Source organism: Zootermopsis nevadensis, unplaced genomic scaffold (assembly GCF_977971745.1).
Source record: "Zootermopsis nevadensis isolate Lab colony 2312 unplaced genomic scaffold, Znev_1.0 Znev_ptg000010l, whole genome shotgun sequence".
Taxonomy (NCBI): domain Eukaryota; kingdom Metazoa; phylum Arthropoda; class Insecta; order Blattodea; family Termopsidae; genus Zootermopsis; species Zootermopsis nevadensis.
In genome coordinates, this window is record NW_028259142.1 from 16,720,798 (window position 1) to 17,009,155 (window position 288,358).

The 288,358-nt window shown below is 36.5% G+C and overlaps 11 protein-coding genes, 3 long non-coding RNA genes and 1 other non-coding gene across 54 annotated transcripts in view; 7 read left to right on the forward strand and 8 right to left on the reverse strand.

The window, feature by feature from the left end:
• Nucleotides 1-6,176: 6,176 nt before the first annotated feature.
• On the forward strand, nt 6,177-31,164 carry LOC110835818 (peptidoglycan-recognition protein LC). Of its 4 annotated transcripts, XR_002545029.1 has the most exons (4): nt 6,177-6,951; nt 22,387-22,611; nt 29,339-30,327; nt 31,058-31,164. XR_002545029.1 is itself a non-coding variant. In XM_022076426.1 (3 exons), the coding sequence occupies exons 1-3, from the start codon at nt 6,192-6,194 to the stop codon at nt 29,866-29,868; spliced, it is 1,515 nt and encodes a 504-aa protein (XP_021932118.1). In that variant the 5' UTR covers nt 6,177-6,191; the 3' UTR covers nt 29,869-30,399. The 4 variants fall into 4 exon arrangements, 3 of the variants coding, with proteins under 3 accessions (XP_021932118.1, XP_021932119.1, XP_021932121.1); XM_022076426.1 differs by lacking the exon at nt 31,058-31,164 and having other exon boundaries at nt 29,339-30,399; XM_022076427.1 differs by lacking the exon at nt 31,058-31,164 and having other exon boundaries at nt 22,387-22,554; nt 29,339-30,399.
• Nucleotides 31,165-34,978: 3,814 nt separating this feature from the next.
• TRNAV-UAC (transfer RNA valine (anticodon UAC)) lies at nt 34,979-35,051 on the reverse strand. The gene has a single exon. It is a non-coding gene; the product is annotated as a tRNA-Val (tRNA).
• Nucleotides 35,052-39,070: 4,019 nt separating this feature from the next.
• On the forward strand, nt 39,071-39,951 carry LOC110835821 (SOSS complex subunit B homolog). The gene has a single exon (XM_022076436.2). It carries the CDS (start codon nt 39,071-39,073, stop codon nt 39,713-39,715), a length of 645 nt encoding a protein of 214 aa, XP_021932128.1. The 3' UTR covers nt 39,716-39,951.
• Nucleotides 39,952-46,294: 6,343 nt separating this feature from the next.
• LOC110835819 (solute carrier family 35 member H1) lies at nt 46,295-56,424 on the forward strand. Its single transcript, XM_022076432.2, has 7 exons — nt 46,295-46,462; nt 46,967-47,181; nt 49,645-49,717; nt 51,588-51,706; nt 52,663-52,796; nt 53,967-54,142; nt 54,911-56,424. The coding sequence occupies exons 1-7, from the start codon at nt 46,295-46,297 to the stop codon at nt 55,247-55,249; spliced, it is 1,224 nt and encodes a 407-aa protein (XP_021932124.1). The 3' UTR covers nt 55,250-56,424.
• A 1,633-nt stretch (nt 56,425-58,057) lies between these two features.
• Jarid2 (Jumonji, AT rich interactive domain 2) lies at nt 58,058-102,310 on the reverse strand. Of its 7 annotated transcripts, XM_087346625.1 has the most exons (23): nt 101,506-102,310; nt 100,977-101,122; nt 98,549-98,727; nt 97,035-97,228; nt 96,301-96,448; nt 94,360-94,528; nt 93,641-93,837; nt 93,040-93,271; nt 92,018-92,169; nt 83,877-88,770; nt 82,175-82,735; nt 81,032-81,242; nt 80,617-80,769; nt 80,202-80,400; nt 79,263-79,414; nt 77,033-77,318; nt 74,120-74,234; nt 73,177-73,468; nt 71,959-72,057; nt 70,650-70,844; nt 69,236-69,346; nt 68,514-68,637; nt 58,058-67,627 (listed from the first exon to the last, which is right to left on the reverse strand). In XM_087346625.1, the coding sequence occupies exons 2-22, from the start codon at nt 101,099-101,101 to the stop codon at nt 68,536-68,538; spliced, it is 8,766 nt and encodes a 2,921-aa protein (XP_087202751.1). In that variant the 5' UTR covers nt 101,102-101,122; nt 101,506-102,310; the 3' UTR covers nt 58,058-67,627; nt 68,514-68,535. The 7 variants fall into 7 exon arrangements, with proteins under 7 accessions (XP_087202751.1, XP_021932104.1, XP_021932108.1 ...); XM_022076412.2 differs by having other exon boundaries at nt 58,058-68,637; nt 101,931-102,310; XM_022076416.2 differs by having other exon boundaries at nt 58,058-68,637; nt 101,855-102,310.
• Nucleotides 102,311-102,314: 4 nt separating this feature from the next.
• Nucleotides 102,315-103,397, forward strand: LOC110835816 (uncharacterized). The gene is made up of 2 exons (XR_015534579.1): nt 102,315-102,638; nt 102,839-103,397. It is a non-coding gene; the product is annotated as an uncharacterized LOC110835816 (long non-coding RNA).
• Nucleotides 103,183-115,374, reverse strand: Nulp1 (Nuclear localized protein 1). Of its 2 annotated transcripts, XM_022076418.2 has the most exons (11): nt 115,050-115,374; nt 114,602-114,734; nt 113,635-113,820; nt 113,003-113,187; nt 111,800-111,885; nt 110,580-110,713; nt 108,975-109,168; nt 106,717-107,145; nt 105,572-105,821; nt 105,172-105,356; nt 103,183-104,782 (listed from the first exon to the last, which is right to left on the reverse strand). In XM_022076418.2, exons 1-11 carry the CDS (start codon nt 115,082-115,084, stop codon nt 104,614-104,616), a joined length of 1,986 nt encoding a protein of 661 aa, XP_021932110.2. In that variant the 5' UTR covers nt 115,085-115,374; the 3' UTR covers nt 103,183-104,613. The 2 variants fall into 2 exon arrangements, with proteins under 2 accessions (XP_021932110.2, XP_087202752.1); XM_087346626.1 differs by having other exon boundaries at nt 114,602-115,105.
• Nucleotides 115,375-117,329: 1,955 nt separating this feature from the next.
• Nucleotides 117,330-139,586, reverse strand: Syx7 (syntaxin 7). 7 transcript variants are annotated; one of them, XM_022076423.2, is made up of 10 exons: nt 137,081-137,232; nt 136,546-136,695; nt 134,531-134,600; nt 132,960-133,059; nt 130,914-130,955; nt 127,032-127,182; nt 126,160-126,284; nt 124,881-125,036; nt 122,927-123,028; nt 117,330-120,619 (listed from the first exon to the last, which is right to left on the reverse strand). In XM_022076423.2, the coding sequence occupies exons 2-9, from the start codon at nt 136,658-136,660 to the stop codon at nt 122,933-122,935; spliced, it is 855 nt and encodes a 284-aa protein (XP_021932115.1). In that variant the 5' UTR covers nt 136,661-136,695; nt 137,081-137,232; the 3' UTR covers nt 117,330-120,619; nt 122,927-122,932. The 7 variants fall into 7 exon arrangements, with proteins under 7 accessions (XP_021932115.1, XP_021932114.1, XP_087202754.1 ...); XM_022076422.2 differs by lacking the exons at nt 122,927-123,028; nt 137,081-137,232 and adding an exon at nt 139,473-139,586; XM_087346628.1 differs by lacking the exons at nt 122,927-123,028; nt 137,081-137,232 and adding an exon at nt 139,345-139,449.
• Nucleotides 139,587-140,628: 1,042 nt separating this feature from the next.
• On the forward strand, nt 140,629-144,009 carry LOC110835826 (hemolymph lipopolysaccharide-binding protein). Of its 2 annotated transcripts, none has more exons than XM_022076446.2 (4): nt 140,629-140,802; nt 141,715-141,832; nt 142,210-142,488; nt 143,687-144,009. In XM_022076446.2, the coding sequence occupies exons 1-4, from the start codon at nt 140,644-140,646 to the stop codon at nt 143,836-143,838; spliced, it is 708 nt and encodes a 235-aa protein (XP_021932138.1). In that variant the 5' UTR covers nt 140,629-140,643; the 3' UTR covers nt 143,839-144,009. The 2 variants fall into 2 exon arrangements, with proteins under 2 accessions (XP_021932138.1, XP_021932140.1); XM_022076448.2 differs by having other exon boundaries at nt 141,721-141,832.
• A 501-nt stretch (nt 144,010-144,510) lies between these two features.
• LOC110835827 (transient receptor potential cation channel subfamily A member 1) lies at nt 144,511-161,162 on the reverse strand. Its single transcript, XM_022076449.2, has 3 exons — nt 161,027-161,162; nt 157,024-159,085; nt 144,511-146,226 (listed from the first exon to the last, which is right to left on the reverse strand). The coding sequence occupies exons 2-3, from the start codon at nt 159,034-159,036 to the stop codon at nt 145,522-145,524; spliced, it is 2,718 nt and encodes a 905-aa protein (XP_021932141.2). The 5' UTR covers nt 159,037-159,085; nt 161,027-161,162; the 3' UTR covers nt 144,511-145,521.
• Nucleotides 146,535-149,673, reverse strand: LOC110835834 (uncharacterized). The gene is made up of 3 exons (XR_002545031.2): nt 149,549-149,673; nt 146,728-146,819; nt 146,535-146,636 (listed from the first exon to the last, which is right to left on the reverse strand). It is a non-coding gene; the product is annotated as an uncharacterized LOC110835834 (long non-coding RNA).
• On the forward strand, nt 147,896-153,221 carry LOC110835832 (uncharacterized). The gene is made up of 3 exons (XM_022076453.1): nt 147,896-147,914; nt 148,614-148,689; nt 150,347-153,221. Exon 3 carries the CDS (start codon nt 150,403-150,405, stop codon nt 152,449-152,451), a length of 2,049 nt encoding a protein of 682 aa, XP_021932145.1. The 5' UTR covers nt 147,896-147,914; nt 148,614-148,689; nt 150,347-150,402; the 3' UTR covers nt 152,452-153,221.
• Nucleotides 161,163-173,937: 12,775 nt separating the features above from the next.
• On the forward strand, nt 173,938-252,376 carry LOC110835822 (otoferlin). 5 transcript variants are annotated; one of them, XR_015534581.1, is made up of 37 exons: nt 173,938-174,084; nt 182,373-182,431; nt 201,999-202,187; nt 212,705-212,985; nt 213,334-213,567; nt 214,417-214,606; nt 215,013-215,075; nt 218,639-218,723; nt 222,599-222,755; nt 223,594-223,780; nt 224,912-225,098; nt 226,075-226,289; nt 227,332-227,518; nt 228,162-228,352; nt 228,895-229,092; nt 230,048-230,164; nt 230,795-230,947; nt 231,911-232,111; nt 232,492-232,743; nt 234,034-234,195; nt 234,351-234,487; nt 236,004-236,172; nt 236,843-237,029; nt 237,904-238,019; nt 239,112-239,258; nt 239,368-239,634; nt 240,330-240,464; nt 241,124-241,395; nt 242,243-242,413; nt 243,249-243,418; nt 243,594-243,724; nt 244,625-244,812; nt 245,857-246,095; nt 246,465-246,643; nt 247,459-247,559; nt 247,908-248,219; nt 252,219-252,376. XR_015534581.1 is itself a non-coding variant. In XM_087346634.1 (36 exons), exons 1-36 carry the CDS (start codon nt 174,003-174,005, stop codon nt 248,086-248,088), a joined length of 6,180 nt encoding a protein of 2,059 aa, XP_087202760.1. In that variant the 5' UTR covers nt 173,938-174,002; the 3' UTR covers nt 248,089-251,936. The 5 variants fall into 5 exon arrangements, 4 of the variants coding, with proteins under 4 accessions (XP_087202760.1, XP_087202759.1, XP_087202761.1 ...); XM_087346634.1 differs by lacking the exons at nt 218,639-218,723; nt 252,219-252,376 and adding an exon at nt 216,327-216,411 and having other exon boundaries at nt 247,908-251,936; XM_087346633.1 differs by lacking the exon at nt 252,219-252,376 and having other exon boundaries at nt 247,908-251,936.
• Nucleotides 212,360-214,528, reverse strand: LOC147874270 (uncharacterized). Its single transcript, XR_015534588.1, has 2 exons — nt 214,396-214,528; nt 212,360-212,972 (listed from the first exon to the last, which is right to left on the reverse strand). It is a non-coding gene; the product is annotated as an uncharacterized LOC147874270 (long non-coding RNA).
• The window catches only part of LOC110835836 (uncharacterized), a 68,998-nt gene continuing 17,670 nt past the window's right edge, over nt 237,031-288,358 (reverse strand). For 2 of the 19 annotated variants that reach the window (XM_022076456.2, XM_022076463.2), the window contains one exon: nt 281,495-283,681. In XM_022076456.2, the coding sequence (XP_021932148.1) occupies nt 283,383-283,681 (299 nt within the window). In that variant the 3' untranslated portion in view covers nt 281,495-283,382. Of the gene's footprint in view, nt 238,295-247,441; nt 247,556-247,904; nt 252,923-252,953; nt 256,461-257,843; nt 258,677-260,001; nt 262,063-263,312; nt 264,881-265,886; nt 266,657-267,529; nt 270,018-272,013; nt 274,178-275,481; nt 278,243-280,288; nt 280,735-281,494; nt 283,682-284,574; nt 284,873-288,358 lie in introns of those variants that run through there. The other 17 variants (XR_015534585.1, XR_015534584.1, XR_015534583.1 and 14 more) reach the window with 17 other exon arrangements.

Here is a 288,358-nt window from a genome sequence, read left to right on the forward strand (position 1 = left end):
AAGACTTGGGACAAGTGACTTCTCAAGACTTCGGACACGCACTTCTCTAGACTTTGGACAAGTGACTTTTCAAGACCTGGGACAAGTGATTTCTCAAGACTTGGGACACGCACTTCTCAAGACTTGGGACAAGTGACTTCTCAAGACTTGGGACACGCATTTCTCAAGACTTGGGACACGCACTTCTCAAGACTTGGGACAAGTGCCTTCTCAAGTCTTTGGACACGCACTTCTCAAGACTTGGGACAAGTGACTTTCTAAGACTTGTGACAAGTAACTTCTCAAGGCTTGGGACACGCACTTCTCAAGACTTGGGGCAAGTGACTTCTCAGGACTTGGGACAAGTAACTTCTCAAGATTTGGGACAAGTGACTTCTCAAGACTTGGGAAAATGACTTCTCAAAACTTGGGACAAGTGACTTCTCAAGACATGGGACAAGTGACTTCTCAAGACTTGGTACAAGTGACTTCTCAAGACTTGGGACACGCACTTCTCAAGACTTGGGACAAGTGATTTCTCAAGACTTGGTACAAGTGACGTCTCAAGACTTGGGACAAGTGACTTCTCAAGACTTGGGACAAGTGACTTCTCAAGACTTGGGTGACGCACTTCTCAAGACTTGGGAGAAGTGACTTCTCAAGACTTGGGACAAGTGACTTTTCAAGACTTGGGACACGCACTTCTCAAGACTTGGGACAAGTGACTTCTCAAGACTTGGGACAAGTGACTTCTCAAGACCTGTGACACTCACTTCTCAAGACTTGGGACACGCACTTCTCAAGACTTGGGACAAGTGACTTCTCAAGACTTGGGACAAGTGACTTCTCAAGACTTCGGACACACACTTCTCAAGACTTGGGACAAGTGACTTCTCAAGACTTGGGCCAAGTGACTTCTCATGACTTGGGACAAGTGACTTCTCAAGACTTGGGACAAGTGACTTCTCAAGACTTAGGACAAGTGACTTCACAAGACTTGGGACAAGTTAATTCTCAAGACTTAGGACAAGTGACTTCTCAAGACTTGTTCCAAGTGACTTCTCGAGACTTGGAACAAGTGACTTCTCAAGACTTGGAACATGTGACTTCTCAAGACTTGGGTCAATTGACTTCTCAAGACTTGGGGCAAGAAGTCGCATGTGCTACGTCCTGAGACGTCGTATGTCCCAAGTCGCGAGAAGTCGGAAGTCCCACGTCGTGAGAAGTCGTGTGTACCAAGTCGTGAGAAGTCGCATGTCCTAAGTCGTTAGAAGTCGGATGTCCCGATTCGCGAAAAGTCGCATGTCCCAAGTCGTGAGAAGACGCATGTTCCAAGTCGTGAAAAGTCGCATGTCCCAATTCTTTAGAATTTCTTATGTCCCAATTCCCAAATCAAAAAATGCTAGAAATTGTCCAAAAAGCTCACACAATCAAGACAATTTGAAAAATTCCACCTTCAAAATACATTTTTTTGTTCTGTATTCAGACAATTTAGAGAAGTTTTTGATTTTTCGACAATATTGAAAATGTTCAAATTTTTTCAAATCTCTCCCCAAGAAATGCATGCCAGCCTCGGTGAATGCCTCACCCTTTCTCTGCCGAACTCGTCCTCTATCTCTCCCGATTGCTGGGTGCCTCGGTGTCTGCATCAACCGGCCTCTGCAGGACTCGGTGTATGACCGATAGTGTCTCTGCCCGTCTCGGTCTCTGCCTTACGTGTTGTCTGCAGTAACTGGGCTTTTCAGAGACGGCACGTGAGAGATCGTGTGAGGCACAGACCGCGCTCTTCAGAGACACAGTACATCAGAGAGAGTCCGACAGCGACCGATTCTGCAAGGCATCAGATGGGGAGAATTTTGAAAAGTTTGAAATTTTTCGAAAAATCAAAAAATTCTGGAAATTGTCCAAAATGCCCACAAAATATAAAAAATTGAAATATTTTGAATTCTAAAAACGTCGAACAATTTAAAAAAATTGTTTTTTGCGCTTTTTAGGCAATTTCCAACCCTTTTTGAATTTTCGAAGATTTTAAGAATTTTCAAAACTTTTCGAAATTTTCCCCACCCTATACCCACCTGAAATGTTCAGTGACACACCCGGTCTCTGCCAGATTCGTCTATGCCGGAATCTGTCTGTGCAACACCCAGTCTCTACTAGTCTTTATCTCTGCTTCACATGGTCTATGCGGGACTCGGTCCCTGCGTCACGAGGTCTGTGGAGGATCACGTACTTGCAGGGACGCGCCGTCAAAGGCTGGGTCATACAGAGCTCTGATAGGTCAGAGACCGAGTCCGGCGGAGACTGGGTCTGTCAGAGACGGTACGGCAGAAAACAAGAATGGCAGAGACCTTGTCGTTCAGAGAGCGGGTGTTACAGTGACGTTTCTGGTAGGGATAGGGTTTCCGCCAGACTCGGTCTCTGTCGGACAGTCTGAGCAACACCCAGTCTCTGGTAGTCTTGATCTCTGTTTCACACGGTCTATGCTGGACTCGTTCTCTGCCTCTCGCGTTCTGCAAAGGACCAGGTACTTGGAGGGACGCGCCGTCAGAGGCGGGTCATACAGAGTTCGCAGACCTGGTGATCCAGAGTCTGAGTCCTGCAGAGACGTGTGAGGCTCAGACCGAGTCAGGCGGAGACCGAGTCTCGCAGAGACCGAATATGGTAGTTTCAGGTAGGGAGTGTTTTGAAAAATATTCAAATTTTTCAAAATTTTCGAAAAATAACAAATGCTGGAAATTGCGCAAAAAGCGCACAAAACTAAAAAAATCGAAGAATTTCAACTCCAAAGAATGTGGACTTATAAGAGGCACCTTGATAGCCACTATAACAGACTAGTATGGTGGACCCATATTAGCCTTAACAGTAATCTGGTTTTGAGGCCCTATGTGTCATTTAAGATAGGGTATTGGAGAGGCCGATGGATAGGTTTGATAATAGGCAACAACATAGGATGGAGACCTCTATAATGCGTATGTAGAAATTTAGGTAATAAGATTCTCATTATAACAGGCTGGTATAAATGCCATCATTTATCCTTTACAATAGGCTGGAATAGAGATCCTAGATAGCTAATATAATAGGCTAGTATGGAGGAAAATTTTGTAACCTTTATAATAAGATGAAAAAGAGGGCCACTGAGTTCCCTTTATAACACACAAGAATGAAGTACAGTAGATGGCCATATTAATACACTGGTACGGAGGGTACTATGTAGCCTTTCTATTAAGTAGGTATGGTGGTGCTTTTGTATGTCGACTTTGATAGGCTGTTATAGATGACAGTATGTAGCTTTGTAACAACCACGGATGGAGGCTCCAAGATTTCCACTCTAACAGGCTAATATGGAGGCACTGGTCTTGCCATTACAACAGCGTACCATGAAGGCCAAAATGAGCCTCTAAAATAAGCAGGGGTGGAGGCCCATAGATAACCATTGTAACAGATACCTTCAGAAACAGACTGGAAGAAAGGCAGTAGTGAATAGTTGATGACTTCATGGTATTCTAAGAAATGAGAAAATGATGTCATGTATTTTTTTATAAAACATGACATTAGCTGTAGCAAATAAATTACTCAAATGTCAGCATAAAGGAGCATATGTTTAAATGATAACGCCGTTGATAAGGCAACTTCAAATGCCGTCATAACATGGTAAACCAAACGTACCGCAGTTGATAATAGACTTGGTGTACAGAAACATCTCAGAGGAGATTAGTGATGGATGTAAAGTATGTAGACATAAATGGTAAGTTAGCAAGCATATTTAAATATTGGGCTATGATTGAAGACTACAAAATGAAGCTTATCGTAACGCAATTTAAAGGAATATCATAACATTAAATTACAGTGCACTGCATACGATGTTCCATGTCATTTTACGAGGCTGCCATACTCGGTATGTCTATACGATATTAAAATAACTGCAATCAGGAATTCTCCAAAAGCACGATTTTATACCGAGTTACGAGAAAACTGGCTATTTCTTTCAAAACGGGCTGTAATTTTATCCGGACCTATGTTCATATTAATATTTTTATTGTTTTGGTGTATAGCACTTCATAATTCAATAGTATACCAAGCCCCAAATTTGTGTAAAATACGCTTTTTGTGTTGCTCATTCTCCACCTCGAACGTAAAAAATTATGGTGCCTACAGAATGACAGCCATAAGAAAACACAGCGTCCTTTCTGTACTTCATGCTGTCAAATATTTAAATAACAGAAATACAATCAAATAACAAAGGAAGCCACCTCACAAACGCGATGAGTGTAGACTCGCAGGTAGATACCAAATTTTCGGGGGGAAAAATACTGTTTCCATGTCCAGGGCTGAATGAGCAAGTTTTTAATTCGGTACAGCAGACGGTAGTGGAGCAACAAGGACTTGTTATTAATTCACTTCTGGCGTAGATTCCTACCGAATGTCTATAGATCAAGCCAACGAAAAGTTGGGACCCGCAGTGCTCAGGCACTTGAAGAACGGGTCGTTCCCAGTATCCCAGGTACAACATAGACAACCTTCGATGATGATTAGAATACATTCTTAACGGACATTTTTGGTTTCACTTTATTTTCTACGGTGTAGTATCCCGGAGGATTAAAAACTATTAAAATTCATATTGGTATCTCCGTGTTTACAGAATTATTGTTATTATCAACTACCTTTTCTGATTACATATGTATCATTGCCTCTTTTGCTAACTAGGCACCACGCCAGACTTGTGCGTATAGGGAAGTGAAAGGAGATTTTCAGTAAGAATTGCTGTTTCTAACCAGAAATCCGGAAAACTGCAAACCACGCAAAAATGAAATGTATGTTGTCATAATAGCAGAAACAGAACACACATGCACACTCTCATATACCGAACCTAAGGCCGGGCGCAAACGGAGCCACAAGTGGCAGCCACTTGTGGCTGCCACTTGTGGCTAAACCCGACCACTAGTCGCCGCCACCGGTGGCCGCCACTTGTGGCTAAACACGACCACTAGTGGTCGCCACTTTATGCAGACATTTTCCCCAGCCGCGCGTCAGTAGCACAATGGACTCCGATATGGGAGCATTGGTCGCAATACTAATAATACGACAACGCCGACGTAAACGACGACAAAGACAGCGCCGTTTTTGGATACATCCAAAAGTGCAGCGAATACGGCCATTTTGCTACGCTTTTTGAGGAGCTAACGAGGCACGAAGATAATTTTTTTAAGTATTTTCGAATGAGTTTGACAACATTCAATGAATGATTGTCCTTGTTACAAGATCGTTTAAAACGCCAAGATACCATCATGAGAGAAAGCATACCTCCTGCAGAAAGACTTACAGAACAGCAACTGACCTGACTGCCCTGCCAGCTGTGTTGAGGGTACTGGGTGGGGAGCTAGGGTTTTTATGGCGTACGCTAGTGGCTACGTTTGCGCGGGATAAACAGTGGTCGGAGGCAGCCACAAGTAGCGAGACACGGCCACTACCGCAGCGAGTGGCCCGGTCGGGCCACTATGAACGCCGTGTCTGCGCTGTCTATTAAAACTCCATACAAAATACAGTCCGCAGCTTGTGGCGGCCACAAGTGGCTCCGTTTGCGCCCGGCCTAATTCTACGAATGAATATCTAAGGCCGGGCGCAAACGGAGCCACTAGCCACAGCCACTTGTGGCCGCCACAAGCTGCGGTCTGTATTTTGTATGGTTTTAATAGACAGCGCAGACACGGCGTTCGTAGTGGCCCGACCGGGCCACTCGGTGCGGTAGTGGCCATGTCTCGCTACTTGTGGTTGCCTCCGACCACTGTTTATCCCGCTAGTGGTCGTGTTTAGCCACAAGTGGCGGCCACCGGTGGCGACCACTAATGGTCGTGTTTAGCCATTAGTGGCAGCCACAAGCGGCAGCCACTAGCTCCGTTTGCGCCCGGCCTTAAAAACCGAAGATTTATAAAAAAAATGTGGGATGAATTCTGTATTTTGACTCAGTTCTCCATCAACCGGCGGTCACTGGCTGTCTTGTTGCATGTCGCCTGATAGAGCATAAGGTTATAATTTTTTAACCTTGGATAGTATTGCCACAGGAGGCATCAACTCTGAAAGAATTGAGATTGGAAATTCTGTAACACATCATATTTCATTCAGATACCGCTAACGTGTTCCCGAAATGAGAACAAAAGGTGTACGTCCTCTATGGGGAAAACCTACTACAAGATGACAGATACTACGACCTTCAGATGTCTCTTTCAAAGAAACATGTTTTGTTGCCGTTACGTCATCGCGCAAGTCCTTGTGGGCCGGTTCAGCGTGTCGGCAGCGCCGCGCCGTCAGTTGGCTATGTGCGGAGATCGGGGATGGTGGAGAGTCGGCGCGATGTTGAGCGGGCGGCGGACAGCGATTCTGTCCCTGGACCCAAAGAAGACGATGACAGCGAGGGTGACCTCCATCATCTCGAAAGAGAAGGAAGACAGGGTGTCGACCAGTGGAGTGATCAGGTGGTACTCGACGACAGCGAAGAAGAGGAAGACGCCGAATCTACCTCTGACATCTACCGTGACGACGGCGATGATGATGATAGTGACTTGAAAATAGATTCTGCCTGTTCTAGTAACGCATTGGCATTAGAAGCAAAAAAAATAAGCGAATCTCGACCAAGCTTTGGTAATATAGTGGTAAGCAGTTCATCGGACGTTCATTTTGGCAATAAAACGTTTTACAACGGTCCAGTGACAATTAAACAATTTGTGTGCACGACAAAAAACGGAACTATTGATGCACATCACAGTGAAAATGGTTATAGGAATTGCGATGATTCGAAAGTGGATGTGGATGAAGTGTTGGATCCCATGTCTAGTGGGTTGCCTAATGGCAAGGTGCAGTGTCCTACACCTTCAAGTCCCAATGTTATTATAAGTGTCCCATCCGCATTAGCAGTAACAAGTGAACCTTCCCCAGGAGTGAACGGCAGTTTGCTTCAGATATGGCAGCCTTCTGGAAGTGAGTACCCTATCAGTACGACACAAAATGATCCAACCGGATACAGCGAAAAGAGTGAAACGGTGAAATTTCGTTCCAATATGCGTACCGCATTCCTTGCCATTCAGTCGTTGCAGTTGTAGGCCTACTGCAAAGCTAGTCGCGCTACGAGAAGTAATAATAAATGATTTAATATTAACCACATCGGAAAAAGTTTCAAATAGAATTTATACATCTTACGGATAAAATTAAATCTCGCCTACTCCTTTCAGTACAGACTCTGGGCAACAAATTTATTGGCAGTCAGTCGAATAATTTCCGACATAAGAGATACGGAATACGAACCAACATGTTTTAATCTTTGTTCAGTTCATGGAAGCCACCCAAAGAACACATGAAAACAAATTTTTTCAAGGATAATCCCTCACTCTCTTCCTGTTACTGTATAGTATTTAGAACTATGGCCTATAGCAGCCAATCATTCCAACTCCCCTACCCTTTTAGCCAAATTGCGAAATATTTCCAGTAAAATACCTGATTTTGATAGTGTCTTATAATTTTCCACCAGTTTGTTATTCTTCTTCTAGAGTTTAACGTTGTATAGACTCGCATCTACCTATAAGTATACGTGGTGCTAAAACCCAGAACATCGTCCCTCCGCCATGAAAACTTCAAATCTCACACAGAATATTCGCCGTTATTCATTAAGTGTCCGGCCACAAACCAACGTTTGTACTAAAACGCTGGTGTGCATTTGTTTCAGCACACCCGCGTTACGAAGACTAGATTTGTGGAGGAGTGAATTTATAATGATCTTTTTTCTTAGTCTCTATGGTCAGCTTTGACCGTCGTGACCCCATCGGGGTTTTCTTGCGAAAGTACCACTGTGGTTTCGCCTTGCCTTCCATGACCAGTCTTTATCCATCAGACTGGAAGAGGAAGGACGAGGACAAACATCCTTGCCTTGAGTGGGACTCGAACCCACGGTCCCAGCGGCCAGGCGCACGAGGTCCGTGCCTCCGACCGCGTGGCCACTGCGGCCGGCGGCTATAATGATCTGGATTTGCTTAAATAATTCAGGCAGACTAGTGAGTGACCTGCTCCGCATATTTGGACCCAAAGAAGAAACAGGAGGTTGGTAAATATTGCGTGGATTTTAAAACCCGCACTCATCACTTGTTACAAGCATTATTACATCAAACATGAGATAAACCGGTCGTGCAGCACACTTCCGGTATGAAAACAGTAGCGTGTGCATCGTAGCTGGAACAGCAGGACGGAAGAGACCACTTTGGAGATGTAGTCGTAGATGAAATAATATTAAATTGATCTCTGAGATACAGGACACGTGAGGATTGTCAACACGATAATGAACTTTCTGATTCCATGAAAGGTCAACTGAGTAACTATAAACATTTGAAACATGATCCTGTACTATGGAGGTATTTGGTTAGGTATTAGTCCTTTCGATATTAGTTGTGTCGACAACGTTCATCAAAAGAAAACGTAAGAGAAATGAGAAACTGTCACGCAATGATTAGCCTATTGAAGTATTGTAGCAAAATTTCAAACTTACCGTCCAAACGAGTACTGGTACTCTGTGAAATGTTTGACCACTGCCTTATAGAATAGATGTACCCACATACGTACAACCGAGGGTGAGACAACAGAAATGGAAATTCTGATTTCATACGAGTAGCGCCATGGACTTTGAATAAGTTTGCTTTTCTAAGATTCCGGTAAGCCGACTTAATCAGGTTTCAGCAGAATCATTTCCAGTACCTTCTGAAATTTATTTACGCACATCTTCAGTTTTTATATAGTTTTCAGGGCTGTAACGCGGAGGAAGAAGTTTCCATCGCCAGTGTGTATAACCAAACCTACATTCGGCCTAGATTTTATGTGAACGTTCCGACTGTCTTCAGCGACGGATCTGTTCAGTAGTTTCTCATAACGTGTTCATTTAATTCGTTTTTTTTTAAAAAAGAAGCAGAATAAATAAGACCAGTATTTTCAAAAGAACATAACATGGCACGATCATATTAACAATCCGCAGAAGTGAAGTGATCTTGTAACCAGATGGTCCTTTTACCAAGTTTGCTGGCCTCACGTAGAGGCTGTTATCTTAACGTCTGCTTGTTCAACATATTCACAGTTATCAGCCAGACCCGGAAGACGTCTGCCCTATCTGCAGCTCAACATGCAATGTTGTGCAGGCAGACAAGGCATCCAGAGAAAAGTTTAGTGAGACGACCAGGAGTTCTATCCCTGTCCTCCTCCTCTGTCAGAAGGCCCGTAAATTATCAAATTAAATACGTCAAACAGAAAATACAAAGCTATAATCTTACTGGTGAAACACTGGCACCGTGAGATCGTCATTTGCAACGCACAGCCTCAGCTGAAGTCGTTGACACTGTTACAGACAAAAGAACAAAACATTAACTAAATATGTCGTCACAATTGTATGAGGCTTATGTGTCTACGGTTGAACAAATGTTGGAATAATTGACTTTTTCAATAAAACTACAGCTCGGCGACTGAAAAAGATGTAATTAATACAGCTATTAAAACAGTATCGCGCTTATTTATCAGTATCGAATTCACTGTACGAGACTGAAACTTGCTAAATTGAGGAAAACGATAAAAACAGACTCCAAGCCAGTGAAATGTAAATTATAATAAGTGTGGCTTGTTATGTGAGGATCTTTTCTACTAAGAAACAACAATCTTAGAGTCAATAAAAATGTGAATTCAGGGTGAAGATGGCAACTGCAGTGTTTGCCTAAACGTAAGATTACTTTTCAACATTCGACGCAGCTAATTCCCGAAATCCGAAGTTTTACACCCAACTCCAGCCGCGAAAACTGAAGGGCAATATTATAAACTTTAATTTTTCAAACGTATCGATGGTCGCTGCACGCTGACGACAGCTTTCTAAACTTGCTACAGTGGCAGTGCGTGGCCTTCGTTGTTCAAGACGATTCTCGGTACTGCGCTTTCAACGAAGCGAATACGAAAGTCAGTCCACTTGCCCAATGAACATAAGGTTTTCTGCGAACAATAAATTACAATTATAACTAAACTATGTGATGACGTCAAATGTGAGGGGAAATATACATTTGCGCATTTGAACGTATAAATACTGGCAGTGCAACAAGCGATAAACTACTTCATCCGTCTACTCAAACGTACAGTCGTGTTCAACATGCAGAACATCCAATATGTTGCTAAAAAAAATCTGAAAGTCAGCTCCACGCTGCAGCTGAAGACGACGACTGGAAATCATGGATCGACCTTCCTAAGTCCGAAGCTACCTTTTTTTTTTTTGCTGATCGTATTTCTATCTTTTCTCTCTCTCTCTCTCTCTCTCTCTCTTCCTTTGATCTTCGTGATCTTTTTACTCTATTTTCTTAGTTTGTTTTTTTAATTTCTCCACACCTCTGCATTTTTCGCTTTTGTTCTCTGCTCTGTTTCTCGCCCCGGCCTTGCTCTCTCCCCGTCATTTCCTTTCTCACATTGCTCTGTCACTGAACTATTCTACACTAACGTTTCTCACATGCGTCGATAATCACTTTGTCGTCATCCTTATTTCTCTGAAGGCCAAACTGTTTGATCAGTTATCTCAACTTTTCATCCTGGACCTGGCAGCGTGCAGGGAAAGTGGAACAAAAAACGTTTGTTTTCATTTGATATTACGCCAAACAACACGCCATGCACATACTTACATGACCTTACGCCCTTTGTCATGCATGAAACAAACTTTCTTGTTTTAACAGGACGTATATAGCGAAATGTCAAGGACAGGATCCTTAACAACAAAGATACCGAGTGGAGAAGCGTGTCTTCCTACCTTCAACTCCTTGTCAACTACTGCAGTGGTTCCCAAAATCTCTTACTTGAGACTCCTTTCTTGTGATTTAAGACAGCCCAACGTGTAAAAATGATTGAAAATTTAATTTATCAATTCCAAAAAATAATCAGGCCTACTTATGGGCTTTTATTACATATTTGAAATTCTATTAAATTGTGTTTAATTTAATATGGCTTCTCCATAGTAATTTATGTACATTATAATTAGACCAATGGTCCCCAGGAGGAGTCTGCTTCCGCTCTGGGAAACACTGATAAGAGTATGGCGGTAGATATGTGAACAGGTTGTGACAACATTAGTGGCATTTAGTGTAATTTCTTGTAACCCAATCTAGTAATTTTATATCAGATAATTCTCTCTGAATTTAGTATAAATTTCTCACTCCAGTGTTCTACTTGTTGCAGGAAATAATGCCCACAAAATAAGAGGTAAATATAATTATTACTGCTGGTTTCTTATGCATTCTGCTGTATCAGTGCTCGTCACTCTGGCATGGCGTGTCCTCAGGTTGGGTTTGCAAGAGACGGCCTCCAAATTCGGAGGGTACTTGGGAAAATAGGTTGAATAAGCTGTAGCGAGAACTCGACAAGGGATTCTCATTCAGATGAGAGACTGGGCGCGGGCTAACAGCTCGCCGTAAACAGATTAGCAGGTTATGACATTTATGAAGCACATATAAAAATTGTCTTCTGATGTGTTCGTCTCTCCGCCTGAAGAACACAATTAAGTGTAGAGAATATCTGAACCTAAGAGAAAGTAATTGACAGCAAGCTGTAGAAAACTCCAGTAATTAGTAGTTTAAAAATTAATACTTTTCTCCAGATATTGTTACGGTAATCAAATTAAAGAGGATTGGGAATTCATACATTTTGGGAGAAAGACTACTTGAGAGACCAAGATGAAAATGGAGGAGTATTAAGATGGACCTTGAAGAATTAGAATGAGTGGGCTAGATTGAACTGTATGAGGCTTGGGTTCTGCGACGGGCTCTTGTGAAAGCAGTAATGAATCTGGGCGGTCCATAATGAAAGTTGTGGCGATCAGTTTCTCAGGAAGCACGCTGCTCCGTGAAGTACGCCGTCTATAAATTATGTTCACGCTGCGTGAATAATTAACATCTGTTTAACAATTTGTTAACTATATAATTTATCACTGGAGACCGTTCGGCCCAGGTCACTTTGAAATAGCCCCGTGCGGTCTTGGAGTAAAAATAATTTCGTACAGACCTATCCGATCTATTCTGAACTCTGGATGCGTTATACCAGGTGGTCTGAACTCACGGCTAGCCAGTGTTTTTTGTGCGGATTGTGTTTATTATTTTATTAGACCTATTGTATCAATCTGTGCGATATATCTTCACGGCGTCAGTATTGTCATTGTAGAAATTTAATCTCATCGTAGTGAAGAACGCCAATCAATAAGTAGGAAGCGTCGTACTGATGAGTGCTTAGAGGGATGCATGCGAATTTGCAAGCAAAATCAGAGTCAGAGTTGTGAACTTCTTTACAACAGTAGGACTATTTTATAATCATTAATAAATTGCAGTGGGTTTCCAATAAATTATCATCATTTATAACCCTGCAGCCAGAGAGTCGACAAGAAAAGGTAAATGTGGGTCCAGATCTGGAGAACGTATATGGTACGTGCGGTGATACTGTAATGCATACACTGCAAGGAAACGCGCAACTTTTATGAAGGACTCAAGAAGAGAATAACAGGAACGTGAAAACAACCAAACAGATCGATAAATCGACGTCGTCGACACTACAGACTAAGCGCTCTTTCCACATGAGTATTACTCTAAGCAGCGTCTTTGAGGCCGTGGTTAGCATTATTTATGACATAGAAGCACTTTTGAAATTATACAGCCTATCGTTTAACCCAGTGATAAGATGCGGGTATGAGATCTAGTCACGCGATGACACAGGCCAGTGAATGACAAAAGAAGAATAGAAGCTCTATAAATGAAAACTGTCATCCCTAAGTAGGATTTCAGGTTTTCACGGCCTCAGTAAGGACCTCTAAAAAGTTGGTGAGCGTCTACCAGACTACAGGCGCTGCAGTCCAGAAGACAGCCATCTTTGTATAACCCCTGTATGGATACATATGACGAGATTGTGTCACAAGTATTACCATCTGCTTCAAGAATCCTTTAACATGCACAGAACAAAGAATTGTGTAAGACGACCTTAAGCGATATTATCTAGGTTTCTAATGAACTATCTGACATGACGTCAATCCAACGAAATCACAAGCTAGCCAGCCAACTTTCGCCTACTTCTAAAAACATTCGTAACAAATATTCCTGTGATCTTCTTGCCCGTGTGGGATTTGTGGAGGACAAAGTGACACTGGGACAACGTTTTTCTCCGAGTCCTTCGGTTTTTCGTGTCAATAACATTCCACCACTGCTCCGTATTGACTCATGTATGACATGCAGATGGGCAGCAGAGACATTGTCTCGTGCCGTCGCAAGCAACGAATGGCATCCCACTTCTAGCGGCACATTTTTAAAATAGCTCTGAACTGTGAAGGCGCATAATACATGCACAGTCTACACTAAAAGTTACACGTAAGTTTGGTTCTGAATTGGTCAGACAGACATGTGGCTTCTAATTTACATGAAATTCACGTAACAGTTGCATAATTCTCGTCAAATTTGGTTTATATTTTAAAACACTGGTACAATAAAAGTTTAGTGGCAAAACGTCTGCGAGGTCCAGAGGTGGGAAGATAATGTTGGAACTGGTTTAAATAAGAGGAACGGTGTTTTGGGTGTGGACTAGATTATAACTTCTTCAGGGTCGAAGCTGGAGGAAGTGTGTTCCTCTGAAACGTTGGTATCAGTACACAAGGCTCTACAACCCACAAGAACAACATGGACAGCTTTATAGCCACGAGAACACCAAACCTCGTCCTAATTATACTTATTAGATTAAAAGAATGCAAATTATGACCTTTCTCGTTCCGCAGTGTTCTACAGCCCATTGAACTTCACTTTACTTCACCTCGCCCTCCTCAGTTTTAAATACAGGTGTCAGAGAAACAGCGCACACATTTTAAACATTTTACTGAGAAAATAAACAGAGCTAGGTGAGTACAGTTTTCACCACATGAAACAGAAACTCAGAAAGTTTTCTCCTCACCTTTCTCCATTTCACTGGACTTCGACCTGAGCTCCCTTTGTGGTTCGCACAAAGTCCATCCGGTATTCAAATCCCCGGAAAGCGTTGCCATAAATTTGAGGCGTGATTCCTTCCACAGAATGGACGATGCGGTTTTTCAGATTTTGCAAACAAGTGACTCGTGTGCGGTGCACCTGGTCTTTTGTGTATCCTCAAAAGAAAGATATCCATGGTCATTAAATCCGGCGATCTTGCAGGCCATGCAACGGGCCCATTTCTTCCAATCCATCTTGCAGGAAACGTTGTGTGGGGAAAACATTTTGTGAGTTGCTGTTTCTTGTGGTGAAAACTATAATCTTTTAGCACTGCTTATATTCTCAAGAAAAATGTTTAAAATTTGTGCACTCTTTCTCGGACACCTGTATTCTCCTTAGCAGTTCGTTCTCAAAGTTCCTTGTTGTACAAGTTCAAGTCACGCGGAAGTGACGCTTCGGTACTTCCGGCTTGTTCGTGCCGCCCCGCTACGTAAACGTAAAACGGGCTCTTACTGAATACACTGCCGCTTTGCTCTTTGAGCGTCGCTTACTGTGGATCCCTGGATCGGCTCTCCTCGATTTCTTATTTCTCGAAGCAGGAATTAAATTTTGTACCGGCGATCGTATTATAAAACAGCTTTTGAGTGTATGGACTGAATTGGCACAGGACTGGATTTTAAAGGCGATCCTGTACTACGGAGAGAGCCACTTGGTTTTTGGTTAAAGCAACAAGAAAATGAAATTTATTTTTGTTTGAAGATGACTGACTTGTGAGATGTTTCGGCGTGTAGTCTGAAACGTCGGTGAAATTCTACGAGACTACACGGCGCAACATCCCGCAAGACAGTCATCATCATACTCGCTGCCTTGAGAACCTAAAATCTCACTGTTTCTTTTTGTTTCTTACATGATTAAGTCCAATAGACTTAGTGTTTTTACCCGCTTTCAAATTTTAAGTATTATTTATGCAAGATATAATTCAATAAATCTTGAACTGGTGCAGTGTCAAATACTGACAGAACTGATCAGGAAGCGATTTCCGAATGGAAGGTGAAAGGGCACTGGACAATAAGTAATCTTGAATTATACGCCACATTATTACAGGGACAGGGCGGTTGTCACGTGATCATAAAGGCGTATCAGATCTGAATGGTAAATAAGACAAAAAGGCCAAGGTCTGTGACAACTTCAGTGTGCCAGAATACCGCTGTTGCTGCGTTTACAGCAATGGAAACTTTGTAGATGGTGGTGATGAAATATTGATTCAGGACAGTATATAAAATCAAATGCCGCGATCTGCGTTCTTCCTTCGTATTCAGAGACCTCGGTTTCGATTCTTGGTACGGAGACCGACAATCCTGAATTCTTTAATAGTTCCATTGAGTTTATTATCGGCGAACATCCTTCACTTTCAGGAAACATTATCTACTAAGACCAAGACTTTAGGATACATAAATAACAAACCTCGTGACTTCAGAAGTATCGTTGAATGCGTAGTTAGACGGACGTACTGAGTATTTCGCAGACTTGTGCTAATGCTGATAATATTCTATAGCCTACTTCATTGTAGCTTATAGTTTGCTTTCTTTAGTGTAATTTATTTAATCCTACATTTATTGATGTTCATGTGTTCTTTGTAATGACTTTTGGACGAACTGGCGTTTATTCACGAAGTTTGGTATGAAATCATGCCACCAGTGAAAAACAACATGGCAATCATGCGAACTCCTGATGTTCGAGTGACAGTAATGTAATTTTATGTAAGGTCTAGAAATTCAGAGAATCGATAAATTCTCAGAAAACATGTTACTCTTTTTGCTAACCTAAGGCTTCTTTGTAATGTAAAACAACATGGCGGCCGCTTTAAACTTTCAGTTTGATTGTGATAACTGTGACGCAATGATTTATGCGTGCGAAATGTTGTTTGGAGATATAACATAGCCATAGATTTTGCGTAGAAGCTCTATCTTACAGACATGTCACAAACTACAAACATGGCATTGGTAAGAAATGTTGAAGTTAGGCCTATATCTGATAAATTTATCATAGTTTCTGTTTGTACTGATGTAAATGATTCACACAGATGAACAACAACTTTGTATAATTATTAATCAATAGTTTCTGTTAGCCTCGCCACGAAAAGTGAAAAGTCATAAGAAAATTATATGTCTTAAGGTCTTCCTAGAGCTTATTGTTATGTATAGTAGATTCCGGTTAATTGGACCATCGGTTAATCGGGGCAAATCTTAAGAACAAACCTTTTTAACTCTTTACGTGGAACTTCGCATAATTTGGCTAAGGTGTTCTGGTCCCGGTGTGTCCCAAGTAACCGGAATCCACTACATTTACATAGATGCTTAGTGATGTCACATTTTTATGATGTGCTAATATTCGTTTGAATTTCGTCCAAAATAAATGTCATACTGAGCAAATTCGTGCCAAAATTAATATGGTCCTACAATTTTTGGTGTTGACCGGAACTAAATGTTGCCTAAATTCGTTCGGTTCTTTTCGGGGACAAATATGCAGACGGGCGGGCGGCAGGAGCTGTTAGTTTTGAATACAATTTGTCATATTCGTACAGAAGTACGCATGAAAGCGCTTAATATAAATACATTTATTTGTGGTTTATTTTAACGACGCGATAATAGCTCAAACTTTCTAGTATCGAATGATTAGCTAACAGGAGTGCTAACTACTCCGCGTCAAGTATTCTTCCTGACCAGATGCGGTACTTTCAAAGAAACTCGGCCTCGTGTTATATTGTGGCTAACCTTCCATGATCTCACTGCATGGAAATAACCAAAACAATTTCCGAAGATACGAGACGGAAAGCAGATCGCTGTTTGCAGAACTTGACATTAACATTCTAAAGGTGTTCGCGCTACGTCACGTAGGTCGTCGTTGCGTCTTAGGCAATTCTTGCATTAAGGCGATCAGATCAAGGCTGGTGAAAATGGTAGGACATATAGCATGTATGGGAGAGATAAGAAATGCACCAACTTTTTGAAGCGGAAGACATGAAGGATGAAGACCACATCCGAGACCTTGGCACACATTAGAGGATAATATTAAATTGGGTGTGAAGGAAACAAAGTACGATGATGGGGATTGGATTATCCCGCCTCAGAATTGGGGGAACAGTGACGGGCTCTTGTGAACATGGAAAAGAATATGAAAATTTAATGAGAAATGTGATCAGGTTACGAAATGAAGCGATTTAATTCTAGCGTTCGTATCGAATGTGACGGAATGGACAATGATGAGAAGTCCTCGATTCTGAAGTAATATTTGCTTTCAACCGGTATCATAATTCACCTTGCGTCTGGGCCTCATATCTAACACATTTACTATTAAACCCTAAGAAAACTTCAACTGGCCACAAAGATAAGGACGTTCGTACTATCACATGCTACCGCTGTATGTAAACACACAATTATGTTGTGACGGGCGACACGGACACACGGCAAAACGGAATACACGGCGCATATAACTAAAGGAACAAACAGGACAGATTTGAAAGTAAATGAGAGAAACAAAGCAAGAAGGAAGGGGATAAATACAGAGAATAAACGGAACAAGCAAACAAAAACACAAATTGAGAGACAAATAAAAGGAAAAAGAGATGAGCCAATTAGTAGACCAGGAGTAAATATAGAGGATAATATTAAAACGGAACTTGCAGATTTATTTTATAGTTTGGACCACCGAGAAAGACTTATACGGAAAGTGTTTCACTTTCGAATATAACACAACACATTTAGTTGTGCAGATAAAAACACAGCCAATAATACTCTTCCGTGGCACAGTAGCACTGCAGTGAGGAAGTAATACAAGAGAGCAGAAAACAAAGAAGTAAGATGTTAGTTTTTTTTTTACAACTGGCTCTTAAAAGTGTTATTTCAATGGCAGAAAAACAGAGACTTGACTCAGTACACTACACACTCTTTATCTTTCCGTTTCCCACTTCAAGCACGAAGTCTAACAGTGCATAAAGCAAGTTATCACTTTTGTTTTACGTGGGCGTAAAACTCCTCCCATCCTGTGTAAGACTTGAGGTTCTCACAGCGGTGAGTATGAAGATTTCCGTCTTCTGGGTTGTTGCGCTGTGTAGTCTGGTCGATGTTAACCAACGTTTCAGAGGCAGTATGACCTCTGAAACGTTGGTAAACATCGACCAGACTACACAGCGCAACAACCCAGAAGACGGAAATCTTCATCCTCCCATCCTAATTGCAGAGAAGAACACGGATTAACGGTCTCTGAGAACCAAAGCTCCGGAGAATATGTGGACCTCAGAGAAGTAACAGAATCATCCAGCACAAATGAGGGTCAGTTATAAATGCATGTGAAATTTTGGCCAGGAAACCTCAGGGGAAGCGTAAGCCTAGAGAGAAGGAGTCTACAAAGACGCCGCTCTTGTCACTTTATCCCAAATGGCAAGAGTCGAAGTTGTTTTTCTGGGTTGCGACGTCTTATGATCGGCTCATCTCGACCATGGTCATGACCATGACGTGCTAGGCGAAAAGTAGAGCCCCTTACAAACTTTCATTCTCATCCCACTCAGCTGATACACCTACTTCATTGGCTCCATATTGTCCCTTAAGATCTTTGTACACAGTTAATAAAATAAACATAATGGAAAGACAGTGTCCGTCCCTGCCTATCTCTCAATAAATAATCATCAAATTAATAAATATGAATGAAATTTTGTATTCAGTAATCGACAATAAAAGTTAACGCACGAATTTTGTTTTTATTCACATCGATCGTGTAGGACGATAACCTCAATATGAAGATAAAATAAAATGTTGTACGTTTTCTGAGAAACGGTGCTATATATTTATCGAAAAATAAAACTACTTGATATTTCTTTCCAACTATACAAAGCGGAAGCATGGCATTTATACCAATAAGGCTAATTAAATATTGTTGTGGAAGCTGGCGAAGATACTGACTTTACGTAAAATCATGAAGTAAACAAAAGGAAAGCTGTCCCACTATACGCCATATATGCGCTTAGGGGGGGGGGGGGAGGAGGAGGTAAAAGATTTTATATATATTTCTAGAAAAAGAAATGTCAGAAAGAAAACAGCTATACATATATCAGATTTCATGATTGTTTGGTTTGTAGTTGATTAGAAACGTGCAAAATTGACGACGGGGAGATGGCGGTGACAGCGCTTACCACGTCCCCTTAATTTCGCTCGCTTCACGGTTGCGCTGTCTAGAAAACTCGCCACAATACAATAAATTCACCACACAAAATTCCCTGACAGAGCAGAGAGAGAGAGAGAGAGACAAAATTACTTGAGTTGCAAGACGTCGCGACAGCCTTAGCTAATAAAACATCAGCATTGTAACAGTGACCTTCATTTTAAATTCCCACAGTACGCTGCAGTGCGCATGTTTCTAACTTAAAAGTTTTTATACATCAGGTCCTGCATAGCATCACACAGTAAATTCATCTAATTGCACAACAAAGTCTGAGTTACTGCTACCACTTACTTTGTCATCACATCTAGTTTCCACAAGACTCTGTCATGAAAAATAATAATTTTTCAAGATAATTTGTATGGGTGTTAAGCGTGTTCCCTTTCTGCCAGGAAGACTGTACAATATCTGGACTAAGGGATGGATTAAGTGAGTAATCTGGGATAATTAACTTACATAAATCAGTTGAGCAGAGTCCTTGAAAAGCTAATAGTAGGTTACGCTCAGTTAGTCAAGGAATTCACCGCCTTTTATGAAACCAATGTTCATTGGCCCTTATTCCGATCCATATAAATCCGGTTTACACACCCAAACTCTTCTGCGCCTAGTGTTCCGAGTGGTCTGTTTCCTTCACGATTTTCCAACCAAAATTTTGTACGAGTTTCTCATCTTCCCATGTGCTACATGCCTGCCCAACCCACTTTATCCTTGACTTCATCATCCTAAGAATATTTGGTGAAGACTGCAAACAGTGGAGCTCCTCATTATGCAATTTTCTCCACATGCAATGAACTTACATAACGATAAACTTCCTGACGTACGAATCACGTATTATTGTTTAGGCTCACAAAGAGCCTACGATGGAGTGGGATTGGATGTGACGGCAATAGAATGCTTACAGAATTTTGTAGAAAATTATGTTAAAAGATTACTTGTAAGACATAGAGGGGGATAGGGGGATAATATAAGGTTGTACGAATCGGAAGTGGATGGAACAGGATCGTATCCATTTGCGAGGTTTGGTATTATCAGTATTGAAGCTTTGGGTTCTGCTGCCAGACAGTTAATTTACACAACAAAATGCACTCCATAGGCTGGTGTATGTTAAATCAAACAGAACGAATGAGGACAGCCGTATTATCTATTAGGTGTTTTACAGCTTTTACAAACTGTGAAGATGAAGTACTCGTTGGGCTTAAGCACCACGGAGTGGAAACGGAATGCAGCCAACGCTCCAGACGTTATGCACTAGATGGACGTGGATGATGGATCTGACGTTGCTGGGAAATTGTCCCCGAAATCGGCTGTAGGCCCATACAGAACTATGTAGACCCTAGTCTATACAGACGCGGCACAGATGTCAGATCTGAGGCAGTGAGTAAGACGATGGCTGTGATCTGGGTTTTTGCGCCGTGCAATCTGGTAGAAGTTTGTCAGGATGACAGGAGAGGAAGCACCTCTGAAACATAGGCAACTGCTACCAGACTGAACACCAAAAAAAAAAAAAACTCAGAGGACAGCCATGTTTGTGAAAGAGATGAGTTCTGCCTGTGCCAGGAATCGAATCGCGGTCTTCCAGCCAGTACCATGTCACGTTATCGACTCTGCTTTTCTGTGAAGGCGTATGTGGGGAGTTAAAGGAAAACTCTAAATGTTAATAACTAGCTGGAGGTGAATGGTTAGCTTCACACTCCGAGTGGTTCAACCTTGATATCTGGATGGGTGACTAATTTTGCCCAACGACGGGTTTGAACGCGATGACAAAGACAAAATTCCATCGGTCGTCCTTCAGTCACTTTACTGACCCACCTGTCAGGTTCATATTCTTCCCTGCGCTTAACTAACACGATGTTAAAATGTGTAGGTAAAGACCTACTCATCCTAGATGGAGAAACAGCGTTCGGTAACCGTCGGGTAGAAAGCTGTACGAACCACACAACTGGTCTGGGCACAGTGGTGACGAAGATAAAAATCCCTTCCCATGCCGAGAATCGAATCCAGGTCGTTTAACCTACACCCATTCGCTTTTCTGATTGAACTAACCTGACCAATACGTAACAGAATGCTGGATTAAAAACGACAGTAAGACGTTATTGCAAGTTTTAGATTTAATTTTTAGTTAAGCGTGTATGTTTGGTGCGGTATATGTCCATGGATAATTCAAATTCGACTCCCCATCGCGCTGACACAATTCTCTACCGTCAAACGATGTCGAATAAAGTCGCGTGTGGCCTACATTTGCCTGACTGCAACTCGTACAATCAATACCACCGCGCTGGACTTGTATAACACGAATTGCATGTATAATGCCACCATATTGACTCGTGACTGACTGTAAGTGAGCACTACCCTGCTCCCTGTCGCTACGAAATAATTCTTGTTCTAAATGCCAGTCGCGGTAAATTTCAAACTGTGGTGGACATTGATTGATTCACTGAAACAATGAACAGCTAAATTTCACTGTCTCTTATGAGATCAGCTACTTCTAGCAGAACTCCTACTGTTGGAGTGCTTCGTTATGTTTATATTGACAATATATGTTAATTTGTTCATTACCGTGTTTACAAGAGCCCGTCCAGACTATACGGCGCAACAACCCAGAAGACCAGCCATCTTCATTATATCATTTCATATATTCTCTAGTCTGAAACTCTGTACAACATCCTTTATGTCCCCAAGCCCATTGCTACTTCTAAATAATAATGATCATAATGAGATAATGTTGGTACTATTCTTATTTCGGTTTATACGTCAAGACGCCTTAACAAACTTACGACGTGCTAATCAGACTTGTGAAGTATTTCGTCATTTAAATCACGTTCTGTTTTACACGTTGGCAAGAAAATGTCGCCATTTTCCATAAAGAGTATTTGCGTCACCGTCTTCTGAGATAACCAACAAGTATTTGATAGAGTTAAATTCTTGTTAGTATAATCCACCAGTCCATTCGTATGCGTCAGTCATTTGCGAAGTGTCAAAGAGAGCATCATGACAGAAGGCCTTGCTGCCTCCACTATCAGGGCGCTGATACTATTGTTTAGCAGGATTTAGGGTCTTGTGGGTTGTAGCGCTCCAAAGCAGAAAACAGCGACATTCATATTATTGTTTATTTACTTTAACGCACAGCTTCCGAGACACATGTCCCCCACGTTGGCGAAGGTTTACTGTACTTGCAAAAATTCATCACGGATTATTCATCATTCTCTTGCAGACCAAGAGGTGGAGCCAATGGTGGGGTGGAAGAACAGAATGTTGCAGTGGGGGCGCAAAATGAAGTGTACAAGGACTCGTCTGACAATGCTAGCAATTATCTGCGTATGTGTAATGGTGGTGTTGGTGGCGGTACTCTTCTCACTGCCACGTCTTGAAGAGGAAACAGGTACGTCGGTTCGTCTCCCCGAGGACGGCATCATATCCGCAACGTTCAGTTATCGGGGTAACTATTGTATAATTATGAACATTACCCAAAATTTTCACAAACTTTCTCATATCTGCACATAGTTACTGGTATCTTGTAAACTCACAACCACGAAAGATCTTCGTGTTAATAAAAAGCGAAAAACGGTTATACGAGGTGCGATCGGAAAGTTTCTAGACTGCGCCTATAAAAACCCGTACACTTATCTCAGGTATTAAATTCATCCATCACCCTTGAAGTAGTTCCCCTGGGAGTGAACACAACGATCCCAGCGCCGCTGCCAAGCCTGGAAGCATCCCTGGAAATCTTTCTTTGTCAGCCTGTCAAGCACCATCTGCGATTCTGCCTGAATCTCTTCTATCGTCTCAAATCTCCTTCCCTTTAGCTGAATTTTCATCTTTGGGAAGAGGAAGAAGTCACACGGTGAATAAGGAGGGTGCGGGATGACGGCCATGGTGTTTGAGGCCAAAAACTGCCGAACTTTGAGGGCGGTGTGCGCAGGCGCGTTGTCATGATGCGTCGCATGTGGAGTTCTTCCTTTAGAATCAGCTGACAGGTCCCATAGCTTATCCCAACAATGTCGCACAAGTCGTTGATGGTACGACGTCGATCTTCGTGAATGGCCTGCCGAATCTTCGTAACATTTTTGGGCGTTGTGCTCGAAGATGGTCGTCCAGAACGCTCATCATCATCGACAGAGGTTCGGCCATTTTTAAAACGTGAATGCCACACAAAGGTTTGTGCACGACCCATTGCGGACTCCCCAAATTCTTGCTTTAGCATTTCATAGGTTTCCGTAGCCGTTTTGGCGAGTCTTTGGCAAAATTTGATGCACACGTCATTCCGAAATCGCAGGAGGGTCGGTGTAATGCACTACCAAAACGCCCGTAACTGAGAAACAAATGCTAATTCGATGATGCCGGCTGGCACACTGATTCACTATGAATGTAGGCCGCACCCCCTAAAGGCAGAAGCTCGTACTACATCCGGTTCGCCCGCTATTGACACAGTCTTGAAACTTTCCGATCGCACCTCGTAGAATGAGAATGTCAATGAAATAATTAAATACGAACCTAAGTCCCTAGTGGGAGAACTCAAAACGTCGACATGGCTGACACCGAAGCCTGACATCGACAATTTTTTTTTCCAGTGCCGATGATATTAAGTTACAATGTGAATAACACTGATACAGGTTTTGGAGTGAATTTAAAGCTGTAGTCATAAATTAAAAACAGGAACGTACTGAATAAAAACTTGAATGAACAAAAAATTGGAAGGAAACTAAAGTGATGGTGAAAAACAGAAGATTAAGAAATAATTACTAAAGGGACAAATACCCAAATGAAATGTGAAACAATTATATGCAGCTAACCGAAGTAAACTATCTCCCTGGTAGCAGAACCCGCATGTCCAACACTGACAACAACAAAGTCCGCATTATATGTAGCTACCGGTATTTATTTGTAATACAAAATAAAATCGGAAGAAAACAATAGAAATTAAGAAAAAAGACAAAGAAAGTATCAAAAAAAGAGAGGTGCCGATTGGAAACACAAATTAGAAAGTACAGAAAGAATAAAACAAATAAGCTAACGACCATTCGTAATGTCGAAGACAATTGAGTAATAGCGCACGACAGGGACACATTTTTAGACGAGTCATCGTAAACAGACAAGAGTGCGCACGAGGCCGGTTGCGGTTTCACGATTCAACATCGTGGAAAACCCAGGGAGTACACTTACAAAGTCGCCTAAAAATAGCATTTTGAATCCAAAGCAGCAAACAGGCAACTCAGCTTCTTGTTACAGTTAATTAGCTTCACTGTTCTCGTGGCATCAGACCGGCGACAATTCGTCTTAGAATAACAGAACGTACTTCTTGCTCGTACTCGCAGTCGAGGTAAATGTTTCGGTAGAAGACAATCGAGGATGTTACATTAGCTTTCTATTTCTTGAGATTAGTTTCCAGGTCTTATTACGCACACCAGAGATGTCAAGCCTGTGACACGTATGTCACTTGAGGGCCCTTACAATGACACGGATGAAATTCGTGGATTGCGTTTCAAATGACTGTTGATTACTTCGTCGACACACGGACATATTCTCATTCGTTACTGGCACACAGCCACAACAAGGTTCGCCATAACTGACGTATATCCTCAGCAACGACTTTAACAGTTGATACCACGAACGCGTGAGCCATACGAGGAGCGTCAGTACCTCTCTGCGACCGAGGTAGCAGCTTCCGGGCATTGCAAGTTAAGGTCTCTTATGGTGTGTCACTTAGAAAATCCGAAGGGCACGTTTCCTATACACGCGGCGATTCGCTGGAACGTGTAAAGTGAATCACCTGCATTCACAATCTACCACGTACATTTTCAGTTCTCAGTAACATTTTATGGCGACTTTGAACGTAGAAGTTCAACGAGGTTTCTAGGTTCGTAGTGGATATAGGCCAAAATCAACTAACTAAAATAGTGACAGAAAGCCGTATCGAGTACTTTTGTGTGGTAAAAATTTTAGAATTTTATTCTGGTTATACCCGGTTTGAATCTCAGCCGAGTTGCCATCTACCTTGTCTGAGAAGGTTGGTAATATTCCAGTTCGCCGTTTCATGCCATCTGATTCAAGAGGCTGCTAAATAACTCATGCAATTGATTCAGTGTGGTTAAGTGTTTTACCATCCAAATAGAATTTTCGTTAGACGTGAGATGCTAATGAAAACAGTGGCACGGAAACTAGTTTTATCTCTGAAGCATAAATGCCATGCCCTCTACCGATACCTGGTCTTTGAAACTTTATGCTGATGACGTCAATCTGGAAACTGGTGTCTGTCGCGGCCGGATCCAGTACGTGACGTCAGATCAGGAAAGTTGTTCGAGAAATGTATAATCATCCAATGTCCGACCAATAAACATTAATATGGGTCCACATTTACACTCGCTCTTGTGCGTTAGTTGAGGGATTGAAACAAATCTGCCCTTCTCTCTTGATTAATGGGCTTAGAACCCGAAAAATAAAATCATTTCACAATGTATTCAGTGGATTTAGACTAATTATTGTACTGAATTCCACTAAAAAATAACTGGATTTACTTTTATACTTATCGGTTTAGTAAAATCCCTAGTTTAAGTGACGGAGTTTTTTTTAATAAGTCTTAGACTGAAATATAGTTAATTGCACAGCAACTAAATATCATTACATTCAGCAGCTCTTATTTTAAAATTCTTTGATATACTTTTTCACAAACAGGAAATATAGGTCCAATTTCTGGTTCTATTTAATTTGAGTATATGATGTGAAGCTTTCACGGCAGCTTTCATTAATGAAGTCTTCTCGGGCTATCAGCCGTGTTATTTGGTGATCAATCGCCGACGTTTCGAGGACAGAAATAGTCCTCGAAACGTCGGCGATTGATCACCAGCTAACACGTCTGATAGCCCGAGAAGACTTTATTAATTTGAGTAGTTGAGAAACAACAGATTTGTGTCTGCAAGAAATGATGTATGTGTGTTGCAGAATTCTCCAGAGGAATGTGTCCCTTTATGGGATACTTTTGTTGTCTGATATAATAGTATCGACTCTTATTTTAGTGCCATATTTTTTATAAACACAAGAAATAATTTGATTATTTTTTATAAAATTATGATGGTTGCATCAATACGGCTTTTTGTATCATGTGAACGTTTCCTGGAATTTTAATATGTGATACAAGACCTCACCGCCTCCCTCTAAGTCACGCATTTTAACGCCAATCAAATACAACGATCCGGGATGTTTTCCAGTCTCCGTGGGCCCATCGTAAGCAACGGCGCCATCTTGTGGAAACAGATACAGCTCCCACTGTCAGAGCCCAGGGAACTCAAGGGCAGCAATGGGACCTCGGACTAGAAGATAGCAGAACCTATCTGATGTCATTGATGGAAGACACTGTTGCACAACATTGATTTATTCTCAGATTAATGCAAGAATGGCCTATCACGTGCCACTGGCATAAATGACTTGGGACGCAACCTACGGGATGTTACTCACTGATGATGGAAGCAGCAAGCACATCTTGAACGTCTGTAAACTTCTACCAGAGTACAACGTAACTTCCCAGAAGACAGTCATCTTCGAGTGCATAAGAGTTTACACTGTGCTAATATTCATTGACCTTCAAGAAAGAGCGAGTGGTTTTTTTACCAGCGGCCGCTAATACGCCCACTGCTGTTATATAAAACAGAAGATAAGTCTTACTAATTTTTACCGACTTACAAAAATGCCTATACGCATGCACTCACGTCACAGAAGTTTCGCAGTTCTCAGAAACAATTCCTTTGGTTATGGAGATGAGACCGACTGATGGATTTGGAAGGATGTGGAAGAATGAATCTTGGTTTGTTTTCAGTTACTGTCAGAATTTTCTTGGAGGCGCTGCTGGGGAAACTACGAAAAATTTCAGTCAAGATAGTCGGTCTCCGAGTGAGATTCAAACCCGGAACCTCTAGAATACGAAGCAGAGATGCTAACCACTCGACTGAGCTGTTCAACTTTAATAAAGCATTGGATCTGTTTCGATCGTAATTTTAGAGCGTTAAACCACTCATGTTTATCACTCATAAAAACAAAAGTCATTTGGTATAATATCTCAATGCATTAATCGGTATGTCGCGACGCAAGAATTATGAAATAAATCTAAACGTCAGTCACCGCATAAAAACGAGCTGTTGTGATTCGCAGTCAGAAAGTTCTCGGAATCCATATTCCCGAAGTCGAGTAAGCTGATCCCATTCTCCCAGTGAAACTTCCGTTATCTTTTCGTATACACGCCTATAAAAGTAGAATCCGAACTTTATTAAAATTAGACCAACGTTTGCTGTAAACTCCCTATGCTAAATCTCGTCGACACAATTCTAATACGCATTTTTAGAGACAAAAGCTACTGGACTCAATCTGATGTCCAAATCCCCCCACCATTACGAGAATATTAATCATTATCAATATTCAACATTCTTGCAGTAATATAACGAGGCATCGAAACTGGCTCCTTTAAGCTGCTTCCAACGGTGAGATGACGATCAGTGAATTGTTATGGAGGTCGTCGTCGCCTGCTTAAAGATTTATTTTATTTATTTGTAGTGTTCTGTCTGACGACAGGTCCATATGAACAGGATCCTTCTATCCTTTTCTCGGACTGGGACCTGTTCATATACGTTCTTGGCAGATGATCCAGAAGTGGTTTGCCATTGCCTTCTTCTGTGTGTGAATGGAGTAATTGTTGGGATGCCACGGAGAAACCGGGGAAGCCCCCGGAGGAAAACTCCGTGTTGCCTAGACCACGGCCTTGCCCAACACAAGTTATAAATTCGGGCACCGCCGGGAATCGAACCCGAGACCCCAGGATTACAAGGCCAGCGTTCTAACCGCTAGACCACCGTGGCTGGTTAAAGATATCATCCCAGAATAAGGTTGGATAAATGACGTAAAACCACTTCCAGGCCGAGATTCAAACACCGGATCCTCCAAAATGGGACAAAAGTACAGCGTCTTCGATTTCTCTTGTAAGACAGACACCCGATAACCACAATTCTGAGGAGAAGTAAAACTGCAACGCAGACCGTCGTGGGATATAAATATTTATGCAAACAAGTGGTACACACCAGATGCAAACGTCAGGGGGGGTAGGGACGGGTCCATGTACCCAGAGACCACAGGAATGTGAGACTTTTTCCTAGTTCAAGGCAAGAAAGAGCGCTAAAGCGAATCACAAACATCTTAGGCATTATGACGTCAAATGAGAGAACAGGCTGACGCAGTTGCGACTGCCACAAGTTTTCTCACGCCGAGGGTCACGTCTTCATCTTTTAAAATAAAATGTTGATTATGCCTCCTGCAGCAGGGTTTCTACGCCAGGAAAGTAAAGAGCACAGTTTGCTTCATCTTTCACTGTTTGGTGCTTCGGTTATTTCAACTGCAGAGTTTGAAATTGGGTGTTTATAAAGGGACGACCATGTATTCGCCTGGAGAAACAGAGTGACAAAAAGCGACCCGACCGAAATTCGAACAGCGTACCTCCACAATGCAATAGTGCACTGTCGCCACACAAACGTGTTTGGTCACATAAAAGTAGCTGGGAAAAAAAATCGTCCTGAAGACATGCGCAGTAGACCCTCCTGTTTCTAGTGATGCGTAATAACATAATTACCACTGCAATTATCATATCCGACATTTTGTCGTCTTTGTTCGTCTGTAACTTTGACAGGCGATGAGTACTAGTTATCTAGATGACAATGTATTGTGTACACACACTCTTCTGGGAGCTGCAATGGCTCAGTTGATGAAGTAACTACCCACGTGAGGTTTCAGGTTCTCACGGCGGCGAATATGAAGGTAACTGCCATCTGGGATGGTGAACGTTTACCGACGTTTCAGAGGTTATTGATGCCTCTATCACAAGAGCGATGAGTAAGCTACTAGGAATCAAGTACCTCTGAAACGTCAATGAACTTCTACTAGACTACATGCATGATTATTTTCATTCAGAGAAACCGTCTTTATATATCTGTGGTCCCAATTCATGCTGCTGAAAAGTCACAGCACGTACCTTTCACTGGTTTCGTTCGTTTCGTTCAAGTATCATTTGAAACACCGAATAAATTCAGACGAAAGTATCAGTACTTTCATAAGAAATATCTCGTGCGTAGCATGGAAATGGTTTATAAATCCCTACCCTTTTCATTTTTGTTTTTATTCTCTTGTTCCAGCGACAAACAATGCTGTAAGTGGGACGCTGAGAATTATCAATCGACGGACGTGGTTGGCCCAACCAGCTGTCAGGCCTAGCAACCCACTTCAGCATCCGGTGCCATACGTGGTGATACTGCACACAGCCACTGACAACTGTTCGACGCAAGCAGAATGCGTGTTCATTGTGCGTCATATTCAGACATTCCACATCGAAAGCAACGGGTGGAACGACATCGGGTACAGCTTCCTGGTGGGTGGCGACGGGAACGTGTATGAGGGCCGCGGTTGGGACACAGAAGGTGCTTTCGCCTACGGTTACAACAGTCGAGCTATCGGCATTGCGTTCATCGGAACGTTCACAGTGGATGTGCCTGAACCGAAGCAGATCTTAGCTGGGAAACAGCTGATGGAATTGGGGGTGACAATGGGAAAGATTTCACCCCATTATAAACTTTTGGCACATCGACAGGTGTCACCCACAGAGAGCCCCGGTCTAGCATTTTATGAATTTCTAAAAACTTGGCCACATTGGGCCGAACATCCATAAGTCAACTCTACGTATCGTGTCATATAACGTCACTTTATATGTGAAACTTTGTAGCTGATATTTTTAGTCGTTTGATTCAGAAAAATCAGAGGTTATTCTCAGAAGATACGCGGTTGTGGTTATGAAGATATTGACAGTCGGTCATGTTAACATTCGGGGCTTGATAAATATGGTTGGCTGTACCACGCTAAGCACACATATGTGTTACCATATATTGAATTGGTTATGTACACCGTTTCCACATAATTCGCTGTTACTGGGGAAAGAATGAGGATGCAGGATTTGATGTTCTCACGACATCATTGCCTTCTGGGCTGTACGACCGTGTAATCTGGTAGACGTTTACCAACGTTTCAGAGGCATTTGCTGAATCCATCATCAGGGTGATGACCGTAGGGTGCTACAACACAGAAGACAGCCATGTTCGAGAATGAGGATGTTTAGAAAATTTATTGTGAAGTATGTACATGAATTATGTTTTGTAAAAGTAATTTTGTTGCAATAAACCCTCTTGATTTTGGTCTGCTGTTAGGGTGGGCCTTTTTTATGCTTCATTTTTATGTAAGTTTCAAATATGTATAAATACGAAGACTGACATGTCTACAGAAACGAAAGGAGGTGTCATATACATTCATGCCTCTGTCTATTTTTTTAGTCGTAGCTGTTGGTTTGCGAATGAGAGGAAATCGGGTGTGTTATGTGTGCTTGAACAAAGTGCTGATAACTAGATGGTGACACACTAAAACTAAGAAACAGACTCGCTCACATGTCTTCATTGAGCCGGGATAGCTCAGTCAGTATAGTGACTAGCTACGGGCTGGACGGCCGGGGTTCGATCCCCGACGGGGGCAGAGGATTTTTCCTCTAGCCTCTGCGTCCAGACCGGCTCTGGGGCCCACCCAGCCTCCTCTACAATGGGTACCGGGGTCCTTTCCCGGGGGTAAAGCCGGCCGGGGCGTGATGCTGACCACTCACCCCCATCTAGTGCCGAGGTCAAGGAAGAGAGGAGCTATACCTCCACTCACCCCAAACGCCTACATGGCGTATAGTGGGACAAACTTTACTTTTTTTCACATGTCTTCATTAGTGAACCCACACACTTAATCTTGTGCCCATTGCGCATTTAATTGGCAATCGCCACGTCTGAAACCTGGGACTGTAATAACAAGATTTTGCCTTTCTCTTGCAGGACTGAACAATGGAGTGTCGCCAACTGTCCGCATCTTGCAGTATGTTGTTTATTGGTAGGCGTGTATGTTACATCGAAAAAATACATATTACAGCTGAATCTGGAAACATTTTTGTTGAGTTTATTATTATTTAAGAATTTGACTGTAAGGCCCACTGTAGTGTACCAAATCGGTTACATCAGTGTTAATGCAGTAATTCCACGCCAGTTTGGGGGTGACTGATTCTGCATATTTATTCGTTTTTCCCTGAAATCTCCAAAATGTTGCCACTACCACATCCCCCCTATATATTTCAATGTTTTGTAACAAATTCCCTGGTAGAGAGTCAACTGCACAGTTAACACTTTCCGTACTGTGAACTAGATACATCGTTCTAAAACCGGTCTTGTATCCTGCATTTCTTACGCTTAGCATAATCATTGAGAATAATAACCCTGTCCTGTTATATATTGATACAATGAAAATGTTGCTACTAGTTTTAAAAAATGCCAGGAGGGGTTCCTTAATCCTTGGGTTAACGGAAAAAGTATTCTTGGCCCGAGGGAAAGAAAAAGTTGGACCACCCTGGACAAAACCATGAAGCTAGAGCAACCGCCCTTCCGCACACGACTCGGGATCAAACCCAGTAGCGTGCCCGGCTTGCGTGCGGTTACAGCTTGAGATATAAATTTGGGTATGCGGAAGGATATGAAAGGATATTTGGTGCAGGTTTTTTCGGAGAGCAAGGGTCTCCGAATCTCAGGGAATATATAGGGACTGTGATGGTTAGAGCGGCATTTGCGCGAAGGAAGTGAAATCTCTGGGGTTGAGCAACTGAAGACTACACCAAAGTTCTCTTGGACCTGTCCGAAAATTCTACCAAAAAAGTTGTAATGACAGATAAACGTCGTTGTAACAGCAGATAATTTTTATTGTTAAAATTTTCATGATCAACGCTGTCACGCATTCTACGAGTCTGAATCCTGCATTTTATAAATTTACAGACATCGGCACAGAATTGACTTCAAGCGCTGTGATTAGAATTTCTGTTTCCCAATCGAGAGCTGCCCGTTTGTTTCCTCGCTCGGTAAAGTTTTGTAGTTCCCCCATCCTGTCCATGTAAATTACAAGGATAGTAGAATTAGCCCACATATCACGACCACTTTCTACTACAGACATGCCAATTAACCACATTCTCTCAGTCTACGATGTATAAGCAATGAAACAGAAAACATTTTGAATAAACTTGAGATACATAGCACAATCCAAATTTTAACGTCTTTGGGCAAGAGTTCGCACACTGCTTAATTATACAGCCTGGTGAGATGAGAAAGGGTAAGTTTATTTGTAATTATAAAGTATGAATCCCTCCAGGGTTTGGGTGTGGTACTGAAAACCACGCCCTGCAGTACACTTCTCTTCAATTAGATTACGCAGGATACACTATATAGAACAACTACACCTACGTACACGCACGCACACACAGAGGACGAGCGATGATTCCATATTCATAAAATGGAAATCACTGTATAGACAATGGAAGCACTTATCTATTAGCTAACTCTATAAATTCTGCATAATTCTTCAGGAAGAGACTGACTACAAGAGCTATTTGCACGAAGCACACATAATGGGAAGTTCGCGCACATGTCTCCGTTCGCATGTTTCAAGTCCGAAACTTGGGGACGAATTTCGACGATATCTGATATTTACCTAAGTAAAATAGGTCCATTTCTAAAGAGTAGTTCATCATTAGATATAATTAAGAAAAACAACATTAATTTTAAATACTTTTGGGTGTATCGTATATTAAAAAATATAAGGATAAGACTGCTAGGACGTCCATATTGTACCACCAAATAAATACATATATAGAAGGAAGACTACAAGTTCAAAATATAGCGGATGCCATACATGATTATCAAGAAATGTATAAAGAATGCAGATAAATTACAAAGGTTATCACTGTACCATAAACTGTTTTTGCAAAAGAAATAGTGTTCGTCCCACAGATGGGAAGATCTATTGTGTCAACATTTCTTGTCTCCTCCTCAACGTAACGTCCGAGATTTCTCACGACTGTATCAATACTGTGTTTTGTATACGCGTGAACTTCCTCGTTATACATGTAATATCCTAAATCATTCACTGCACCCTCCTCACGTTTAAATACTTCCCTGAACACAGGGCAAGGATTTTCTTGGCTAAGTTATTGATTAGGCGTATTAGCTGCCTAAGAACGACTCTGCTCCATGGAGTTTGTTAATACTCCTAAATTAAGATCAAGAAATCAGTTATCACTTGCATAGGTGAGAATTTAGGTTTCCACAGTAGCGAGAATGAAGATGACACTCTTCTGAAGTATTTCTATCATCATCAGAGTGATGATGGAGGCAGATGGAACATCTCTGAAACTCTGGAAAACTTCTAGCTGACTACACGGAGCAACATCCCAGACAACGGTCATCTTTAGCCGTAAAGGATTCTAAATATGATGAATTACAATGCAGTATAACCGGATTTCTGGGCCTCATCCATGCCCACAAAGGAACACAACGTTTCGGAAAGTGTATTTTTCCCGTCTTCAGGATGGAATATGTGTTCATTAGGAAGAGTTGAACACATTGCAGAGAGTGAGCTCAATCAGTTGAACGAGAAGAGTTCTATTCTGAATTTTGTTAGTCTTTTCCTGATTTTATAGTGTAACTGCCTAAAAAGGCTCTTGACAGTGCATACGAACGGTGTAATGTCGGCATTATACATACGTATTTGCATCACTGTTTGGCTTCGTTATGCATGGAGATGCGTGCTATTCAAGGAGCTTCTCTTTAAGGGACCCGGAGGCTAGCTGCATTATCCACAAACGCCCGCCATTTTAACCTATCCAGGACTACTCCTACCTTCACACTCTATTTACCCAAGATCCGTTTTCATGTTTGGCCAATTTTATTCCATCTACGTGCAGGTCTCCTAATTTATTTCTTCCCTTGAGGCTTTATGACAAAAGTTTTATATTTGTTATTCCTCATACTAGTGCTATGTATGCCACATATCTCATTCTGTTTGATTTAATGGTCCGAACAACATTAGGTAAACATCACAAAAATTATTTGAAAGTCTATGTGCAGTCCTCGCTAGCAGAAATTCCAAAAAAATATGTAATTTAGTTCCCAATATGCAACAGCTATGAGTCCTACCTTAAAGCCGCCGAAACACGTCACCGACGAACAGACGGAGGGCAGATTTTCTCATAAAATATACTACACTAATACAGATCTGAGTACAGTACGAAGCATAAATACAACAATGCCAGTACCACACCCACGCCTGATTTGACACTTGCTCCTATTGGCTCGGGGCAGACTACTACATTCACGGTCCGGCTCCTATAAACCTAGCCCCACCCACCCAATTGGCATATTCATCACCCTGATGACGGAGGCAGTATGACCTCAGAAACGTTGGTAAACATCGACCAGACTACACAGCGCAACAACCCAGAAGACAGAAATCTTCATACTCATCGCCCTGATGATGGAGGTAGTATGACCTCTGAACCGTTGGTAAACATCGACCAGACTACACAGCGCAACAACCCAGAAGACAGAAATCTTCATACTCTGATGACGGAGGCAGTATGACCTCTGAAACGTTGGTTAACAGCGACCAGACTACACAGCGCAACAACCCAGAAAACAGAAATCTTCATCGCCCTGAAGATGAAGGCAGTATGACCTCTGAAACGTTGGTAAACATCGACCTGAATACACAGCGCAACAACCCAGAAGACATATTCACTGCTGTGGAAACCTCAAATCTTACAAGTAAAAATCATCCATTTCAGTCCAAATAGCGTCGTCTGGAACATTTGCGTTCACGTTATATGCTATTACAGCCACCACTCTGTAAGTGATGTAAAATATAAAATTATAAAAAGTACATGGTTCTGCCCGGGATCGAACCGGGGACCTTCTGCGTGTAAAGCAGACGTGATAACCACTACACTACGGAACCTTGACGAAAGTGTTTCCGTGCCGGGCTTCATTACCGCACGTGAAGACTAGTCTGGCATGCGAGTGATTTCATGATCGTTGTTTTAAAAATGTCGGAACACACAAAGAAAATACTGGATTGCTTAGTCCCATTTCTAACATATGTTTCCTTTTCTTTGTAACATCCTCGAACAAGCAGACTGGGTAGACAGGACTGTGGTTCGATTCGAGGCTAGGATAGAAATAATTTCACCCTGCTTTCTATAAATAAATAATAAAACATTGATAAGGCCAGTCAGAGCGCGAAGCTACATACTCACCTCCAGCTACTGTGCAGAGATTTTACTTCTAAGTCCCTCAAACGCACTCATAAGGCGATGCTTACGGACCGGTACAAATGCTGGCCTACTTTATTGTGCCCACGGACTATTACCTCTAGCAAGAGAAGAAAGAAGTACATATATTTTCCAAATGCATTCTGTGCAATTTCACATTGGCCTTGATGTGCATGTATTGTAGTGAAACAATAAAGAATTTACTTCTGCATATCAAAACGTGTAATCTCACTGACATAAATTCCAGTCTCTACGAAAGAGTTTGAACTATTTTACTTCAATCTTCATCGTTTGGTCGCCATATCCTATAAACATTCATGGGCGCCCCGGGTTAGAATGCCGGGACGGCAGAGATATCTGTCTTTGACATCGCGTCTCGTCAGGCTCTGGGGCCCGCTCAGCCTCCTTCCTGTTCAGCAAGAATCGGAAGTAAAACCGCCGAAGCTGATCACTCACCTCCATCTAATGCCAAGATTAAGAACGCGTGGGTATATAACTCCATTCCCCCCTACGTCTTCTGGCGTGGTACTTATCTTCGCTTGACCAACCCCCCCCCCCCCCCCCCCCCGAGGCGCTCAGAAAGGAGCGCTCTGCTCCAGTATAATAAAATGTACAACTTGAATATGATTTAAAGTCCTTTGAAGAAGCTTCATAGTAATGTACATGGGAACAACTGCAACAGATTAAAATGAAAAGCTCGCGTAAGATTAATTTGTGTGGCCATACTCCTGTTATCTTGAGTCACTTATAGTTTACATTCTTGCCTAAGTCAGGGCAATAACATTCCAAAAGATGGGGCTATTTCGGTTAGGTTTATTTAGGTTTTGTTGCGTTACGATAGGTTGGGTTAGATTAGGATAGGTTAGGTTGGGTTAGGTTAGGTTCGGTTACGTTGGGTTAAGTTAGGTTAGGTTACGTTAGATTGAGTTAGGTTAGGTTGGGTTAGCTTTGGTTAGGTTACGATAGTTTAGTTTGGGTTAAGTTAGGTTAGTTTAGGGCAGGTCAGATCAGTATGTGTTGAATTAGGTTAGGTTACGTGATACCCGTGCCGCTGATATTTCAAAATTATACTTTGTACAATATTTGTTGTCCTCACACTTCATAACTGTAGTTATCAGAGTGATTATTCTCACGTAACGTTGAGGTCACTGTTAGTCTAAGGTCATGGAAAAGTCAGGACAAAATCGCCCCAATAGTTTGCCAGATACAGGTCATTATAATTCTCAAGGTCATATCTTTCCACGCCTTTATCTGACAAACCGTAAATACCTGGTTGACCATACTCATGTCAAAATAAGGTAACGTATAAGTCAAGATCATACAGAAGTCACGTCAAAATCGGCCCACTAGTTTCCCAGATAGGGGTCTTTCAAATTCTCAAGGTCAAATAATTTCATTCTTATAACTGCCAAACCGTAAATACCTGGTTGACAATACTCATGTCAAAATGTGGTCACGTATAGGTCAATGTCATATGGAAGTCTCGACTAAATCGGCCCACTAGTTTCCTAGGTACGGGTGTTTAAAATTCTCAAGGTCATATATTTTAACGCTTATTTCTGCCAAACCGTAAATACCTGGTTGACCATACTCATGTCAACATGAGGTCACGTATTGGTCAAGGTCATACCGAAGTCACGTCAATGTCGGCCCAATAGTTTCCCAGATACAGGTCTTTAAATTTCTCAATGTCATATTTTCACGCTTATTTCTGCCAAACCGTAAATACCTGATTGATAATACTCATGTCAATATGAGGTCACGTATAGGTTAACGTCATAAGGAAGACACGACAAAATCGGCACAGTAGTTTCCCAGATAGGGTCTTTAAAATTCTGAAGGTCATATATTTTCACGCTTATATCTGCCAAACCGTAAATACCTGGTTGACCATACTCTTGCTAACATGAGGTCACGTATAGTTCAAGGCTAAATATAAGTCACGATAAGATCGGCCCAATAGTTTGCCAGATACAGGTCTTTAAAATTCTCAAGGTCATATCTTCTCACGCTTATTTCCGCTAAATCTTAAATACCTGGTTGACCATACTCATGTTAAAATGAGGTCACGGATAGGTGAAGGTCATGTCAAGACCACAAGATCACGCAAACTATTTGAGAATTAGAAGCCTCAAACTTTGCAAGGTCATTCGAAGTACTATTTCTCACGCATATACATAAAGAACTGTAGGAATGTGACATTGCACACATCATTTAGAGGTCACAGATATATTAATGTCATGTGAAGTTCACAGTATACTCAGTGCCTAATTTGTGTTGTGTTAGATTACGTTAGGTTGGGTTAGGTTAGGTTGGGTTAGGTTGGGTTAGCTTCGGTTAGGTTAGGTTGGGTTAAGTTAGATTAGGTTAGGTCACATTAGGTTGGGTTAGGTTGGTTTAGGTTAGATTGGGTTAGGTTTGCTTAGGTTAGGTTAGTTCAGCGAGGAGGAACATTCAGCAAGTATCAAGTAGGGAAAGACAATGCATACGTCAATGGCCTTGACGTTTGTTTGTTGTAAATATGTCATTAATGGACGTTACAGTACTTTATGTTAATTGTGATTAATTCATTCTCAAATTAACTTGTTATTAAAAAGAACAGTTCGCAAATAAATTAAAAATGTCATCATCCAAAGGCATTTTACTCACGAATAGCAGATTTAGAAGGATGTTATTTTCGTAGACATGAAAATTAAAGAACATCTCTCAAACCACATCGGTTTCTCTTCCTCTACGCGTCGGATGTTGATTTTTCCCTCACAATAGACTGCATTCATAGGAAAGCATTTGGAGTATTTTCGTTTATGAAACCCCGACATAAATACACAACTTATGGAACAATTATGTGAAGCGGGTGGTCTTGGTCAAGTAACTGTAGGCATTTATCTCTGACGTCACAATCGTGACGAGAACCGAACTTCAACGTAGCTTAACGAAGTTGAGGGTAGAGGCGTGGATCGCGTCCAATCACGATTCAGTACGTCGTTGTCCGCCGAAGAGAAAGGATTCGTTAACGGTTGTAGTCTGCGCAACCAGAAGCATCTTATATTCATGATTACAATAGACATTTCAAGGCTTATCGGTATGAATACAGGTGGTTCTTGCTTCAAAGTATATTTTATATTACTGTTGGAATATAACGTCATAATTTATTTCTGAATGTGGTTATATAAATTCGTTGAAGTTTGGGAATGTACGTAGTGCCAGTATCTGCGGTTAAAAAAATTGCACGTGGTCTTGAAAGTTACAACGTACAGTCGCTTTACCAAATTCGAGAAAGTTCAGAATTTATCTAATGTAGCGTGTGTTGTTTTTATTTGAATGGATATTACAAATGATTGAATCATTGTTTCATTACACGCTAAATAATTTGCACGTGTGAGAAGAATTGGAATTTTTGAACAGGTTTAGGGCACAGCAAAATATTAGGTTAGGCTGCGACCGTTAGAGCTTATACTTATTTTGTGTGTTTATTTTTCTTGGCTTGCAGCAGATTGCCCCAAGAGGAGCACACGGAATTTTGATTAGATCTCGACAATTGGAAGAATACCGTGCATGAAAATTCTAACCATGAACGAGAAGCTTTGACTGGACCCACGATTCCCTTCAGTGGTAATTTTTCAAGTGTATGGAAGGAGTTGAAAGTATATTTTACGTACTTTGGAAAGGTATAAATATATTATAAATCTGAAACATAATTATATTTATGCGGTACTGTGAACAGAAGATGGATTACGTGATGATAAAAGACATCAGACCTGGTTTGAAAAATATCAACGTGGTGTTCATTGTACTGGAGGTTGGCCATCCGACAGTGACTAAGGAAAACCGTGAGGTACGGACTTGCAAGGTTGCCGATTCAACTGCATGTATTAATGTTTCTATTTGGGATGAACCAGGACAGCTTTTGGTTCCAGGTGATATAGTCCGCCTAACAAAAGGTTATGCGTCGATTTGGCGCAACTGCCTTACCTTATATTCTGGCAAAACTGGTGATATACAAAAAATTGGTGAATTCTGCATGGTGTTTAATGAGCAATTAAATATGAGTGAACCAAATCCTGCTTTAGCTGTACAGATTAATCAAACATCAGGAACTCCCAACAATAACTGTGTTATTGGCAATAACAATGGTAATAACAACAATGGCGGTCAGGTCGGCCGCCATTCTGCTGTACAAAGTTCTCAAACTACACCTACAGTTCAACAGAATTCTGTGAGTACAGCGAAGGGGAATGGAAGTGGTACCCGTTTCAGTGGGGAACAGGTGGGAGGGGGGAAACCTCAGGGCAAAGGAAGCCAAAGAGGAAAGGGTGGTCATAGGAATGGTACACGTGGAGAGAGACGATAATGGATATTTTCTGAAATGACCCGGAAGTACGCTAGTAGGTGGTTTAATTTTATGGTAAACAATGTGATGTAAGTTGGTACATTAACTTCTCAATAGATTTGTTTTTACAAAAATGGATTTATTTGCATGCACTGGAGGTACTTATTGTATTTGCCATCAATTTACGGAAGGAGATTTATGTGTTAAAGTAAAATTTCCCGTGTATCTTACACATCAAATTAAAATGTTTAATGTTCTGCCTCCGTTGTTATTATCTCTTAGCAGTGGGCAGTTTTCAGATCACGTTTTCCTGTTCCTTGTCCTTGACAAATACTGAATTATATAGTTATTGATTAGTGAAATATTTTTCATTACCCAAATTAAAATTCTATTTGAGAATAAAAACGCCATTATGTGATTCTGCGCAGATGGTAAAAACAAGGCGAACTGTACACAAAGAAAAAATAAAAACACTTTCTAAAGAATTTTGTTCAAACTTAAACATACATCTGTTCTGTAATAATATACCTAACCAATGCCATCGGAAGCATGTACACCATTCCATATGCTTAAGTTCGAGATAAACATGGCCAGCATTGCTTATAATTCAAAGGAAATGGATTTTTTATTTCACTGCTTTTAGTTAGAAAGTAGAGCACAATGCATTTTTGAAAATACATGCAGTTTATATGTTTGGTTGTATTCTACAATATCGTGGGCTAGTAAATTAACGACGTAGTAAGGTCACAAATATGGCGTGTAGACAAGAGTTGACGTAGATTATGTCCCCGGTCTATTTGTGGTGGCTGGTATCATATTAAGCGAAATTGACATATTTTTACTTTGAGTAATATATATAATTACGTGTATAAATAACCGACAAGTGAAGTGCAACTGAAGAATTCTACTTCTACAGTCGAGATGGTGAGATGACGGAGAGGTTAGGGGAAGAATATGACGTGATGTCAAAAATAACGGATTCTTTCATCAATAATGAAATTACATGCAATAAAACTTTTTCGATGAATTACGGCACATTGTGTATCGCCTTGATATGTTTTTTGCTGTTTCGTACATTCCAAGATTTTTAAAATAAAAATAGTGTGAATGCAGGCAAATTCAACACATATCATAATGGCATTTTAACTTCGGCATAGAATGGTAAGTTCACCGACAGCCACAATTCACCACCATATATTTTTGTATTTGCACATTCTACCTTGTTACCAGCTACGAAAACAAAAATAAACAATTACTTATATAAAATGCATTGAAAAGAACCTTGTTTCTGTACAATATAGAAAAACTTTACACAACTGAAAACATGTAAACTGTATGGGCATTCATGCATTCTTTGCAAATAGAATCTGCATTCACATACTGCCTGCTATTGTTTAGTTCTTAATTTTCTCTGAAAGTCCGGATTTAATATTCTGTAATATTATAAGATATAAACCTGTTTGTGGCATTTGTTTTCCTTTTGTAGCCAAATGAAATGTTTTGTTCTTGTACTGAAAATTAGATAATTTAGCAGGTGACATCTGCATTATAACACTCATTCTTATGCAATAAGAGCTAAACCAGTGTTACTCTGGCTTTGCTATCAGTACAGTTCCCCTTCTCTCACACTGTTTAGGTATGTGGTGTTTGAATTACAATTAAATTTACTGTTAGTAGGATGTAATTATAATAAATACACAGTCACAGTGTACTAACATTAATAAACAAGCATTTTGCCTAATTGATAATGCATCAAATTATGCAAAATGAAATGTGCTGAGAAGAGTAGGAAGTGTCTTCAAAACAACCAATAATATTTTCTTGCACAAAAAACAACCAAAAACGTTTATTAAACTATCAGATTTTTAAAAATTAAAACATACTGGACAAACATGAATGCAACTGATGCCTGAAAAATCTTTGGCTGTTACTCAAGGGAGGAATATATATTGAAATTGTTTGAAAACAATGTGTTGAGTAGAATATTTTGACCACAGAAAGAGAAAGTAGTAGGAGTATGTAAAAATTAACATAATTAGGAGCTTTATAATATGCAAATATTTTAAGTCATTAAATCGAGGATGAGATGAGCAGAACACTCAGCATGCATGGCAGAAATGAGAAGTGTGTACATAATTTTAGTTGTATAACCTCAAGAGAAGAGATAACTTGGGAGACCTAAGCATACAAAGGAGGGTAACATTAACATCAACCAAAGTGTACAAGAGGAGCTGAAGTATATTGTCTGACAATGGACCAGACAACTGGGGTTTCATCCCCAACGGGAAAAGTACTTTTCTTCTAGCCTCTGCTTCCGGATTGGCTCTGGGACCTACCCATCCCCCCTATGCAGTAGGTACTGGGTGGTCCTTTCCCGAGGGGGAAAACACAACCAGGACATGATGCTGACCACTCACCCCCATCCAGTGCCAGAATGAGTAGGTGCTGCACTTCCTGTACCCCCAAGCACGTCCATGGCAAATAGCAATACAACTTTTCAAAGTATGAGAATGAACTGGATTAAACTGGCTTGAATTAGGGCCCAACAATGGGCTTTCATGAACACTAATAACCCTCAGGATCGATTACAGTTGGGAATTCTTGACAAACTGAGCAACTATCAACTTTTCAAGAAGGACCTTACATCATTACATTCATTTTGTAGACAACAGACACTCAGAATGTGAAATGCTAGTTGTCTCTAATTGTTTATGTTATGCTGAAACAAAAGGATGTCTATGTGCTGTCCCGTGTACAGGTAGAGGCCTTGTGACGGGCCGATCCCTCGTCCAAGGAGTCCTACCAAATGTCTATAGATCAAAGCCAACGAAAAAGTTGAGACCCGCAGTGCTGAGGCACTTGAAGAATGGGTTGTCAAAGTAAGTAAGTATGTGCCTAAAAACCATGCCCTGAAGGCATATAGATATGCGGATAAAAGACAAAGATTGATGTATTGTAGACAATAGCACTATAAAAAATAGATGCAGGTGACTGGTCAGATTTGATGTTCTGGTTGTTCAACACCAGGGAAGAAGTCCCAAAACACACTGAATGGCAAGTCAGGTGGACTCCAGACCTGGTCTGGACATAGGTGGCAATGAGAAAACCTCTGCCTCTATTGTAATTCAACCCCATTTTTCCAACCCATAACTAGTCACTTCACTGTTAATACAGGACAGTGAAGTGAGAAAAACACTGAAAGAGAATTAATTACTCTTATGGCATCTGCATTGATTACCCGTTTATTTAAAAATAGAAAATGTGTACAAAATCAAAGTTTTTTTTTTGTGAAGTATTAACTATGATAATTATGTGATAGTTTCTGTTTCATCTTCCATGTCTTGTGATAGTTTCCTGACCAATATGTCTATCATAAAGATTACATGGAGAGAGAATTGTAAAATTATACTGAGAGTACCTGAAGAATGTGGATAATTTTGTATATCTGAGCAGTGTAATAAATGAATTGGAAAAATTCAAAATAAAATTGGTAAGACATTTCTGACAGAAAATTTAACAAATTATATGAAAATGTTTCAGAATTTAAGTATCTTCATCAGTAACCAGTTTCAGGAACCCTTACCTTGAGATTACTAAAAGTCTTTTTGCAGAAATAGTATTGGCAATGTTGTGTTGACTTGTAAGGTACCTGTGAGTGTACACCTTGTCATAACCCAGAACATCATCTTCACAGCCACGAGAACCTCAGATTTCACAGAAAGAGTATTAACTATGTTCTATAAATATTATTTACAACACAAAATTTTTACGGTACAAGAATTAATAGCATCATGGAAAGCACCTCAATGGAGTGAAAAGGCTAGAATCTTTCATGAGCCATAGTGCAGGTACAATAATGTTTATCATCACCTCAAGTAATATATTTTTAGTTTGTATAATGCTTTTTTTTTAGGGGGAGAAAGATGATTTTATTTTTCTGTTTAAATATAAAGTGGTTGTGTGCCATACTATTGCAGTCTACCAGAAATAGGCCTCTTGCCTCACAATCTTGCTACTTCGCTTAGGGACTTATGAAGTTGACAGATGAGTGATAATGTTTACAGATAAGGCTGCATAGCAGATCAGCCTGTTTAAGCAGTCCCAAACATGCTACATGTAAGATTTGAGGTTTACACCACGGTGAGTATGAAGATTCATGTCTTCTGGGTTGTTGCGCTGTGTAGTCTGGTAGATGTTTACCAACGTTTCAGAGGTCATACTGCCTCTATCATCAGGGCGATGACAGAGGCTCTATGACCTCTGAAACGTTGATTAACATCGACCAGACTACACAGTGCAACAACCCAGAAGACAGAAATCTTCATGCTACATGTGTGATTAGTTGATAATATTAAAATGGGCATTGTGGATGTAGGTTGTAATAAGGCAGATAGAATTTTGCTAGGTTTAGGGGCATATATCTGTGCAGCGGATGATGTTCAGCTGGTGTAATGTAAGAGATTAAAATTACCCTAAAATTTTACCAGGGAAACTGCAGAAAACAACATAGGTCTCTTACAGACTGATTCCTGAAACTTTCAAAGACAAAACAGTAGTAGTAAGCAATAAATATGTCATAATGTTCAGGATGATGAAAGTGGTACAGTTGGTATGCATGAAAGTTGGAAATTTTTATCTTTGTAAAGGTAACAGAAAGTGCTCTTATTTTTATAAAATAAAAAACGTAAAATGTATTATCTAGACCGGAAGTGGTAAGATAAATATGCAGCAGGAAACAGGCTCTGCTAAGAACAAGATGTGAAAGAAATTGCTCTATTATCAAATACCAAACAGCATTGAGGAGTGAATATAGTGTATGTGCATACAGGTAACATTGTAAGGCTTGTGATACATTTAAAGTATAACAGATTTTCATAAATAACAAAGATGTATATTGAGGTTTATGTGGTAGTTGTGCACATAGAAAAAAACACTTAACAAAAAAACTCATAAATCAAATATCTTTTAAAATTTAATTATAGCCACCAAACAATTTTATTTTATCTATTTATTTTGTTTATCTATACCTGACATATTATGTTTCAGTCTATTTTAGACCATCCATGGGGGGGTCACACACTTAGTAACAGACTAATATGTATGGATATATAAGTAAAAGACACGGAATTTATTGGCTAGCTAAGCTATTATCAGCTAATCAGGAAGGAATCTGCTGTGTGAAGTTGGTGGATGAAGTAAAAGTCTTTAGACTTATGGATAGGGCCCATAAGAGTTCTGTGTGTGTAACATATTCTGGTGTCAGCTTTTTGTTTAACCTCATGGTCTACACAGAAGACACTGGACTAGAATAACAACCTCATTGGGTTTGAGACTGGTCAAATCCAATGTAGATTTATTTTGCATGCCTCTATCTTTCCTAATGTCTGACAAAGGTTAAACTTTACTGTTCAGATATCTTCAGCATTTCTTTTTCACTGTCAAAGTAAAAGACCATGTTTCACACCTATGTAGAAATACTATCATTATGGTATTTTTGTTTTGTTTTCCTAGAAAGAAAAGTACTGCTGTTTGTGTCCAATAATAAACTAATATACTGAAGTAAAATATATTTTTCAGTTATTCCCTCATTATTGACAGTACTGTTCATTCTTCTTTTTACACATATCTTATATAGAAAATGAGATACTGTGAGAGACAACATCGAAGACCTAGACATACAGGGTTAGAAAATATTAAAATGGATCTAAGAATTGGATGTATGGATATGGACTGAATTCAACTCAATGGGATGACTTGTGAACATGGTTTATAAAAGACGAGGAACTTCATGAAAACCTCAACAACTATCAGCTTATCAAGGGCATTCCCCATGGAGTTATGCAGTTTGTTATAGTTAGTAACTTACAGAAAATATGATGCTATATGGTACTGTGTACCACAAGGGAAAAGTAGGTTACACATAATATAAAATTTGAACATTTATTTATGTTTTCATGGAATGTCCCAGTCCCAACTGGTATATAACACCCAAATACAAATAGTGGTATGTTTAAGCAAGGGTTTCCCTTGCCTACTAAAATTTTGCAAGCATAATTCCACCATTTATCCTACACCTCACTCCTATCTTACGCTGAATTAATATGGTGAAGAGTACAATTGCATAAGCTACTTCATATGTAATTTTCTTTATCCTCCTGTTATTTACTCTTTCTTACATCAAAACACCCCTCTCAGCACTTTGTTCTAAAAAATACTCATCTGATGTGAAATTTGAGGTTCTCACATTGGTGGCCATGATAATGATGGTCTTCTAAGTTGTAACTCCATATGGACTTGTAGGCAGATACCAACCTTTTGGAGAAACACTGTCTATCTAATAGTCCACACAGTGTTACAACCCAGAAGACCAACATCCTAAATCTAATGGTCTTTCTTCCCTTATGGTAAAATATAACTCAGGCAGACAACATGGTTCAGTCTACATTAGACTATGATAACCTTAGTATCGATATGTAGCGTGGTCCAAGCTAGATGAGGAAATCCTGATTGCAGTTATCAATAGGTTAAAGATTTCCCATTATGAAACAAGTAACAAGTGCCATTTCTTTTGCCAGATGAGAGAACCTGGATAACCCATTAATGATGGCAGGAGTATTGTTAAAGCATGAGCAGGGGACACATTTGGCCAAGAAGAAGTTGAGCTGCACTGGTCCATGTGTCCAACTTTCAATTAAGACTAGTTCACTGATTTTAGTGTATTATGTATTGTCTATTGGACTTACCTTCTATCAACGCAGATTTCTTCAGGTAAGTGTGCTTTGGAGTGAAACATTTCCATATTAACATTCTTGTTTCTGTACTGCAGAAGATACTTGAACAACTCTTGCACCAGATGGATGATTGATGTATTTTACTATTTTTCTTTATCACATCTTAAATTCAAACTGACCATCAAGAAGTTCCAGCACCTGTTAAGTGTAAAATGTATAATATCATTTGACTGTATGTCTTGCTAGAGATAGAAATTTGTAACACCTAGAGGGATGAACTCCATAATATATCACAAATATTATATCCATTTCATTAAAATGTATCCTTATGAGATGAACTATATAGTAACTTTGCTGCATCAATATAATGATGGCATTTTAATAAATATTGCATGATGGAACACCATGGTGCACAGAATAAAAACAGTGTTTTGAAGTTCAAAGATCAAGTTATATCAATACCTCTTAATAACTTAAACCAGTGATACCAGGCAAATTTCTGCACTTATTATGCTACTGCTATATGTATCTTATATTTCAGGAATTCCACTTTCCCCTGTCTGTAGTGGTGTGTCACTTAGTACTAAAGTTTGTTTTTGCATCCCTCTGTCGTACGATTTGGGAATGCTGCAGATCAAAGCAAAGAGTTGTCTTGAATTGGGGAAACTATGTGAAAAAAGTGGCACCTACAGGAATTTCAAGCGGACTTGATGTTGGATTGTCCAACTGGGGACTAGAACTAATACCCGTGTCTTTGTGAGTGTATCTGGTTTTCTGCATGATTCAGGAATTGCATATATTAGTCATATTGAGAGGAAATATGGTAGTAATACTGTTCAGTATTTCAATTTATGATGTAATTAGTGAAAATAAATATAACACCTAATGATGTAAGTCCATGTGCTTCAGTATACACATGCTTACAAACTGAACTAATATTTGGGTTGTTGGTCAAATCCCACTGAGAAAATCATGTTTAAATGACTTCTCATTCTGATGATGTGTTGGAAGAATTGCTAAATATGAATATAGATGACTGTGTCACATAAATGTTCAAAATATTTTTTTCTCATTGCTGTGTACACCCATTTTTAGGAGTTTTGCTGTACCCCTCCTCCAATCACACCTATGCCCATATAATGTGAATCCTTCAAGAAAAATATCTTCCCATGAAGAAAAATATAACTCTGGTATACCCATTAAATGCATTTATTTTGAAAATAGGAAGATGACAGTGTACTGGAAACAGTTTGATTTTAGGTTCCAGTATCCAGACTGAGATTATTAAAGTTTTTCTCTAGGCAAATGCCAGGGTTCACATCAAGCACAAATGGTCCATCCTCAGATCTGATTTATGCTACATAACCTTTGCATTTGAAAAGCAGTGACCACACACAAACAGGGAAATTAGGTTTAACATCCTCCATTATTACTAAATCTGAAATGTGACTTAGACATTCTGAAGGAATATATACAGCATAAAACTGTACCTTTATCAAGCTCTAATTAAGGTTAAAGACTTCATCAGTGAAAATTCAATTCATTTGACAACACATGAAGTTCACTTACAGAATTAAAGTTAGGTAGAAATTTTAAATACATTTACCAATATCAGTTATTTACATACAGTTGGGCATATCATGTACCTATACCTCAGAAATAGGTCTTAATAGCATACATCCACATTCGTATCCCGTCCAGGCACACCGTAAACTCAACCACATAACATATAAATGTGAATTATTTGGGTACGTTTATATAGCTCTGAGCTATGTATGCCTATTTTGATCGCACGATTTTGTGATGTACACAAACACAGACTTCTATGATAAAACATTTCTTGGCGGTTAAATATAAATCTATATTTTCATACAAATTTGGATGGTGACAGGTAGTTACTTGTATTTACTTTCTAGTAATAAACAAAATACCAATCATCTGATAAATATTATTGTAGATTACGTACTACGAGTGCGTGCTAAAGAGGCTCACGTAAGACATGGTTACCGCATTCGTCTCATAAATTCCTAATTTTCATCACTCCAAATAAATACGATTTTAACAAGCTTTTAAGCTTACATTTCGTTCTTTAAAAACGGCGTATGAAATTATACTACTGTCTGTATGTTCCCATTTCAACTTTCGAACCACTTGACCGTTATTCATAAAATTTGTAATACCAATATCGCAAAGTTTTATTTCTTACAACCAATAATAATCATAGATTAATACGAACTGATAACAATAATAATGAACGTACCAACACTAGCGTCTCGTAATGTACAGTTCTGAAAGTGCACTTTCAGATCTTGTTCAGATAATCTTTTAGTAAGTAAAAAACATTATGCTCCTGCAAATTTAAAATCATTTAACTTCCAGTCCGAGAGCAATAACTAATTAAATACTGGAATATGACCAATTTCCATGAATCACAGTCGTTGATATGCTGAAGTACGCTCAGCTAAGAAAAAGGAACCTGAATTTTACGAAGGTCAATTATGATGTTCACAACAGCCAGATTAATCCAGTCATCACACGAAATCATATTTCATTACATTTTAATATTATCCTCCCACCTATGACTAGGTCTTCTAAGTGGGCTTCTCCCTTCAGGATTTCCAACTAAAATTTTGTTTTCATCTCCCTGCTATATGCCTTGACCACCTCATCCTAAGATTTTGTAACATGCTGACTTTTTATGGTGGGGATCTGTTAACCAATGCCAAGATCCAAATTGGATGGGCACTTTGGGTCAGTTGTTAACCATCAGGAGAGTGGGTGTACCTCTAGACCTGGTCTAAACATGGTGTAAAGAGAAGACTTTTGTCCTTCCTTTCCCTACTAGGAAATTAACCCTGGACATCCATCCTGCAGCCAGTCATTTTATGGACTGAACTCTCTTGGTTCATAGCTGTAATCAGTATCTATTTTTCATTATTTTAAATATGTACTTTTGTAGATTACTTTACCAAATTATCTGTAGATTACTGCACTATGGACATTTGTTATTTATTATAATTCTATTACACAATCACTTTCACACAACAGGATGTTGAAATACAAATTTTGACATTTATTTTCAAAATGTGTGCCATCATTTGAATTTATTTTCATGAGTACTTTAAGCCAAGTATTGTTGTCTTCAGCTACCAACTGACATGTGTACAACATATTTGTAACCCCCCTTGTAACTTTCCAATAACAGTCTCCATTTTACAGGTATACAATGACAAAATCTACAGCCATTATATTTATACTTGGATTTGCACTTCTCTTCAGACTGGAAGAAAAGGTGATTATTTTAATTCTTCAAATAATACAGTTGTTAAAACGGTAAGCATAGTAGTAAATAGGTGTGGGTTATCCTTCTCCCATTGGATTCCTCGCTCTCACCCAATCTTCACACTCTTTCCCACTGGTCTGACCAAGGGTCTACCTTATCCGAGAGGTTCCCATATCTTATACCAGTTCCTCATGCTTGCTCATCATCCTGATGGTGGAGGTAGTGAATGCCTCTGAAATGTCAGTAAGCTTCTACCAGATAACATGGCACATCCCAGAAGGCAGTTATCTTCAAGTAAGAATTCTTATTTGATCACAATGATAATCTGTAAAAAGTTGTCACTAAGCCTAAACACAATGGCAGTACCATAATTTAGGAATATTGAATTTAACCAACAAGTTATACTAGATAAGGGAAAGCAGACTTTTGTACCACATCTGTGTGTGTTACCCATGTGCCATGAAGGCATACGGAGGAAGTGGACGTGAAACTACACATATGCATAACCCGTGCACTAGGTAGAGGTGAGTGGTTATTTTCCTACTGTAGCTACCTTGACCACTCACTGGACAGGGGACTGTAGTCAAAATGTCAGTCTGGACATGGTGGTAAGGAGAAAATGTTTTGCCCATGCAAGATACACAGCCCTAGTTATCCTGCAAGCAGGCATGTGACTTTACTAGTGTAGCTATTCTGGCATTTCAGTCAGTGAAATGTTCTTGGGTTATAAGGAGTAGGATGCATCTCCTCTACTTCACTGCCCTAACATCTCTCTGGTGACCACTTCATGATGGTATCAATGTTATGAATGAATTGCATTACCATAACTTAGGCAAACTTACCTATTTTTTATTCTAAATTTAAACCTGAAAAGGAAAGGAAGGCTTTCTATATCATGTCTTTGTGTGTGTTTGTTCATATATACATGCACTTCTGTCTATTCATCTTAACAGCCTCTGAAAAAATGGGTAATTTGCATTAAATATCGTGAAAAGTCTTGCCACTTCCAACACATTTTAATTCTCTTCCATCAATATTACCAGTATGATGGCTGTGTGATCTGAGATGATAGAAACACCAGCACCAATAAATCTTGAAGGAATATTTGACTTTTGTTGAGTTCATTTTTTGTAAAATGTAAATTAACAATATTATCGCAGCATTAAATATCTATTTATAAGTCTGTTTTAAGCAGTGATCAGTGAATCATTGCAGCTAGTCATGTGAAATTTGGTACAGATGTAGATCATAAACAACACCTACAAACTGTCTGTGCAGTTTCTTGTTGATGTTTTGTTGTGCGTATACAGAAAATTAGGCACCTTCTTCCCAGAATTTAAGTTTTGACTTGATTTTTTGACAGTCACAATAACCACAGATTCACGTAGAATAGAAGAGAATAGTTACTTGTATCTGTTTTTCATGTATTATCACATGTTTGTTGTGCAGAGACAGACAGTCCCATAAGATTATGATGGTGTTAGACTACATCCGCACAAACTTGTTATAAATTGTAATGCAGCTGACAGTATTATTCATTATCAGTAGACACTTTCATTCCCATATTATATATTTATTGCAATTAGATTTTGCCTTCTGTCACTGTGTTTCTCTGTCATAAGTCCTATACATTATGTGCTTCAACATTTGGACTTGGCAATGTAGTACACTTGGAAGAAGCCTACATTACTGATAACAAAACCTAATTGACATTGATTGATTTAGTTCTAATCATTTAACAATCTGAGATATAGGTGATCTGCTAATGTGTCTGAATTTTAGCATAATGTGAAGTGATTATTGGGCTCATAATACACTAAACTGAGTGGGAATGCATACAGTTTCACTGTGCTAACATGTTGCTATTCACTTGTTTCAGTCATGGACCCTGTGTATCATTGTAGTCATGATTTCTGGTGGTTTATTTCTCTTCACATATAAAGCAACAGAGTTCAACTTCCTTGGATTCATACTTGTATTAACAGCATCTTTCACAAGGTTAGTCTATAATTCCATTAATTCAAGTGGAAAGAAAAGAAAAAGTGACTTACATATTATGGAAACCCTCTGAAGTGCAGTGGAGGCAGTCCTTTTATATAATTACCTCTTCTGAGGTCAAGTATGTGATAAATGTTTCAGTTTGTTCTATCCTCCAGTAGTTTCAAGTCTGTCCTTCCAATGACTGTCCTCACTTGTTCATCATACTTTTCCTTCCAGTTTCAATTCTATTGCCATTTTGCCGTTTATGTCTTCTTAAATCCTCTTGCAATTTGTAAATGTTTATTCTCCTCTCTTATTCATTTGTAAATCTCTTGTTTCTGCTTTTCTCAATAATTTTTAAAAACTTGATTCTGATTGCTAGTTTCTTATTTCCTTCCTGTGACTCCTCTTGATGAATTTTGCTATATAGATAGCAGAAGTTACTTATTTTATCTTATAGACTTCACAGTATATATGTATATTCAACCATTTTTCTCCATATTCATTTTTTTTTCAGTTTCTTCCCTTCCTCACATATTTTGTCTTGTCTAACATCCATTTGGCCCCTTTCCTAAAATGTTTGGGCTCATCAGTAAAATCTTTGTTTGACACAACAGATCACAGTTTCACTACATAATCCCATTGTAGGTCCATCAGGTGATAGAATGGCAAATTACAGTGACTAAAGTTAAAATGTAGTACAGTATATTTGTATCTGCCATTCAGTTCACCTAATGTTAGGGTGTTATGAATCCATGCATGATCTCAAGCATTTCAAGTTGAAGGTATGTATGAATCCTTTGAGGTTCTCATGTCTTCTTGTGAGCTGAATCTTAGAAATTTATCTTTGCCTATCCTCCCACATGATTCACCTCTGTCCATTACCATTAGACATTTCTTTGTACAGCACATTATAATTGTTTTTGTTTTTTCCTTCTGTTAATGCACAGTACAATATTCTCTGTTATATATAGTGGACTTCGATGGACCCTAGCACAGCTTGTGATGCAAAAATCAAAGCTGGGTTTGGAAAATCCAGTAGATATGGTGTATCATGTGCAGACATGGATGATTGTGGCCATCCTCCCCCTTGCAATTGGATTTGAAGGTTGGTATTAGACAGTTTTTCTGCCCTTCTTCTCCTGAATAATCTTGTTGCACATACACAATGGATCTCACATATTCCACTAATATACTTATTTTTATGCATTCTTTGCAAAAATATATAACATGGATACATAGGCGATGCCTGTTTCTATGTTTCATCTCCGAAACAACTTAATGGATGAAGATGACTGTCTACCGATATGTTGCACCATGTAATCTGATAGTAGTTTTATGATGTTTCAGAGGTGTTTGCTGCCTCCATCATCAGGACACCCGTATGATGGAGGCAGCAAGTACACACAAATATACATATAGATGAGTAGATGTTTAATATTAGTATATTACATTCACACTTACTGCTTCAACAGAGGTTTCAAACACAATAATTTTTAATAGATAAAACCCTGAATTTCCCCACATAATCATCAGAGCAACTGAGATATTTATCCTACCAATATACCACTTGTTTGATTCATGCAAGGAAGAAACTGAGGCTGTGTTTGTACCCACTAGCACAATTTAGTTTTTACCTCATCATCACATCATATGTGTTGCCTCTTGAACTGCTTTTCCAGTTGTCCGAAGAGGTGGAAATTGCTAGGTGCAAGGTCTGTTGTATAGTGGCTCAGGAAGACATTTCTGATGAAACTGCTGCAGGAGTTGCATTGTGGCATTCACCATATGGAGATGAGCACTGTTGTAAAGGATGTTTACTTTAAACAAGCCAAGTTGTGTCATCTATATGTCATCCTTGAGGTGATGCAGTGCGGTACAGTAGGTTTTAGCATGTAGGGTTCATTTGGACAAAGGAATGAGACTTCCTGTATGTCTTACAGGATCTACATGTACCAGATTCAAACTTGAGCGTGTGTGGGTTTTGGATAAAAATCAGTGCTTGGTCATCAGGAAGGAATGACCAGTGACATCACAGGCTGGTTTTCAATAGATGTTAATTATCTACAAGAGGTTAATTTAATAATGGATGATGCAAGCTACCATTCAGTTATTGCAAAGTGCCAAGGTATACCAAAGAATTTAACATTACCTCTTCCTCTTCTTCTCCAAGTTCATTCTTAGTTCAGGAAAGTGATTACTGATTTAGTGGTAAATGTCAGGTAATATGTCATCACTGTATTCATCATTCATATGTATATAAATGATTTTTTTGTAGGCATGGCACTGGCTAGCAACTGTAAATTCTTCCGTTACCAAGATGTGGCTGTTGTTATCATCACACTGTTGAAGATTCTAATGGGTGCTGTGTTGGCATTCTGCATGGAAGTTGCAGAGTTTATGGTTGTCACACACACTTCCAGCCTGACCCTGTCTGTGGCAGGCATTTTCAAGGTACGAGAAATAATGTCATGAGTATTTAATAACCCTTTCATGGTCAGGTCAGAATTAATGCTATATATTAAAAGAAATCAATGTCATACATTTTTTGCATTTATGTCACTACTATGTGGGTGTCAGCATTGTTTTTTAGTTAAAATGTATGTAGCTGGAACATCATTAGTTTATAAATAGGATTTGAGGTTTCATGGCAGTGAGTCTGAAGATGGCTCTATTCTGTGTTGGAAACGACTACCAGCCTACACAGTCCTACAACCGAGAAGACAGACATCATCATTACTTTAACTGCCACCCCAACATGAAATATTTACTGAAGCATATAAATACAAGCTTAATACAGTGACCACAAATTGACATAAGGGAGTGAAAACATTGTAATTAAATGTAGTCTCAAGACTTTTACTTACATGCATCAGGTTCCATAAAAGCAGATAATTTCTTCACCAGCTGGGTAACCATAAACTGTTCAAGGGAGGTCCTGCAGTCAGTGGATTTTATAATCAACTGAAGACATTTCAGCCAGGGTGGGCATCTTGTGACTGCATTCTCCATCCCTCTATACTCTTGCATTCCTATTCATTTTACCTATTTCATTTCCTTCCTAGATACTTGTGTTATCTCCCCAGGTGTTGACATCTTCATTTGCTCCTACTATTGCCTATACATAATACATGTCCATACCATAGTATCCTTAATTTCACCAACTTTTCTTGTAATGTTGTAATGTGTTCGAATCTTTATGTGACAATTTTTTCTTGGCAGGAGGTGTGTACACTGGTACTGGCTGTTGAAACAGGTGATCAGATGAATTTAATCAATGTTGTGGGCTTATTTTTCTGTTTGGGAGGAATTATATTCCATGTTTTGCACAAAGCAACTATTGCCAGCAGAAGAAGTAACATGGATGAATTGGACGAAGACTCATTCAACAGCGAGGGAGATCCGAAACAATTGGATAACAGCTCAGATTTACGAGTGCCTCTACTTGCAGAGTCATCTGTCATATTTAGGCCAGGAAACATTAACAGCACAGATGAGAGTGATGAAGACTCATCAAATGTTCTGTTTAACATTTTACAAAGAAGGGACAATCCACGGTAGCATACTCTTGTTGCCTTCTTTTGTTTTTGTTCACAATTTGGCATTTGTATTCCCAGTTGGTGGAATGCAAATCAGGGAAACATTTTTAATTAATGGTTGCTATAAACACAATCTAAAATTATTTTTATAGTTAGTGCTAGAAATGTATATAAACAGTTGCAAAGCAAAGGCATCTTTTAATAACGTAAAACTGGAAATCATAGAAATAATATTGCTTTTCAATACATTCCCACATGTATGTGATGTAATGTAATGTAGCATTAGTGTCTCTTATCCTCTTTTAGTTATTAATAAAATGTACCTTATTTTAAAATACGCAAGTTCAAAAAGATGTCAGGCTGATTTTCCTAAAATACTGTAACACAGATTATGGTAGTTTTGATACTGCAGCTCTGTGCAGAAGTTGTCGGGTGAAAAGTGCTTTAGTCAGTATTATGTACTTAAGTTAATCTGACCAAACAAAGAGGTGGCATCGCAACTCGAAGAATGACATACAGCATTCACATTAGATGTTTTTTTCATGCAAACATATTCACCAGTATCCTAATTCATGATGCCTCTTTGCTTGGTGGTATTTAGACTGATCCAACACAAAGTTTTGAATAATTATTTGGCAATGCTTTTTGCATGTTAGCAAAATAAAGTAACAGTGAAAAGTAAGACAAATATAAAATTAACCAAAATTGCCTGAAAACTGCACAATATATTTTAAATAGACACTGTTTAAATACTAGCTGACTTTTAACATGGGAAGTGTTTATCCTTATCCTAGTTTATTTTGACACATATTTAAAGAATATCACATTAAATAAAATGTGAAGTACAGATTCCAATACAACGGTTGCATTTTTCATAACAAAGCATGTTTGTTCCTCAGAATATTGAACATGTGTTCAGTAACTGTGATTATTAATGGTAAATGGATGATTTATGTCAGTATTGTTGTTATTACTTTTATGTTTGTTTTTGTTAATATGTAGGTTTGACAATATTTATAAAACTCAGTATGTGTTACCTATAATATGCTTGTCAAATTGAAGTGTGATCTGAAGTTAATTTTAAGCATGTATAATTCTGGTTTTAATTTTTTGGGGCAAGTACAGTATGTCTTTTCTGAAAAATGTTAAGTGTAGCTAAATATATGAAAATTTTGGTAATAAACCGCTAGCACACTACATCATTTTGCTTAACTTCAACAAACAACTTTTTTACAGTGTATGTATTGTAAGAGAACATTTTGTTCTGAAAACAAAACATTTCACAACTTTCAATAAATCTACCATCAATGTCAGAATAACAAGGATACTGTCAAATAGTAAGATGATCAGTGAAGAATGGATAAGAAAGGATTTAGAAGCAAGTGGTCATTGCATATCTAAAGGTACCATCCCAGTACAGGTAGCCCTCGATTTACGCTGGGGATGCGTTCCTGGACGAACCTGCGTAAATTGAAACTCTTTTATAATGTAAATCAATGGGAAGTCAATGACATGCGTTCCCAGCACCCAAACAGTGACGAGTAATATAATGGCATTACATTTAAAGCTCTGAAATAATGTAAATAAAATAAAGGGAATTTAAAAATGTATTTTATACACTTAAATCGGCAATTCGTTGGTGCCCGCGAATGACTGATTTTTTCATGTGATTGATGTGTACAGTCATCTCTGTTGTTATGCGATAGTTGCATTCATGTAAGACGCCGGCCTATAGAAAATTGCATAGTAAAAATAACCCCGGTACCTCTGCAGAGATTAAATTAATCCTTTGAAAGTTTAAGGCGCCAGGAATGAAATTGCATAAGAGCAAACTCGCATATGCAAAAGTTTGCATTTCACAAACAGCTTTTTACCGATTCATCGAGCTCATTGGAGCAAATTCGCGTTAACGAAATATACCTGCTACATGTATTTGACAAAAGGTAACAATATTGCAATACACTTTGCATGGCTTGCCTCATGCAGGTATTGTATTTTCTTTCAATTAGGGAAGATACCATTGATATTAGATTAAAATAAGTAATTTCATACACATCGAGGTCATTATATCAATTTTATGGATAACAAATTAATGTGAGAAAAATTGGTTCTTTTCAGCAGTCACTGTTTTCGACAACTTACTTTCTTTTGAACTTCAATTTTTTTTTTCAACAGTAACGTTTAGAATAAGAGCTAAATAAATTACTTCATTAAGTGTTTTCATTTTCTATACTTAACAGGATTTATCACTTCACATACACAAAATGAACTGAACTGCACAAACAAATCTGCATCAAAACCTGGGTAGTGTATAGGCACCAAATTAGTTATGATCAGAGTACTAACATTTATTAATGTTATCAGATATATCTAAATAAAAATACGAGCATGTATGGCCCTCTTTAATCATTACTGCAACATAAGCTATTCTGTAAAATGATCATGAATAGTGAGCAGGTAAGGATTTGGAAAGAGATGATTGTGGTATTTTTGAGGGTACTATTCCAGTATTCACCTGAAAAAGTGATAAAAACCATGGAAAACTTCTGAGGATAGGCAGTAACTGAGCTCATAATTGAACTGGTACCCCATGGGTATAAATTTAGGGCATTATCTCTACACATGCTTGCTTCGTTAGATCATGGAGTGGTGATATGGAAGGAGGCAGTGATGACCCATCTTAAGATACTATCCCAGCATAGACTTAGGGAAACCATAAAAATTCCTGTCAGTACAGTAGTGCAATTAAACTAAACTGCTCAAAGCATCTGATGTCATCCTGTACCAGAGTTTCTGTGGGCCCCAACTCCATGTGCCAATAAATGCTCAGTCCAGCTTTATCAGTTTTATTAATTTTACGTTGCCAATTCAGATCAAGCTGCCATCATCAAAGAAACAAACACCTGGTAGTTACAAGTCCCTTGTAAAATCCGGTCTGTAAAGTAGTAAGATGGGTCTAACTTCTTCATCCTGAAACATTTGAAACTTACACGGTTTGCAGCATATAGCCAGCCTAGACCAAGAATGAACTACATTACATCCTGAAAATGACATAGGTACTTAAGCATTCAGCCACTATGTTCAGTAGAATGCAGATCAATACTGGCTCAGAAGAGTTATATCTCACTAACAGAAACATCAAATGTCAAAATGACATAGGTGCATAATTCTAGTAGCACTTTAACTGTAACTGAAGAATAACTCCATTCACTGCACCCTGGATCTTTCAATTGTCAATTTACTAATCCTCATTATTTTGTTTCCAAACATGTTAATCTTTTAATTGTTTTATAATACTGGTATTTGCTGCAAATTACTTCCCTTTGCATTTCTCCAATTACACTTGCACCTTCATTCTGTATATTTTAAAAATACTTTTTTCAACTTTTAAATTATTTTTTAATACAATATTTGTTGCATAAAAGTCTTCTTACAAATGAAATGAGTGTCATTTGTATCACTCCCAAAACAACCATATACAAACCAAAAACTGAAGAACTGTCTAAAAGTGGAAAGTGGAGAACAACAGATTTCTCATTAAGTACACTAAAATGGTACTGGAGCAAGCAGGGGTGATTGGCACCATGTATTAACTGGTAAGTTTGGAATTAGGCAGTATAAATGTTTGTAACTGGTGTCCTGATAATTACAGCAATGATTAAATGACAATACAAAATCTTTTGTGTGAGAGCTACATGGGGATGGAAGGCAACTGTTGCCAGCATATACATAAGCTATCTGCACTCACGTTCTTCTTGCCAGGTGACAGACCAACTGTGGGATTATGAAGCATATTACAAAAGAACTATATCAATACACACTGACAAAATTCTAGCACATAATTTTTGTAAATATTTAGTCTTAAAATGATTATATATTCATATAAAAATGGTTCTTTATGCATAGATAACCTTGTAATTTTATAGCATGTAAATCTGCACTCTTGAACACAGGTGAACACTAATAGCTTTCTTTAAGCCAGAAAGAGTTTAACTTTTTTAAATTCTAAACGGCAGCCACATGCACCATAACATAAAGTAGACATGTTACTTGAAGGATGCAAAGTCTAACTACTGTCACATCCTTTTTCTCTAGCATCATAAACCATTTTTAGAAACTCATTCTGTCATTTCCTTCCAGTATCTATACATCATGACCAGTTGTTTGATACTCAAGTCATGCATCATACAGTCTAGTACTATTTACATCTGAACAGTTTGGACTCTATTTTGGCACAAAAGGATTTCCCAACAAATGGTTTTGAAATTATCACAATTTAAGAGAGACTTTTTGTTTTCTGGTCCAAGCATGAACTTGAATTTCAAGCCAATCATTTCTCCTACACTGTACAAAATATCAAATAAAACAGGTTTCTAAAGTTGATTTAAACCCACTTTAAAAAGACAGCATGTAAGATATGTACAGCACATGAACAATTAGTACCTTTACTAATATGATCACTAATTTAATTTCTGAATTAATATGACAACTTCTTGAAAATGACAACATTTCAACTGTGGCAATACAAATGCTTTGGTGACCTTAGAAACTACAAATACACATACAAGTTTCAAACCTGAGTACAATTTTTTTATTCTACACAACTGACTGAATATGTTGTTAATAATATGTCTCCTAAAGACAAAGGATATTCACACCTATTGTCAATACGCCATGGTCTTAGAATGTACATTATTGTTACCCAACTACTTCTTTTATACAATAATTTATGGCAACATTATCTTAAAAGTTGTGGACCAACAACAGCCTGTGGGGGTCATTCAGAGATGGATTTTATGATGCTCTTCCACACACAATATAAATTACCACACCACAAATTATTTGAGGTGGTTGTAAAGATAAGGCAGGGACAGACAAAAAGATTCACAAATATTAAGAAAATGCTGAAACTGTTTTAGTGCAGCAGGAGTCCTTCCATAGTTTCTCAACCAATGATTCATGGATCACTGAGAGTGTTTAATTTATCACACTTCAAAAAATTTAGTTTGCATTATATGTAATTTACAGCTTATTTTACAACTAGAAATATATGTATTTTTGTATCAAAATAGTTTATAATGAATATGACTTCTTTTTTACTCCCTCTTTTGCTGATATTAATGGTGTGACTAGGCGAGTAGTGAAGAAGTGAACACAGTTTAAGGATTGGTCACTGCATCCCTCAAAATGGCATGGCAGAGTTGTAACAAATCCCAGATTCTAGGAAGATAGATATGTTTGACAAATTATTTTATATGCCCTTGTGAGTACATTTTAATTGTGAAATATTTAATGTGGATGATGCCTCTATGTTTTTAATATCCCAAAAATGTTATTTATGTTTAAATAAATATGTTAGATGTGACAGTAAAAACTTGGTTTGTTAGCTATTATTTGTAATCTACAATGTGAATCAGGGAGCATACCAGTCCTTGGGAAATGCATTCCTGTTTCATTGGTATGTAAAGTAATGAAATGTAACGTAATGTTATCTTCAATGTCATCCATCTTGTTAAGAAAGCGGATTGTTGATGGCAGTAATATAACACAACAATGCCGAGTAAACAGATGACATTTCCTAGGTAACATAACAATGCACACAAGCTAACCATTGTTGTCGATTTTTTGATATGGATCTTACACATTTTTGTTACACGTTTTCCTTTCCCTTTTTTGGCCGAATGACCCTTCCGTATAGACGTATTTACATCAAAAAATCTACTTCATGAAACAGTGTGCTCTGTTACAACATAAAAAAAAACAGGTTTTGTAACTTCTGGGCTCAAACTCAAACAATGTTTAAGGAAATGTAAAAAGAAGTGTCTAATCTATGTAGGAGCAGTTCAAGAAATGTTTTTTTATCATCAATTCTTTTAATTTTCTCACTGCATAAAGATCGAGATGGCACACATACAAGGCCACTGCTATTCATAACATAAATACAGGGAGTTTGTTTAACGAGAAAAAGTAAACACACTCTGCCACTGTGAACTAAACCTGGAAAGAAGGTTTACACAAGCACACTTGACGCACCTACTTCACTGAACTATCTCCACATAACAAATCTCTGTTACTCTTTTTTAACTAAATCACACACAAATTTCTGCCCTATCTGTGAAGTTAGAAGTGTCACCACTCTTCACAATATCCTTATTTATGAACTGTCTGTCCCTTCTTTACCATAACAACCTTATCAACTGTATGTAATGTATAACTTCAGCTTTCAGGGATGAGCTGCATCAAATGTTACAACATTCAATGTGGCTCATTCCTGAAAGCCAAAGCTACATTCTGAACTGGAGTCACAGAACCTAAGGACAAGAACCTTATCATCTCTTCTGTTCTCTTGTATATTAAATAGATATTTATAAGATTTTCCTATAATTAGATCATAACAATGTAAATCTCACACTGCCACTAATTAAAATATTATATATTATACTCTGAATTTATTAATTACAACACTTTCAAGGGAAGAATGCTCTGGTTTTCTCTACTCTAACACACAACCGAGTCTAATCTGATGAAGGTGAATGTAAACAAACATATAATACAAATACATAAGAAATATGTAAGAGAAAATAGAAAGCAGACTAGAAGCAGCAGAGACGTATTTTCCGAGAGTAATGGCTGAATACAGATTGCCTGATTATAAACCCAGAAAAGGACTAAAAACAGTCTATATTAATACAGGAATATTATAATATCAAACAAAATGCTTGCAACACTTAGGAAGGACAGAGAATTATGTATTTCAAGAATATTTTGCATAAATTCCAAATATATACTCCTGGCAGGTGTGCTCGCTGCTCTGTGACTGACAGTTACTTAGGCTACTCCCCCTTTTATAGGAATCAGGCTACACTGTTGAGGTTGGGAGAGCACCCCTTGAAATAGGGTGAATCAAATTTTCTTGCAAGGGTACCCAACAGAGTATCAGAACATGTGCTCACGTAAGGAAGGAGAGACCTATGATGTACACAGATGTGCTGGAGAGACCAATTTTAGAATTGTGAGACTTGAGGTTCTCATACCAATGAAGATGTCATTGTTGTTCTTCTGGTTTATAATGCCATGTGGATTAGTAGGTAGATACTAAAGTTCTCCGTATGATTTCACAATCCAGAAGAACACAGACAACTATAAATTTTAGGTTTTAGCACTTTTTATTACACCATTCTGAACAGTCTTAGAACAAAACTTTAGAATTTGGAAGTAGAAGAAGCTAATAAATGTTAATAAAAAATTTAAAAATTATGTAATAATTTATAGTAATAAAGAAGACACCACAACAATCCACATCGCTGGATGATAATAAAATGCACTGGAAGTAAACTGTTTCAGAATAACAAATGGATAAAGCTAACTGCTGCAGATTTGAAATTAATAACAGTAATAATAATAAAGTCTGTATTCATTTATTATGTTAAGGTCCTGCCCATGTAACTGATGATAGCATTTTCAATTGAAAACCCTAAAGAAAAGAAGTAGGCTTACAGTATGCTACTGGGATATGTATTATAGAATTAATCTACCCTACAAAATATGAATAGATGTTAGCTACAATATTCATTATAATTATTATAAAAGACATACTCATTATTACTTCTCATTTAAAGCTTAATTACATTCAATTTATTTTGCCAACAAACCTAAGTATATAAATATTATCTTCACTGGGTTTTTAAGTAGGTAATTGAAACTGATGTATTCTTATCCTGTGTATTAGAACAAGTTCTCACAATATCAATTACAATACCTCACTGTATGATACAGTATTACACACAAAAACCAGTTAACCCTTCTACCCTACTTCCTTCTCAATTGTTTAAAATCTACAAGAAGTTTTTCTTACATGAACAAATTTTTCAATCTTATTAATGCTTTACTTTTAAAAGACATGTTTAAAGATTCATAGTTCTGACACTCTTGCTTGCATGTACTTACTCTTATAATCTCCAAATAAGAGTATAAAGGAATTTGGAAAGTACATATATTCTCACAGAAAATCTTGAAGAAGGTATAACTAAATGTCTATCATGCTCCCAGAATTAAACAAAAAGCAGTGAAGGAGAAGAGAAACACATACAAAATTTTGACCAGAAAACCTAAAGGGAAGAAGCCACTTGGTGGACATAAATAAATGAGAGGATAATACTATAATGTGTTACAATGGATCTTAAGACCAAGAGATTTGAAGATGCTGATTAACCTCTGGGTTCCATAAAAGATGGATAATTTCTTGACAAGTCAAGTGACTTTTGGCATCTCAAAAAGGACTCTCTGGTCCTTGTAATTAGTTAATTTTGGAATCAGAAAATACTCCAAGTAGGGTACAAGGGTTAAAGAAACTGGTGCATATTAATAACTTCTGGAGTTGCTAAACATAGTTAATACTTGAACATAATGTAGTTACACCCTCGATTAGCTGCACAAGGAATATGTAATCCGTGAAATACTTGGAGTTAGTTTTTAGTATTCTTATATTTAAATGGCACTAAAAATATTAAACATTTATAAACTTAACTTTCATGCTCTTATAATATATTTATGAAAATCAGAGTTTTGCTTTTTTGTCTTACTGACCTTAGGCACATTTATTTACTTAACATTTTCTTAGATTTGTAATAAAGTTTTGCTTTATCCAAAGTGTCCATTTCTGTCATTCATGTATGTAATCAAGAGTTGCATCTTGTACGCACAATAAACATTATAGAATCAATATCACACAAGAATATATATGGTAAATTGCCATGGACAATGAATAGTGGTCATTTATCTTACCAAATTCCAATTTTAATTCATATTTCTGTTCAGGGCTCAACAAATCCTGGGAACCAGGCAGCCATGTTGCCAATTCATTTCACCTAGTATTTTCTGGAATCACTGAATTTTTTCTATATTAATGTATGCAAGTTCAAAACTTAGTTCAATGGTGGGATCTTAAGGACACAGTAATAAACCTTGTGGTTTCATGAAATATGGTGAATTTTATCTCCTGAGTGACTGTCAGCTTCTCAAGGAAGAGTTAATTTATGTATGTAAAACTGGTAGTTTATAGATGCAAATCTGACATGCAGATCACAGCTTCAGATGATAACAAAACAAGACTCTCTGTTCATACTATGTCATCAGAAGGCAGGAAAGCACAGACCACAGTGATTTGAAATTAAACACAGCCTATCTGCTTGTGCATCACAAAGAATGCCTTTATGATGAATAATTGTAAACACACTGCTCCAAAAACATGCTGATTAATGGTTTATAAATGCAGAGTGTAACCTTGACATAACAAAAATTTATAAAATTAGGAAAATCCTTATTAAAATTTCTAACAGGTATTTGTAATACCCAAAAATAGTTGAAATACATAATCTCCAATGAATGCAGGTATGTTGACATTGTTTGCACAAATTAACACATATACTGGAGTACAAAATGACTTGGCACATAAGATGACCCTGAATTTTCAATTAAAAATTTAAGCCTTAGGCTATATTTGCCAGATAAAACAACTATAAAATATATTGTTTGTTTTTAACTAACATTCATTAAAATCCTGCAAAATCCTCATCAAAATTCTGGTAGTTGTCTGGATTTATGTTTGGCTTTTACATTTGGCTCTGGTGTTTTGTTCATCCTGACAACTTTGTAATTACAGTAATTGTGGTCATGCTATCCCACTACATATTATTTTATTAACATCTCTATGTTAACTGATGCAAATCACTTAATTCCCATTATAATTATTTCTAACTGAACCTCATGTTTGATATACATAAATAACATAACAGTATTTAAGAATTTAAGGTTCATATTTGATGCTTTATGTATAAGACGACCCCTAGTTTTGGGGGACTTATGTTAAACGTAGGTTTTGAAGATTTCTGTCTTCTGGGTTGTTGCGCCGTGTAGTCTGGTCGATGCTAACCAACGTTTCAGACGTCATACTGCCTCCGCCATCAGAGCGGGCAAGAGTGCACCACCAGAACCAATCAGACCACTAACATGGCCCTTTTCAGGGCCAGGATCCATCCAACCGAACTCACCCTTTCTCTCCCTCTCCCACACTCGCCCACACGCTCCCATTGGTCCACTCCCACGCCTGCTCCCATTGGCTCGGGGCAGGCTACACCTTTCACATTCCGGCCCTATAAACCTAGCCCCACACACCCTATTGGCATATTCATCGCCCTGATGACAGAGGCAGTATGACCTCTGAAACGTTGGTTAGCATCGACCAGACTACACGGCGCAACAACCCAGAAGACAGAAATCCTCATACTCACCGCTGTGAAAACCTCAAATCTTACGTAATAGGTTTTGTCTTTTATGATGGAATATACAGTATAATGAAGATATTAAAATGATAATTTAATTCTTGATGTTTTTACCATTACCATAATCAAATACTAAATATTTTTCCCACTTACATAACCTCTTGTACTCACAAATTAGAGATTATTAGACACCATCCTTTACAAGCAAGTTTTCCCATTATTTGCAGCATACTGCAAGTCCCCCATACATTCCACCCATAATCTTGTGTGTGTATATGTGCATGAGAATAAACATATCACCTTGAATCAAACCTGCTTGACAGATATAATGCATAAAAAGTTTAAAAAGTCAAAGCAATTTTTATGTATCTGTAGTAGTGTTATGGGCTGGTTCTAAACCCCAAGACTGGAATACAAGCAGCATTTTGATGTTACGCATACCAGGGATCCAGAGATGGCATGATTCAGCTATTATGTTAAACTGTAAAATGTGCCACAAAATAGTTCTTGTATTGATGGCTGGTCTCTCGAAAGGTATGCCAGTCAGTCTTTTCTGGCAAAAACACTCAAAGAGCATTAATTCAAAATCTTCATTCTCTGTTACATATTTATTTCTGTATCACTGGTCTTCAAGCTCACAGAACAGTTGATCATATTTCATAGGTATTCTTTTAAATGATGAACAATGTAGAAGAATTTTAAGGATTGCATCTTGGTACATGGCTACATTAGTGAAAAGGCAAGAAATAGCCATGTACACTGAATTTAAGAAATCCTTTCAGTGCAAATATCTGCCATAACTTATTCTGTTAACCATATAAAAAGCCTTTATATAATCTATAAAGGCAATATATGTGGGAAGATTAAATTATTTTTTCTATTAGTTGGGTTACTGAATAAACACTATGTTTGCAATAGCAGCATTTCCTGAAGCCATTTCATTCCTCTCTTAAAATGCTTTCTGCTATTTTATTTACTCACTCTAATAATACTTTTGCATACTCCAGTTAAAAAAGAGTTCAACAGATCTATGCCTCTATAAATATGTTGCCTTTCTTAAATATTGCCAACATCAATTTTTTTCCCAATCATCAGGAATCGAACCAGTTTTCCAACATGAATTCAAAAATTCTTAAAATTTCACAAGATAAGGTAACAATGCCTTTTTTTGTTAATTCTATATTTGTATTGTCTGGTCCTGGTGCTTCTGTTACTTCTGAATGTTAATAACAATTTATCCAGAGTAATGGGACCTAATAAACTTCATTTTCTGCCATCATAACTGTTACTTATTTTTTGCTTATCCATAATTCTTGAAAACATTGTTCCCATTGATGCAGAGGGTATAGGGTTCAAAGCATATTGCAGCATTTTTCTCTGCTTTATTTGACTCTTTAATTATTTTATAAGCTTTATTTTGATGTCTGTGCACATCATATTCTAGTTCCACTATTCAGTTATGTCTGTTGCAGAGCTGCTTTATGTAAACACCCAGTATGCTTGTTTCTTATCTTTTATTTTCTGTGCTGCATTTGTATTCCTCTGGTAGCTAACCTTTTTTCTTCAAATGCTTCTGTTGCTGTTCTGTGTACTATGGATTTGAAAATTTCCCAAACTTGATTAATACTGTTATTATTCAAGTTAACCTCCTGCATATGTTTATTCATTCTATTCTGATATGAGTCTGACACTTCCTTCCATTTCTTAATAAGTGTACTTTATAAATTTATTTTGTGGGTAGTATTTGTTTTGATTTTATTTTCAAACACCTTTTAAACATTATCAAAAATGAAATCAGTAAACAATCTGATCCTGCCTCACTTCCTCTACATACTCTTGTATTAAAGAAAAGAGTTTCTTGTTGGTAATTACATAGTCTATTATTTTTGTGTAGCTCTCTTAGAGAAGAGATTAAAGAAAGTGTTTAAAATTCTCATGTCAATGAAGGAAGCAAAATCTGTTAATAGCTTGCAATTCTGAATTGTTCTTTATAAAATTCTTCTGTGTTCTCTTTCCTCCTCCCTTCAGGAACTAAAATCTGCAAGGGATAAGCTACTCACAGTTATAATCTGGAATGTGGACTTCATCTCCTAGATTAGCAGGTAGGTAATCTGTGTAGACTATGAAGAGGCAAAGAGGGTGGATTAATAGTACCTTTAAAACCCACAATAGCTTCAGAAGTAAAACTGCAAGTATATGATGCAAACAGATGAAAGTTATGAACTGCTAAGTGCAATGAAAATGATAAAAAACAATTACTTTTTATGTGGCATTTTCCACATATTCAACGTGAAGAAATTGATGGGGCCGATTAATGTGCTTGCTGTAATGCAGTTCTCATTATAGGCCATATTCGTTCTATCACAGTTATACTGTACTTTGAGTCTTTATCATTAAGACAAAGCCCACTGAATATTATAATGTGTTAGAGTCTTACAATATTGCTACATTCACACAAAGAACTATTAATCTACATTTGTTCACTGTATAAAATTTCTGTGAAAACAAATGTGTATTTCATAACCACTGACTTAAAAATAATATCTTTCCAATTTATCTTTTTGGTTTCTGTCCCCAAATTTCTGAAGGTGGCACCTATAATGACAAAATTTGTTGAGACCTGCTTCAGTATGTTTTAAATAGGTCTCTGAATATATTCTCTGAAACTCTTAATTTACATATTACAGGTATAAAGTAAAGTGTTTATATTTCTAAAACAGTTGTTTTACAAACAGAAGCATCAAATGAAAAGCCTGTATAAAATAAACATTCCTATCTACAACATCTGGCAGCATTTATTACACTATATTTCAAATCATTTCACTCTAGCATTGTTTCTGCTGTATGTGCATTTCTTAAAATAAACCCTAGGTCAAAATAAGGTACAAAAGCATCACATATTTAATTCTTGCTTTCAATATGTTTAAAAATTATTTTTTTTGTCATTATTACCTCTAGTGGCAGTGATAGTAGCTACAGCTTCAGGCTCTTCCAATCACTACTCACCTTAACAAATATATGTTTGCAGTCATGGCTTATGTGAAGAGGTGCTGTGCTTCCCTTGCGATTTTCTCTGACTCTTCGCTTCAATTCTTTCTTGTAGCTTCTGAATTAGTTCATTCAGTTCAGCCTGTAAAGAGCAATGGAAACAAATCATAAGTATCTAGTTAGTAATAGTTTAACACTGTTAATACCAAAGCCTACCATTTGACACACTCATGAGCCAGTTCCATCCACCTCCCACCCTCACAACCTGTCTCTTGAAAATGCACCTCCTCAGTCTTCACTAAAGTTCTGCATATTCTGAACTGAGAAACACATCCAGCCCAATGTTACCTCCTTTACATCAAAATCCTAATGACATTAAGTTTTCTCATAAAAGACAGAGTTTATTATGTAATATCCTAAATTACCCATGTTCTTCATCCCTGTAAAGACCAAATACTTTCCAGAGCAATCTGTTCTTCCCTCAAAGGGCTATTTTACTTTCTGTACTCTTTTATTCGTCCAACAGAAATGATATCTCCTTTCACAAATTTTACATGAAATTGCACATTTTTTAATATCATCATATTAAATTTAAAGACCAAACACTACATGGCACTAGAGCTGTTCCCACCTCACAAATTTGCACAACCAATATGCTGATATGCTTAATGACAGATGAGAGGTCTGTAATGGTATTGTGTTCTATAAAGAACTACTCATGCTCCATTTCAGATTGTTACCTGATCATATGTGTACAAGAGTTTGCAGTATTTGAGATCATGCCTCTTCTTTGTCAGAAGTTCTACTGCATGAGGAAGACAGTAAACTGCTTCTTCATGTGCGTTAGTTACCTGTGAACATAGAGTAAACACAGTAAAATCTACTCATAACAGAATCATTTAAGTGCATCATCTTTCCATTTCAGACAAATAGACAAATATCTATTTAACAAAATAATCACATCTGGATAAAAAATATTACATATTATTTCTGTTATTTTATGAATGCTACTGAGTTCTGCCATGCTGGAAACACAGCTGAATCAGCTCTTTCAAGGGGTGTGTGGATCATTTTGTTAATAGCTGTGTATGAAAGAGACCAAGTGAAGACAGTTTAGTATGGTGATTAATTAATGGTTATGTTTTCAAACACATCAGGAAATCTATTTATTACAGTGCTGTTCACATTTATATTTTGGTGGGAGTGGAGAAAATTTTAATAAAGACAGCTTTCCATTTAAAACAGCTTTTCTTTTACATAAGTTCTCTAATTCTTACTCTATGCAAAATTAAGCTTTTTGAGTTTGAACCAATAATTAGACAAGTTCTACTGTATTTACTTAATCCTTGCATACTGTATTCTGAAACTAAACTTCTTTAATTTGAACATAACCAGACTACTTTTACCGTTTTCAATCCTGCTTATTACACACAAAAACTAAACTTTTATTATGAGGTCAGATGAAAAGACCTAATTGAGGATCACAAAATTATAATTTATATATTGCTAGTTACATTTGTAATACAATCCGGGGGCAGTGACAGATAAGTATGACATATGAATAGCAGGGAAATTTCAAATACTCGAAGAAAATTCTACCCTAGTGCCACTCTGTCCACCAAATGACATGCACTGATACCATCAGGCAATTTACAGATTGATCCAGTGATCCAACACAGCCTTCACATGGGGCAATATATTAGTGACATTGACAATTCCTTGTGTGATCTCCCATGCATGCTGTCTGCTATACTGACAAGATTCCCAGGATGGAGAATGTAATTAAATAAATAATAAACTCATTGAGAAGCTAACAGTTATTCAGCTGGTCAAGAAATTTCCTTTCATGAACTACAAATGCCTATCATCATCGTCACAAAATCCCACCAATGAACTCTAACCTGAGCCAATTTAATTCACTCAACATTTCAACATCTGTTACGCCATGGATTTATTTATTTATATTCCTAAGATCCATTTTAACATTATCTTTCCAGCAATAGTTCCTCCCTTGAGATTCATGACAAAAATTTTACATTCTTTTCTTGTCTCCCAATGTGTTACATGTCATATCTGTCTCAACACCTTTGAACTGATAACCCAAACAACACATGGGCAGTGCATCATGGCATGTAGGTTTACAAACCATCTTACCAATGACACAAAGAGGTTAGCTCGACACATCTCACACTCATAATCTGCCTCCTCTTCGCGAGCTTGGCGAGCTTTACGACGTTTAATGTTCACTTCAGGCAATGGCAAACGTTCCGATGTTTTAAGTCCCAATGCATACAGTTGCTTACGATAGTCCAGTTCCTGCTGTCTGATCTGTACAATCATTGGTAGAACCTATAAAATAAAATAGTAAAATCCCATTACTCTGACAATAAGGACAAGAAAATGAGATTTTGGTAACAGGTTCTGTGTCAATGAGGTTAAATATTCAGATCACGATTAAGCTCATAATGTACACTACATAACATCTCAAAATATTATTTACATGCCTCAATAAATGAAAAGCATAAAGGAATCCATATCAAATAACATGATGCCTACAATACAAATTAATTTATTTATCTTGCACAATCTTCTAACCCTCATTTTTGAAGACAAAATGTCAGTAAGAGAAATTTCTTTTTCTGATCACATTGCTTTTTATTATTACTATATTCAAAGATGCAAAAACTGAGCCCTTGTTTACATATATTTAAGAACAAAAACAAAATTGAAGTATGCATATGAACAGATTTAGAATTCATTTGTAAACATATAATTATTTTTAGGCTACATTAGCAAGTTACAGTCCATACACGTTCTTTACACATGGCAAATATGGGTCAGATTGTGTCTCTGCGTCTATCTGAAATTTCCACATCTGAAACTACTCTACGAACTTCCATGAAATCTGATATTGTTGGGCGAATTTAGTATTCAACTGAACTGGGTCTAGCTTAAATGAGTCTCAAAAGAAACACCCTCAAAAAATTAGTACACAAATATTGACACATTTTCTGAGATGGAGAATAATGAACAAAATAGAAGAACAGTGTGGTATCTTTTATTTAGTTAGGTTCATGTGTTTGATCTGTTATGTTTTTTTCTGAACTGTATTTAACATTACAAAAGTATAAATGAAGACCATAATGTATCATATGGAATAGTATGAACAAGATCATACATACATTCATATAAACAATGAAATCTGTATTTAAGGTTTCTCTGGATATGTAAGGATTTAAATACCAGTGTGAGGAAAACCTGAAACTGGGGAAATTTACTACTGAGAATGATTTCAGATCACTAAAATTTAATTTCAGATAATAGACAACCTTAAAGGGGTTTCACTGTGCATAATACAAGACACTTTAAATGAACACATGATTTGTAGTGCCATGAAATGACAAATTATATTTCAGTGTGCTGCCGCATGGAAAAGATGGACAAACATTCAATCACTACATACCTGTTTCAAAACTTCAACATTTGTTCTACCATCTGTTGAAATACTGAACAGTAGTCTCTCCAAAGAGAACATGGAAGGTTCACAACTGTTCTGAATATCCTGAAATAAGAAATACAGTGAACAGAATGTAGAAAGTAAAAAGACAACACATATATAGGAGTTTTTACTACTTCATATCGAGTTTAAAAAAAATTATTTAAATTGTTTAAAAATGATAACATTTTCACAGTCACATTACAAAAGTTTGGGTTCATATATTGCTAGTATGGTGACAATGGGTGGTGATCAGGATTAAAAAATGTTCCATGCTTCTACATACTGGAGAAATTATTACAGCACTAAATTCACATATCTTCTTAACATCTTAAATACTAATTCAAAATGTTCATCAACGGATGAATAAAAAATCAACTATGCCTGTAACTATGAAATTGAGCTGAATGCTATACCTTGTTTCTAGCGATTTTTCAACAGCACATAGATTACATAGAGCTAAATGGTGGGATGACTAACCTCAGCCAGGATAGCTTCTCTCGAGGCTGAGAATCAATCTCAATATTTCCCAAACACAAGAAGAAGTGTCAATCATTGACATTTATTATAGGCATATGGCATGTTAAAAAAATATAACAGTGTAACATATAAGGTATTCTTATAGGAATTTGAAATTAATTTAGACTAAATACATATAAAATTTATGATAAATTTTTACGTGCATTTCGATGATATTATTTTTTGCAATATGATGCAGAAAGCCATGTCAAAGTACCAGTTGTGTAAGAAAACATACATTCATCTTCCCAACTGTAGTAGCTATGTGCCCAGCCTATTGCTATCTTAATTTCACTATTCTAACAACACTATGTAATGTGCATAAGACATTAAGTTCCTTGTTATGTAATATCCTAAACTTTCCACATATATTTACTTTTGAATTACTTAACAAAACTGTCAGTAGCTCAACTACATAGCACTGAAATTTTCCAATCACTTCATCTACCTAGGTTCAAATATTTTCTTAAGAAATTTGTTTTCAAATGCTTTCTTAAATCAAAGTAACAGACCATGTTATGGGCACAAAACTTCCCACAACTGTAAAATGACTTTTCTATCTTGCTCTGAAATATCTTGGAAAGGAGATGGGTTGAACTCAATAAGAACTTGCACTTCCAATATAAAATATAGAAAGCATGCAAAGACTCCTAGCTAAAAACGTACCCTGAATACTTGTTCTGCTGTGTTGAGCCAGTTAGGCTGTGCAAAGTAGACACTCTCGGATACCAGGTAACCTGTGCAAATACTGGATGTAAAAGCACGTGGAAACACCAAAATAAACTGGCCGGGCTCCTGTACTGTGTGGCACAATGAAACACCATGTTTCACCAACATTGGTGGAGGAACCATTGCGGTGTCTGAAGGAAGCCATATTGTCTTATTCTTGCAATACCTGGGCACTAGTTTTGTTAAAGCTGATCTGAACACTGAACTATACTCATCAGGAATACCATACCTGCAATATATGGAAAGAAAATGGTTTCATAAGTAACAGATAATACTGGAATATACAAAAACATTTGTATGAATGCGAACTCATTTAGCACTAAGAGAACCACTGCAGCATGTACTAATGTAGCAGTGAAAAGATTAGGGTTAAGTTGCAAGAGATTATAATAATATGCACTGGATGGGTGTGGCTTCTGTTGTCACTCTAATGAAACTTCCAGCTCCACATTATAACAAAATCAGTTAGTTAAACCACCTATTGCATAACAAAATTGGAGTCAATCACAGAAGAATATGTCATACTGACATATTCTACTCGGTGTTATTGTCTACTTAACACATTTGCAACTGCATAGGTTATATTGTGTCAAAATATACAGTGAAAGTGAATGATGAATTAGAAAGGCTATACAAGGAAGTGATTGTGATGAATTTTAAGGTATTATCTCAGAATTTTTTTGAGCAACTGACACAAACCATAAAAAACTTGTCAGGATATATGATGTCTGAATCAAGATTTAAACATGGGACTCCCAAAAACAAAACAAGAGTGGTGATCACTCAACTGCGGCATTCAAAACACTTTACTTATTCAGTTCTTATGGAGTATAGTTGAGGACACGTGCTGATATATAATAAATACCAGTAGAATTATTACCAAATTTTATTGGCTCCAGTATGAAGGTATTCAACCCATGGTAGACCATGTGGATCTCTATACCAACAGCATGCAGTAAACAGCATTCCAACATGGAGGGTGGGAACAGTAACACCTGCAACTCACACATAAACACTTCTGATCACTATGTACAATGTTAAGGGATAGTACAGAACACAACTGAAGGACAGATTTCTCTCTTCTATCATGAAGTAATGAACAGCTTCATTATGCAAACACACTGGTCAGTACATGCACCCAAATTTTCAGCCTATTCAGGGAATATATGAGGGGTAGGATGAAAGTAAGTTTACAAGGCATATTTTCTGAAGCAATTCACCGAATAGTATGTTTTGAATGATCAGGACTCGACAAACTCACTCTTACTTAATAATAAGAGAAAAATTAAGGCTGGTGAGTGAGAAAATCTCAAATTTGTCATTAATATTCTTCTTTCGGGGATATAATAATATTTCAAATAATAAGGACAATAATGCTATCAATAAAATAAATAAGTTTAACAATAAAAAGATGTCTCAAAACAACAAGTAAAGAAACATGCCTAAAATTTTACAAGATAATGGCAGTTCCCAAGGAGCCAGGATAGCTCAGTCAGTATAGTGACTAGCTACGGGCTGGACGGCCGGGGTTCGATCCCCGATGGGGGCAGAGGATTATTCCTCTAGCCTCTATGTCCAGACCGGCTCTGGGGCCCACACAGCCTCCTCTCCAATGGGTACCGGGGTCCTTTCCCGGGAGTAAAGCCGGCCAGGGCGTGACGCTGACCACTCACCCCCATCTAGTGCCGAGGTCAAGAATGAGTAGGAGCTATACCTCCACTCCCCCAAGCGCCTACATGGAGTATAGTGGGACAGCTTTACTTTTTAATGGCAGTTCCCGAGCTACTTTATGAATCAGAGAAATGGACATGAACAAAGAGACAAATGAAACAAATTGAAGCAGTGGAAATAAAATGTATAAGGTAGGTAGCAGGCTATACACTTCTGGGCTGGAAGCAAAGTGAGGAGATACAACAAGAATTGAAGATCTTTAAATTAACTGACATAATAATCCAATACAGAAATGACTGGTTGGAACATTTGTGTAGACTGGACTGTTGTATTCCTAAACATCTACTACATTACTGACCGACCAAAAGGAGGAATGTAGGATGCCCATGGAAATGTTTTAAGGACCAATTCTAGTTGTGTATATGATTATGAGATCAGAAAAAAACCACTTGGTTTAAACCTTGTTGCTACTGCTGCTGATGATGTTTGCACTTTCTGTTTCTCCAAAGATGAAGAGCAAATTTATAACTGGCATGGGTATGAAAGACTTTGTCAATATGACAATGACATGTTTGAACTTTGCGAAGTAGAAAAAAGATTAGAATAAGATACAATTCACTAGTTGTTTTATACACTACTTTATATACATTCTGTAGCTTTTTTTTATTTCAACTTCTGTTATCTCCTGTGAATAATACAACTTCAATGTATGGCTTATGAACTACGAGGGTGTTTCAAAAAGTAACAGCAAATTAAATATTTTGAGAAATATAATTCAATTAGAGATACAAATGATGTCATTTTTCTACATAATCACCCTCCTTTTCAATACACTTCTCACACCGTTGCACCAACTTCTTTATTCCATCAGAAAAAAATGTTTTTGGTTGTGCCTTTAGCCAGGAATGCACCGCTTCTTTGACCTCGTCATCATTCCCAAATCAACGCGTCCTTCAGGGATCCAAACACATGATAATCAGAGGGAGCAATGTCAGGGCTGTAAGATCTGAAATCTCAATCTCCGAATGGTGTGAGGGCGTGCGTTATCATGGACGACCGGAGCGTTGGTCATCACAGATTGATGTACACCCATTTTTAAACGCATCTACCCACTCATACACTCTTCTCTCGCAAATGCAGCATTCTTCTATGAATTTCACGAGGTTTCACACCCTCTGACCACAAAAATCTGATGATTGCTCGCTGCTCCTCTACGGTGCAAACAGCTAAGGGCGCCGCCATTTCGTATATGCATCCCTTCAAATTAAGTACGCCACGCCATTTACTGGGCAGTGTCAAAACCTTCTCTAAGAATGTATCTTCCCTGTGCGGGAGTTTGAAATGCCTGGGGTATTCGTTTCGTGAAATATTGTCAATTTGCTGTTACTTTTTGAAACGCCCTTGTATTTTATTTTACATGGTCCCCATGAAGAATGAGACATATATTGAAGTATGATTTTTAGGTCGTCTGTCCACAAAGTCTGAAGTAATGTCTGGGAGGCTGAGAAAACACACCACTTTCTATGGACAGGGGATATAAAAATGCATCTCATAACATTAAGTGTATTAGTACTCATTTGGACTATGCAGAAAAAATAGTTTATGAGTCTTTAATGATACAGTATTATCCATGTCAAATATTCCATGTATAACTTAAAGAAACATGCCTTTTAAGCATACTTTCTGCCTACCTACTGTGCACATATAACTATCCAATATGAAGATTTGATAACAAAAACAACCCCTCCCCCCTCACAGTTCTTCCTCACATCTTCTCTCCCCTGTCTTTCTACTCTTTTACCATTTCCTTCCAGCTTTCCTTCCTGGCTGACAAAGCTGAAGAGATACAGCTGTGAGGCACCTAAAATTCCACCGCAGTTATTTAATTCCAACTTGGTATTAGATAATAAAAATATTTTCATGGGATAATTTTCTTCAAAAACTACCTAAAGTCTGGATGAATAAAAAGTGTGATGTATCAGTGGCTGACATTTTCTCCACCTTAAAGTACAATAGAGTACCTGCATTGTGGGGGCTCACTAAATTCTGTATATTCTTCCATTATCTGAAAACTTACAATAAGCTTGAAACATTTAGAACTATAATATTACTGTGAACTCACCCATTATAGGTCCAATGGATCGCAGGATTGAACCACTATTGTTGGTGAGCACCTTAAGATTCCATGGATGACGTGCAAATGGGCTGTTTTTAGAACATGGGAAACCATATCCCCAGCCACTAGAGTCAATGGAACCAGAGTGAACGCAAACATGACTCTGTCGTAGAGTTACGTGGCGCCAAAATTCCTGCTCCACTTCAGATGCTGGTGGTTCAGCCTGACGGAACCACATGCTCATTGTGTTCCGTGCAATGCGGTAGAATGCATTCAAGGGCATGTTGCGTCCCTGAGTAGTAAAACATGAAGTTGGTTGCTTCAAAATCAAGTATCATTAATAAGCACAATAAACAAAGCTTATCAAAGAAATAGGCTAAATTGTCATAAGTTAGGAGAACAACACAAATGGTACTAATAACAGCCCATACAAAATTTAGAGAAATTTGGATGAACTAAGAGAGATATTAAGCAAATTCCAGGCACTACAGATGAAGTTCCTATGAAGTATTAAAGAACAAACAAGAATCAAAAGTAGAAATACTACAATAAAAGTTAGTAAAATTAGCAATACAGTGATGTGGAGGTGTGCAATGTATGAATGACAATAAAATACCTTTGATAGTATCAAAGATGAAGAAGGTGAATAAGCAAACACAAGCCTAGCAGAAGATATCAAGGGAAGACCAAAGTAAAGAGTAGTGAAGGAGTGGACAGAGACAGTGAGAGGAATGAGAAGAATGTAAATGGCTTTGTCATCAAGATGACCCTTTCTGGTAGATGTGTCAATGGAGGACAATGATAAACTTACAGAAGTGTAGTCCCTGCTTTTTATAACTTAAACCAAACAGCTACTGTAACAATTTTACTTTGTAACACTTGTTCCTGGCAAATACATCCAACAATGTCCTCATCAGCCATCCTGACTATTGCTCACCAGACAAGGTGGATCCACATTTTACCCTCTTATTTCATGATACTATATCAACTACCAACATGTTACTATATACTTTCCAGCCACAACTGTTATTAATACAAAACATTAACTTTACATATTAGATCTTAGGTTTTCATGGCCATGTAATCTTTATCCTTTGTACACCACAGAGTTTCATAACAAACATTTATTAAATTAGTCTACAACTATTATATCTGTGTTGTATTGTGTACTATGCATTTCAGTTAAGTTTAACCACCATCAGGTGTACTGTATGTCACTTAAAGTTAAATATCACAGTTGTTTTTAGACGATTAATAAAAGAACCTGTCTGTAACTTATTACTACTTCCTTGTTATATGTTCAACTCATGGGCACACATTAGTTGTGTATTATTTTTTAACTTATGTCAGATTGATAAAATCATTAATGTTGCTGTTCACTACATAAATTCATGCTGTAAGAACACCATCCATAAATACTGTCCTGTTTAAAATTCACACTGTTGCTTAGGTATGAAATACCATATTCTTATCACACAGATGCATGTTCTATAAAGGCACCTTGAGATATTATTAAAATATTATCTTATATACACACTCTATAAAACTATTAATATTCTTCAGTTCACATATTTTATATGCTACATGTATCTCTATGGTGGTACAGATGACAAGCCAAGGTACACAGACATATTATGTTTCAATTCAGTTTATTGTTCCTGACAACACTACAGTTAGCAACACAAAGACAAGAATTTCTGTATGCACATACTTGTATATATTGCTACTGAAACAGGTATTCATATATACTCTAAACAGTATTTATTCAGACAGATAATTTTACAAAACACAGCACACTCAGCAGTCCATGCAAAGTTTACTTCGCCTCTGAAGGAAGTTATGCTACAGATTTCTATCACCCTTCAAAAACTGATGACCTCGGCCGGGTTTGAACCCATGAACCTTGGGTCCAGCGGTGAGCAGGCTAACCACTAATCCACTGAGGGCAACACTTTCATTTCATTATATACATAGTACTCTGCTGGAATGTATATACAACACTGACCATATATACATAAATCATACTTAATTAGATATAAGAAAGATTTCAGATGAACTTATAGTCATACTACATGTTGATCAAAATACAGATCACATAGGAACATAAGTCTGTCTAAAAGTTTAACAGATTAAACATCTATCCCGCTGATTCATATACTACATATCAAGGCAACTTTGAATAACATGACAGTTAACATGCCTGCAAACCAAAGGTGCAGTCAAAATAAATCTGTACCTTCACAATGCATTCTTCACTTTCATCTGATGTGTCACCTTCACACTCTTCCTCAGGCACATCACTGCCACTTGGACTGGCCGATAAAGTTGCTTGTTTCTCTCGCTCAGTCCATTCTTTATCCACTTCATCAAACAGTTTCTGTCTTTCAGCTAAATAAAACAAGCATTGTAATGCATACATCCAAGAACAAAAATATTTAATAAAATTCTCAACATGTGACAAAAGATATAAAGCAAGTAAAAGAACCCAAAACTTCAACACTATTACAACTGGAATCCATCATCACTGGTAATGACGCACAGTCCTTCCATACACCTCCTATCCTGATAACCAATTTCCCAAAGTTCTCCTCATTAACCTTCCAAGTTGCCACTTTATAAGAAGTTTCCCTCATTAGAACTATATCTACTTCTTGTCTCCCCCATATTAGCCACATGGCCAACCCATCACAAACTCTTTCACTTCACTACTGTGACAATACAAGGTGGAGAGTATAAATCACAAAAGTGTTTCTTGTATCAAATCCTACAAAAACTACTTTTCAGAACCAGCTAAAACAACTGGTAAAATGATTTTTAATCTCTCAAGAGATGAAATATACTTATATGGGAAGAAACCACTTTAAATAATAATAAGAAGCATTTTGTGACTTCATTCTTCTCTTGATTTCATTATGAACATTGTTTTTGTACGTTACTGATGTTCCAGCATATTTCAGATTATTCATTACCTATTATGACTTCATTGCAGATTTTGGTTCCATGACATATTCACATGTACAGTTTATAAGAGAAGCAGTACTTAACAATATTTATTCTGAAACATGACACAAAGGATTGAACAGAATATAAAATGGATGGCACATACCATGTACAAAACATAAAACCAAATTTGTTATTTCTTACATTCTCCTTCCTTTGTTTAACATGTTCTTACCTGGTGAAAGTGTGTCATAAGGCAATAAATACTTGCAGTATATGTCATCTAACTTTGTGACTCTATCTTGTGCAGATTTTGGAATCTTCATTCCATCTGCAATTCGATGCCACTTCTTCTTCTCAATTACTTCTTTCAAACCACCAAAACTTTGAACTATTTTGTACAATCGTGGTAAGTCAACCTCCATGCCTCCAATCTACATAAAAGATATAGAAAACACATAATTGGTACAAAATGGAAAACAGAAGTTCACAGAACTATTGTATGGCAGGGAGAGAAGGAAAAACTATGCATGGAAATTATGATTAAGAACTCTTCTCTGAAGCAGCAGATAAGCATCCTTATTTTAATACAAACATTTGTGCAGTTTATTTTATGCCGTACATATGAGTCATTACTGTGCATGTCTTACCCAAGGAGGATGGTTGAAAGATATACTCTGCGTAGCTAAATACTTCTTAATAGCCATCATTTCCTTAACATTTGGTCCCCAACGGTGTAGCATCTTATGGACATACTGGTTGTATGCCAGAAAGCGCATGTCATCGCTGACTTTACATTCTGGCTGAGATCATAAACAAAAAATATATTAAATTTAACAAGCAAATGTAATATTCCAAACTAGATATGAACATTAAATCACTGGGCAAAAGTCTGATGCATGGTTCTGGTTGATCTGATAAAGAAATAACCTGCAACCACATTCATAAATATCTTACCAAAATTATAGCACAGCTATAAAGCAGCACAGATTAGTAATTCTAAGAATATTTATATTGTTTAAAACTGAAGTAACCAGGCAAAACCAGGCACTGCTTCATGCTTACCTTAAAATTAGGTGGTGGCACAACACGACACAACCCAAACTTTTCAGCCACAGGGCGGATTCTGTCAATATACTCTAGTGGGTCTTGAAATTCCTTTTCTGTTGGATGAAAGACAGGTGCTTCGACCATCTGAGCTGGACTTTCCAGATTGGGAAAGTTTGTAGTGTTGCTTGGTTTACATGCATAGCTTGATTTTGCTTTCTGAGAACTTCTGCAAAAAGTATGATTTATTATGCACTATGTTGTGTTGAGGCATATGCCTCCGGACATGACTTATGGCCATCATGACTAGAATGAATTCATATTTTTAGATGAAAGCACTCCATGTTGCCCCAAGGACAAAATGACAATGATGATAAAGACTTACTCAATTCACTGACAAATTTCAATTAGGCCCATGATAATCTCATTTGCATTAAGAACATCAATGAAAGCACTCCATGGAATCAGTACTGTCAGTTAATCTGTTTTGGTTAAATCAAATTAGGGGAAACTGAAGAGACTGAATAAGATACCTAGATTTTTCCTACTCCAGGATGGAATAAATATTGCATGTAAGAAACTCAGATTTGGCCCATGGTAGTATTCATATATAAATAACAGATCTCTTTATAACATTTACTTCTTTTAAAAATATAAATTAAAAAGACAGACCATGACAGAAATGCATATTTTCATGTCCCTAGTGCTGTATTTGTTTTATTAATTTCCTTAATCTACAACTGGGTATGAGAAAATTGAGTACATCCCAGTCCAGATTTTTAAACTACTGACTGCTCACACTGAACAGAAATATATTCAAGTCCTTTTCCATTTCTTAATGTCAATCAAATATCATTCTAAAAAAAAGTTAACATATTGTTTTCACATACCTCAGATTAAATTAAATGTTGCCACTTAACTACCTTACACTTAAGAATTAAATTCTTATTGTTAATAATGCCATAACTTTTTGATGTATCTATAAAATATGTTTAGACACTACAACAAATAATTGACACCTACATAACAATTTTTAAGTACAGAATTTCTGTCATGAGGTTCTCGGGCCCACAGTCTATTAAAAATAGCCCTATCCTATGTTGAAGTATTCTAAAAATACTAAACATATTAGGCATGAACAAACAACCCTGAAGAACTCACCGCTTACTACTTCCTGATTTGGATGTATATGAAGTGCTTGGGGAGTACACCTCTGTTGAACATCTTCGCTCCTTTCCTACATTTCCTTGACCTTTGTTTGTAGCCAATTTAGGTGCCACCACATCACCAAGTGAGGAAAAGGAAAAAATATTTGGGTCCAAAGAACTCTTCTGTTCTTTTATGGAAGCTACTATATTCTGCTGTGCCTTATCAACAGGCTTTGCAGGAACTATGGCCAGAGGTTTATTCACTGCACTGTCTATTTCAGATTCTGTACATAAACCTGAAGAAATATCAACAATTTTTCCAGCAGTTTCAGGCATCTTCAGAGTATTCAAGTCTGTATTATTTGGCACTTTATCTGTTATAGCATTATTATTTGTTTGGTTGTTTGGAGGAATAACAAGTCTACGACCACGAGCGGTTGGTTGAACAGTACCAACTGGTGGATATGTTCCAGTAGTGACAGTTGAAGTTGCTCCAGATACAGAACCATACATATTCTTCTGCTCCATCATCAACATTCCAGCAGGTCTTTGACGCTGTGTAGTGACCACAGGCCTGTAAGAAAATGAATGTACATTACAAAATAACAAAAAATACAGATAAGACAAACAAAATTAAAACTATAAATTCAACTTAACACAGTAATCAACAAATTATTACAATTAGATATAAAGCTAGCATCTACCTCCCTGGAAGCAGTTAAAAAATAAATAGATGGTATTATTACCAACTTAATAAAGATATTGGTCTTGTAAATAAAAACTAAGGATATGCCAATATGCAGTTTTCTTTAGATGTGTAAACATTTTATCAGATGATAATAAAGGTCATTACAGCGTATCACACTATAATTAGCATTATGTTTCTTAAGCCTGGTATATAACGTATGGTAGCAAATAATAATTTTCTGGGCATTGGCAATGGATTTTCTGAGATGACATGCTAAACCTATCAAGAAAAGATAACATAAAAGAGAAAATATGTAACTATATGAAGCTGGAGCATAACAAATTAAGGTGTCTACTACACAGATGAACTAAATGATTCCGGTTATTTAACAGTAGTCTTTCAATTGGAGATTTTTACATAGTGCCATATAAGACAAGAAGATGATCATGAATGGTAAGCAAAAATTTGGAAGCAAGCAGTTACATGTGGAAGGCGCTGTTTGGCATTCACCTGGAAAATCTTTAGTCAGGACAGCTGGCAATAGTTAGAGATCCAAAATTGGTTCCTTCTGAATACAGGAGAGACCATGTGATGGAATTTACACACAACAGAGTAGGAAAAGCATACACCATTTTATATGATATGGACATGTGTTACACAGAATGATTACCCCAAAAATATAATATTCGTAGACATAAAAAGCAAATGAGGCCACAGACCAGGTGGTAAAATACATAAAAGAAATAAAAGAACAAAGTATCTACTGGATGGCCCGGGGAGCAGAGAGGTGGAGACTTAGACTGTAAGACGATGACAATGATTATAAACTTAAAAAATACAACAGGAACTGAATGTTCTTATAGCTCAGATAATTCCTTATTTTCTACCTGAAATGACAGGAAAATCTAGGGAGGAACAAGCTTCTAAAATTCTGAAGTTTATTTAAGATGTAGGTGGGGGAATATGAAGAGGAGTTAGTGAAAATATTTTACTTCTAAGAATGAACAAATTTAATCCATGATGGTACCTTCCAATACCAATCGTGTTTCCATCTTGAATTCCTACTCTAGTGCGATTGAAGGTAGGTGGTTTAGTGACTAGTTTGGCTCGCATGATGACACGCTGATTTGGTCCTGTTGGGCCTTCTGTGCCAAGTTTGACTGCAACACCTTGTATCAACTGCTGTGTTGGAGCAGCCAATGACACTCCTGTACCAGGACGCTGCAGTGGGATATAAAACAAATGTCCCTCACTGTCATCTTCTTCCTCTTCAGCTACATCTGTCTGTGTGGAGCATTCCATGCTTCGAAGAAGCAGAGGTTCTGGAATGGCTGAATCTGATGTTAATGTGTTTTGAGATGATGTATCAAAGCTGGGTTCATTATCTAAGTTTACTTGAACAGCAATGGATGTGCTACTAGTACATCCAGTTTTCAATGTTGTCATCACAGCATCATTCTGTAACAACAGTAATTGCTGTTGTTGTTGTTTTTGCTGAGATGGTACAAAATTTTCAACCTGTATAGGTCTCATGGTTACTGGAAGTGTTGGTATGATTTGTACTATGGCTGTTGATAAAGGCAAAGTCTGTATAGGTTGCTCGACAACTGGCAAAGTAAGCTGCTGAGATTGGACTGTCTGCATTGCTGATGACGATACTGTTGGTACTGTTGGTGACTGTACAGTCTGTACTGTCATTTGAACTGCTGATGGAGGTGGTGTTATTTCATCATCCAATCGTGCCAAGTCTTCCTCAGATTTTGATGTTGTTGTACTAGATGTTCGACTATCTCTTGCCCTACGTCTGAATGGTGTGCTAATTGGTGGCAGGTCAGGTTCAGATTCAAATGCGTAAACACTGCTTTCATTTTCTGGAGAGAAAGCATTTGCACTTGGAGTCATATCTTTGCGTTCCTTTGCTTTGTGTAGGAATGAACGGCGTTGCTGGAATATGGACTTTTTTTCCCCTCCACGATCCTGCAGAGGCTGTGACTTGATGCTATGATGAGTAGTATTTCCTTCCTGCTTCTTTGTCTCTGGGTTTAATTTATTAACCTTTTCTTCAATATGTGTGTCTCCTTGTAACTGAATATTATGTGTCAACTTCTCCTGATTACTCCACTGGTTTCTGTCTGTTCTACTGCACGAAGGCCCCAACAGAACAGATTCATTTTCAATATGCTGAAATGCTGAACCTGAACTTATGTCCCTTTGGAATTTTCTAACAGTAGTTTCTTCTTTGCTAATATCACCTTCATTTTCTTCCTGATTTCTTGTACTCATTTTACTTCTTTGATGACTATTAGGAATTACACCCACATCAATGGACCCTAGTTCTTTGACTAGTGAACCAGCTCTATTTGAGTAGGATCTCAAATCTCTTCCTTCATCCAACATCAACAAACTCTTTACAGAAGACTTTGCATTACTAGGAGCAACATCACGTGTCATCTTTTTGAAACTGACATTAAAATGAGGAGTTACTTCTTGCAATTCAACAATTTTCTGCTGAAATTCATCCCTTAAGAATGAAGAATTTTTATCAGACTTGTACAACTGTTCACCAACAATCTCTTTCAAGTATGAGGCACCTTTCCCTGATTTCACCACTTCTCCCAAGAGGTTAGCCCTGTAATCACATTCCTTGCTTTCTGTACTATGCATAAAATCAACGGTGTTTAAAATTTCCTGATCTTCCATGATTGGCTCTATGCACTTATCAAACATTGAATTTTTAGAATCTGCTTCTTCTATGTAACTTTCATTCAGCCATTTCTCAATCTGTTCATTTGACATATTCATTTTTGCTTTTACTTTGTCTCTGAATGTAGGTTCCTGTATGTTTGATTTGGCAAGGAATCCCAGTGTTTGACTTGAAGAGACATTTTCAACTCTTCTGAGATCCACAATTCTCAAATGTGTAAATTTGTCTCTGTTTTCATTATCACCTTTTGTTGTGGCTGCCTTTTTCACTGATGTCAATCCCAATCTGTTTACAATTGGCAGATGACTGATCATGGGTGCTTCAGTTTCAACTGGTTTAGGAAGGGCATGCTCAGATCGCATTTTTATCTTACTGCCTTGCTTCAAAACAACACCACTGACAGGCAAAACTAAGTTAGGATATTTTGATAAAGGTTCTTCTATCTTTCTTGACACCTTTTCCCTGGAAAGATTCTTCAATACTATATCATCTTCAGAATCACTGCTGTCATCCAGAGCATGTTTTGGGGAAGTTAAAATTCCAGTGTGCAACATTGCATGACTGTCAACATTAGTTTCAGTCAATGTGAGAATACTTGCACTGACTGGCATTTGCACATTAGGCAATTTCTTTTCAATGTTAAGAACAGTTACTTTGTTAGAAACATGCACAATTTTACTACTGCTAGTCTGCTTTTCAGTTTGTACCATTTCTAATTCAGTTTTCACAGTTTGTGGTTCAGTTTTTGATTCCAATATATTTCTTTTCAGGACATGTGAAGACTGTGCAATGTCTACTTTATTATTACCCATGATTTCATTTACAAGTCTACTGTTCAAAATTTTCACATTATTTGACATGTTCATCTCGTTATGTGGTTCTAGTTTCTCATCTTTGCTACTACCTACCTCACCAGTTAATTCTTCTGTCGTTATGATTATTTTACCCTTCATTAATGGTTCTACTCGACCAAATAAAATGGAATATTTTGTTGCCTGACCTTCTAGGAGCTCATCTTTAGCTGTGACACATTCTGACTTTGGTTGTGTGTTATATGTTAAATACCTGTCATCCCTCAAACATTTTGAAAGTTCACTTGCAGTACAACAAACTTTGCTCTTTCCTGATGGTATTTCTGTTATCTTGGTGTTAACATTTTCATCCTTCCTCTGCAGTTTTTCCACATTCTTAGGACAAATCTCACCATTACCAGGTGCTATTTCTTCATTTGTAGTACTAAGAGCTTTCCTCTGCTTAGACAGTATTTCTTTGTTTTTTGTCAGAATATCATCTTCAAACTGTTTATTCTTGCTAGTCCCATGTTCATTCTTCCTTTGTGAAGCTTCTTTATTCTCAGAAATATTTCCTTCACTCTTTCTGCTTGATATTTCTTCAGTATTGGCATTAACATAAATGTTACTTTTTACAGATAAGATAATCTCTTCACACTTCTTTGATGGTATACCTACACTTTTGGTAATAAGGTCCTCTTCACAGTTCCTATTTGCTACTTCATTACTCATAATACTAGAATTTTCACTCTTCCTCCGTGCTACAATTTTCTTCACCTTATTCAGATCATCTTCTGTTGTCTGCTGTAATATCTTTATTCTCTTAATATCAACTTCTTCCACTTTCTTCAGTAATGTTTCATTTGTTTTGGTTATAAAGTGATCTTCCTCACAGCTTGTTAGTATCATTTCTTTCTTCTTAATATGAAGCTCATCTTCAGCCTTTTTGAATGACACTTCTTCTGCCACAGCACCAACTTCATCACTCCCTTTTAGAGGTGCTTCTTTAGACCTAGCATTACCACATTCTCTGGTCTTTCTGTATATTTCTTCATTCTCGGTATCCTCTTCACCCTTTCTGTTAGAAATGCCTTGATTTCTTTCAATAAAATCACTCTTTTTTGAAGGCAATTCTTTACATTTATTAAAAGTGCCTACTTCATTCTTCCCCTGTAATATCTCTTTTTTCTTATTATTATCAACTTCATTCTTTTTGAGCAGCTTTTCTTTGGATTTAGAATTTACAACTTCACTTCTATGTGGTAGTTCTCTATCTTTAGTAGCAAGATTCTCTTCACTCTTTCTATGAGATGTTCCTATATCCTGTGAGATATTACCATCCTTTTTTCTTTGTGATAATTCCTTATTCTTAGTTCCAACAACTTTTGAAAACTCTATGACCTTGACCTTAGAGACATCATCATTTGGTTGGTGCAGAATCTTTTCATTTCCTTTGTGTGCAGTAGTCACAAGTACTTTCAAAACTTGTTCAGCGTTTTTCTCATTCAGGGCGTTATTCCTCTCTGTATCATCTGAACCCAAAACTGATGCCATACCTTCATTCATGCTAACTTTTTTGTTAATAACTTGAGCCCTTTCTTCTCTTGCCTCACTTTTCTCTTCTACTGAAGTGTCTTTATTAACAACCATTTCCTTGTTTAATTTCTTAATAGCTGAATGTTTCAAAGCCAGTTTCCCAAGTGGCTCTTCATCAGAATCACTGAATGTCTCTTCTGAATGACACGAGTTATCATCTTGAGATTTGGGAAAATTTCTTAAAATTCTTGGGAGAGGAGATGTAGAGAGTAAAGATGGTACTGGCTTGCTCCTCTTAGTCAGGACCTTAGACAATACAGAGTCTGCAGGTGTAATTTCAGAACTTGAAACTTGCTCAATTATGTCACAAGTGCTTTGCTCAGTTGTACCAGAGGAGCTTTGCTGAGGTACTTCTTGAGAAGTTTCTCGAGAACCTCTCCGCAGACTGCGGCGGGGAGCAGACTGAGGCTTCATCTTATCACAATTTGAGTCTACATCAGTTTCCCCTTCCTCATGGGAATGATTATCAACACCTTGCAATCTGGCAGACATTTTCCTTGGCCTCATTTGCAGCCCCAGTCTTGTTCCATCCTGTTTTTTACTCACCAAATTTTCTTTTACAGTAACAGATTCCTTCTTATGCAGAATATCTGGCACTGGTAACTTAACTTTATCAATATTCTTCAAATATTCTGGCTTTTGTACAGGTAGTCTTCTGTTTCTCATGGACAATTTTTTAACATTTATAACTTCTATTTGCTTCTGTTTACCAGCTGCACCATCAGTTGATTTAGATTTCTGTGGTAATGTTGTCTTTGGATTCTCTTTTAACTGCTGAGCTTCTTTCCTTTCTTTGTATGCTCGTGCCTTAATTTCACTTTCTCGTCGCTCTGCAACAAAAACACACATTTCAGAACATAATCTCAAGTTAATAAATTCAGAACATGTCAAAAGTAATACTAGTATATGTCACAATTGAGTAACTGGCAGACACTCTTGCTATGTAATAGAGGCCAAATGTTCAAATATAGAACAAGATACCAACTATCCTGTCTAGAATTTTTGTAGTTTTCTTCAGTCTGTCAAGCAAAAGCTGGATACAGTTCAAAATAGTCCAGGACTGCTTCCTTCTACATCCTTTACAATTCATCATTTGCAGTCATCCTTTCATCCAATGCTATGTAACCTATTTTGTTGGAAAAGTATCGTTAAACAAACCCAAGGAATAAATAAAACAATTTAAAGAACTGCTGCCCATTACTTTTCAAATTCTTTGATGATCTGACATTTTGTACAAATCATGTCAAACTCTTTTCTTTCCTACATAATACTGTTCTTCTGAAAGAAATTTCTGTTAACAATTAATCACAAAAACATTCCTTTATAGCTTTATCATCTTAAAAGTTTTCAACAAAATATTACTTAAAGGATGACAAAGACAAAATAATCTTCTCAAGACAGCGTTGTTCCATATTAGAGAAGTACGTTTAGGCAGGAAATTGAAATGTATGAAATTATAATTTTACCTCTTATTTTATGCGAATGTAAAACTTTCCTGAAGATTTCTGTCTTCTGGGTTATTGCGCTGTGTAGTCTGGTCGATGTTAACCAACGTTTCAGAGGTCATACTGCCTCCGTCATCAGGGCGATAACGCAATAACCCAGAAGACAGAAATCTTCATACTCACCGCTGTGAGAACCTCAAGTCTTAAAACTTTCCTCTCACCCTAATGGAAGAATCTAGATTGGCAGTGTCTGAGAACTACAGAGGGGAATTTAAGTAACAAATGAAAATTACATGATGAGGGGCATCATAATATGTAACCAAGGGAAATGGGATGGTCAAGAGATGAAGCACATATGGAAGAAAGAAGAAATGTGTATATAGTTTTAGTTAGAAATCCTGAAGGGAAGAAACCACTTGGAAAACCTAGGTCTAGATGGAAAGGTAATGTTAAAATAGATCTGTGATTATTTAAAAACTTCCTTACAAGACCAGGGAGTTGTGGAGAAGGAATTTTTGCATCCACAGCAGACCAAAAATATATTCTGTGCAGCTCCTAGGACTATGCAAGGAGGAACATGTAAACAGGGACAGGGACAAAGATAGGTTTTTGCAAACATGTTAATGAACTTCCAGATTCCATAAAAACAAGGGAATTATTCAACTGAGCAACTAGCAACTTAAAATAAAAAAACTTGTACCATTATGGAATTTGTTGTTTACTGGCTCAATGCCTAACACTGGAGCAGGGATAAAGGAATCAAGAGATCAACACTGTATAACTTGAATGTGTTGAAATCATTTTAAAGTTATCCCAAAGCACATGCCCCAAGTGTTCTGCAAAAGACATGTCTCCTGCATGATGCTAAGCAGATACAGTGAAACCTCTATCTATCGGTCCCGGAACTATCGTTTTCCCGGATGCATCGTCCGTTTTGTTCGGTCCCGAATACATCCCATATAAAATAATGTTACATTTTCCCGCTTCTATCGTTCTTCGAACTATCGTTTTATCGCATCGATCGTTCAAAAATCTCAGTCCCGGCCCACAATTTTCCCGCAATGATCGTTTCTGAGAATTTAAAATGCTGGGTTTTGAGATAAATTAATACCGAAAGACGCACAATGTTTTTGGAATACACAGTAGTGGTAACCTGTTATGTCGCCCAACCAGCACAGAGGTGCAGAGGTGATAGTTGGAGCAAATGGCGGTGCTCATTGTCAGAAATTTTACGAGTTTAATTAGGGTGCACTCATATTTCGTTCCAGCGATGCCAGATGGCATGTGCAGTGTGAATTTCTTCACAAATGCTTTTATTACAAGTACAAAGGAAAGGCTGGCGACACTTTTCATTCTTCTGGTTCATCTCGTTTCCAGTGGTTCAGGGTCTTCTACAGCTACGTTTCGTTGAGTTCGGCAGTAATAGTATTTCCATTCTTCCTGTTATGGTCCGCGAAGGGGGGCGGGAGTGGTGAGGAAGACGGCGAATGCGAGCCCGAAGCTGTGCCGAGTTTTGCCGAAGCATTGGCAAACGTGAAGTCGTTCTTTTATGCGCGTAATATTAGTGAACGTGACGAGGAAAACATTCTGAACGTGGAAAGGGCTCTGTTTGGCCCAAAACGTAAAGTTTCGACAAACCAGTTGTACATTAAAGACTTTTTTGGTAAAAAGAAGTAACTTTGAAAGAGAAACATTGTTTTTTTTAAAAAAAATTAATGCTCTCCCGCATCTATCGTTTTCCCGTATCCATCGTTTTATTTTCCCACCCCCGCCGAAAACGATGCATCGAGGTTTCACTGTATATCTGATGTTCTCCATAACAAATAACTTACAAAACAGGAATAAGATAAACTTCCTATTAGAATTAAGTCTATATCATATTAAGCATCCAAAGAATAAAATACAAAGTTTGTAATGAAATACAAGGTTTTGGATTTTGTCTCCTCCTTCATATTATAACCATATAATTAGCAAAAGAATGTGTTTACAAAATTATATTTTGTATGATATAAAAACAAAATTATTAATATAGTATAGACACATTCAAAAAATGGCAGATAAAAAATGGCCCACCAAGTGTTGGAGTGGATGCCACCAGGAAAGAGTAAGACTAAAAGTTAGATGGCTGAAAAGGAATCTATGATGCAATGGCAGGAAGAGGAATAGAAGAACAGTGGACTGATAGAGAAGAATGATGACTGCAAAACTTAGGAAGTTAGTGACATCAAGAACCACACATACATGTAAGGAAATAGTTGCAGGCCTTAAAAACTTTAAAGCCCCAACAAAAAAACTGTAACCTGCAAGAGGGAAATGAGAATTGGATAAAAAGTTCTTGCCAGAGAACAGACTAATGGGAAATACTGGTTGTAAGTGAGAAGATAAAATTAAAATGTACTAAGAAATAAGTTATGAAAAGATTTTATTGGCTCAGTATAGGATCAGCATGTCCAATAAATATGGTGACGAACCTTTGGGTTCCATAAAGGCTGGGAATTTCTTGACCAGCTGAATAACTACAAATTGTTCAAGAGCCTGTACCATATTCTTCATAAGTTAATACACTTATATGTACAACATAAAGCTCTATTTTTAAACAGCTATAATAGAAATCAAAACATTAAAACCTTACCAATTCGTCTGGCATTGGGAAGCTCTGGAAAACTGTCAATGGAGAGTGAATCTTCATCTGCTTCTGCTTCTGGAGTGATCAGCTTCCTGCCCAGCAATTCCATATAAATAGCTGCAGCTTCCTTTGTTTTGCGAGGAGGTCTTGTGTAAAGCCTGTAAAGTTAAATGTAAACCAGTTCAGATGAGTAAAATGTAATGTTATCTACCAGAACATTACTATAGTAAAACTTAGGCAATACAATTTTAATGGAAACAGGAACAAAGGATCAAAGAGAGGCACACTTTGGGATGGCATTACAGATATGTATTACACATATGTAAGAAATCTATCTGCTGTCTTGGTACATGTAACATGTTATAAATTGTGCAAAAATCCACTAGATGGCTAGGCAATTGCAGAAGCTTGCATAACACTTTCGATGATGTATACTTAAAAGGTATTCTTTTGTTGCTGATTTTCTCAAAATGAACAATCTTTTTCAAGTATGTTGTAAGGTATTACACAGATTATGGATATTTACAACTACAATTCAACACATTTTTCATTCATTTGGATATTTAGTGAGATATGCTCAGAAGTATATTTAGATCCCTAAATAAAGCGCGCTTTAAAACTAATTAAATGGAACAAAATTTAAAATAAATATCTGTGTAATACAAATTCCACGTACCAAGTTTTATCAAAGTAAGACAAAGGTCTCAACATATATACGTTAAAATTAATTTAAGAACATAATCAAAGAGATTTTAAAATTACACACACTAAACCAAAGTTAAAAGAGCTCAATAAAATATAATGTACGTCTACCACACAGAGTTTCGTAATTCCCACAGTTTGAGTGATCTGATCTGTGGACATGCTAAAACCAAAAAGTAATATATTAAACCTTTTTTAAACATATCTGAAAAAAGGTGTTATTAGTAAAACTTTCTCCTAAAAGTGCATGTAATATCATATGAGAATAATTCCAGACTTCCAACAAGTTAGTTTAGTTGGTGGTAGTTCTGTCATATGCAACTCACCTTACTTCCGTTTGCTCCTTCTCTGTGGCCTGCTGCTGTTGCTGCTGTGACCTAGTTATCATTCTTGGTTTCATTCTTTTCGATACAATCCGCCTGATGACTTTCCTTGCAAGATGTCGACTAGAAGAAGCATGTTCAATAGGTTTCACTTTTATTTTCTTTGCTAATGGCTGGTCATCATCAGATGAAAAGTCTGATAATGAACTTGCAAAAGTTTTGCTCGTATTTTTTTCTGAAACATTACAAAAAAATTGTGTGAAGTACTATCAGGATCTTTAGCTCTTATTCATTAACCAACAAACATCATAAAATAAACAACTATTTTTACACAAGCATAAGAAATTGCTTTAAATAACATAAACATTGAACTCTGAATTGTAATCAACTTCAGAAATTAAATTTTTATTTAAATATAAAAGTAAAGGACAATCATTTTTCATTTTTCATGGACACACAAAAGCGACCAATACACTACACCAGTAAAATGACTTTTATCTGTCTGAGCTAATATAATGAAGGAACTTTAACTGAATGCAGCAATACACTAAGAGAAATACAAACCATTACAACAGGGAAAGTGTTATGAACAGAGATGACATACCTATTTTCTTTTTCACACCTGGCTTTAAACGAGTTTGTTGCGGTTGTTCTGGTTGCTTCAGAACTCTTTCACTCTTGAGGCCAGCTTCACTACCAGGTGGTAACTGGCCACCACTACGGAGGCCATCTCTCCTGATAGAATTTACAGATGTCCTATTTGTCCTAGTCTTCATTATTGTCTTTTCTCGTGTGTGCATCCTGCAAAGAAACATGGTACGAAATACACTATCACATCACTTTCAACAGCCAGACTTGGTTTCTTAATACAGTACTGAAATGTTCATTTAATATTTTCTTGGGAAACAATAGATTTAAAATTCTAAACTGAAGAAATTCTTAAATACAGGAAACTTAACAATAAGACAAGTAAAATGGGAGTACACATATTTTCCAAATGAGTTTGTTATAATTTATACATGTCACTGGCTGTAACAGTGACCAAAATGTATCCATTACTGTAAAACTGTTTGTAAAAAGGTTGAAATTATATTTTGTAAACTATTAAATAGCATCTATATAAAAAATTCCAAATAAAAGTTCTAGATATTAAATATGCATTTTATGTCCTGTACAAAACAGTGTGATCAGCTGACTTTGAGAAACTAATAAAGTTTGATTTGAACCTCACAGAAAGTATGGATTTCTCTTTACAGCATGTACTCCTTACAGGAAACTCTTACTGTACCAAGTCTGTCTTCTGTAAGATTCCTTAAATCTTACCTTGTCAAAAGGCTAGGTTTTGTTGCACACTTGATTTTCCTCTCCACCATGTTCACTCCTCTTACAGCTTTCTTATCTATGTTACCTCTTGATGGTTTAGTATTCATACTTGGTGGCACTTCCTCATTATGTGCAGAAGAACGTGTTCGAACCATATTCTTTCCTTTAACTAAAATGAGAATTTTGGAACAAATCACAATATCATTTACTCTAAACTACATATTAATTTGTGAAACACATATTTCACAACAAACTACAGAAAATTGTATACTTAAGGTAATTATGCAGAAGCACAAACTTATTCAGAACCCTGATGATGGGGATGGAGATGGTTCCCAAAACTTTGGTCGCATCATGTAACCAACTGATGCGGCTGATTGCCCAAAAAGATTTTACTGAACTTATTCTTATTTTAATTAACAACAATGTTTCTTAACTGCAGACTACACATTGTTGTAAGAGCTGGTAAAATAGTCATGACTGATGGGCAGAAAGGGATCTGGGAAGAGTTGATGTGGGATATTTTGAGGTATATCCTAGCATTTACCAGGAGAAGCTGTGGAAAACCATAAAAACCTTTGATCAGAAAAGTCAGTACCCTGGCCAAAATTTCAATTAGATACCTACAAATACAAGTGTAGAGGATTGCCAACACACAAATTGGCTCAGCAGACAGCACAGAAACTGAATATTAAATAAACCAAAATGCTGAGTTTAAATAGAGATTATAATATAATAACACATGTGACATTTCATAGTTCTGACAACAGAGGTCTCAGAATAATAGCCATCAAAATGGAGCAGAGTAAGGAGACAATATCAGTGCAAAAGGTTTCTGTAAAACTGGATCTGTCTTCCCAGTAGTCAGTCGTAAACAGACACACATATTAAAACAGCAAATAACAGTTACATTTCCAGCAACTCTACTTCTTTCAAATGAGCATGGCCTTATTTTGTTTTGAAAGTGCCTTCCCACTGCTTCTTATTGATCTGTTGTTTTACATATACATTAATTTAATTCAGAATAACTATGGGAATCTCAATGTTGAAAGACAGGTGGAAGAAGCCTAAACAAGAACACTTTTCAGTAGCTGCTGTGTTTATATGTAATCCTTCGATGCCTGAAAATGCAGGTATGTTTACAGAACAAGTGCTTTGTTTTCATTCCAATTCCAAACCCGATACTCCCTATGCTGTTCTGTAGTTTTTCCCCCTCAGGCTCTGAGTGAAGAGGAGAAATTTCCTTATCTTCATCATTGCCGCTGCTGGGAGACAAGTACATGGGCTCTTCATTATATTGGTCTTCACTAATTTAAAATTCATCAGAATCTGAATTGATCATAATTTCCATGATAACAGTATATTGTTAATGTCAGGGTATGAGCTAATATGTTCTGAAATTTATGTCTCACAATGGAATTCACTACTGACCAGAGATAAAACACAACTATAGACTAAACAAAAATGTAGTCAACCAAACACATTAGTCTACAGAACTACAATCTTGGTTGGTCTTAAACTTAAGTTATTACAAGTTGAATGAAAGCAAGAGTGAAATGAATGATGGTGTAACTGCAGAACTGTAGTGACTGGCTTTAGATGCCACTACACTATAATGACAAAAAATGCAGTCTTTACTACTGAAGAAGAAAACTACAAACTTGGAGTTGTCAAATGGTAAAATGTCATGATTACATTGTCACTAGCCTGTTATTGCAGATTTTAAAAGTCTGTATTGTCAAAATTATTTCCATGTTTCATTAAAAAGATAGTGTGCACAGGTACTGACAGTAGTATTGCCAATATTGGATTTAAAGTGTTAACCAATAATCACAAATGGTAAATACATATCACTTCTGAAAATCACTTATAAAAATTAGAATCAAAAGGGCCAAAATTATGAAGATCATGATTAAAATATACAAAATAAAGGGGCTATACCTTTCTGGGCCAACTTATTGAGTGTACTAGCTCTCTGCTTAGCCAGCCTTTGTTCTTGGTACTTTCTTCTCAGTGCTTGCACAGCTGTTGGTGGCTTGCGCCTTCCATCACTTTCTGATCTGTCAAATTTCTTGATAACACCAGAGCACTAGAATCATATAACAAAATGATTCATCTTCTTAACGCATGTTACCTAAGCTTCACAAGCTCACACTGTTATAAATTTAGCACAGTAAAATTCCCATTTCATGTTTCTGGAAAACTCATTCAAACCCTAAGGAAAATCTTAATCTTGGGATAGCAAAAATTCAAAACTACATGAGGATAAATCTTCAACAGAAGGACGTAAAATGGGGGATCCCATAGTACATAAACATTTTTAAATTGAAATATGAACGTGTGCTGATCAATGTGTGCCACAGAAAATTAGTGGCATAACTGATGAAAATATTTTTTACTGAAATGTTGAAAATGTTAAATTTGTAATACATATGTCTGGAATTTATTAAATATGCATTTAATCTCTCCTAAACCACAGACACTTTGTGAGCCATCCTTATTATTGTAGAACCTATTTTCTGTCATCAAAGTGGAATCTTATGGCAAATATTTCATATAAAATATGTTTTATCATAATTAGAACTTATATGTAACACCAAATTACACCATGTTCATACTGATCATGATCTTAAAACTGATCAAATGTCTGTGTTCAAAAACATCAAAGAACTCACTGCTGATGTATCAGTGATATTTCTATCAGTAGATCGCTGCAGCTTGCTGCTTCCCACAGATGCTGAAGCAATTCTGCTATTACGGGTGCTCTCTCTGCTGCACTCGCCCAATGATGAACCTTGTTCCTCATCAAGGGTCTCTTGCACTGTGGCAATGTTGAAGAAATCCAAGTACGGTGGCAGGACTGGAGTTCCTATTCAGAGTATCTTTACACATTAAAAATGTAAGGAAATAAAATATGGTCTACATTGTCTCAAACTGATAAATTGATCAGATCCAATCATAGTACCCCTCTGAAAAATCTCCAATACTCTGGCAGCAGAACCCAAAGCTTTTCATACAGCTAATACTATTACCTGCTATTCTACAAGATTCTGAGACAGTCCTATCAACTTCAAAACTTATTACTGAGGTCCATCTTCATGTTATCCTCATATCACCTTCTCAGTTTACCAAACAGTTGTTTTTCAAGAGACATTTTTTCCCACCGAAATTCTGCAAGGAATCCTTGTTTCTTCCCAATGCTGAGTCACCATTGTTTACTAGATATCATAATTTTACAAATTTCACAAAATTTAGATGCCAATTTGGTACCATTTATGGGAAGACTGTATCTATTAATCTGCAAATTTATCTCTGAAACTTATCAGCACGTTTCAATGACATTTGGTACTGAATGGTCTATGCTAAAAGTTGAAAGGGTAATTAAATTTTAGTCCATACTGGTCCAGTATAATTTATAATTTTGCACAAAGCTCACATATGAATTTATTAATAAAACAAATTTATCTATAATAGAAAAAATTGTGCATAACATCAAACACAGATCTCTGCAACAAAGGACTCCAGAAACACCTTAAATTTACAACATTTTATAGGAGACAAAGCTACAGCCAAACAATTTAAATAAACTAGCCAGTTTAAAAAAATCCATCTGTCCATAACCTCATTCAATCCCATAACTATACAAATATTTGTAGGACGAAGTATTTAAAAAAAGCTAAATGTTAAGACCTGGAAACAAAAATAATATATGCTTTACTTTGCTACCTGCACCTTACACATTATAATAAGTCATTTACTTATTAAATCACAGACCAAAGCTACAAATGTATCCCTAATGATCTCCATTAATTCATCCATGGCAAGTGGAAAAGCCTATTTCTGAAGCCTTGTCTGTAACTCAGTTTGTTGAAGGAAAAATATTTGTTGTCTGCAAGCAGTGTGTTATTGAGTCATTTAATAATTTGATACTAAATAGGCCTAGTGATCTATTTATAGAATGGGCATAAAAGATAATGATAATAATACCAACTTCAGTAATATTTGGGAGTACTTTTATCACCAAGAACTTTCAACTTGGGAAAATAAAAGGCTAGATATCAATAGTTTAATTTTCAAATACACTGAAAAGGTTATTTTTTAACTTTCACCAGGTCATAATATATCATATATATGCTGAACTACTCATGATAAGAAACTACAAACGTAATATGTGCCTGCCATTCCTTACCTCGAAAACAGAGAAATGTAAGAAAATCTTCTGTCTTTGGCCTCTTAGCTGGTATAAGCTCTGGTGATAACACTACACCATTGGTTTTCACTTTATCCTTATCTTTAACCGGAGTCAGTGCAGGACTGCTCATGTTGGAAGAGCCTTGTGCAAACTTCCGTTGCGCATGGACCTTTGTTCTGAAAAAAATAAAATTACTTCTTTATTTCTGTGCTCTGATAGTGAAATGACTTTGAGTTTTGTCTCTGGACTACAATCAGACTTTGTAAAAATTACAGGATCTTCAGATTTTAATGTCTCTTAGATTTCATTAGAGTGACAGGGCTATTAACAGGGCAGTGTCACCTGAGGGGACACCTCTTCAAGCTGGGGAAAATAAATAACACCACTTGTAGAAGGTGTTGCCATGAAACAAAAACAGCATCACATAACCTCTGTGATTGTAAGGCCTTAGCTGAATTACAATTTTGCCATATGGGTAGATATTTCCTTAAAACAGGCAACTATCATGAGATTCTGCTAAGTAGGATACTGTTTCTGTTTTAACATTGTTACTTACCTCTCAAAAAAACAAACAATTATTTCACAATAAGTTGCTTTAACCATATACTTATAATACACATAAACATACACAAAGATACTGAGTAGTACAATTTGTTTCTTCTCTACTTTTTCAAATACTTGATTAGAATATTCTAGCAATATAAGACCACAGGCTTTTGAACATAGGTATGAAACTACATTATTTATATATATAAATAAAATATATACAAAAATATTTTATAGAGATCAGAAATAAGTGATACATAAAACTGCAAGATTGGTATACCATTTTACAAATTATTACAATTAACTGTGCCATTGTTCATGTACAATTAAATTGTTTCATGAGTGTCTATTATGCCTGAAAGTTCAGTTGTTTTTGCTAAACTAACAACTGAATTACAATCTGTGGGATACCAGGATTAAGACCTAATTCTTACATCTCTTCCTTTCCATTCCATAAAAATAACCCTTAATAATGCCATCCTTAACACTATCCTTCTTCCTTGTGTAGTACTGAACACAAAACACAGGTAATGTGCATAAAAAGCCAACAATAAAAGAATACTATGGTAACAAAAGGGCTTAAACACACTGGAGAGAATAATGTACATTGTGCCTGCAATTTACCTGCTGATATGATCACAAAAACATTTTTAAGGAAATAAACAAAAAAATAAACTGGTTCCTTGCAAAGATTTTCTACTAAAATAACAACAGAGATAAGTATTAACATTGTCAATACTGCTGAATCTATATAAGTTAAATGATAAACATAACTAAAGCATGAAACATGTTTCATACTTAGGACTTCTGAGTTCTCGTGGCAGTGAGCATGAAGATGGCTCTCCTCTGGATTGTCCATGTAGTATGGCAGAAATTTACTGTAGTTTCAAAGGTTTTTGCTGTCTCAATGATCAGGGCAATGAGTCATCACCCTGATGATAAAGGCAACAAGTACTTCTAAAACTTTGGTAAACTGCTACCAGACTACTTGGTGCTGCAACACACAAGACCCAGTATCTTCCAACAATACATGACACAGTCCACTATATAAAAATCTTCCTACTATTACAAAACACAAAGGATCACCATTACCACAAACATCCAGCCATGTGACCCAATACAGAGCCAGGTAAAACCCAGTTAACTACCTCTTCCCCTCAGATACATTTTAATATTCCTGTCTTAAACTAAATCTCCAGTATAGTTATAAGGATACTTGGCCAGTCAACATTTTGAGGCACAGATTGGAATAAACTGGATCAGGATAGGGTCCAATGATAGGCTTTAGAGAACATGATAATGAAACTTTAAGTCATAAAAACAGCAAACAATTTGTTGAACAGCAAAGTAACTATAAGCTTTCAAAAAAGAACCTGTACCATAGAGTATGTTAATGAGTAACAGTGTCTGGTTACACTGATGGAATCATGGAATCATATAATTATTTCAGTTATTGTTATTAATGTACGAATAAATCCAGTTGTCAGTGTACCATATAAATATACTTTTTCGGCTCTGTAATGTGATATTAAAAAATAACACGTACAAATATTTGGTTTGTCAAACTTTGTATGTTATTATATTTATTATACTAACTAGAGTATGCAGCCTTTTTCACCTGTCTTTTATGTAATTATACTGACATAATGAGTTTGCTGATTTAGGATAACAATCTTATGTATTCCCACCGACCATAAATAATGATATGGAATGTGTAAAGGCATGTAACACTACATGCTTGCTATTATTTACAGTCATAGTGCTACATAGTTGTTGCTTTATGCACACACAGAAAATATGTTCAAAGTCATCAACTTATTAAGGACTATGCTTCACAGTGTTAGTTATGCTCAAAGGTATATAAACTAGTATTTTATACCTCTTAGGGCTTCCTTGTATGGATTCCTGCAGGATATTCCCCTCCTTACGCCTTCTTTTAACATCACTTCGGCTCACCACCATCTCTCCAGGTTGAGGTCTCAAGTCAAATGCAGAAGCATACATTCACCAAAGTCCACAGTGAATCTAGGGTAATAAATAACCTTCTTTCTTCAATAAATAAACATTATTATATATTCAAATTTCAAGCAAGATACAGGTAAACAGAACCAATATAAAAACAGTGTTCTTATCCTGTATATTATTAAACACTATACACCTACAAATCAACAAAATCTGAATAAAAATATCCAAGTATGTCCCTTCTAAACAAAATGCAGTGATCATTAAACAGTTTCGACTCATGTGCTCCCACAAAACATTTACAAACATGTGTTCAAACAATAGCAATATGAATTCCAACTTGTCCTTTATAAATTTACGAATGCACTTCTATACAATGTTCATCATTAGGAAAAAAACCCAGGTTAATAAATAAGAACATTCGAGGTAAGATATATAATGATTACAATTAACAGGTGAAGAGGGAATATGTTTGCGTTTCAGTTCACTTCATGTGCTCCCCATTCTTTGTTCAGCTCACTATACACAGAGCGTATTCGCTACATATAAAAGTTATCGTAAGTTTCGAACTGTTCTAATTTTTGTTTTGCAATCTGTAACATGCTTCCCTATAATACAAATAACTTTAATATTAAATCGTCACCATCGGAGTTGTTCTTTAGCACAACCATCATGGTTTTTCACGAAATAATGTCCTTACTGAAATAATGCGACGATAATGCATTTTGTCTTCCAGATACTGAAAACAAAGTTTGTGCTTCAAATAAAATAACTTTCATAGACAGCATAAATTACATTTGTTTTACTTCATTATGACACTTCGGTAAAACCTTGGTCGTATAATGACCCGGGCCTACAAGAGTTCAATCACCTGGACCTTGGTTGCGAAACTAAACCATTTCATTCCATTGTTGTGCTTTATCGGTACAGCTATTTGTTCTTGCTAAATATATTTATATTACATCACTTAAAGTTCTTTAAGGTGTTCAAGAGACACAAATATATCTCCGAATTATATCCCCAGACATCACATGGATGATATCCATTTTTGTTATTATTTTGTAGACGAGTTCCGAATAATGACTATAGATTGCGTTGAAACCTCCTTTGACTGTAAATGGTGATCCATGACCTACTCCATTTCAAAATGGGTCAGAATACCTACTCGATTTCCGTGTGTACATTAGAACAGACGGATAAGACGTTCTGTGATTGTCACTTGAAAAGCCCCCCCAAGAAGGGTACATAAGTAACAATTTGGCAGTGAAATTAACAAAATTTAACATTTAAATAATAGGGACCAGAGGGCTTTCCTCAGAAATAACATAAGCTGTATTCTTACGGCTAGTACATTATTATTTTATTTAATCACAACGTGACGCTCCAGTAGTTAATTTCCACGGAAAGTTCATGTTTCATTTGCACTCTTTCCGACCATATGTTAGAAGAAAGTAAATACACTTTCCTTTTTCCTAGTTATAGGCCAGGTTTAATCATTGAGTATCCACTCACCTGTTAAAACAAAATCACTAAACTGGGAAAGAGCTTCTTTTTTGTAGGCCTAATACAGTTCCTTATAGTAGGTATAAGAGTGATATTTCTCAATAATTACATGCAACAAACATTAAAAAAGGGTCTTTTAAGCATTTACCCTTCCCATGATACCAATAATCCCTCCTAGAAGATATTGGATGCTTCATTTCAAACACAAGACAGTATAAAATCAACAAAACCACTCCAGAAATCCATTAATATTAATTAAAAAATAATTTTTTGCAGGTTGGCTCTTTCTGTCTTCAGGCAGCAGGGAAATGTTCCAACTCGACAGTGTCCATTTGATAAAGCTACTCATCACTAGGCACTGAAGCAGATCAAAAATGACTGCAGACCTATGTGGGAAATAACAGGAGGCTATATGAAGATTGAGAAAGAGACAGCCTCCAAAATGCATATTTATTTTTAACCAGACACTGGAGAACATCCAAAGACATTCTCACCAACTATAAGACATCTTTCAAATCATACTGCATGATCCAGTAAAAGTGCAAGGAGTATAGGTCAGAATGCAAGGGTTTCATTCTTCCAGAAATTTCTTTGAAACAGGAAATTACATCAAAAATATGTAAGATAAAGAACTCTCTATTGTGTAGTTACATATTTTTACCTACAGAACAACAATTAATTTACATCCTTAAAGTAAGAAGTCTAATATTACTTGCCTGATAACTATAAATATAAACCTCTCATACAAAATTTCATACAAAGCTGTAATACAATTTGAGAGGCAAAACACACATATGTACATTTTTCTGCAATACATGTTCACTTTGTACCATGACTGCAAACAATACATAAATATTGAGTCACAGTCAAATTCCTTCACAAACATACAACCAATGAATCAAAACAAATATTCCAGTAGACAGTTTCAAAATATTACAAGGAACATACAAGAAATTCCATAACTTGTCTTTGTTCTGTACCTTGTAAATATGCTGTATGAAAGCCTCTATTTTACTTTATAAATACCTTCCAATTCCATATATTTTTCTGTTGTATGAATTTAATAAACCTAGCTGCATACAAGATTTCCAAAGCAACTTCAAGAAATGTTAAACATGCTGCAAAACCTGTTCATCATTTTAAACTTCTGGCCTCCCACTGACTTCCTTAATGGCATGTAAATCTTGCTTATAAAAAACAGAGCAGTGAAATACTTTTCAGCACATTTCCTCAAGAATTACAATGATTACAGTGTAGAGATATGAACACAGCTTGAACCAGTGTCAGGTGTAATCAGTGGATAAATTCTTATTTAATTATAAACATAATTCTGACTTCTCCAAAAATTTGCATTCCAAGTACAACAAAAAGTTTCAGTCCTGAAATTTATTGTATGTTCCTCATACTGAACATTGGAGAGCACTGCAAAATACCAATATACTAATGCGTATGACGGTCGGAGGGGGAGGGGATATTTTGCATGGTCACACTAATATTTCAGTCTTCACTTAAAGTCTAAGACCAGTAACAATTTATCAAATCACTCCCTAAATATCAACTGAAACTCTGGTATATGAAACATAATGAAATTTATAGTCCATGTTCCTAATGTACAAAAAGTTTTCACCTTGTCATTTTTAGAATAAACCTACATTATTATTATTATTATTATATTTTTTATGTGGTCCTGCCAAAGAATTTATCTAAAATCCTTTAATTCAAAGGACTGTTAACACTACTCATATATTACTGAGCATCAAAACATTCATCATTACTCATATCAGTATACCCCAGACTGTGACAAAACAATGAACACAGAACCACATGGTTTTAGTGTACTTGATTTACACTCTGCCATAGAATAGCAGGGAAAGAAGGGGGAGAGAAAAAGAAAAAAAGAGAGATAAAAGAAAAGAGGAGCTCACATGGTAAATATCAACTGTGGTTTCCATATTGAGTTTGTAATTACTTAGAAATCATGCATACAATAACCAAGCATAAATATTATTCATATATCAACTATGATAAATGTGACTTCATTTATTTCTCTCCTAATCATCTGAATCTTCATCAATGTCAGCATCATTAGGAACATCAGGCTGTAAGTGAATATTAGAAAGAAGATCCCTCATTGCATCCAGCAAAGAGGTCACACTTCGAGTCAAGTCAACTCGGGCAGCCACTGCACCTTCCGCTTCCCCCCCTCCACCAGCATCATTCCTGTAACATCAATGTTTCTTCCTTTCATCTCTTTCTAGTACAGTGACAATCCAGAGATTGAAGATGGCTGTCTTCTGAGTTGTTGTCATGTAGTCTGTTATCACCCTGATGATGGAGGTAGCAAGTACCTCTGAAACTTCAAAAAACTTCTACCAAGCTACACTGCACAACCACCCCCTAGACAGCCATCAGCAGACTCAGTGACATAAGAACCTCAAATTCTACTTAATCTAGAAATTATGTACCATTAAATAAAAAACAATGGCATACAGGAGGATGGAAAAAATCACCAGCCAGGATAGCTAAGTTACAAAAGTGACTGGATATGGAGCAGACAATTAAAAATGTTAAGGTCCTGTCATGGAGTTCAGAGCAAACTGTAAGCTTACATTAACTGAAGGCCATCCACAGCAGGCACTGGTTCATTGATGTTAAAGTTTGGAAGCAATGACCTGAAGAACATGGTGAAAGCACTGGAATGTTCATACATTTTTGGCCGTTGTGGACGTACATACAAGTTGACAGAGTCTGGAGGTGGAAGTGGATCATAACTTAGAATAGGTCCTGCAGAATCCTGAAATACATGATATGTTACCACATAATGAATATGACATATAGTTCTATTATATACATCAATTTACATCACACAATGGATGTCTAACACACTTATGATGTAGTGAATCGATTACTGTTACAAACCTTCAGGTAAAAAATCACCTTACTTAAAGCTGGTCATAAAGATAATATAATCAATGTTTCTATGAAACTTGCAAAAAATATAAAGCTTACATCAGTTACTGTGGCTGTCACTTCTTTGATGTCAGAGAGAATGATATGTCTCAGGACATTCAGTGGAGTCTTCTGGTACAATCTCTTCCTCTTCTCCTCACACTCAGCAACAAACAGATCACCCTCATCAACACGATCCAACACCACATGGACATTCCTTTCAAGCCAATCCAACATGCCAGATTCCTTCCACAGATAGTAGTTACGACACACGTACAACTGTATCAGCTGGCTCAATCCTGGACTCTGACTGCAAGAGCACAAAGGCACAAGTACAGGACATAAACATAAGGGAATCCTTCTGCAAATCAGTAGTTCTCGGAAGAACTGAACCCTACTTATTTTACAGTGTTATATTCTGTATGGTGAATGTAGCAGCAACTAAAAATTAATAATCCTATTGTTTAATAATCACCCTCTTTTCATGATGTCCACTACTACAGAATGTGCTAAATGTGCCACACAAAAACTAAAAATCAGGATGATGAGTTCACTCATCGTTGGTAAACTTCTACCAGACTACACAGCACTACAACCCAGAATACAGCCATCTTCTAACCAACCAATCAACCAGCTCCATGAAGATGATTCATTCTTGAGAAGCTAACATGAGGTCAGCTAGACAAGAAATTCCATCTTTCATGATTCAAAGGTTCATTACCTGTTCCTATCATGAGCCAGATAAACACAATCCATGTCCTGCAATGTATTTAACTAAAACCATCTTAATATTATCCTTCCATCTGTGCCTAGCTTCCCAAGTGGTCCCTTCCCTTCTGTCTTTTTTTAAGGTTGTTCCAGAGAAACCCTGTGTTACATTTTGTAACATGCTGGCTTATTACAGCAGGAAGTTAGCCCCTACTCAACACCCAAGCTTATTCAATTATGTATCTGCAGCTACCTGGCATATCTAGAAGCTCTTTCCTCCATCCACAACATGAGGATATTCCATGTTGTGGCAAGATGGAACAAACTTAACAAGGTTGTTTTCCTCACAAAATACCAAAGTCGGATAAAATATACAAAAGTTGACAATAAATACGAGACAACCTTACCTGTTTTACAATTATATTTCAAGCATGCAATGTCTTCAGTATTATTTTAATTGAAGACAATACAAGATATCATGCAGCTTTATGCCATACCTCATTATTGCTTTTGTGGTGAAAAAGGGATGGGTAGATACCCTGGAATCTGGCTGAACAGAACACTTCTCCAACAGAGGCAAGATCACCCCAGGGAACATAATTAGGGCCTTTTGTAAAAGATCATTAGCTGTAAGCTTCTTCTCAGAATCAGGATCCTCATCCAAATGGAAATATGCCATTGCCACGGAAAATGCAAAGTTTGGCAGCTGTGACACATTTCGTATTGGCTCCCATTCTTCATAAGCACAAATCAACCATTCGTATTTCATTGATCGAAGTGCATAAAAGTCCACACATAAGATCACACCAAGAGGATCTTCATCAGGATCCAGCGAAAGAAGCACCCTACAGAGCTCCAGGGCTGTCCGGTAACATGCACGCTGGCCCACAAATGTAAGATGCTTGAATAACGTTATGAAGAGGGCCCTGTAACAAGCAACATGCTCATCAATTATTTTAACTAGCAAATTTTTAGGACAATGTATCTAGTAAAATAAATTAACAGTGCAAAATGCAGCAATACCTGCTTATAACGGAATCCCTGGTTATTTCTCTGTATCAGACAGCTTTCTGTTTAAGACTTTGAAACACAAAGTTCATCTAAATAGTATTTACAAATTGTTCCTAGCTAAAAAACCCACAATTTGTCCATTATAAAGATCAACTTTTTAATCCTTTGTAGCCGAAGTTTATCTAAATAATATTTGGAAATTCAGTCCATACTAGAAGAAGAAAAGATACAAAATAATACCACTTCTTCACTGCAAAGACCAGCTTGTTAATGCTGTTTGAGAAAATAATTTTCATTTACTTTGGGAATCATATAAAAAAAATCTGAGCTAAATGCAGAGTTAATGACAGTTCAATCTTCTGGTCCAAACAGTTACTACTGGGACTAATGCTCTTTAGGGAAATAACTGGTTTATTCTGGAATAAAAAAATGACAAAAGGACTCTGTGGACAAAATACAGATACAGACGAGACAGTAAGGCACACAGACAGTCTTTCCTTATAGATAAGTAGAAATGAAGTAGACTAAGAATGAGAACTGATCAGGTTCTACAGACACACAAACACATGGTGTTCCAAAAGAAATGTTTCTGGACTTACAGATACCTAAAAGTAAGTTATATTTACCTCTTAAGCCTCAAAACATTTTCTCATACATACAATACCTGAAATGACTGAGGAAGTTATTACTGGCACTTTCACTGATTGTGAATAAAAAATTTGACAGATATACCTATGCAGCTTACTTCAGGCCTACCAATATACAGTGAAACCTCGATGCATCGTTTTCGGCGGGGGTGGGAAATAAAAACGATGAATGCGGGAAAACGATAGATGCGGGAAAGCATTAAAAATTTAAAAAAAACAATGTTTCTCTTTCAAAGTTACTTCTTTTTACCAAAAAAGTCTTTAATGGACAACTGGTTTGTCGAAACTTTACGTTTTAGACCAAACAGAGCACCTTCCACGTTCAAAATGTTTTCCTCGTCACGTTCACTAATATTAAGCGCATAAAAGAATGACTTCACTTTCGCCAATGCAGCGTGTGCTTCGGCAAAACTCGGCAAAGCTTCGGGCTCGCATTCGTCGTCTCCCTCTTCCTCACCACTCCAACCCCCTTTGCGGACAATAACAGGAAGAATGGAAATACTATTACTGCCGAACTCAACGAAACGTAGCTGTAGAAGACCCTGAACCGCTAAAAACGAGATGAACCAGAAGAATGAAAAGTGCCGCCAGCCTTTCCTTTGTACTTGTAATAAAAGCATTTGTGAAGAAATTCACACTGCACATGCCATCTGGCATCGCTGGAACGAAATATGAGTGCACCCTAATTAAAATCGTAAAATTTCTGACAATGAGCACCGCCATTCACTCCAATATCACCCCTGCACCGCTGACCCTCATTCCAAAAGAATGTACTGGTTGGGCGACATAACAGGTTACCGCTACTGCGTATTCCAAAAACATTGTGCGTCTTTCGGTATTAATTTATCTCAAAACCCAGCATTTTAATTTCTCAGAAACGATCATTGCGGGAAAATTGTGGGCCGGGACTAAGATTTTTGAACGATCGATGCGATAAAACGATAGTTCGAGGAACGATAGAAGCGGGAAAATGTAACATTATTTTATATGGGATGTATTCGGGACCGAACAAAACGGACGATGCATCCGGGAAAACGATAGTTCCGGGAACGATGGATAGAGGTTTCACTGTAGTTTATTTACAACACCAGACTTGCCTGTTCTCTTGTCTGCGGTAATCAAGCCTACAGTTTCCTGTGGCTATATTAAAGAGAGTGTGAAAGGCACATTCCAAACAATAGAGTGCTCTTTCAATGAGTTGTGCTGCCATCTGAAGATCCTCACTCATTTTGCATAGATCAGACAACTGAATTAGTGCATCTACATGGTAAGGGTGCTCATTGAATATTGCCTGAAAAAATACATTAATAATCAACTTTAATAATCAACATTAATCAGAAAATGGCAGCTTAATTTACCATTCACATAAAAATTTCACTTTGTCAGTGCCTGGACATTTAATTAGCCAACTCGTAGTACGAGCATTCTTGAAAAGCTGACAGTCAATCCATTAAATTCCTCACTATTAACTAACTAGATGGCTTACCGAACCCGAAGGTTCATCACCGAATTAACCAAAGATCTCCACCAGACCCTGTCCTGGGCCAAAATCCAGTTTCCTTCAACTACTATCTCCCATTGATCCCAGCTGAGATTATCCTCCCATCTACATCTAGGTCTCCCCAGCGGTCTCTTCCCTTCAGGTTTCCCAACCAGTACCCGGTGCACACCTCTTGTCCCATCCATGCGTGCTACATGCCCAGCCCATCCCATTCTTCTCGACTTAATCACCCTGACAAGGAGGAATACAGATTTTTAAGCTCATCATTATGCAGTTTTCTCCACGCCCCATCGTCTTCCCTCTTAGGCCCAAATATCCTCCTCAACACCTGCAATCTGTGTTCCTCCCTCTGAGTGAGAGACCATGTTTCGCACCCATACAAAACAACAGGTAAGATTATTGTTTTGTACACTTTAGTTTTCAGGTTCTTAGAAATCAGACGAGAAGACAAAATATTTTGAACTGAGAAGTAGCATGCATTTCCAGAATTTAATCTCCTCCTAACTTCCTCATGAGTGTCATTTTGATTTGTTATTGTTGTTCCCAGATATTTGAACTTTGTAACCTTTCAAAGGACTTATTAGCTACCCTAAGATAAATTTGCCCGCCTGTCTTCTGATGACGAGATACTAACATGTACTTAGGTTTTTCTAAATTTACTTCTAGCCCCAAATTCCTCACTATTATGAAACCAAAAGTTCATTACCATGTTCATAACAGCCTGCCAACAGACACACACTATTCTAAGCCAGCTTAATCCAGTTTATACTCTCAAGGGCCAAGGAAGATGAGAAACAAGAACAAAATGTCACTGCTATGCAAAGTGCAAGTATACTATTGTTTGTTTCATAAATACTCATTATATGATACAATTAAGGGCAGCTTGAGGATTAACTTGCACAGTTCTCTTAAAACTTTTAAATCATGGGCAATCAGATGAAAACAGAAGTCCTCACCAATGCAAATTTCTAAAGTAGTACATTGCAGTTATGTCTCAAATTTTAAATTGGTAGCTATAAATTTAGCCAAAAACAGCAATAACTTAATAGCATGTATTTGATATAAGGGAAAAGATATGACTAAGAATTATATGTTTATATCATTTTGAGCATTCAGATTACTTTACATACCACAACAAATATTATCACTGGACTGGAAACCAAAATCCTGGACATTAAAAATATCCTGAGTGACTACTTACTACAATAATGTCAGGATTGAGACTTTCAACTGCCTCTAGGAACATCTTCTGGATTTGCTGGTAGTTGGTATTGTGTTCATATTTAAAGGACATTATAACACCATGCATTTCTGCAGCTATCCTCATTGATAATCCTATTACAATGAAAAGAAGAAACAATTATTCATTATTACACAGTTATATCAATGGTAACAGCCCTAAAAATTAGGCCATCAGTATATGATACACTCTGTACTGCATCCCACTCAAATTACTGTTCAGTAAATATGCAATAATTAGTCACCAAAGTAAAAGCCTAATTGTTAGAAGTTTACACATACATTCAAAAAAGGAATGCTATTTCTTTGCTTCTGTATTTCTTGGACAGTCAGTGGAAGCACAGGAGACCAATCTTCACAAAGCACCAAATTCGAAAGCATGCAGTTTATATCTTTGTCAAGGTTGGTACTTGTTAGTTGTTAACTCTATTGAAAAGTATTACATTAAGCATAATGAAAAAAAAGATCTTATTAATTTCAGTAGAAACAAAGGAAAACAAAATGAAATTATACAAACATTATATCAGCTAGAAGAGCCTATTTATTTATACAAATAAGAGTGTTTCAAAAGACATCACTCTCTAAAACATAGTGGTGTTTGACAGTGCAAAATGACACCTGATATATGAATAAAATGTCAGAGGAATTGCATGTTAATGTCAATTTAAAGAATACACACCGAAGTTTGCAATGCTTCAAAGTGGCCAGCACCAAACAGCGCAGGTGTGATTCTGTTAAAACCGTTCACTTTGCAACTGTCATCCTGGCTTTTCAATTATAAACTCCAGATGTTCAGAGTAGCACACTCATTCCCCAAACACTTCAAGACAACTGTATGAAATAATAGTAGCAACAGCAATACATTTATATCCAAGCCTCCACCTTGCCTGCACATAACATTGAAACCTGCTCTTAAATTTTTAAAACATGGTATAAATCACTAAAATTAAACAACTGCCTAAAACACCTAATATTTAAAAAGGATCATTATATAATGTTGTAGATTCCTCAAGAGAAAGCAGGTGGTATGAAGACTGACTGACAATGATTGGCTTATTGTAACAATGTTATAATCCTTAATATGTACAGATCAGAGCCATCCTGCCACCTTGTTTACATCCTACAATACTAATGTTCAGAAAAATACAGGTTACAGTCACAACAGAACATAACAGTTAATACCTAGTTTTCCAATTGATGGCCAATTCTCTTTAGGTGACACAAGACAACTTGACCTAAGATATCCACAATTATGGCCTCTTCTCTTACTGAAACAACAAAGCATATTTTATGTCTGAACGATATTAACCAATTGTTTAAAAATAAATGTCAATACATGCCAGTCATTACTAAACAACTAAATTCATGCTCCAAAATCTTGGTTTAACACTTGATATTTACAATGGTATTCTTTTTTATAAAATGCAAAGGAACAGTACAGCAAAGATGGAACCACACTGGTAGCTTCCACAAGTGAAATTCAATATTTTGAAGGTTTATTTTTTAAAGAAAGTACTGACCCATACAGTTCCCTTCAGTTTACTATTTATTACTGATACTGATACCTTTCCTTCTTGAAAACAAGAGTGAAAAGTTATATTCAAATGAAATGTCTATTTTCCAAACATATTCTTTACTATTCTGCTTAACACATGGGCCATAATGTTAATTACTGAACATACAAACCCTCTGTTGCAAAGCTAAAGAACTTCAGACATATTGAAAAGTAAGGCATAATTTTTTCTTCATGTTTTGTTAAGTATACACCATATGAATAAATGTTTCAAAACCAAATTTGTAGAGGTCAAGGAGATATATATTATATCTTGTCAATCATAAAATCTAGGCTGTGATGCAATGCAGTCACCTGTAAAAACACATGTATCACAACCCAGATCATCATTTTCATCACTGTGATAACCCAAATCTATTTCTGCTGCCATAATATGCGAATATCAAATGTTCATTTGGGTTAACTTGTTGGTTTCAGATTAGTGAGTTCTTGGACATGATTACAGTGAAGTGGTCTGCATGGACATCTTTGGATTAATTCATATTCCAAGATTAATACTAGCAATACTAATGTTATATACTCACATCTAAATATTATCAGCATCACAGGATAGAAATGATGCAGTGCAAAAAAACTTCCCTCATTCATGTCCTGCTATATTCTTTCATACAATGTGTAAAAAGAGATTTGTATGTGTTAATGACATGGCTACCCGAAAAAGCATAAGTTCACAGTGTTTGTTAACTTTGTTCATAAAACCTTTATTTTTACTGTGCACCCCCGTACATTCTTCCATTCACCAATAATTTCAATTAGCTTAAAAAATTCTATGTACAGAATAATTATTAGTAATTATTTGCAAAGAACAATACCTCTGTTCATTCTGAACTACTTTAGAACCAAACTTCCTCTTCAGTTCATTGTTTGGATTCAGATTCCTGCGGCTAACATGTAATATTTTTTTCCTTGCTTCAATAAAACTTTTTGAATAACTGTAAACATTTGGATTAGCTGGAGCAGGTTCCCAGGCTACAGCTGATTGTTCATTATTTTCTAACTGTAAAGAGAAAAAAGTTACATATAATATTATGCACTTAATATCTATGTCTCATCTAATAGTAGGAAGTAAAATGCAAGCAAAATTTTACTTAATTTAAAATCATATATGATGAAACAGCTACAGCTGGCATCACACTGTGAAAATTTATGCAGTTTTCCTAAATAATTTAATTCATGAAAAATTTGTTTTCTATCTCTCTGACAATAAAACTCTTCAACACTGCTAACATTAGAACCTGTCACTGGACAAGAATTATGAATGATCTTGGTCAAAAGCCTTAACAGCATTTTAAACAATGACTGAAAGAATTTAAATACATTGTAATGAATGTTAACATGTGGATGGATCACTTGCCAAATATCAAACAGCAATAATAATACAACTACTTAAAGAAGATTGTCATGAAATATAATTTTTAACATGTTATCCATAAAAGAGGGCCACCTCTAAGTTATCTTCACTACTTCTGTGACTATTCCATGGTTTAAATTCTGGTTTCTTCTTTTTCTTTTTCTTCTTTTTCCTTCTTGATTCTTTTGCATCATCTGCTTCTTTTGGAAAATTAGCTGTTTCAGTTTCATGATCATCATCCTCCTTTACCTCAGATTCTGAATGGGACTGCTGATTCAACTGTGAAAATAAACTGATTTACTGATAGTAAACCTACTAAACAGATATAAACAAGAAGTTCTGAGAACATGCTGGTTTACACCATTCAGTTAGCATAGCAGAAACTATAAATTGATAATTATAATATTCTATGCATAATTTCTAGTACAATTTACCCTACTGCATTAAATGGTTCAAATATAACCTCAAAGTTTTCACTATTATCATACTTGTAAGTGCTGACATGTAAACAATATTTTGTACAGAATTTCTGATAAATATGCAACATACTTTTATCCAGTGTCACATGCTATGCTCAAACAGTCCACTAATTACTGTCATCAAATCAAAAACTAAGTACAGGTTTCATGTGGCAACAATGTACTTGTGTGCAGGTGAATGTGTAATGTAAAGTGAAAGCAGATTTGCATTTGGGATGTCCACATGGCTGTAGCACTAACCCAATACTGTGTGTGTAAAAAAAATATGCTTCAAATGGAAATTTTCTAGGCCTGAATAGCTAATGAAGTGCCGACCCCACTCTTGTACACATGAACATGCACAGTTAACATATGGATGACCAAATAAAATAATTAACACAACTTTCATGTACTACGACAAACATTTCTGGGCATGATTTCTGTATTTCTTGGTATTTCAACTTTCCTGTATGCAAAATATATGCCTGCAATGGTAAATGCCAGAACAAACTCATTTCCTGATGTCAATAACAAACAACAGCCTATCTCAACCAATGTTACGTATCCCTTCACGGTTCGAACAAATGACTTAATTTACGTACCAAATCATAGCGATTTACATTTGGCTGTTTCTTCTTTACCCCTCTTGCACCTTCCAAATCGGATTCGGGATCACTGTTCTCATTCAGCAGGTCCTTAGCAAAATCCGTATCTCCTTGTAATTTCCTCAGAATTCTTGATGACATATTTAAAGTGAATTTCCATAGAAATAATTACGTTTGTTGTAACAGTACAAAAATAAATCCACAAAAACAATAAATCTCAACATGGCATTGTTCACTGAAAACTCACGACTAAAACGTAGGTTATCTACAGCATAACCACAGCCTGCTAGATAAAATAACAATTGCCGAACAGTATAATTGGAAAAGTAGCTTTTTGCTCATGAAAATTACAGATTTGGTATGTCTAGGGGTTAATGGCTGTTGCGATGTATTCTGATTTTATGAACCACCCTATTAAGATGATATATTAGACTATTTGACGTACAATGCTGTTTTTCCCAGCGGTTCCCGCACCACCATATCAGTCGAAGTACAATATCTGCTTGAGACATCATGGCCTTGTGTCGAGGGAGCACAACCAAGGACTATAAAATACGTGGCTGGCGTGCCGAAGGTGTCATCCGACCTTCTTAGGTAATGTGACCCTCATACTGCAAACGTGTTCTCAAAGGAGAACGAACTCCAAAACTTTTAACATCCCGCACACGCTTTTAAAGCCAACTAAAAATTATGTAGGATTTGAGGTCTTCACGACAGTGAGTCTGAAGATGGCTGTCTTTTGGGTTGTTCCGCCGTGTAGTCTGGTAGAAGTTTACCGACGTTTCGGCAAACCTCTGCCAGACTAAAAATTGCCTCATTGATGATAACGTCTTCAGGGGTTATGACGTCAATACGCATTTATAGGTTATGTAAGGTTAGGGACGAGTATGCCATCGAACATTGAAACCGGAAATTCGGCTCATACCGATAAACTTACACTACGTCACCCCAACACAAAAGAGAACATTCCATCTCTACCACACACTTCGCCATATCAATATATGCCACATACTTATAAACCTTTCATAGCTATGTCTTTGCATTTTGTACATTTTATACTTCCCCATATCAATACATGCCACTTACTGATGAACCTACCACATCTGCATTTTCTTATATTTATAGAGAATGATGGGTGAAAAGTCTTCACTTATGATTTCTTAAGGCTTTTCAGCTTCATCTTTCAGCAAATGGCCAAACCACCTTTTTCTTGGCCATCCATTTAATTTCTTTCCTTTTATGTTATTTCTGAGACCATTCTCAGATTGAAACTTGCACATGGAGACACTTACCAGGACATACAAAAGTGAATTTTAAATTGCAAAGCTCTATATTTTACATCAAAAATTATTCTTTATCAGGACTTTTTCCATTGTCTGTTCTTTAAAATCACGATGTTTTGGAGGCTGGTTCTGTCTCCGTCTTCAGGTGAGAGGTACCTACTCTCGGGTCCCTTAGATAGAGCTAGTCTGTCACAGAACCAGCCTCCGAAACGTGATTTTGAAGAGCAGACGATGGAAAAAGTCCTGACAAAGAATAATTTTTGATGTAAACTACTGTCGTCAAAACTCTTTAGAACCAAGCTCTATATTTTGCTCACAATATTTTCAGGAATCATAAAGGAACTGCATTAAATCTCTTTTAATCAAACTATATCTTCTGTATATTAAATTGTAAGTTATGTTAATTCATCATTTACTGGGACAACAATTTTGAACTAAAATGGTTGTCCAGTATGAGGAATGCCTGTGGTTGGTTATTAATCAGAACCAAGACACTGACAGGTAAGAAACTGATTTTCGCACATGGTGCAGCCACACTTGGCTCCAGATGTGGCAAAAACCTCTGCTCATCTTCTGTGTTACTGTTTTATGGGCACTTTCAGTTTTGAGTACTGTACAATTAGGAACCTTTGGGTTATATAGGTCACCTAGTAGTATACTGAAGTCAAGGAGCTTATTATGGTATATAGCTCCAACAGATATTATTTGTAGTTTATTTACAGATGCTGTCAGTTCAGACTATATGAACTTGAATGGTAAGATGATTAACGAATATGAACTGGAAATATAATGGAAGGAAGCAATGTGATATAATTTAAGGTAGTATGGGAGACAGAACTAGCTTAGGATTATGTTCAATGGTGGCCTCTCTTATTAGCATGTTGAACCTTTGAGTTCCATTCTAATGGCAGAGGGTGTTTTATTTTCTCTGTGGTTTATCTGAAGATACCATGACAGCAGTTATGAAATAATACAATTTTTGTCAGAAAGTCAGTATTTTGTTTTGTCATTTACTTTCACTGGAAGTTGACATGAAAGTCTAAATAATGTATTCTGTCACATTATTTGTTTGAACTCCATGATATGAATATACCCTTTTCAGGTGCAGAGCTTTCTTTTATGCACATGCTGAACACAGATTATGGTAGCCAAATGTGCTCCCTTCAAAATCAAACAGAATTTTCTTCAGCCATACACTTGTCAGGGCACATATGTGAAACTAGAGTTGAAAATGTATGCTGTGGTACAAAATGCATAAATCTTGGTTCAATGTATAATAGAAAAGAAAAGAAGATAACAGAAAAACGGGTATTGAACTGAAACAAGTTCAAGAGAAGTGACTAAAAATGCAGTTAGTCAAGACAACATAGATAAAACTGAAGTCAGATTTCCATGCTTTCAACAAAATTTTTGGGTGCAATGTGCCACTCTGTTACAAACACTTGTCTTACAGAACCTCTTTATTAATGCCTTATATAATAGAAACAAATCATGTTAACTTTGTTTATATAATTCTGTACAATCCATTTTAAAGATGATTGGAAATTCAAATAAGTAACATTATTTTATTATCACGCAAGCGAAGTCTTTGGTCTTCATTTACCCCTACAGCCAACAATGGTAGAAAATTATAAATACTTTTAACATTTACATTAACATTAAATGGACAGATGATTCTCTATTGTTCTTCCTCTTTTAACCTTCTGTACATGCTTTTAAAATCAAATAAGAAAGTTTATATAAAATACAGCTCTTCTGTAATGCTGTCTCATTAGTCTTATGCAGAACATCAAGCGACAAAACTTTTCTTTTAAGAAATTAGATAGCAAACAATGATATGATCCACTTGCATTTTCCACACCTATTATAAAGCGTTTATTTTATTATTATTGTGAATCAATTGTTTAGTTGGTCCACAAACAGCCAAAAACTTTGGCCTTTTGGCCGCATTAACTCGACTGCTTGCAGACCAGGTGAAACTGTAGCCACGGCTCGAACCAAGAGATGGGTGGCTACAGTGAGTTGGGATTGTGCACACGCAGTAGTTGGAGCAACCCGAGAAGCACAGCCTTTTGCATGCTGCTGAGTAATGCTTCAGCGTTATGCTGGCATGCCAGAATAAGCTTAATGTTAAGCACAAGTGACGGCTTGACTCCTCCAAGAACTCCTATTATAAGGACTACTAATCTGACAGTAAAACCAGGATACAGCTGTCTTAGCTCAAACACAAGGTCTTGATACTTGGTCTATTTTTCAGTCTCCTTCACAGCTATATTTATTTCTGCAGGGGCCAAAAACTCAGTGATGTACAGTGTGTTCAGAGACATAGATGAGAATGATATCAGGCTTGGTAGCTGTTAACTGTCTGGTAGTGTGGAACAAATAGTTCCAATAAATTTTACATTTATTGTTCTCAGCAATGGACTCAATGTCCCCAGGGGAGTATGGAAAAAAGGGGGTCTTATTAATGCTGTAAAAGTGCCTCAGGTGGTAACAAGGTACACGTAAAGCAGCGTTATGCTGACAAATGTAGGTGCAGCTGGCACAATGTTTGCAAACTGACAGAAGATGCATCAGCATCTCAGGTTACATTCAGCATGCCCTGCAGACAGTATCTGCTACCCCCACACCCATCACCATTTCGCAGTACACAAGTGTGTTTACAACACCATCTTGGCATGCTAAAATGAAACCCTCGATTTCAGACTTCAATCCAGCCGACCGTAGAAAGGCAAACGTCGGGTCTTTCGACAAACCCATTTTTTTATGTTCTCAAATAAGGTCCCATGCAAGGGTTTATCTGCATGTTGTTTGAGCAACAAAGTTTGCTCAGCCTTCTTAACAGTGCCCTTGAATTGATCTGACGTCAGCATCAAGAGGGGCTGTCTAACTGAATTGATTTCGAAGCCAAGTCCAAGGTCATTTGCTGCTCTCTTTGCTGCCTGAAATATAAATGCCCCTACACCCACAGACTAATGTGAGCATACGAATGTCAAGAGGGGATCAGAGCTATTTATGATGGAATGAGCTGTACCCAGCACTATCTTATTGTGAAGATTTTCCAGACCCAGAGACCTTTACCTGCAAGATGATGTGGGAAGTATATGCGTCTGATGGAGGATTTAGGATGAAGACTTTGGTGCATGGTCACCATTTTTCTGGTGGCCCTGTCCAGATTTTTCATCTCATTACCTGTCCACTTTATTGCTCTAAAAGTATAGAGTAGGATCGGAACAGCAAGCATGTTGGTAGCAATGACTTTGTTCCTGCCAGACAGCTCGAAACTCCAAATCTGCTGTAGGGTGTGTCTATACTTGCTGCAGAGAGCCTCTTTTACTTTGGACACATGCTGGCCATGACTCTCACTCACACCAAGCCATGTATAGGACTCTGCGGCATCAAGATGATGTATGATGCTTCCATCCACAGGTTGCATGTCTTCGCCAAAATCCCAATTTCTCCCCCTTTTCAAATGCAGAACTGCACATTTGTCCAATAAAATTCCATGCCAATATCCTGACTGTATACTTGCACAGTGTTTAGTGCACTTTGAAGGTCATTGTCACTGGTGGCATAAAGCCATAAGTCATCCATATAAAAAAGGTGGGTGACTTTGTGCCAGCAGTTGGAAGGTACACCACATATGTAACCGCACTCATGTTTTAGCACAACGGAAAGAAGTAGCGAGATGCAACTGGAAGGTTCTTTCTGAAGAGATGGGAATGGCATACACAAAAGATGGTGTTCTCCTTTACTGCCCTATAACATTATCATCAAGACCATCATTGTCGTCATCATCATCATCATTAACATCAATGAGAAATAATGTGAGATCTGAGATTCTCATGGTGGTGAAGATGTCAATATTGAGTCTGCATTGTAACACAGTGTGGCCTTGTAGTTAGATGCCAATGTTGCTCCAAAATGTTGACATCTACCTACAAGACCACATGGCATTAAAACACAGAAGACCAATTCCAACATAAATATCAATGCCCATACTGCATGCAGGATTTGAATGAAAAGTCCTTATTTGGGATTAAGAACAAACTGAAAACAACTCCGATTCTTCTCCTGCCACAGAATTATAAATTAATTACACCTTTAAACATGAAAATATTGAATCACCACACACATCAGTCTTTGAACAGCATGATTTTCACTTTTCAACAACTTAAATGAAAACATTATTAATAACCAATGCGAGAGCACATTTTAAGTGAATAACAAAAGTTTCTTATGTATATTTCTTTGTGCATTATTAATAAAAGTGACTATCTAAAACAGCAGAAAGGTATTATCATTTATGAAAATTACCAGAAATAGTGAATGGAATGTTACATGTGAATGTACAAACACAAAACAATGTACTAAATATGGGGGGGGGGGGGGGGGGGGGGCAGAATATATATTCTCAAGTGTCTACCATATATGCAAGTGACTATATACAAGCAAGAAGATAATCATATAGGTCCTTCAAAATAAATGTTATATAAGGTTGTGATACATTTAGAAAGTACATTTGTGTCAGTTTACACAGTACTTGCACACCTGCACAACACACAACCAGCGGTCTTCATCAGAAGCTGAATATATGTTGGCTGCATTTACTCACAAGTGACTAGCGACTGTTTTATATGGTTTGTATCTTGATCCATATGATGAGTAAGACAGCTCCACATATTACACTGACAATTCCTAGCATAAGGGCCTTCCTTTTGCGATGACCAATCTAGGTAAGAAACAAGATGTTATTAGATTACTATCAAGACATCACATTTCCAATTACCAAAAATGAACACTGAGTGAAATGTAGGCAGCTTACTGTATATGTGAATAGGTTTAGCTTATTGTTGGATATGTATCTCAAGTTTTCCTGTAAAATGGCTCATGTGTCATCGATTAAAATTAGGGCATTATAATAACCCTTGTTTAATGTACCACTATACAAAACAAACAATTAACAACTAAATTGCCATATAGACATTTTTTCGTATTAAAAGGTTAGCCATCTTGACGTAAAAATACTTCTTCATTCAGATACAGTTAAAATTTCATACGGGTTCTAAAAAAATATTTATCCATTTCTTCTTCTGTTTGGAGACAAAACATTCCTTCATTAGCAGATATGCACATGAATGTAATCCATATGCTTTTCCTTTGCTCAGTGATATTATTATTTTATTGTACCAGTTAATTTCTGCAATGTAAATCGACTGCTTAATTTTAAAAAAAATTACCAGTGTTGTCATAAATGTCTGTCCCCAGAAATAAAACAAACGGCCAAACACTTACCCAACCAACCACTGACATTTGTTCCATAATACAGTATATGCCCACTATGCTTGCATAATAAGGAATGGCTTTTGGTATCATCATGGCCAAGTGTGTTGATCTACTCCTGATATATCATAACTAAATCTAGACCTTCAAGAAACTTGATATGAACATCATGCCGATGGAGGGAAAAATTACAGTCAAGCCCAACTGCAATTAATAAATCTACAATTTACACAATTTTGTTTTCTTAACACAAATACAAATAACAACATGTCAAATTTCTGAAATAGGAGTGATAAAAGTTCAATCTAACCTTCTACACAAAATTTCCCCTTGGTGTACAAAATGTTTATTTCACAAACACCATTAAGTCACAAGCATATGACAGCATGCAACCAGTGACCAAGCTTACTTTTTTGTGAGGATGAAACAATTTTATTTGCAACAGTGGCCTCAACACACAAAACCATAAAAGAAAATGTTCATATCAATGTAATGATTATCACAGAGCAAAAAGTTAATGAAGGGCCTTGAAATTTTAAGTAGAGATACACAGTGCATTCAATGACAAAGTTGGCACAAGTGTCACTTCCCAACTCCCAGCTGGAAATACATGACTCACCACCAGGCTCTACAAGTCAATTATTACTTCATAAGAATGACATCAACTTCACTAGATCATTGCAGTACCTGTCAGGCCAGGAAGTGACAACTGTGTTCAACTTTATCAGTAAATGCACTGTACGAGGTGCGATCGGAAAGTTTCAAGACTGTGTCAACAGAGGGCGAACCGGATGTAGTACGAGCTTCTGCCGCTAGGGGGTGCGGCCTACATTCATAGTGAATCAGTGTGCCAGCCGGCATCATCGAATTAGCATTTGTTTCTTAGTTACGGGCATTTTGGTAGTGCATTACACCAACCCTCCTGCGATTTCGGAATGGCGTCCATCAACGACTTGTGCGACATTGTTGCGTGAAGATGTGAGACGGAAGCGGCCGGCAAAGTGGTGCAACCACAACTGGCTGCTGCATCATGACAACGCGCCAGTGCACACCGCCCTCAAAGTTCGGCAGTTTTTGGCCTCAAACACCATGGCCGTCATCCCGCACCCTCCTTTGCTCCATGTGACTTCTTCCTCTTCCCAAAGATGAAAATTCAGCTAAAGGGGAGGAGATTTGAGATGATAGAAGAGATTCAGGCAGAATCGCAGATGGTGCTTGACAGGCTGACAAAGAAAGATTTCCAGGGATGCTTCCAGGCTTGGCAGCAGCGCTGGGATTGTTGTGTTCACTCCCAGGGGAACTACTTCGAGGGTGATGGATGAATTTAATACCTGAGATAAGTGTACAGGTTTTTATAGGCGCAGTCTTGAAACTTTCCGATCGCACCTCGTATATTGAAGTATGCAACCTTGTAAATGTTATCTTTTGTGGTATTTGGAGAGGATGAAGCAAGGAAACAGATAAAATGGGAAGTATATCAATCAAAGTATATTATACCCATCATATGAACAAATTAAAATTTACTTTCAAAAACACTTGTGGATATGGTCCTGATAGATGTATTCCTTCAGGTGCTTAACTCATGTGATGGTAATAAAATTTTATTATTGCATAACAAATAAATATAATGATAATGCTAGTGATAAATTAAAATTAACTTATAATAAAAGGAACTGAGATAAGTAGCAAACCAGAACTTTAGATTAATTGGAAGTGCAACAGCAATCAACAATGTGAAACAAAAACAGCTACTTACATGTATTCAATCTGAGACCTGCCAAATAATTATACCAATAATCACAGCCAAAAGGACAGTGAGACAAATTGCTAGGATACACTTCTTCTTCCGAAGTTTGGTCTGCAAACAAAATAAAAGTTGGCAGGAAAGAAATGAACTAAAAATATACAAAAAGAAATTGAAGAAAATACATATTCATTTTAAAAGTATAAACTTACAAAATCACTACTCTAGGACCAAACGTAGTTGCTGCTATACATCTTATAAATTTAATGGTCACAATACAGATCTCTGTTTGGGTACAAAAAGTTCAAACATCTCTCCTGTGGCATACACAGTAAGTTTTCTAAACAGAATAGCCATTAAGCAAAGTTATACGTTATGAGCTGGCTGGCGGACTTCATGAGAGGAGTGTCCAACCCTTCCACTTTAGGTTGTGATTGCAACAAAACTTTGTATATCAGTGCATCATCTGCCTACATTATTAACTACTAGTACAGATTTTTCCAGAGAAGCACTAATTCCCCCCCCCCCCCCCAAAAAAAATTTTTGATTAGCATCTAGAGTTGTTACAGTTTTAAGTGACACAGATACTTATAATGTGAACATAAGATAATAAGCCACACTGACGTTTTTTTTATATGCTGCAGCAACTCAACCTGAGTGGGTAAGCTGTTTAGGTATAAAGCTGAATGTACAAGGATTAAAGGCAGGAAAGAAAGATATGACTGTTGACTGTTCTAATATGTTTACAAAAATTAAATGCTGTATGCATAATACTATACTTAAACTTGGAGTTAATCTGGTATTTGTCAAGTGACTGTCCTATTTTTTTAAAGCCTCCATCAATATTCTTGATTGCACATGGTTCAATGGTATACACTTCTGCATGGAATATAATAGTTTATTAACCACAGCTGTAGCTAAACCTTTTCCTTGTATCACTCTCATATACCAATGCACCAGTGTCTTCATTTGTCTTGGAACATATATATACCAGACTAGTTTTCCATTTCTATCCATGGCTGAAACCAATTTCCCAGTCACTTGTATCAGAATATCTAACTGTGAATGTTTTAACTACACACTTTGGTATCACTTTATCAATCCCCATCTATAAGATGGGTTCCTTGTCATGTTTCAAGACATATCTGGGCTTCCGCTGCTCATTACAACTGAGTCTATAGATTCTACAGATTCCTGCCTGGATTTTGGAAACTACACACCAACCCCTGCAGTTCGTGTTTAACTCTAGGCCATCATATAATGATGACAAAGGTGATTATAGATCTTACGGCCATAGAGCATGTCCAATATTAACAGCTCCAGTTTCAGTCTATATGGTCTGTATGTAAACCTGAAAATCATCTTTGAAAAACTGTACAGGAACAAACAGGATTTCTCCACAAATAAGGGTAACATTTTTATATTTAAGCTCTTAACATATTCCTTCAATCCTCATGTCACTCTGATCAATTTATTTTAGTACAGCACAGCACCACACATCTTGCATATGCCTGACTGCAATATCATACCACCCATCATGTGAAGTGTAGCAGTGACAGAAAGTACATATTCCTCAATTACTTCAGATTTTGTATGTGCTGCTATCCATTTCAGACTTTGGCGACAAAAAAAAAAAGTTTTGATAATGTTATCTTTCACACATAAGAATGAAATGCATCAAATACACAAGGATTACACACATTACTTCAGGCTTTCATGGCTGTCCAATGCCAGTGTTGATGCCATTGCCAATGACACTGTTGGTGTGTGTTGTATTGTGAACATTTGGAAATTCTTGCCATCTGTCTTTATCCCAAAACAGGATATACATGAAGATTTTCATTTTTCTTAGATTCACAATAAAAAATTTTGGTACATGAATTATGTGGCAGCATAAATTAAGCAATAAAATATGCTATAGCATAAAGATATGAAACAGTCTACATACAAGATAAATTGTAGTTACCTGATAATTACTGGCTTGTCGAAGTTGGCTTGCTCCTTCACCAACAAACACTTCCGTCTTCTCTACACTTGCTTCAATACTGTCAATTACTTCACCCTGCTCATGAACCATGGCACCAAGTTCTTTGAAAATCTGGTTCACATCACTGATGTCACTCTGAAATAAAAAAATTGCATTTCTTTTTATGTGCCCTACCAGTGTTATCACTTCACACTGAGCACATTAGATAAAGTTGGTGCTGCAGAACAGCTGATTGGGCCTAGGAATTCTAAGAAAGCCCAATACAACTTTATAGTATGAAACATATTATAATGTCTGTGTACGGTTGTCAAATGGGGCCTCTTTCTTTGAGGAAAAGGCATAATTCACATATGTATGAACAAAGTGTTTCAATTAAGTTCAGTTCTATTGGGTTCTGACAATATTGCAATTAATATTGCTGTATTTCTAGACTTTGTTAAATTGTTTGATATTTTTAAAAGGAACCAACATTTTGGAAAATGGGTCTCTTTCTGTCCTCAGGTGAAAACCAGGTTTCAACCAGAAATCCAGAAATACTGATATGTCAAATCAGAACCATTTAGAACTGATCTATACAAATGATATGGGCCAAGTATACAAGCACCCATCCTTTAGGTGACACATATGACTGAAGTACTCCACACATTTTCACCCGAGGATGGAAACACATCCAGTTTTTGAAGCAATGTGCTCTTTGACAAATACTAGAAAATGCACAGAGTTCAGAAATACAGCAATGAGTTATACTGTTATCTTCTAATAAATAATGTCCACACTATTTTATGTTTCGATCAAATCACACAAACTGAACATGTAATTGTGGAACTGTGATTACTGGTTGAAGTTTTAATTCAAAAGAATGCAAAGACTTTGGAGGAAATTTGGTAAGGATTACATTATGAGCATTTGCAGAAAGACAAATATAATTTATACTGGTCCAATATAACCCTTACTTTATACTAAGCTCACATAAAACTTCATTAACAAACAGCTGACAGGATAAAAATGTTATATAAAACATACATCATATCCCATTAATATTCACAACTTTACAAAACATTGATACATCAAATATTTAACAAAATAAAATTGTGACTCAGATAAATTTTTTTATAATCATGCTGTTCAAAGAACAAAACCATGCCAAAATATGTTACTGTGTTATGTTTTGTTGTAACATAATTACTGTGATATTTGTGCATGGGGATACTTTTGTTCACAATATTTTTAACCACAACAGTGAGGTGGTTATTCATACCTCCAATTGCCGAATAGCTTGCTCTTGTTCTTCTAACAACTGAAGATTCATCTCGTCCATCACCTGTACATCCTGCTGCCTACCGTTGTCTTGAAGCTCAATCAACTGTTCACTGTACCTGCTGCCTGTCAGAATACATACACCAACTTTGGATTATCCTTTCAAGGTCAAGTTTAATATGGGCAAGTCACCAGCACCAAGTTGGGTTTTTGCAGTACTATAAAAACCAAGATGTTCTGGAAAAAAGTTATGATATCTACTTTCCTTCATATGTTTCTACCTTTCCTGTGAGGCTAACAGGAACTGTTCCACCTTTACTCATAGTTACACCAGTTGAGATAGCTCAGTTGATACAGAGACCAGCTAGAAAGATACATGCATTCTAAATCTAACTAACTAATTAGATGGCTTATGGAACCCGAAGGTTCATTACCGAATTAACCAAAGCCCTCCACCGGACCCTGTCCTGGGCCAACAAAATCCAGTCTCCTTCAACTCCTATCTCTGACAGATACTGCCTAAGATTATCCTCCCATCTACGTCTAGGTCTCCCCAGCAGTCTCTTCCCCTCAGGCTTCCTGATCAATACTCAGTGAACACATCTTGCCCCCTCCATGCACGCCACATGACCCGCCCATCTCATTCTTCTCGACTTAATGACCCTTGCAAAGCTAGAAGAGGAGTGCAAATTTTTAAGCTCAGCATTATGCAGTTTTCTCCATTCTCTCCTAGGCCCAAATATCCTCCTTAACACCCTATTCTCAAACACTTGCAATCTATGCTCCTCCTTCAGAGTAAGAGACCATGTTTTGCACCCATACAAATTCTAAAACTAAGCAAGACTGTGACTTGCAGTTTGGCTATAAACATACCTCCAAATGGATCTCCTAGGCCAGAGTTTGCCCTTACTCTTTGAATCTGTTCCTTCTCTTTCTGAGCTGCTCTTCTCTGAGTTGCCTGGAACATGTTGAGGGCTGTAGTAAACTCATCAGCCAATCGGTCCTTCTGCATCTTCCATTGTCTCTGTACAGGAACAGAAATGATTATTAGTATCTGTAATGAAAACTGAATGGGTGATCAAGTCTTAGGTTTATTTAACAGTATTTCTTGAACTAAATACAGGTAGCCGCTTCAATTTATGCCCGCTTCACTTTTGGGCCTCTCATAGATCACGACTGGAGGGGGTGATGAGTCATGACTCTGCCCGACTTCCTAGACACAGATGGTCCCAACATTGTGATAACACTATAATACTAAATGACAAATTATGGCCTAAAATTTAAATAATTAAACAAAAAACAGAATATAAAATGAGACAAGATAAAGCAAATTACATTAACCATGGACTAAGAGCTCACAAATATGCACTGGTGTCTAGAGAATAGGACGTCGAAAGGTTAAGTCTGATTGGTCCTACTCCCAAGGCTATTGCTCTTATTAATAAGGGATGTGAGATCTTCTGTAGCAACTGGAAGCGGCTCAACCATTAAGAGAGGAACTGATACAGTTCTAGAGCCATACTATAACTTATCATAAGAAAAGAAGAAAACCAAACAGACATCTATTCTATCATTTTTAAAGCAGTAAATTTTCTTTCTTTTTCTTAATAACTAAGGATTTGGAAGGTTATTATAGCCTATATGAATATACTATAATGTCATTAGCCTGGGAAAACTGATGAAAACCCTCATCCAGGATACCCGGTAGCTTGGCCAAGATTTGAATTAGCTACCTCCTGAACATAAGTGTTCCCATTGCACCAACTTTTTCAGTAAACACAAGTGGAGATCAGTGCAGCAATACATATTAAAAAAACTCACTGCATTCTTTAAATACTTCCCGCAAAGTTACAGTTCAATGTTAACATTTGAACATCAACTACTAATGTATAGGAAATTTCTACTTATTATTTGGAAGCTAATAAGAAAGGATAACATCTTAAAACAGGACATTAGACAGAAACACTGCAGGAAATTTCTGTGAAATTAAGGATACATTGGTGCAGACATGGTTAAGATTCCTTTGACAGTTTCATAAATGAAGATGTTGAACAAAAAGACCAATGGGGAGAGTGGGTGAGAGGTTACAAAAGATAACAGAAAATAGGGAAAGCTACAAGAGGAATTCTTATAGTAAGACAGTGCAACAGATCACATGTATATTAATTATACTGATGGGAATTTGAACCAGGCCAGAACAATGACATTCTGGAGGCACTGTCTAAGAATCTTACTTCCTATCCCCAAATCTGTTGACAGTCTGCATGTATTTTCCTGAATATGCATTCAGAAACACAAATTCATTTCTAACTTTTAAACCTTACACCAAGCTCACAAAAGCCTGTCATGGGGCCATCCTTGATACAGATCCAACAAAAATTCTTTCATACTAGACTCCCAGGTGTGAGAAAAGCCAAAATTGTCAGGGACTAACACTCCCAAGAATACACAAGTTCCTTTTTCTCAGAATTTAAGTCTTGCTTGAGCCTTTTCAGAGGTCAGTAGGGCTGAAGTGGAAAGTCTGAACTTACTTTATTAGAATGTTGGACACAACAGGCACTCCTGTGTTGACCTTTAGGAAAGACCAATCATTCTGTCTGGACAGTGGGAGTTCATAAACATATATATATGCCTTGGTAAAATTTACAATAATCATTAATTATGAATTGGGAGATGCAGATTATTTAGATAAGTAGAACACCACATTGAGAAACAGTCATTTCAATGTCGAGCATATTTTAAAGTCTAAAGAATAAGTACTATTTTGTGAATAAATAAAACTTCTACAAATGTGGTGATCAGTTAACTCAGTGTCAATGCCCTCATTAAGTAATGCACCCTGTCAATTCTGACCACAACCTAAGAGTTCACATTTATGTTTTATCTCTTGAGCTAGCAAATGCAATAACCCTTTGAATACAGAGCTCATCAAAATAATATTTATGAATTCTGTTCATACTTTAAAGAAAACACACCTCTTCACCATAAAGAAGATCAACTGGTTAATGCTGTTTAAGGAAATAATCCCCAGTTCATACTGAGAATCATACAAAATAAATACAAAATGAAGTGTTACTGAATGTTCAAGGTAGGACATATAGAAACCACTGGGTTTAAAGGGTTAATACACCTCCTGAAAAAGGAGGAGCAACTTCAACAAAAGAATGGAAAAGGCTTTGTCATACAATGACCCACCTTGGTGGAAACTTCAGCTGACAATGACAATACAGGATTTCTTATGACAGAAAGTGAATGCACATTTCTGGTAAAAACGATGTCTCTTTTCAGGACACTTTCTTGATATAAGAAAGTGTTTAGATTGATTACATGTATTTAGTTTTGTTTTGTTTTCAGTAGTTTTACTGTTTACTGATGATTTATCTTCTTGTGCTGACTCTGTAACTGACTCCTGCAGCCATTGAATCAGTATGTTAAAATGAATAACTGAATTCAATTGAATTATTGTTGTTGTACAATTTAAAACTTTCATCCACATGAGTAAATTATGCCTGTAAAAGAAATGTAACTACCTTCAGCTCAGTGTGGGGAACAGAAACAAAACACTTGACTTCAGGTCATGACACCAATTGCCAACCTTTCATGTTTTCAGAAGAGTGCACATTATGCAGGGATCAAAATTTTCAACAGTCTACCATCAAACCTCACAAGTCTTGTAAATAGAAAGGCACAATTTAAACTAGCATTAAACAGATACTTAATTACACACTCCTTTTACTCTGTCGATGAATTTCTAATGTTTACAAGTAAGTCGTAATTTATCTATTGTAGATAATGGGTGGATTTATTTGTAACTTATCTCTAATTTATGTGAACCCTTTGTTTGTATTTTGTGACATTTATATAATAGTATGACTTGTATTTGTATAACATGTATTGTATTATTATGACTTATTCTACATCCTACTGTCATCTGACTAACATGGATCCATGGAATGTAATAAAGATGTATGTATGTAAAGCAAAAGTTCATAAGATAAATCTATTCTTAGTTCTGGATGAACCACAGCAGAATAAGTAAATGTTAACAATGAACTAGACCTTTAACTTAGCTATAACTTGCAACTGAAAGTGTTGTTAAGATTTGACAATGAACTGAATTATGCTGTCAGATAAGATCTGCAGTTATATTATCTTCAACCACTCCAATTAAAGAAGGTTCATAAGTAGATGAAAACATTGATATAAAATATGAATTTAAGCCTTGAGCCCCACATCTTTTAGTAAAACATTCATGTATGTAAAGTAATTATATATTTATGTACATGTTGTTAAGTACTTCGAATTTGCTTTGACCTAATTTGTTTATACATACAATGCATATTGCTAATCATATCGGGCCCAGATTTTTAAAAAAATATTATACTTTGATCAAATTTGGTTTTGTCAGTCTACATGAAAAATTGTTGGCCAATTTTGACTTGGTCCACACAACCCCTACTTTACCTGAAGCTGTAACCAAACTTATCAATTATCTAAAAGAATGATTCATATTCTATAAATGAATTATGCCACACAAAATATGAATCTCAAGAAGATTCACTACTGTATAAAACTAAAATATCAAAGGGGACTTTCAATATAATTTAATATATGATGTACAGTTGTCACATAAATAAAATTATTGTAATTTAAGGGCTCATTACAAAATGACAAAAACACATTTCCCAAAGCCCTCTAAAAAACAAATCACTGACAGAACAATTTAACATTTTACATGTAAACTTCAGGACTTACATCATCTTCAGAATCCCTTTTCTTCAGAAGTGGTTCATGCACCTGAACAAATGTAAATGGAATTTATTAAAGTGGAAAATCTGAGGATGATATTTTGTGTATATCCTCAATCTATATTCTTCCCTTAATGTGAGTGACCAGGTTTTATATTCATACCAAAGCATAGTAAACATAGTAAAAAAAATTATTCTTAAATGTATGACAATAATAATAAAGTTCACAAAAGGATCACATCAAAATTTATTGACTGAACGAGGGAACTTGAGTTCTGTTCTGCAACAGTGGGCAGAAAAAGTATGCAATGTTGCAAAGTCAAAATGACAGACAGAACATCATGGATGAGGGACTCGTACACCTGCTCCATATTTAGGAGGTTTCAAGTTTGAATATTTGCCTACAGGTTTGTAAAAGAGACAATGTTTTCTGTAATTTCACTCAGTTCCTTCAGGCAAATATTGCACTAGTACCTCTAAATAAGATACAGTTGTTTCCTTCCATATCATTTCAAATTCATTACCCAATCATATTACCAATGAACACTGTGCAACCTATGCAATCACAAGCAACATACAACCTAAGAATCAATCAAAATGACTAAAGAAACTAAGCATGTATTCCTTGGGTGGTCAATCTGACATTAGGAAAAACTCTATGTCCTATGGGCTTTCACTTGTATAAAGCCAAATTTTCCATTTCTGTTCTCCAAATCATACTGAAAGCAATTTACATTACTTTCAGGTTAAACTTGCTAATTTTTTTTAGTAACAACATATTTCTCACAAACTTTATAAAGAGCCAGAAGTAGTTATAATGATGGGTGAAACATATGAAATAAGTAGCAAACCAATGCAGACATTATGGTCTATTCATCAGTCCTTTGGGATGGAAAATCAGGCTGTAATGAAGAAATATTACAGGTAAAGATTTTCACCTGTTGTACACTCTATAGTAGCATTTCTGGGGCCCTGTATGACTGGATGTCTGTGTATGTGAGCTGTACTTATGTGAAAATAGTCAGTATTTCTATTCATAATTTACAAATATTCAAACAACATAAAAAATAAATATTGTAATGATTTATGCAAAGGTTTCAAAGTAAAATGAATAAGGTAAATAGCCACAATACCAAAGCTCCTCTTCTGTCAAAATTAAATATTTATCGGAGTTATCCACATTAATTAATGAAAGTAATGTCACTGTTTATGACTTAATCACCACAAACCTCATAATTATTATTTAATGACTTCTCTTCAGTTCAAGATGGACTTGACACAAATGACTGTAGCAATGACTCTATGATGTAGCATATTAATGGTAGAGTAACTTAAGTTTCTGATAATTTACAATAAAATATATTAAAGTTTTGTTTATGGCTAGTTGCCAGTGTACATCAGAACTTTTCTCCAAGCAGATGGAGCGGTTATACACCGAGGTATCCAGTCTGAAAAGTATCACTGAAACGAATATATTACAAGAAATCGCCAACACTCTTGAAAATGTTCATTTATACCTGGTAATTCTTAAAATTGTAAGCAAATCTAACTTGCAACTGATCACCGCATCAGAATATGTTTTCTTATCAGAAATTTCATAATTAGGATGTGGGGCATGGGTACTTGGGAAGAAAGAATGTCAAATTCAAATAATAAGATAACAGACAATTAAAACATAAAAACGACACAGAGATCTGAAGGCTTTCTGATAACAGGCAAAATACAAGTACTGGGCATAGTAAGACCTCTGGTTAAATTCCCTTACCTACAGTACATTAAGTGACCCATAAATAACAAATTCAAAGTACATGGCTGTATTCTGGATTGTAGTGCTGTGTAGTCTAGTAGAAGTTTACCAACATTTCAGAGGTCCTTGCTGCCTCCATCATCAGGACAATCATCTGAAATGCTGGAAAACTTCTATCAGACTATATGATGTTACAACTCAGAAGATAGCCATCTTTGGACTCACTGCCATGAAAACCTCAAATCCTAGTTACATTAATTTTAAATTAAAGTACTTCCACATCACATGTAATTGTTGCCCACTTACCTGTTCTGAAGCATAGGATGGGAGAGGAAGGCCTGTCAGTTCCTTAAGATTAGCACTTGTATCCTTAGCCAGCTGCTGAGTATAGTGCTGGATCTGGTGCCTGCAAATACATACATATTTTATTACATTCCACGGATCCATAAGACAGTCAGCTGACAATAGGATGTGGAAAAAGTCATAATAATAATACAGTTTGTCCACAAAGTCTCTTCAGGGTTTTGAAAAATTGTGGCGCGCTATCAAATTGAGCTAGCCACATGCGGTTTGCTGCAGATTACAGTGAAACTCTGGAAGATTTTTACTGACGTCAGTAGACCTCGATGTGGGCTCCCTTGGTAGCACGGAGAACGTCCAGACGATATTCGAGCTCTTGCCATGTTCTGTGGAGCATGTCCGCTGGAATAGCCGAGATCGCATTCCTGATACGGGTCTTCGGTCATCAAGTCCATTAACTGGTGTTCGGAACACACTGCTCTTGACATAACCCCACAGGAAAAAATCCAGTGATGTTGTCTGGTGAACGTGGAGGCCAAGGCATTAGACCGTCTCTGCTGACCCATCTTCCTGGAAATGTCCTGTCTAGGTACGCGCGTACCTGCAGACCCCAATGAGGTGGAGCACCATCTTCCAGAATTTCACTGCAATCTGCCGCAAACCGCATGTGGCTAGCTCAATTTGTTTGCGCGCCACAATTTTTCAAAACCCTGAAGGGACTTTGTGGACAAACTGTACAATACATATTATAAAGTACAATTCATACTATTATATAAATTTCACATAATACAAAAGGGTTCACCTAAAAAAATTATAAGTTACAAATAGATCTACCCATCACACACAGAAGAAAATGTATCACTTTGTACAACTACACCAATATTCTTTATGCAAATGTAAACATATCATTTTCTAGCTGCATTCAAACCAAAAGCTGCAAAAATGCTCTTTGCCTCTTGTATGAAATTTGATATCTTGGAGTTTAAGCTGATGATACATTCCAGTTCTGACTAAAATCAGACAATAACAAGTACTTTACTTGAAGATCTGTGTGTTTACACATGCAGAAGTGACTAGATGAGGAATCACCAGGACACCCGAGTTACCACAGTTATTTGAGAAATCCCCAGCCAACTGGATATTTCTGATGTCACTAGCACCATTCACAGAAAACAAATTATGGTGAATGGGCCAGAACTGATATGCTATGCATATTTTTCCTTACTAGTTAAAATTATGCAGAGCAAGATTTATTCATGAAATGGTTTTGTGCCATTCAGCTAATAATCTATAATCTTTTCTTTGGACAGATTCTAACAGGTTTGAATGGGTTACACTGGGATATTCATTATTTTATTACTTGGGCTGACCTCTCAAAAGATGGAAGGATTCTGTTATGTAATGTCCAGAACATGCCATAAGGCCTATACTGGAAAGGAAGAAGAAGATTAACTGCATTTCACTGTCAGGATACTACAGCCACACTGCCAAATAAATATATACTTCTTACTCTCTAAACATAAATGAGACTTTCCTCTAGTTGCTGGTAAGATTACACCAACCAGGTTATAACTTACAATTGATTTCGAAGCTCTTGTGAGTCCTGTGGAGTACCCAGCTGATTAACCATTTTCTGCATTGAAGATACTGAAAAATGTTTTACAATATTTAAATATAACAAATACACAATACAATTCCTAACTAACAGAATTATTTTAACAATCAGAAATTTATATCTTCCTAGAAACATTTGCCACATGAAATTAGTGATAAAAAATTAAAGATTTCTGTCTTCTGGGTTATTGCGCTGTGTAGTCTGGTCGATGTTAACCAACGTTTCAGAGGTCATACTGCCTCCGTCATCAGGGCGATGAATATGCCAATAGGGTGTGAGGAGTTGGATTTTATAGGCAGGGACGTGAAAGGTGTAGCCTGCCCCGAGCCAATGGGAGCAGGTATGGGAGTGGACCAATGGTAGCACGTGGGCGAGGGTGGGAGAGGGAGAGAAAGTAGAGAGAGAAAGGTGAGTGTAGTTGTATGGATAAAGGCCCTGAAAGGGGCCGAGTTACTGGTCTGGTTGGTTCTGGCGGTGCACTCTTGCTCGTTCTCGGAGTCCTCGGAGTGTGTGGATCAGAGGCTTCCAGGACCGGCTCAGGTGAAGTCCATCTTCCCTGTTAAAGTTATCAGGATGAAGTTCGATCTCGATGGCTTCCCTGATTAACCGGTCCATGTAGCCGGTTTTTGAGGAGAGGATAGAAGTGTCCTCTAGCTGTATCTTGTGCTCCAAGTTGAAGCGGTGTTCAGCAACCGCAGATTTCTCGGGCTGCCCGAGTCGGATGTGGCGTTCGTGCTCGTGCCAGGATCAAGGAGCACGAACGCCACATCCGACTCGGGCAGCCCGAGAAATCTGCGGTTGCTGAACACCGCTTCAACTTGGAGCACAAGATACAGCTAGAGGACACTTCTATCCTCTCCTCAAAAACCGGCTACATGGACCGGTTAATCAGGGAAGCCATCGAGATCGAACTTCATCCTGATAACTTTAACAGGGAAGATGGACTTCACCTGAGCCGGTCCTGGAAGCCTCTGATCCACACACTCCGAGGACTCCGAGAACGAGCAAGAGTGCACCGCCAGAACCAACCAGACCAGTAACTCGGCCCCTTTCAGGGCCTTTATCCATACAACTACACTCACCTTTCTCTCTCTACTTTCTCTCCCTCTCCCACCCTCGCCCACGTGCTACCATTGGTCCACTCCCATACCTGCTCCCATTGGCTCGGGGCAGGCTACACCTTTCACGTCCCTGCCTATAAAATCCAACTCCTCACACCCTATTGGCATATTCATCGCCCTGATGACGGAGGCAGTATGACCTCTGAAACGTTGGTTAACATCGACCAGACTACACAGCGCAATAACCCAGAAGACAGAAATCTTCATATTCACCGCTGTGAGAACCTCAAGTCTTACGATAAAAAATTAATTTCACAAATAATAAAGCCATTCAGAAATATTGTCAGTAGATGGAGGAATGCATATTTAGAAAGACATCTTCAGTTCCATACTTGGTATATAAATTGAAATGTTTGTACTGTTTTTGTGTTGATCCAATGGCATATTTAAGAAACTGAGGGGCACCTTACCATACTGGTACTGTTAGTCACTTTTACAGCTGTTTAAAGTTAACATACTGGATGGCTGATCTAGAACATGAATGTAGATTTGAGGCTTTTATTTAGAATTGTTTTACTTAATTATACACCAGTATTTTCAGTGAAAAAATTAAAGTTCTATGCCAAAGACTTTATACTTTAACTGCAGAAACAATCTGGACCATTTTGGTCATATGACATCATGACAAAGTGAACACACATAAAAACAAACCTGCAGAAACAATTAACATAATGCACAAATGGACACTGCATAATGCAACACCAATAACCTCAAAAGATATTCAATAGCCTGAATCCATGACATTTGTGTTATCTGTAGATCTTGTGAACTATTATTTTTCAACTATTTTATGCAGCTCTTATAGTAGTATTAAAACTTACAGAGTATACAAATATGCTACTTATAAGTGACTTACCATTTTGTGATATCTTCTGAATACTGGTTCCAATTGTTTGTGCAAGTTTCTGGAAATCCTTTTCCCTTCCTGGTCCACCATTATGGTATGATGAAAAACTGTAATTCCCCTCCATTATCTGCTATTATCCTTTGCAGTTAGATTTTATGCCTGGTACAAAATAAGTCAAAAAAATCAACAACTTTGTGAATACTGCATACAACAAGTACATATAAGTAGGCTACATTATCCTGAAATATGGTTTCGATTATTCATCTATATAAACGTATGTAATATGGACACATGCGGTATTCTTCCAAGAACTATGTGTATTGTTTGCTCGAAACATTTGGTTTAAATTGACTTACTTGTGACAGTTCTTTATGCTGCAATAAAATAACTGAATATAAGTGGGCTACCTCCGATGACACATAATGACTTTCAAAAGTTATGAATCAAACACTGCCACATTAGATTCGCAACAGAAAATAGAAAACAAGTATATATATGTTTGTGTTTGTCGGCCAAGTGGGGCTACTAAATTTAGTTACTTTACCTGTCACTACTATTGATTAGCAAATTTCCGGAAACACTTCCATTCTAAACTCAACCTTCGGAAATTTATTTGTTCCCAACATTCCTTATTCCGTTGCCACGATCACATGATTTTACGTATGTTGGTAGTATAGCTAAATCGGTAGAGGCATCTATCAGCGACAATCAGAACTGATTCAAAGAACGTTGGAGATGATTGTATTCTGGGTTGTTGCGCCGTTTAATCAGCTGCCTCCATCATCAGGCGATCCTGATGATGATGGAGGCATCAAGGACCTCTGAAACGTCGGTAAAATTCTACCAGACTACACGGCGCAACAACCCAGAAGACAACTATCTTCAAACTCACCGCCGTGAAAACCTAAAATCCTAAAAGAACGTTGCTTATACTCAGTATATTCTATGTTGGGACCTACACAGACGGGCATCTCTTTGAAGAAAGGACAGATTTTACGGTTTTTCACTGCGTTGTTTCAAATACAGAGGTAGAGTCGGATGAGACGGGAATTTTATCAAGTTGGTTAGATCTGGAATGAAGCTGTCGTTGCCTGCTTGAAGGCGCTATCATGATATTTGCCTGTACAGACTAAGAGAAAACACGAAACCCGGTAACGAGCCGAGATTGGAATCTAGTACCTCCTGAAAGCAAGCAAGATCTACAGAACGTTACCACGAAACCAAAGTGCGCTGTAGTCTTGAAACAAGAAAGAGAGACATTAATCCTTAAGTAGTAACCGACATTACCCATTTTCTAACTATAGTTTTCACAGCATAGTTAGGAACGATGTTATTTCCTAGGCGCATGACAGTAAATATGTTATTCAAAATCCAAAGCAAAGTAAATAACTCATGACCTGTTAGAAAATAATAATGTATAAAAGAAACATAATTGTATAAATTCTATTACTAATCCTTCTATTTTTATTCATATTAACAATTATTCACTTTCTAATGCCTTTTTACACCCCCTCTTAATATTTCCCTTTAGGTTTATGATTTCACACTATCTTGGGCCATCTGTCTTCATCCATCCTATCTACACGATATTCCCATACGCAGCAATCTCTTCGACTATTGATCGATGCTAAACTTGTCATGTATTTAAGTGGGCTACGTCCTTCTATGTATATTTTTAATTTATTAGATAGACATATATAATATACTTGCACTAATAGGTCAGAAAGTTTACGTTTAGTGTAATAATTTTGGCGCTTTCACTCTGTTGCTGTTTTTATATTTTAAATTCCGGAATCCTAACTTTTCATTATTATTATTTAGTGTTCTGTCTGACGACAGGTCCATATGAACAGGATCCTTCCATCCTTTTCTCGGACTGGGACCTGTTCATATACGTTCTTGGCAGATGATCCAGAAGTGGTTTGCCATTGCCTTCTTCTGTGTGTGAATTGAGTAATTGTTGGGATGCCACGGAGAAACCGGGGAAGCCCCCGGAGGAAAACTCCGTGTTGCCTAGACCACGGCCTTGCCCAACACAAGTTATAAATTCGGGCACCGCCGGGAATCGAACCCGAGACCCCAGGATTACAAGGCCAGCGTTCTAACCGCTAGACCACCGTGGTTATTTCTGAATAATTTATTTATTTATTTTATTTAGTGTTATGTCTGACGACAGGTCCATATGAACAGGATCCTTCCATCCTTTTCTCGGACTGGGACCTGTTCATATACGTTCTTGACAGATGATCCAGAAGTGGTTTGCCATTGCCTTCTTCTGTGTGTGAATGGAGTAATTGTTGGGATGCCACGGAGAAACCGGGGAAGCCCCCGGAGGAAAACTCCGTGTTGCCTAGACCACGGCCTTGTCCAACACAAGTCACAAATTCGGACACCGCCCTACTGCCCTATAAATAGCGTTTAACTGGCGAAAGAATAAGGTTGTAGAAAACATGACAGTGGAACCACGGTTCCGGAGAATCTGACGTAAATACGTCCTTGTATTTAAACTATTATCATCATCGGACTCTTTTAGCTACAATGTCATCCATCTTGTTATCTCTACATAGTATGACGCAACACACAAATGCAACAGTAGCGTGAAGTGCGATGCGCCTTTATTTGTAAAAATAAATGTTTGTAGAACCTAAACCATTTGCGGTATATAAAATCTAAAAACAGATATGGAAAGCTCAAGAGGTAATACGTATTTTGTACGCAATATGTCTGGATCTATCTCTTACGGTTTTCGAGAGGCGGGCGCTTAACGCTTAACGTGATGAACAATAACAATGAATAGGAATCCCTTACCTCAAACTTTGTTCAATTGTAAGCGACCACGATGTCCACCCGCAATGACCAATTCGATCAAAACTAAAATGGAGAGAGTGGAGGGCAGTATCACAGATTTCTTAATAATTCTTATATAAGATAAGTACCTGTGATATTCTAAAACGTTTTTACCAGCACAAAATTATCTACGACGCACTTCTTCTACAAGCGATTCACAGCTCGGCTCTTTCCACAATAACGAAAGCGGATTGTTGACGGCAGTAATGAAACACAACAATGCCGAATAAACAGATGACATAACAATTAGTTTCTAAGGTAACGGAGTAAAACATTGTTATGCACGCAGGATTTCATACAAAAGCTGACCATTGTCGGTCCATATTTACACATTGTTGATATGGATCTTACACATTTTCCTAACGCTGTTTTGCCGAATGACCCTTCCGTATAGACGTATTTACGTCAAAAAATGTAATAAAAATCAGTCCAACGGTCTTCGAGTTATGAGAACACAGCATTAAAATCCTCTTTTTTCAATTGTCCCGAAAAACCGAATGACTTGCTAAAATAATATATTGGACGTAAAACGTTTGTTTCATTTTCCTCTACAATTTCTTTTATCTAAAACATTTTCCACCCCGATAAATATTTTGCAAGTTATACTCGAGATGCGCGTAGAACCGTATGTGTCTTCGTACAAAGTGTATCATGTGTCTATTTTTGTTGTCCGACTTTAGCTAAAATTGAAAATATCAACAAATATCAGCAAAACTTCTTAACATCAAATTTAATGAAAATAAGTGAGTTGTTACGTGCATAATGACAGACACACATAGCGAAATTAAAAGGCGCATTTTATATTTTTTTATTACGGGCGTACCAAAATTGATTACAGTTAGCTGTTAACTAGTCAAGAAGGCATACAGGACAATGTTCATGATCCAAAGAATAAATAATCTTGTGACATTCACATATACTGACAGAATAAAATCACTAATAACCTCAGAATAACCAACACGTGATACTAATTTTGTTTGTACCGTCGGGTCGGAGTCGACCCCTAGTGACATTATGTACAAGATACCTTCATCCTCTTAAGTGATGATAGGGACCTGTTCACATGTTTTCTAGGCAGATGATACAGAAGTGGTTTGTCGATACTACGTTACTCATCATTAATTATTAACACAACTAAATGCAAATCTGTTCATAGAAACACTTGATAGTACTTAAGACTAAATTAGTTTCATTTATCCATAATCCGGATATCCAGATCAGGTATATATAATTATGTTTCTATAGAAACGGGCCTGCTACATGAAGAGTTCTCAGAAGATGTACTGGTGTGTCATAATATGCTGTGTGTTATGTTGCTTCGGTGCCTGCATCGGACTACAGTGCACTTACCCACAATCCAAAAAAATTAAGTTTACCATCGTAAGTCGACGTAATCAAACAGGACAATGGACTGCTCAGGTAAGGAAAAAAGGTTAAGTTCTGGTCTACATATACAACTCCGTACTTTGTAAGTTAAAATTTACATTTAATAGTTCAAGTAAAAATTGAAAGCCAGAACACAGAACGGTAAACTCGACAAAAAATAATGAAAGTAAACCTAATAAATGGAGCAGAATAATTCAATTCTTAATCTTGCCTTTTATTGAATTCGAAGGTTTATTATAGAGTTTACAAGCGCTCTTGCCATTCGCCCCTGCCCTGGCTCAATTAATCCAGACAATACCTTCCCATCCAGTTTTCTACCGTCCATTTAATATTATCTTCATAATTACGCCTAGGTCTTCCAACTTGTTTTTCCGGTCAGTTTTTCCAGACAAAACTTCGCGTACATAAGCTTTCCTCACCCTTCCCATGTCGTGGTCACCCTATTCTCAAACATCATTTAGTCAAAGTTCTTTCGGCAAAAAATAGTCAGAACAGATAGAATTATAGTATTTTAACATTTAAATTTGTAGTTATTAGCCGAGGAATGAAAGAGCGAGAAAATCCTATTAAAATACAATTCAATATCTGACAAGGATGAAAATGTTCACTTAAATTTGGAGAAGCCTACACGTTTTTAAAACGCATTCTGTAAGTTTATATACCTCACTGAACTCTATATAATTTACAGAACAAATACAACCTATTCTTGCATAGCTAATCGCATTGCGGTTTGCAAAATAGATCTAGATACAAAACTGAAAAAAAAATTTAAAATAGAAACTGTAAAACTTAACGAGTCATAAGCCCGTATTTTATGCTGTTAATTTAGTTATAAGCTGCCTTTGGAAAATTATAATGCTGTTATTTTAATTGAAGATCTGCTGTGCTCGTTGAAAGAACTTTAGTATCAATTAATTTTGAAGTATGTTCTCTTTATTCTTGTAGTTTCAGCTGGCGCATGAAGCTGGACCCAAAGACGTGGGTCACTGGAAGGCAGACATCAACCACACAACATCCATATGTGGGGACTCTGAATCGATCCTCATAGATGCCAGTGTAACAGGTGACTTCACTTCCTAGTGTCTATAGTTCACTTGGTTTACAGCAGAACTGAAATTCTTGACGTATTTTTAATATTACTGAAGCATGTGCACGAGTTACTTGTTTTAATATGATATTTATTAATTCTGTGCAGCAGAGTCCTTGCAAACTAACAGCCACTCATGCAATCAAATAATTCCCCGTTTTTATGAAACTAATGATTCATTGCGTTCATAAGAGCCCGCCACTGGACACTTTTTTGAGTCAGATGAATCCAGTTCACACCCTCGTTTACTTACATTTAATACAATATTATATTAATTTCATTATCTCTAGAACAAAATTAAGTTCATTGCTTATAAGAAGATGGAGTAAATATAAAATTTTATTTTCTGACAGAACCAGCCCCTAATGTGAGAGCTCTTTCTTTACCTGGATATGAGTTGGTGCCTGGACTGGGATACTACAAGCTGCATATTGTTGGAAAGTCATGGCAAGAGGCTCGTAAGACCTGCGAAGAAGAAGGGGCACATCTCTTGGTCATCGACTCTGAATATGAAGCAAAGAATATGGCACGACTTTGGAAAGAGTACCCTGCATTTCTTGCTAGAAACACCTACTACGCTTTCATTGGTTTCCATGACCTTGGCAATGAAGGAGAAGTTGTTACTATTTTCAGTAGGTATTTTGTTTTTGACAAGAATCTCGAAATCCAAGGAGTAGCAGGATTTGAGGTTTTCACGGCTGTGAGTCCGAAGATGGCTGTCTTCTGGGTTGTAGCGGCGTGCAGTCTGGAACAAGTTTACCAGAGCTTCGCAGGTCCTTGCTGCCTCCATCATCAGGGCGATACTTATACCAGACTACACAGCCCCTCAACCCAGGAGGCAGTCGTCTTCCATGGAGTATAATTCTTCTTGAGAAACTAACAGTAACTTAGCTTGTAAAAAATTCTCCAGCTTTTATGGAACCTGTAAGTTGATTGTCATGTCCGCATGAACCCGCCATTGGTCGCTTCATTTAGTTACCAGTCTACACCCTCATATCCTATTTGTTTGGATACATATTTAATACTATCCTATTTTTGACTAGGTCTCTCAAGTGGTCTCTTACATTCACGTTTTGAGACTAAAAGTTTGTGTGAATTTCTCATCTTTCCCATGCGAGCCACATGTCCTGTCCATCCCATCCACCTTTATTTGATTACCCTAAAATTGTTTGAGTCCGAAATGAATTATGAGGTTCCTCATAAAAATAAAAGTACAGGTAGGACCCGCTTTACGCCGCTTCAAATAACGACCCTGAGGAGGCATAAATCGGGGCCTACCTGTACCTTAAAGTAGACAACAACTAATGCAAGCAATTCAAAGTGAATAAATCAATATTCACGGAGAAGAAACCTTGCCCATTTACACATCACATTTATAACCATTATTTCACGTTACCATTCACAAATATATCCGTGAATATAAAGTATTGCAATTGAAAAACTAACAATACGTCATAATAATTCCTTAGAATATAAAAAAACACGCGCTCCTGCTAAGAATTTAACCTTTAAATGCAACACACTCCACAGAGGAGTCCTTATTGAGAAATTAACATCTGCTCAGCTGACCAAGAAATTATCACCTTTTATGGAAAATGAGTATTCAAAACTGTTAACGACAGCCCGCCACTGGCTCCTATCTTAAGACAGATAAATTCTGTCCACACTCTCCGATCTACTTCTTTTCGTTCCGTTTTAAAAAATTCTCGCAGTACTCATAGGTTTTAATAATAGTTCGTTCCCTTCAGATTTTCCAACGAAAATGATGTATTGCATGCATTCACCCTTAAATGAAATGGTAGTAATCAAAGTATATTTTTCTCTTTACAGATAAATCTCTGGCATCAACTGGTTATGATAATTGGGACTCTACAGAAAATGATATTCGTTATAATTGTGGTCTCTTTGTACAGAAGAACCATAAAATAGAGATCGGTACGTGTTCAATTGCCAGGGGATTTTTCTGTGAACACGAGCTATAATTTGGTGTCAATATTGAGCAGTGAAGCATTTGTTTAAAATCTTTATAGGAAATAATGCATATAAACAAATTTGTAATACCTATGCTAGTATCAACAGAAAATGAGTGTAGTAGTGTTAAACGTAACATCTGTCAATTAATTTATTAGCATTAAATCTGTATAGACCAGAAATGAGATCATATATTCATTATCTCACTGTCCTTGGATTTCCGCGGCTGGAGTTCAACGTACACATTCGGCTTCCGAGGATCAGCCGCGCGAAATGTTGAAAATTATCCATCGTTTCGGCAAATATTTCAGTTGCCATCTTAAGGGTGAATATAGATGCTGAATGATAGAGCGAAATAGCGGGCAGTCCACTCTTCTATGCCATCAAATCGAAATCGCCAGTTACTGCCTGCCCCATATAAGGCTTGCAAAAACGCCCAACTATCACATACCACGGAGATACCAACTGCAACGTTTAATGTCGAAACATTAAATAATTTTCAACATTCGACGCGGATACTTTTCAAGCTGAATGTTCCGTCTGAGCTTCCATTATAAATTCTTAAATTCATCCCTACAGCTAATTAATTTCCCATCGCCTCCATATTTAGGAGTTCGTAAATGTAATAACTGCAGACTGCGAACAACTGTAGCAATAACAGTAGTATTAAGAGAAATTGTACATTTTTGCAAGAACTATTTAATATTGTCTTACATCACATACACTCTGGAACAATTTGTGTAGCATAGTTATAAATTAGCACTATAATAATTCAATTCAATTCATTTATTACAGTGCTTAACAACAGCCAAAAAGGCCAATAACAGCCAAGCACTAACAATACAAACATTACAACACAAAAACAAACAAACAAACAATAAACTAAATATACAAATGTACAATGTTAATTTATTGCAAAATAATCAATAAGCAAATGAGCCAAATAATAATAATAATAATAATAATTGCTTTTGTAACTGTTTTTCTAGCTATTAATGTCTCCTCAAAATAAAGAAAAATATATAAATCTGATTTGAACTTTAACCCTTCCCATGCTTAATTTTATTTTGTAAAATAGCCCGTTTATGTTGATATGTTAAGTTTGGTAAAATTTGCAGTGGTTAAATTACATAAATATGTCGCTTTAGGCCTAACTGTTAAGTCTGGCAAAGTGCATGTTTTGACATACGTATTAGTTCTCTCTGTGTTAAATTTTATAGGAAAGAAACTAATTAATATCTTTATATGTGCTAAAACTCACCACAAACACTTATAATTTCTAAAGGAGAGGATATGAATTTATATTAATCCACATTATTAAATAATGGATATACAGAGAAAATAAATTAGTTTATAACATTAACCGATTGTTCTGAACAACAGTTATTTGGGAGATATCTTGATCGTAGAACTTAAGAGGTCAATGAAAGGTTCGAGAGAAATAAAACCTAAATAATTGTAATTGTGGCAATTATATTTTGGAGTAATATTAAAGAATTATTTTTCTTTTCATAACCTTGAAAAGAACTTGGCTTGGGACGTTCTATGACGCTCATCACCCAGAAACTTAATGATTCTATCAAGACGTTTGTTTACACACGATTGTATCGGCTAACTGAACAGTGTATGTGGAAATATTGAAGCTTTGGGTTAATTTCAGGATAAATTTGTAAATAAATTACGAGCCCTTTACCTTACGAAGTGGCAAATTTATAACGTCTCGTGACACTCACAACAGCAAGAAACTCCATAATTTTCTCATGGCGTTTCCTAACGGCTAAATGTCTTGGTGTGAAACCGAACTTGTCACGGGCGTAAATGTTTGCTCCAAAACTGAGAAGAATCTTCGTCATCTCGAGATGACCCCCCCCCCCCCCTTTAGCTGCCCAATGTAAAGGCGTCCGTTTGTCAGTACTAGAATACGCATTTGGATCTGTACCATTTTCTAACAAAAGTCTAACCATCTCGACACTCCCACTAAGACATGCTGCGTGGATTGGTGTTCTGTTGTCTTCCCCGGTTACTTTAACATTGACATCAGCACCTCTGTCAAGCAGTGTTATTGCCAACACACAATTTCCTACACGAGCAGCATTTATTAATGGCGTAATTCCTTCTGCGTTGGGAATATTAACAGACATTCCAAGATCAAGAATCCACCTCAGGACAGTCACACTATCGCAGGTTGAAGCAACATGAATCAGATAATCCCCTTTCTTATTGGCGGTTGGCGCTAGGATATTTCCTCCATAATATACCAATATCTTCGGAAAATCTACTCCATCTGTCATTGATACTAAGTAAAGTGCAGTCAAGTTTTCCTTGGTCTCAGCATGCAGATCTGCTGACAGTACGTCTTTTACGTGCTGCATAATGGAGTGGAGAGAGAAGATTTCTATCTTTAGAATTAACGTCAGCACCTCGGATTATTAGCAGCAAAGCCACATTTCGACTGTCACAGATTGTTACGTAATGAAGAGGGGTCAAACCATCTTTGTCTTTAACGTTCGTTGATTCTTCGGATTTAATTAACCAGGCTGCAGCATCTTCAGAGTCATATTTCGCAGCTGTGATGATGAGAAGTTCGCAATCATTTGTTTCGTTACGCGTTTTCGAATCCCCTTCAAAATTCAGTAACATTTTGAGGCAGTCTACATTATTTTTTCTCGTTGCATAATGCATAGGGGTGCAGATCTCTAGCATTTATATCAGCACCAAAATATAGTAACATCTGTATTATACGAAGATTTCCGTTGGAAGCTGCTACGTGGAGAGCCGTGTTTTGTTCCGAGATAATATGTCTGTCCACCTGCCAAAGAAATTCGTCTACAAGTAAATACAGACAAGGAGAGAAAGCTAATCGTACTGTGTTCTGCAGAAATTATTTTTATTCCTCTTACCTCGTTAAGTATTTATAGCACCGAAAAACGTTTGAAATAAAATTGTAGATCTTAATACCATCTATATTTTATGTAATGTACATGTTTGCTGCCTAGAAAGAAAGAACAAAATAATTGAAAATGATATTATATATTTCCTTTTAAACACGAAAATAACAAGAGATTTTTATTATTATTATTAGTGTTCTGTCTGACGACAGGTCCATATGAACAGGATCCTTCCATCCTTTTCTCGGACTGGGACCTGTTCATATACGTTCTTGGCAGATGATCCAGAAGTGGTTTGCCATTGCCTTCTTCTGTGTGTGAACAAGAGATTAGGAAGAATTAAAAGTAAGAACTACAGTGGCCTGTTAGGTAAACGGGATGTAAAAATTACCAATTTTGGTCTCTTATCAGTTTTACACAATTTCAAAAGAAGTCACCCCTTACCACAAAAATATGAATACAATTCAGAATATAATCATACAGTCCAGTTGATAATTTACAACTAAAAGTAGCAAAAATGTCCTGTGTATCTGCATGCTAACCTAACTGGAGATACGCTGAACAGATTTTCACGACATTTAATAATGCAGAATTTACTTACTGACAGTATTGACAGATGCCGAATTTAGTTAAACAATAGAACAGGACACCATAGCGCGCATCTCACGCGTTGGTAATTCGTGAAACGTTTAACGCAGTAAAACAAGTCTCGAATAAATTTGTAAGGAAAAGTGCAAGACATGTTTTATGTCCAATATAATTTTACTGTTCTCCTAATAAGTGGCTACACAAAAAGGGCCTTCATGCTATGTCGTCTCATGGCACAAGGGAGGCTGGACTCTTTTTATCAAATATTGCATTGGAGATCCTTGCGTTTTTTATAGAACACAGAAGTTATCATTCTCTAATTGAAAATCTAGAGCGAATAACAGACCAAACGTGCCAGAATTGCTACGATAAACGGAATTTACTAACTTGTTACATCGTTTCCGCGATTTCTCAATGTCCTATCCAGCACAAAAATTCGTAATAGACTGTGTTTGTTTCCTGTCCGTTTATTTATTATTCATAACCTCCAATGCAATGGGGTGTGATGCAGACGGTTAGATCTCACTCAGGACAGGTTCTACTGTCGGGGTTTTGTAAATACAGTAAAGAACGGCTTGATTGCTTAAAGGCCGGCTGATTAAGCGTTTCAGGTACGCACTGTACCATAGAACTTATTTCATTTTTCACTTGATCTAACGTAATTTTAGTAGTTGGTAACTCATTTTTGTTCTTCTATTATATACATTTTGAAGAAAAGAGTTATGATGTTCAGTAATTTTTAATTTCGCCCGCAGGGTGTATATGTGTCTTTAATTAGAGTTGTTTCCCTGCTTTAACGGACTAATCTATGTAATGGAGACGAAGCGTGTTTTCTAGTTTGCAGAAACAAAATCCTTTAATAACTATTAAATGAGCGGAAAAAGACAGTTTATGTGTTTGCTTAGTTCAAAAAATACCATAACGTAACGCAATATATTATGACCAAAATAAATTTTAGTATCGATAACAACAAAGGTAAGCATAACATAACACAGCGTAACAAAGCAAATAATTAATATAATACAACAGAACACAAAACGATACAATACAAAACAAATTATTAATGTTTTAGTTAAGGGCAATGTTAAGCAGGTGTTCTGCTGATGTTACTGCAAAGATTTTAGTTATTACTATATTTATTATTATTATAAAAATTTAACCAAGACTTGTGATTCTAAATAAGAGGGAGTAGCTCGTAAAATTTACTGTTAGCACGCTCTGAAATTATGCTGCCCCTTATAAATAAAGTCCTTTAGTAAAAATGGGCGGATTTAAATGCAAACATGCTCACAGTGCCCTCTTACTTTCAGTATTTTCAACGATTCTAGCGAAAGCTGCAGTGTCTTTGATATACCTGTCTTGACCGCACACAGGCATCGTTTTGACGTAAGTAACTATTTTTGTGTGTTACGTAGGACTAAGGCAACACACATTTGCACATGAATGTGTACAGAGAAAAGACAGGAAATCTACGTATAATCCTCAAACTAATCATCTAAAATAATAATATAATAAGATTATCATTAAAACAATTTTCAATGATAGTGTAGTTGCGTCATATTGTGATTTATTAAATTAAAATTAAATTATTTGGTTATTCCGTCAAATCACAATGTATTTAAAATAAGATAATTAAAATAATTAAAATATCATTCTGTGTTCCATATCGAATATCCAATTGTAAATCGAGTATTCGATATGGAACACAGAATGATATTTTAATTATTTTAATTATCTTATTTTAAATACATTGTGATTTGACGGAATAACCAAATAATTTAATTTTAATTTTCAATGAATATACTTAGCAACAAACTTGAAGTATTTAGTGCTGTGCACAAGTTTTGTACATAAATAAATTTATAAATATTCTTACTGTGTGCACTTGATACACAATGTGCCCATCACTCAAACCCATGTGTATTAGAAAGTAGATGGAATGTGATTATGATGTTGATGGTGATGATAATATTAAGACTAGCACTGAATGTCAGTAGTGGTCCTCCTGGCCCAGTTATTTTTCGTACGGAAGACGCATGACAATTACGATAATAATTGCAACACTAAAAAAACATCTGTTGATAAAGAAACAAATAATTTATAAAAAATTACTCACAATAAACAGGTTTAGAGAAATTTCACTATTCAAAATTTTAAAGTGTTGTAAATTAATTTTAAAACAGTCATTCGGTCAGACTTTCTGTTACTACGAAAACTGCAATGGAATTCTGTATTCATACATTACCTTAAGATATTTAGTAAGGTCACTCAGAGAAGATCAGTAAATAAAATAACAAAGAATCTTTAATGTTAAAGGAATCGACCTTATTTTACATCGTTTTGTTCCAACTTCCAATCGTTGCGGGCCATTTTCTGAAACAAAAAATGAATTATCGATATGAAGAAAAATTTGTAATGCTTTCGTTAGCATTGCTTCTTATTTGGGAAGCCCCTCGGAATCATTTCGTGGTTGTCCTTAGTTTCACTATATAACGGTAGCAACTTCCTTCTTGTACATCATGACTTGAAATAACTCACCATTATCCTACCACTCAAAGCTACGTAATTTACAGAGCTTAGAAACAATAGGTGAAGACAGAAATATATTACTGAGATTTTAATTTTTTACGGATATAAAAATATTGATTTCGATTTTCTGGGTTGTGATGCTTTGTAGTAACCCTGTTGTACGACCTTACAATCATGTCGGAAGAATGTAAACCCTAAAGATGGAGGCCATATAAAACCTAAAACGATACTACTGTATAAAATGTAATATTTAAGTATTTCCACGAGTAATTTTATGAAATAATTTATTCTCTTAGTGTACCTGCTACATTACATGTAGTTTTTATTGTCATAAGTCACGAAGACTTAGCTTTGATACCTTAGAGACGACGGGACACGTTTCTTTCACATACCTTCTCAAATTCCAAATAAGTTCATATATTAAGTGCAATTGCTTCTATGCGAGACGATGAAAAGGCCAAGTATTTTTGAAGGACAATAACAAATTATAAAAGTCAGATGTTTGTTATTTCAGGTATAACTGTCTAACGTCATCAAGTGTTCTTCATAATCACAAAAAGGTGTTGCAGGATGGAGGATTCAGAGAACCCAGTACCAGTAAATATACACGAAGCTGCATTTTATGGCGACCTTAACATGGCCACTCTATTTGTAGAGGAAGGAAGCAATATCAACGGTTATGATGAAGTTGGATTCACTGCCCTACACTACGCAGTAGTGAAAGAGAACCTGGACATGATTGTACACTTAGTAACACTGGGAGCTGAAGTTAATGCTATAACCAGCTTCAAGAATCAAACTCCTGCTCATTGGGCAGCGCGACTCGGAAAACCGTTAATTCTGCATATGTTGTTCAGACTTGGAGCCTCTTTCAGTGTGCAAGATAACACACCGCTGGGAAAAACGCCACTCCATACTGCTGTCAAATATGATCATGAGGAAGTAATTATTTGGATGTTTCAAATGGGCTTGTCGATGAATATCACGGATCGTGAAGGAGGGACACCACTGTTCTATGCTATATACTATGAGTATACACATTTGGTGCAGTTGCTTATAGATCAAGGAACAGATGTCAATACAAGATACACTGGTCTTAATAATCTCACACCACTTCACATGGCAATTACAGGAGAAAACATGGATATTATCAGAATTTTGCTGAGAAACGGGGCAAATATGTATATTCCTTGCACCGGCCTTCACGAAACACCAGTTCACTGCGCAGCGAAAAAAGGCGAACTCGACATTTTGGAACTCCTGCATGAATTTGGCTGCATTTTTTCAGTGCAAAAAGATGACAGACACGGTAACCGCCCTATTCATGTGGCTGCTAAGAAAGGCCACCTAGCAGTAGTCGCGTGGCTGGTCAGTAAGGGTGAATCCGTGAACTGTACAAACAACAGAGGATACACTCCACTGCACAAGGCCGTGTCTTCCGGTCAGCTTGGTATAGCATCGTACCTGCTTCAGGAAGGATCTCAGGTTTATGCTCGAACCAACTACCCAGAACTCTATTCACCTCTGAATATAGCAACGCGGTGTGGCAATTTAGATATGATAGACTTATTAATACATTATGGCGCTAATGTTAATGCCGAGAAACAGACTAATGGTTACACAGCTTTGCATCATGCAGTCAAAGCAGACAATTTGGAATGTTTGAAGTGCCTGAAGAAAAATGGGGGTAATATAATGGTCCATATGGGAAGTGAACAAGAACCACTGATTACAACTGCTATTAGAAATGACTCAGAATGCGTGATTCGATGGTTACTTGAAACTGAAATATCTGTGAACGTCAAGCTGAGGGATGGTATGACCCCTCTTCATCAAGCTGCGGACTATGGAAAAGAAAAGATGGCACTGATTTTGATTAAAAGAGGAGCAAATATCAACTGCAGGGATGACCGCATTTCGACTCCTCTACATTATGCTGTAGTTCATGGAAACGTGTCTGTGACTCAACTTTTGATATCCCGGGGAGCAGACATAGAGGCCGAGAATGATTTTGGGCAGAATTCACTTCATTTAGCAGCAGGTAATAGGGAACCGCACTGTTTGCAGATTTTGGTTCTTGGTGGAGGTGATATAATGTCACGTAGTAATCACGGTAATCGTGACTTCCTTATTCACACTGCAGTAATGAACGGACGTGTGAACATTGTTCGTTGGTTGATTGACCGTGGAATGCCGGTAGATGTACGTAATAGTATGGGAGTCACACCCTTGTTAGCTGCATCAAAAGCAGATAATTATAATATCGCCAGATTGCTGGTTAATAAAGGCGCGGATGTGAATGTTCGTTATGACCCCTGGGGGAAGTGTACCCCTCTACATTTAGCGTGTGCTAGTGGAAACCGAGCACTGGTACAACTTCTTATAGAAAATGGTGCGGATGTTAACGCACGTGCTATTGTAGATAGTCGAACGCCATTGCACTGGGCAGTTTATTATCAACATAATGTTATAGTTCACCTACTCATTCGTTCCGGTGCAGACCCCTATATTGAGGATTCGCAAGGATATACAGCTGCGGGTTTAGCAGCTTATGAAGGCCATAATAGTATTTATGAATTCCTCAAGAACACGTTAGGTGAAATTATCTCACTGTTTTAATGTGTAATAGTTATTATTTTTGAATGTAGGTGTTCATTTTATATGCGAAATTACTGATGGTTCAATGAGTTGAATATTTGTCCAGATGCAGTTTTTATAATATTTAACAATTCTTTTTACCTACAATTAAAAACATGTTTGTTTTCGAGTTTTACTGGGATTTCTATAAAATAAGTCACATTTTGGGAATTGAAAATTGTACATGAACACATTTTAAATTATTTATTGTGATCACAGACATTCTTGCTTTGATTATTTATTGGAAATGATGCACAAATTCTGTAAAGCAAGCCTGAAGTTATGAATGGCATATTATGTGTTGCATACTTCCTACAAATATTACTTGTTTAAAATATTAGCAGGCTTGAAGGCTTTTTGAAACAGGTTGATATTTTATTAAAACTCAAAATTGTGCATAGTATATAAATGTTATTTTAAAAGTGAAGAAGTAATAATGAAAAGTTGTATATCTTGGAACTGATAAAAATTCCCATCAAAATATGATTTTGAAGATACCATGTTATTTATTCTGTATTGCGTATATTCACCACGTTTTAGCTATAGACCAGCTTTGAAGCATAGAGTGGTTGTGTCTGCTGGAAACAATTTGTACAAAATGAAATTCCGAGGACACCGTATTCTTGCATACTATGTAGTATATAATTGTAAGTGTTCATATCATGTAATAGTTAATTTCCTTTTATATTTCAATATGATACATATTGCATGTTTCATGAATATTATTAATAAATGTACTGCATATCCTCAAATTCCTTATTAGTTTTCTTGTATTAAAATTCTAGTTATGTATAACGTGCTGAAACATAGTATATGTGAATATGTAAAAGTAATGTGTGTAGCCTACCACAAGAAATTATTTTTTATCTACTCCATTGTTTACTATTCCTACAGACACGCACGCACGCATACACACACATATTAGTATCTATCAATATTTAAGTACGTACTATCGTGGTAAATATATTTAACAATATATATAAACATTATGGTTTTCTATTATAACTAACATCGCGGCCGAGTAGTTATATAACTCGAGCGTCGTATTCAGGCGATTCGGGGTTCAAACCCGTGTCCGGAGTTCTTCGTGGTTTTCCCCAGTCCGTCCAGTAAATGGCGGAAAACGTATCTGAAATGTTGCCTTAAAATGCGTGATCGAATGACTTAAAATGTCCTTATAGGTACAGGAGTTCACGATTGACCCAATGGGCTTGGCGTTACATACACCGGACCTATACCCCTTGGATTTTTACCTGTGGTGTCAAACTTGAAGTCCCTGGTGTATGCAATGCCATTTAACACACAGCAGGCGATATGGCGACATGTGTGGGTTGCTTGTGTCAAGGTAAAAGAAGGCCCTGGTGCGTTCGAGTGAGTTCGTCGTGCTCAGGCATGTGTGGAGGTGGAGAGATCGAATTTTGAACACCTCTCGCAAAATCGCGAATTAGATACATCGTAATAAACACTTTGTAACAGGAATGCGTGTTATCCGTTTAGTTACAATATCTAGTAGGTAAGGTTCGAATCCCACTCAAGCCATGGATGATTGTCCGCGTTGTCCTGTCCTGTGTACAGGTAGAGGCCTTGCGACTGGCCGATCCCTCGTCCAAGGAGTCCTACCGAATGTCTATAGATCGAGCCAACGAAAAGTTGGGACCCGCAGTGCTCAGGCACTTGAAGAACGGGTCGTTCCCAGTAGGTAAGGAAGCACTTCCGACACCATGTTCACAGAAACTTTTTATTGTTTTGGTTCCCAGAACATGCCCTTAAATTTTCCAAACATAATTTTGACTCGCCCTGTATTGGAACGATTTAAGCAGAAAATTAAATAATCCCGATAATTCTCAGTATAGACAACCAGTAACAAACTCCATAAAATTAATCTTAATAACTTCGGATACACCGAAAAACACGTGTGACGTGACAATAACGCAACAATTTGTCGAGCCTAAATTTATGGGTGTGGTGAATAAAACTCGAGGAAAACTAGCAGTGTAGGGCAGGTATCGTCAACAATACGTATACAATCATTTTATTTTCAAGAACTTGCGGTAACATTTGCGTAAGCAGCTGAGAGAGATTGTGGTCAACACGTACACGTAAGGTTTCTTTTACATTTAGATAAGAATAAGGGAAATAGCTTGAATTATATTATCCTAGTAACCCTCGTCCAAAATCTTCAGTGACCCTGGACTACCAGTGGCGTGATAATGAAGCTCATCAACCATGAATCTAACTACTTTTAGTGCCTTGCTCTTGCGACAACTTCTCCGTCAAGTGGAGATTTCCGTCTTCTGGGTTGTTGCGCTGTGTAGTCTGGTCGATATTTACCAACGTTTCAGAAGTCATACTGCTTCCGTCATCAGGGCGATTCTGAGTATGAACATTTCTGTCTTCTGGGTTGTTGCGCTGTGTAGTCTGGTCGATGTTAACCAACGTTTCAGAGGTCATACTGCCTCCGTCATCAGGGCGATTCTGAGTATGAACACTTCTGTCTTCTGGGTTGTTGCGCTGTGTAGTCTGGTCGATGTTAACCAACGTTTCAGAGGTCATACTGCCTCCGTCATCAGGGCGATTCTGAGTATGAACATTTCTGTCTTCTGGGTTGTTGCGCTGTGTAATCTGGTCGATGTTAACCAACGTTTCAGAGGTCATACTGCCTCCGTCATCAGGGCGATTCTGAGTATGAACATTTCTGTCTTCTGGGTTGTTGCGCTGTGTAGTCTGGTCGATGTTAACCAACGTTTCAGAGGTCATACTGCTTCCGTCATCAGGGCGATTCTGAGTATGAACATTTCTGTCTTCTGGGTTGTTGCGCTGTGTAGTCTGGTCGATGTTAACCAACGTTTCAGAGGCCATACTGCCTCCGTCATCAGGGCGATGAGTTCATTCAGTGAGGAACCAAGTATGTTCTCGGATATATTCTGGCCACACCTGACGTGTGACAAAGAAATCGCATACTGTCCGATACAATGAGATATTGTAAACCTACTTGCCGTAAAGTTCTGTTAGTGCATTTCTTAAAGCTCGCTATCAAAACTACGTGGTAATTCGGCTTTGCAAACTTTAAAGTCAAGAAGTCTAAAACAAACTCCTCCAACATGTATCTACCTGAAGGTCAGAAAACGGGCCCGAATTAGGAACCGAGGTTATGGTACAGTGGTAACTGGTCGTGTCTTATTGCACACCTCAGAGGTGGTTTTCAGAACAGTCGAAACAGCTGGCACAAAACGGATACTTTCGTTTTATTGGCTCGAATAATGAACGACAGAAAATAAATAGTCGGAGAGAACGTTAAAGAAATTAATAAGATTTATTGACAGTTTCTGTTTACATTTCACACATACTCAGACTGCACGGTCATTTACAAACATTTACAACCATTTATACAGAGAGATACAGTTCAGTAAAGTAATTATGAAATTACATTTTTATGCATTGTACAGAAATAAAGCATACGTTTAAATCAGAAATATGGAAGGGACTGATAAAATAATTTAGTGAATTATATTTGGGCGTATAATTCGTCTCATGGCTCATAGATCTAATTTAAAAACAAACAAAAAACTGTTGAATTTAGAGGCACTTTTTACAAAATGAATACTAAATCCAAATAATTTAGCACATGTTTCCTAAACAATATTTTTACTAAAAACTTTGCAAAAAATTTAGGCATAACATCTTAATTAAACATAAACTGTACTAAACTGTCTCTCGCGCAAACGGATCCACGACTCACTCGCTGAACCGAGATGCTGATATGGACAGCACATTGTTTATTCTTCTTCGCCCGCTCTGATAAACGATTTAAACCATTAATGCCTGAAAACGTAATGCCACCATACCACCACGAGAAGCAAACATTATTTTGCCTCTTAACTTACACTGGAGTAGCTCTCCTTAGCAAACAATTACAGTAAAAATAGTAGCGTAAATAGAATGAAGATAAGAGATCGGAGAATATGAGCGTTTCAAAAAGTAAATTCTTATAGTTACCTAATTTAGAATTGTTTTAAGTTATTTTTAATTCCCGAGCAATTCTAGCCATCTGATGAACTATCATTGGCAAGTTTTAACTCAGATTGCTATTCAATGTTGTTGCACGCTTACATGGGGTACCAGCTCACCTGAACTCTTTGCGATAAAAATCGAATGGAAAACTATTGTATGTTTGAGTCTTGATGGTATAGGCATTATAAACGTTATCAGAAGTGATATATACTTATTCTCAAAAATATCTCTTGACAGAAGACAAATCATGTTAATTTTACATCCTGTTCCGACTACGATGAATATTTCTTTTTAAAAAATCCACATAAAATGCATTTTAAATATGTTAAATGGTACAAAAACTGAGATACGATGGCACATCAGCAAGTTTAACGCCTTGATATCTGTATACTGTGTTCAAAAAGTATTGGGCTGATGAACCGCCTCCCTTATTTCTGCATTTTAAAATAGCTTGGGTATCTAACTTTCCACCAAACATGCATATTACGTCCAAAATTCGAAAATAACACTAAAAAAATGTATAATATTTGAGGTTCGTAATTACACTTGAACACCAAGATCCTGTAACATATTCTGGCGACCGAGAGACCGCGCCAAGTTCATAGCAGTGTGTCCATCGATGGTACGTAGATTTCGGTCTGCTCCTCGATCGAGAAGCAACCTCAATGAAAGTACGTCGTTCGTAAAAACAGCCAAATGCAGAGGAGTGTACTGTTCGGGAAGCACCCTCGCGTTCACGTCTGCATTAGCGTCCAACAAGCACCTGACCACTCCAACATGTTTGTTTGTGATTGCAGCGTGCAGTGGCGTTTTACAATCGAGAGATTGTTCAGAACCGTTCACAGATGCACCTCTGGCTAGCAGCGTCGAAACCACTACCACTGACCCTCCTACAGCTGCATTATACAATACAGTTCTGCCAAATGCATTGTATATATCCACGTTCATCCTTCCTAGATAAAACAAAACAGCCTTAGCATGTCCGCCTAAAGCAGCCAGGTGGAAGGGATAATCCATATTCTCATCTTCCGTTCGCCTGAACAAATGTATGGGATTAGTGGCAAACTTATCCAAGAACTTGTAATTCCCTCTCCATGCAGCAGTGTGTACAGGAGTCATTCCCATGTTATTTACAATTCCAAGGTCCATTGCCAATGCAGAAAATCTGTCCAGTGTAGTCGAATCAATAACTCGGCTTAGGAAGTGAAGAACTGTTTCCCCATTATAGGCTTGGATATTAACACTTGCCCTGCGAGTAAGCAATAACCTGATAAAGCGATGCAATCTAATGCTAACAGCATGATGTAAAGCAGTGAATCCTTTGTCATCCGCAGCGTCAACATGTGCTCCGCAATCTAGTAAATATTTTGCAATACCATAACATTTTTTCGTTGTAGCCATGACCAACAAAGGCTCGACATGATCTGCCCTCTGATGGATAGATAGATCGCCTTTACATTCGTAAAGCGTTTCTAAGTACTCATAAGAGTTATGTAAAATTGCGAAATGCATGGGACTGTAATGTGTGTCCGACGTCAAACTGTTTACATTAGCACCAGACGCTATTAATATGTCCGCTATATCGCCTTTGTTATGATACAATGCAACATGAAGCGGAGTCCAGTTGCCTTTTGCTGAGAGTACATCAACTTCAATGTAACCAGAATTAATTATGAATGGAACCATTCTACGTTTATCATGCTTCGCAGCTATGTGCAGAGGTGTGTATCCAGCATTATTGTACAACAGAGCTGGAGTGGCTCTATTGGCGACCAAGAAATTTATCATCCAAAGATTACCAGAAAGGGCTGCGAAGTGTACTGGGTAGTCACCATCTCCCGTCGGTTTACTTGCTTCAATTGCGTTCTCGGTTAATAAACTAAGCATATTCATGGTACCCATCTGTGCAGCCCAGTGCACTGGGCTGCACTGATCAAACTTGCTCCAAATGGACACGTCTGCTCCTCGTGCTTTTAACATTGCCGCAATTTCGTATTTGAGGTCTTTCACAGCTAAATGGAGCGCTGTAAAACCGTACTCATCGCTGCTCACGAAGTTGACATTTGCCCCTGCGTCCAAAAGAAGCCGTATCATACCAGTATCACCTTTGTCTACAGCACACATCAATGGGGTTTTTCCTTCTGAAACAGAGTCAGCAGAGACTCCGAACCCTAAAAGCCAGCGAACTACGTCTTCATGTTTGTTCATTACAGCTACATGAATTGGAGTTAGTCCATCCTCGTCCCCAGTCTTGAGATTGAGGTCAGCACCCGCACGCAACAAAATCAGCATACGATCCACATTTCCCGTTTCTGCCATAAGGTGAATAGGTGCAGGCGTGCCATCCTTCCGGGTGTTCACATTCGGAGGTGGACTTAAACTTACCAGGTACTTAATCATTAAATTGTCTTCCATCTGGATGGCGTAATGTAGAGGAGTCAATCCTGCTGGGTTTAGACCGTCAACTATTTGTCCCGCCAGGATCTGGGCATCTGCCATTTCCATGTTTCTTTCTATCACTGCATCGTGCAGTCCGTACCGTCTTACCTCCTCCATGTGTGTCGGTCTGACAAAGGTGTAATATATATGTGATGAAATTCTTGACCTGGAATAACAAAGTGGAATGCTTCTCATCGATGTATACAATGCATGTATTAATACTTCTTGTCAAACTCGAGCAAACTCTTTCAATATGTACCTTCTTCTATGCTAATTCCAACACCAGTCCTAACTACATACTATTTTTATTTTGTTGCTTTAAAATGTGTATTAAATAGTTTCATAAAAACATTTTCATTAGAAATATCAGTTGCCTAGAAGTGCGGTAAATACAAATACTTTGCTTCCTCAGTTAGGTTCTTAAATAATCTGCTTAGGCAAAATTCAACGTGTGCTTTCTGATAGGTCAGAATTGTAAGAGAAAATTAAATGCTAGCAAAAATTGTATTCCTACGATAACCCAGAATCTCCTTACAAACCAACACCTATATATAGATGAAATATTTACACGGCACTGTTATTATTAAATCGGGCTTAGTGAGGATTATATGTGGAGTGGCCAATCATGCAGAAGGTACAGGGGATTTATGATTTCATAATTACGAGGTTCATATTCTGTAATTTTCACCAGTTACTCTTGGTGTGATAAAATCATGAAAGGTTTGGTGGATGGGATGTGGCACGCGTGGAAGAAATGAGTATGATACATTTTAAACCTGATGGGAGGATACTTCTTGAGAAACCTAACCGTGGAAGAGAGGAAAATTACTACGTCACAGTAATATGCGAGGGTGCGAAATACATTCATCTGGCTCAGTTTAGACAGCAGAGACGGGCTCTTATATGCATTACAATCAAAGTTATATCTCGAAACAAGCAAGAGAAAACGTCTTGACTACCTCTTTCAGTATTTTTTTTTAGTGTTCTGTCTGACGACAGGTCTATATGAACAGGATCCTTCCATCCTTTTCTCGGACTGGGACCTGTTCATATACGTTCTTGGCAGATGATCCAGAAGTGGTTTGCCATTGCCTTCTTCTGTGTGTGAATGGAGTAATTGTTGGGATGCCACGGAGAAACCGGGTATTACGTTATCAAAATTTTCTGTCTGTTCCATGCAGTTACTTATAATCATCCTACCTTTCACAAGCGATCTACAATCTACAGATTTCAGACCAGAATATTATGTGTAGTCAATGTCTTACACGTGTTATGCATGTGCCGTACATATAATCATTCACAGCAAGATAATCCCAGTAATTTAACTAGTGCCGTTTATGAAGGTCCGGCTGAAAAATTTAGTAGATGTAGCTCTAAAAATGCTCGTATATTATATTTAAGAAACCGACTTCACGAATGAAAGTTCATATGTTAAAAGATGTGACATGACGGACACACACAGAGAGAGAGAGAGAGAGAGAGAGATCTTTTACGTATTTTCTAAATTTGGAATCACTGTAAAACTAAAGCTTGCATAGCATTCAGTGATTAAAATTAGCATGGTTACTACACTCATACCAGACCTTGTAAATGTAAGAACAGTAAGTGCTACCTTCTATATAGGATGCTGCGTTATCTATAAAATCAGACTTGATTTTTACCCAAGAGAAGAAATGGCCCCACCCCGGGAGCGGAACTCTTAACCATCTAGCCCATAACAAGGACAGCAGTCATTGAACTGTTCAAGCTAAATATAAACAGTCTAATAAATTTCACAAATGTTAAATCGGTAGGCCTAAGTGCACTAAAAAAGAAACGAATCAATAAGGAAGAACATCTAATGATGGAAACTTATAAACAAAATTATGTAAGAAACAAATAAACACATGTTTAATTACAGAAGGAAGAAAGAATATCGGTGAAGCAAATATATTATTCTTCACTTTAAATAAAGGAAAAATATATGCCCTCTATGGAAGAATCAATATAAAGTACATATATTAATAAATGAAAACTATTAAATACACACAATTAAATAAACTAAACTAATCTATGAAGACATATCAGCTTTGTATCCAATTCTGAAATTTGTAGAATGCTAACTCACTTGGTTTCAGCTATGGACACTCAAGAACTAGCTGACTTTCTTACCCCCACGAACCCAGAACTCCTTCTGCAAGAAAGAAGATTGTGTCCGACTGACCTGTCTGTTCGGTTATGCCAGAGGGCTCTGTCTGCAAATTTCCTTCAAACTTGTCCATCAAGTCTTTCATTGCAGTTGTGACACATCAACTTAATCTTCAAGGTCATTTTAAAGAGACTATTTGAGACCTCTTAGACGCAACCCTCAACAATTATTTACTTCGCCAGATGTTTATGTTTTGTAAGAGACTTTGACTATTATGAATACCATTATCCTTTCAATTTATTGAAGGGAAAACGGGAAGACAATTTTTAATACTACTGACGATGTATGTACGAAATTAGCGACAGAAGTGTTCCATAAATAAGTTCTATTTTCAAACTAAACGCTACAACATATTCAGAGTCGTAGAGATTCTTTCATCAACTTCAGTCGCCGCGAAAGCTTCACTTTATACATGGGCTTAAGAAATTCAAAAAGCTAAAATATTGTTTAGACTTACATATTACAATAACCATTAGTATAAAACAATGTATGAAAATGCATTTAGTCACTACACGCTCACAAAACCGGCATGAGACTGATTAGACCCACATTTATGGAGTGTAATTCACATTATTCTGTTTCCCCGGCTTTATTCCCTCAGGTTCTTTCTGGTAGATCAGATTTATATTACGAAAACCATTTCGTCCTTCCAGTATTTTTACTTATTTGCTTAAGGTACAATTTGGCTGCACGCGACAGAGACAAGCGACCGAGGCAGGCGACAGAGACGGGAGACGGACACATCGCAGCTTGTCGCCACACACTTTTGAGGTGACGACCGAGACATGCGGCAAAGTGTTTGTTTTCTTTGTTTTGTTGAGACATACGTGCACATATTCTGTGAAAAATGAGTACAAAAATGCTTCTAAAAAGGTTACTCGAAGAATAAGAAGAAGATGATGTGTTGCTGTGTTATTTATTGCGAAAGAAACAAAGAAAACCTATGAGTTCAATATTCAAAACCAGACGTGAAGAAGGATCTTTCTGCCTGTTAATAAAGAATCATTTATCATTTTCTGCTACTAATTCTACCAATTGCTCATCTTGGTCACCAGTAAATTTAATTTCTGCGATTATTTTACTCAACAACACACGTGCTGACTGAGCCCGTCGCGAGACACTACTGGTCCGAGAGCGGTCTCCTGTGCTTTGTATCTGTCGCCCGTCTCTGTCGCCTGTCTTTGTCTCGCGCTCGTAATTGTACTTCATACGATTGTACAGAGAGCAGACAGGAAGCGACCAGTCTCGGTCTCGTAACTCTGTCGCCTGCCTCGGTCGCTTGTCTCTGTCGCGTGCAGCCAAATTGTACCTTTAGTCTCCAGTCTGGTTGCTGTGCGACCTATGTCTACTGCTTGTCGCCCGTTTAATAAATACACCGTAGAATTATATGTGGTTCAGAGCGGTAAATAATAACAAAGGCCTGTGATGTCATAGCCTTTGTTTTAAGATAACGCATTTAATAAGTGTAATTCAGTGTTTGTTTTTCGCAGTGGAATACTTTATTATATCAGTTAAGCAGAAAAGAGATGTCACCGAACAAACACCATACTTCATTATTTCAGCGTAGCCTGTTTTACAAGAAATTCAAGCAAATACTCGTCCGGCCATTAACGTGTGCAATGCATAATGCGTCTTATATCAACCGTTGTTTCTTTGCATGATTATCGCTTAATCCCAGTTATCTCACCGCGTGGCATAAGAGCGATTCAGTCTGACAGAGGTGACAGCTTATCTAAATCTGTCTTTTTCATTAATGACAACACCACACCAAGGGAGACATGCAGGCTTTCAGGGAGGTAAATATGAAAATAACTGTTTCCTGGGAGTGTAGATTAATCTTCCTGATGATGGAGGCACTAAGCACCTTTGAAACGACGGTAAACTTTAACCAGACTTCACGGAAGACAGAAGACAGCCATTTTCAATAAATATTATCAGCAAGTTCCCAATTGAATTTAATAGATCCTTTTCTGCAAGCGGAGAAGAGCTTTTCCATGTATGGGTTATTTTCATTAAACATCACAGACAAACAACGTAGGCTCCAGCTGAGAGGAGACCATCTGGTAATTAATGTCATCTATTTAGATCTACAATAAAACGAAACCGTTTCTGCCTGCACTTGTAAATTATCATCATCGTCTATTAAAGTTTCTACCAAGATGAATCATCTTTCTGGGTACCTTTTTCCATTATTCTGAGATACGACGTTCTGGTGGCAGGTGAAGATGTCGATTGTAATCTTGTGGTTTATAATAACACATAGTCTTGTATATAGTCATCTTAAAATGAACCACACTGCGTAAGAACCTAGAAGACTACAATCGACTCCGTTCTTTACCGTCTATCCCACGTTTTTGTCCTTTTCTTGTCCAATGTCTGTGCCCATCTTTTAGTCCCGTTGCCTACTTACTCTCTTCCAGCAGGAATTGAGATTCTCACGGCAGCGAGTCCGAAGATGGCTGTCTTCTGGGTTGTAGCACCGTGTAGTCTGGTAGAAGTTTACCAACGTTTCAGAGGTCATTAGGGCGACAAGACTCATTGCTCTGATGATGGAGGCAGCAAGGACCTTTTAAACGTCTGTAAACTTCTACCAGACTACACGGTGCTACAACCCAGAAGACAGCCATCTTCGGACTCACCGCCGTGTGAACGTCAAATCCTATATAATCTTATATATTTTAGTTTCATTTTAAATTTTGCTTATTCTGTGTTTAACGACGTTGTCAGTAGTTTAGACTATATTTTGAACAAGGAAATAATGGGACGTGGCAACTGTGCGTGGAATCCGTGTAATATGGTGTGTGGCATATCTTCTCATTTGTTGCAGAGACGAAAGTTAATTAGAACACAAGGGAGTAGTCTCCACACTGGCTACAAAATGTAATCGTGACTTTTCGTTTACCATCACATTTCCCCTGTTAATTATCCTTTCAATAACGCTGTTCTTCGAGGCTACAATAAAATATAAATACAGGTGATTCGTTATACGGGATTTTGCTATCAGCATTTTTGCATATGAGCAATTTTATTTCAATATAATGAGAAACATCAATATCTTATCCGCGGCCAAATTTTAAAGCCTATTACCTGTGTCCAGGCCTACCAGAGAATGTGATATAGACGACAAGCTTCGCATCAAATAATTCTGTTGTCAGTTTAATATCAAAATGGCGATTGTTAAAGGTTTTTAATTTTGCGAATTTTAGCTATAAGCGGAGATTCGTAAGAACGAAAACCCCTTGCACTAAGAGATTCACGTGTATAAAATATCTATATGTTACTAAAGTCATGTCCAACTGGTTAGTATTTCTGATTCATATTCGAGAGGTCCCGGATTTAAATCTGATCTTGTAGGTTGACAATTCTGACTGAAATTTTCCTTACTTCCTCAAATTTTCTTGGCAAATCCCAGGAGAGAATCTTTCGTTATGTGTTTGTAATTGTTGTCTGTAGGTGTTAACGTTGTGTTATAAGGTCTATTTCGCTGATACATCATATGGTTCAAAGTGCTTAGCATTGCGAGAACATTTGCTAAAAGTTTCCATCTCATTGGTCGGAAAGAAAGTCATGTTCCTAGCAATAAAGTTAGGTTCATAAAATGCCAACACTGCTTCTATAACGCTGTCGTTTGAGTAAAATGGAACAGAAGCTGTCATCCGATGTTATTATCTTACCAGTAACCAGACTAAAGCCTACTTGGCGAGCGGGATATTCAGAAGCGTCGAAAGAAACAGTTATTACTTTATTTATTTTTGAATTAATTCGCTTATGGTTTAGTTAAGAACGTTGTCATTATCTCAGACTGTTCAGTGTAGAATGGTAGAAGAATCGCTGAGTAACATATTAGAAATATTATGGAAGGAAACGGTCTCGCCATAATATGTTATTAATTAGGCATTTGACTGAAGGAAATGAATAAAAGCACTAAAACTTTGAGAGAGTATGGCCTGCCCTGAGCAGAAGTTTGATTTCAGGATTTTTCGTATATGAAGACTTAGTGTTAAACACTCGACGTTCGGTCTCATTACTTACTTCATTTAAATTTATTAACTTGAATTTATTTACAAATACAAGTAGTTTGAGAAAGATAACCTTTCAGCAGACGTATCAGCAGGACAAAAGCGTATAATTTTAGACACCTCGTACTAATTGTTTTAAAATAACTCTATAATCTAAGTCTCTTATCGTCGTAACAGCAATTCGGTATATTCACTCTCGATAGGACTGCAGGTGTGATCGTGGAAGTATGAAGGTTTCTGATGACGCGCGAAATTGCCTTAAACGCTTTTTTGGACTATATCCGTCGTCAAAATATAAAGATTATAATGTTTTGAAAGCTAGATTGTACTTCAGTTATCAGGAAAGAAAGGACAGAAAAGACTAAAATAAAAACAAGTCCGGATTGAGACAGGCTCGGCCAGGGGCCCAACAGAGAGTTTCTCTGCCTTTATTGTCTGATGACGGAAGCAGAATCGACTTCTCGTTTGTCAGGAGCTCAAAGATCTTACAAGAACCGACCCCAACTTCCTTTCTAAGCTCCGTATGACTTCTTCCTCTTCCCAAAGATGAAAATTCAGCTAAAGGGAAGGAGATTTGAGACGATAGAAGAGATTCAGGCAGAATCGCAGATGGTGCTTGACAGGCTGACAAAGAAAGATTTCCAGGGATGCTTCCAGGCTTGGCAGCGGCGCTGGGATCGTTGTGTTCACTCCCAGGGGAACTACTTCGAGGGTGATGGATGAATTTAATACCTGAGATAAGTGTACGGGTTTTTATACGCGCAGTCTGGAAACCTTTCGATCGCACCTCGTATTGTCTGATGACGGAAGCAGAATCCAGTTTCCGAAACATTGTAATTTTATAACATTAGACGATCGTCACTGGGAATTAAGTCTGTCCAAAATACCGCTGTATTACAACAGTCCCTCTTGACGAAGTTACAAGTTTCAGGTTTGCCTGGGCGAGATCACGAGTTGCAGTTGCTAGGTGACGAGACTGTACACACATGAGAACTGAGGGATCAATACGCGTTGTTACGCACACAGCTATTGCTGCTGCCAACAATGCACGCACTCAACTATTACCTATTTTCCTTTGTGACATCAAACTATCAGTTTTTTTTCTGTATGATTTCAAAACTAAGCGACGATAATGCACGCAGATTGATATCCGCAGACCTGTCATTTGACGACGTACCTACTACGACAAATTCTGAAAAACTCAGTATTCCTGGCAAACCTGAATTTTGATAACGAGGCTGAAATGAATCGTAACTAAAAACTCTAGACATGATTCTGTTCTTTATTTCCTTTATCACATATATTCACTATATAAATCTTTAAATCAGATAAAATCCCAAAGCTTAACATCATCGCCTTGTTTGTAACTGTTAACATAAAGAAGCATTTATCAGAAATTGTAATCATCTTAGTAACTAATCTTCAGTCCATATTTCCGTTTACAGGCAGTGTTGTCCCCAATACATACTAAACATCACGCCATGAAGAGGCGTGGAGGTATAGCTCCACTCTCTCTTGATTTCGGCACTAGTTCAAGATGAGTGGTCATCTTCATATCTCGCCCGCTTTACCCCGGGTGAAGATACCCGTGTGTTCATTGACAGAAGGCTGAGTGGGTCTTAGAGTGGTTTTGGACACCGTAGCTCTTGCCGGGAGTCAAACCCTGGTTGTTCATCTTTGAAGCCTCGTCACTATCCTTACTGAGGTACTGGTCTCTGTCATGTTCTGAAGTAGAGTTACTATCAGAGCTCTAGAAATACAACTTAAATCTACATACTACGTGACAAAGTTTACTTTGCCTTTATTTCCGAAAATGTTTTATACAAATCTTTTATGGGATATTTAGGCAACTTTAAATGTCGACTTTTAATAAAACAATAAAATATCAGGGAATAAATATATGTCCGTAAACTTTTGTCTGCACCATATGCATTAGCCTATAACAAATAGCTTCATAAAATTAAATGTCAAATATTCGGGCTATCAATGTGTACCATCGAATTATATAAAAAAATGTCTTACAAAACGTAAATTCCTCCAACATCAGTTAGCGGCGCTGGTTTAAGATATTGTCTTTCGGTTCTCGCGGTTAGAGTTCAATGTAAAACTTCGGTTTCGGTAATTAGCCAGCCATCTTCAAGACAATTATTCACGCTGAAAATTACAATTGCAATACTTGCCGAAACGTTGAATAATTCTCAATAGTCGACGCAGTTCATCCCCGAAAGCAGAATTTGTACACTGATGTCAGTGTGTTACAACCTGAGACCGTCTACTGGTATCGCCATATAATATTTTAATCTTGACTAAATTTGCATAGGCAGTATTTGTATTCACGTCGGTTACCAGATAAAACTAGCTTGCTGCAGTCCCCTGCATGAGCGGGACACACGCAAGTGCTTTAACCGTTCACAGAGAAAGGAAACAAATTTTTTCTCTTATCACCCCACATCACAGCTCACACACCCAGTGTTACAAAATTTGCGTCTCAAGAAAAATCTCAACTGAAGTTCATTTACATTATGAAGCCTGAGGATTTCGCCACAGTCCAAATCCGCTGCGTAAAGTCTTCCGGGTGTAGCGTAGTGTCGAAGTGTCACATCAGAGGTTTTGTACAAGAATTCCTTCTGGAGCTTCTCTTTCACAGCTTCTTTGACATTTACTATGTCCTATTTAGGTGCATGGGGATTCTTACTTCTACCAATAATAAGATCGACTTAATTGTTGCCGCCAATTGATTTTAACAGTTTCTCAAATTATAGTCAGTGTCTTCAAATTTGGATGGAGGAGATGATGGACTGGATTAAACTGGCTAATGACAGGCACCGATAGAAAACTGTTGTAAAATGGCACTGAATCTTCGGGTTCTACAAAAACTAACATTTTAAGTGAATCACAGAGTCTGTGTTGTCTGAGGATAATTAGTTTTTGACCGCTCAAACAATCTGTCCAGTTTTTCGAATCCTCATTGGGGTACGAATCTCTGTCCGCGTTCTTCTGTATTCTATTGTGCTGCGTAGTTCAGACTTTGTGGTAGGTCGATCCTCCACCCAAGAAATCCTGCGGAATGTTCGTCGTTTCATTATTTCAAAATTATATCTAAATTGGAACAGGCTAGGGAAAATTTGTAGTCTACTGAGGTCTGGACTAACACGTGATAACAAATATTAAGCTGGGCTTCATAGCTAAATAACAACCTGACCTTTCAACTAAAGTGCTCATTAACTGCAGTCATAAAACAGTGTTTTCCGAAGAACATAAAATCCGAGACTGCCCCTCTATAAAATCGCAGGATTTTGTTCCTAAAGCGTAACAAGGTGATTGGTGCTCTCTGTCCATCCTAGCAATATCATCGAACGGTCAAGTTGCCGTTGTGCCCAAGAACCACACGACAAAGACTGAAGATCGCGACTGAGTGGTTAGTGATCTGCTTCCTGTGATGGAGTTCGTCCTGACTTCGATATTTTATACTTCCCTCGGTCCCTAAATCAAATGCCGTAAAATGACTGAAATTGATCACAACTACTCTCTTGTTCACCCTTTTCACTCGGTTGTTTAACGTCGTCTAAACGTTCGGTGCTAAACAACATGCCAATATTTACTAAACTGTTTTCCGGGAAACGATGAGGTTCCACGAGTTGAGAAAAGGGATTCGATTACTGCAGTTGCTAGCGATTGTCCCTGAAGTATATGAATAACATTTTGCGGCATAAACGCTCGTTGGAATAGTCTGTTTCAGGCTGTGTACATCGAACAAAACCAACTGCAACTTTAATGTATATGAACCAATAATTTTCCCCTTCTAGTGTCTCATCTCTTCAAAATTATCGATATCATTATTACTGAAACGAGTATTAAACTGCCTTATGAAGCGTAAAAGTAAATTCATTTATGTTCATAAAAGGGGAGAACAGGGCAGAATACCTATCTGCATAATCCCCTGCTTTAACTAGCCTCAGACCAGAACTGAGATTAAGGTTGACAGATAACACGCAGAATGCATGAATGATGAAATCTTCAATTGATATACGTCATATCAATTCCTACTTTCTCATCTGAAAATAAATCAATTTTTGAAAAGACCCATCTGATTTGACTGTAGCTCCCATTTTCCTGTCGGTGGATGGTTTAGCTTCTGCAATAGTGTTGAGACTATGTCGGTAAAAGACATGGTATGAATTTCTTAAACTATCCGTAGATAAATGATCGCAGACATATGCGATTAGAGTTATAATATAGAGGTTAATAATAATAATGCACTTCATGATTAGCGAACAAAGGAGAAAAATTCTGCAGATAAAATTACCTGTAATTAAGTGTGTGTTATTGACATTACATTTATATCTGTCACAAATACTTTACTGTCATTAATAAAATTTAGCACAGTAACGGCGAGGGTTAAAATTTATGCGAATCGAAAAGGGTTCATACAAACTATAAGAGATAATTCTAAATAAATAAATATAAATATATACGATTTCAATCTGTGTTCCGACTGCAATATATACTTAATTCTGTGAGACGTATAGCGGGCGTTGGCTATTGATGTGATTTCCCTTGAGGCGACAGAAGTATTGGCTAGCGTGAAGAAAAGTCAGGATGACTTATATTAAATTTTAATTTTTATATCACATTGGTGACATTTCCGTTTATAATTTTCACTAGCAGCCCCTATATTTTCCAAGTACCTTAAAGTTGTCTGTCATAATCTCAAAGTTTAGCACAATCGCCATATTTGCAACTGTTAACAAAAAGGAGTTAAATATAAAATTATTTGCTGTGTTAATGATCCTTCTCCATGCCAGATTTAATGTGCCCGCTCTCACTGGTTCATTACTTATAATTATCAAATGGAGAGCTAAATAAATATAAACTTCGCCTGGCTGTTACGCTGCGGTTTTACATTGCGCACTTTATTTTTACAGTTTTCTGTATAACACTATGTAGTGCTTTTGGGGTCTTTGTTTCCACCTCAGAAGATCGAATGACTGTCGTGATAGTCGTATATGGCCTTTGGATTGTAGATAATGGAAGATTTTATCGTGGTATAAGCCTAATATTTATACCGAGCTTTTTGTGGTCCAAAAGCATTACGAGGAATAGACATACTGACATGATAAAAACAGGGACAACAGAGTTCCTTGATTTAATCCCTTACGTATTGTGAAGTGAAGACTACAAGTTTCGAAGCTCTCTTATATGTAATTTCTCTATCCTAAATTTCTCCTTTTTTAGTCCAAACATTCTTGTCAGCACTTCGACTTCCACCATTATCAAACTGCTGTTCTTCGCTTGGAGTTATTTTTTCTTTAATTTCTGTAACACTTTTCTCTTATTCAATATAATACATATGGGTTTCAGAACGTAATGTATTACCGCTGGCGGAATGTGACTCATATCAGGTGATTTATACCGTTTCATCTCTTCAGTCTCATTTTAATCCTACTACCGTCAAATATATTACACTGAAACAAAAAATGTATTCAAAGTCTTGTTATCCCTTGACGTTTCGAAAATCAAATTTGCAGTATACACTTTTGTAGGTTGACCAAAGTTAAATTTTTCGTTATGAAATCCTTTGTATCGGGCGATGTAAACAATTTCCTAGAGGCAACTAAGCCATTGTAAAAGGAACAAAGTAGAGAGGGCGGGTTTATGGATCAAACTCCAACACGTTTCAGCTTACAAGAACCCGCTGCTTCAATCTCGTTACGGATCGGAAGGAAGCGACACTTCATTCCCGCTGCTTTGGTGTTCGAAGCGTCGTTTCGAACAGATAAGAACTTAAAAAGATTTTACAACGACAAGTAACTTTTATGTTGGTATGTTTTCATAAAAACTGCACGAGGAAATTTCAAGAAGAAGAATTGTGGGAACCATTTATTACTTTGTTAAAAAAAGTGCTCAGTATGAGTGCCGTTGGTAACTCTGATAATCTAAGTAATAAATTATCCCCAAGTTTTCTTGTTCAATTTGTGCCATTGTTTCAAAAACTCGATATGTCAGGTTATCAATCTCAGTTGATAAAAACAGGTCAGAGACATGGTCATTAATGTAACACCACTGAAATCAGAACCGGAGATCTTGGTGGCCATAGTTTGTTCCACAGCCAATTTATTTCTTAGAAGCTGTTAATGTCTCATTGACGGTGTATTTTCAACTTATAGTGATATAACTATCACTTGAAAGTTTGTTTAATAAGAATAATGTCCTAAATTCATATAATTAGTAATAAGATTAGATATGAGAAATCAGATATTATAAAGCATGTTGAAATTTAGTTGGAACATTGGGGTTGATTTTGCCTCCACACTGAGCCGGATCAGAGCATTTAGATGCAAATCCTAGTTGTAATATTGCTTATTAGTTATTAGGCTTGCAACAATTATGTTTCCATTAAAAGGGATCGCACATAAGCTAACATTACAATCGAAATGCTATAATCTGCAGCGAATGATAGTAATGATGCATAGTTGTTTAGAATGCGTGTGTTTTGATAGAGTTTTAAATTACTGTCAATTAACCTAAAGGTTCTAGTCCGAAGGACAGAAGAGTTTAGTTTCTGTCAGCGCATAATCTTTATCTGCTCATGAGTTAGTATTTTAAAACTTCGAACATGACACCATTAAAAGTTTTAATTGATATTTGCATCGTATGTATAACGTAAGCTCGTAATGGTCACGTTGTCTCTCCGCACTAAAAGTATTTCGACGAAATCTCGTTTTTTTTGTAATCTACACTAAAAGTTGTTGCATAAATTTAAAGTTTGTTCGTACTGGTCCAATATTTGGCCTATCCCTACTTCAGGTGTAACTGAAAATGAACTTAACAATTTTCTGTAACTTAAAACACAAGAAACCGAAACACGACAGAAATATAGTTGCTATTTCGACAGGCAATTTCAAAAACAAACAAGCTTTTAGGCACACAGGGTTAATGTTTAATATAATAGAGGAAAAACAATTGCTGATTCTGCAGCGTGGTGTCTGCCATATGCAGAGATATGAAAGAGTAGATTTGTATGTACTATAGTTCAAATCAAATTCAATGTACAAAAATAATAACGATGAAGGCATTTTAAAGGTATGTGCACTCCATTAAAACATATTTCGATAATACTCGAAACTTCTTATTTCGGTACAAGGAAGAATGGGCTCAGATAATTTACAGAAATTTTGAATAAAAATAAGCTACTATAGTTATCGATCGAATAACCTTCAAGCAGTCGTGTATGAAGTGCAGACATTGTGTTTGGGAGATCCACGGGGCTGAAAACGTAAAAGGATCACAGTTCAAGTGATATAAGTTCAGTATACTCAAGAAGTTAGACATCAAGATATTTTGAGAAGCATTATAAAATCTACTAATAGAAATTTTCAGTTGAAGTAGGCATAATTGAAAATTTATAAAGCATTTTAAACCGCTAGATTTGGCAGTGGCACGTTAATTTGTTACTTTTAATAGTATGTTAAAATTTTCAATTATGAATAAAAAGTGTTTATTAAAACCAACACTTCTTCCATGCTTATCTCTAACGCAAGTCTTCAGTGAAAAGAAACTTCAGACACTTCAGAATAGCCACTTTCATGATCCCGCGAGACTATATTCAAAAGTTACCCTGAAAAGACAAGACAAATAATGTCTCTCGGCTATAGACCGTGCTACGAAGTGTACGATGATTACAAACCAAAATCATTGCTTCCTCGATACAGACAATAACAGAATTCTAAAAATCAAATCAAATGGCAAATTTATGTGTTGTGAGCTCACGGCCGTGAAGATATTCTTGGTGTTCTTCAGGACTGTAACGACATGTAGATCTGCGTGTGGATACCAACGTTTCGGAGGAACATGCAGTCTCCATTTTCAGCCCTAAAAAGAGAAGAATGAAACAAGTGAATAAAAAACAGCTGCAACGAGCATGATAACAATATAAATGTACATATGATGTATTAATTCTTTGGAGTTAGCCGAGATTAGAAATATGGCCTTGAGAACGGCCCAATCACTCCCCCCCAAATGCATTTAAATGTTCATTTTAAGGTCCAGTTATTTTTGTCTAATTTCAATAAGAATTGGAACGTGTCGCCAAATTTTAATAAAACTCTCATGAAACAAATTTCTTTAACCGTTCCCGAGTTGTTACATGCATACAGACGGACAGAGAGAACAGCTGTTTTAATAGGCGCTCCGAAGCGATGCAAATGGAAAGAAAGGAAAAAAGGAAACTACACTGAAACAGATAAATCAAGAATGGAAGAAAATGTAAATGAGAATAAATTACTGGATGAAGGAATAAACAGCTAAATAAAAATTGAAAAAAAGAATGGGAGAGGGGTGAATAAAAGATGAAAAATTAACTAATTAAAACAGACCATTAGAAAAGAATGGAAACAATTAATGAAAACACAAAGGATGTTAAGAAACTGACCGAAATGTAACAAAAAAGCAAAAAAAGAAACAAAAAGGAAGAAAGATTGGAAAGATTAAATGTCTGCTAGCTCTTTTACAATTTTAACTTTATATTATCATGCAGATACCCCTTAAGGTAAACGTTGTATTCCAATTTATATCTGGACATCACTACAAAATTGAGAAATTTTAAACCTAATTACGAAATAAGGAACGTTTACATTGGGCATTTGCTTAAGCAGTCGATACTGTCTACGTTTACCTTAATTACTGATACACAATGACGATAAAGGTCACGGCCGATTTATTAGTGAATTAAGAGGGTGTTTGGAGTGGGGGTTGGCAGGGCGCAGGATCGGACTGCAGAATATGCCGCTGGCTACTTCAGTACTTCTCGTGCAGCGGATCGGAGAGGTAGCGGTTCCTGTCGTGATGCACTGACACCCAGACAGACAGCAACAGACATGTCCCTAACACTCCGTGTAAAGCATTTCCAGCTGTCAGTCAAGTGCAAGGGTGAGAAAATCACCAAGGTGGACTTCAGGGGTGAGTACATAAATTCTGAAGCTCAGTCCGTAGGGTCGAAACCTCTCCGGGCTCCATTAATTGATTATTAGCTACTTAAAGACGCTTTATCGACGACATAAGTCGCGTGTCGGATATAATACTAACACTTAACAACATCAATACGTTTCTAAGTATAGGTGTATAGACATGTTTAAGATTTATCTTCATGCCGAACGTCAGATTCCCAACTCCAGTGGTTCACAGTCGTTGCTGTAAATCTGAAAGCTGAATATTACTTTTGCTCGGCCACTCTGTTCTTGGCTTACATATTAAAAAAATCCTAGTGACTGTTGCACATTAGAATCTTTAGAAACAAGTTCTTACAAAAAAAAAATATTATAGACACTAATGATTATTATTTTATTTTTATTTAGTGTTCTGTCTGACGACAGGTCCATATGAACAGGATCCTTCCATCCTTTTCTCGGACTGGGACCTGTTCATATACGTTCTTGGCAGATGATCCAGAAGTGGTTTGCCATTGCCTTCTTCTGTGTGTGAATGGAGTAATTGTTGGGATGCCACGGAGAAACCGGGGAAGCCCCCGGAGGAAAACTCCGTGTTGCCTAGACCACGGCCTTGCCCAACACAAGTTATAAATTCGGGCACCGCCGGGAATCGAACCCGAGACCCCATATTTAATTTAAAGTGACAAAAACACATGTCGCCTATTATCGTCATCTGTCCAAAACTCCTTGTTCTTCTCACGATAGTCTTGTATACTATTTGAATATTGTTATGTATTGTATATATTGGTCCGACGTGAACTAAAATAAAATAAATTGAATATTTTAGTTCAGATTAACCAGGGTCAAACAAGCTGACGTCAGACATGACCTCTTTAAGAAATTGTTGAAAACTGTACGTATATAGGCTAAATGTTAGACTACACTACTTCACATGCCTCCGTCTTCCTCTGAGGGTTTTACACCAAACTTATTTGAGCATTTCTTGTTTTTTGAGTGTTAAATATCCTCCAGTCTCTCTCAATAATATTAGGTGAAGTAAACAAACCAAGGGGTCTTCAATATGTAATTTTATCGAAAAATTTGTTTAAAAATATTATTAAAATATATTAAAATTGTCCGTCAATCACAATAAAGTAATATAAGATAATTAAATTATAACATACACCTGATGACGGCTCTATGAAAGCCGAAACATGTTGAGAAAGTTCCATATGTAAATCGAGTACTCGATACGGAACAAAGGATAATATATTAACCATTTAATTATCTTATATTACTTTATTGTGATTGACGGACAATTTTAATATATTTTAATAATATTTTTAAATAAAATCACAATATGACGCACCTACAATATCCTGAAAAATTTGTTACTTCTCTGCAAAGTAGAGGTGAGTAGTGAACTTCAGGAATGTCCTGGGAAAAGAGCATCCGATCACCATCGAATAATGTACTCGGTAGAACACACAGCCTGCCTGGACGTGATGGGTAGAAAAACTATTTATGCCCTTGTCGGGAATCAAAACTCGGTCATATAGTCTGTAGCTAGTCACTTCACTAACATGCCTATATTGCATTTTAAATTGAAATTCCAGCTATTAAACTATTTTCTGATCTTGCTTTGGCCCTTTGAAACAAGATATTAATCTAAACAAGACTGTTCTATTCATGCGAGCATATTTCCTTTGTAGGATGATGTTAACGGTTTGAATAAATAGAATATTAAGAGACACTCAGACAGGTTTCTTTTAACCGTCAATACCACATATAAAATTATGAGAAAACAGGATCGGAGTAATGGAAAATGTTTAAGCAAGTTTGGAAGTTTAAACGAGACGTTGGAAAGAACTTCGGTAACTCAGCAGCATTGTGCGTGTGTGGCGGCTGTGATAAGTAAATATTCCTTTTAGCACCGGAAGAGGAAATTGAACTTCAAGTAACGGATTTCTGCTCTTATCTGCATCTCTATAGCAATGTAAAGCCACATTGCGTCCGCGTTCTAATTCGCGGAAATCACAGAAGTCTACAACTGCAATTTGGGGGTTGATCGGTCCGATAAGATCGCCTTGCCATAGCACGTTACGAATTGTCACGAAGACCCTCGGGTACGACTCTTTCTTTACAGAACCGAAGTATAACATTCAGAAAATGGTTTCTATTGTCTGGTTGCATATACGTTTTAGTCCCCTGTCCTTATTTCGTAATGAAATATAGGCAAATGGTATCACCATGTCGGTATGTGTGTGTGTGTGTGTGTGATTGCGGTAGTCCATCTTTTCGTCTGTAAATTAATATAAAACAATTGACGGATTTTCATTAAAATCTGTATGAACACTGAGATAATGGAGGGAACGATATATTTGTACTTTTAATTTCCTGTCATGTAATGACTGCTAAATGACAGCCAGTCCAGAATCTGACGAGGGAGTGTCAATTAATGCAGGGTATTGAAATCTTGTGTGTGGTAATAGATATTCGAGAAACAGTTCTGTACATATCTTATGAAAATACTTTTGTTTAATGTGTAATAACATGGTGGCCGCGCAAATTCTACATTTAGCATTCTGATTTATAACGATAAGTAATGATCCCTTACAAAGAGACATGTAAGATTTATGTGGACGCAGCACGCGTTTTTGCATATGTATAAACCATTTATTAGCATGACGGATATCTAAACATGGCGGCATTGTGGATTGTAGACCCGATGTGCAACAAAGAGTGTAGACCTAATTTCGCTTTCTCTTGCGGCCGTCAAGTGCGCTTGTCCTTCGTTTATCATTCCCACAGGAAGCACTGTAAAGGACGAGGTCATGATACCGGATGTTGCCCGTTGCAGTGTTCTTGCGCTCGCTACTGTTAGTAATCAACTATATTCCCAGCTGCCTATGTAGTTTACGATGGGCTGAACATGTAGCTCGGATGAGAAACACAAGAAATAATGTCAGTTGCAAGATCGATAAATCGAATTTTGAGGTGTACTAATTATCACTTTTGCATTCCATTCGGTAGATACCGGAATTGATTTTTCAAACAGAAGACATCATGTCCGGCGATTCTGTGACTGTATTCAGTTACCTCTAACAAACGCTGGGATAGTATCTTAAATGGAATAAGACCTCACCTGTCCACATCCTTCCCATGTCATACTCCTTTCATCCGACAGAAAAAAAAACTATATGGTTAACAGAATATGTTGTATAATCCGAACAGACGACGTTCTTCTGGTGTTGACTCTGAGTAAACGCGTAGTTAGAAACTGTCTACATCTTCAGGGCTTCAGTGTTTTCTCAGTTTCGTCAAACAGTACGTCGTGTCCCAAATGACATTATCATCATCATTAGTGTGATTGGATGAACTCCTGTTTTTTTAAAAAAAATTGCATTTGTTAACAAATTTTCATTTTATAAAAAATTACTGCTGAGAGTACTTTACTTTGAATTTGTTAACACATAATTTTGAAATATTAAATAAATGCTATTTTTAAATTCTTTCTTCGTCGCGATGTTAAAGTCATCTCCGCTTGTTACTGTTAATAATGTCAAACACGAATGGATATGGAAATTTAGTCAAGTGTAGTGGGGTCAGTATGCAGACATGAATTAAGGAATGTGCATAAAATTTAGATGGTGAAGCCTCTTGGAGAGCGGCCACTGGAAAAATCAAAAAAGAAATACTAGGATAAAATTCAAGATTAAGGTTGGGGACACAGACTGTAAGGGTGGGAGGTTAAAGAAATTGATTCAGGGTCGTGTTCAGTAGTGGGATTTGGTATTAGGGATACTGAATCTTCGGCTCTGGTACCAGTTACTCAATTATTTTCTTACCTTCTCTGTTTACGTTTGTTTGTTTTTAAAATTAAGTTGATGAAATTTTCGCAGAACGTTTATGTTATGTTATGTATTAGATTACATTACATTACAAACTTTCTCCTACATTCTAAAAGAAGCTAATTCACTTACAGCAACGAAAATCTGATAAGCCCTATAGAAATGTTCGTTTCAAAGACGGATTCTGATTTATAGATTGTATAAGCTACAAGAAATAAGACTTCAACACTCTGTTGGTAAGCGAAATACAATTTCACATGGCTGAACACGATTAGAAAATGTAATTTTCAGACTACGTAAGCTTGTGAGAAGAGGATCAATTAGTGCGAGGAGCATCTGGTGGATTGAGGAGGTGTCGATGGAGGACATAACAGCGACAGACAGGAGACACAGCAGGAGACGGAACGTGGATGAGATCCTGTGCGATTCTTCAGAAATGTCCATGTTTGTGGCGAAATAGAGCGAGAAGCGGAAATTACAGAGAAGCAAAGAAAACACGCACCTGCCACTACTGTTATATTTTGCGCAAGAAACTAAGACTCTCTCTGGTTCTAACTTTGTGTTTGACATTCGAGTTAGTTTTCCATTTATTTCATAATTTATATCTAATTTCATAGAACATTTATTTTTTTACCACTTTGTGATTATTAGGCTGGCAAAGACATGGCCTGTTTTAACGGAACCAAATGTTAACTACCTTGCTATTTGATACTGTTTTGAGCAAATTCGTTACTCCACGCTGTCACACTTCTCAGATCCATTATAATAACCCTCCTCTTAAGCTGGTCTCGTAAGTGGTGTCTTCCTTCCGCTTTTTGTAACAAAAGTGCCATTAGCATTTCTCAGCTGCCCCATGTGTATTATACGTGCCGACGATTTCATATTCCTTAATGAAATTACCGTAAAATATCAGGCGAAGAGAAATTTTTTTAAGGCATTTCGACTATTATGTAGCTTTATGCGTTACCTTGTTCCTTCCTGTATCGTATGTTAAAGGAAGTATTATTCTCTGCTCGCAGTTCAACTTAGAAGTGAATTTTAATGTCCGTTTTATTAGTCGTAATTAAAATTAAAAATTATGATTTACTACCAACGTGTTAAGAGTACAGGCCCCTTTCGCCTCACCTCTGTACATGCACAGAAATAAATTACAAGCAGAGAAACGAAAACAGATACGTAAAGTAGATCCTATTAGAATAACTCGTTTAAACTCGGTCAGATTCCGTGTCCTCACGGCGGGCGAGTACGAAGACTGTTTCTGGGAAGATGCACGATGCACTCTAGTAGAAGTTTACCGACGTTTTAAAGTTACTTGCTGTTTCTGTCATGAGAGCGATGATGATGCGGCAGCAGGCACCTGCGAAACGTCAGTTAACTTCCAGCAGAGTACGGCTTTAACACCTCAGGAGAGTCATCACCGTTAGAACGTACTGTTTTAAAAATACGATCCATCGAAGACAACTGACTATCGTGTTTAGGCGGTAACGTTATGGCTTTGTATTCGGGAGGTGTACGGTTCATATTTGAGGTGGATTTCCGGCTGTCGTGACAGGACGTCTGCTGTATTAAAGTCTGCCCGAACAAAAGCTGTACTACTTCCTCGAGACTGGTCGTAAGTAACTAATTCTTACAGAATGTTTACCTGTTCACAGTTAATGATCATATTTACACTATCCAAAGCTATATGGCGTCTGTAGTTGGGAAATTGTCGTTAAATCATGTAATAATAAATTAAATGTAACTCTTATAATGCACTGCGGCATATCAGGTACTGGTATTTTAGTTTTGGTCTATGTTGCCATCTTAGTCACTGTCTGCTTAAGAAGTGTCAAAGGTAAAGACGTGGTTTCTGAGAGAAAGGGACAATCTAAGAAGTGCAGTTTTAGATATTGGAAAGATAAATTACTATAAGTAGTATTATTATCAGTAATGTGTCTGAATCTGCAGTAATTGCCTAAATATAATTTAAATTGGCGTACACAGTTACACTTTGCTGTTGTTTGACGCAAACTTTCTCAACCGACGTTCGTACCTGTCATTGAGATTGCAGAACCGTGTTCAATTACTGGCAGTGACAAATATCGTTGTTACCACAAGCGGACTGACTCTTGAGCCTGGCCTATCTACAGTGTCAAGGTTTCGAATCTTCTTTATTTCTTCGTGGCATGATGCTTAGACACAGTGAAAACTTTTAATGAGCATCCTCAACGCCACCGGAATGAGAAAGGACGAGATACCAGGTAATAGAACCGAACTCTGGACCAATCCATTCGCTTTTAGTTCAAGCTTGGAGCGAGGTCGTGACCACTGGGGTAACAATTCCGTGCTCAGGGCATTCTTTCACTTCTTATTCAAAGTAAAGAAATCATCGATTTTCGATATTTCCGTCAGTGACTACACCTTAGTAATAAAATTCTTATATAATATTTGTGACCTCCATGCATAGTTTCTAGGAAACTAGTGTATTTAATGTAAATAGCGTTGAATGCATGATCGGATTACGGCTACCGTGTTATTTAAGCTTCGTATTATGTTCCTGAAAGTAAGGTTTTCAATTCAATTCGATTCTCTTCTGTCAGCCTTTGACATATTATTAGTTGTTTCAAGAAACCAGTTGGATTTACGCAAACGTTGTATTAAATAACATTTCCTTTTTACGGACAAGCCTACCTGCATATTTTATATGAGGCATTTTTCTCTCGTGTCAAAAACCCGAAAATATTTGTAGACTCTTATATAAAGTCGCCTTTGAAGTAAAATGAATCCGACTTACTCATGGTGCTACCCTTATACTAAAGCGTCTTACGTTAAGTTCATCTAAATCTGTCAGATAATTGGAAATAGTGAAACTGCTTTTGAGACATGCCCCCGTGTAAATGTTCGACGACGCCGGGTTTCGATTTGGCGTCGGCGTCGGCGTCGGTTATTTGTCAACTTAACCTGCTGAATCCTATTCTGACCCCCTACCTTGATGCATTTAGTATCAGTTCTTTATGTAACAAAATAGACGTACAGCTACATTATCGATTGCTGTATGGGATTCCCCTACATTACGTCAAACTCCTTTAGCTATAACTCCGTATGTTGTTCTGCTATGGTCCTTTAATCAGGACAGTTAACTTTAACTATTTATATTTTATGCGGGTTTCAATCAAAGGCTGCGTTGAGTGTGGACAGTAGTTTGAAAATGGAATTTTTCATTGTGAATCAGAGCTGTATGATTTATATTATAATGTTGGCGAGGATAATTAAAGGATTATCAGAAGTTTGATCTGTGAGTAATGTAGAAGGAAGTATAGAACAGGATTAAAGATTCGTGTAGCGTGTGCCAGTCGCTTATTTGCTGTAAGTGACCTTAAAGCACAATTCCTTTATGACCATGTATGGAGCACTTTATGAAGCGGAAGACATTCGTGGCATATTGAATAAGGAACTGAGTAAAAACACGAATGGGTCTGGTACTGCTAAAGAATTTACACTGTTTATTGCAGGTATAGATAACTTTTCAGGGATGACAGAAAATATATTATTTTATATTTCACGGAGTATACATAGGAAAATGTTTTAAATAAACATTTTAGAGGTTTCTGGTATTTTAAATTTGCGTTATTAAATATTTTGTTGGCAAGTAGTTTTTTCAAAAGCATCAATTTTGTTTTCAGCTTCCGAAAAATACGAACCAAAACAAATTTATTCGACAAGTCTTAGCGCGTTAATCAGTATATAAGTCAAGTTAGTTAAAAATATAGAATTTTAGAACATAAGATAGAACATCTGATATGAAAAAGCTAGGGCATTAATACAGAATTTAGACATTTTGCAGCTTACCCTAATACATTTAAAGAGTTGTGAAACATTTTAAAAAGTAATAAAACCTTTATTGCAACGATTTGTTTGTATAATGTAAAACGAAAACATGGCGACCCCACGAGAGATTTTATTTACCTTTCCGTCGGTACCATAATAATGCATGTTCACTGGCGTTTGAGTCGCTCGCACTTTACATTTCGCATGTCTACGTGTTAGTACATCAGATGTTAAGGGACGGGCTCCGATGATGTAATCTTTAAGCAGAGTTTGATGGAAATCCATTTTCTGCTTGTCTGCCAAGGATAAGATTACGTGGGATTGTTACGGGACTCAAAACTGGCCTGGCCATATTTTCACTGGTCTTCCAATTTCCTTTATATCTGAACTTATAAGAAAACTAGAGGAATGACTCGCCGCAAACATCTCATTACAGTGCCTCAGTAGGATGAATGAAACTCAGAATGAAACCATGATAGAACACGAGTTCGCAATGTGAGTATGTTTTTATGCAAGAACTATATCTTTCAGCATTGATGTACGGAACTGGAAATAAATATTTCCATGTCGACATATCGACCGTTAGCCATTAAAATATCAAGTGAACTGGTAAATTGCGTTTTAAGAGTTGTCTTCTAATTGCATTTGTCTCTGTCCGTAGGCGTGTCACATTACTCACGTGTGCTGCAGGACCCGGGAGAGCTCATCGATGTCGACCAGGTAAGCGGACTTCAAATTCTACTTTCAGTTGATTCTACTGTTGCTTATCCCTTCAGTATGGCCCATGGAATTATATCCTTCCAGAACACGTCTTTTTTTAGAAACGTTTGTTATTTATTGACAAGGTTAACTTAAGAGTAACCGTGAAACATCCACTAAGAGTCAGCCAAATGCAATTCATTTTCCAACGACAAAATTTAAATTTTCTATTGCGCGAAGGCTTCAAGGAAGAAACGTTTCTTCACTAATTCCAGACATTGATAGCAAATAAAAGAGACTGGTTAGAATAACACTTGGGTCCCTTTGCCGTCGGTACCCGTTAGATCGGAGGATGGCTGAGCTGCAGAGCCATTCTAAACATCGTAACCACAATTTTAACCTTTCTGTGCCTATAAATACTTTACAATAAACTCATCACATTTTTGGCGTAACTGTACCTCTTTCAGGAGCTTGTTCTACCTAGCCATTGATTATTTTCATTCTTTGTGTACTGTAATGTTTTATCGTTAAATATTTATTAACAAACAGGTACCATCCACAATCACTACATTTATGCTTCTACGTGTTTCGGTTACAATTGAATATCGTCAGGTGTAAAATAAGCCAATTAATTTAAGGTATCGCAGGCTATCGCTTTAAGACAATCTGCCATATTGTATTTCTTTACTCACTGCTTCTTTACAAAAACCCACAGGCTCTTCTACCATTGACGTTAAACTAGAAGTCGAATTGAACAAAGAAACATCTTTGGTGTAGGCCCTAACATGTTCATAATTTAAGTTTATGCGATATGTAGTAAGTGCATGGTACGGAAACCTTCCTGAGGAGGAAATAGACGCTCAGATGATCAAGAACGTATTCGCTTATTATGGAAACCGAATGCTCTAGTCCGTAAAAGCCTGCCACTGTTCTCGATTCTGACCCAGATACCAATTCATATTCACACACCGTTTTTAAGGGTTCATTTTAATATTATCGTCTAACCTACGTCTGTCTCTCACAAGTGGTCTCTTCCCATCAGGCCCAACCTGAACCCTATATGCACTTCTCATCTTATCCATACATGCTGCATGCCTCGCCCATCCCATCTTCCTTGTTGTTCTCACTCTAATAATATTCGATGAAGAGTACTAATTACAACGCCCTTTATTACGTATTTTTCTCTTCCTTCTGTTACATCCCCTCTCTTAGGACTAAATATTCTATCCAAGACATTGGTCTCAAACTCCCTTAAAGTATGTCCTTCCTTTAACGTGAGATACCAAGTTTCACGCACATAGAAAACAAGTGGTTAAATCATATATTTTATTATTTATATTTTAAGATAGAAGACGGGAAGACAAAATTTATTAACTGAATTGTAGCGAAAATTGTCTGAATGCTGCATCCACATTTTGATCACATGTAGCACCCTGTTTAAATTTATACACTAATATATTGGACACTACAAATATTAAATGCATTTAAACTGATTTGTTCTCTGTACGTACGTGCCTGATGCATATTGATATATAAGTTATTTCACATAACCGGATTCTATCCCCTGGGTATAACGAGTTAGACAGATAAAATGTTCATTTCCGACTGCCTAACGGAATTAAATTCATTTACGTGTGTGGCTTTTCCCGTGTTCCATACCAAAATATTAAGATTAAAACGTAAACAACTTTAATTTTGTTTTAATGGGTTTAAAAATTTGTCTTCCGCCCAAATGGTAGCCTGGAACACAGATTTAAGGTATCTGAAAGAAAAGTGCTGAGAAAAACAGCTGATAATAAAGAAAAGTTTGATAAACACGCACAGTGAGGATATTCATATTTATTTTGCTCCTTTTACTTAACAGTGCTTCCGAAAAAATATTAAATTGAGTGCATCAGCACACACGAACGAGTTTAAAAACGCATACATAATTTTTATTGGAAAACATGAAGCGAAATATCATACGAGAGACATGGCACGTTACGACACTGTTCAGAGAATAATCTGTGAGAAGATGGGATAGAATCGACTGTCTCCGTGTGTTCCAGTGAAGGAATTTTGTAAAGACGGTCACGGATATTCATGTTCCATGGAAACGGGGAATTTTCTGACAAGCTAAGTAAATATATTAACTTTTCGAGGAACATTCCAAGCCATGGAATTTGTCTCAAGACAGATTGGCATTCATAATGAGAAACACACAAAAAAAAGCCAACCTGAGACATTTTAATGGTTGAACTTTGGGTACAAGGAAAGTCAGTCATCAGGCCTGTTTGCCCCATTCCTGCTGCACACATTGTTCTGCGTGTGAGTGTACCATCACTGGGAAATACTAGGATTCCTCACGCGACGGTCATATGTACAGTACAACTAGCTCATGACGTATTCATACGACCCATATTCCCTAATTATAGGTTTTTACTGGTTTTATTATTACCACCTCAAAACGAGGGAAATCATAAAATAAAGTTCTTTCGATCTTGAGGTTTTTATTAGAGAGACTGTATTTTGTTTTATATTCCCATGATAATTTATAAATTAAGATGATAGGAAACTCATTAAATCTTATCTTTAATAGCACACACCGAAACAGAGAGGGAACTGTAGATTTAGAGGTGGTACGTCATTCGTAGATGGGCGATGTTTTATGTCACTCTGTGCTCAGGGCAGTAACACAAGTCTGTGTCGAAGGATTTGGCTTCTCTGCTTGGCAGAATGAAACATTAATATGATAGCAGAAGGTGGGAAGACTGTTTGCATAGCGCAGACATTGTCACGACCTGGCAAGAGAGTGAAAATTTGCCTTCCTTTATTAATTCTTCTTGCTCTCACTTCCGGCCCGCCTCCACTTTTTATTGATCCCTATTCCTGGAATGTAGTTGTAGTTGTTTATAACGTTCCTTGTTCGCTTTGTACCTTCACGACTAGCATGCGAAGAATCTTTGTGTTACAACAGAGAACGGTGCTTCCCCGCTATGCGCATTTCACAACATACTCGATGGCAACCGATTTTAATTTCTGTATAAAAAGCAGAACAGTCCTATGACTTTGTTATTGAATAATTAAACTCTGATGTTTCAAAAATTCTATAAATATGCGTCAGGCTTATGAAAATTGGTATTCGAAATGAACAGAATGAACACCTCCTGCAGTACAACATAAAGACTGATGTAAGATTTGAGGTTTTCACAGCGGTGAGTATGAAGATTTCTGTCTTCTGGGTTATTGCGCTGTGTAGTCTGGTCGATGTTTACCAACGTTTCAGAGGTCATACTGCCTTCGTCATCAGAGTATGAAGATTTCTGTCTCCTGGGTTATTGCGCTGTGTAGTCTGGTCGATGTTAACCAACGTTTCAGAGGTCATACTGCCTCCATCATCAGGGCGATGAGTATGAAGATTTCTGTCTTCTGGGTTGTTGCGCTGTGTAGTCTGGTCGATGTTTACTAACGTTTCAGAGGTCATACTGCCTCCGTCATCAGGGCGCCGAACACATTGATGTAGCTGTAACTTTATTAATACATTCTAATTGTTGTCTTAATCAGATTACCAACTATCCTGGTTGATATTTCTATGATTTTTGTCAGTCTCTTCAAGAGAATGCCACTACAGTGCCTTAAAATAAGTCATGATCACAACTTTCATAATTTAATCTTTATGCTCATGTTTCCATCTCAATATAACTGTGAACTGTGAACTCTACAGTTGATCCAGTGTCGCAAAATAACGTAAAAGCTAATCAAAAAAGCTATATGAACACTTGTTCACTATCACAATTGTAGAAAAAGTTGCGCATGACGACGTCTTTAGAATTGGACGTGTCAGTCCCAGATGTTGCATTAGTCTCCCTCACTGGTCTGCTGGCAATTTTCGTAGCCTCGATAAGGAGACGGAAGTAGAAATGGTGTAGGATGTGGCCTTACTGCTGCTTCTGAATGTGATGCGTGCTTTGCCTTCATCTTACCAGAATGGAGCCCCGACAAAAGAGCAGCTTTCCGGTAGATGAACGAACGACTCTCTGTGCGGCGCAAATGGAATGGCTTTTTCTTTACAGGAGTGAGTTTCTTGTAATTGTGGTGATTTAAAGAGGGCGCGGCGTTGAATGACATGTAAAATAACAATTTGGCGTCGGAGCGAAAATTGTATTTGCTTTGATTAATAAATAATTAGGCTCTATCAATGTTTCAAGTAAAGTTCACAAGAAGTAAAGTAAACCTATATTTTGGTTTAAATGTTATGACAATAATTGAAGCTTGGAATGTGAAATGTAGTTTGAAGATAATAAACGCATTAAAGGAATCAAAGTAGAACGATCCACATCGCCGTCATGTCACGACATAATTAGTCGTATCAAACATAAACACAATATATATATATATATATATATATATATATATATATATATAGCAGTCTGTGTATAAAAATGAGAACCGTACTTCTTGTACTTCAAGTTATGAATTACCCACCTTTATCATTTTATATTTTGTCGTTACAATGTGCCTCTATCCTGAAGGGTGTCCATAACAACCTGACAAAGCCGTAACGACAATCTGTTCCCCTTCAGTAGCGTCGCTAATTTACGACGTCGTTACTGATCCTTGATTCTTAATCATTATCTGTGCTTTTCGCTACCATTTTTATCTACCCAAGCACCATTAAACAGACCGCCCGTTCTGAGACCCGAGACAAGTCGTAGCTGCCCTGCGTACGGTATCTTTTTATAGAGAAGAAGACATGACGAACGAATTACAGAATGAGAAAAATATATCAAGAAGTAACACAGAAAATGCAAGGGAAATAAACAGAAGAAAGACTTCGTCACAGGAAGAAACATCAGTATTTATCAACTTAATGTCATACACTGCTCTAGTTTCCATGAGTAAGCTGCAAATAAGTGTAACATGATAAATTGGTATGTCGTCCAGAGTAACAGCCAATCTAATAGTCTGTCTGCATTGTACACGTTAAGCTGGGGATTTATATATTTAGCTTCTTCCGGCTTGTGTTCAGACGTTAACCCAAACACACAGCCAGTGTATCCTCGGCAGTGTTAAAAGCCACGTCCATACTAAACGCAAACTTTGAAGTGCATTTTTATTATAAATGGCATCATGTACTGAACTGATGTGGCTTAGTGGCTGATTTCTCACTCTATTTGTTAAGAAAACAGAAAGTTTCTAAAAATATTCACTTGGATTTAATCTAGACCTAATTATTTATCTCTGTTATATTTAAATTCTGGTCTCACTTTCCTCTTAAACTAACTCAAAATTTATACAACCGTCCTAACTCAGCCGGTCAAGAAATGCCCCACTTTAAAGAACTCAAAGTTCCTGGCATTGTACACAACTTCTCTTAAACTGAAATATTTTTTAATATCCTCGTATCTAAAGAGGTGTAAAGGTGAATTCTGAGATGTTGCGTCGTTTGGTCTGAATACTCGCTGCCGTGAGAACCTGAAAACGTAGTAAATTGTACTTTACCGAGAAAGGCAGGTTTATAACAGGCGCACATAAAGTTAAAATTCGTCTCTTGGATTCGTCAGAGCCATGTCGCTACATAGCATTTTGTGAGACAAGACACCTTTATCAGATGAAGAGTGTAATTAATCAGTTTCGTTACGTTTTTATATGGCTTCCATAAAAAAATTACGTGCATGACTTATTCCATAACATAACTTAATTAAAAATAATGTAAAATAGAATTGTAAATGTTACTTTTCTTTACGAATATTAATATTTATTATACAGTCGTGTATGTCTAATTTAAGTTTTTGCAACACAGAAAGGTTCAGCCTACAGCAACTGCAAACGTGGCGAAGAATCTGAGTTTCCAGTCACAGAACATGGAAGCTTATGTGCACCCGTGTCAGTGTGACCAATTTTTGTTGTAACAAGAACAATTAAAGAACTGAGAATTAATTTCTGCCCTTAAGCCAAATGAGAACAACATGAACGAAGATTACTGTCTTCTGGAATGTGGCACCATATAGTCAGACAGACATTTACCGACGTTTTAGTGGTGTATAATTTTAAAACATTTATTTTCCCGTCTCCTATCTAAAAATACAAATAATTTTTACACGCATTTTTACATGGGTGTGTAAGTAATGTTTTCCTCAAGTTTCGTGTTCAGGAAGTCACGGATTCGATTTTCGGCAAACACTCCTGTTATCTTAACCGAAACGTTGAACCCAATAAAGGGAAGTGCTGGGATAATAGCTACATTAAAATATACCACGACTGTTACTTCACACATCCTTCTTATTCATAACCATTCTCCTAGTCAACTCTATATAGTCTGTGCACTCCAGAAGACGTCGTTAAATAAACCAGGAAGACACAACCACTTTACAGTCATCAAATACAGACCTGTCAGTAAGAAAAGTTTAAGACGATCTAAAAAGACACGGAAATAACAGACTAAAGCGCCTCATACTTGAAAAAGAAGAAGAAGAATGGGAGAAAACGGACAAAAAGTACGATGACTGTCTTCTGGGTTACACTGCCGTGTAGTCTAGTAGAAGTTTACCAACGTTTCAGAGGTCATTGCTGTCTCCACCATCGGGGTAAAGGCAGCATCTGTGAAACGTTGGTAAACTTCTCTCAGACTACATTTAGCTACATTCCATAAGACATCCATCTCTGTACTCACCGCTTGATTGGACAAAAATGAAGTTTACGAAAAAGGAAATATTATACTGAATAACCTTGTAACTTCGTCATTGTCATTAACAAAACACGCCGTCTAATATCAAAAAAGTCAGTGGCTAATATCAAAATTGATCTAAAAATAAGATGAGTATGTGTATAGTATTTAACTGGTCCAGCATAGGCTCGAACGACAGACACTTCTGAATATGGCAACGAGCCTTTGGGTTTAAAGACGGAGAGGAATTTCATTTCTAACAAAATATTAATTTCTCGATTACGATCCTGCGCCGTAAAATTACAAAGTTTAGCTTGTCTTTCCTTGCTCTGACGCTGTGTCGTGGACTACAAGGTCAGATTATTAATTCTGCCAGGAAACTCAAGATTTTCACAAGTCCGGTGGAATCTTAATGAACGTCAGCTGCGCGCTAATAATGTAGAGCACTTTCACTGGAAACTGTTCTTAACTTGCAGCTAATGAGAAACAAAGCCGCTTTGTAGCTGCTGCAATACAACGCCCGGGAAATTCTGAAACGAAGGCCGTACGAATTGGGGGGGGGGGGGATTTTCACTTGGTAATGCAAACATCAGATATGTAAAATTTAATTTTCCCACGTAGAAAATGAACACTTCCATAATCAGCAGTTGAATATTGTAAGCTGAAGATACTGGACCCAGGAATTGGAATTAAACTCTCCTATCGGGCTCACCAGAATAGGCATTTTTACCTGACAGGAGCAGAGTCAGCTTCCGAAATGTTGTGACCTTGTTTTGGAATATTAAACGATGGACGAAATCCATAAAAAGAGCAATATGATAACAGTACCCTGTCTTTTACACAAAGAATTACCTGATGTGCCTTTCAATACTTGTGAAGAGTTTAATGATGAAATAAATACTTAAAAAATTAAGTTTATGTTCATATATAAAAACGACATTTATTACTTTATTATTATTTGTAGTTTATTTCACGACGCTTATTCAGTAGTTAAGACTATATGGCGTTCATCATGTTATATAGACATCTTAAAACAAGTTTCATGATTTACGATTTATATGTAACCCTGATCTAAAACTGTCATTCGAAATATTTTTTTATGATTCTGTGAATATTTAACAAAATACGATAAACTTATTTCTGACAATGTGCAGTGTGGCACTTACAGTGTGATAAGCGACAACAGAAATTGTGTCTTCACTACATTAATCAGACGGCCAGCGAGGTACCATCGCAAAATACGCTTTCGGAATGCACAGGTAGACTTTGCTACTGAAAGTAGACAGGTCTACGCGTTTCTGTATCTCTTCAACATGGGGAGAATAGACTACCGTGGGACCAAGTAGTAGCGCACGACCCAGCTTCTTGATGGAGCAGCGACTTCTCGGGTCATGCCGTGTTATTGATCACGCACCTGCATGGGGCTGGCGGTCCCAACATGTTGCTTTACCGCGCAGACATTCGTCTGACATCGATTTAACTCTTTCCATATCAAAGTCATAACATTTATAAAGGTGTATAGGCTAATTTAAGTATATGAAAATAACAGTAAATACGGAAGAGTTTCGAGTTGAAATTATTCATTCAAACTTTGTTATGGACAGGATGTCAATATCGAGAAACACACAGGCCTGACACCGTCGAGGATTTTCTCTATCCACTGGTCATTAAAGATATTGCCATTTCTTTAATTTCCACTGTGTTCATGTAACTGGTTTTTAATTTTTAGTTTCCCGGGTGTAGTTCCATTTGTTTCTTTCTCTGAGGCAGCATCAAGGCGACAAAGACTGATGACTGTGTGTAAAAAAACAGTGAAACGATGGCTGAGAGAACAGAATATTTATGTATATGGGAACAAATCCCATGGCCACAAATTTTAGGTTCTTACGACGGTGAAGATGACGATGTTGGTCTTCTGGGATCTGACCGTGTACACTTGTAGTCAGCAGACACCAGCGTTTCGGAGTAACATACTGCCAATCTCCAGCTAAAGAGAACCGATAAGTATAAAAATAGTTTACGAGCAGGAGGGTTTTCAATTGAATGGTACACATCAGCTATTGGCATTTGCTGATGGGTTACGATATAAATGCAATAAAGAGGAACACAGAAATTTTACTAGAAGCTATTAGAGAGGTGGGGCTAAAAGTAAATTCAGAAAAAACTTAGTACATGTTAGTATCTCGTCGTCAGCAAACAGGCGGACAGAATTCTGTTAGGGTGGCTAATAAATCCTCTGAAAGTGTGACAGAGTTCAAATACTTGGGAAAAATAATAACAAATAAAAATTATATTCATGAAGAATTAAGAGGATACTAAATTTCGGAAATGCTTTCTACTTCTCAGTTCAAAATATTTTGTCTGATTTCTAAGAACCTGAAGATTAAAACATACAAAACAATAATTCTGCCTGTTATTTTGTATGGGTGCGAAACATGGTCTCCCACTCAGAGGGAGAATCACAGGTGTTTGAGAATAGGGTGTTGAGGAGGATATTTGGGCCTAGGAGAGAAGACGATGGGGTATGGAGAAAGCTGCATAATGATGAGCTTAAAAATCTGTACTCCTCCCCCAGTATTGTCAGGGTGATAAAGAACAGAAGAATGAGATGGGCGGGTCATGTGGCGCGCATGGATGGGTCAATATGTGTGCACTGGGTATTGGTCGGGAAGTCTGAAGGGAAGAGACCGCTGGGGAGACCTAGACGCAGATGGAAAGATAATGTCAGGCGGGATCTATCGGAGATAGGATTTGAAGGAGACTGGATTTTGTTGGCCCAGGACAAGGTCCGGTGGAGGGCTTTGGTTAATTCGGCGATGAACCTCCGGGTTCCGTAAGCCATCTAGTTAGTTAGTTACGAGTCGTACAATAATGTTATGTTAAGCCTGTCCAAAGTAACAAAAATCACACACTGTGATACAAAAATTAAATTAAAAGTTGTTCCACTTCCATGAAATAGATTTTTCCAACCTGTCCCGTGACATCGAATCGAGGCCACCCTGGTTGATAGGCCGCTGCTCACGCTAGTTGCGCTGTGCGGGAGCAAACATATGGTATTCACACACAGAATGTATGTCCGTTGTGCATTGCTTCGCATCGAAATAGTTTGCTGGCCTTCGTCAGGCATTAAGCTATGCTTATCCTGACGAGGATATACCGAACAAGACTACAATACACCGATTGGTAACAACATTTTGGGGTACAGAAAGTTTTTGTCTGTGACAGGAGCTAACTGAGAGACAAAACGGCTACAATTACGGCCGAACCGACTTCGATAAATTCATCGGGTGCAACAACAGGACACGGCTGTAAGAATTTAATATTTATATTGGCTTTATCATTTAGTTAGTGCGTGAAGAGGTTCGTGTATAATAGATAGGGTTGCCTTTCGAATGGAACACTGTACATTCTGAATGATTTCTTTGAAACCTTGTGTATCGCACCTCATAATTTTCGACGTCCATTTAGAGCAGACAGATAATTCATCTACGATATATAATTTCGTATCACGACACTACGTATGTAATAGCTGTGACAGTTCGTGCTTGTTAGGTAGACTGCGCCTGGCAATAATACGAGGTGCGATCGGAAAGTTTCAAGACTGTGTCAATAGAGGGCGAACCGGATGTAGTACGAGCTTCTGCCGCTAGGTGGTGCGGCCTACATTCATAGTGAATCAGTGTGCCAGCCGGCATCATCGAATTAGCATTTGTTTCTTAGTTACGGGCGTTTTGGTAGTGCATTACACCGACCCTCCTGCGATTTCGGAATGGCGTGTGCATCAAATTTTGCCAAAGACTCGCCAAAACGGCTACGGAAACCTATGAAATGCTAAAGCGAGCATTTGGGGAGTCCGCAATGGGTCGTGCACAAACGTTTGTGTGGCATTCACGTTTTAAAAATGGCCGAACCTCTGTCGATGATGACGAGCGTTCTGGACGACCATCTTCGAGCACAACGCCCGAAAATGTTACGAAGATTCGGCAGGCCATTCACGAAGATCGACGTCGTACCATCAACGACTTGTGCGACATTGTTGGGATAGGCTATGGGACCTGTCGGCTGATTCTAAAGGAAGAACTCCACATGCGACGCATCGCAGCCAAGTTTGTGCCAAGGCTCCTGTCTGAGGACCAGAAGCAGAATCGACTTCTCGCTTGTCAAGAGCTCAAAGATCTTGCAAGAACCGACCCCAACTTCCTTTCTAAGCTCCGTGTGACTTATTCCTCTTCCCAAAGATGAAAATTCAGCTAAAGGGAAGGAGATTTGAGACGATAGAAGAGATTCAGGCAGAATCGCAGATGGTGCTTGACAGGCTGACAAAGAAAGATTTCCAGGGATGCTTCCAGGCTTGGCAGCGGCGCTGGGATCGTTATGTTCACTCCCAGGGGAACTACTTCGAGGGTGATGGATGAATTTAATACCTGAGATAAGTGTACGGGTTTTTATAGGCGCAGTCTTGAAACTTTCCGATCGCACCTCGTATATTGGGCTTCTCTTGAACCCAATATTCTAGAACCATGTTAGATGTCAGTTGAGTCTAACGCTTTCCAATCATCTTGTAAATTGATATTGGAGATGATACGTTACCCCTGTTATACGCTAGACAGTAATACACACGTTTCGAAATAAGAGAGGAAAATGTGGTTATCTAGTACTTAAGTTCGCAATGGTTGTCAAATGCGTCCAAGAACCGATATTGGATCTGGATTGGAGTACTGCAGGCAGACATTTATTTATGTGATGATATACCTTTCGTGTACAGAATGTTCTGAGACTATATTTTGCTTTATAATGATTGATTTTCAACATTGCGTTAGAATAACATTTTAAAACTTACCACGCGTGCTACATCCCGTACCGTTCCGTAGACGTATAGTCAATGAAATCGAATCCTTAGTAATTCCGAAATCCTTTCTCCAACAGAAAATCCTTATTCCTGCGTAGTGCGTGTTCTACAGTAAAGTGCCCAACAGTTCAACCAGGCTTTAAGCTTGTTCCATTCAGTAAATTGTCTATAACCTTACAGCTTTCAGTCGATCTTATCAGTTGTAACCCATGTATGTATCTTGAGATTGAGAATGTTAAGAGAATTTGTGGGGAATTGTAAGTTGCACTGTTACAAATCTACTGCCAGCTTCGTTTCACGACGGTGCCAGTGTTCCAGTGACTTCGTTGTGTGCGGAACTGCTCAGTAGATTAAGCAGAAATTGTAAAGAAATTTTGTTGGTAATATAAAATTTAGTTTGTCTTGACGTTTGTTTTATTTTCCTTTCTTCTTCACGAAACAGACCCAAATTCCATTTCTTATGGATTTAAGAATGCTCTTTCTCGGTGTCTGTATTTGCTTTATTTTACTTTTCTGTGTCACTGCTTCTTTATTTTCTCTCTTTTCGTCCTTCCCTGCAGTTTAATATGTTGTTCCCTACTCCCGACCTCTATTCACGGGGCACTATCTTTAATTTCTGAGTCTTCAGTTTCTGAGAGTGGGAGTAGAAAGATGGTTTCTTACTCATGTTGTCGGTGTGAACAAAAAATCAGACTGGTTCGTAAATAGGCTGCATTTACATGTGCAGAATTCAAAATAATTGTTTTAACCGTAGCTATAACAGACGCAGTAGACGTAAACAAAGGCCCAGAAGTAACGAGACATTTTGACTTTTGCACTTAAATTATAATACTGAAAACTACAAATCCTGAAATATTCTGCAGGTGTGGTGACATTTGTACATCAAGATATGTGGGTCTCCCAAAGTGATGATTTCCAATAGACCCTACTGAAGAGGATCACGTGACAGTGTTGCAGGCGGCATAGATGTTGACAAGCTCCCTTTACAAAAACCTCATTTTTATACGGGCCTAAGTACAGTTGTAATATTTTGAGTTTCCCTGGAACTGTAGTAGAGATAACACTAGCTATCGGCACATTTCTATGAACGATGCTGTATCTCTTGTTTAAAAACTACAGTAGGCCTTTGTAAAATGTGTAATGCAGAGCCCTGTTGGTTTTCAAAATTAATTCTCTGTATTTTACAAGTGTGCTTTGAAAGTAAACGTAAACGGAGTAAGTAAACCCTTTCTTTCTCCAATTACTGGCGAGTGGGTCATTTCTCATTTTCTCCACTGGTCTGTTTTATCTGCAAACTAATTATAATTGTTTTTCCGACTGATCCAAAGTTTCGAAAGCTCTTTACACGAAGTCAGGGAACGTGCCGTTGCTGCGAATAGAACATTAGCGACTTTTTTGTTAAAATGAGTGAAGTTGTAGGGACCGACGGAAACTGAAGCTGGAAATAATTTCTGTTGATGTCGGCAAGCACACTGATGGATAACTAAGGACATTGCGCCTTTGATGAATGTGGTAAAGAATAAAACTCGTTCAGGAAATTTTATTTCATTTGCAGAACAAATTTTATGAAACGTTATGCTGTTCTTAATTCAATATGTAGAACGCTTACAGACGTCACAAAGTTGCACCTGCTACTCATTGTCTATTTCTGTTCGAAAGATAATATGAATTTTATGTTTATGTATTCTTTGCATAACGTAACATAGGATAGTCTGCCGAAGGTAGTTTTCAGTTCTGTGGTTTACCTCAGTCCCTCCAGGACAATTACGTGATAATACCTTAAGTAAGATGACGGTATTCTGGGATGTCACTCTGAGTAGTCTGGTTGAAGTTTACCGACGATATAAAGGTGCCTACTGCTTCTGTCATCAAGTACGCGTAGATGCATAAAACCCTCTGAAACGTCTGTAAACGTCAGACTACACGGCATAACACCAAAGAAGACAGTCTTCCTCATACTCGCCGACGTGAGAACCTTAAATCTGACCTACATTCACGTAGGTCATGACAGTTTGTTTCCATGTACTTCCAAAATCCTTATCATTGTCACCATATCATTTGACTCTATACAATTTGAGCTACTGACAGCGTTTTTAAATAAACAAAGCAGACTGATAACAGTCCAGAGAAAAAATCAATAAACATTTGGCAGTGATACCAACTCAAACAAGACTTATGACTCACGTGTAAGGATTCTGCTTATGGTGAAGAAGCTTATGACAAAGCCATTAGTCGAACAATGACTGACTATAGCACGACATGATGATCTGTTCTGATACGTTATCAACTTCAATGGTAACCATGCCGACAACAGCTTGAGACACCATTAGCTCTTTAGTACCCAGTAAGATAGAATTCTCTTGGTGCTTGGTATTTACATGCCACATAAACATGCAATTTATAAAGTGTCAGCAAATAATTAGTAATAAGCCAAACATTCCCGTAGTGAATGACGGAAAAAACTGTTTCGCACACGGTCTATAATTCTGTTTGCGAAGTGAGTTGGAGCTAACTCCTTTGGCAGTTCCTCAAGGCGGAATCTTATATCCGGCCCCAAAAGGAACAGGTTTGAGTGGCAGAACACAAAACCCCTTCAAGAAAGTTTTAAACTTCCTGCGTTCCATTCCGAATACCTGCTTTGAAATGCTACACACCATTAAAATGAAAAGTGATCTACATATAGCCTGCAGCTTGGTTGAACACAGTACTTGTTCCTGCAGAAGAGTACGTACCAAATCACAAAGAAGGGAATTACAGAATATACAATTCCCAGAAATGTACGCGTCACTCCAAAGACTGCAGCTCTCAAACAATAGAATTAATTTTGCCCACCCAGTTCTTAGCCGTCGTTCTGACAGTTATTACATATATTTTCACATCAAAAATAGAAATACTTAATTCTTTACATACTGCAAATGATGTGTCTTGCTTCAAAGCACTAGTTATATAATTTATTTCATGTTTCAGAAGGTTATATATATTTACTGTACATCTATCAACCAGAAAGAAAGAATTTTGACCTAAGATTGGCCAAGTAAATTACATATTTAGGATACTATATGGACATAACAAATCACCTAGTATTTTTAAGATATTGAAATAATGGCGGTTACAACAGGTTGGTCAGATAAATGTATAGCAGACAATGAAATCTTGCTCAGTTCGGGCGAAAGAAGGCTGATTTTAAAACTTCTACTTCAGAGATCGAGGTTACTCAGGATCGAGCCCGATGGTGGGTTTTAATATTGGTAGAGTTAAACCTTCTGGTTCTACGGCAGATTGAAAGAAACACAGTATCCTCGGCTAGGCGTAGTCTGTGCTGCATTGAATCAAATTGAATTTTGTGGTCGCTGCTGAATAGTCACTGTTTCATCGCATATTCTCCTCCGTTTCGCTACGGTGGTATGTAACAGAGAGCAACACGAGATGAAGTTAATGTATTTCCATGGCTCTACTATGGAATGCTGACCATTTATAATTTATTATCTGCTTGCACTAAGCAATAATTCAACTGGAATTCAGTGTGTACTGCATTTCAGTGGAATTCCCAACAGGGAAACGTAATTAATTTATACACACCGTTCATCTAGCTTTCCAAATCATACCGAGAAATTAAAAATGCATGCCACTGGAACTCTATTCATCTGTAAAATGCTACGTGAAGCAGATTACAGGACGTTCTTTCAGAAATTACCTACGCGAAGGAGATCATTTTAAATGTTGTGTGTGGATATGAAAGATGGATTTTCGCTCTAAAATAACGATAAATTGACGATGTTAGAAAATAAAGCGCGGGAGGGAGTATTTGGACATGAGAAAACGGAAACTGGCTAACAGGAGAATTGATAAAATTACATAATAAACAACTTTATAACTGTAGGCCTACTCTTCACCTAATAGGCACATTATAAATGACACCTAAACAGGAAGAAATGAGAATGACGTATAGCATGAACAGTCTTAAAATAACTATCTAATAATTCACAAAATTCAACTTTTTAACTCTGGAAGAGGAGAAGAAAACACACAGGAAAGAGTTTTATAGTGAAATTAACTAACTGTGCGAATTCGAAAAACGCGTGATTTGAAATTGAAAATCTTCCAATATCCTATCTAATTTGCAAGGCTCATTATGTGTTCAGAATTTTATCAGATTTTTATGTGGTTTTTGAAACTGGTATTTACTTCGAATCAAGTACATGAATGATAAGGATGCTAAGGAAAATACGTATTTATGCTTAAGAAGCAAGAAAGCAGCTTAGAATATTACACAATTCTATTCGTTATTTACGCAGTTTCTTGCTACTTTAAGTGCAGTAAATCCTAGGCCGTTACATGGACATGAATTACGTGTGGCGAGGCAAGAGCTGCCTGCGGAATTTTGATGGGTAAAAAATGAGATAGAAGAATAATACTAAGACGTATAGCAGAGGCTTAGAGATTAGTATATCTGGTCAGAATGGTACATAGTAGCGGGATTGGTGTTTGGAGTGTTAAACCTTCGAGTTGTGCTTTATTGTATTTTAAGATGTTATGTTGTTACTAACTTGATTGAAAGTGTTATAAAGATTTAAACAATGCTGTTTCTTACTGCGAGTAAACCGGATTACTTCGATCAACATTGAATAGTTGGTTGGAGCTCTCCTATAGAATAACAAAAAATTAAGCTTTTTCTTAGGTAAATATTTACTGTGTTGCTTGAGTCGTTTATAACTAAATGTGCTCCAAACGAGCGGACAAAATTTATGTTCGTTCTCCCTAACTTCGGGGAGTAGGAGTTTCCTTAATGTCAATGCAATAGCTAAAAAGATTTGACTGGGATGGAAATTAGAGTGTGATAATGAGTTGCGTATTTTTGAAATTATACACACCTCATTAATGTTGATTTTCATTTACTGCAGAAACATATCTACTGCTTTACTCCTTCCTTCCATTTCTCGCCCTTTATTGGTTTCAATTTCTATGCAAACAATCAATACCTTCTTTCTTTCTTTCTTTCTTTCTTTCTTAATGTCGTATTAATTTAGTTTCCCAAATTTCGTGTGATATGAAAGGTTTTCATACACGTTATTTGACTGCACGTAAGACAGAGTTATCCACAAATCTATCTCGACTATATTAACAATTCACCACGCAAGTGGCCAATAAAGAAAGAAAAAGTAGGACGAATATTGCGTGAGTTTCCATTGTATGCCTAAACAGCGTTCATGTACATGTGGAAGCCTATCTGTAAAATATATCACCGGAGCGAACGTTCCTTTATTCCTGCGATAAGTGCGTTCATAAAGCGAAATCTTGACTCCCCTATTACATATTCTGGTGAAATAACATCTGCCGTTGAATTATGCTCGTAACAGCCGACAATTAATACATTTTCTGCAAGTCGTGTTGGTTCCTTTAAATTATGTTTTATTTGCATGAAGCATATATGCTTTTGGCGACTACACACAGTGGCTTAACGACGTGGTCTATTTATGCAAGAAGCTAATCTGAAAACAAATTTTAGGAAGTTACGTAATTCCCTACAGAACGGACCCATTAGGCTTACTTCAAAATAGACGTAAGTAAATCCGTTTTTGTGTTCTTCATTGGCGGAATCAAATTTATATATGATTTATTTACTGCAATTGGGTTTGCACCCGGTGACAGTGGTCCTTACACTACACAATTACAACAAAATACATATAATACAAACAAGTACACTCCATAGAACACCTACACACATAACTAGACATCCACCCCTACAAAAACATTCCACCTTACACGGACACACATACACACAATACAAAAACACACACACATTTAAAAAATCGATAAGGATAAACAACAAAAAATAATTAAACAAAATGTGTCTTAATTTAATGATGTGCTTTATAGAGCAGGCTCTTCAAGTTCCCTCTGGTGGAAATGCAAATCGCTATGCATTCTTCATACAAACCGAATAAAACAAATCGTTCTGAGAAGTAGTGTCTGTTGTGAACTTTGTCTCGTTTCCGATACAACTGGACGCCTTTAGATAAAATAAAATATTATGTTCTATACTGAGAATATTCGATTGAATTCAATTCTGTATGATCTGAGGAAGTGACTAGAAAAATGTCTATCTTCTGGGTTGTAGCGCCATGTAGTCTAATATAAGAAAGCCTATATTCGAATTTAATTCTTGTCCGTATTGGTTCAGCATACTTCCTACATCACAAAAGAATTAAAATCAAACATCGATTTTATAAAAGACGTCTCACGCTATAAAATATCGAAGTTACATACATCTGTAACTTATTTGTAACATTTCCAATCAGTTGACTACATTCGTCTAACAAAATATGAGAAAAAGTTATTCATGATTTTATGTATTGCGCGAGCGGTGTTTTAAACGTTTGAAACTGGCGTAGATTATCCGAACATTCTGATCCGTGTAGCCTAACATGCGAACAATTAACCAACTTAAATACAATTACTGCACAATTATGATACAAATACAACTTTATTTGTGGACCCAAAAATGAGTGATGCAGCTGAATGGAGTCGTGGTACCAGTTCACATTGCATCTGTGTTTCTGAAGTTGGTTACAGAAACTTGCCCTTTTTGTATCCACGTAAAATAAATTTTACTACCACTCTAACTTATCGTACTTGTCAGAGCTGCAGGCAAAGAAAAGCAAAGGGCAAAGCGCCCCACGACGAGATGCTGATCTGCCTAGCACAGCGTGCCTCATAAATCGCTTCACCACCTTACTTTTTCAGGCCTCTGTTAAAGACTTCTACTAACAGAACACTTGCTCCATTGGAAATTTCTACAGTTAAATTTCAACCTCTATTCGTATTTCAACAACAAGTTATTTCATAAGTTCAGAGACCACTAAACTTCTCGCAATTTTGTCAAAGACTTTCAGCAAATCTCCATCGAGACCCACTGCATCGCTTAATTCCTGCAGAACCAAATAAGAGCCTTCAGTATCTAATCTTGGTTTACATGAAGGGTTTGACGAAGTCACAAAGTATGGCGAGAAAGCAGCTGAGGGAAGAATTAATTTAATCAGAAGAGTATTAGAATATATTTTGCATAATCCAAAGGAGGATAGTTAGGGTTAGATGCACAAATTCATGGGAAGATGCTGATAATTCTTTTACACATTTTAGTGATAAGACGTAATTAATATCTTATTGTCATCTGAGTAACTTATGGATCCATGGAATGAAATCAAGATGTAAACAGGTTGTTGTACATGAAAGGGAAGATGCAAAGGCGACGCCGTCTATAAAGAGGGGAAAATTATGTTTTAAATATTATACAAAACGTTCTGTTACGAGGAATGAGGGTAAACAATTTTGGGGTTAGAAGTGGTCTATGAAGACGACTAAGTAAGGAATAAGAGAGTTTTAAAATGTACTAAGGATGTAGAACTGAGGAATATAGAAAAATATTAGTATAAAGCTGGAGGTAAATGACAGAACAAAATTAGCAAGATATAAGTTGGAGTGTGGAAGGGAAGGATAGGCTTCTAGATGTATGAAGAATTTGTGTAACTGTGTAGCGCCATTAGAGATATTAAAATTCGGTCCGAGAAAACCTGGCGAAAGTCGTTCGCAGATTTCTGTATACAGAACTCAACTCAGTGAATGAATGAATAATTGAATTAACGACAAAGTGCCTCGTTAGCTGTATCACCATTCTGTCTGGTAACGTCTGCACAAACGTACGAATTGCTGGATCGCGTTTCATAAGTTGTTTCACCATTTAATATGGTACTATGTGTTTCAGAAATTAGAAATACCCGTATCAGTTGATTGTGACTTACCTTGCGGAGACAGATTTAAAGTACTCACTGCATCAAGTATGGAGATGACTGTCTTCTGGGATGTTGTGTCGTGCAGTCTCGTAGAAATTGACTTACGTTTCAGAGGTGCTTACTGCCTCCATCACCAGGGCGCTCGCCCTGACACATCGGTCAAATTCTATGAGACTACGAGGCACAACATCCCAGAAGATAGTCATCTTCATCCGACGGAAAGTCACGAATGTTTACATTAAGTGTATTAGCAACAAGATACCAAGTAAATTGTGCTATCATTCAACGTGGTGTTTGTTACAGAGATTCGAGTGGCCAGTGGCCCGCCCCGTGGAGAGCCACGAAGTCCTGCAGATCCAAATGCTCGCCTACAATCGCTACTTTAGCAACAAGGTACTCGGTACCTACGGACTGGTGCTGCAGAAAGTGGTGCAGGACGGACACCTCATGGTGGCAGACACGCTGCTCGACCTAAATAACAAACCGTTGCCGGTGAGTCACTAGTACAGTTTCCCACCCCATCGCCCTAAACTCAAATCCAAAATATTAAACCTTGTACAAAATTAAATGAGAAAATAAAGATTTGTACAGTTTTTCTGAGGGAAACATCATGGATACCGTACCGTATTTCTCATTCTAAGTTATTTAACGACAGAGTTCTGTTTGTTATATTTATTTAATTAATGCATTACCATTAATGGTCACCCGATGATGCTTCAAGGTCGTTATATTTTATCTTTTGTTTAAAATTCTCGACATGAATATAGCAAGGTGACTACAGAACAGTAAGATTCAGAAGAACTGCATTATCCCGTTACTGGACGTGCAATGTCGGCCAAAGTATGATTTTTCTGTTCAAAGTATGGGTGATCTGACGAATAACAATGCTTAGATTTCGTGCTGGATTGCTATTAATCGACAGCCTAACAGTTTTCAGGTAGAGTCTGCTCCAGTCCCTCTTTCCCGACACCCTGGCATCAGTGTTCCTTTTTAAATACGTATTTTCGTTCGCAGACTGGATCCACTGTACATCATACTACAGTCCTTAATAGTTGGCTCTGATTTGCAGTGGCACTGGGAAAAAGCCTAAACCACGCTGTAATAGCGAGACAGGAGATGATTTATGGAACAGCTCAAATGATGGCTTTGCATGTATGAATCACACTCCAGTTTTAATATTTTCCGGTCTCGAAGCGACAAGAGTGTGGATTTTGTCCTTCATTATATCAGGAGTATGGTTGAACGACAGAACGTTGTTTGTCTTCTTTTATGTACATATTTTCAGTTTATGTAGAACAAACAATAGCTATGTTTGATCTCATGTTTCCCACATAATTGCATTTTATTGTTTAATGGCCTATACCGGTCAGATTATTGGGGTAAATGCTGCCTCCATCATCAGGGCGATGAAGGAGGAAGCAAGGACCTCTGAAACGTCGGTAAACTTCTACCAGACGACACTGTGCAACAACCCAGAAGACAGCAATGTTTAGTTAGTTAGTTAGTTATTGGTTTCTTTCGAGGTAGAACTGGGAGCTCAACTATATTCGGCCGATTCTCAGTTTAATGTTAGTTTCACCTAAAAAAATCAGTTGCATGCAAAGCCCACAAGTAAAAATATGTCGTAAATTACAATGAAAAACAGAGAAGAGTCGGATATTAATGCTGGGTCTTCTGTAGTGGGCGGGAGGGGGAATTGCTTAATGAATGACTCTCTGAGTGCAATGTAATATGGCGTGCGGAGTTATGAGTTTATTTTATTTTATTTTCTCACTAACATACTACATAAAGTTTCCCACCGAGTCTTCTACAAATCCGTGATATTGCTCATTCTAGGAAACATATGAACGCGCTAATCATTTCAGTTGCCTAGGGAACGCCCTACACAACAATAATAATGTCACTAAATACGAATTACATACTCACAGCAGCTGTATAATCAAGGTTAATCCTTCACAGATTATAGACCTAACACAGCAAGCAGAGAAACCTATAATGTTATTATCACTTTATAATCTAAACAAGTCGCCTATTACGTTCCAACTGCTTATAAAATATACAAAGCTATAATTTATATTGTAACATTTATAGAAAGCAGGCGGGAAGATGAATGGTTTTGAACTTACAAACATTTGAAGGCAAACAGACATTATATGTTATTTTCAGTAGCTACTTATTTTGTGAGCAATAACGTGGTAAGTATGTTCATATTCTGATCATTGATTTGTATTAGCAAGCTGATGTACATTTTAATGTGACCAAGCTGTACTAGGATATCGACCGAGAAAGAGACAATGTGCTGGCACAACTTTTAATGCATCTTGTTCATACGTCTGCATGCCTAAAAGGAGTGCTTTGAGTAGAGTAGGCCCCATGCAATCACATCACCTAATTGGTTGTGACGTCATTTAATTGTACTGTGGCATGGCACTACTGCTGCTTACATACAAAACCCCATTTTATACGGACATCAGTGTTCGGTATCCATAGCCAAAACCTAGTTGCTCGCATGAATACCATTATTAATTAATCATATGTTTCCAGTTTATTTCCAACTTTATCATGCACATAAGAGTCACGAGTTTATACAGCAACATGACAGAGGTTATGTACGTACGTCATTAGGCCTATACACATTTAAAATATGCGAAGTTTTTATTTCGACAATTACCTGTTTTTTTATAAATAATTAGATAAAAACAACCCCGTCAAACAGAGACTTTGTTGGAAAGTGGGTAATCGATTAACTCTGAGTATTATGACCGTATTCATAATAACCCGCCACTGAACCATATACTGAGACAGTCTAATTTAGTCCAGAACCTGAATCTTTACTACTAATTTTAATAAGTAATTACTATTATCCTACCTACTCCTAGGTCTCCCAAATTGTCTCTTCCCTTCAGGTGTTCCAAAGAAAATTTGTATGGGTATTTAATTTCCCCTCTGCTTCGTACGTGTTTCGGCGTTTACATACTCCTTCACATGAGTACAGTAATGATCTTTGTCGAAGAGTAAAACTACAAATAATGAAGCTCCACATTATGTAATTCTCTGCTTCTTTCCTCTCACATACATCTAAACATTCTTCTCAGAACCATACCCTCAAACACCCTCAATCTATTTTAACTTAGAGGGGAGGGAAAACATTTCACACCTAGACCTATAGCCTATAAAACAGCAGGTAACATTGAAGTTTAGTGTATTTTAATATCTAAGTTTTTAGTAGATAATAGAAAAAAAAAATTAAAGCTAATGTTATAAATCACTTCCAGAACTGAATAAGTTCTTAATTTATTTAAAAAGTAAAAATAATGGAAACTGGCCTAAAGACACATACTGTAAAATATATGATTATATGGTACATGATTGCAAGTTTTCTGTAATATTTCAAGTATAAAGAAATTGTGTTACATGTGTAACTAAGCATCCCATGGGCATTTTTAAAAAGTAAATAATATTAAAATGTCTACAGTTTGTCATTTTAGCCCAAGGCCCTGGGTAAAATGACATTTTTCTCATGAACTACTCTTTATATTTACGAGGCAACAGAACATGTAATTTTATCGTGACGACATGTTAGGGACACAGATGCTAAACAGGAAAAGATTAATATAACACAATAAAAGCAACATTCAAATATAATAAAAGTTTTCTTTTCAAATGAAAATACTCTGTGCTATTAGGTCTGCGTACAGAATTCACACACAAAACTGAAATGTAATTTTACCCAAGGTTGGCTGCACTTGTTTTTCACAACATAACCTACAAACTCTGATCTAAACAATTAGTGTTAATTATGACTTACTTTCGACATCTTCAGTGGATATCTGTTTCAATAACGTGATCACATATTTTAGACTGATAATGCTGATAATATGTCACCGTAAACTCATAAGAGAAACACCAAAAAATACACTTTTGCACAGAAAGCTTAAAAACCGCGCTGACACTCTACGCCATCTTTCACTGAAGTTGAATACCAACATGACCAACCTCATGACGCGAAATTTAAAACCAATTCAATGAATACATTTGTCAATAACACACGTGTCATTTACCCAGGTGTGTCATTTTAATATAGTCTCCCATACTATGATTTCCATAATTATTTAACCATTTGAAGCACGTGTTTTATTTAAATAAGATTTGTAAATTCAGTTCAACAGTATATTTGTAACTGCCTCTTCCATCCAGCTTATCCTTAATTTACTCGCTCTCTGAGTATCAGCACCTGTGTGCCCGACGGTTACAGGTGATAATTCCATTGACGGAGACAATTTTGCACGGCTGGTTGAACCTGTTCTGGGTACTTGACCCAGATACGATATTAAGTGACTATGGAATTAGTTCCTCCTCACACTTCAAGGTACTTGCAAATGGCTGCTGTATGGAACTATGTTATCGGTTGCTCTGCTTTGACGCCACTGGATGTGTAATTTAATCAAACCTAGCATCATCTGGCCAATAAGCGAGCATTATAATGCACTACGAAGGAAAACGACGTCCTATAAGGACGATTCTATTGGCCGTACTTTGGCATGAAAGAATAAACTTATAATTCAGTCGGTTAGCTCAGTATTCATCAAGGGATGTGCCGTAAATGGAGTCTAATTTCGCAGCGACGTTTTGAAACCAAACACGTTTCTACGTTTTCAACAATATTTATTCGTAACGACACTACACTGCCAAATTGAAATTGTTGGCAAATTCTTGAGTGGATTGTGAAATTTCAGGTTCCCACAGAGGCGATTATGATGATAGCTGTCTTCTGGGTTAATGCGCCGCGTAGTCTGGCAGAAGTTTACCGTCGTTTCAGAGGTACTTGCTTCCTCCATCAGGATTAATTGCTACCAGCCTACACGGTTCAACAACCCAGAACACAGCCACCATCTAAAATGGACTGTTGGGTAATTTGACGACGCTTTGTCAAATGCATTGACATATATCTACGAATGAGAAGTCAAGTGATAGAATGAGCAGCTCAGAATCACGAGGAAATAAAATGCAATTGCCTATTTTAAAATACAAGGATTTTGTAGTCCTATATTGTTGTACTATATACGTTGGATATTAAAAACATTTGTAGTTTTATAAGCTCCTGAATCCACTACTATTTTGTAAAAAGTAGAAGCCATATAGACCTAGCTTAGCTTAGGACTTACTGAAGATCTTTACGACACTGAAAAATTGCACAAGTAGGACGACTTGTGACCAGAAATAATTTTTAATGTTCCAAACGTTTCACATTGGTACTTTTCTTTTGGGGGGGGGGGGGGTTCCACATTTGCATTTAAGCGCCGTGAATGTTTCAAGACTTCTAATTTACAATTAAAAATTTGTGGTGTAAGAATTCAGCAGTTTTATTATTTCAATAGAGTTTAATTAAGAATATCTTGGGAGACAGACGAATTATTTAGCCTGTGTGTCTGTGCGCGTTCGCAATAAATATCCAGGAGATCAAAAAAAATCAGATAAATTTGAAGTTACTAATAAAATAGATATTTATAAAATAAAATAAACTCATGAACAGAATATAGGCTACAGAATGCCACTGCCCCTGAGATTCGTATTTTACCACCTTTGTCAGTCGGTGGAGCTTAATCCATATCAATATGCGTGACAATACTACGAGTTGGCCTGCCTCGTCTGTCTTTCTGTCGCACGCCTCACGTAATCTGAGTGTAATACCGCGGATTGCTTGGCTGTTTATATCCCCTTTGTTGTGGGCTTATATTATCTACGATTTCTTCATTACACATTCCTTCCACCCTTCTTGTTACTTACATATAAGTTAGCTGAAACGTATGCATAAATTACTGGGCATTCGTTGAGATGTTTAGTTGAATGTGAATATCTTGTATTCGCGTTATATAGCAGGTACAACAAGAGTTCCATTAAACGTCACTGCGTAGTAAACTGAAACTGATTATCGTTTTAGGCAACATAAATATAATTACTCTGGTGGAAATTCGTGTTGTATGGTCTCTGGTACATCCATCACTATTGATAACTATTGTTGTGCTTAACTTTCAGCACAGTGTACCTAATTTTCTGCTGTAAATATTTTATCCAAAATAGGAAATTATTTAATGCAATAACATCTAAGTGTAAACAAAAATAACATTAGCTCTTGGTCTATACAAGTCTGTAATGCAATTTACTAATGGAAATGTTTGTACAAGAAATCGGATAAAGAAAATGTGTTGGACTAATAATAATAATGACTATTATGCTAAGCTAGGAAGCCGCTTTTAGGTGGAAATATAAATTATAAGGAGTTCCGGGTAGGACTTAAAAGCATTACTTTCCTATTGTCCAGTTACCATTCATTCAAGCCTTGTGCTGTTAACGATATATTTAGGTAATACACGTTTATAATCCATCAATGAAATGAAATGTATGTCATAAGCTAGCGTTCTGGGCTTTTGTGCAGATGATCGTACGATCGAAATCAACTCGGGTCACATTATTTATATTATTGCTTGCAGTTGTTTATATTTTATACAATTTTATTAGTTTTTCTTTAAATTTTAAATACCCAGCTCCAATAACTCCTTAACTGCCGTCGTCAAACGAAAAACTAAACTGTAAGAGGCGGCTCGTAATTGAGACACCCGAGGCCGGACCTTAATATGATTTCCTAGGATTCGTGGAGATTTCGGCGATATATTCTTTGACGGAAATAGGATAAGCGCTGGTGTTTATCACAAGGGTCGTTTCACATTTTCCTTGTCGTAGCCCTGAATGTTTACCGACTAGATGGAACTGTATAAGAACATGAAAATTGTCAATCAAAGCTGCCTACTCTCGGATTCGAACTTGAGAATTTTGAAAACTATTTTCAGTTATACTCCGCCTACGTCCCTGAGCCGAACGGAGAATCACAAGTTTTATTTAAATGTCGGGCCGGTATCTCAATTTGCTCTATTTCCATTACACAGCTCAGACTAAATCTAATCTCCGTATTCCGCCTGAACTTTTAGCAGATTCGCTCAGATGGAATTTTATAGTAGTTCGTTGATTACAACAGAATTACACACTTCTATTCAAATCAGCATGCAATTGCAGAACAAGAGTAAATCATACGATTAATTCACACCCCACGGAGTTTTCCTCCGGGGGCTTCCCCGGTTTCTCCGTGGCATCCCAACAATTACTCCATTCACATACAGAAGAAGGCAATGGCAAACCACTTCTGGATCATCTGCCAAGAACGTATATGAACAGGTCCCAGTCCGAGAAAAGGATGGAAGGATCCTGTTCATATGGACCTGTCTTCAGACAGAACACTAAATAAATAAAATACCCTGATAGACAGTTCGTTGTCCCTGTCACCTGTTTTTAGAGCATGAACTTTACTTTGTATGTGAAAAGGTTGTCTTTGGTTTCCTCTCCCCAATAATGCTTGCGCTAATGAACGGTTGGACACTCGGTATGAACATCATACCACAAGAAACAGCTCCTTTATAGAAGACATGTAAACGTTTGTAATATGAACTTCATAGACGCTGAGATCTACTATTGCTTCTTGGTTTATAGAACTTTGAATATATCAAGCAGCGATTTCACTCGTATTAAAATTACTCTATTGTTAATAACAACTTCGCAGTAACTCCATATAAGGTGCACGTCATACACCAGTGGTTCCGAGAGGTTCTACACAATAGTGCAGAGATAATTTGGCAGAGTTGTGACTTAAAGCTCAATGGTAATTATATATACCACCTGCTATAATAATCAACAACTCTACGTTTTGTCCACGGAATGTTTTGTGTTTCGTACGGTTCTCAAAATAAGCAACGATTAATTTCCTTAACTGTATTAATCATTTGATCGTCTTAATGGTGAAATGTTTAAGTAAAACTTTAATTTCTAAATATTATTTAGATCAGCTTTGGCTTAAAAAAATAAGTAGATATTATAATTGATGATATTGATTTTCCTGTTCCTTCTGTATTTAAATAATTTTCGCGAGAGTTTCACAACTGTTCACTGCTGTAAAGTAAACATTTCCGCGAAGTTTGATATCAGATTTGTATGTTTCCAGTTTGAAAATTACTGGTAAAGACTACCTGACCTCAGTGAAACTCGCATCTCGACTTATGTAACTGCACCACTGAACAAAGATTTATTACGAGCTGTCCGAAGGTAGCACTGCCGCTTCTTATAAGCGAGATCCGAGGTCCTGCCCAGAAACATTTTGCGATACTCTTCTAAAATACTACCAGACTGTTTCCTTCTGCAGTCTTTCATAATTATTTAACCCACGCTAGAGTTAATTACAAGTGAGTTGCAGTTTTTATGTAACCACAAATCAATTATTTGGTATTTTAAACGAACATTAAGAAAAAAGATTTCTGCTAAAGGGTTCGGTTTTCAATTGCTTCAAATCTCAACAAAATGGACAATGTGAAACTGTTCAATGCACACATGTCAGACTCAATATAGAAATACTGCAGGCAAGTTTCACTGTACTGAGTATAATGGATTTAAATCCCATTACAGATAAGGACAGTAAATTCCCATCACAGAAATCCCAGGATTCTACCGGATGAGGCCTGTAAATGATTATCTTCTGGAACAGACGGACTTTCCTGCATGATGGAGATCCATACTGTGCGAATAAATGTATATATATATATATATATATATATATATATATATATATATGTGTGTGTGTGTGTGACATCTCTACAAATCACATCTGCCAAGAAATGAACCAGTAAAATCTTCCTTCGTACTGGTTACTAAATCCATTAAGCTATACAAAAATGTTATTTAAACAGAACCATTTGCATACAAGGACGCGGCACAGAAATTCTCGCACAGTGCTTAAGTCACTATTCTGTAATAAGAGATTGACTCTTGATTTATATAACGACAGTGTTTTAACTGAATGGCTTATATAACAAATATTAAAATGATTGCGATTTGTAAATTGGATGGGGAGTGTAGGAAATGATTGTGGCCTAAAGTACTATCTTAGCATTTGGCTATGGGAACCAACGAGAATTATAGAAACCTCAGCCAGGATGGTTGCTTTTTGTGCTGGGACCTGGGATCTACCAATTAAGAAGCAAACTTGCTAACTACTTGATTTCACGGTCAGTGGCAGTAAAAAAGTTAACGAAATAAGTTGTTTTCATCTGTTTCAAGAGAGGGCCAGTTTATGTGCTTCTTTATATCTGTGTTAAACATTATCCAAAACAAATAAATAAAATATTTTGGTGCCCACATCACGTTCTTCAATTGTGCTTAGACGACATTCATGAAACAGTCGAGAACGACTCCCCTTATCCATGCGGCAACTTCTCTGACGCTTGTACGTCATGTGTTGCCTAAATAATTCGTTGCAGGCGTTACTAACACATTACGCAACACGTGATTTTGATGCTGGACCCGTACTGCTTTCCATAAACATACATTAATGAAATTATTACGTTACGCTTATAATCCAACGGATTGTTTATGGCCCTACTGACGAAGCTATTCAGCCCTTAATGTGTCTGTTAATGAAGCTAGTTTCTACATTAATTGTCACCGTCCATTTACAACATTTTGGATTAAAGACAAAATCCCGAATCGTATCAGAAAAGCGTGCATGGAATTAATGTCACTGTCATAAGAATAACAATCGACTAACTTTAATTCAGTGTTAACTGCTTTTAGAGCAGAAACCGTACTGCAAGTATAAAGTAAAAAAGATTGTTTTCAAGAAACCCACGTCTTTACATTTTTCCTCATATCTCAGCCACTTACTAAAATCTGTTCGAGACATCTATTCTTGCTTCGTTACTTGATGGTGTTAGTGTGATTATATCTCTGTTATAAATTAAATTAACTCAATGGATCAGAGTCCTCTTGACAAGTCGATAGTCGCTAAGCTGGAGAAGAAATCTTATGAAACCAGAGAGTGCTTTACTCGCCTGGACTCTGTGAAAATACAGATAGATCATGCCCATATTCCTGCACAGTGTTTCTTTAAAACCTGCTTTACTATTATTCTCGCACTTAGGAACTTGCAATTTAACTATTTCTGAATTTTGAATAGTAGCTTAGTTGTTTAACACTGAAGTATATAAACTAAAGGAGCCAGTGCATTTATGTTCGTTATTTATAAAAAGTTCATTCAATGTCAGCATAACAGGGAGGTAGTTTGTCCCCTGGCATATGTCGCTTCTAAAACTACTCTAGTTATTCAGATTAAAATTGATATTGGGAGTCTATATTAATGCTATTTTAGTCTTAATGATCTAATACAACCAATAAATTACATTTGTCCTAGTGGATTTTCATAACTTTCCTCAAAAAAAGGCTCGTATTGCAAAATATGATTTACAAAATAAAATATAATTTTCGTAAAAATTATTTGCATATTCTGGATCGGTTTTGTTACAGTCAAAATACTAAATATGGTATGTTTTGTGTAATCTTCGATACCCTTCATTTTAAACATCGTTAAATTATTTCCTGGTTTGTTATTCCAGAGGTAAAACCTGTGCATTTTTGTACTTTATTAGTATTTGATTACGAAATCAAATGAACATTTAATGTATGCAAATGACAGAAGCAAGCTGATCAAAAGCAATAATTTCCCAAAAAAGTGCTCGAGTTTATGTAAATGCTCTAAACCACACAATAACAAAACGTAGAGGTGAAGGTTGTTGCATATTCCATAACGCTTTTTATTTATAAATTTGTAGTGATGGTTTTATATTGCCACCGGGTGCAAACCCAACTGCAGTAAATAAATCATAATAATACTTATAAATATTGTATAATTATAAATTAATCATTACGACAGAAATGTATTATTTGAAATGACATGTATTACGTCATCACAACCAAGAAGACCACGACCAACATATTTACATTCTTTCTATCCTTCTCTTTGTTTCCATCTTTCTTTTATTTTCTGTTTCATCACGACATCCAATTTCGTCCTGTTTCTTCCATGTCCGCGTTGGAACTCTTCAGCTTTTCTACAAATCTGAAACATTTTACAGGCAAAGGTGACGTTCGAGGTGTGGTACAGTTCCCCTGATGGCTCTGCGGGTTCCTGGTTGAGTAATGACGTCTACGACGCTCTGGACGACGACCAGCAGATGCTGATCGACATCGAGCAGAACATCGCAAATCTGGAACGCAGCTTCATACAAGGTCGACGTGGCAGCTGGCAGTCTGATGAGGGTAACAGGGCCACCACTGCGTCAGCCTCCAAGACTCCCATCAGGCGTGGGGGATCGCTCAGTGCTCCAGAGAAGTCTCCAGCTCCTGAAAGAAAACGGTGAATATAAACCAGGGCACTCTTTTGTTTTCAGCTTTAAATAGTGCTTAGTTCAAAAACAGATTACAAAACAGATGCAATAACTATACATCTATACCTTTTATTACAGAAGAGGCTGGTGTGGCAGTAATGTTTTAGACCTGCATTCGGGAAGTACCTGGTTCGAATCTTCCCTGATTATCGTCAATTCTACTTGAGATATTTTGGTGTTTTTCATAACTTTTGATGAAAATATCTCCTTCCTTTTTACCACTTCATAACTCATTATTGTCTTTTATGTCATTACATAATCTAAAAACCGGTCATTCCTCAGATAACATAGACTGAGACAAAGCATGTTTACTGCAGGAGTTCAACTCTTAAGAGCCTCATGCGGCTGGGAAAACAGAGACCGCCACGGGACTCAGATATGGAGGAGAACCAAACTTTACTAAGGAGTGAAGGTGAACCGGGTCCCAAGCACACAGCAGGGACCACAGACCCTGTATCACGCACAAGCAGTGTATCATCCCTATCCTCTGATAATGGCAGCCAGCGTTCTCTCAGTCCCACCTCTATGGATCGTAATCAACGGACAAGAAGGTACGACCTACAACCCATTAGCAGTTCACACCTGTCATCAGAATATTAACACATAAGAGATATCTCTATTTGCCATGATCATCATACGTAACATACACTCTCAGCGGGACGATTTTGTACATTTTCTCAAGTGTTTATCTGGACAACACTTAAAAAACTGTTATTTGAAACTGAACAGTTGACAAACATCTAAATGTGACACACTACATGAATTATAGCACTATGAATAAAATTCTGAAGGGAAAATTTCGAGCCCCTATAATTAGAAATATATATGTTGTCAAGTCTTTGAAATATGTATAATTGTTGTTGTTATTATTTGAATATTTTCTGACAGATGTTAGTGGACTAATTAAGTGCACATATCTGTAATAGTTTGTGCAGAATATATGACCTGTATATTGGTGAAACTTTAAATATTGTTATTCTAGAAGTAATGGTAAATGAACTTCAATTTTTGTCACAGAATTCATTAAGTTTTTGTGATTTATTTTTTGGATGATGTAGGACTAAATTTTTATCAACTATTGTAATATCAGTTACGTAAAGTAGCTTTACTATACACATTTTTCCACCATGGATAAAATGTCCAGTTATTTTAGGCATTGTCTTATCCTAAAGGAAATGCCCATAAACTGGCATCTCACTTTATGAACTGGTGCTAAATAGGCCTACACTGTAAACCAAAGGCTGAACCTCACTACATACCAGTGGACAATGCACACAGAAATATATCACTAAATGTTGTCATTATTAATTTCTAATTCCTCTAAAATCTATACATAAATTGAAACATTATATGATAATTGTTTTAGTGACATGATTTACATTTGTTGAACATCTGTTCAGGTTGAAGCCAATGACCCCAACTACGCAGCAATCGGCATTGAAGGCGCAGGACTTCCAGCTGTGTCTAACAGTGATAGAAGCACGACAGTTGGCGGGTCTAAACATGGATCCAGTTGTCTGCATTCAGGTGGGCGACCAGAGGAAGTACACAAGTGTGAAGGAAAGTACCAACTGCCCATATTACAATGAGGTGAGGCTACAGATTGGAATGCAAAACTTTGCAGTGCCTAATCCAATGGTTTTGATGTAAGAATTTGCTATAACAATGCCCATCAATATAAAGCTGCAGTGGCTGTAGTTTCTGAACGTATTATTCATGAAAATTAGTGGTTCAGAAACTTCTAATTGTTAACTTCATATCTTGGAAATGTCTGCTATTTTACGAATATGCTGTCAGCACTTATGTATAAACACATTATTAAATTTAATTTCTTAAATTAGAAATTGTAAATTAAAAAATACTTCTGCCAGTGTTCCAGCTTTACTTCATGTTTGTGTTTCTTACCAAGTATCCATTTTCATGCGAAAAAACTGGACACAATCTGCTTTGAAAACATTTAACACTGCAATAAAAACTCTTTTTTTCTATCTTTCAGTACTTTGTGTTTGACTTCCACATGCCTCCAGTGATGTTATTTGACAAAATAATCATGCTATCAGTAAGTATGCCTGTGTTATTGGTTGTTTTTATTTATTGGCTATCTATCTGAATTAAGTGTGTTAAAAAATGTACAATTACTGGCTGTGTCAAAAATGTGAAACATACTGATTTTAGAAGATACAATAACAATTCTAAGCTTATTACAGGCATGATATAATTTTCACTAGTCAAATCATAAAAGTCACTTTAATAAAAACACAAAAATAGAAACTGTTTTTAAAGTATGTAGGAAATCTTTGCTGCACTTATCTTTACAAGGTCTCAATATTTTTGTAGCAGATGTTGCAAACAGACTGTGACCCTCCTTTCATATTTAGGTAGCAGGCAAAATGTTTGGTAACTACAATATATGATCAGTTTAGAGGATATGTAATCCGATATCAGTACTCACTTGTAATGTTACACTGTCTTGCAATACTTCGCATGCATTGTCAAAACTTGTGGCTAGATATTTCTTAAATTATGTTATTTGTTGTAAGGATAAAAGTAAAAGTCTATTAGGAACTTTAATTGCACAGGATATTATGCTTCAATTTAAAATATGTTTTCCAGGGTGCTTTACATTTCTATATTTTAATTAGCAACTGATGCTATCAAAAACAGGCACAAAATTAATTTGTTATGTAACACTACATGGTACGTATGATGAGTACAATGGGTGACTTCTTATAAGGTTGCTTAAATGGATTTTATGTTCCTTATGGAAAGATGAAAGTATTTAACTATAATTCTTGTTTTGGTGCCAAATGTTTCAAAAGCTAGTGTGTTTGAATAGTTCTGCTATCAAGCTTAACTCTGTATGTGTTACAATTAAAATAACTTTTTTTGAAACAACATATGCTAAAGCCATGAATGCTTTTTATTTGTAACAGTGAATTGAAACTTTTAAATTCTTTCAATATTTCAAGCACATTATTTGTTCTTATAACAATAGAAATAATGATTCACCATGGAAATCTACATAATTATTTTGGTTTTATATTAAAGTCTTCTAAATGGTAATTTTTTTAAAAAAAATGATAACGTTGATTCCAAACATAAACCATCTTGTGAGACAAGCCAGAAACATTTTTTACTGTTAGTTCACTGATACTTCAGCTTCATCCAGTATGTTTTAATATTTGATGCAGAGGTTAGTTAAAAGACTGAATTTGAAAGATTTTTCATTGCAAATTGTCTGCCATGGAATGAAATTGACAACAGCAGCCGTTTAATTGTTTTCACTCTTGCCAATCTCTCTCTTTTTTAGGTATTGCATTCTAGAAAGTTTATGTGCTCAGGAACGGTGGTGGGGTCGTTCAAGATAGATCTGAAGACAGTCTATGATGCTCCTGGTATTTTATTTATCCATGGAATTTTGTTGGCTGCAAGTGTGGTTTTCTGGGGAAGGATGCTATTTCTGGAATATATTATTTTGTTCTGCATATTCTTTTTACTTATTCTGAATACTGCTTGGGAATTTTAACAACTGCTAGTTATATTTGTGTGTTTATCAAAGAGTTTTCAGTATAAACAATGGACTAGAATTATATATGCATTTATAACTTTCATACAGAATAAACTGTAATTACAGTATCTCACATTTTTGACATTAAGAACAAGAGTATAAAATTTGCTCTGGTGGTGTATTAATATTTTTCCAAATACATTATTTGCTATCTTGTGTACCTCATTGGCCTTCACTTTCACTTATTGGCAAATACAAATCTATGATTGCAAAGCTATTCATACAGCAAATAAACAGAAATATTTTTCCTGTCAATAAATTACATAATGAAGCTCTGAAATGTCATGTACCAAAATGTCTGTAAAAGTATAACAGATTTTAAGCTTATTCTGTTTGCATTGGTTTCATAATAACTGAAAAACTTCTTCTTCTATGGCTCTCTGGTCCGTATTCGGTCCATGGCCTCCTTAATTCTCCTCTTCCATTCGGTCTTCTGTTGGGTCCGTCTGTCTGAGGCTTTGATTGAGCTTTCGAAACATCTTCCTTTTTACGGTGTAAGGTTGTTAGCCTTGCGACCAACCCCCAACCTGGAGGACCAGGGTACCTGTCTTAGTCTGACCTCTCCCCCTCGACCAATCTGGCTAGGGAGGCCCTATCAGTAGCTATGCTACTGCCAGCATAGCTCTTGGGATCACTGAGGTACTCAAGCCCCACCACCACGACAAGGTGCAGGTACCATTAAGTGGGGAACTGAAAAACAGTACACACAATTTAAAGAAGTCAGATTCTTATTGTGTTAGCAATCACAGAGGAAACACTGAAACAACTAAAGCATTTTTAGATAAGTCAGAGGGTTACTGAGCTACCATAATATACAAAGAAAATCCATGTTCAAACACAACATAAGTAAATGCAAGTGTAGAAAATTACATATGCTCATATCATAACAAGATTTTTCAAAATAATTACAATAAAAGGAAATTATTGTCATAAGAGAAATGTGTGTTAATGTTTCAACATTTCATTAATGGCTGCAACATATGTGGTTCATTGTCAGGATTTCTGTAGCCCATTGCTCAATACATGTTTCTTTCCCCAAAACTCTATTTACTTCAGTTACTGAAGTTTCCTACATCATAAATCTTCTTCTAGTCCTTTGAAAGAGCTGGAAACATGATCTATCAATATGAGATCACAATGTGAACAATATTTATTTGGCTGATAATTCTTGTGGCAGTAAAATTACTGTGACTGATAAGTTTGGTAATTCACACCTTCTGAGAATGGATAATTGGTTAACTTAACTGTTAAATGATGTGAGGATTTAGTCAACAATCAGTCTTCATAAAAGTAAATATTTAGTAAAGCATTATTTGCACTTCTGCATATCTCACTGGCCTCAAAGATCATTTATTAAAGATTCAGATCCATTATTGCAAGCCAGTCACATGGGACACAATCACAAATAAAGTAATTTTAATGTGTTAAATATTCTACATATTAAAATGTTTAAAATAAATGTTGCAATCATAAATCTTTGGCAACTAAAATTAACCAAGAAATATTCAGTGCTTTTGAAGATATAAAGATATATGCTAAAAATAAGTTTATTTTGTGCATTTAATGTGAACAATTCATAAACAATAATGGACAACCCAATTTAATGCTTTAATTATTAGAGAAATGTCACTGCCTGAAATTATCCTTCTTTGAGATTTCATATTGACTTCTGTTTTGGCATTTCTGTGTCCTTTGGTGACAGATTTTTATACTAACTTCAATGTTTAATAACTATCTTTAATAACTACAAAGTAACCTTTGAGTAAGATAAATATTTGATTTAGAAGCTAAACTAGTTAATCCTGTTTGAACATTTAAATATTTCCAATGCTACTGCTACAAGAATTTCAGTATTGTGATCACAAAGGAACTTAAGCATTTGTAAAAACTCTTACGAAGGTTTCCTCTTTAAACCATGCTAGTTGTTGTTTTCTTATTCTTCTGTCTCAAGAATATATGCACTGCTCTATAATTTTACTTTTTTATGTTTCTTCTCAATGTTATTTCATGTATGTTGCCCTTATTTCTGTAAGATTTCTTTCCAACCATCACAGGTTCTGCAATCAAGAAACTTTCTCAGATCAAACAAAATGTTGGGCAGCTTTAAATTAGATGTGGCAACAGTGTGGGCTCAGCCAGGTACAGTGGAAGTATAGTACCTACACTACTGTCCTACAGATCAAAGTGTGCTGCGTAATGCGTCTTGCAGCAGCAGAGTTCTCTTGTTGATGTATCAATCACTGACAACAGCATCCACTGTTGTTTGTGTTCCCCCTCACAATGCATGTATTAGCTCAGCAAGTGTTTACATTTTTTTATGTTGAAATTTTGAGTTTTGTTAAATGTGTTGCAAAGATTTGAGTATCTGGAAACAAGTATATCAAATGAAGCACTGTTAATATTCTCTTCAGATACTGTTATCATCCTATCTACTTTCTGAAAACATAAATTCATGATATATAAAATCATAATTTTTCCACATTCTTTTATGGGTGTGAAGGTTCCTACTATGAGGGAACAAGGTGCTCAGGTAACTATATGGCTCTAAAAAGATGAAATGGGCAAGATGGGATATTCCACAATTTTTATGTAGGTTACCTAGTATTGTCAAGATATTTAAGTCAGGGATACTGTGACAGGCTGGGCATATAGCTACGATGGGGAAATCAAGGAAATTATACAGAATTTTAGAGGGAAAATTTCTTGAAAAATGGTAATTTGGAAGACCAAGAGGGAGATTGGAGGATAACATTAAGATGGATCTTAGTGAAATAGGTTGTGAGGAGGGGAGGTAGATGGAACTGGCTGAGGTGCACATTCAGTGATGAGGTTTGGCATTATCAGTGTTAGACCTTTGGCTGCTGGTATCAAGTTGTTAGTTTAATTTAATTTATTCTAAACAGATATGTAACACACAACAGTGGAATGCTGTAGTCACTGGTGGTGATCCTCAAGATACTTTGCTACAATCGCTTTGTGTGCCACTCTTCACTCACAACAATGAGTGCAATGTATGTCGTTATACATGTACACACATACCTGTGTTATAGAGAACTGGGAGTGTGTGTCATGCCTGCTGTAGTCATTAACAATTTGGTTAGTTCTCAGTACATGGAAACCAACTTCTAACTCAACTGATGCTGTAGAAAAAAATAAGTGACATCCCATCTTGGCAAGGAGATTGTATAGAAATATCTGCAGGTGTTATGGTACTGCTTCTTTGTAAGCCATTCTTTTATTTTCAAATCTAAATAACAATATAATATTAATATTTTATTTTTTAATGTAAAAGTAGCAGTAAATTCAGTTTCTTAACATTTCCAGAGCCAAACTTTTAGTGACCAAATTATTTTTTCCTGATATAGATTGCATCATAGAATTAAAGTGGGGTATTTGTTTTCCACAAACTAAGGTAGGAATTTTATTTCCTATCAAATATGACAAACCAGGAAAGTTAATTTATACACACAATTAACACATACATGGGGCACAATCAAGTGTAAAATATACTTTCAAATAGAGAAGAAAAGATAAACATGAAAAACCCTACTTCTGTTTTTTTTAACAGAAATTTTCCTGCATTGAAAGGTCAAAAATAATTTGCTGGAACTAAGAGAAGGTGAGTGGAAGAAAACATTAGAAGGATATTGGTTGTGAGGGTAAAAAACGGATGGAAGTGGCTCAGGTTTATGTCTAGTGGAAGTGCATAAAATTAGTGACGCTGAATATTTTGGTTCTACTACTAAATAGTTTGATAGTTACTTATGAACCTATAGATGGCAGAATAAGTTTCTTTCAATCCACTCAAACACTCAATAGAATTTGCAAAAAAATGCATGTGTGTGTTCCAGTCTTGTTAACTTGTAGATCAATCCTACTAGTTACTGTTCAAATCAAGCAGTAAGATGCATTCTACAACTTCAGAAAAAGTTAGATATTCCAGTAACTAGAAATTACTTTATACATATTCCTGCCACTGAAAGGAATTAGTAATCAAATCCACTGTTGAAATTATACTATACCTCATAAGAATGAGGAATCTTAATGTCAATAAAAGTATATGTCAGATTTTAGCACATGAACTATGAAATATGGCCCATCATCTTATCTGAAAAAGCAGCAATGGAAAGGTGTTTTACAGTTCAGAGCACACATATTTTCTAAATGTTTTCTTTGTGATTTTGCAAAAATAATAAGTCTTTATGTTCATTTATTGCAGATAAAAGTTGACTGTTATAAAGCTAATGACACTACAGATATCACATTGTAAAGTGTGAGATTATCTTTCCTGATGACAATGATTCATTAATTGCACTATGTACTGATTATATAAAATACCTCAGATTATAGTTGAGGATAATATTTTTTGCACAAATTAAAGAATTTAAGTATTTACTGTTTCAAAAATTAGGAAGAAAATTCTAGTAAACAATGTTAGATTTTTATGCATATTGCCACCTATAGAAATTGCTGTATAATCTCCTTAAATTCTAATCACTTAGAATTATTGTAGTATTGTACATATCTGTCACATTTCTAGATTAATCACTGTAATCAAGTCAATGGCAAGTCTCACTTCCCTGGTTGTATTCCCTTAAAGTGTTGAAAAACCACTATTCAACATTACTGTATTTTCATAAAAATAAATATTTTATGTGAATGACTGTAATTTTATGTCTGGTAAACCACTTCATCTAATTATTGTCACAAGAAAATTGTAACATAATTAAAAGTAACAGTGCTGTCTAGGTAGAGGATACTATTAAATCTTCCAAAGGTATAAGTATTTAGAATATTTATATAGAACAAGAAAAATTTAATTTTGCCAATTTTATTCTTTACTAACTAAGAAATCCAACCTTCCCACTGTTACAAAAGCACTCATTAAAATAATGCATATTTTAACTGCTAAAATTACTTGAATGATGCTTTTTTATTTTCTGAATTTGTTGTCATATAATGCACAGTGTTAGTTTGTGTCTTATACTATCATTGTTGCACTGGCTGCTCAACTCTGCTTGCAATAATAGTTTGTTTGCTTTGTTTCTGCTAGTGTTTGCACAATTCAATTCTGTGACATTTAAATAAGCAGAACACAGTAAATCCAAAGCAGTTCACCATGTTACATGTGTTTTGTTTTGTATAGTGTTTTCTTCATTATTGTTCTAAAGTTTTTCTGTAGTCATTGTATGATAAAGTAAGAATTTAAAGTTTGTAGTTATAATTTTATTGTGCAGATTGCAGATTCACCCAACAGCCTTTCTGTTAAAACTATGCCATTAATCAGATGAAAAAATAGAACGTTGTGATTGATATTAATATCATTCTCATATCAGGCACAGACAATTCACATGTCAAAGGATTTTTCAAAACACCTTGCTCCAAACATATGCTGAATGGTCTTTTGTACATGCTTTAAGTCCCATCAAATCTAACTTGCCACCTACTACATGCCCTATATAAGGCTTTCAGATCTAAACCCCATTACACACTCAACTGAATAAGGTAACTGAAATTTTTACCAAAACATTTGTTAATACTCAACATTTGATGCTGGTCACACCTGAGATCTGAAGTTACATATTCACATACAGCCACAAAAACCTAAGAACAAAAACAGTCATTTCCAATCACTTGCTAGTAAAAGAAAATTTTGTGTAATGACAACAAATGGAAAAATAGCCAACACAAATACAATAAAAGATAAACCAAATATTTAATTTTTATATTCTTTCTAATGATTTGTTGTTATTAGAGATCCTTTCATTTAGTAACAAGTACTGGTAATGATACACAGTTTCTTAAGTATACACCTAATGCAATTAGAATTTAGCTTTAAGCATTTTTCATTTCTTATGTAATCAATGTTCATTTGTGATGAGTAGATCCATCTTCTACTTTTGTGGAGTATGTACACATTGCACATAACAGAAACTATAAAGAGGGTGAGTGTGTAAATGTGATTTACTTTCAAAATTAATTTACTCTCAACTGATACAGAGACTTTATTGCAGATCACCAATTCTATCACAAATGGGCTCTCCTAACAGACCCTGATGATATTGTAGGGGGACCCAAAGGCTACCTAAAATGTGATATCAGTGTAATTGGGAAAGGTGACTCGGTCAAAGTTCCACCTAAAAGTGAGAAGGATGAGGATGATATTGAAGCGTAAGTATCTTACAGAACTGGTGTTAGCAGAGCTATGACATGGAAAGGACTAAAGTACTACTTCAGTATTTACCTGGAGAAAATGGACAAAACAAAAGTTGTAACCTGTTGGTTTATAAAAGAAATAACTTCTGAAAACAGCACCACCATCACCATCAGCATTGATGACGACAACGACAATAACTACAACAACAACTATCCCTTATACTCTGAATAAAGGGGCAGCATGTTTGTTAAAAATGTTGACAATCACCAACAAAACTATTTGTTTCATACTCAGAAGACAAACTGAATTTACATCACCATGAAAACCTCAAGTCTCAACATTGCACTAATTATCTTGCTGAAAAATGTTGGCTTCTTTGACATGATTTTATTTCATTGAGACAATCAAAACAAGAAACCTCTCTCAACTGTTCAAGATATTTATGTCTTTTCTAACACTATAAATTACGTGCTTCCATGTGAATAGGCATACTTCCCCCTCCTTAGACATTTCCCTTTTTCATAGAAACTGATAAAATGTTCCTGCATTTTCAATTTTTCCATAATTTCTTCTTTAACATCTCCTTCTGGCACTGTTTTTACATTCTAAACACTTAAAGCCCTTCACCTCTTTAGTTCATGATTACTACCTTTCATGTTTTCCACGCCCCGTCTTCAGACTTATTTTAATAAACACATGTCTACCGAAATTGACACAATCCAAAATATTTCTAACACAACATACTAAAATATAGTTCAATATCTTACAGCAAGCAACACTGCTTTGAATTCTTGTTACTATTAGCATAATTCTTGTCTACCATTTGTTATGGCATATGATATTCTATTTCAGAAACCTGCTGCTACCAGACGGAGTGCCAATTGAGCGGCAGCGAGCTCGTTTCATTGTGAGAGTGTATCGAGCTGATGGACTGCCAAAAATGAACTCATCCATTGTTGCTAATGTTAAGAAAGCACTTACTGGTGAGGCAAAGGACCTTGTGAATCCATATGTGCAGGTTTCCTTTGCTGGTCTTACTGTAAGTCACATCTACAATGTTACTGTAAATACTCAGTAAGAGAAGATGTTTATTCCACAATAATTTCCTATTTCTAAGGTTGAAAGTGCACAATGTATCTATTATCTTCATACTCTTATATGCTTTTGCAGCATAGGGAAAGCTTTTTTTAACACAAAGTACATAAAATAACTGCATTTAGAAATGTCATGAGATCATGTCTGCATGTTCAGATTTCACAGATAAATTGTGAATTTTCATTTTAGCACCTCATACAGGAAACTCAGTTTGAACTCATCAGTGTTCTCAAAAGATTCTTATCTAAAAGAAATCTAAAATTCTACATGAAGTAAATATCTTATTTTTAAAACTTCTGTTAATGAGTGTTTAGTAAATTCAAGTAAAGTAATTTCTTAAGCTGCATTGTACTTCTTTAGCGGGATTAAATTTGAAATAATATGTTTTAATCAGCAATACATTAACAACAAGGCCATTAACTAGACCTACGCAAAATGGTGAAGACTGCAGTGCATTGGAATATACTGTTTCACTCATATTTTCTCTTTCATGATCGACAGAGTATACACACTATTTGTTTATCATAATGAAGTTCACATATTTTGCTTACAAAACATTTTCTCCTGATTCTTGAAAGAGGGGACTCTTGAAACATTTTACTAGTTTCATAAAAACACAATATGAAGGTCATCCCACTAGAGAAAGAAATTCTGATCACTACTTGAAAGAAGAACATGTTAGTCAGTATAGTTTTCAGCTAAATTTTATACCACATTAATGGCAGTTTCAATTATGTAGTTTGTTACAGTGTACTTCCAGAACTAAAATTGTTTCACATATTACACCTCATATTTGATAGAAATTATATAACTAACATCTGATACTAAACCCAAAGGTACACCACTGCTTATACAGAGACATCAGTATAACATTAGGATGGATCTTATATAAAAATTAATTGTGAGGATGACAGATGGATGTAAGAGGCACAGGGTCATGTCCAGTGGAGGATTTTGGTATAAGCAGTGTCCAGCCTTTGGATTCTGTACCAAGAAGTAGATTAGTTATAACAGCGGGTATTTGTGAGTGGCATGTAAGGAAACAACACAGTGAAAATAATTTCATTTCCTCCAGGGCAAGACAAGTGTGAAGAAAAACAGTTATGCTCCTGTATGGAATGAACAGCTGGTGTTTACAGAGATGTTCCCTCCACTGTGTCAGCGCATCAAGCTGCAACTCCGTGACAATGACCCTGTCAACAATACCATCATTGGAACACACTTTATTGACCTGAAGAATATTTCCAATGATGGAGAGAAGGGTGAGCCTCCTCAGGTAGCTCCCGCACACAGAAATGTAGAAATCTGATTGTTAATTCTAGTATCAGAGGGAGTAATGTTAGAGCACGTCAGTCACTGTGTAAAGGGAAGGTTTCAGGCTTCTGCTGAAACTATTAATTCTTCCTTCAGCCCCTAAAAATGGAGGAATTATCTTCCTTTGAAACATCTGTTTATACCTATAAATCCACGTGGCATTACAACCCAGAAGGCAACATAAATAGGCTATTTCATGTCAAATTTTTGCCTTGCCTTCAATTTCCATCTTCAAGACATTTCTTTTATTGCAGTTAATTTTACACATATTTTTATTTACATTTTTGGGATGAAAATAATTTTTGATGCAGCAAGTTTTTGTGTACTCCACATTCCACTATATATATTTATATGTACACCATGTCCCTAGAATTTTTACCAATAACAAAATTATATACTTCATACACTAATAGAGATAGCTTTGTGGTGTGTTCATTCACAAATGTAGAAACTCATCAGTTTTCATTATCCTTCAGCAAATCTCCATGCCACCCTTGGTCACTTAAATGTTTTCTTGAATTTCTAGTGTGGTGGATTCACACGCAGCAACACACCCATCCCCACACAACTTCCTTTATGTGCCCCCAAAAATAAAATTAAGAGAGGTCAGTTTCATGCTTCAGTTACTTTATCCCCAAGGCGAGTGCAAAGTTCCATTGCAAAGGAGGCTGGGTGGACCCCAGAGCCAGAACTCTGGTTGTCCATCTTATAGCCACATTGTTGACAGAGCTATATCAGCTTGTAACACATTGCACATAAAGGATATCTATAAAATAATCTAACAGCATCAGGATGCCAAAGCACAGAAAGAGTTAAATAAAGATTTGTAAGTTTATGTATTAGCTTCATATATAAATGTAAACAGCAATTTAAAATAAGGCAAACTTCACACAAACTAATTACTGAATTATTATGTATGCACAGGGTTTCTACCAACACTTGGCCCTACATTTATTCACCTGTATGGGTCAACAAGGGACTACAGTCTTATCAATGAACATTCGAACCTCAATACAGGTCTGGGAGAGGGTGTCTCCTACAGGGCCCGCCTTCTTGTGGCCATCCGCACTGAAATCACAGACAGTATTGATTTTACACCATCAGAGGTAGAGGTCGAACCCACATTTCCAATCAACGAGGTGAGACTGAACTTCATTCATGATTTGATTTGATTATTCTCTAAGGATATGTGATAGTGTTTGCTTCATTACATTGCAATTAATCATTGTTCACGCCTGAGATTTGTTTCATATACACTTGTATGGCATTTATGCAAAGTCTGACTTGATAAGTTTATAAACTTACTCATTTGGTCAAGAAATTTTATTTTGATGGAATGTGAAGTTTCATTACCATGTTTGTGAATGCTTCTCATCGGATTAGTATCAGAAATAGAAATAAATCTCATTATAATGACATCCAGTAACCTCAAGATAAGGATAGGACTGCCTCTGAGAACATCTAAGTGTGTATTAGAGGATGGGTAATATCCATCATAATTATGGTGTAATGAATAAAATACTGTCACAGATGTCACCTGTTGATCTGCAGTGTGACTTTCAACTAAGAAAATGACATGTGTAATTTAAGAACACCAAAGAAAGTACTGTGCAACTGAAAGACTGGGGGGGGGGGGGGGGGGGGGGAAAGAGATAGAGAGAGAGAGAGAGAGAGAGATATATTTGTTGTTTCTGAAGACAAACTGTTAAATATTTTACTACAAAATAACAGTGACAATTTTAAACTTCATAGTCTTATTTTTATTAAATCGGGAGAGACTGTGTTATTTTTATCTGCTTTCTTGTAGTCTGCAGCAATTTCTGTATAGGGTCTGTAAAAATAAAATATAAATAATTTGTATATATTTAAAATAGGTTTTATTTACTGGTATATTTCTTTTCACATGTGTTAAATTCCCTCAGAAATGTCTCCATACATACCTTGAATATATTTTTAGCCAAAACAGAAATCCATGATTCTGTTATATTTCATTAACCCATACAGACTTGGAATACTCAATCAGTGAACTGACTGGCAATAGATGGTTGATCGGGGTTCAATTCATAGCACGGACAGTACAGCTTCATGTCTTCTCACTTTATTTACTTCCACTGTGTGTTGTTTAGATTCATAGCCAACTTCAATTTACTTTTGCATAAAGTTAATTTTGATTGTTTGCAGACTTCATATGGAAAGAATGAAGAGTTTTTCTTGTTTGCTACAATCATTGATGCCACGATGATAGACAAGAAACTAGGAGATAAACCTCTCTACTTTGAAATCAGCATTGGTAATGCAGGAAACTCCCTGGATGGCCACAATGAGACATCAAAGGACTTCAGTGAATCAGACAGTGATGAAAATCTAGGTAATAATACAATGAAATCATAATTCCTCTTGGGGACAATGGATTTAATCAACATACAGAGCAAAACCTAAAATAAAGGCAACTTTTATGTGGATTTTTTTGACTTGAAATTAAACATCGATGAAGAAAAACAAACCTAAAAACATCAAATATGGGTCCCAGTTTATTGACTGTCTGTTTTAGGCATTCATTAAAGTAATCTTACTACAGTAATAACAGAAAATAATAGGTGAGGGATGACTGATGCTTAGAGCAGACACAACTACAAGACTGTGATTGTGAAACTGATTTGCTTTGTAAAATTTGGTACGTACATACAACATAACATTCCTGAACTGCTATGTGAGTTCTTGTTTATGCTAGAAGTTACAAAGGTTATGAAGATGTGAAACTTTGAAATTATGTGACAAATTAAGATTAGTATAAGTCTATATTAGTTGACATTGATCACACAGATAAATTATGTATTGTATGATTACTGATCTGTAAATTCCCTTATCCTATCTAGATAGAAAGTGGGCATTATAATTTAGTGTCAGAAGTTCTTGATATACACAGCGTATAATATTTTATTAACTTTAGAACTGTTACCTGTACTTCTTCTTTAAAGACATAATAATGCCAGAGACTTATGTTCCAACAGAAACAGTAACTACAAACTCCCCATCATGGCAAAGCACTACATCACCTGCTAAACCAATGACTAATGATCATATATATTATTTCTTACCATACTGGGATGACAAGCCTTGTATGCATGTGCGTTCAGTGTGGCCAGACTACAGAAGGCGCATGTACAACTCAAACATCATAGCCAGGATTGTGGACAAATTGGTGAGCAATATATCATAATAATAACAGTTCTACTCATTTAATTATTTCTGAATTTTCTAAACTTTTTAAAACTACAGCACACTTTTGTCTGATAGCTACTGGCAGCACTGATATTGTTGTTCAGCTCCAGCATAACTGTTATGATGTCTTTCACTGTACAGATGTAACATTACTTTCTCCACCTTCTATGCTGGACACTGGTCCATTACTAATTTTCTAAATTTGGACATGTTTCCTGGAATATTTAGTGTTTTAAATTTCCCCTTCATAATATTCATTTGTGTGCCTTTTTCTTAGAAATATCACTATAAATTTATCTGAAAAGAGGGATATAAATAAGTTATTTAACATCTAATACAGTAGAAAATAATAACATTAACTGGTTAGGTAGCTTCAGGCTGAATTGGATTTAAATTTTTCATTAAATATTGATACTTCTGCTTGTGGTCATGATGTTGAATTGTGTTACAGAAACAATATTGTTTCTGTGTAACACAATAAAAATATTCATGAGGTGTTGTAATACCATGCATTGTCCCCAGGAAGAAGGCCTGTCAGAGGTGTACTCTCTCAGTGAACTGGAGGATCCAAATGCTGAGAAAATTCTGCGGTCTGTGTTAGAAGAGCTGTCTATAAGTTGTGCTCGCTTTGTATCCATAACAAAAGGAAATGGATCAGGTGTTGGGCTGGGGAAAACAAAGCTTGACAAAGAACGTCTCAAGCTTTGTCAAAGAGAAATTGTGAGTTGATACTAAACATTGACCTTTATCATACAGAATTTGCTATGTATTAATCATGTACAAAACAAATTTGATTTTTTACAACTTGGCCTCAGTATTGGATGCAGGATTTTATGATTAATTTAACTTACATATTATCTTCTAGTAGGATCTTTCCTGAAAAGTTAATATGTGATCAGATGGTTGAAAAATTCTCTGTTTTTGAGGAATTCAAAGACGCTTCACTATGTTACGGAAGCCCACTATTAGACCCATCGTGATCCAGCAGAATCTAATTTGCACCCTCTCACTCCATTTCTGTGAGAGCCAATGTCCATTATTCTAAATATTCAAAGTGATCTTCTGAGATTTTGTGACTAAAAGTTGGTTGCATTTCTTACCTTCCCAATTCAAGCTATATGTTCCTTCCATCTCATCATCATCCATTGCTGTTTCTAGCCTGGGGCTGGGTCCGCTTGGTAAAGCCCCTCCTCCTCTTCCACCAACTGTCACTGGGCACCTCTCTCCATCACTCCTCATTTTATCTGCTCCTCCCACCTTCTTCGTGGTCTCCCCCTTGGTCTTGTTCCTTCCATCTAATTCTCCTTAATTTCATCACCTTAATAATATTAGGTAAAGAATATAAGTTATAAACCTCCTCATAATACAGTTTCCTTGATCATGCTCCCTCTTTCTTGGGATCAAATATCCTTACCAGAATTTTGATTTCAATTTACATTCTTCTATCAGAATGAGAATAAAGTTTTCACATCAGCTCAAAGTAAAAGATAACATTTTATTTTGTACATTTTAATCTGTAACACTTTACATAGAACATGTATAGATAAACGATTCTGAACCAAATGTAATCTCCTCTTAATTTGAAATGACTATTTTGATATATTACTATCATTCCCAAGTACCTAATTTGTTAATTATCCCCAAGAATAATATCACCATATTTCTTATCCAACAGGAACAAATTGGAAATATGGCAAGAAACTTGAAAGCTCTTGTCACCAAACATTCATTCAAGGAGAGATACAAGACTGCACAGGCATACCTTCAAAAGCTGAGGTTCCTCGTTGAAGACGTGAGCATCGGCCATTGTAATATATTTTAATACACAATGATAGTTGAACAGCAAGAATAAGGATAGCTCAAACAGTAAAGTGACTGGCTACATGCTAGATGGCTTGGGTTTAATTCTCAGCAGGGACTCATCTTTTTCTCTTTTCCACCACACTGAAACAGTCTTTGGGACCCACTCATCCACTTCACTGCTACACTTCAGCATCTGTATGAAATTAATGTCCCTTGAATGTCTTCTTCAGAGGCACAAAAACATGAAAATCATAAAATTGGGAAACAAAGGTGATTGAACAAAAATCCATCCATTATCTTATCACCAGTTGGTGACCCAAGCTTCATCAGTTTTAGGTCAATTCCCGTTGAACATTCCTGATCTTCACTAATCACTCTTGGTTGCGTTTTTAACCCTTCCTGTACATGCATATATACATAAAACTACCATATAAACCTAGAAGATTGTCATTGCAGTAGTTTAAATTAATTTATTCATTAATTTCAAATTATTAATTACAAATTTTTCATCCCAGTTTCATCGTTAGTCAATGCCTGATAAGAATAATTTTGTAAACTGATCATTGTGGTTGTATTTTGTAATGATTGGTGATGAATTGCAAATTGTTTATTTTTAAAGCCTCAACAATCAATGCCTGATGTGTTTATATGGGTAATAAGTTCTGGCAAAAGAACAGCATATCAACGCATCCAAGCCCATGACCTCATATATTCAATTGTTGATGAAGAGTGTGGTCGGGAATGTGGAAGAGTACAGACATTATTTCTTAAGGTAACAATGAAATTAATTTTTGAGTAATGTATGAGTCTGTAAATTTTATTTCCAAGACCAAAGAACATGTCATGTTTGTCTATAATGACAACTGTGCAATTAAGCATTGTCGTTTAGTACTTTATCATTGTTGCTTGTTGCACAGGAATTAATTTGTTTAAATCTAGAACTTCTTTCCCTGAATATGATTTCTATGTAATTATATCAAGAAGTTCCTATAGTAAACGCAGGGTGGGGTTGGTGTATCCATGCTTGATGTTTAAAATTGTTGAATGAATTTAGTTTAAACATGGTTTTTGGTTACCTACACTAAAAGGTGTTGGGTCAATTTAATTATGGTTATTATTCGCCCATTACATCCCCTACTACATTTAATAACACTCAATTCAAATTTTACTGCTTTTCTCAAAAAATGGCACAGTATATGGAAGAATTTATAAATTTGAGCAAATGAATGTAGATCCAATTACATTTATAATTTGCATACAAAACATTTTTTAATATATCTGAAATTCTCATGGCAGTGAAAATACTGATGTTGGCCTTCTGAGTTATAATGTCATGTGGACTTGTAGGAAGGTTGATAACCAACATTTTTGAGAAACACACTTACTCCATCTTCGGGGCTAAATGTTGGTATACACCTGCAAGTCCATACAGCAGCATTACTGCTGAAAGACTGGCATACTTGATATTTTTATTATTTACCATAGTGTCCAAAGGAAATGTAGGTGAGCCTTTGGTATAAGTCACAAACACTTTTCCACCATTTTTTGATTCATAAATAACTTTTGATGGATACTCCCTTTTTGTTTTGGCTACTGGGTATCATAAATTAAAATTTAACAATGTAGTGATTTATTACTGCACATATTTCCACTAGCACAGATTCCCAATGTGCTGAATTTGTCACAATTTGTAAGATATTTTCCAAACACTTACTGTGATGTACTTGTTATGCAGCTGCCAGGGAAACGAGGCATGGGGCCTAGTGGATGGACAATCCAGGCCAAACTTCAAATTTATATGTGGCTGGGGCTCATCAAACACAAAAAGAACTTTGTCAATGGTCTACCCAAAGGCTATGAGGTGTCTCATGAGATTAGAAATGCTGAGCGACCTCGTGCACTTCCGCCATCTGCGATTCACTACACAGAAAAACATGTATGCAGCAGTGTAAAGTAGTTATATATTAAGAATAAAGGTTTGCTCGTATGGCAACAGCATTGCAATACACAGCATTATCATGCTGGCTATTGAGACTTATTAGAGATCAGAACTTGCATGCATAGTCAGCAAATAGCCAAGTTTGGTACTGAAAATACTTAAATTACCTATACAATTTATTACAAAAACATTTTACCTTGTATACAGATACTTTAACAATGTCATTAATTGCATATGTTTCATGCAAGATCAAACGTATGTCTTTCTGTGGATTACTTGCTACTGTGCTTTCATTATAGTCACTGCATATAATAGACACTTAATAAGAAACAGACATTGGATTATTTAATTTAATACACAAACACAATTTATTCCAGCTATTTCAACTGCGTGCACACATATATCAAGCACGTTCACTAATTGGGTCAGATGCATCTGGATTGTCAGACCCATTTGCCCGAGTCATCATTGGCGAGTACTGCAAGGTGACTCAGGTGATTGATGAAACTCTGAGTCCCACATGGGATGAGTTGCTTATCTTTGATGACATTCTTATCTACGGAACGAAGGAAGAAATCAAGTCTGATCCACCTTCCATCATCATTGAGATTTTTGATCAGGACAAAGTGGTGTGTAACACAGTGGACATTTTCTTATTTAGTTATAACTAAAAGAATTACCTTCATAGTATTGCATTCAAGATTCACTACACAGCAATGTGATTGTGCAAAATGTTTTGGAGTAGTGACTGGCATTCTTTTTTAGTATTCAGACCTCCAGGTTAAAATCTCAGCATGGAAGCTGGCAGTAATGATAGGTTTTCTATAGATCCTCCAGCAAAAGTCAGAAGATTATCTAAAAATAGACCACAATAACTTCTTCCCATATCTTTTCCATTTCATCATCTACAAGACAGCCTAATGACGCTGCATTAATGTAAGCAGTCCAAAATGTGTCATGAGGTAAACCAAGAATCAGTAATTTAAATCTCGTAAGACTTGAGGTTCTCACAGCGGTGAGTATGAAGATTTCCGTCTTCTGGGTTGTTGCGCTGTGTAGTATGGTCGATGTTAACCAACGTTTCAGAGGTCATACTGCCTCCGTCATCAGGCCGATGAATTAGTATGAAGATTTCCGTCTTCTGGGTTGTTGCGCTGTGTAGTCTGGTCGATGTTAACCAACGTTTCAGAGGTCATACTGCCTCCGTCATCCTGATGACCTCTGAAACGTTGGTTAACATCGACCAGACTACACAGCGCAACAACCCAGAAGACGGAAATCTTCAATTTAAATCTCATTATCCAACATGACAGTTAAAGATGAATACATTTCAAATGTTTAAAGCTGCATCTATTATAACAACATTCTGTGACAGAAAAAACAAAACTAAATTGTGTGAAATATCAGTTTTATTTTATATTTAAATTATGTGTATATCTTGTTTTTGTGACTGCTGATTTTTAAACAGAAAATTGTACATGAAATCAAAGTGTTTATACACAGAGATAGAAGCATTAAATATTAATACAGTGAGAACTTCTTACAATATAATTCAAGGAACATGAGTAATATATGGTAATTTTTTTCATCTGTTGCGTCTTCCAGCGACCCATTAAAGCTATTCCAAAATTATTTTCAACAGTCAGGCTTAATTGATTCCAATTTGCAATAGGAATATATTTAGGATTACGTGAATATCCAGATAGACAATTTGTTCCTTAAATTCTTGCTTTCCTTTACTTTTCTTCATTAAACAGTTTTCATTTATTGAACTGATTTGCATCTTTATTCTCAAGATCAGAAAATCTTTTATAAAGTAAGGATTCTTTCATCATGGTTCTATTTTAGACAGGTTTTACTGTACTTCAAGATTAACAACACACCAGACTTTTAACTTTATAATTTGCATAATTTCATAGGGTAAATCAGAGTTTATTGGGCGAACAGTGGCTAAAACACATGTGAAGCTAACAGAGGAACCATATGCCAAACCACATTTTCCTCCCTCCCTCGAGTGGTTTGAGCTTACACGAGGACCAGACCATGCAGGAGAGCTACTTGCTACATTTGAACTGCTACAGGTGAGTTATAACACTTGTTTTAAAGCCATTGAAGGCAGGGAAGCATCTATGTTCCCTGACGGCATAAAATAATAGTACAACATGTTTTTATCATAATACTGGCACATCCAGACTAGCCAAGGTGTTTATTTATTTGTTTTTTGTCTATACTACAGTTGCAAGCACCATCTGATGCAGCTGGCCTGCCATCACTACCTGAGCCAAAGCAATTGTTAAATGCAACTGTTGAGACAAACACAGGACCTATGCTTCCTGTTCCAAGAGGAATTCGCCCCACACTAGCCAAATACAGGTAATGAAGGCAATTGTTTTGGTGTTCTGGAGTCATGTTAGCTTTACAATGTTAGTGAAGTAAAATATATGTCATTATGGCTGTATGTGTGATATATCATGTAACAGATATTAGAATACCATTTGAAAGCACCATGTTAACTGTCTTGGGTTAAAATCCTTGGTCTTTGGATGGGAAAATACTTAAATATCCACTAAGGATTTTATGGTTGCATTTATTATATTGTATGGAAATTATTCTCTAAAGGTTTGTAACTACAATTGATTCATTATAAGAATTTTATGTTGGACAATGGCTATTGTCTAAGGCAGCGTTTCTCAACCTATGGTAAGCATACCACTGGTGGTACGTGAGCCAAAGTTGAGTGGTACATGAACGAAGTAGGAAAATCAAAAGATAATATTAACATAAATAAATTTTCCCTGAACACATTTGGTTAGTGGTATATTTAATGTGTTAAATTAGAATTAGCGGTACGCCCGCAAAAAAGGGTGAGAACCTCTGCTCTAAAGTATATTTAATACACATGATGTTTCAGAAGTTGTCTTTAGTAATCTGCTTCAAGTAGAGGACAGAGTGCAACACAGTACTTTTATAATGTATGACAATTATGCCATAAATTTTTAAGGAGGATGGTAATAGTAGAAGTATCTGCATTTAACTCTGTGATGCAGTGGAACATTATTTCAATACAGGTGCACATATTTGTCATATTAAGACAGCATGTGAAAGATGAGTATCACTAACCTTGAAAAGGACTGATAACTTATATGTTCAGAGTAAGCTTGACAGAAATCTTCATACTCACCGTTGTGAAAACCTCAAATCTTACATAAGCTTGATCATTTTATTTTTATATGCTAATAAGATAGATGATAATTAACATGTATTACTCTTCATATGTTATTACAATTTAAAAATATTATATATAATTTTTAAAAGCAGTCCCTATAAGTATTACATAGAAGTAGTGTTTTCTTATCCATAATATTTGTCACCTTCTACAAATTCTTTAAACATATAACTGGGAAAAAAAATTTATATGTGCCTGCCTCTAACAAAATCAGAATGAATGGGGATGTGAACAAGATATGACATGCCTTTCCCATAAAACAAAGAAATGATTGCTTTCTGTGTGATGTTCACTATAATTTTCAAAAATAATCTTTGCCCCACTCCCCACCACAGAATGACAGAGGCCTCCTGATTCCCATCATTCTTTTGTATGTGATGTGGGAATGATTGTAACTGGACAGGTAATACAAACTGGGAGCACAGTTTAAGGGTCATACATTCCAACATTTACAATACAGCCATCAAAGGCTTGGGTATGTAGTAATTTTATTTTCACTTAAGGTGTTTCATTAGACATTTAAAACAGTTGTTCTAGTTGTAGTGTAACTTTTTCATGAACTGTCTCCCCTGGCAAATGAAAGTAATATATTTTATTATTAAATTAGTCCAGTAACTTAAAACTGCACAGCCTTAAATTTATAATTCTATGTTTCACTCACAGGATTGAAGTGCTCTTCTGGGGTCTTCGTGATTTGAAGCGGATACATCTTATGACAGTAGACAAACCAAGAGTGGACATTGAATGTGCAGGACACATTCTATATTCATCTGTAATTCAAAATGCCAAGAAGAATCCCAACTTCAGCACACCAGTCAAGTTTCTAGAACTAGTAAGCTATTTACATTATTATAAATGTGATAGTGATATGAGTGGGGTGGTACAAAGTCCCTTGCTACTTCAGACTCAAATGGGTCTATTGTACCTTGCCCTGATGATGAAGGTAAATTACTGAGGTATGGGCATTGGTGTAATGTGATTGTTAAAGGAAGTGGACAAAGTAACATGTCACTTTGTCCTTCAACTATCACATGTGGAATGCCCTTGTATTTAACCTAGACTCCTACAGTGAGAAGTCAGCAACTAGCCAATTGATCTCTGGCAAAGCCTTGTTAGAAATGTTGTTAACATAACTTTTTAACTTCCTAACAATAAGGAAAACAAAGAATTTTTACAGTGTCATTTGAATATCTGTGAAATTGGCTCTCCACATAAAAGGGTTTATAAAAATACAATGGCATAACTTAAAAAACACATTATTCTTTAAACATGCTGTAATCTGTAATTTATATTTAAATGTGCATTTACATAATTTTTACTTATCTTTATGATTGCTCCATGATTGTCCTACGAAAATAAAAATGGGAAAATATTACTGACTTACTAATACCATTTTAAAAAATAGAAATACTGCTAATATAAGTGACTATCAAGAATTTTTCTAACCAAATTCCAAAATTGACTTATTTCACATGAGTGGGTTCATATTTTATTTGTTGCAGGAACTGCCAGAACAGGAACTATACAGACCTCCTCTAACAATACGAGCTGTAGACTGCAGGAGTTTTGGTCGTTATACATTAGTGGGTACGCACATGATAAATTCTATACACAAATATATGTATGTGCCAATGACAAAGCACGAGAAAGAAGCTGAGGAACAAAATAAGCCCTTGCAGCAACTACAGAGTAAGTATATACATAACTTTATTCCATTTATACAGCTTCTTCAGATTATATATTGTTTCATTACATATTTTTTTACAGTTATAAGTAAAAAAAGAGGTCACCCTTGGTGGACTAGTGGTTAGTGTGCTTGCCACTAGACCCAAGGTTTGCAGGTTCAAACCCAATTCAAAAATGTGTAGCATAACTTCCTTCAGAGAGGAAGTAAAGCTGGTGGTCCCATGTCATAGATTTATGGCATATAAAAGAACCTTATTTTATAATGAGCATCACTCCTTTATTTTTAAAATGAATTAAAATTAGTGTATGTATGCACATGTTCATAATTCAATGGTATTACTGTGAAACCAAAATTGAATGGATCCACTTCAGTAAAGTTATTTTAAAGAACATAATTAATGGTGTCTTTTTTGTGTACTACCTGAACAAGATGTTATTTAAAATATGTCAAACCATTTAAAATAAAATAATATTTTGACTGGTTTTGCCAGTTTCTGCACAAGAGCACAGTATATTCATTTAACCTAAAGCTTGTCTAAATAATATTTAATAATTAAGACTGTATCACAAAGAAAACACAACTCTTCACCATAACAAATATCAATTTGTGAGCAGTATTTTTGGAAGTAGTCACTGTTTACTCTGGGAATCACATAAAACTGAGAAATACACTCTCTGGGAAAAATGCAAAATTATTGTCGAAACAGGTGGTACATATAGTTACCAGTAGGCTTTAAAGTGTTAACTGTCATACTTTATATGCACAGGCGTTATAATTCAAGTGTTTACATATTTATATATGGCAGTGATAATGATAATAATTTCATATTAATGGTATGACTGAAACAGACTGAACTGATCATTGTTTAATTTTCAGACTTAGATCCCAATGATCCAAATCAAATGGCACCTGGAAATTATATTGTTGTTGACAGTGATAGTAGGGAAGTGAGTCCTTTGTTGCCAAAGAACACACCAATCACCTTGAACTATGTGAGTAATACTTTGAATTCAGTTTATTCTGCATTTATATTCTGCATCAGTCTCTAAGCCGGCCGCAGTGGTCACGCGGTCTGAGGCATAGGCCTCGTGCACTTGGGCACTGGGACTGTGGGTTCGAATCCCACTCAAGGCATGGATGTTTGTCCGCGTCTTTCTGTGTTGTGTTGTCCTGTGTCAGTAGAGGCCTTGCAACAGGCTTATCACTCGTCCAAGAAATCCTACCAAATGTCTAATAGGATTAAATGAATGAATGTGCACCTTGACACCTGTGGGTAAAAGAGGATAAAGACTTAAAACAACAGGCTCTAAACCCAATTAAAAATTTCATTACTATTTAAAACTTAATTGTAAAAAATTTAATGTGATAAATATAAATAATTGAATAAGAGAAGAAGAGCACTTGCTTACCAGGGAAAGAACCTATGCCTATAAGGAGCACAAAAAAAATATAACAATTTACTTTCCTGTAGTATTGCATGAACTTAATGTTGTATCTGAGTGGTTAATATTGTTGCTTCATATTCAGGAGGGCTGTGGTCCAAATTTAAACCCAGAGACCACTGTCCTGGCTAAGGGTTTCTGTGGTTTTCTTAAGTTTGCTCAGATAAATTCCAGGATAGTACCTTCTCGTAAGCCATGCCTTCTTCCTTCTGTATTCTTTCCAATTCATTACTGATTAATCATCACATTATTAACCTGAGCTACTAACTGTGCAAATAAAACACTTTGCATGTTGCCTACATATGATTGCCTTAAAAGTATCAGGAAATGTCACGGAATGATTGTTTTTACTGACAATACTACACAACCACCATACATACACAAAAGAGGGGCACCAATTTGAAGATGATGTTTTTCATTCATGGCATGATAAATGTTAAATGCTGTTTGCTGCAATATTAAGAAAAAAAATGTGAAGAAGAGTTATCTCCAGAGTACAGGCTATGATTTTTGAGGAAGTAAATTTAAAAAAAAACAATGTTTCTTAAGGCTCTCAAATCAACTTTGCAGTTGATATATAGTTTGGTTTCCTTACCGCAGAAACTTCTCTTCTAAAAATGTAATGACACAAATACTTTTTAGGGGACAGGACAACCTGCTAGTAAGAAGGAGCTAAAGACTGAAGCCAACAAGAAGCGGAAACAGAGTTTATCAGAGGATGCAGACAATGATGAATCAAGTTGGGATTGGTGGACAAAGTACTTTGCATCCATAGAAGCAATGATTGAGGTAAATATCCTGATGCTTTGAACTTTGTGTTTAGTTAAGACACCGGAAGATAAAGTATTCTGAAATAAAAGACAACCAATCATAAAGTTACAGTAATCCTTCTTTCCAGGAAAGCAAAGAGGCACGCAAGGAGATAGCACAGATGCTAAACCAGCAGAATGGTGTGCTGCCCATCTACCTTGAAGACAACCTTGGAGCCACTGGAACAGCAGTAATGCAGGAACCAAAGCGTGAGCTATCGTGGACTGGGAGTGAAAAGAGTGTCGAGAAGAAAAAACATACTCTGAAAGGTGTATCTACAACTGCTAAGTTGGTTGCTCGACTCAGTCCAAAGAGCATGCGCAGAAGGACAGAACAAAAAACTGCACTCATGAAGGTTATTTTATTTTAGTGTTTAAATTACCATAATATTCTGTTACATAAGAAATTTAAGAGGATGAATGTCTTCTGGGATGGGAAACTACCCTGATGATGGAAGCAGTAAGCTTGTCTGAAACATTTCTAAATTTTTCTCAAACTACATGGCACAACATCCTAGAAGACAGTCATCTTCACACTCATCACTGTGAGAACTTGAAATAAAACCAGAAGTTTAGAAAACTTGAATAGAAATTTTTCATGATAAGATGCAACTGTAATAGACAGAAAAATTTGTAGTACATACTTTAAGGAGTGAGTACTTTGCTATCAGAGTTAGGTCACAGACTCAGCCTCTCCACTGCCCCATGTCAGGATTGCAGATAAAAGTTTGAATATTATATTATTTCTGCATATTTCAAAGAAGTTAGTACTCACAGAGTTCACTTTTAAAACTTCACTCTGTCTCTTATTTTATATGTTTAGACTAAGTTATCTTCATTTACAGATCCTACTTGGGAGCATATAGATAAGTATAAAGTCTTAGGCAGATGGTGAACCAATGATCTAATAATTAGCATATAAGTTTAGTATTCAAATGAATTCTAGTTCAGTCATGGCTTATGTCACTAATACCTAGGCTTACAGGTCTTTTTATAATTTGAAAATAAATTTAAAATATTACAAATGTAACATATACTCTGAATCCTACAGATCTATCCCAGTGAGTTAGAAATTCAACAAGAATACAATGGCTTCAAAGAATGGCTACAAACATTTGAACTATATCGAGGCAAGAAAAGTGGAGATGATGTGGAAGATGACAGCAGAGTTGTAGGAACATTCAAGGCAAGTTTACAGAATGTTGTTTACTCAGTCATATATTCATCATAGCTTAACCCACTGTAGTACCAAACACATAGTAAAACATCTCTTCTTTTTTGTGTTATATTTGAGGTTTTCGTGGCAGCGAGTCCAAAGATGGTTGTCTTCTGAGTTGCAGTACTGTGTAGTCTGGTAGAACTTTACCAACATTTCAGAGGTCCTTGCTGCTTCCATCATCAGGGTAAATGATGGAGGCAGCAAAAAACTCTGAAACATTGGTAAACTTCCATCAGACTACACAGCTCTGCAACAGAAGACAACCATATGTATGCATCTTCTTTAGTGCTATAGATTAGATCTTCTGACTTGTACAAGTTCCAAATTGCTGTAATTAATCTGTCCATCTCTGTAGGATCTTCCTAAATACCTTCTTCCTTGTAGTTTATATATTAATGTTTGTTCTACATGTCTTTCTGCTTCTGTTCTTTAAATGTGATCAGTCAAGTTATGTCATATGTCTTCTATCCCCTTAATTAAAATACAGTTGTTTCCTTGTGTGTTTGATTTGCTGTTTTTCTAATAACCTCACCTTACCAACTTGTCTCAAGAACCTCATTTCAGAAACTTAAATTTACTTTTTCTATCTCACCTCCAACTAACATGTTACATTATCCCATGTGCAGGGTGCTATTAAAGTCTACAAATGGCCATTGCCTAAAGACATTGAGGACCACACAATTATGGGATTTGACCCACAGTATGGGTTTTTCCAAGGTCTCCCATCCAATGACCCCATTCATGTTCTGGTGCGTGTGTATGTAGTGAAGGCAAATGACTTGCATCCAATGGACCTAAATGGCAAAGCAGATCCTTATGTTGTACTGCAACTTGGCTCCAAGAGAATCAGTGACAAGGAACATTACATCTCTAAGCAACTGAACCCTGTATTTGGCAAGTGAGTTACATTTAGATACACTTGTGTAAAAACATTACAAACTCCAAGAAAAAGTTTCTGTTTTCATAGATTTATATACACCTGTGCAAAAACATTTCAAACTCCAAGAAAATATTTGTTTTTATATATTTTTCAGAACCAGAGCATGTTTTTACACTATAACTTATTTCACATTTTATTTGTTTTCATTATGAAATTTAATAAAAATAATTCCCTACTCATTTTTATGCAGTCTGTTCTTATGTATGAGTATCAGCAAATAATTTTGACATCAAAGTCTGTAAGGGAAAGCAGCAGGAAACAATGTATTTGGTGCTGATTGGTGAGACTCATTGTCATTCGCTTACACATTATGTAATCTGTGGCATGATCATGCAGCCACACACATGCTGTGCCAAACAAACTGATGAGTATGTCATGAAAACTGGGGTATGATAACTTGTCTAGTTGTCCAATGACTGATGTTTTACACTGTTTAAAATTATTTCTTATGCAATAATTAATATTTCAGAGTGAACAAAGTTTAAAAAACGAAACCAAGAGCTACATAGCTCATAGCACTGATTATTATAAATGTTTAAGGAAATATTGGCAGATTTTCAATATACAAATTTTCCTTAATTATTTATTCATTCTTATTTGACACTTTAACAGATATTTCAGAATTTTTTAAACAAATTTTTGGTCCCTCTAATCAAAAACCATTGTTGATTGTGTCAGATATTTAGTGACTTACAATAAGATGTTATTGTTTAATAGCTTAAAACTTACACACTAAATCTGATCAGAAGTTTCATAAAGTAACAATCTCCTTATGAAATAATGACATTTTGTTCCTTTTCTGCAGATGTTTTGAAATTGAAGCAACATTCCCTCAGGACTCCATGCTCACAGTACAGATTCTGGATTGGGATTTGGTTGGTTCAGATGACATGATAGGTGAGACTCGCATTGATCTGGAGAACCGGTTCTACAGTCGTCACAGAGCCACATGTGGCATTGCTCGCAAATATGAAGAGTGAGTGATATATATATTTTTTTACTTACAGATACAGAATAGTATAATAAATAGATATCAGAGGAACTAATATTCATATTACTGAGTTCTGCTACCTAGTACTGTATTAGAATGTTGAAATGTTGGAGAACATTATGGGCTGGGCATGTAAATAGGATGACAGAAAGAGGCCAATTCAAAGACCAGAAAGAACATGTGAGGAGGATAACAGGTTGTGGAATGTATGTTACTGATCCAAAACTGCATCCAGTGGAAGGCTTTGGTATTAAGGTATTAGTGGTGTTGAACTTTCTAGTTGGCTTCTACCACAGAATCAGTTTCAAGAGCAAAGATTATATAGCACTGAAAGAGATGTAAACATGGTCAAGAATAATGAAAAGGTATGGATTTGGAAGGATACTTGTGGCCTAGTTCAACATACTATCCAAATGTGCATGTGAAGAGAAATGTAACACATAGGGGCAAATAAAGAATACAGCACTTTGGTTGATAAACCTCTTGGAAAGTAACCAGTTAGATGACTGAAATGGAGATATGAAGATAACATTAAGCTACATATTAAAATACTTTGTAAGAATTATATCCAGTGACAGCCTTTGATGTTAGCAGTGTTAAATCTTTTGTTTCTACTACCAGAGACTTAAATTACGTTCAATTTGAAATTAGATTTTCTACATTATGAAGTTACCTTTGTTACAGAGATTTTACTTTTTAATAAAGTATTATAAAACAATTAAACTTTCTGTTGCATATCACTCACATTGATAAATAAACATATCTTGTTTTAGTCTAGTGTATGTTATGGTACATCTCTCACTAAATTTCCTTCACACAGTTTCGGATATAACCAATGGCGAGACCCCATGAAACCAACTCAGATACTTGCAAAACTGTGTAAAGATGGGAAGATAGATGGTCCATCTTACAGCAATGGTAAAGTGAAAATTGGACGTCAGACTTTCTTTCTACAAGCAGAAGATAGTGATTGCAATTTGAATACCAAAGGTGAACCAAATATCAGCTTCTTCATACTTGTTATTATATTTCAGTTTTCAGATTATAATTTTGCATATCTGCTTTTAGAAATGAAATCATATTGCTTATTTTTCTTTACTTTCCTTCAACTTTTGTTATTAATATGTCAAGGATCATCTTTATGTTGTGACATTTCAACATGTAGGTCTGGAGGAGCACATGGCACTAGCTGTTCTTCATCGATGGCATGAGTTCCCACGAATTGGTTGCCAACTTGTTCCAGAACATATTGAAACTAGACCACTCTACAACCCTGAAAAACCTGGCATAGAACAGGTCAGTTGTTTTACATTAATGCTTCTGTTCCTTCTCACAATAATTTATAATCCATACTCAAGTATCATCATTATTCACTGATGTTTCCAACATTTTGGGCCACTGTGTGACAAAGCCTTCTACATTCTTCTTTGTCCACGGAGAAGGACTTGTCATATTTGTGTCCACTCTTGTCTTTCTGTTTTATATCTACTGTCACTTGTCTCTGTTCTGGCATAATTAAAGAGAATGTCAAACAAACAGTGATTCAACTTGATGCAAATGGCAGTAAGAGTAGAAGTGACAAGAGCAGTTCTTTTCACAGTGATTGTGATTATTTGAAAGTAAGTGAACTGGTGTACAGTAGAATCAGTGATATACACTGTGTTTCTTGGATACCACAATATCTGTTATTGATGTAAGAATGAAAAATTAAATATAGTTTGGGAACATTTTGTTTTATCTACGAACATTTTAGTTACACGGTAAAAATTACAATTGTGGAAACAGTTTGTTCTATACAGAAGCACTGAACTTATTTAGACAACAAGGATAAAGCATGGTCCATCTGTGAACAATAGTTTTATATTGATAGTACATGTCGTGAGCTGTTGTACAGTACCACTTCACTCTGCTCCTGTCCCTCTGTGTAAGCTGTGGTGTTAGCTTTCTTGACATCACTGTTCCTCTCTGATATTTTCACACAGGCACTAGAGCAACTACTCAAGTTATACCATCATATTTAGGTGAAGTATTTTCAAATTTACATTCTTGGAAAGTGACTCAGTTTAATAATCCAAAAGGTCCCCCATCACAAGTGACACATTTAGAAACAACTGGTATAACTTCAGAGTTTATATATATTGAGTAAATATACATTAATAAATGAATAGATGTTGTTTTTTGTTGTTGTTGTTGTAGGGAAAGCTAGAGATGTGGGTAGATATGTTCCCCATGGACATGCCTCTTCCTGGACCGGCTCTGGACATCTCTCCTAGGAAGCCCAAGTCATACGAACTGCGCATAATTATATGGAACACAGATGAAGTAGTGCTTGAGGATGATGCATTCTTCACTGGTGAAAAGATGTCTGACATATATGTGAAAGGGTGGGTGCTGATGTATCCATTTGATTTACTTTAGTGTGGCAGTTTCAGCTCTTGCAAATCTTAATGTTTTACATGGGTTAAATGCCATTCAAGAAAGTAATTTAGTTTATTCTTCTTCTTCTTCTTCTTATTCTACTTTCTTGGCTCTACAACCCAGTTGTGGGTCTTCGCCACCTCCTTTTCAGAGGTTTTCCTAGTCTTTGAAGCGTGCATTTGTGAATAGTGAGTGACCAGCCGACTGCCTCTGCACAATTTATACGCAATCCTGATTTGTCTGCTAGAGCCATCTAGTAGTGAGAGGCTTGGGTGAGAAATTACTGCTGAATTTTGCTTATGAAACATCTCGTTTCATGCTCGTAAGGTTATTTTACATGCCATAAATCTATAACATGGGACTGCTGGCTTTACTTCCCCTCTGAAGGAAGTTATGCTACAGATTTTTATCACCCTTAAAAATCCATTGACCTCAGCCTGGTTTGAACCTGCAAACCTTGGGTCCAGTGGCGAGCACGCTAACCACTAGTCCACTGAGGGCAACAATTTAGTTTATTGTTGTTGTTGTTGTTCCATCTATTCACCACTTTATAGGTTATTTACTTCTATGTACCCAAGACAAACCTTGCCAAGGTACATAATGCAGTAGCTATTTCCAAAATAAATTTTATTTTTAATATGTGTTACATGTATTATAACTTCAAAATCAAATAGGACTTGCTATTTAAGATACTGAAAACCAACATCACATTGCATTCAAAACAAATTTCTGCCTTGAGGTCATCAGAGTACTGGATTCTGATTCAATCCATGATTCTACAGCTTCGTAAAATTGTCAGAAATACATGCCCTTTATTTTATGGATATCATGAACTATTAGCTAGGTAGCACATAAGAGCAGAAACATAATTTTAAATCAAGCCAAGTTTATGGATAGAAACAACTTTTTGTACATGTTACAAAGATATAACTGTAATTCATAATTCCTCTTAGAATCATAATACAAATTCAAGCATCATAAGTTTTCCTCAGAACTTCTTGTTTATACAGGTGGCTCAAAGGACCAGAAGATTGTCAGTGTACTGATATCCATTATCGCTCACTGACAGGTGAGGGAAACTTCAACTGGCGCTTCATTTATCCCTTTGACTACCTGGTAGCTGAAGAGAAAATAGTGATCTCAAGGAAAGAGTCTCTCTTCTCTTGGGATGAGACAGAGTGCAAAATTCCTGCCCGTCTGGAGCTGCAGGTATGGGATGCAGACCACTTCTCAGCTGATGACTTCTTAGGTACGTGTTACGCTTCTAAACTCTGTCTTATATAAATTACATTTAAACTTTATTTATTTATTTATTCTGTTTATTTTGCAAAAGGCAAAATATTAGAACATGTCATTAAACAAATTTAAAACACATGCACATGCTCACTGGTTATGTCTCTTACATACTCCAGAGATAGAGACAGATGAGTATGGTGCATTGTTGCAATGATGAACAGCAGGGAGAAAAATGGTACTTGGAGAAAACTTTTCCCTAGGTCCTTTGTCATAAGTTTCACATGGTACACCCAAGATTAACTTGAGCCTCCACACTGAGAAGCTTGGGTTTAACTGCATTAGCTATGGTTTAACCAGAAATTTTACTAATGTTCTAATGCAGGTGCCATAACACTAGATTTGAATCGATTTCCTCGGGGTGCAAAGTCTTCCAAACTATGCACCCTAGACATGCTCAGTACTACTGGATCTGTTCCAATGGTGAACATTTTCAAACAGAAGAGGGTGAAAGGCTGGTGGCCATTCTATGTGAAGAAAGAAAATGAAGAAATGGAGCTTACGGTTGGTACCTCATGTTTATGTATTTATTTGTGATTTACTTAATGATGCTGTAAGCAGCCCTAACCCTATAGTATAAAATTATCAGATGATTCATGAATAATGAATTGGAAAAGATGTGGAAGGAAGTGGTATTGGCCTGTCTTATGATATTAAGTAGGCCTGGAGAGACTGGAGAAAACCATGTGAAACCTCAGTCTGGTAACTGGCTTTTGTGCCAAGATTTGACAGTAATGTTCTTTTTCTTCTGTTTCCTAACACATGACAAGTTAATAAATTTGTATGCATTCTTGGCAGAGATTGTGTCTGCCAACATGTTATATCTTAAAACTCATTAAGATCTGCAATCTTTAACTAGTTCAATTCTAAGATTAGTAAACGTTTAATAAAATAAAAAAAATGTTAACATTGTGGTGTGATATCTGTAATGCTTTAGATTTGCAGTAAATAAATATCAAGGCCAATCAGGAACGCAGAATATCAAATAACATATTTTGAAAATTCTATACTCCTAGGAGTGTATAGTTTGTATGTGTGTGTGTTTTCTGGGTTGTGACACCACGTAGTCTTGTCAGTGGTTACTAGTGTTTTGAAGAAATATACTACACCCATCACTGAAAATGAGGTAGCATGTTCCTCCACATTGCTGATAACCATTGTTAAGAGTACATAAGGTCATAACCCAGAAGACCACAATCTTAACCCTCATCGCTATTATGATCTCAAATCATATTTATAGTATAATTTTAAGAGAACAAAAGGTAAATTATCACAATTTTGTAAAAAGCAGTTGATTTATACCACTATAACTGGACCAGGGCAAGGTAGAAGCTGAACTTCATCTTCTAACACGTGAAGAAGCAGAGAAGAACCCAGCAGGACTGGGTCGCAATGAACCTGACCCTCTTGACAAACCTAGGTAAGTATAGAATTCATTTGATTATTACTGCAATTGCTGCTGTCATTTTCTCTTCCTTGTCTTTTACTACTTTGTCATTGCTTTCTTCCTCTTCATCTTTTGTTATCTGAGTCTTGGATTATTTAATGATACTTTTTCAATTGTATAGATATAACATGTAAAATTATAGAATGATTGTGAACCATGAATTGGAAGAGACACAGAAGAAAGCTGTACTGGCATATTTCAATGTAGCACGCCAACATTTCTATGGAGGGACTGAGGATAGCAACAAATAATTCTCATTCTGAAAAGCCCACCCTTGGATTTAGTGTCTACGCATATGTATAATGTTATTGTATTCACCAGCCGGCCAGATGCATCCTTCATGTGGTTCCTGAATCCACTGAAGTCAATCCGGTACATTGTGTGGCATAACTACAAGTGGGCCATCCTCAAGATCCTGGCTGTGCTGGCTCTGGCAGTTGTGTTGTTGCTTTTCTTCTACTCAGTTCCTGGTTACACTGTCAAAAAGCTACTGGGAGCTTGAGATCAAGGCTTCATCATATATGCAGCATTTACAACTGCAAGCCAACAAAATGTGTCACTAGACATCACAAGGGCTACTGTGATGTTAAGTAGGATCAAGCAGTACATATCCCTCTCTCAGTTAGAATGCAGGTGAGTTATCTTTTAGCAAAATAGGCCCAATGTGCCAACCAATGATACTGATCACAGTATAATCCAATGGGCCAACTAAATAGCTGAGAAGCTTTTGCACGAGTTGTGAAAGAAACAGGGCAACTTTCCAGAAGGACCATGCAAAAGTAGCACAAATGTATGTGCTGGTATAATGTACAATAAGATAAATTTTATTGATGTGAGTATCATATGATGCTTCTTGATTGAAGATTTTTACAGGTTTCTAGCATCAAAATTTGGTCAAAATCTTCACACAGACTGCATCACACCTATGGACCAATCTTGGTCCACTAATGATACTCAGTCATGGTTTCTAATGCTGTAAATTGTATGTACAAGTTGGGGCCCCCAACCTGAACCACACTTCTTCACATGAATCAGCTTGAAGGTCATGACTCAAAGCCTGGTACACATGTGTATGGCTGCAGGCAGCAATGAATGTGCATAGTTATATGACAAACCATGTTACAGTCAACACATAAACCAATTACTACATAATTTAAATTCATGTTATTGTGAATAGCAACCAGGTTAGATCATACCACCTGTGAGTATTATGGATGGCTATGATCATCTATGATTGCTGTCTTTAATAAGAACAGTACTGTCTCCCAAACAGAATCTTAGCCACAACAGGAGTAAACAAATTAGCTGCTGGCAGCTGAAAACTGGCACTAAGAATGCCTAATTAGCAATGGGAAAGATTTTGACTGGGACACCTGCTATCTACAAGTAACTGTGCTGAGCTCTTATGAGGCAACAAAAGCCTTTCAAGTTTTCAAATTTAAAAATACACATTGTAAATATAATTAGTGTACTTGTGCTCTTAATTCTTTCTGCTGGACTGTCTCAGCATTCACAGAAATCCTTTTCTTGTCCATCGTTGGGCTTTGTCCAGCAAATGTGGAAATCTTAACATTTAAACAATACAACTGAAACTGGCCATAATGGTTTGTCATGTACTTAAACAAATGGAATTTTGTTATGCTCTGTCTAAAATTTTGAAAATCATGTTCCTTTATTCTGTATAATCTGTTGTATTATTAAATTGTAAAATATTAAATGACACTTGTTAATATGTTGTGTGTCAAAACATGTAGACAGCAAAGAGTTGATGATTTTGTTCCCATTCTACTTAAGCCATCACAACTCTCAGCACACTGTGACGCAAAACATTCCTAGTGGTTAATACAATATGGTTACCATGGGAAGTTTGTTTTCAGTGGTTCCAAGTGTCTTAGCAGACAACAGGAACACATTAAAAAAGCAATTACAAGTTACAGTAAATTAAAAATAAAATCATATAGGCCTATATTGAAATTAAATATTATAAATAGGGATCAGTTATTATAGATCTTACCTTATGAGGTGTTGTAAAAAGAACCAAGCTCGATTTCAGGCCATGCCTAATGTCGCAGTTTTAGATTTTATCCCTCCTTGTTTATTTTTTAATACTCCATAGAAACATCATCTTTAATGCTTGATATTTGCTTAAATTTTTCTTAGCTCATGTCCATGTTTCACTCATGTAATAAACTTTATATACATTAGCACTTGCACTTATATACAAACCAATCTGACACCAGTGTCCCTTAAAAGCAGCTACATACCTGTGCAAGAAATTCCCTCGTGGTGTAGAATGTAACACACCTAAAGAATAATGTAGAAATCCTCTTGTACGAGTTATCACACAAAAATAACTAGACTGGTGCTATAACTCTTTTTTTCCCATAATTACAAATATTAAATGTGATCGCCCTCAATATAATTCCCTTCGGAGTTGACATACAGCCGCATACAATGCTGCCACTGTTGATAGCAGTGCCGTTGATCATTTTCTGTACGGACCGCTTCTACCGCCTCAAAATAGGTTCCTTTGAGCACGTATTTGTTCTTTGGAAAAAGAAAGAAGTCTCAGGGAGCCAGGTGTGATGAATAGGAAGGGGTGGTCTTATTGGTTAAAAACTGCTTCACAGACAAAGCTGTGTGGGCTGGCGCGTTAATCTGGTCCAAAATTTTGTCAAGATTTCCATGTAATATAGCTGATTTACCGTCGCTGGGAAGCCACTTTGCCATCGCAACAGCCTTGTTATCGAAGAAAATTGATATGCGTGAACGACCTGGGAGCTCATCAACTTCCGCACTTTCCCTGCCTTCCAAAAATCGTTTGTGCCATTGGAATATACGTGCACGAGACATACAATCTTCACTGTAATCCTCAGTCAATAACTGAAAATTTTCCGATTTGGATTTATTGAGTTTAACGTCAGACTTTATGTTAACGCATTGTTCCAATATAAGACCTGACATTTTCGGACCAAGCGTAAAAGAACGACTGTACAGAAACACTCCTAAATTGCTACTGATTGAAGTGATCAAGTTGAAACTTGCACCACTGGTAGAGGATAGATCAAGATCAAATATGGTCTGTTTATTTGCCTAGTTACAGCATCATTCTCGTTATTTTTGTGTCAGACTTCGTATGACAGCAATGTGGAACTTAAGAGCCTGATAGGTGTCACTATGAACATAAACTTATAATAACTTGTTCAGGGTCAGTTATACAAAAGTTTAAGCATAAAACATTTTATGCTGAAGTTGAACCATAAAATACGCATTTTTCAAAACTGATTCCAAGGATTTTTATTACTTTTCACTCTTCAAGAATTTTTGTGTGTATAATATTAACTTTAGAGGCTGTAGTCACTCAAATGATGAAAAAAATTCCCTTATCACCATATTTTTGTAGAAGTGTAATTGTGACATCCATTTCTTTTCTTTTACATATGAAACAGAAATGAAAAAAATTTTCTTGATATGTTTTGCAATGCTTATTTACAGTATTGTTGCAAGTGGAGTATACATTTATTTTGAACACTAATAATCAAATGAACATCATATTAATATGAACAGAAACAGTACATCAGATATATTTAATTCAAAACAATTAATATGAATTCCAAGTGCTGGAGGAACTTATCTCAAGCTTTCTTGTTAAATTCACACACTGACTTCATAAATATGATTTTTAAGGTTATGAAGCTCAGTTGGTAAAGATGGAACATAATGCAAAATCTTCGTGTAAGTCCATCCATAAATATGGACCATGGTTTGGTCAATCCATTTTCCAGAGTTTCGTTATATCCCAATAGACATGCCTCACTTGGATTCTTACTGAACTAAATTACTTCCCTAATTACAAAACAAAACTTTATACTTACTGTGTAACTTGGCATTAATATAATGTTTGTCATTATTTGTTCAAAATTAGTTTTTAAAAGAGTACTGTATACTCTATTTGTAATATAAATATGAGGAGTATAGTTGGGCAGATTTAAGAAAGGTAATCATCACAGGCCATACATGAAGGCATTACTTGCAAACAATATTTGTAATAAATCTGTATTTAAAAATTGCAGATGTAACTTGTTCTCATTGCATCAACATTTAGGATCAGTTTGTCAGTCTGACAGCTACATAAGGAACTGCTATAACTATAGTGTACCTTCCTTCTACTCGTGTTCTTTGTGACTAGTCAATGTGAATTGTACAACATATCTTCTTTAAATGACAATTGCATATTGTGATATAAAAATATTACAGGTTAAATCAATTATATTATTGTACACATATAAACATGTATTTTTCAAAATATATGTGAAATGAATTGAATTATATAGTATTTGTAGCCATTGACTTGTTTCTAAATTACTTATAATAATATAAAGCTTGTAAATATATATCCAAGAAGTTACCCTAGTAGTTACTTTCAATGTTCTCATATGCATTATATCTTACAGAACTAAAAAACAGTTTATTCTGTTCATGATAAATGAATTATTATGTTTCCTGCATATGCTTATCACTTTAGTGAAAACTGAAGAATAATTTTTTATAAGTGTAACAAATTTTTAAACAGAAGCACAAATCATGTTCTGGAATTAATTCTGAATCCTAATCATTATGTATTGTTTTCAGGTTTCATCTCCAAAATTACTGACTGAGTTTTGATTAATTCTTTTTAATGCAAGGCCAACAGTAGAAGATGTTGAATTGTTTAAACTTTGGTTCCATTCAGTAAAATATAATCCCTTACTTTACGTGAACATTAAATAAAATTGCTAATTTGCATCTCATTGGTCTTGATGTTCATTTCTTGCAGATATAAATTTATTGTTGTGAAACTCAGAATACGGTTTCCAAGACCCACCAAACATGCACAAACCTTCACCTCCCACAGATGTACAGTATCTAATTTACAAAAAAATCAATAGCTACTACCAATAATCGGTATCTTGTAACTTGTGACAACTCAGAATCATAAATACAAACAAATGTGACCAAAGGAAATAACTTTGAAAGTGATAAGAGCAGCAAAACTTTAAATACGAAACAAGGAAGGTGTTTCGCTCTACTACAGTTAGATGGTAGTAATGGTGCTTAATACTACTTATACGCTTGTTGTTCTGAAACTGCCTTGGCTCTGACATTGTGAGTATAGTATATATGGTTACGGAGACTGCTTCTGTTCTTAGACAGCTTACTGCAGTGAGGACAATTGAAAGGCCCACGATCATCTCCATGTGCATCCCGCACATGTATACTCAAGTTGGTTTTATTCACAAACACACGGTTACATTCGGTGCAATCAAATTTTAGTTTTTGGGCCCATGTTCTATTACCTGTGGAAAGAATACAATTTTATTAGAAGTGTAGAGTCATAATTCTCTTTATAAACTCATTTCTGGTCTTACAGTTTGGAACCAACATGACCACCATACATTTAAAATGCATGTAGATGTCAGACTTCATCATTAGAAAAATTTAATGGCTATCAATAATTACTATACATAAAATAATCTTTGACAAACAATAAACACAGAATTTTGTACAAGCTCTTTTGTGATATCTTTCTGTATGCGGTATACATTTAAAAGACTTCAGTGTTAATACATTTATCCATTGATGACTATTGTGTAGAAACAAAACACAGTTCATCCAATGTAAGATCTACAACTTGTTTGAAGTATAAATTGATTATTAACATGTTAACTCTTTTCCACATCAAACACAGTAGAATGTAGCAATAAATGTCACCTGCCATGTTTATTCAATTCAATTAATTTATTAGTGTGCATGACAACAGCCAACTTATCATTAAATGCAGTGAATAAAGGGCATGTTCTGAGAATATCTACAATTAAATTCAGTCAGTGTTCATAAGAAAGTTTTATATGAAGATAATTACAAAAATATTAAGAGCTAATTTAAAGGATTTAAGAGATGGCTGCTTGGATAATAAAACTACAAGGTAAGGTAGAGCATTATGTAAAGTTACTGGGGATTCAATTTCCAGCAGATGCAGATACTTTCCTCTCTACCATCATGTAAAAACAAGTCCTGGAGTCCACTTAGCCTCATACCGAGTGGTACAAATTAGCAGCTGAAGCACGAAGTTGACCACTCACCTCCATCTAGTGCCAAAGTCTAGAATGTGAGCAGCTTTACTGACATGTTTCCTACTTATCTTCATTGATATATTTATTTATAGTTTTTTTAATAATGATTTTTCAGTAGATCAGACTAGATAGCATTGAATGAGAGGATTATGGTGAATAATAAAATGGAAAAGACGTGGAAGGTTTAAGGTACTATCCCATAATTTGCCTGGAGGGGCTGAGAAAAACCATGAAGAACCCCAGTCAGGATAGCTTGTTTCTAGGCAGAGATTTTAATCTGGGACCTCCAGAATACAAAGCAGGAGTGTTAACAACTAGACCATGATGTACAGTCTCATCGTCATGTTGTGCTGCTTGGGCACGGGTAAAAAAAATCTGGATTATGACTGTACATAAGTGTGCATACCCATACATTAGCAGATAATTAAATGAATTTTCTGTGCTGTTTTAATTGTGAAGGTTATATAGCAACAAATGAAATGTTAAGAAGATAAGGAATGGTAAGAATGGATGTGGAAGAGAGAAGTCACAAACAATTTTAAAGCATTATACAACATTAGATTAGAGTAACTAACAGAAATTATGAGACACAATAGTCAGGATAACACATAATTTGCCCTAGATTCAATCTGTCATACACATTATTCCTGAACTAACTTGCTTGGTTTCAGACAGGAAATTGTTACTAATGATTCCATAATAAATATCTACATTGAAGGACATCCAACAGCAGGCCAGCACTCAGTTTGTTTTACGCATTAACATTTACAAAATTATATTCTCAGAAACTGATATGCCAATGGGCCCATTTGCTTACACACATGGAAAATCAGCACGTGGTTTGTGTTGGACAGCATTTATTTTGTAATTTCGATTGCTATGGCAATACACATACTTTTGATTTTTCTAAATGTAGAATAAAGGATTCATAAGCCTTATTTCATAAGAATAAAGAAAGAAGTATACAACTACCACACTTGTCTATTTTGCAACAGCCATGCTTTTAACCAGGGTGAAATATATACTCATCAGCCATGGCGTAGCCCAGTCAGTAAAGCGGCTGGTTATAGCCTGGATGACTGGAGTTAAATTAACAAAGACAATGATTTTTTTCTCTTTTTTTAACTTGACAAGTATCCAGCGTCCTATTAAATGAGTACCAAGGGCTCTCTTCGGCAGCATGAATCTGACCATTCACCTCAATTTACTGTGTGGAGCTTCACTCCATACTTATTCACACAGATATTTTTGTTTTAAAAAATAGTAATCTTAATGCAGATTAAAAGCGACTAAAGCCAGTGGTGCAAACAAATTTTGTCAGAAAATAGATTAACAGACAATAGAACCCATTAATTGATCGTATACAACAAAACAATTTGCAGATATTCCATAATGTGACATAATCTGTGGTATATTTCACTTTTGTTTGTATTATTTTAAATTTATTTACATCACTTTAGGTCCTTAAATGGGTCCAGAATTATACAACACAAATGTATCAACTACTTAACAACAACTATTTGCCCACAATCTAGCCACTGTGCATCATGCAGATATTTTATTACTTCTCTCCAGTCTCAGCCAACTTTCCTATGACATGTGGTTGAGTGTATTTATGGAGCAGTGGGCCTCTACATATACAAAGTTTGTCCATGAATATGAACTTCACCACTGAATTACAATCTTTCTGTCCCCCTGCTTGAACACTTAATTTATCTACAAGCCAGCAGGATGTGACAGTGAGCATGCAAAATAAACTTTCTCTGGAATGGCACTCCATTTCTCATCTCATCTCCATATAGTAACTGGCACATCAAAGAGGAAGTATTTCTTCATATGTTAAATAATTCTTCACACTAACATAAGATGATCTTCAAATGTCATAATAGTTTTAGTAAAGAATTTATCTATTATACACAATGTTCTTTGGTCTCTTCTATTTCCTATTGCACTGCCTGATTGGCTGTTGCTAGCAGACCACATAAAATATAAGGTATAAGTGATGTATATTCAACACTGTTTCATCACTACGCAACCATATATGGTTTAATACATAAAGCAATGCATTTAATATTTAAAAGAGTCTTCACATGCAGTGCCACAGCACTACATAAAAGAAATTATATATGCCACATCCTTTTGCTCTTAGAACTTGAACTAAATTTTAATAAGAACCATTCAGTGTTTGTTTCTTAGAGTTCTGACATTTATATGTCATCTTAGATGTTAAAGTACTGCGTTATTATTTAAAATATTATTTATGAAGCTTATAAAAGATTAATTTTTAAGATTAATCTAATTTACTTGCAGTTACAAAACATTAAGTAAGAATTTATTTAAGACATAAACTCATTATTTCAATATAGCTCATTCCAAGAAGAACAAAAGCAAGGAAGTGGTACTTCACCTAGAATTAAATAACTCTTCATACTATCAAAATAAGAACTTAAAAATACTTTTGTAAATGCAGAGATGAACTGAGCACCCACATCACATTCATAATTTCAAATAGCTTAATCATGATGATCATAATGGGTTTGAACTTCAGTAACTGATTTATCCTTAATATTGTGACTGCAGTAAAGATGGTAACGTAGACTGCTCTTATTTTTAAATATCTTATTGCAGCAAGGGCAGCTGAATGGTCCACGGCCCTGTCCATGGGCATCCCGCACATGTACATTCAGGTTGTATTTCTTGCCAAATTCACGGTTACACTCTGGACAGGCAAATTTTATTCCTTGTCTTCTTGTTCTACTACCTGCAGAAGAGATATGACAGTATTAGAGTTGTTAAATGTTTTTTACTTTTATAAATGTAAACATAAAATTTCTGAACCAACCTAACTTCCCAATCTCTCATTCACTATGAGAAACTGTTTTCTACACACAAAACTACAATTTTCTCTCTTATATATGGGTGTGAGACTCTGTCTCTTACTCCTTGGGAAGAAGAGACTGAAGGTGTTTGAGAAGAAAGTGATGAGAAGCATTTTGTGACCTAAGAGAGAAGATGTAGTGAGAGGACAAAGACAATCATATAATGAGCATCATACTTTACCTGACATTAGTTGGTTGAATCAAGGAGGATGAGATGGGTGGAATATGAAGCAAGCATGGAAAGGTGAAAAATGCTTAAACAATTTTTTTGGAAATATTCCACTTGGGAGACAGCTGAAAATTAGAGGACATTTAAATTGGACCTGAGAGAAATGAAGTGTGTGGACTGGAGTCAAATGGTCCAGTACAGAGTACAGGATAGAATGGCAATTTTTTGTAAATACTGTAACACAAACCCCTGAGTTCTGTAAAAGTGGGGAATTTCTCAGTCACCTTAGCAAGTATAAAATATGTAATTAAAGACTCTGAACAATGATTTAATCTCTACTTATTCACTGACTCTCTCATGCTTCATTATGCCACATCCTCTCCAATCCAGCCTCTAGACCAATGGGTACTGGGTTTTGTTTCCATAATGATAAAGTGGCCATAGCATGAAGCTGGCCACTCACTTTAATGTAATATTGCCATTTGTAATGCACCAAGCTTCAGCCCCCTCTTATGTCCTAATGAATTGCTACTTATTCACAGGTGAACCTTCACCTTAATTTACCTTCATTTGGATTTTGCAGGATTATATTTTATATCCATTCACTTCACTCTTCTTTGGTCATAAACTGATGCATTTGGCATAATGTTTATATGTGTTTTTCCAGTTCCTTATCATGTTTTATCAAATCATTTGATAAACAAATGGTTTGTTAACATGTAATTTGCACTGAGCTTCAAAGAATTTGGAGGACCACCAAATGACACAGTTGGTTCAGCATATTCATAGAAACAGATTCAATTATAAATTCAATAATGTGTAACTTAGAATCTTATTAGACTGTTCTGTTTCTTGATGTTGGTCTTCTGGGTTGAAATGCTGTGTGGACGTGTAGGTAAATAACAACATTTGAAGGAACACTGGTGTCTGCCTGGAAGTCCACATGGCATTACAGCCCAGAAAGTAGATCACCAGTAACATCTTCACTGGTCTGAGAACCTCAAATCCAACATATTCTGTCTATTCAACTACTCTACTGATACACTGAAGAACATTTCACAATACTATGCAGAACTTAACTAGAAATAAAACTGAAAAAAGTAAAATTGTTTATTGTTATCAACACAGGGATAGAATATGTTGAAAAAGGGGACTGACAAAATGTTAAACAAAAAAAACTTCATAATGTATTTTATACCCTACTGATGAAAATGTAAGCAACTATTTTTTATTACATAATGTTCTCTGAGTAAGTAATTACAATGGTAAACACAAAATTCATCTGAGCTTGTCATCTTTATTATTACAAAAAATGCATACGTAAAAATACTTGGTACTCTTGCTGTGCAAAATTCTAACTTACTTTCATGTAGTTTTGAATGTAGGTAACAGTAAACAATGCTCACACAGACATGTTTTCATATTCTACACGAAGATCATTATACTATTAATATGCATGTATAATATCAGTAGTAAAGCAAACATTTCATTACCTCTAGCTTGAATAATAAATATGAATGATGAACTATTTCAATATTTCTGCATTTAATATGCAGGAAGAGCATGTAGATATTTAAACCAATACAATAAAATCTGTTCATCAGATTATTCAGTCTATTTCAACAAGACACATTTCAAGTGTCTTCATTCACTAAATACATTTAATTAAGCATAATATAAGGAGTGTTCAACAGGCTGGTTGTTGAGGATCCTTTGGAGTCCAGCTTTCTGTAACAGCCTTTGCACGGATACTGTGAATGTTATATACATGATTACGGAGACTGCTTTTGTTCTTAGAAAGCTTATTGCAGTATGGACAGCTGAATGGCCCACGGTCCTCCCCATGAGCATCTCTCATATGTACAGTCAAGTTACGATTGTTCACAAACTCACGACTACATTGGAGGCAAGGAAATTTTCGTGGCCCGCCTGTGGAAGAAACGAAATATGTTAGTTCCATGAAAGTATCCTTTGTAGTATAAATGCTGTGTTTAATGTATTACCAAGTTACCATTGTGGCATAATCTTTGATGTAGGAATGGGTACATTGTAGCTCACAAAAAATAATTTAATCTAGCCCATGGTGATATTCAGAAAGTACAAGAACTGCAATAAATAAATATAAGTTGATATTTTAATGGAAATTCAATTCTTTGGGTCTGTAGGTCATTCATAAAGTAACTATTAAACACATTTTTTATACCTGTAAATTATTCATACTGACTGAACAAATTCTGTAGACACAGGAAGACATAAAAATGGTATTACTAGTAATTGTGCAAATAAATCAAGAATATACTGTTGGTTTGAAGTTTCAGTGGTTATTTGGTTGTTACTTTTGTTTTTGGGGACTAGCATTTACGAAAACATTCTGAAATTTTTTTAAACTGAATTACATGAAGTCCAAGGCCATGCTGCTTGCAGAAGATTCACTGTTACATAATATCTCACTGCATAAAATAAAAGTAACTTCATTGATTTTAAATACATAATTATTCAACACAAATACATCATTTTCAAAGATGAATCTTAGGTATTGTAATATATTTGTATGCATGTTTGTGTGCCTGCACCAATGTGCTCCTCCTATGGAAAATAATTTATAATCCACCTGAGACATTTTTAGTCACCTTGACATATAAGATTATAAAATTTCTACCAGAATTCTAGGATAAGGAAAAAATCTCTAGAACTGGGAAATTTTACTATACTGTTAGAGATATCGTCAGAAAGTAAGAAATGTCAGATGGTATAGAAAATACAAGCAGCAGAGATGAGTATTAAGAAATGAACAAAAAGGGGAAAATCTTGTACCAAGATAAATTATGAAAGATCTGAGAGCATAAACTATACACAAAAGTAGTGAAAAGAAGGATACAACTGTACCAACTATGTGTTATATATGAACAACATGATTCCTTTGAGACAGAACTGAAGAAGGTAAATAATGAACCACTGCAAAGACAAAATGAGGGGAGATATATGAAAGAGAGTGTAGAAAGAATGAAAACAGGTACAAGAGTGGTTATGAGGCAACAGAGAATAATGGGCAGATTCTGTCACAAGGTTACTAATGCAACGCGGCAGAAATGTTGAAAGATGTTAATGTACTTCTGCAGTTGCTTGTTGTAAAGAATTAGAATCTTGAATGGTGCCATAAATAACACTCTTTTAACATTTTTCCACACCTTTCCACTGATGTCAGTCTGCATGAAAGAAGGAACAGGACGGGTCCATCTAAAAAATTAATAATATGAAATAAAATTAATTTAATAAGTACATATAAAATTAAATATGTACCTATAGAACTTTAAAAAATACAACAATTTTTATATAAACAATGTAGTAAATTTTCACCTCTACAGAACATTATCATCCTTATAATTTAAAACAGAAATTATACTATACATATCTTAATTAAAAATTAATACATTTAGGGGTGGGATTTTGTGTGAAAAGTATACTGCCTGTTGTGGGATATTTTACCATGTTTGGTGGAACTTTGAAAAACAACTAAAACTTCAATCATAATGTGCTGAACATTACAGTCCAGTCATGAGGAATCTTGCTTCATGTCTGGGAAGGCCTGGGTTCCATTATTGGCTTAGAATTTGTAAACCATGACAATGAAGTTTGAGGTCCTCATGGCTGTGAAGATGTCAATGGTGGTTTTCTTGGAGTAACACTGTGGAGTTGTAGGTAGATCTACTTCCTAACAACCTCAACAGCGCTGAAGATGGAGGCAGTATCTTCCTCTGAAATGCTGGTGTCTACCTATAAGTCCACAAAGCATTATTACCCAGAACACCAACATCAACACCACGACTGAAGTCTTTTGTGATTTTCCTCAGTTTCTCTATTAAAAGTTCTGGAACAACATGCTAAATTGGCCATGGTTACTTTTATCACCATTCATTTGATGATAAAAACCAATGCAGTAAAACAAAGAAATACCATCTCCTCCTGAATCAGAATGTCTACAACTGGAGACCTAACCCTAAACTTTCAAAAATGAAACACAAGCACTTTACGCAGAATGTTCAGTCATTTTACATAAAAAATACATCCATACCCAAAGAAATAACTTTGCAGTCTCATTTCCACATCACTATGTGACATGCTTCATGAACTAACTTCAAAAGTATGATAGTTTATAATAAGTTAATATTTAATTTTGACTTGTTCTAAACTATATTTCTGTGTTGAGAATATGAACAACTGGAAAAATATCTTAAATATACACTTCAAGTCATGAACATTAATCTTTAGGTGAGATATGATATGACATTTTTGAAAGATAAAATACAATAAAATTACAGTACTATATTATGAGTTTGTCGTCTTTCATTTCAAATTCAAACATCAACTTACAAGTACATAACAGAGAAGCAATTTTTCCTAGGTGATGTGGAAATATAAAATCATCCAATATGAAAAAGTCAAAATTAGTATTAGTAAATTAATTAGCTACCTTAACATATAACTTATCCTCCAAATACCTCTTTATTTGAGACTCAAAGAACACACTCCTCAATAAATATAAATTACCAATCACACCTTAAATAAGTGTTTGTGTATATGAATGCACTTGATAATTAAATTTACAGTCATATAATTTAACACAGCATTCAACAAGTTTTAGATATTGTATAGTATCTAAAATTTTGCATTATTAAACTAAACTCTGATGGATAAGAGCACAAAAATCTGTATCAGCTCCCACCAATCTTAACAAACGTATTTGTGCTACAACCAAACATGTCAATTAGAAGATTATATGACAGCACATTTATGTATGTATAATAAAGAAATGGTGAAACACAACTAAAATGTATACAAGTGAGCATGAGAATAATGCTAATGGCATCGATATTCTCTGTGTGAGCGAACAAGTGAACTGTGAAATATGTCAGTGTCTTCATTTTAACTTTGTAGTCTCTTGTGAATTGTCAAAACTGAAGAGGCACTCTGGCAGATTAAAGTCAGGTTTAATGTTATGTTTCACACTGAAGAGGATTATAATGTCTTCTTTCTGAAGCAAAAAGCATATCCTCATGGTGGCAGAACAAGAGGGTCCACATCTGACTTTCCAGAAGACTCTTTTTTGCGATGTTGTTGATACATGTGTACACGAAGACAGCTCCTATTCTTCACTTGTTTGCCACAATGTGGACATGCAAATGGTCCTCGTTCATCACTGTGTACATCACGAATGTGGATGTTGAGATTAGACTTGTTGACAAAATCCCGTGAACACAGTGGACACTTGATATTGAGATGAGTTGTGGCAATCCATGCACAACTCTCAGGTGAGCCTGTAGCACAGAGAAAGCTATTAGCTGTATAAGTGCTCATACTAAAACACACAACTCTCATTACTGCTGAACATACACAAAGGAATAAACAACATAAAAATATGTAAGCAAATTACATGTTTAAATAAAGTTTATAGAGAGTATGATTTGAGGTTTTCATGGAAGTAAGTCTGAAGATGGCTGTCTTCTAGATTGTAGCACCATGTAGTCTGGTAGAAGTTTACCAAAGTGTGAGAGATCCATGCTGCCTCCATTATCAGGGAGATGAGAGGCTACACAGCGTTACAACCCAGAAGACAGCCAATTTCATAGTTTTTCAAATTATGGAGCAACAAAAAAGACAGAACAAAATCCAGAACCAGGGCAATAGGCATGATATAAATGTAGAAACACTACAAGAAAAATTGATGATGAAATTAAGGAAACAGTAGTATGAGCATGTGTTACACATGGATCATAACAGGATTTCTTTGAGTCCATAAAATTGAAGATGACAAATAAAAAGACCATTGGAAACACCAAATACATAGTGAAAAAATAACATACAAGAGTTTGGAAAGTAAAAATTCAATATTTGTGTGGAGTTCAAATGTTCAGGGAACACAGAGGTTTGCAAAATAATCCTGAGCCTAACACATAAGAACAGTGTAAGCCAAATGAAAAGTTTAAATTAGATACATCCATGTACTCTAAAAGAATAGTCTGTTTTAGAAAATGAAGTGAAACTATTTGAATGTGTCATGTTTTGTACCAAACCATAATAAACATTATTTTGATAAATCTTAAATTATAAATTCTTTCAAAACCCTCCCAATGAGACATAATTTATGCTTTCAACAATTTGTGTGTACTACACAACAGTACACAATTACTACACTGTAAATGCGTTCTATTACTATACAATTAATATAAAACTAAGTTCTAAAATGGATAAAACCTATGCAGATATTATATTAAAAATGTTGTAAATAAAACAATACAACAAATATTAAAATAGTTATGTGACATATCATGGATACCACAGTAAAATAAATGCACACACAGATTTAAACAAAAATCTTCACAGCTGCTTATGAAATTAGTTTTAATCAAATGGCTTGTGGTTTTCATGCTGAATAAATATAGACAAAAATCCAATAAACAATTGCTACTGTGAAATACTTTTATAATGATGTTACTATAATATAGCCCTTTCTGCCCACAGGTAAAATATAGTTTAGTGTGTGGAAAGATTTAACAACAAAAATTAATACATCTTTGTAAAACCTTTAATGAACTACACAGATCACAATCAGACTTCATACTCTGTATGGACATCAAATCTGTATTCACAAATCTCAAAATTCACAACATTTGAAAATTTCAATTACATTGTTCATTCCATTGAAACAATACACAAGAATTAGAACTTTCAAAATGCATTACCATCTCTGCTGACTAACATTAAAGTTATGGTCCCTAGCCAATAGCAATGTAAGTACATTTCTTTAATTCTAACATCCATTTGAGTCTACAAAAAATCTGCTCAACTGTTGGTCTTCATCACTCAAAAACTTTATTCTAATACATGCGTAAAAGGTTAAAATAGAACAATTTTCCAATTGCTTTAATTCTGATTTTGCATACATCAGTGGCCTGTCTTCATTTACTGCTGATACTAATCTACTGCTGAAAAGCTTATCATACTGCACAAAGTCAGAAATTATATTCCTCTGTTAAATGTTAAGATTGGGGGAAAAGTAATGCATTTTTTAATTTGCTTCCTGCATTTCACACATAACAATAAATCAGGTATTTATTAAAGTTTTAATTAAAGTACTTGCCATTTGTTTCAGTTTACAAGCCTGTGGTAAGTGTAATTCTGGAGACCTGTTTTGCATCACATTGTAAGTTTATGTAGCTAGTTCTTGGTCTATTGCATTGATGGCAGGTAGCCAGTCTATAAATATAGGTCAACAGCTACGATCAACCAGCTGTCAATGGAACATCTTTAGCACTGTTTCTATAATAAAAGTAGCTTCCATTCACTACATTTTGCGCTAGAAAACTAGGCTCAACTGTCAAGTTGGTAAAATGGTGACTAAACTGCTCTTGGGTTTGGTTTCAAAAGTTCAATCATTTAAATAGGCATATTCACTTTTGCAGGCAATACCTGCTTGAAAGAAGTTGCAATATCAGAGTTAAATGTAATTTTCATCAACAAACTGTAAATTAATTGGGTCACTTATTGACATCGGTTATCTAATAGTCTCTTCTATGGTTGTCCTTTGGTTTCTCATTCCAGTTGACCTGTACTTCATGATTCATTTGTCTATGCATTCTGTCGATATGGGTGAATCCATTTGTACCTGCTGCCCAGTTGTGTTCTGTTGGTGCTGTTTCAGTCTTTGGTTCATTCAAAATATTTATTATTATATTATTATTGCAGTCTTTCCCACATATATTACGCAGTCCAGTTCATGAATTTATGTTGACCCTCAAATACATTTTTAGTAAATATTAATATGGTAATTTGAATTTTTAATAGTCACATTTTAAGTAATGCCATTATTTTTAACTTCATTGTTAAATAAATATTTTCTGTTAGTTACTTAGCCTTTATGGTACTCATATATATGAGAATGAAGGCTCATCTTGTTATTCATTAGTTTGCCACACATGGGGCAAGTGAAAGGTCCTCGTGCTTCACTATGAATATTGGCAATGTGAGTCTGAAGGTTATCTCGACGTGAGAAGTGTTTAGTGCATTTAGGACAACCATATCGATACATTCCACCACGTAATGAAAGTTCAGTCATCTTAATGTTGCCCCCAACACCTGGAAAAACACACAAACATGTCACACATATCACAGTTTTGCAGTGTGAAAAACATTACCAGTACAAATTTTGGTCAAGGCACCACATTTCAAAGAAACATATTGCTGCCATCTTCAGAGTTCCCACAACCCAGTAGACCAAAATCAGAACTTTCACCACTATAAAAATATAAACTTTCAAACATTACCAGTATCTTTTCAGAATTACAACATAAAAAAGTTTTACCCTTTCAGATATTCATCAGAGTTCTAGATTTTTACCCCTGTAAACAGGAACAGTAAAAATCTCTTTAGACTTCATGTTTTCATGGTTGTCAGTATTCACTGTAGTGTTCTGTAGTAGTAGGAGTATGAAAACTGATTGTGTTACATCCGCAACTGAATAAATATTTTAACTCAGGCTCAAAATATTCATTGGTGTAATCATAAAAGCCTACCTCCTGTTCAATCTATCTCAAATCCTCACAACCTGTTTCTTTAAAATCCACTCAAACTTTATACTTCCAACTGTGTTTAATACCAACTAGTCCTTTCCTTTGAAGTTTTTCAACCTTTCACTGCAACTGGATTTTGTAGTAGTTTCCTTGTCTCTAAGCCCAAGTTTCTCCCATCATATGTTCAATTCAGCTACCATTAGTATGGAAATGATTTCTTTCTTAATCAGAACCTTTGTCTGCTGGAGTAACCATGTAGCATTAAGGGGCAGCACATCACATAATCTTTAACAGTAGCACAGTAGTTGGCATGATTCCACTGTTACTTGTTAAAATGATGTCAGTGATGTCAATTTCAATTATGATATACAAAATTTCACATATTTTGCAAATTTTCCACTCTAGCTTCAAACAAACTGAGTTTGATTCAGTAATGAAAATAATGAAGAGGAATATAGACATATGGAATGATAATGACAACTGATTCACAAAAATTAATAAACATGTAATAATAATTCAAATTACTTTTATTAACAAAATACATACTGAAAAGTTTAAAAATATTATTAGGTTTTAAATACAATGTGACATGTTTTACTATGACTATCTAGCAATGCATTAGAACACAAATTCCTTCTGGTTCCAACACTGCACTAAATACCTCATAAAAGCTTCCCTACTCAGTTACCCCTTTCCACACTATGTGTAATTCAGAAAATAAATGCCATAATTTTTTCTTTGATTTCATGGTTGTTTAAACCATATAAAGTCAAGAAGCATCAGAGGCATTTATTTTTACTCTTACCATAAATATGCCAAATATGTTCAGGACATGACTATCTGGTATTTCTAAACAATAAATATTACTTTTAACATGGAAATGATAAATTAAGTAAAAAAAGTTAAAGAAGGTTGCCTTTGTTCAACTGCAAACAATGAAAACTGAAAGGAAAGAAAAAAGGTGCAATTTATCAGTTTTTTAAAACCTCATAATTTATTGCTATTAATCAAACCTTCCAGTAATTACATTATTAAAATATCAACATATTCAGTATTTTTAATATCTGTTTCACATTAAAATATTCCTGTCCTTAGAGTTGATAAGTGAAATTTCCAAAACTTGCATTTTTCACCTTATTACTTCTGCTCCATGGATGTACGAGCGATATGTGTTTTCTCAAGCTCTCTGAGTTCTTTGACATTTTGTCACAAAAGCAGCATCTGAAAGGACCTTTCAGTTCACCATGTAAATTCTTCATGTGAACTGTAAGGTGCTGCTTCTGTGTGAATGACTTTGAACATGTGACACAGAAGAATTTCCTATCTTGTGGCAACATTTCACCTGAAAAGAGAAACAGAACACATCACACTATTTTGATAAGATCCATGTTCAAGTTTACTTTCCTTAGTTTACAGGAAGAAATAGGTTTAAAGCATAAACCTGGTACAGACATCATGTTGCTTCAAAGCCTCCTCACATTAATAATTATTTATTTCCTATCACTGATAATCCAACATGTTGGTTGTACAAAATTCATAGGTGTGAGATGCACTAGCAATAAAGGGCCTAAAATTGTTTGATTATAGACCTTTGAAGAATATGCTATTTTTAATGTGTATTTTCATACAATGTAAAATAATGACAGGGTGGCAGCATAAAATCTGGTTTTTGATTTGATAAAGATAACTAACAAACACAGAAACTAGATATATATAATTTGGCATGCAATATACAAAGATGATATGGAGTTTAATTTTTTCTACCATAAAAACTACAAACATGTTGATGATGTAAAACTTCAAGGTTATGTCTGACAACTAACATGTAGACACTTATACGAGTATTAAAGAATATATTAACTTGGTTGTTTATTAATTAAAAATGTGTACTAGTCTCTGTACACAGATGAGAGGAGAGGAAAAACAGTCTTGCTTTCTTGGAATGTGCAGCCAACACAATTTTCTGCACTTTCCAAACAACTAATTGTTTACTACTCGAACTTCCATGGGAATGTCTTCAAGACATTTAAAGTTTGACGTGACAAATACAGAGCCAAACATTAGAAAATGTGACTGCACTTCTGCTTTATTTAATTTTACATGTATTTCTAGAAGAAATATATGTCCATTGTATAAACTGCAAGCCTCAGCCTACTTGCCCATCTTCTTCTGACAGTAATAGAGTTATATCTCAACCTATATCAAAAGTTACAGATGAACTGTAAGCATATATTTATTTCTGGCTTTTACAGGTATGGTCCACTATCTTATTTCAAAGAACAATTTACTGTAATTCACAGATAAATGTACAGTAAGTGTTGGAACAGATACTCTATGAAGGAAGAAGGTATTAAGTAGGATTTGAGGTTTTCACAGCAGTGAGTCTGAAGATTGCTGTCTTCTGGGTTGTTGTGCTGTGTAGTCCGGTAGATGCCAGACTACATAAAAAAATCTCTCAAAATCTGCTCACTGTATATAACAAATTTCTTGAACTAAAATATTTATCACATTAAATTTCAAAAGTTTTATCTAAATTTTCCAACACTATTTATTAAAATATACATACACATTTATTTACACCTGCACATTGGCAGTCCCAACTCGGTAAAGTGATCCAAAACACCAAAGTATTTTTTAGGTCTTCATTTTAATAAAAGTTCTTTATATAAAATTTTACTGATGATCCTTCAAAAATACTGATAAATGGTGTGAAGAATGGTAACACCCTTCTATAAGGTATTCTATGCTAAACTAAATATAAAATACACCTATGCTAGAAGAAACAACTGGAAATCAGATTCCAATCAGTATTTATAAGCAGCAAACATCATTATTATCTCTGAAAGTAGTTTTGGCCAAACAAACTCTACTGGAACATAAAAAACACTAAAACAAAACATGGTCAGTACCGAGCTATGAAGGAAGTAGAATTCTTTCAGGTCTGTAGGAAAAGAAACAGAATGACATCCCTCATACTTTAAATAATGGGCATTATGAGATGAACATCATTTTATGAATATTCAACACCATATCTCATTGTTTTGATGCCATAAAGCAGTTCTTCAGTTTATGATCCTTGCCTCTACAACTCTAGTACAGAAGCATTATTATATTGACAGTAAGGATCACTAGGGCCCAAAGTAATTTTTTAATCATAAAATATAAAAACTAATTACCAATATTTCATAACACTAAGAATAATTATCACAGTAAATACAAATAATTCAATTCAATTAAATGAGCTGAATAATATGCCTAAGTATACAATAATTAAATTAAAAACCGTTAAATATAAATAATACATACAAAATGAAACTTTAATTAAAAAAAAGAAAATTGGCTAAATAAAATGCCTAAGCAAAATATTCTCTTTGTTAAAAATGTTGATACGCTGACAGACTGCATTGGCAGCAGAAGCACACCTAAACAAGGGACTAGCCTTAAGACTACGATAAACAAAAAATGTGAAGTAGTCTCTAATGGATCTGGAGGGAACGCGCAAAGAAACTGAATCCAAAACGGATGGGCAGCAAATTTTGTCTTTAAATATATTAATGAGAAAGAGAGCATCAAGATGGCTCCTCCTCAGGTGGAGTGAAAGAAAATTTAATAATATAATGTGTTACAGATTGGATAAAAAATTAAGGAAACAACATATAACAATGCAAAAATGATGAATGAGAAACAAATAAAAGTACCATGGAACAACTAGTCAGTCTGAACTATTTGTTGGGAAATCTGTATATTAATCAGAAAATGAACTTACACTCTAGGGACCATGATAAGCCAGTTTCTGAAGTAGGTGATATGTGGCCTAAAATAACATTTTACTTCTGGTTTATTTAATAATGACATTAGTAGTGCAAGACTATGTAGCTTTGACTGAAATACAATAAAAAATACTACACTTCACAGACCACAGTCATAAGTTCTGGTGTCAGTACAGTTAAACCTACAGCATCTGCTGCAAAAGATTTTGTTACAATATGACCAAACATAATGAACACATTTTTCCATACAAGTACCTCTAAAAAATGTGATGCACACTGCAATTGTCCATGTTCAGTTATGTAATTTAATTTTAATTTAATTAGATATTTAATATATCATCCAATCTTATTTATCGAAATGATGCTATTCTTTCTGTTTGAAGGGAAAACTTAAAATTATATATAAGAAAACACACTAGTTCCTATACAGTTTCCTCAGTACTATTACAAGAATTAATAAACTGATATGATATGCTGCATATTTTGCTTAAAGTAAAGTTAAGATGATGGTGGTTTTAAAGTAAATAAACAACAGACCAAGTAATCAAGAGCATTTCATGTGGATGTGACAGTGAAGCCATGCATAAAATGGGAAGGTAAGAGTTTGACACAAAACTAAAAATACACTGCTATCTTCTGAATACATCTAAGTGGTTCATGGCACATGAGTTTCGTTATCAGTGACTGTAGAGGAATTGGAAGCTGTCAGAAGAGAGAGGCGCAGCTGATGATACTTCCATGTGTGTGAGCGTAGACTGCTGCGGTTCATAAAACTTTGTCCACAGAGGGAACATGTCTGCTCACTGCTTGTGTCCAGGTCATGTTTGTCCTTGATGTGTATGCGTAGGTTTCCTACTGTAGTGTATAATAAGCCACAGTGGTCACACTTGAATTTCCGACTAGGGTTTGGGAGCCCTCTTATGATTTTATGACCTGTAAAACCAAACCTGCAGTCAAGAAACAGCAGTAAGCATTTCTAGAAAAAAGGCATGCATCAACATTAAATATAATACAATATAAAGGCTGATTGTTTCTTAGGACATAAACCTCTAGCAGCAGCTGCATAAATTCCTTAAATTGCATATAAGATGTAGTTGTTTCTCAGAAATACTCAACTGATAAAAAAAATGGCACATATACCTATACAACAGGTACAGATGTTAAAAATCAGCTGTTGCTTCTAGGGTTAATGACACTTTTTGAACTGCACAGTTTATATATAGCCAAATGAAAGGATGAATGTGAATTATGACATAGAAAGGATATGGAAGGAAGTGGTCATGGCCCATCTTATGGCAGTATCCCAACATTTTCCTGGAGGGACTAAGAAGACCATAAAAATCTAAGTTGATGATAGCTGGACTCTAGACTGAGATTTAAACCTGCCACCTACCACATACAAACTAGTGTGCTACGAAATTTGCTACACATTACTAAGGTGAAGGTATTTGTATTTCTGTACTATGCCATTAGGGTTGATACAGGGCAATGGAAACAAAACCTCCATAATTTATGGACCTTGGTACTGGATGGAGATGAATAATCAACTTCTCACTACTATGAGAAAGACTGTGGCATATTTTAGGAAGAAGGGTAGGCGGACCCTAACATAGTTGAGAAAAGACAAATCTCTGCTCTTGCCAAAATCAGACCCCACCAGTCCAGTCCATAGTCAGTCACTCTATTGAGTGAGCTATACGTGCTCAACAGTGTCTTCACTTGGTTTGTATAACACACTTAAAAATAAGTATATTTGCATAGATTAACATACATATTTTTGGATGCTGTAATAATCTCACAATTCCTTAACATAGGTTATCAAAAATTCTTGTTATTACTGTGTAAAGATGAATTTGTAACTAACTCCAAGGAACAGAGTTCTTAGAGAAGCAGATAGTTGCCCTAATAGTCAAGAAATTACCTCCATTTTATAAAACACAAAGGTTCATTACTATGTTCAAGCCAACACTACACACTATTCTGAACCAAACAAATACAGTCCACATCCTTACAACCTACATGGTTCAGATTAACTTTAATATTATCCTCCCATCTATGTAACTCCTAAGTTGTCACTTTTCTTCAAAACATAACATCTTACCACAGAATTATGCCACATACCACATAGTGAATATACAGACAAGTTAAAAAACCCTTACTCCATTGAACATTTATGGTGTGGTGACCCATGCACAATAGGAACATAAATTATATAATTCAAGCACATCTGAACACAATGCTTGTCTTAGTCACAAACCTCATAAATATCATTCATTACTCATGCAAAATAGAAGTGGAAGTGAAAAACAGAGGTAAGCATTCCTTTACATACCAAGAAGAAATGGAGAACACAACTGCAAAAAGGCATCTATCTCATGCTCCAAATTTAATTTCACTTTAAGATTATGAAGGCATTTGGGAGGCAAGAGATTAAATCAGTTACTGAGAATGAAACTTGCTCTCTCACTGTAACAAACAAACATAAATTTAAAGTGTAAGAGAAGAAACTGTTATGAAAAATATTTGGCTCTCATACAGAAGTAATACAATTATGGAGAGAATTGCAAGAGCTTCATAATTTTCATTCTGAAACTAATATTATTAGGATCATTAAATCAAGGCAAACATGAAGTAGATGAAAAATGTATACAAGATTTAAATTAGAAAATCTTAAGAAGACATCAAACACTTCACAAACCTAGGCATTGTTTGGGAGGTTAGTATTAACATAAATTAAAACAACAGGGTGTGTGGGTGTGGACTAAATACACCTGATTCAGGATGGAACTGAATGGCAGGTTTTCACAAACACAGCAATGAGTTTTCTGATTCCTTAAAAATAAAATTTCTTGATCAGCTGAGCAACATCAACTTTTCATGGAGTTAATTCGCCAATATTCTACAGCTTTAGCAATTATAACCAATACAATAACCAAAGTCACATTTTTATTCATATTTCTAACATAACAATGCTACATACTTATATTCAAACATTAAAAAACCTGTATATGAAACAAATATCACCGGTCACTGTCTTTGGTGACAAAGGGGGGTGGGGGGAGGGTACAAAACTAGGAAAACTTATTATGACTTGATAGAACTGAGCACTTATCAGTGTGGAAGTTCATAGACACATATGTGAAAAACAGTAAATATAGAATACTTCAAGAGCTAAGAGCATTATGTAAGATTACTGTGTGGACAAAATATTTAGAGATGTAATTTTTTGTTGCATGTCTATGGATCTCTATTGATAATAAATGCTGTGATATAATTTCACATATTGCATATATTTATTTGGCAAACATGCCTGAGAGTTGCCCCTAATCACATAATATAGGTGTCTTCACAAATAACAAAGACATCTGGCTGTCACATGACAACAGTGGCAACAATTCAGAACAATGGTGTAGTAAAAGTTATTTATAGGAGAGACCAATCCTGAAATTAGCATTTAGTTTTCTTTGTAATAAAGGTATTTATTTAGTTGTACCAAAATTTTCATACATTTTGGCAGTCAAAAGTACAAGACAATTTCATTTTATAATTTGAAACTGAAAACTACAAACGTTTTTATACAAAAATAGACAGAAGTATAACACGTGGGCACCATCTTTCACCAGTATGTATTACATATGTAAGTATGGATTAGTTCTCATTTGCTTAATTTGTGTTGTTTCACTGTAACACAACTTATTAAAAGGGGAATAAACTGTGTTGTTTATGAATAAAAATACTGGTAAAAAGTTCAGTTTTAGAATGATCTTGTACCACTTCCATCCTCAATCCATACTCCTCAAAGGCCCTTCTGAATGTTATCCTGCCATGTTCATTCTGGGTTTTTCAAGAAGCTTCCACATTAAAATTCTGAATGCATATCCTGTCTCTCCACCTCAGGCTACTGAATCACACCTAGTAGTGTTTATGTGGTCATCATACTGAAATTGTGATCAGTTATGCATCAATAACAAAAGTCCTGGCCAAAAAACTGAACATCACCCATCAAACAACATAAAGGCAAGCTGTCAGACACAGTTCAAAACAAATCTCACCACTGCATTAAAATTTAAAAGGTGATCAAAAACACGGAAAAGCAACATGTGAGAAAATCTGTGAAGATATCACATTTCTTTTGAATACTTTCTCCATGTGCCCAATTATATTTTATGAATACGAATACTTACGTACATGCATAAAAATACATGTCTCTTCTTACTGGTGGTTACATAACAGTATGACACATAAGGACCTTCTTTCCCTCATTAAGCAAAACAAGAAATAGTTACTAAAAAATTAACAAATGGACAGCCAAGGAGATACCAGTGGCTTTCAGACATGAAATTCAAACTGCTAAACTCAATGTGAGATCTGAGGTTCTCACAGTAGTAAAAATGACAATGTTGTTCTTCTGGGTCATAACACCATGTAGATTTGAAGGTAGATACAAATGTTCTGGAGAAACAAACTGTTTCCATCTCAGTATTTTAATGTACAAAGACAAAATTTTCCACAAATCATCATTTTTATCTCTCACTGAAATGCACATTATGTCTAACTAGTTTGTTTCATTAAAACAAATAGATGGAGCAGAAGAAAGCAACACAGTGATTGTTGTCTGTAAAATAATTTGTTCTTTAGGAACACATATTGCTCCATCCCAGTCTCAAAGTCATGGGATAACAATGCTAAAATTTCATTGTGATATAGACTGCTAGCCATTGCTTGACATATGATTCAATTCTGGTTAATCAAACCATCAACTTTTAAGGTTGAAATGCTAATTCACTCATCAAGATTTCCAAATTCTATTCAGGTGGAAGAGGGATTGATAACATCTGATTTAGCTTGACCTAGAGCCTTATTTAATTTCCTATTTCTATCTGTATTCCTGTGGTAGATGGATAGGTGGTTTTGGAGACTGTTATTGCTGCGAAATACTTTGGAACAGTACTGGCAGCCGGCAGCTCGACTGGGCAAATGGCGATCTTCAATGTGGCGTTTGAGACTTGACCTTCGCATCATCTTGCCACAGAATGTACATGCACAGTACAGGGTGAAGTCACAACTCCCTCCACCACCTGGCACTATGACCTCTGAAAACAAAGCAGTTGAAATTATGTTTATATGTCAATAACACACAATTCAAAGTAATTATGTTTTTTACCACTGTTCTTTGCATCATCTTTTGAGTACAGCACCAATTATGAAATAAACATATTAACATTTTGGAGGAAAGTTTTTACTATTGACACTGACTTAGTGCAAAACCCAGAAGATGGGAAAATAAAGATGTTTTAATTTAAAACACTTTTAACATTCTACTCACTATCTGCAGTAAAAACAAATATGGCAGTTTAAGCCAAAGTTATTACTATATAATTTAAAGCAATTCAGGAGATTTTATATGCCCCTTCATACAAATGCACAGATAGTAAGTGTGATAAAAGATTTACAGATTATTAATGATGAAGTGGCTAAAGCCATTTTTTAACTCTTGCTGCATCTAATACTGCACAGCATACAAATTAAATGCACTCCATCAGAATTAATAAACTAAAATGTAGCGTGTAACAGTACCAACAGCTATCACTGTGCCTACGCATTGGAATGTAGTTATCAACAAAAAAACTGTAGATACAGATATCCTCCATTTTTTGGACCTGAAAGTTTAATTGCCATGTTCAAAAAATTCTGACACTGGATCATATCTTCGAGCCACCTTAATGCTCTTCACACCTTAAGACCCATTTTAATATTATCCTCCCTTCAATACCTAGGTTGCCCAGATGGTCTCTTCTAATGAAGGTTTAACACCAAATTTTTGTCAGGATACAGAACATTACAATGTGAGTCTCCATGTGGCCACCAGTATAAAAAGCATTCTGGTACAGTGGCAATGGAAAACTATGAAACTCATGACAGTCCCCAGACATGAGATCTTTTGACTTCAACTCTTCACAAACATGAAAACACCTCTCTTAGGGAAGCACATTGGAGAAAATACATAGAGCATCAAATTTATCTTTTCAGACATGAAGAAAACCAGTCTGCTCATGGGATCTATTGCCTTCCACAAGTGTGGAAACACAAATACGTGGGTGGGGAAAACACTGAACAGCTGTAATTCTTCCTGGATGCCAATAACAAATCACTCATATACCACAGTTGTGTTACCATTATTCTTTTTCAAAACAACACTAACAAATTAAAATTACATTAATGAAGAACTGAAGCACTGATATTAAATTCAGGGAATGCTAGCTACCATTCAGTTTAGAATCTTGTTTCCATTTCCCATCAACAAATCTGAAGATTAAACTACATAAACTGTAATTTATATATTGTTTTACACGGGTGTTAATTTCGGTTTTTCATTATAAAAGAAAACACAGACTAAAAGTGTCTACAAATTAAATGCTGTGAATGATTTAATATGATACATATGTAAGGTTATTCTCCAGAGGGTTTTATTTCAGATGAAGCGGTAGAAAGATGGAATTACACAACCAAGAAAAGACAGTGTAAGAAGCCATCATACAACTGAACTGTGAAGTGTCAAGTGATTAATACATAACTATAAGTCTGTACAAAGGAAAGAGCACTACAGTATCCTTATGTGTAAGAAACACAAAGTTAAACAATGTATCTATTACTTTCTTCACTGTCATCAACATTAAACACTGAGTTTCTAAATATGCTCTATAAAATATTTATATGAAGCATACCATGAGATTATGGGCAACTAGATATTTAAGTAATTATTAAAGGATTCAAACAAGATGGTAGGTGGTAATTAGTTGCACTGTAGCAGGGATTGTTAGATGATGAGAGATCCAGTCTTAGATACTCATATCATCTTCCTCCCATTGCTTTCACAACTTGATAACATTTTTCTACAAGAACAATGTATTTCTGGCACTCTGTCATTTTAATTATGTACTGTAACCTTTACTAAAATGTAAAAACAAAAACTCAAACAGCAGGCCAGACAAGCTAGTGGATAGTGACTTAGCATTCATGGTTTTTTTAGGTATTAAATGAGAGGTAAAGAATATAAAGTCTACATGGTTTTGTCAAGTCAAAAAATGAACTGATAATTTCCAGCATTACAATGCATAACAGTCTAGTCAAAGCAGAAAATTTCACACAATCACAACCTTGTAGCTCTGCTTCTATTGATGCAACAAACTGTCATTCACCCACCATCAGATCTGCACCTGAATTGTACTGGGTGTTCCATTTAAAATTCAAACTAACTTCTACACACAAACCCCTTCCAGTACAAAATAATGAAACTGATGGCAATATTGAATTCTTGCAACTATATCCCATTGTTGCTGCTAATGCACTGCTTAAAATCAGTATGGCTATAATTCAGCTGTTTTGTCACTCGATGAGCAATTGTCACAGACAAAAACATCCTTTATCCTGAAATTGTCACCAGTCACCACTGTTGTCTTATTTGGTATTTTATTATAACGATATGCACTGCTAAATGCTTCACAAAGAGCAGAAAATTATTTTAACATTAAGTAATGTTTGGGAATTAACACATTCTGCTTGTGAATACACCATGTTTGCACCTGCATAGCTTTAGTGCAACTGGCATGAGCAGTGGCCTATCAAAAGGATGTCCGTAACTTGAGTGTCACATGGGAGGTTTGGAAAGTTTATTATTTGGGGGGGGGGGGGGGGGGGGGGCACAGACCTGCTTCTAATTTAAATTTTGTACCATAGTATGTGATTGTGATTGTTTCTTAGTTGCATTTTAAATGGCACACTCTGTATTTATGGACCCCTGATAGGCCAATGAGAGACTTTCAAGCATAAATGTGGAATGGTGACCCATGCCAGCATATATAATACAAGCATACTAGACCCTTGTATTACCACAATAATAACCAGATTACCATTTAACACAATTTTCTGTGTACAATAAATGATTTGCCAGTACATCTGCCTGTATATTTTCTACAAGAGATTCCATTTGAGGAAGTGACTTACAGCAAACTGCAATGGAGAGTCATTTCCTAATCACTTGTCACACATAGTTAATTTCAAGAAAGAAATTTTGGATTGTCTGTAGTTAATCTTATTTACTGTAATTAAATTAATTCACATCAACACTGAATATGGAGGCAGTATATTTCTATGAAATGTTCATATTTACGTATATAAGTCCACTTGGCATCACAACACAGAACAAACTGCCCAGATAACTTCAATTTGTTTTAAATTGTAAGTATAGAAAAATGCATAACATTTTCCCTTGTCTACCACCTCAGTTCAGTGTGGAATGCTTCACAGTTTGGAGCCAGTCTCCAAGTATGGATTTCAGAAACCCCTGAAATTTATTCAGACAGCAGAAATGGTAAATCATATATAAAATCCTAATGTACCCAGTTACTTCAAACTTCTTAAATTAGAATATTTTCCTCAATATTTTGTTTCCAAGCAATGTAATTTAGGTTCTTACCTTACAGCAGAAGATCACATTTCACAATCAACCAAAGGGGAGGGGAAAAAATTAATGTTATACACAAATCCTCCCCTCCTCTCTTCCACAAAACACAATAAATAAATAAACACAAAAATTTAAAAATCACACTAACAGCAGTTAAAATACAGAAAACATGTTCCTTTAACCAGAGTTTATTGAATTATATTTTGTGAAAAAATGCTTCCACCCTGTTTGTCACATCAATTACTGACATATTATTTTTAAAATAAATATCTCAACCAGGACACTTTTCTTCATTCCATATAAGATGTGGAAGTCCATATTCATCCTCAGACATCAGTTAATTATTTGTATTACCTGGTGTATTTGTGGAGCATAATATTAAAAGTGTTGTGTTCTGTCTTACCAGCATGTGAATAAAAATATTAAACAGTTTGGTAGCTGATCCAATCTTAAACAGACGGTTCTGATGCAGCTTGTCTGGCTTTCTTGCCTAAGTTTCTGTGATAAATGGAGTGATGGTTCTGAAGACTGTTTGCAGTCCTGAACACTTTTGGACAATACAAACACTGAATTGGTGCCTGGCTTGGCATATGACGGTCTATGGTATGCTTCCGAAGACTGGACCTACGCATGACCTTGCCACAGTAATTGCATGGTCGGTACAGATGGGGGTCATATTTGTTGCACAGACGTTCTGCAAAGAAACCAACTATATGTTAACAGAAAGACAGATACTGTCTACTCATGTTGAAAATAAGTACCATCTTTTCATATGTAAAATAAAAACTGCAGGATTAATAAAGCTTTGTATGGTATGTGGTATAAATCTTGATAATGCACAGAACAAATGAAAAATAATTTATAATTTGTAAGAAAAATTGGTATGGTTCCACAAATTATAAACCTAATTAACCCAACATTTTTCTTTTTTGGTTTACTAATACAAATTACATGACAATGTTCTATTCTATTCATAATTATGTTGGACCATATCAACTGTCAAAGGTATGTTTGATGCACTGAACATTTCAGGAGTCAACTCTACTCTTGTCTTCAAAAAACTAGTTGTCATTATACTGGCATATATTTTTCTACAATTTTAAATTTCAGAATAGTGATATTGACTAGGAACAAACTTGCACATTCTACTAAATATATGTAAGTATAATGACAATAAACCAGTAAAGATGACAGGAAAGTAAATTTCCAAAATATGTATCCCCTGTATGAGCACATATGGCAGAAAGCTTAGGGGAAAACACTATTGCATCATTTCCATTCCTGAACCTCTCATCAATCTGATGAAATTTAATCACAAACACCTGCAAAGCATATTTATAAAAATATGAATTAGGAATATATCAGCCAGTTAGGACCAACCACCAACCAAAAAGCTAACTAAGGGAGGAGTCCTGCGCAAGCACAAGACATCATCCCTTGGTAGGTAACACCATTCCTGCATACAAAACGCATTGCTGGAAATAGTAAACAGAGCCTTAAAACTAAAATAGGAGTTTTCTTATGCGAAAGGGGTTTTGACATGGCAGGAGCCTCGACTATTCAAACTGGGGTCTGTTGCTGCTGATGAGAGGTTATCCCTTCAGGCAACATATCCTTTGTGCAAAGGATTTTGGTTGGCAGCCAGTTAGGACTAGCACTTCACTTTCTTAATGAGACAGGATAGCTTAATCAGTTAAGGGTCTCACAGTGTGCTCAAGAGATTTGCTTCCCAGCAGTGGCAGATATTATTCTCACTGCCATCATGTTCAGATTGGCTGAAGTGAACTGAGCCACCAAACCAGTATGTACAAGGACTTGCACTATGGGAATAAAGCAGCCAAAGCACAAAGCTGTCCACTCAAATCCATGGAATATTTAGATAAAAAAAGATGATTTAACTTCAAGCTGCTCTCTTATTAAAAATATATACCAGATTAAAATTGCTTGAAATAAAAGTTATATACCTTAATGAAATATATACATTTTATAATATGTGCATAGTTTCTGAATGATGGGGCATTTTTGATAAATTTGTTGAAATTCAATGCCTATGCAAGCTGTAAGTATAAATATCGATGTTAGTCTTCTTGGTTGTAATGCTGAGTGGACTTGTAGGTAGATGCTACTGTTTTGGAGAAATATGCTCTCTCTATCTTCAGCATATAAGTCCTATAGATAGTGACAATATGGTTCTCTCAAGAGCCCATAGCATTACAATCCAGAAAACCATCAATGACACCTTCACTGCCACAAGAAATGCACATCTGTAAGCACATACCTTTAATCCCCTCAATGCTGAGACTTCCTTAAGTTAAAATACTATATTTTGTTTGCACATTTTCATGGCAAATCGCAAATTCAATCAATGGAAAGTTATAAATGTTTGTTTAAAATAAAAAAGTGTGGAGATGTTTCACTTACCACATCTAGAAACACACACACGAAAGTGGGAAAACATAAAGAAAAAAGAAAAATAAATAAAGATATTTAAGGGATATACCATGGGGAAAAATTAGATTGTGGCCATTTGTGATTTTAGATTGGGTAGTCTTATAGATGGCTACCAATGCTTCAGAGGAACTTGCTGTCTCAATCTTCAGAAAATAAGTGAGCAGAGCTGGGTTGTACATGTGTTATGGTATGTGGGAGGAGGCCAAGGAGAACACATGGGTTCATAACATCTGCAACAGGACAAGGCTTAATCTCCATGTTCCACACCCATACAAACTAAATGGTAAAGTTATTGTATAAAAACTTTCATTTTAGTTTTCTGAAAAGCAGATAGAATAACAGTTTATAACTGAACAATAACATGCATTTTCAGGCGTAATATACATAACAAAATTCAGACTTCTTCTTTTTCTGAATACACGAGCAGATTCTTCTCATAAATGCTCAATCTCATTCCATCTACCTTCCATTTGTCTTACCAGGCTTTGTCCATTTTAACATCTGCAATTTGGATAGTTCCAGAAGAATAGAGAGGGTCAGGGGCATGATTATGTATCTGTGAACTCCAAGTGACACGTTTGTTGATAGTATGACAACGACCTGCACATTTTGTCTTATGATACATTTTGCACTTCCACATGACCTTATTGCCATTTGAACGTTCCATGTAGAAAAGGTAGCCTCCATGCAACAGCTGTAGTCTACCACGTCTGGTCATCATGAACTGCAACACACCTATAAGTATAGAAAAGTGATAACAAAAGTTGTCCACATTGCCCATACAGCTGAAATCATGATAAAAGATTGCCTTCAGCTTTTATATTTAATTTGTTCAGTGTTAACCAATTTGCATTAATATTAATCATATTTTTGCAAGAACTGAGACTGTCAATCTGATTGTCTCCCATGTTTGCATAAACAGACTGCAAAGAAATAAGTAAAGGATTATGAGATTGGGCTACCTTACAATCTACCTACTCCATAGTAGATATTCCTAACCCTTTGACTTATGGAAGGAACAATCCCACAAGGGTACAGTATACTGTAATATCTATCTTCCCCATCAGTCAATTTACTGGTGTAGTTTAGGCTGACCATAACACAGGACAGTCATGGTCTTATCCATTTCCACATTAAATGTGAAACCATTGTACTGAAGTGTGTGTAGATAAAATATATAATTGTCTAAATACTCACAATGGGGAGAATACTGGCCAATGCACAGCCTATGTCACATATATTTTCATTAAAATGAAGGGGTTCATTCATGTTCAAAAGAGCACACCGTCAGACCCAACTCCAAGCAGTTCATTGTAGTGACACTTATTTTGCCAACACCCATTACAACATTATCCTTCCATTTCTTCCTTTAAGGGATAATGATCAAAATGTATATTTTATGCTACAGACCGCATCTATTGTCTACATATATTTCTCCAAAATTACTGAATGTACTGTGATTATAGGTAATGGGTGTACATTAAAAGCTGTCAAGCGAATTCAACTGTGTTTCATTTTAGCCCATATACATTTACATAAAACTGAAATAAATGCTCACACACTTTCTTTAAAAACCCACATGTTACAAAAACTTGTACATCATATGATGTATCACGTTATAATCTACAATTTTTATTTGAACAATTTTAAATATGCTATATATTCAATGAAATGCAAGTAAAATAATACATTCCTCTATTTCTTAATTACTTTCTCAATAACAAAATTTCATATTGTACTGTTTTACACATTTTACTAATTTCTGTCACAAGAGTTCAGCATACGATGGACAAAAAATAATAAAAAATACATGTTTATCAACAATACATGACAATTACAATCATAAAGTAATGCAAATTTGCAAGGAACATATATGTACACTCTAGTGAAGTACACCTTTACATTATTGTTAGGAATCAACATATTTATAAAGTCTTCTCTGGACAATGACCAAAGCAATGTAAACTGCTCTGTCGTGAGTGAAAATTTCATAAGTTCTCAAAATGTCCTCAGTAAGCTACTGTCCACCTTACAATTTGCACAACAACAAAATAAAAGCATGTCCACCACTTCCTGGAACATTCATTCATTCTCACAAATCACTCAGCATAAACTGATTTTCAACACTGATACATTTACAATGTTTATTATCAGATATTTAAACATTTCAACTGGATATAATTAATAAAGGAAATGAAATGTAAAAGGCAGAGACGTAGAATTTGATTGTTATAAACTAAGTTACTGGTAGTGCTGATGCTGAAGTGTATGGCCAAAAGCTTAATTGAATGTGTCACGTGATTTTGACATCATGCCTCTCTCTTTCTCTTTATTATTAGTGTTCTGTCTGATGACCGCAGCTTACTGACAAAGCAATGAAACTGGGACACTATGCCAGAAGTTTTGAAAAGTAAAAGAGGACTGTAACATGGGTAAGAAGCTATTCTGGATCCCTATTGTATAAAATGTTTACTGTTTTGGTGTGTAGAATACACTCTTGCATTTGTATCAGATCTTTTATAACTTGTATGCCTAGTTTACCAATTTGTTACATGCTTCTCCTGCAGGAATGGTTTAACCTAGCAACAGAGGTCTTGTGCTTGTGCAAAACTGCCTGCAGGTTTGCACAAACACATATCATATACTTTCATAATTTATAATAAATTATGAACAATGACTGTAGAAAAACTTAAAAACCATAATTCTGTATACATGAACATAAAGTAATCTATAACAAAAACTAAAAAACATTCAAGTATGTGGTTCTTCAACACTGTGACATCACACAGACTTCTTGGTGGGTACCAAAGTTTTGGAAAAACATTATGCATCCATCAGCTCCAAAATATTGTTTTTTACCTGTGAGTCTACATAGCATCAAAACACCGACTGAAACCACTGCTTGGACTGTCAAGAGGCATGTAAGATGCAAAAGGATTCTCATATGGGTTAGAAGTCACTAATGCCATCATCCAACATAAAACAGGACATACAGAGACATATGCACTGCTATGCATTGTTAAATGCACATAATGAAACATCATGATACATAGGTTTTCTATGAATTGTAAAAAAAGATAGGGAGGAGGGGGGGAGATAGAGAGAGGTAGTTTTGTGTTCTGGTGGTAAAGAAAACAATGCACACTGCAATGGCAACATTCAGTAGAATACCGATACACTTTTGGTTTTAGACTGATAAATTCAAACAAATCCACTCACAAGGATAACAGTATGAACACAGTAAAAGTTATTATTTTGAAGCAAAGAAATAAAAATCCTTTATTGCAATAATACACTTTGTGAAATGTTAAATATCCTTGTTACTTAATGAACTAATTTTAACTGAACCATCATTTGTCATGAGGTGCAGGATTTATTCAAAATTACCGCTGATTTACTAATGTTTGATTATGTAACTGCTTGGCCAGATATGCCTGTTCCATAATTTCAGCCATCGCTGTCTTTTCCCTAATTTTCTCATCTTGTGATTCATGATTGTGTGTTGAACACTTCACTGTAAGTTGATCATCCACTGTAACAACACGTCCACGGCAGCCAATCTTCTGGTATTCTGAGCATCGCCAGAATATCCTTCTCCCTGACTGCCGATCCGTGTTATATATAAAGCCATTGTGGACTAGTTGATACCTGCCTCTAGAACTCTTGATGAGTTGCAGATTACCTACAATAGAACAGGGAAGGTTGCTATGTAGTCAACTGATCTATATAATAAGCATGTGATGGTAGCTTGGTTGACTGGTGATCATTTGATGTAAAGGGATAATATTCATCATTGTGTGTGTGTGGTTATAACTGTTGCCATGGCAATGCTGTTGAGGGATTTTGGGCCCTGTGGGATAATACATAAACTGAAATAAATTACTTTAAAAATGTATGTAATATGCTTTTTAATTTTTAAAAAGCTGTTTTGTTATATTAATTCAGCAAAACATTGATTACACATAATATAACCACAGTTTACAATACCAGATTTCAAAACTTCAGACTGGTCAACAATGAGCTTTGTATTTTCCATTGTGACCCATGCACTGAATACATTGCAACCTACACTATAGGTTCACATTTAGGTGGTTGATAAAACTGCTTCCTCAAAATGTGGCTGAAAGCAACAAATGGTATGACAACCAAGTATTCAGAATTTAAAGTGATTTAAAACTGCCTCACAAAATTACATCTATACATTCTTCACTGTCTACTACATACATACTGTTACATTACAGAATAAAAGTCAAAAATTAGTACTTGCCACATCATTATATATAAAACACTTTCAATAATCAGATATTTACAAGTAGCTTCTACTCAATGTGTGATAGATAATATAATTTGCAGTCAACATTTCCATAGTATTCAGAGGGAAGAAGTACAAATTATATTCAGGCAAATATAGTAACTAAGGATGAAATTTAAAACAAACCATCACAAGAAAAATAGGCCTAATTTATTTGTCTTTATAAAGTGGTAAACAAGACTCTGCTAGCAGATATACTGACACTGAGAAAAGAACAAGAAGTTTTTATGATCAAACTCAACATCAATTTGTATAACACTTGCCTCTGTCATGTTGCACTAAATGATAAAAGCTATAAGCGGCATTCAGTCACATTTGTCCAGAACTGTGCCATTTCAAGCTTCTCTCTGATTTTATCCTCTCGAGGGCTGTGATCATGGAGGCTTGCATCCCTTGACATCTTGTCACCCAATGTCACACAACGCCCACGACAACCATCTTTCTTATATTCTGAGCAAATCCAAAACCTCTTATTTCCAACTTGCCGATTCATTCTATAAATATATCCTTTGTGGGTGAGCAGCAGTCTGCCTTTAGAACTCTTGATAAACTGAAGGACACCTACAAATAACAAGTGCCCATATCAGGGTTTAATGTAAAACAGTAATTTATAATATGGTGAATATAAGATGATTAAAAATCATAACAAAGACAAAGAACAAAGAATTCAAAAAGAGAGGGTTCTTCTGGTTTTGCTTAAATTCAACAGTAGTGTAAAAACTATACTACCAGGGAAGCAATGACTGCAGCTATGCAACTTTCTTCTTCAAGTTTCAAGCAGTTATCCAGTCTTCCACAATTCATCTAGAATGATGTATGATGCTTGCAGCAGAATATTCTCCTCATATGGTTTAATTACTACATTTATACATTTAAAAAATCTGTTATAAGTGATTGTTAATAAAAATAATATACACATAACTGAAAGAGTTTCATTTCTGGTATGCTACAAGAGAAATTGTTTGAAAAACTTTTATTTGCTTCATATTCCATAACACAATTTCAAACTTTATCATCTCTGAGATTATCTATTATGACATTTCCTTAGGGAACCAAACTTACTCCAACCACTTCACAGGACAAAGTTCTGTCAGTTTTACTATCAATGCCACCACAATATTTCAATATGTTAGCACAACTAAATTACCACATAACACGATTTGTGTGTCCAAAACAGTTTTATCAGTTTCCATCTGAATATAAACAATGATCTATGAAAAATAAATTCCTTTGAACTAATAATTCACTTCATTAAAACACACACACAACTAAATAAGATATTCAGCCTACATAATTTTGACATTTCAAAACAAAAAATGAAGATGACTTTCAAAAGGAATTATCCCAAGAGATCCATAATTGTCACTGAAATAAACATCACATTTCATTTATTTAGTGAGTAATGTCTCACAAGCTGTTTGGATTTCAAAATATACAGTCCCTTAACAGGCATTAATGGGGGGGGGGGGGGGGGGGAAGATCAAGAAATTAAATACTGATAACATTTAGCAAGGCAATGGCTGACCTGATTCTATGGTACATGAGTAGTAGGAAAGGCAGAACATTCCAAAATACAATCTGCAGAAATAAAATTTTTATGAGCTTTGAAAAATGTATAAGACTACAAAATTAGACATGAAAATATAAAATAATTACATATTTTTAATAAGATATAAATTGGTTGAATATGAGCTAAAATGGGTAATTACTTATCAAGAATGAATGAAACACAGCTGCCTAAATCAATATAAGCTGAAAGGGAGAACTAGCTTAAGAGAGAACAAGCACAGATGCCCAGCCCATCAAGTGAAGATGATAATAATACACAACTGTTCTTAACAATAGTTAACTACAACCAATAAAATTAGTGGATTCATCAACAATGTGCATAAATTGTTGTGTATCTTTAATATACCAATCACAACTAAGCTTCAGTAGTCAGTAAGTTTTATATTATTACTTACACTGTTTCTCAATATACATTGGTACTCATCTGCTAAATCATCATTCCAGTGTTGATCTTGAAAAAATCATTACAAATATAAAAGGCTATGACCGGACAACAAAGAATGTGTCTGGGCTCTGTTGTCCACTAACCACAAGGTTGTCTTCATTCTCCAGCACATCTCAAGGTGTATGAATGTATATAAATAATGAAATTGTTAAAAAGAAATAAAATATTTCCAGTTGGCTTAAATTCAAATCTAGATACTCACAGAGAATATCAATAAAATTTATTCAAAACATAATAATATTTTTAATTGCTATAAATTCATTCCATAAATGCAGCACAGGTATCAAGAGGGGAACAACTGGTTAGGAAAGATGTCACACAGAGCAACACCGTGGGAAGAAATTGAAGTGTATGAAGTGAGAAATAGATGGACAGGAATAATAAGAGAAACACAGCACAAAACTCCCAGCAGATATGTAGATCTGAAGCTTCTTTACACCAAATCTCACTTCTCTGCAACTAGCAATTTAGGAGAAATGGCAGGTCTTCCAAGACAGAAAAGTTGTCAGCATAAACATTATAAAATACTCCCTACAAACACCATCAATTTTATAACTTCATGTAGATTTCTTTAAGCCACATAACTGTATCAAACTCACTCCTCAAGGCAAAAAAGTGTGGAATCAATTTACTCTTCAAACAATGTGATAGGATTAGAATTGTCCCTGAGAACTTTCACTTTAAGAGACCTGTTTCAAGAAATTTATAAATTTTTATTTTGAAAAACTTTTGTACTGCAATGAGCTCAATTATACACCTCTTTTTCTTTTTAATTGAATAGGTTTACTGTTGTTCTATATAAACAGAACTCAAACACATGGAGACATGATAACAAATTTCATCTTTAGTGTTCACAATACTAAAATGCATTGCTTGGTGTGTACGATTGCAGACAAATACTGATAAATGACATGCATAATTTAATAATCAGTTTATGTGTTTTAAACAGTCATGTGTCATCTAAAAAATTAATTTCTCTCTTCACATTTACAAACTAACTCCTTCCATGTTATTGCTACATCAACCCCTAAAATAACAAGAAAAATAGAGCACATTCATCAGCATCTCAAAAAAAATAGTTTCATTTCCATCCTGGTTTCTGTTGGCAAACACATACCTACAGAGTTAATTACCCATTAATACAGGGTTATTCATAATTCCCTGGCACATTACAAAATATCGCTAGACTTCAATGGTGCAATGGTTGGTAACATAGGACATGCTGATAGAAAGAGAAACTCTCCAAGTTTATTTTACATACCTTATAAATGCTCAATACCCATGCCCTGCTTTGTTGGCCATCCTAAACACCTGACCTGACGCCATGTGATTTCTTCATATGGGGGTACGTTAAGGACCAGGTCTTTGTACCGCCTCTGCAACAGGATCTGCCTGAATTGTGAAAACGAATCATCGCTGCCATCTCACAAATCGATCGTGACATGCTGCAGCAGGTGGGCGGAAATGGAGTATTGGCTTGACGTCTGCCGCATCACAAAGGGCGAACACGCAGAGCATTTATGAGGTATATAAAATAAACTTGGAGTTTCTTTTTCTATTGGCATGTCCCATGTTACCATCCATTGCACCATTCAAGTCAAGCGATTTTTTTAATGTGTCAGGGAATTATAAATAACCCTGTATTAATATTTCATATTCCTACAGCAATGTTCAACAACTGCAGACAGCCATTAAACTAAACGAACTTAAATAAACATGGGCTGTTCAAGATATATATAGCAAATATCTAAATTAATGGGAGCTATCATTCTGAATCCTACAAAGATTCTGAATTATCTGAAACATCAACATTTGTCAAAATTCAATTAAGAACATACAAATTATACCATTTTTCATGTTCCAAAAGCGGCATAAAGCAGAATAGTATTTTACAACCTGTGATGTCCATTGCAATGGAAGGCATATGCCTTGATTCTTACAAGAGATTCCTAATCCACAAGTCAACACTAGATCTATGACTAAAATATTTAAATATACATACCAGGTAAGTTAAGAGGTGACAACTCAGTGAT

What these genes read in the sequence shown, in the direction of transcription:
- Jarid2 (XM_022076412.2), bottom strand. Translation starts at nt 101,101, where the DNA reads ATGTATGCTTCTGCATTTGACTTGAGACCTCAACCTGGAGAGATGGTG. An exon ending in ATACAAGGAAGCCCTAAGAG is followed by an intron (nt 98,728 to 100,976) that starts GTATAAAATACT and finishes TATTTTTTTCAG; the next exon opens with AACAAAGGTCCATGCGCAAC. An exon ending in ACTGGAGCCAATAAAATTTG is followed by an intron (nt 73,469 to 74,119) that starts GTAATAATTCTA and finishes CATATATTGCAG; the next exon opens with GTATGGTATTCCTGATGAGT.
- LOC110835822 (XM_087346634.1), top strand. Translation starts at nt 174,003, where the DNA reads ATGTCCCTAACACTCCGTGTAAAGCATTTCCAGCTGTCAGTCAAGTGC. An exon ending in GCCCTTGCAGCAACTACAGA is followed by an intron (nt 237,030 to 237,903) that starts GTAAGTATATAC and finishes TTTAATTTTCAG; the next exon opens with ACTTAGATCCCAATGATCCA. An exon ending in GACCCTCTTGACAAACCTAG is followed by an intron (nt 247,560 to 247,907) that starts GTAAGTATAGAA and finishes TGTATTCACCAG; the next exon opens with CCGGCCAGATGCATCCTTCA.
- Nulp1 (XM_022076418.2), bottom strand. Translation starts at nt 115,084, where the DNA reads ATGGTGGTGCGGGAACCGCTGGGAAAAACAGCATT. An exon ending in ATGTAAATCGCTATGATTTG is followed by an intron (nt 113,821 to 114,601) that starts GTACGTAAATTA and finishes TTATTTTCACAG; the next exon opens with TTGAATCAGCAGTCCCATTC. An exon ending in GTAGTGAAGATAACTTAGAG is followed by an intron (nt 113,188 to 113,634) that starts GTGGCCCTCTTT and finishes TTCTCTTTACAG; the next exon opens with TTAGAAAATAATGAACAATC.
- LOC110835827 (XM_022076449.2), bottom strand. Translation starts at nt 159,036, where the DNA reads ATGGAGGAGGTAAGACGGTACGGACTGCACGATGCAGTGATAGAAAGA. An exon ending in AGGATCTTGGTGTTCAAGTG is followed by an intron (nt 146,227 to 157,023) that starts TAATTACGAACC and finishes TTAATTCTAAAG; the next exon opens with ATAGAAATCTTCTCTCTCCA.
- Syx7 (XM_022076422.2), bottom strand. Translation starts at nt 136,660, where the DNA reads ATGGAGGGGAATTACAGTTTTTCATCATACCATAATGGTGGACCAGGA. An exon ending in CCTAGGAGATCCATTTGGAG is followed by an intron (nt 126,285 to 127,031) that starts GTATGTTTATAG and finishes GTATTCTGACAG; the next exon opens with GCAGCAGGTACAGTGAACAG. An exon ending in GACAAGCCAGTAATTATCAG is followed by an intron (nt 120,620 to 124,880) that starts GTAACTACAATT and finishes TTTCTTACCTAG; the next exon opens with ATTGGTCATCGCAAAAGGAA.
- LOC110835826 (XM_022076446.2), top strand. Translation starts at nt 140,644, where the DNA reads ATGAAGAGTTCTCAGAAGATGTACTGGTGTGTCATAATATGCTGTGTG. An exon ending in CATAGATGCCAGTGTAACAG is followed by an intron (nt 141,833 to 142,209) that starts GTGACTTCACTT and finishes ATTTTCTGACAG; the next exon opens with AACCAGCCCCTAATGTGAGA. An exon ending in AGAAGTTGTTACTATTTTCA is followed by an intron (nt 142,489 to 143,686) that starts GTAGGTATTTTG and finishes TTCTCTTTACAG; the next exon opens with ATAAATCTCTGGCATCAACT.
- LOC110835819 (XM_022076432.2), top strand. Translation starts at nt 46,295, where the DNA reads ATGATGGCAGGAGTATTGTTAAAGCATGAGCAGGGGACACATTTGGCC. An exon ending in ATCAACGCAGATTTCTTCAG is followed by an intron (nt 46,463 to 46,966) that starts GTAAGTGTGCTT and finishes CTTATATTTCAG; the next exon opens with GAATTCCACTTTCCCCTGTC. An exon ending in TTAACAGCATCTTTCACAAG is followed by an intron (nt 51,707 to 52,662) that starts GTTAGTCTATAA and finishes TGTTATATATAG; the next exon opens with TGGACTTCGATGGACCCTAG.
- LOC110835832 (XM_022076453.1), top strand. Translation starts at nt 150,403, where the DNA reads ATGGAGGATTCAGAGAACCCAGTACCAGTAAATATACACGAAGCTGCA.
- LOC110835818 (XM_022076426.1), top strand. Translation starts at nt 6,192, where the DNA reads ATGTCTCTTTCAAAGAAACATGTTTTGTTGCCGTTACGTCATCGCGCA. An exon ending in GATATGGCAGCCTTCTGGAA is followed by an intron (nt 6,952 to 22,386) that starts GTGAGTACCCTA and finishes ATTCTCTTGCAG; the next exon opens with ACCAAGAGGTGGAGCCAATG. An exon ending in CGCAACGTTCAGTTATCGGG is followed by an intron (nt 22,612 to 29,338) that starts GTAACTATTGTA and finishes CTCTTGTTCCAG; the next exon opens with CGACAAACAATGCTGTAAGT.
- LOC110835821 (XM_022076436.2), top strand. Translation starts at nt 39,071, where the DNA reads ATGCGGTACTGTGAACAGAAGATGGATTACGTGATGATAAAAGACATC.